The 243,793-nt window shown below is 33.3% G+C and overlaps 18 protein-coding genes and 5 pseudogenes across 25 annotated transcripts; 6 read left to right on the top strand and 17 right to left on the bottom strand.

Moving 5' to 3' along the window:
• Positions 1-607: 607 nt before the first annotated feature.
• On the bottom strand, positions 608-31,675 carry LOC128159019 (uncharacterized). 2 transcript variants are annotated; one of them, XM_052822051.1, is made up of 5 exons: positions 31,043-31,675; positions 24,989-25,132; positions 23,768-23,915; positions 21,087-21,341; positions 608-1,127 (listed from the first exon to the last, which is right to left on the bottom strand). In XM_052822051.1, the coding sequence occupies exons 1-5, from the start codon at positions 31,645-31,647 to the stop codon at positions 936-938; spliced, it is 1,344 nt and encodes a 447-aa protein (XP_052678011.1). In that variant the 5' UTR covers positions 31,648-31,675; the 3' UTR covers positions 608-935. The 2 variants fall into 2 exon arrangements, with proteins under 2 accessions (XP_052678011.1, XP_052678010.1); XM_052822050.1 differs by having other exon boundaries at positions 612-1,127; positions 23,768-23,918.
• A 1,679-nt stretch (positions 31,676-33,354) lies between these two features.
• LOC128159028 (coadhesin-like) lies at positions 33,355-35,811 on the bottom strand (annotated as a pseudogene).
• A 3,728-nt stretch (positions 35,812-39,539) lies between these two features.
• LOC128160988 (uncharacterized) lies at positions 39,540-41,240 on the bottom strand. Its single transcript, XM_052824262.1, has one exon. The coding sequence runs from the start codon at positions 41,238-41,240 to the stop codon at positions 39,540-39,542; it is 1,701 nt and encodes a 566-aa protein (XP_052680222.1).
• Positions 41,241-44,273: 3,033 nt separating this feature from the next.
• Positions 44,274-49,406, bottom strand: LOC128159030 (uncharacterized). Of its 3 annotated transcripts, none has more exons than XM_052822061.1 (7): positions 49,272-49,406; positions 49,081-49,135; positions 48,181-48,268; positions 47,549-47,778; positions 47,003-47,153; positions 46,623-46,754; positions 44,274-44,463 (listed from the first exon to the last, which is right to left on the bottom strand). In XM_052822061.1, exons 3-7 carry the CDS (start codon positions 48,263-48,265, stop codon positions 44,330-44,332), a joined length of 732 nt encoding a protein of 243 aa, XP_052678021.1. In that variant the 5' UTR covers positions 48,266-48,268; positions 49,081-49,135; positions 49,272-49,406; the 3' UTR covers positions 44,274-44,329. The 3 variants fall into 3 exon arrangements, with proteins under 3 accessions (XP_052678021.1, XP_052678022.1, XP_052678023.1); XM_052822062.1 differs by having other exon boundaries at positions 49,081-49,201; positions 49,272-49,379; XM_052822063.1 differs by lacking the exon at positions 49,081-49,135 and having other exon boundaries at positions 49,272-49,385.
• Positions 49,407-59,748: 10,342 nt separating this feature from the next.
• On the bottom strand, positions 59,749-66,027 carry LOC128159020 (trichohyalin-like). Its single transcript, XM_052822052.1, has 3 exons — positions 65,453-66,027; positions 64,215-64,285; positions 59,749-62,551 (listed from the first exon to the last, which is right to left on the bottom strand). Exons 1-3 carry the CDS (start codon positions 65,742-65,744, stop codon positions 61,685-61,687), a joined length of 1,230 nt encoding a protein of 409 aa, XP_052678012.1. The 5' UTR covers positions 65,745-66,027; the 3' UTR covers positions 59,749-61,684.
• Positions 66,028-66,739: 712 nt separating this feature from the next.
• Positions 66,740-88,907, bottom strand: LOC128159012 (uncharacterized). Of its 3 annotated transcripts, XM_052822042.1 has the most exons (9): positions 88,839-88,907; positions 88,564-88,705; positions 75,015-75,441; positions 74,416-74,561; positions 72,483-73,952; positions 72,019-72,184; positions 71,289-71,418; positions 69,710-69,922; positions 66,740-69,171 (listed from the first exon to the last, which is right to left on the bottom strand). In XM_052822042.1, the coding sequence occupies exons 3-9, from the start codon at positions 75,425-75,427 to the stop codon at positions 69,031-69,033; spliced, it is 2,679 nt and encodes an 892-aa protein (XP_052678002.1). In that variant the 5' UTR covers positions 75,428-75,441; positions 88,564-88,705; positions 88,839-88,907; the 3' UTR covers positions 66,740-69,030. The 3 variants fall into 3 exon arrangements, with proteins under 3 accessions (XP_052678002.1, XP_052678001.1, XP_052678003.1); XM_052822041.1 differs by lacking the exons at positions 88,564-88,705; positions 88,839-88,907 and adding an exon at positions 76,632-76,717; XM_052822043.1 differs by lacking the exons at positions 88,564-88,705; positions 88,839-88,907 and adding an exon at positions 76,632-76,717 and having other exon boundaries at positions 75,066-75,441.
• LOC128159014 (uncharacterized) lies at positions 79,956-83,222 on the top strand. Its single transcript, XM_052822044.1, has 2 exons — positions 79,956-80,042; positions 81,258-83,222. The coding sequence occupies exon 2, from the start codon at positions 81,258-81,260 to the stop codon at positions 82,986-82,988; it is 1,731 nt and encodes a 576-aa protein (XP_052678004.1). The 5' UTR covers positions 79,956-80,042; the 3' UTR covers positions 82,989-83,222.
• A 1,688-nt stretch (positions 88,908-90,595) lies between the features above and the next one.
• Positions 90,596-99,647, bottom strand: LOC128159025 (MAM and LDL-receptor class A domain-containing protein 1-like). Its single transcript, XM_052822057.1, has 6 exons — positions 99,246-99,647; positions 96,225-96,279; positions 96,006-96,091; positions 93,313-93,439; positions 91,044-91,222; positions 90,596-90,953 (listed from the first exon to the last, which is right to left on the bottom strand). Exons 1-6 carry the CDS (start codon positions 99,540-99,542, stop codon positions 90,867-90,869), a joined length of 831 nt encoding a protein of 276 aa, XP_052678017.1. The 5' UTR covers positions 99,543-99,647; the 3' UTR covers positions 90,596-90,866.
• A 3,557-nt stretch (positions 99,648-103,204) lies between these two features.
• Positions 103,205-108,894, bottom strand: LOC128159022 (MAM domain-containing glycosylphosphatidylinositol anchor protein 1-like). The gene is made up of 6 exons (XM_052822054.1): positions 108,441-108,894; positions 107,049-107,103; positions 105,876-105,961; positions 105,381-105,516; positions 105,049-105,227; positions 103,205-104,303 (listed from the first exon to the last, which is right to left on the bottom strand). Exons 1-6 carry the CDS (start codon positions 108,735-108,737, stop codon positions 104,208-104,210), a joined length of 849 nt encoding a protein of 282 aa, XP_052678014.1. The 5' UTR covers positions 108,738-108,894; the 3' UTR covers positions 103,205-104,207.
• Positions 108,895-110,993: 2,099 nt separating this feature from the next.
• Positions 110,994-115,512, bottom strand: LOC128159024 (MAM and LDL-receptor class A domain-containing protein 1-like). The gene is made up of 6 exons (XM_052822056.1): positions 115,117-115,512; positions 114,948-115,005; positions 114,600-114,688; positions 114,004-114,130; positions 112,834-113,012; positions 110,994-112,147 (listed from the first exon to the last, which is right to left on the bottom strand). Exons 1-6 carry the CDS (start codon positions 115,411-115,413, stop codon positions 112,061-112,063), a joined length of 837 nt encoding a protein of 278 aa, XP_052678016.1. The 5' UTR covers positions 115,414-115,512; the 3' UTR covers positions 110,994-112,060.
• Positions 115,513-122,562: 7,050 nt separating this feature from the next.
• Positions 122,563-124,266, bottom strand: LOC128160987 (uncharacterized; annotated as a pseudogene).
• Positions 124,267-128,695: 4,429 nt separating this feature from the next.
• Positions 128,696-130,357, top strand: LOC128159016 (uncharacterized). The gene has a single exon (XM_052822047.1). The coding sequence runs from the start codon at positions 128,696-128,698 to the stop codon at positions 130,355-130,357; it is 1,662 nt and encodes a 553-aa protein (XP_052678007.1).
• Positions 130,358-136,821: 6,464 nt separating this feature from the next.
• LOC128159026 (MAM and LDL-receptor class A domain-containing protein 1-like) lies at positions 136,822-140,748 on the bottom strand. Its single transcript, XM_052822058.1, has 6 exons — positions 140,439-140,748; positions 139,539-139,593; positions 138,242-138,330; positions 137,976-138,102; positions 137,197-137,375; positions 136,822-137,040 (listed from the first exon to the last, which is right to left on the bottom strand). Exons 1-6 carry the CDS (start codon positions 140,724-140,726, stop codon positions 136,960-136,962), a joined length of 819 nt encoding a protein of 272 aa, XP_052678018.1. The 5' UTR covers positions 140,727-140,748; the 3' UTR covers positions 136,822-136,959.
• A 2,874-nt stretch (positions 140,749-143,622) lies between these two features.
• LOC128159029 (MAM and LDL-receptor class A domain-containing protein 1-like) lies at positions 143,623-149,965 on the bottom strand. Its single transcript, XM_052822060.1, has 6 exons — positions 149,669-149,965; positions 147,584-147,638; positions 147,279-147,364; positions 146,872-146,998; positions 145,326-145,504; positions 143,623-143,832 (listed from the first exon to the last, which is right to left on the bottom strand). Exons 1-6 carry the CDS (start codon positions 149,963-149,965, stop codon positions 143,746-143,748), a joined length of 831 nt encoding a protein of 276 aa, XP_052678020.1. The 3' UTR covers positions 143,623-143,745.
• A 5,265-nt stretch (positions 149,966-155,230) lies between these two features.
• On the bottom strand, positions 155,231-157,572 carry LOC128159027 (MAM and LDL-receptor class A domain-containing protein 2-like; annotated as a pseudogene).
• Positions 157,573-161,975: 4,403 nt separating this feature from the next.
• LOC128159021 (MAM domain-containing glycosylphosphatidylinositol anchor protein 1-like) lies at positions 161,976-169,938 on the bottom strand (annotated as a pseudogene).
• Positions 169,939-176,298: 6,360 nt separating this feature from the next.
• LOC128159018 (uncharacterized) lies at positions 176,299-178,056 on the bottom strand. Its single transcript, XM_052822049.1, has one exon. It carries the CDS (start codon positions 177,925-177,927, stop codon positions 176,515-176,517), a length of 1,413 nt encoding a protein of 470 aa, XP_052678009.1. The 5' UTR covers positions 177,928-178,056; the 3' UTR covers positions 176,299-176,514.
• Positions 178,057-187,146: 9,090 nt separating this feature from the next.
• On the bottom strand, positions 187,147-189,361 carry LOC128158039 (uncharacterized). The gene is made up of 7 exons (XM_052820712.1): positions 188,993-189,361; positions 188,808-188,867; positions 188,500-188,586; positions 188,261-188,311; positions 188,078-188,140; positions 187,740-187,817; positions 187,147-187,244 (listed from the first exon to the last, which is right to left on the bottom strand). Exons 1-7 carry the CDS (start codon positions 189,359-189,361, stop codon positions 187,185-187,187), a joined length of 768 nt encoding a protein of 255 aa, XP_052676672.1. The 3' UTR covers positions 187,147-187,184.
• Positions 189,362-190,923: 1,562 nt separating this feature from the next.
• LOC128158653 (inhibitor of nuclear factor kappa-B kinase subunit epsilon-like) lies at positions 190,924-197,274 on the top strand. 2 transcript variants are annotated; one of them, XR_008240020.1, is made up of 9 exons: positions 190,924-191,078; positions 191,619-191,747; positions 192,264-192,393; positions 192,925-193,015; positions 193,117-193,207; positions 193,476-193,633; positions 193,966-194,076; positions 196,847-196,989; positions 197,137-197,274. XR_008240020.1 is itself a non-coding variant. In XM_052821585.1 (8 exons), exons 1-8 carry the CDS (start codon positions 190,983-190,985, stop codon positions 194,753-194,755), a joined length of 816 nt encoding a protein of 271 aa, XP_052677545.1. In that variant the 5' UTR covers positions 190,924-190,982; the 3' UTR covers positions 194,756-196,983. The 2 variants fall into 2 exon arrangements, 1 of the variants encoding a protein (XP_052677545.1); XM_052821585.1 differs by lacking the exon at positions 197,137-197,274 and having other exon boundaries at positions 194,746-196,983.
• On the top strand, positions 197,192-240,708 carry LOC128158648 (E3 ubiquitin-protein ligase TRIM71-like). Its single transcript, XM_052821580.1, has 3 exons — positions 197,192-197,281; positions 237,662-237,748; positions 238,816-240,708. The coding sequence occupies exon 3, from the start codon at positions 238,816-238,818 to the stop codon at positions 240,550-240,552; it is 1,737 nt and encodes a 578-aa protein (XP_052677540.1). The 5' UTR covers positions 197,192-197,281; positions 237,662-237,748; the 3' UTR covers positions 240,553-240,708.
• LOC128158654 (uncharacterized) lies at positions 213,155-218,183 on the top strand (annotated as a pseudogene).
• On the top strand, positions 223,963-230,218 carry LOC128158651 (uncharacterized). Of its 2 annotated transcripts, none has more exons than XM_052821583.1 (7): positions 223,963-224,193; positions 224,633-224,806; positions 225,074-225,132; positions 225,582-225,774; positions 227,106-227,281; positions 227,948-228,100; positions 229,557-230,218. In XM_052821583.1, the coding sequence occupies exons 1-7, from the start codon at positions 224,085-224,087 to the stop codon at positions 229,734-229,736; spliced, it is 1,044 nt and encodes a 347-aa protein (XP_052677543.1). In that variant the 5' UTR covers positions 223,963-224,084; the 3' UTR covers positions 229,737-230,218. The 2 variants fall into 2 exon arrangements, with proteins under 2 accessions (XP_052677543.1, XP_052677544.1); XM_052821584.1 differs by lacking the exon at positions 223,963-224,193 and adding an exon at positions 224,277-224,545.
• LOC128158650 (uncharacterized) lies at positions 231,223-232,773 on the bottom strand. Its single transcript, XM_052821582.1, has one exon. It carries the CDS (start codon positions 232,771-232,773, stop codon positions 231,553-231,555), a length of 1,221 nt encoding a protein of 406 aa, XP_052677542.1. The 3' UTR covers positions 231,223-231,552.
• Positions 240,709-243,793: the final 3,085 nt, after the last annotated feature.

The following is a 243,793-nucleotide window of genomic DNA, read 5'->3' as shown; positions in this document are numbered from 1 at the left end:
GGAAGCTGTATAAAAAGTATAAATAGCCACTAAACGATTACACACCATTGCTATTCTCAAACTCATGCATATTCATACTTACTTGGAATTTGACATATAAACTAACATTTTCGAGAGAAATTATGTTTATTGATCGCAATATGTATAGTTCTATTTATTGTAATTTCAAATAAGATATTTATTGCAATAATAATACTGAAAGATGAATCCCAAACGAATATTGCAATTTTTGCCGCTAGGTGGTGTCCGTCAAATCCACTATCGACGTCACATGTGAGCTGACCGGTAGCAATAGAGGAGGCTCATAGAGCCTCCGTCTAAAAATGATTATTGTCAAAGTGTCAACAGTAATATCCAAACAAAAATAGTATTGATTCATAAAAAACTTTTATTTTCAACATTGTGTAAAGGATAAAAAATCATCTATAGATATAGAAGATAACATTAAAATTTGTTTTGAATTTTTTTATTATGTGAATTAACAATAAAAAAAATATGTTGGCCATTTTTTAAAGTAATATCCATCACTTTTTTTAAAACTAAAATAGAAAAAGAAGGCTAACTTTATTTTGATAGAAATAATTTCTCATTGTATAAAGAAGAAATAAGCTTTCTGAACCCTAAAAATAATTATGTAAAAGTCATTAATTATATACAAAAATAAAAGAAATTGAATGTCAATGTAAGAGGCGTCACTTTTCTAACACCAACTTTAAAAACAAATAATCTATAAAATGAGGTTGTAACTATCTTTTCCTTGTTTTTTTCTTAAAATTTAGGTTTTGCTTAAATGTTAACTACCAAAATTAAGTACTTTTGTGACCAATTAAATTTCTAAAGAAAATTTCCTTACATCTGAGAAGGACCCATATACACTAATTTCTAAACACAGCACCTTCAAATTATATCCTAAAGATCTGATGTTACCTAATAATTTAAAGAATTTTCCTCTGTAACATGGCAAGTTTGATGAACGCCTCTATGATAGATTCTCTATCCTGGGTTTTCAAATAGTCATACGGTTTTGTAAATTTCAACACTGGCCGATCTCCACTTCTGTGCTTCACATTTCCTTCTACAATGTCATTGTATTGTTCCACACTCATCTCCAGCATAGTAAATGTTACCTATAAAGTGACCAGATATAAAAATAAGCATTACAAAGAACACTACAATACTATACAACTTTTGTGCATATTATAGATCTTTCTGGTGCTGTGGTTCTTGAGAAGAATATTTTTTAAGACACACCCTGTTTACACTGTTTCACAATTATTTCCCTTTTAAAGAGGGCTTTGCCCTTCATTTTAACAATATAAAATTCCTTAAAGGTCATATGAAACGATTTTTAACACTATGATTTTCTTCCATGAGTTTTACTAAGCTTCTTAAGTTTAAGATTTCATCGTAACCGTAAGTTACGATGAATATCTGTTTTACCAAACTTCTTAAAACAAGGTATTATTTTATTTCGGAATAATTATTTTCCTCGGAATTCACCTTTTTCCTGATGGAATATTTTAATTGGCCCTAATAGCCTTAGTTACATGAAAAAAAATATAAATCCATGAGATAGTGTGATTTTAGCAGTGGCAGGGGTAATGGAGAAAAATACATGATTTTCTATGCTCTGAATTTATATACCAGTATTTATCTTATTTATTTGTTTTAATTTATTCTATTTATTTGTTTTGTAATTGTTTGTTTGTTCTTTATTTGATAAATTTTCATTTGTATAAATCATATTTGTACGACAAATCTCCTAAAATCTTCCGGTAGAAAAGGGGGGGGGGGGGGTTAGTTTTTCACTGAAAAACTAACCCCCTTAGTTTTTCAGTGAAAAGCTAACCCCCCCCCCCCCCCCCCCATTCGCGTAAAATCCAGCTGCCTTTCAATTTAGACATTAATATTTGATCTGTAATACGTAAATCATCTCCACAAGCTGTAAATTCGCCACTATAACATCGTAGATGTTGACTGGAAGCAACACTGCACTCCTCAAATCTAAACTTACAATGAAACGAAGTGAAGTAGCCTTTGTATGCGACAATGCTTGGCTAAAACGCGATGGCTACGATCGAGACGTACATAATCCAAACTGCGGTCGCGGCAGTTAAGAAATTCACCGAATTCCGAGTTACAATAAAACATCATAGCTATAAGCTTGACGTTATTTACATGACAAGTTCCAATAAGCACTGCATCCATTGCCACAGAAGATTTACCGATCCGCGTCACTTCCGTGTTCGTGACGTCATATATTCTGTTTGCACCGAAAGTTGAAATTGATCGGCGGATCATGAATTAAGCCTGAAATATCTACGAACTTAAAATTGGATACATCTTATCAGTCCCTGGCGACATGAAAATAAATATAATTTCAGCGGGGTTTACATGCTAAGTGTTTAAGTAGAAATACTAACGTAACAAGTATATTTTCTCATATATTTACAGGTACATATACTCTAACAGTACGGTATATAAATAACGTATATATCTTGAACAGGTATTTATATGTGTTGTTCAAGTTGTATTCATTAATTTGATTTTTTAATTACCATATTATTTCAGTTTCTGCATGTGATTACAGTACAAGCAGTACGGTTTTTTTTACTATACTTTACATGTATAATAGGCATCTCTAACATTATTTATAGGAATGATGGACGTTTTGAATGCATGTTTCTTCTTTAGTCAAACTACACAAATAAGCAGTGGTGTGTAGACATGAATAAACGTCTCTCTGTATTTAACCTGTTGGGTTCATCATTTCTTTAAAAAAAAAATTCCATAATAATCAATATTATTTTAATATCTACTGACAATACTTGAAATACCACGTTTCTAATATAATGCATTCTTGACGCAGTACGTTGAATCACACAATGCATTAGCGTGATCGTAATATTCGTTCATTAAGGTCTTCCGTTTCCAACGGAAGACCTTTCAATTATTGTGCGGGTTAAGATTATTCTTATTTTTCTTTTTTTTTTTTTTCTTCCTAGACGCGAACTTTGAGGCTTCATTTCTTGCTCATTTCTGAACGGATTTTGCTCAAATTTTCAGGGCTAATGGACTTTACAAAACACTATCTTCATCAATTCATAAAAGTTAGAATTCCCTTTCTGTTAACGAGTTATTCCCCTTTTAAATTTTTTTAGGGCCTTTGGTTTCCAGACAAAGGCTCCGAGACTATGATAGCAGGGAATGGGAATCCAACGAATTTGAATAACAAAGACATTGAAGTTGTATACATCGGTTTTTGTTTTTGGATTACGTTCCTTATTTAGGAAAAGGTAGGGGGTCAAAAAACAGGATTCCAAAAAGTGCAAAAATTTAGACATATTTTCCTTTATATCTTTTTAACGAAAAATATTTTGTTAAGACATGTAGAATAAAAGTTGTGCAGAATATCAAGGGCTTTCATTTGACACCAATAAAAAAGGGCTGGCCCCTTAAATTAAGAGCCAATAGCCCCTAAAAGTTTTTGCTTAATAACTCAAAAACGGAATGGATTTTGATATGGATGTCGCTGGAAAAGTTGTTTGTTGGGATCTCATAAAGGTCGTAACAATATTTTTTTGTAAGTGATTTGTGTAGTATGAGTGTAAAAAGCTTTACATGTTGACATGTACCTGTTTTCATTTGACAAGTTAACGAAAGTCTTTGTGCGTACAACTGGCATAAAGTTGCCGCAGAAAGTATGCTGGTTTATACAGGAGGCATTAATTTATAAGAATTTTTTTTTCGTTGGAGTACATGCTTTTTTTTTTAGGAGTTTAAGTCATTGTTGTTAAGTTCTTATAGTGCACAATCATTAAAAACGGCAATTGGAAAACAAAACATTCTTTTTCTATTCTTTTTAACCACAAAATATGGAATTAAAAAACTCTATGCATTACATTTTATTTATTAACTCCATGCATTTAAAATCTACCTTGAATCAGAGCTGTGTGTGTGTATACCATTACGTAAGCTCTCCCTCGCCCGCGGCCGAGAAAATCGGTCACCATGCTCGCGGCTGGACTACCTAGCGGTCAGCGGTTATCTAATACACGAGAGTTGCGTCTCTCATATATGAGTTTATTTAGCCGCGAACTCAAGAATTGTTTTAGTTTTGATTACACAAAATCTTCTGTGGATTAAACGATTGGATGTCAAGTAAGAAATAGTTCATTTAATTAATAAAAGCAATGTCATTCTCTAAAGCAATAATAGACAAAGATCAATTGTGGGGTTTAAGTTTAAAATATATAACTTCTATTTGATAGAGTAAGGTCATTATATTGCAAACTTTTCAAATCTTCCTTGGTTGTGAGCTGTGCGTTTCTGTGCGTTGTACCTTTACGAAATATATTCTTTGCCCACGGCCGAGGAGATCAGCGACGGCTGCATTACCTAGCGGTAAGCGGTTATTTAATACACAAGATTCGCACACCGCGACTTACACTTACATGCATATGAACGTGTTTGAGTTAATATAGCCGTATATACAAGAACTGTTTTAATTTTATGTTATAAAAGTTTGTCCTACTTGTATATATTTAATTAAATATTTGAGTGTAAATGAATATTAATGAACGACATTACTCCAAATCGGAAAAATCGTTAGACATAAACTAATGGTTGGTTTGTTTATGTAAACTACTTTAAAAACTGTACAATTAATGTTTTAAATCAACACCCCCCCCCCCCCCTCAAATATTAAACATTTAAATGATGATAATCCCTCGCACATGGCTGAGGAGATCCGGCGCGAGTGGATAAGTGATCCGCGGTCGGTTCGTGTTCTTCTACATGTACCTTATGACGCGTTTATGTTTCATATTTTGCACGGACACAACTATATTTTATTATGTTTTCAACTATTATATTGGTTTAAGATGAAAAGATAAATTTATTTTACTTGTACAGTTGATTAAGCATTGATTTATACGATAGCGTATAAGGTAGTTTAAAAATCAAATCAAATTATAATCAAAGTTCCATGTTACATGTTTGCGGTAGGTGCTAGCACGATAAAGGAATGCCCTGAATTGAGACATTCGATGATTATTTTAAAAAATATTCACATGAGTTTAAACAACTTTAGATTAGATTCTATCGGTCACATATTAATCACTACTGTAGTTTCATTGTGGAAGCGAACTCATTGCTGCCCCCCCCCCCCCCTCCTCCCGCCCCGCTGACTGGTGCTCGCGCTGGATTTTTTTTTTAATTGGAGAAAAGATAGCAAGATCTGTCGAAAATGATTTTTGGTGGTTTCTTATGTGTAACATTTTGTTTCACTTTCCCAGCCCTTTGTTTATTCGGCCAGTCTGTGTTAATTCAATTGCCGCATGCGACCGAGAATCTTGTGTCGCTTCAGCGCACACAGCTCAGAACATTTATAGCCCCAGGTCATCAATTGTTATGTAATTGAGTAACAGTTGGAAGGGTGATTTTACTACATAAAATAATAAAATCATAATATAATCTATTTGAATTGAGTACCATGCGTATAGATTCCCATAATAATTAATTTTTTTATTACCTTTCTATGTTTACATTTAATTTTGTTCAAATAATTAATAAATTTTCTTTCATTTAAATTGTGTGCTTCATCAAATACGTATTCCAATTACCTTGAAGTCATTAATTTTCCATTGGCTTTTGACAAAAGAGAGACGCCTGACCATCCAATGAAAACAAATACACAGAGTTTGATTGACAGGTTTAGCCAGGTGCAGGTCTCACCCGATGTCCGAGGTTATGTGTGCTGCTTGTACACAGCCGAATGGTCTCAGTAAGAGTTATCGATGTAAATAAATAATAAAAATACATGCTTATCAAAACATGATCGTGCAAGTTAAAGTTGATTTAGGTTTGTTCCAATAGAAATCATGTTTCACTAACTGTATTTAATATTTTTTATGTATAGCGAATTTTAATATTGTTTCAGTACTGAAACATCGCATGAAAACGTTAAATATACATGTAATTATCTGTTACTAGTCGTCTTTTAATTAATATACCTTTCTTTTGTTTGTTAAAAATTCGCTCAATTTTGTTAAAGTAATGTAAAACACGGGCGCCATTTTGAAACAATTAACTTGTCAGAGTTCCGAATGAAATCTGATGAACGTTTCACACGGTTCTCGCACGCTTTGCTCGAAACGATTTACACGCTTTGCCCGAAACGCTAAACGGTTTACATGAAACTCTAAAAGGTTTACACGAAACGTTGCTCGCACTTAGGCCGCACGCTTTTTTGGTGTAGTAGTACGTTTTAAGGTCTGTAAATTTTGTCAGCACGCAATTCTAAACTTGCACATAGTCTTCAAAAATTAGAAATATTTTAATATAGAAGTTATCTTTGAGAAAGGTTTACGTGTTTTGTAGGCGGGTTCAGTTTAAAAAAGAAATACAATTCCTGACATGAATCATGAGTACATACTGTTTATAACAATGCTTGCTACCCTTGAAAATTTAACTCGCCATTAAACATCTCACTTTTTAAAGAATGTTTGAAACGATTACATAAACTCTGCTCGACAAATAGTTTTCCTAAAATATTTTCTTCCTTTCTTTGTTTCAAAACACGTTTTATATACAGGCTTTCAATCACAACACGTTTTTATAACAAAAGCAGAACTGAAAGTATAGTCATTATAATCGTTTGACACCATATAACATATATTTTCAACTCGCAACAACAACGGAAGACCTACTCGGGGCTTTGCCACGAGCTCTGCTCTAGTTTTAATTTTATATTTGTAACATGCAGATATTAAAATTATATTGGAAAAAAACCCACAATGATTTCTATGGAAGTCTGCGATGTACGTTGTTATGAGTTGTGATAGAATTATGGGCTCATTGTAAATCTTCATTTTAATATTCCTTTTTTTTTTTAATTTATATAGCTGGAGACATTTCCCATCACCTAAGTAAGATGCTGCGTCAGTGGTCTGGCAGAAACTAAAGAGTTCTCTTCAAAATACTAATTCAAAGTTTTGAAGTTTCAGGATCCGCCCATGAATATTTCTGCCAACTAAAGTGTCGATTTTAGAGTGCAAGTCTTCCAAAACTTCTTCAAACTGACGTATAGCCTACTGTTAAATCACGAAGCTAGAACTGGAGATGTTCAGAGGCATTTGCGAGCACCGGTTGCAGGCAGAGAGAGAGAGAGAGAGAGTGAGAGAGAGAGAGAGAGAGAATATTAAATGATTTTTATGCATGCATACATTTATTTTCAGAACTATGATAAAGCATGTTAAACGGCATATATATGTACATACATGTGAATGCATGAAACATACGTACATGACTGAAGAAGATTGAATATTAAAGATCACCGGTTGCAGAGAGAGAGAGAGAGAGAGAGAGAGAGAGAGAGTCAATGATTTTTATGCGTGTGTACATTTATTTTCAGAATTATAATAATGACTGTGATTCCCCCATGCACGAGGAAGATAATCTTTGCTAGCCAAGGGTTTTAGATACTTTACGTTCCTCATAAACTTTATATAAAGCTACAGTGAACATGAAAGAAGATCGACTGAATTAAAATTACAGAAAACATAAATATTATGGACAATGCTTGCACAGAGAATGAGAGAGAGAGAGAGAGAGAGAGAGAGAGAGGGGGAGGGAGGGAGAATGCCATTAAAAAAAACCAATTATTTTTTAAACAAGTAATACATGTAGCTTTCCAAAAAGCTTGCCTGACAAATGAAAATTGTTTCATAGGAAAGATGTACAAATTAGGCTATCTTTTAAAAAATATATATTTTTTAATTTTCGTGCTGTTCATAAATTCATAAATGGAACGTGTATAATCAAGAATCAATTTAAATACATTTATTTTTTTCATCTAGTGAATGTACTACAATATATGGAAATATTCGCCCCGTTTTATTTTCGCCCATTTCGCCCCCGTTGTCAGCGGGCGAATTTAAGACTAGGCGAATTCAAATGTCTCAAAATATCTCAGTCTCTTTAAGCATAACTTTGGGCGGGCGATTTCAAGACGGTTTGCAACTGAATAAGGGCGAAAATATACAGTACAATAATTTGACTATAAGCTTGTAATGTGGATCTGGGCATTTTTTCCACATATTTCAACCGCTATTTATTATAATCATGATTATATTGTTGTTGAATGTGTATGCCCCTTGATGACCCTTTAATTGGTGAATAAACAAACATAGATTTTTAGAATTTTATTATTTCAAATTATTTTAGGATTGTTCATGTATCAAAAAATTGTAGGCTTGACAGCAGAAGAGAAAACAGACAAAATTTAAATTTTATTTGCTAAATAAAGATGCAAAACCAAAGGCCATTTTTGTTATTTCCAACCATAGGATTTTTTTTTGTTTTCAAATAAAGCTACATGGGTACACGCGGTATTCTCACGATCCCAATTTGGACTCGTCCACTAATGTGATATTAATTTATTATGGCGCGAACTTCCATTAACATGTACCTTCACCCTCTGCCTTTCACCGAAAGGATTAGATCATCGATGCCTTGAATGAACTCATCAATGAGCCCATCAATGGATCTATGGGGGGGGGGTCAAAGAAAGAAGATGGGGCAATAAGAGGGCGCAAATGCCCATTTGGTTAAGTATTGAAACAGAATTTTGAATTTTTTGAGTCAATTGTATGAATTAAAATAGTGATGCACACTACTAGTTATTGTTTAATGTACATTTAGTATGACACGTACATGTAAATTAGTTTTTTTCATAATTAATGATATTAAACAATTGATCAAAAAATCGGGACAAGCCCCGCTTCAGCGAATCAGTTCCTCCAGAAAATATTCCAGCTTTAGGAATATATATTTATTTTAATCCGAACTGATTATTTTTTGTTGATAATGATACAGCAAACTACATTGAAGCGTTTAATAGTAGCGAACTCCACAAAGTTTCTACGTAATGTTTTGACTGACCTTTGTCCAATCAGATCGTAGCTGGGCGGAGTTGAGACCTTAACTTGAGAGAGAGAGAGAGAGAGAGAGAGAGAGAGAGAGAGAGAGAGAGAGAGAGAGAGAGAGAGTTAACTGGTTAATGGAGTAAATTATAGCCTAGATGAGGCAGATTAGCGAACTATCTGTCAACAATAGTTATAAAGTGACAAATCAAGGTCTAGTATATCTTTTTTAATTTATGAAACTTTGAAGACAACGATGTCTATATATAGATAATGTGAGGAGGTAATGTCAAACATCGAAGACTACGAATATTTAAGAAACTGTTTTTATTACAAGTGTTACCGTTAGTACTCTAATCAAAGTTTGCCGAATCTTCCTGGAATTAAACATAGGTTGTAAATTTACTTTGTATAAAACTTTCTTCATGGTTACTCAGTCTGAAACATTCTTTACCTGAGGACGAATTTGTCCGCCATTGTTTTACTTTTCCACTAAGCATCCACCTGCGTTGCCTTTCCTTTACACAACACCTAAATTCATCATGTTCATAAGCGATCATTCGTTCGCATTTCAAAATATTTAATGTCCATATTCTCGGACTCCATGCTAGGAAATTTAGTTGGTTAGCTACGTCATTCTTATCCATGTACATGTACGACGGCGCGCGGCCAAAGAAATTTTCACAATAGTTCTTTAAAACGCTTTAAAGTTATACCAATATAGGATATATATGTAATTTTTATAAACAGACCTTAATTAATTTGTTTGCAAGTTTATAACTAATGATTATTCCTTCATCGGCACCACTTATAATTTACTCAATTCACTCTCTCTCTCTCTCTCATTCAAATCACGAGCGGCTATGTCTTAACTCCGCCCAGCTACGTACTTACATTCTACCATAATATACAACATCCCTGTGAATGTTATTGTCATTTAAATTTTAGACCACCTGTTTTTAATTGACCCTTTCATTTTCGCAGTAAAAATCGTGCCTCTTGTTTATAGCCTTCAGTAGGGACTTGTTATCAAATATAAAATCTCGAGGTTTATTGATTTTAAACTTTATCTCCATTAATTGGTGGATAAAATGTATTCTAGAAATAAATGTGACAATAAAAAAAGCAATAGTTTTTTCTACTGTTGCAACATTTAACATGCTTAGTAGAGACCCCCCCCCCCCCCTAAGGGTTTTTTTTCCATCCGCGCCTGACCTAGTAAGGCATCAATAGTGAAACATAATATACTATTTTATGCAGAATGTTTCTTGAAAATGTCTTGATATACTTAGTTCTTATGCAAAACAGACACCCATTATTTTTTTTAAAAACATGGTATTGCACACAACAAGCATCAAACATGGCTATGATTTTTTTAAGTAACCTAAAGGCTAATGTTTATATTTTCAACCACTCTACACGTGGTTCAACACGACCGATAACTCTAATCTGAATATCATCGTTTAATTTGAATAACCGCTAGGTTGTGGAAAAAAAAACCCATATCTTGAAAGATTTTCATGTTTTAACATAAATCAAGGTAGGATATGATATGAAAAACGACCAGAACTTACGTATTTTGAGAATATTATCCGAACACATATACTTCCGCTCGAAAGTTCAAAGGAACTGAACAAATATCGGTGAAGTCCCGTGAACTTTCATTCGAGAACCTCTGGATTTATTATATACTTAACAACGATAGAGAAAACATTCCGAACACATTCGCAGGGGTGCACAATAGGCAACAATTTGTAGCGGTGACACCCCCCCCCCCCTTCCACCAGGATTACACTTATATATGGTGAACCTCCCGTTTACTTGAATACTAATTGTTGCTAATTATATGCCATATGATAAATATTAATCTTTCTTACGTAAAATATTAATATTCCTAGCTCACATTGTCTGCACCGTTTTGGAGAATGCAACTTTCAAACCTTAAATATGCCTGATGTCTAGACGTCAGGCCAATTGCGCCATGCAGGCAAAAAGCACGAGAGCTCACTTTCAGACCCCCCACACCCCCCCCCCCCTAAAAATAATGGGAGTCAATTCTTCGAACCCATGCAGCCAATCAATCCTCTATTTTATTTTACTTCTACAAAAGTATTTTATTTTCTTCCAGATATGCAGCTTAAATTGCCTCTCTAATGTCAAATATGAGAGGGGACTTGATGTAAAAGTTAGCTTTTTTCTAATCTTTTAAGAAAACCAGGATTGTATTATTTAGAGAGCTCTATCATTGACAACCATTCAAACATTAGTATATACATAACTTTACTAATACATAAATATATGTGTATTATTAGATACTGGTATATAGCTGAATAACCAATAATTGCATGTACAATTTAGATAACAGTCTCATCGGAAAGATTAATTCTGCACACCTTTAAAGGGCTGTATATAAATAAATCACATAAACATAAAGCCATCTTGGGATTTTTGACGACTGGAGCGGATCCTTAAAGTTCAGAAAGGACCGAGGATTCAATTTGGGTCTTCGTCGAACACACCATCATGCTCTTCTCTTTCCACCTGATAATGATGTCAGCATTGCATGTCAGTTTTGCATCACCAACCACTTTACATATCTATATATGTGTACACTGGTGATGTGTACGTATCTGTGCGATAAACCGTATGCATAGGAGTTTTTATATCGAAAGGATACTGCGGACTTCTTCCTCATCGGTAGATTGTTCATTGAATTTCTCAGTTTAATTATTATGTGTTAACGTTACGCCGCCCCAATAATTTTGCCATTTTTTTTAGAATAAATTTTATAGCAGCGATCTGTGTTTGACCCCCCCCCCCCCCACCTCCTTTATCGATCAAATTCACCGCCCCGATAAGAAATACATTTAGATGAACCTGCGTTATACGTACGCATTCAAACATTAATCTGTGCACGCTCAAGTTGATCAAGTTACATGATCAAAATTTAAAGAATATATATATAATTTTGTTGTGCGTGCATATAAAGACAGGTGCGCTTTCCTATCCATAGTCCCAGTATTCGTGTACACTATATAAGAATTTTCCTTACATTGACGGACAGCATGATCCTTCGTAATACTTGTACAGGCCTTCGAAGGTGCGATTATGTTGCATTTTTACCGGGTAGAAAATCTCAGGTGAGGTGGGTGGGGGGGGGGCTTAACGCTGCTAATCACTATACACAGGAAGGAAATTAATACACAGGAATTAATAAATTGTCAGAACTGATCTTAATTGGTATAACCTATTGTTCTTAATGTCTGTATGACGCGATTTTATACGGAAATGAATCAGTCCAATCTAACAGCTGTACGTTCTACATCGAAGTCTGTGTCGTCCAAATTTTCTCTAAACAGACGTGCGTAAAGCACAAGTGAATAGATGCAGTAAATTAATTCTGCTTAAAAAAATATAGCTCAGCACATTGTACTTAATTTCAAAAAATTATTGTAAAAGAAAACAATGCGATCCATAAGAATCTGGAATGAAAAGGCAGCCATGTTACGATGACGATGGAGTTGTTTACCAACTCGTGCACCAAGTTCCATAGCCTGTATTACCAGTAAATAAAGCTTTAGTAGCTCATACGTTTGTTTTGAAAAGAAAATTTAATATGTTTTGAAGCTGCTCATCTTTGGGAATTTATTAGGTCGCACAAATTAAAATATGGTGTAATTTATATTACTAAATGAAAAGTCCCGATCGGAATAATTAAATTGGGTGTAATGTTTAATATATATAAAACAATTGAGCGTTCACTCCAGATGCACCTGTTTTAAACCACAAAAGACAATGGCGATAAAAGTGTTGTAGTTGTAATAGGATAAAAAGCTTTATTTATTTTCCTTTTTTGATGTTTTTGTTTTGTTTTGTTTTGTTTTGTTTTTTTTTTTTTTTTGGTCAAGATTTCGGATGTTTGCCGGTTTGCCATTTGTCAACTTTTCATTTACTACCAGCAAAAAACACGTACACCCCGCAAGGTACATGTATACTATTAGACTTTGTATTTAAGTTACACATGCGTTTGAAATCAAGCCCGGTCTCTCCCCCCCCCCCCCCCCTTTCCTCCAGAAACAACATCAAAAATTCAAATGACCTCGCATTGTTACAAAACTGGGATAGTCAGACATATACATTTTTGTTTAATCTCATACAAAATCAGCTCCTGTCCCGGGAGGAAACGCCCTAAATTCAACTCGGCATCTATCGGTTAGTTTAGCAGTCATCTATGTAGCACAATGGATATATACATGTAACTTCTGACCCACAAGTCCCGTGTTTGGAATATAGCAGGGACCTTATTTAACCATCAATCTTATTAAAATAATTTTAAGACTTGTATAAAACCGCTTTTAATAAATTTTAAACAGTTGATATCCCCCCCCCCTAAAAAAATAAATGGGTAGACCTTTATCTGTCAATCAAACACATGATATAATTTCATTTTTATGTATCACTGGGAAAAATAAGGAATTTCTATCAAACCCCAAAAAATCCGAAGCCTAGTTCCCGACTGATGAAAGTGGAATTAATGTTTTTTTCCTCAGTGGTACAATGTGATACTGGTATACATATCTGAAGGTCTGTAACTTTCGGTCTTAAAATTCCGATCCTCCAACCGAATTGTTTTTAGACCGGAAGCTACAGACCTGCAGCTTATACCGATTTAACAAATAAAGGAGTTTAGACAAAATGCCTTTAATTACAGTGCATCGAAATTGCATTTCATATTGATAATCTCTATAAAATATAAAAATTTGGGTTTACATGCAAATCTTTTCCCACAGGTGAAGAGGATTCTTACCTTATTCAATAATCCCAACACGTCACTTTCCAGTGGCGTCGGAAGCAAATTGAAAGGGAGGGGGCTAGACCTATCATCAAAAATCTTGACAAGCAAAACGGAAAAAAAGGCAAATTCCCCAAATCATGACATGTGTGTGTGTGGAGGGAGGGGGGGGGGTAGGGGTACCGATACCTTCAATCTTCAATATCACTCTTAGATTTCCTTATTTTCATTTCAAATTCTAATAGCTACTCCCCCAAAAAATTGGAAAGGGGGGGGGGGAGCAACTTCGTGATACTTCATTTTTTTTAATATGTAAATTAAAGAAAAATGATGTTTGCTGCGAGAAAAGTTGGGGGGAGGGGGCTGGCTTGACCTCCCCCCCCCCCCCCCCCCCGACGTTTCCGACGCCTTAAATTTGCTTTCTACTGTGTTTGAGCTGCTTATCCTGGTATATTTGCCTGCTTTGGATCCCTGCTCCATGCAGTCATGTCACTAGATTTGAAGAGTATAAGTAAAAATATACGTTATTAAAATATGACAGGTTTTTTCCCTAAAAGGTCAGCTCAGTGTGGTAGAACATAAATAAAAAATACGTTATTTAAATCTTGTTGTAAGTGGTGCCCACCGATGGTCTAGGTAAGAATCTCAATGAAAGCTTATGTTTTGTTTTGTTGTTGTTTTTTAAATAGAAAAAATTCACAAGAAGATTTTGCATTGCAAGGACAACAGTACCCGGATAAAAAACTTCGATTATTGTGTAAGGTGTTTTAAGTGTCTTTGAATGGCAAAAATGTATTCTTTTTTTAATTATAGACAGGAAGGGGGGGGGGGGGTAATCACTCATTTGCTACAGTCAGACCGGTATGACACTTATCACACAATGTCATGGAAATGAAATCTGATTTTATGCATATTTGCAGTTTACGGGATTGAAATCTATTAAAAACATGTTAAGACTATAAACCTAAAAGTGCTTGATTTCTTTTTTATGAAAGATCCAGTAAAAATTCATCTTTTTTAAGAATCTACATAGCACATAATACACGTACTTATTTTAGGGTCCAAATTCAACTAGCGTTTTCCTTTTCAACGAATCTGTTTCCTGTGAATTTAATTTTTATTTAATATTCAATCTTCAGTTATGTACGTATGTTTCATGCATTCACATGTATGTACATATATATGCCGTTTAACATGCTTTATCATAGTTCTGAAAATAAATGTATGCATGCATAAAAATCATTTAATATTCTCTCTCTATCTCTCTCTCTCTCTCTCTCTCTCTCTCTCTCTCTCTCTCTCTCTCTCTCTCTCTCTCTCTCTCTGCCTGCAACCGGTGCTCGCAAATGCCTCTGAACATCTCCAGTTCTAGCTTCGTGACGTAACAGTAGGCTATACGTCAGTTTGAAGAAGTTTTGGAAGACTTGCACACTAAAATCGACACTTTAGTTGGCAGAAATATTCATGGGCGGATCCTGAAACTTCAAAACTTTGAATTAGTATTTTGAAGAGAACTCTTTAGTTTCTGCCAGACCACTGACGCAGCATCTTACTTAGGTGATGGGAAATGTCTCCAGCTATGGAAATAAAAAAAAGGAATATTAAAATGAAGATTTACAATGAGCCCATAATTCTATCACAACTCATAACAACGTACATCGCAGACTTCCATAGAAATCATTGTGGGTTTTTTTTCAATATAATTTTAATATCTGCATGTTACAAATATAAAATTAAAATGAATGAATATTACGATCACGCTAATGCATTATGTGATTCAACGTACTGCGTCAAGAATGCATTATATTAGAAACGTGGTATTTCAAGTATTGTCAGTAGATATTAAAATAATATTGATTATTATGGAATTTTTTTAAAAGAAATGATGAACCCAACAGGTTAAATACAGAGAGACGTTTATTCATGTCTACACACCACTGCTTATTTGTGTAGTTTGACTAAAGAAGAAACATGCATTCAAAACGTCCATCATTCCTATAAATAATGTTAGAGATGCCTATTATACATGTAAAGTATAGTAAAAAAAACCGTACTGCTTGTACTGTAATCACATGCAGAAACTGAAATAATATGGTAATTAAAAAATCAAATTAATGAATACAACTTGAACAACACATATAAATACCTGTTCAAGATATATACGTTATTTATATACCGTACTGTTAGAGTATATGTACCTGTAAATATATGAGAAAATATACTTGTTACGTTAGTATTTCTACTTAAACACTTAGCATGTAAACCCCGCTGAAATTATATTTATTTTCATGTCGCCAGGGACTGATAAGATGTATCCAATTTTAAGTTCGTAGATATTTCAGGCTTAATGATCCGCCGATGAATTTCAACCCTCGGTGCAAACAGAATATATGACGTCACGAACACGGAAGTGACGCGGATCGGTAAATCTTCTGTGGCAATGGATGCAGTGCTTGTTGGAACTTGTCATGTAAATAACGTCAAGCTTATAGCTATGATGTTTTATTGTAACTCGGAATTCGGTGAATTTCTTAACTGCCGCGACCGCAGTTTGGATTATGTACGTCTCGATCGTAGCCATTGCGTTTTAGCCAAGAATTGTTGCATACAAAGGTTACTCACTTCGTTTCATTGTAAGTTTAGATTTGAGGAGTGCAGTGTTGCTTCCAGTCAACATCTACGATGTTAAAGTGGCGAATTTACAGCTTGTGGAGATGATTTACGTATTACAGATCAAATATTAATGTCTAAATTGAAAGTCAGCTGGATTTTACGCGAATGGGGGGGGGGGGGGGGGGGGGGGGGTTAGCTTTTCACTGAAAAACTAAGGGGGTTAGTTTTTCAGTGAAAAACTAACCCCCCCCCCCCCCTTTTTCTACCGGAAGATGTTAGATTTGTCGTACAAATCTGATTTATACAAATGAAAATTTATCAAATAAAGAACAAACAAACAATTACAAAACAAATAAATAGAATAAATTAAAACAAATAAATAAGATAAATACTGGTAAATAAATTCAGAGCATAGAAAATCATGTATTTTTCTCCATTACCCCTGCCACTGCTAAAATCACACTATCTCATGGATTTATATTTTTTTTTCATGTAACTAAGGCTATTAGGGCCAATTACAATATTCCATCAGGAAAAAGGTGAATTCCGGGGAAAATAATTATTCCGAAATAAAATAATACCTTGTTTTAAGTTACGTCAAAAATATCGTCGTAACTTACGACAGCCTATGGGCTACTCTAAGTTAAGAATTTTTCGTATTTTTCTAAATAAATGAATAAAAATGGCCGCCTGCTTATTGTTTTTTGAAGTTTTGAGAGAAAATGAAGACAAGGCTTTGCGTCGTGAACACGTTTTCAGAGACAGGAGTCAAGTTCTTTTAAAATATGTTGACCGACAGCGAGCTAATTGGGCGATATAGGTTTCCAAGGCGAGTTATTCTGCAGCTGACAGACGATGTCAAAGACCACATACAACCACAACCTTTGAGGTCGCATGCCATTACAGCTCACATCCAGATAATTTTATGGATATGACCTTTAATAAAAATAACAGAGGAAATTCTAAATGAAGCTGGACTTATAAAGCATCCTATCAATCAAATTCTTACAAATATTAATATCATAAAACATCACACTCATGATATTGACAAAAAAAATACACTTACTATGTTGGTTATGTTCAAAGAATGATTCCGAATGATATCCTTACAAACATTTCTATTTGTCCACTATTTTGAAAGAAGGATGAAGAGTAAACAAAAGGGCCACAACTGTATTATTACTTCATCGAGTTGTTCCCCTTTAACAAGATTGTGTGTGATGAACCATACAAATTTAAAATAAAATTTAAAATAAATATTGCCTAAAAGATATATAAATAATTTTTTTGATTTATTGTGTAAAATTCATATCATTTCTTGTTGACAGTATAGTATAGTTAGAATACATTTCCATACCCATACTAAGCAATATAATATTTCAAGTATTAATCATAATATAGCAAAATGGTGATCAAGGAAATAAATGAATACATTATTAAAGAATTAAAGAAATAAATGAAGATAGGCTTTTTTGTCATGGACTTTTTTTAAACTAAATAAATAGACCTATAAAATTGTGTTAAGCCTAATGCGGTAGCCGATATAAATGTATATATATGACACTTTTATCCGCTACTTGTGTTAATGTCTGGTAAAAAAAATTCTGAACCTTTTCGCCCCCCCCCCCCCCCCCGCATCAAATAATGTTTTTTATCTTTGAAAAGTCTTTATTTCATTTAATTATTAGTACATGTATTGTAACCGGGTCTTGATGCAGATGACATAATAACACCAAGTCGATTTTATAGGGTTCGATTCCTTTTTCAATAAATTGAAGGAATATGGTAATTGCAGGAAATCACAATAGAACAACACATACATAAAACATATAAGCATACGACAAAGACAATACAAACACAAACATCGCACAGACATTGACATAAAACATATATTTACTTAAGTCACCTATTAATATTATCAGCAAAGAGCGATAATTTGATAATTTATATTTAAACTATAAATTCCAAATGATCAGAAATATTTACGGTAATAAATATCAATAAACCTATTTACAGCAATGACAGAAACATATAGTTACCAATTTATGGAACTGAGTGCAGGTCCTATTTACTGGATTTCATATCATGAATCGATTCAGTATACAATGAATATCGTAAATTTACTTTACTCCATTTAATTATATTCCTTTTTTCACTATAACTTCTATCAACTTTGTAACTCATGTGCTGTATTTATTATTAGTGTTAAAATGTTATTCTTCATGCAATCTCCTATGGGAGGAAATAAAGATAATTAGAATGAATGAATGAACAGTCTGGGCAATTTAATGAATAAAACATTTACATGTAGCTTTTCATGATAATTCATTACAAAGTTACACACATATACTTTATTAAAAACATTTACTCTCCACACTCATACGGGTTAAACATATTTATTAATCATTTCTTTATATCGTAAACCTATTCTTTCTCCATTGTTCAAAACAGTTTCGCAGACGATAAAATGTAAATAGCCGCGAAAACGAAAGTGCCCTCTGCGCTTGCGCAGCGTTCATAACTACGAATATTCACACCTCCGTTATTAGAGAGTTTCATTACGGAAACTTGCGAACGTTTCGTAAGTTAAGGTTACGAATAAAACTTACGAACACGTTAGTAAAACAGAACATTCTTATCTTAAGTTAAAACTTACGAAGTTGTTAAGTAGTAATATTTTTGCGTAAGATAAGAAGCTTAGTAAAACTCATGCCAGGAGTGGAAATTTAACGAAAGAAATGCTCCAACATTTACAGCTGATTAATGAATTATCCTTATCCTTTTGAAATAGAAACATCCTTTTTTTCTTCGGTACGTATAATGATTGAGCTACATTTAAAGGAAATTAAAGCATTTAAATTGATTTGATTTATTTTATCACATAAAAAAGTGTATAAGGCAGGCCAATGAAAATGTTTGAGGCATTGTGTACATAGTTTGTATTTAAGAGCTGCTATAAAATGCCGCAAAATTATTCTTAAATTTTATTTCGAAATAATATAAATTTCTGACTTATTGATGTATACATGTAGCAATATCTTTAGAAAATACTTTGTGTACACGTGTATTAACGTTATATTTAATTAGATCGCGGAAATATGGCATTTAAGGATTTAGAAATGTATCGGTAAAATAAATCGGTTGTTTGATAAAAATAGTTGTGAACGACAGTGAAGATAATCAACAGATTTTATTAAGAACAAGCATCAATAATGATAAAAAACCCCGAAAGAAAACATTGCGGAAGAAAGTGAGATAAAAGGGATCGGCTGTGAGTAAACACCGCACATACACGTTTTAAAATCAAAACACCGCACATTCAAGTACACGTTTCAAAAACAAAACATTTGAAGAAATTTCTCTTAGACTAAAAATAATTAAATGGTAACATATTTGTGAATTTGAAAGTGAAACAAACAATATAATCGTGAAGCGAATGAGGCACAATGAGTTTAGAAAAAAAATCTTAATCAATTGCATGAACGTGCAAATGGGAAAAAACGATCAGACTTATTTTTGAATTTGTCAATTTCATTAAAAAGATCAAAATAAAACATATAAATATGCTTATATTAAAATTATATTATACTTGCATGTGGATCTATGAAGAAAATCATTTATTCTCCCTGCAGTCTCGAAACTGAATATCATTATGTACACGCTATTACATGTAAATAAAAACGCACACGATTTCATTTCTTGAGAGAAAAAATACTGACGTGGTTGATTATTGTATAATTATACAAGTTTTTATGTAAAATAGTATTTTTTTCTTTTAAAATGCTGCAAAATTACATGGATATTTGTATTCACAACATAGCTTTATAAGGCGATTGGGTCTTACTGACGTCATAAGCAAGGGAGGTAAGCTGCGTAAGTCAATGTTCCTTTTCCCGATTAAGTAATTTTGATCGACTGTGGCGCTCACTTTTTGCATAAAATATCAAAAAAACAATGTCAGTCTTATTAAATAGGCACTTATGAACTCATTCCCGTATATAACTCAATATGGTCAGGATATCGTTTCATATGACCTTTAAGGATGCTTTGTATAAAGTTTGGTTAAATTTGGCTTAGTGGTTCTATAGAAGAAAAAAGAAAAGTTTATAAACAGACAGACAGATGGACTTTCGGTTCAGGTGAGCTTTTGATGGAAGGAAACCAAGTGGTCTATAAGTATCAGCACCAAATATCATTGAAGATATAAATTGAAATATTTTGTAAAGAAAAGTAACTGCAGTTTTGTGTTAATGATGAAAAAAGTACCAGCTCTACATTTGCAGGCAAACAAGTGTCTCATGCCGGTCAAACACTGATATTCAAATAACCAGTACCAAATCCTAGGTGATCATATAGAAATATAACACCAAGAAATTTATTGTTAAACAAGAGGCCCATAGGCCATATCACTCACCTGAGCAATAATAGTTTTAACTCTGATAAAATAAACTTTATGGTTTCAAATACCAAATTTATGGACAATTTAGAAGGGTAGATCTTATTCAAACATATCAAAAAAGATTTTAAATTTATTTCACCACACATTCTAATATTAAACATAAAGCATTTCTTTTGTATCAGCTTTTGAGAAAAGCCCAGTGGTTCTGGAGAGGAAGTAAAAAATGTAAAAAGTTTACAGATAAACAGAAAGATGGACTCCAAACAGAAAGTGATCAGAAAAACTCAGGTGAGCTAAAAATAAATTACTATGAATGATAGAAGTCTAAAGACCTAAAGGTAAAAGAAATTAATCAGACCTGTGTTTCTTGCACAACTAATCCGAATATTTTTCCATTCTTTATTGTGTCTGAAAAATGGAACAGAAGTTTTCCTCCATGCTGGCCGATGATTTTATCATCAAGATGCAGAACAGTTTTGTTGTGTGAAGCTTCTGTATTAGTTGTTGACGAAATTTGCTCTGCTGAATTTTCAAAATTGATTTTTATATCTGTACAGGTTCTGCTGTTTAGTGGTGAACAACTTTGGTTTAGTTTTGGACTGTCTCTTTTGACCTGAAAAAAAAAGTAATTAGAAATGGCACACTGCTAACATTATTCAGGTGGAAAGACGAAACCCAGATACAAAATCACTAATTAGCTAAATGTAGTTGTAAAAAAAAAAATCAAAATTATTGATAGTAATGTGGCATAATGTACATCTATATACATGTTGTCTGAATATGCATATATGAATTGGTGTAACAAAATTCACTTACAATAACATCAAAGAAAATTCTACTTTCTTTTTTTAAAAACTCCAATTTAACATCAAAAGACACTAAAATTTCATCATCTGTAGAGCTAACTGTATGTGTTAACCATACCTCTAGGCTAAACTACAATCATCATAAACACCGAATTATCAATTATGTTTATACGCACTGAAAAAAAGCATCGAAGAGAGGTGTACTCGTGATCATGTAAGAAAAGAAACCATACATATAAATAGAGGATATCAATATAATGTGATTTTATATTTTCTTTATCCAATGAGTTAAAATGGTGTATACATTTGGCAAGTCTTGGAAATATATACACAATTTCAACTCATTGGATAAAACAAACAAGAGGCCCACAGGCCTTGACAGTCACCTGAGTAACATAGCCTTTAGGATGATGTGTCAGAAAGTCTCATGTTTGCATTTAAGCTTCATTTTTTATTTCTAAAACCTAATCCGAGACTGTTACCCCTACCTTAAATGATGGTTTAAAAACATTTATTTATAAAAAGGATGGATGGGGTGGCGAGAAAGAGTCAGAGGAATCTAGGATTATCTATACCTAGCTCCAGGGGACAAAATTGTAAATTTTGGTGAAGAGACTTGCACACCTCTAATGGACAATCTTTTTTAATATTCAGCTTCAATTATAATGCACACAACATGCATACAGTTTATTTATACAAGCATACAACATTATTCAATACATTTTCACCTCGTGGCCATATTGGCCCCATCCAAGGGTCCTAAACCCATGACCCAGGGGTAATGAATTTCACAATTTAGGTAGAAGAAGAAGGCATTTTGTTTATCTTAACCATGCATTCAATTTATTCTCCCTCTGCTGTGGATGTAGAGAAGAAGATTTTCTAAGATTAGATACATTTTCACTGCATGGCTTTATTTGCCCGCCCTAGTGCCTGAACCCCCTCACCCAGGATCCATGATTTTCACAATTTTGGTGAAAAACTTGAACATCAGAATCATGCATTAAGTTTATCACCCACTATTGTGAAAGTGGAAAAGATTTAATACATTTTCATTATATGGCCATATCAACCCCACCCTAGGGCCTGAACCCATGAGTCAGGAGCCATGAATTTCACAAATTTGGTAGGCAGCTTCATGGACATTAAATATAACCATGCATTTTAGTTTTCCTCAAATACAGCAAAACTCGAATATAACGAACACGGATATAGCGAATTTACGGCTATAACGAATTATTATTCATGTCCCGGCAAATTTCTTATATAAACCTATAGAAAATTGATGTATATAACGAACACGGCTATAACGAACTTACGGCTATAACGAAGTAATTTTAAGACCCCCGCTGGCAAAATTTTAACGTATTTTATCATTTTTATAACGAATTTTTTCCATTTCAAATTTCATTGAAGAAACATGCAATTTTAAGATGCATATATAGAATACTCAAATTCAAATAGTATACGGAATTTTTTTAAAAATTGAAATGAAATGGTTATATTGACATTTTTTGTATATGACGGTAATACTAATTTTATAACTTACGATAGTTTAGAAAACTGTTAGCCGGAAAAACCCTTAATTATTTTATAACGAATTCGCTATAATATTTCTTACGAATTCGTTATAAACGTATAGCGAATTACGGCTATAACGAACTTTTTTATATGGTCCCTTGAAATTCGTTATAAACGAGTTTTGCTGTATATAGGAGTGGAGAGGAATATTTTCTAAGATTTAATATATTATCACTATATTGCCATACTGCCCCCCCCCCCCCCTTGGAATAGAACCCCTATAGCCTAAACCCCTGACCCAGGGGCCATGAATTTTACAATTTTTTTAGAGTGCTTCATAGATATTACAACCATGCATTTAGTTTTTCTTAAATATGTATGTCCCAGGGGCCATGAGTTTCACAATTTTAGTAGACAGCTCAATGCTTATTTCAATCATGCCAACAGTTTGACTGCTTGATGCCCAGGAGTAAAGAAAAAGATTTTTAAATTGCATTAATTTTTATGGTTTTAGCCCCACCCCTCAGGTCCCAAGGGGGCAGAGGCCATGAAGTTCACATTTTTTACTACTCTTCACCCATAGATGCTTTATGCCAATTTTTTTTTAGTCAGGGGACATGAAACGGGGATATTTTTTTTTGGGGGGGGGGGGGGGGGGGGGGGGTCCTCAGCAAAATGTTTCAGATTTCAAATAGATAAAAATCAATCATACCTCACAAACTGCAACAACTGACGGATGCTGAGTTCCTTGTTTGACTTCTTGAAATGGAGAAAACATTTTGGAAGGGAAAATTATATCAGCTGCACCACTTATCTCTAGGTTCATAATCCTTTTTGTATCTTTTTCCAGACATGGTACACTACTGAAATTTAAACAAAATAGTATATCAAAAAGGTGCAATGTATAATTTTTTGTTTAAATCATTTCAACAACTTTAAAGGGGCATGGTCATGATTTTGGTCAAGATTATTTTTTCGATTTTAATGTTTACAATGCTTCAGTAATGCATTTTGATAGGCAACCAAAATTTGAGTGTTATTTGATGAGATATAAGTGAGTTACAGAGCTTACAATTCTTTGCAATGTAAACAAAGCATTTGTTTACATTTCGAATGTTGAAGTTAAAATTCCAGTTTTAGACCTAAAATAAATGTGTTAATCATTAGGAACTGTTTATTTATGCTTAAAATGAGTAATAAGATAGACAAACCAGCTTCAAAAAGATTTTTTACTGGTATATTGAACTCTTGTAAACAAAATAAAAGAGCCTTGTTTACATGACGAAGAATTGTGAGCCCTATATCTTGCTTAAAACTCAACGACTGATACCCAAATTTCATTTGATCATTAGAAATGCATTTTTAAAGCATTGCAAATAATAAAAACAGAAAAATAAAATTTGACCAAAATCGTGACCATGCCCCTTTAAGGAACACCCTCTGTGGCAGTATGTAATAAATAAATTGTAATATTTTCTTGCATTTACACCTGTGCGAGATTAATTTGTCCTGTGTGAGACTGCAGTATGAGATTTTTTTTGTCTTACACTGTGTATTACAACCCCGCTGTGAAACTTTACATATGCATCACTTCAAAAATTTTGAAGTGATGCATATGTAAAGTGTATATTTCATATAAGGTCAATTTATCAGAAAATACAGGTTAAGTTTGAACTTGGTTCCAGTCCGATGATTTTTTAACCTACAAATAACCTATATATATGAAATATCAGATTTATATATGCATCCCTTGAAAAGTTTAATAGCAAATTTCTCATTTTTTTTCAAAGTTCATGAAGCAATGAATAAATTAACAACAGATCAAATCATTTAAGTTGTTTTGCCATTATTTCTACTAACTATACTGCCTTTTTTTTCCACACTGCCGAGATAACACATGAGTAATCAAAGAAAACACTGACCAAATACTTACCTGAGTCCACTTTGCAATCCAAACATACAAGCAAACGCCTCAAACAATGCTTGCATATGACTCTCATGCACGCTGCATCCATTTTCTCTTCTCTTAAGTATATGATAAAGCTGGTTACTAAAATTATGTGCTTGACAATGAAATCTGCAAAGAGAACCATAGGAAAGGATAATTTCACATAATAGTTCTACTGTATTTTTAGCCATAATCATATTAACATTGCAATCTTAAAGAGACTTGATTACCCCTACACGGCTCTTTCAAATAAGACAATGTTGAATTTTCCTAATTACATTTGTAAAGCTGAACACCGCTCGTAAATAGGCACTGTCCGCTGTATTTCTCTTTCATTACCGCTATCCCTACAACCCTTATATAAGCTGCAGACTTCTTACAGTATAAAGTATTTCACTGTAGAGGTCTCACCTTTGTGAACGTACATCTTGCCTCGCCATGTTACTCGGAAATTATCATATTTTACGCACATTAATTCAAATGAACAGGTCAATACATTATATACAAACAGGATATGCACAGAAAATAAGAAATAAAAGCATAAAATGCAAAGACCACCAAAGAAATACTACACGTCAGCCATGTGTTACAGGTGTGCAACTGGATGTAATGAAATCGAAGGGTTTATATATGTGTGCAACAGTGGCTATTTACGAACGGTGTTCAGTTTTCAAAACATGAATTATGAGGGACTGTTGGAGTGTCAATAAATCTGGTGTAGGCTTCAGTCAAAATAATATCAAGATGAGCCACATCTCTTGCAAAATTACTGAAAAGGTTCAATTCTGTAAAAAAATAATTCTGTAAATTGAGAATTGTATTTATGGGTGCTGTTGAAATTGAATTATTCCGAATGATAGCGAGGGGATTGTCTTATGTTGAAATTGGTATGCAACATGTAGGCTCATACTGAAAAATTAAAAAAAAAGATCAAGTAAAATGAAATTCATCGGTGACAAAATAATTACTTGGTTTGGCAGTTTAAACTGCAAGTAACATACAGCCTAACAGAAGATAGAAGAACATGATGGTAGATTGTCGACTATAAAAGACCGACTATTTTGTGACGTGCAAAGCTGAGACAGACATATATAGTAAAACACGCTTATAACGAAGTCCCAGGGCAGCCAATTTAACTTCGTTATAAGCGTAATTCGTTATATCCGTCAAGTTTACAACATGAACAATGATGAAATAGAGACTTGTGGAATGAAATTCACTTCGCTGTAAGCGTCAATTCATTATAAGCGTGTTCGCTATAACCGTGCTTTACTGTATAGTAAAACTTATTTTAAAACAATTGATATGTCATGAAAAATCTGCAATACAATCTTAAAGAGACTTGATTGCCCCTACACGGCTCTTTCAAATAAGGCAATGTTGAATTTTCCTAATTACATTTGGAAAGCTGAACACCGCTCATAAATAGGCACTGTCCGCTGTATTTCTTTTTCATTACCGCTATCCCTACAACCCCTATATAAGCTGCAGACTTCTTACAGTATAAAGTATTTCACTGTAGAGGTCTCACCTTTGTGAACACATATATATTGCCTCGCCATGTTACTCGGAATTATCATATTTTACGCACATTAAGTCAAATGAACAGGTCAATTCATTATATACAAACACAGAAACTAAGAAATAAAAGCATCAAATGCAAAGACCATGAAAGAAATACTACATGTCAGCCATGAGTTACAGGTGTGCAACTGGGTGTAACGAGATCAAAGGGTTTATATATATATGTGTGAGAGTGGCTATTTTCAAACGGTGTTCAGTTTTCAAAACATGAATTATGAGGGACTGTTGGAGTGTCAATAAATCTGGTGTAGGCTTCAGTCAAAATAATATCAAGATGAGCCACATCTCTTGCAAAATTACTAAAAAGGTTCAATTCTGTAAATTGAGAATTGTATTTATGTGTGCTGTTGAAATTGAATTATTCTAAATGATAGCGAGGGGATTGTCTTATGTTGAAATTGGTATGCAACATGTAGGCTCATACTGAAAAATTAAAAATAAAGATCAAGTAAAATGAAATTCATCGGTGACAAAATAATTACTTGGTTTGGCAGTTTAAACTGCAAGTAACATACAGCCTAACAGAAGATAGAAGAACATGATGGTAGATTGTCGACTATAAAAGACCGACTATTTTGTGACGTGCAAAGCTGAGACAGACATATATAGTAAAACACGCTTATAACGAAGTCCCAGGGCAGCCAATTTAACTTCGTTATAAGCGTAATTCGTTATATCCGTCAAGTTTACAACATGAACAGTGATGAAATAGAGACTTGTGGAATGTAATTAACTTCGCTGTAAGCGTCAATTCATTATAAGCGTGTTCGCTATAACCGTGTTTTACTGTATAGTAAAACTTATTAACAATTGTCGTAATGATATGTCATGAAAAATCTGCAATACAAGAAAGGCTAAGGGTACCAAAATTACATTTTTCCTTGGAAAAAAAAGGCATTAAAGTAGTCCGAGTATCGCACTACGTCATAATACAGATTTTACAATATTGGCTCGACTTTTACAAAGCGTTTTTGATACCCGGTATTGATTTTGCTCTACATCGCTGTTGTAAACAATGGCAAAAATAAGCAATTAGAACGGTAATATAGGTATTCTATGAGAGATAGAAATGATTAATGTTGAGAAACTCGATTCTGTTAAAGTAAAATGAAAAACGAAGTTTCTGATTAACCAGGATCTCAGGTATGCTTTTATCTTCTTTGTTTTGTCCCCCCCCCCCCCCCCCCCCCCGGCCGAATTTTTCTTTTTCTTTTACTAAAACCGGTTTAAATTTAGAGACAGAAGCTATTTTGAATTTAATCAATCGTCAATTAATTAATGTTTAAATGATATGCAGATATCTAACATTGTTGACAGATCAAGGCAGAAAACTGTAGTAAAATCTGATTTTTACGGATTCTTTCGTCAGGGTCTACTTGGTTTAGAGCTTATAGCGTGAAAAGTAATCCGTCAACATATAATTTATTTTACCAAATCTTTTTTCTAAGATGTCAATCTATAGAATAAACACCATGAATTTAAGTTTGAGTCCATAAAATAGTAAAAAAATTACCAAACACGATACTAGCATTGCATTTTTTGTATTCTATTTTGATACATCAGGTCCATAAAGCATACTTACTCACAAAAATTTGCGCAAAATTATTGATGAGATATGGCTTAAATAAATATTTATACTCTATTTTGTATGTTCAGTTCTAATTTTCCCAAAATTTGTAATTATTATTAGGAAAAACGGACGTCTGGCAAATTTCATAATTGTCAATAATTTTCGCAAGGGGTACACCCGTCTGAGAGGTGATAACAAACAAACTAGCATGTAAACATACATATTTTCTTTTGTATATGTATTGCTAGAATGTATATTTATCATTTAAAGCTAAGCTTTTAATGATTGACCCCATTTAGTGCCGAGTATAGGACTACCTTAAGCCAGTATCCATATAACTATAATGGCTGTAAAGTTTTGTACAAATTTAGTTAGCATATTAACCCATAAAAACATGTTTTCGAGACTTTTTTATTTTCAATAGAACATAACACACTTTTCCATCCAATCAGCAATCACTAAATATTCTATTAAGTGATATATTTAAACGTTGTTAATAAGAATTTCTCCAAGTTCACAGCGACATAGCATTTAGATTGACAGCTTTGAGAACAGAAAACAAGAGAGAGGTGATATTTGATTGGCACAGAACTTTTGAGCAGCCAATGAAAAAGTGGGTTATGTTCTAAGATTATTTTATGTAAAATTCACGCGATTAAGAAGGGTTCCCTCCACCCTCTTCTTAATTGCGTGAATTTTACTTAATATGATCTAACTATTACTTAATACAGGGGTGTGACTGATATCCATCATATTGAAAAATAACTGATTATTCAGAGTTCTTCAAATCTTTTTTCTGCTGTCAGTCATTTGGACTGACTACCATCTGAAGTTTGTCAGTCCGGACAAATTTCTATCAGTCCAAAATATTTTAATAGAAAGATGAAAAACTTTATTTGAATTTTATTATCAATTTATTTCGTTCTTAACTTACAAGCCTCCCAATTTCTCTCAATTTTTTCTGATATGATTCCTCTTAACTTTCACATTTTGACTTCTCACGTTCACATTCTTATTTATCACTTCATTAATTTTAACTTTCTTCCCTCTCTCTCATCAACTTTCCTTTTTTATCTTTCTTTCTCGTTCTCTTTCTCTACACATCATGCCACATGCAGGGACTTAGTTGTCGGATAGTGGAGTTCTTATTATTTGCTCCCGAAGACATAAATGATTAAAATTAGTATTTTTGTGTGTATTTCTGTGTATTACAATGAAAACATTAACTTAAAACCCTGTTTCAATGTGTAAAAAGTGTATTTATATACATAAAAAACGTAAAAAAGACGACACTCGTCATCTTGGATTTATAGGGGGCATCGGTTCATGCTATGTTTAAACAAGTTCTCCAATTTCTCAAAGTGATTTCTGACTATATCTATGTTGGAAAATGATCGAAAGCCTTATTCCCATTGCATGACTATACGTTTGTTAGTTGCATTATAAACACACCGTGTCAATATGTACTAAACACTCGCCAAACTTATCGAAAGCATTGAAAGTTTACATATAAGTGACGTAAATTATATTCATTAGTTCTGAAATGTTCCGAAAACGTATGATCAGTCTAGAGAGAGCCAAAAATCCTCTTGATTTAATTATCGTATGCATTCGGATCTCCTCAGTGATTACCCAGAATAGTTTGCATCAACTTCGTTGCTTTTGTACGAAATTTAGTCTTGTTTTCGAAAGTTCCCTTGTCAACTTTTACCGGTCATTTGGACTGACAGGCAACCTCAAGTAATCGGTCCTTGGTTATTTTAATCGGTCTTGCCATCAGGACCGAAAGATTTCAAGAACTCTGATTATTGTCATTTCTTCAGACTACATAATGTACACATCTTTTTATTTTTGTAAATATGACTTGTTTTCCCAAGTTAATTCTTCCAGCCCATTTACTTCATAGTACACTATCCTGCCATGGTCACATGTGTAGAGAAAAACCTTGACTCACAGTTGAAACCAAAAAAAATAAGTGTGCCCCTTAAACAAATGAGATTATTAAGTGTGCCCAGCCTTAACAATTCATTCAGTGACCTCTGAAAAAAGAATATGACTGTATTTCAGCATTTTTTTTATCAAATTGGTAAGGCTGTAAGTTAGTAGAAACAACGGAGACGAGGGAGTCCGGTCAAGTCGTACACAGACCAACTCGTATACAGGTCAACTCGTATACAAAAATTTCCGTATAAACAACCAAAAATCAGCTCGTATACAAAAATTCCCGGTGTGTTTAACCGAAAGTCAACTCGTATACAAAAATTTTATATGCCTATATAATTTATGTCAAATATTAAATATGATAATAAATATAACAAATGCTGCACAGCAGTTATGAGTCAAATATTCTTACAACAGATGATGTATTTAAGAAAATTTTATATAATGTTACAGCAAAAATTGTCTAGAACGGTGATTAGTATAGGCTAACGTTAATGACTCAAAAATACCTTGTATACGAGCTGACTTTTGGTTTTTGATGCGGAAATGTTTGTATACGAGTTGACCTGTATACGAGTTGGTCTGTGTTCGGCTTGACTGTAAATCGAAACAACAATAATCAGTTATTAAATATACAAATGCATTTTTTCAATATGATGGATTTCAGTCACACCCCTGACTGTAATAACAAAATATTTTTAACTACCTGATTCTGTAAACCTGGTAAACCACAGGGGCTCGTCACGAAGTTTTTCAACTTTTTATATCTAACCCCTCTTTACAATAAAATACACAAATATAGATGTAGTACAATAAAAGGTTGAAAAGCTTCGTGACGAGCCCTTGGGTAGACCCAATCTTTTCAGGAGCGGTGTGAATTGTAAACCCATCCCCTCAAAATATTCTTAATGTATATGAGGGGGTTAAACATGTTTGAGATTTACCTGTAAAACCATAGTATATGTTGTTCAGGTACCCATGTTGGGATCATTGATATTTTTTCATCATCGTTTGGAGCCATCTCCCACAAGCTTTCTGATGACAGCTCTGTAAAGGACGTGTACAAATGGTCAAGGGATCTTAAATGACCCATCATAGAACTCTTTTGCACGTATTTCTTTAACTCATTGATTTTTTCGGTCTCCTCGTAGTTCTTAGTTTCTCCGCATTGAATAAGATCAAGAGGTTTCGTATCAGGAACATGCACAATTGATATATTAAGTTTTTCGATGTGTTTTCTTTCCAATTCACTCAGTCTTGATGGAAGTTCAAGTGAAGCTATTTTGGTTAAGCAGTTTCCGGGAACTGACTGCGAATCCTCAGATTCTGTTGAAATTACATGTACCTCGGTTCCGGAGGCTTTTTGTGGAGTTCCATTTTTAGTTTGGTCGGAGCTCCAGGACGTACTCTCACTGACAGTACAAAGTCGTTTACATCCATGAGATGCAGAAGAGTCTGATAACCGTCGCTTTCTGTTGGATTCATCATATACTACTTCACTGTCAGCATCGAAGACGCTAATTGTTTTGTTTAAATCGGAATCTGCCATTTTGCATTTGGCGGCGTATTGGGTTGAAGTTAAGTCTTACTACAAACTAGTCGACCTATAACATGCAAAACGTTCGTCCGTTGTTTGCTTTTGTTTTGCTTGGAACTTCATTTTTTCAATAAAATTAGAAAGCAAAAATTACAGGGTAAATTATTATATCATTCAACCAAAATTAAATCACCGATTCAGCAATGGAATAGACGAATATACACTCACACCAATTGGCCGGGTTAAAACCCTCATTTTGCCAAAACTTTATCATTTATTTATTTCTCGATCTTCTTAATATACCAAAATATGAAGAAGAAAAAATAACTTCACTGTGTACCAAGTTTAGGGTAAGAAGGTGATGAAATTAAGTATATAAGAAGAAAACTCATACTATAAAAAAATGCTTATGATCAACTACTGTAGATTCCCAATTAAACTCGAGAAATTAATATATATCTGCGTAAAATAACCAGAAGCACATCTCGATGATTTTTTTAAATGTCGCTTTTTATCAGGCCTATATAATGTAAACTTAATGAACGTATCTTATGAAAAAATATCGGTGTTCACGAATATATGTTCTCGCGATTTTATGCCCAACGATTAAATCGCAGAATTAATCAATCGCGTAAAATAAGGAATCTACAGTAATTCTAATTATGTCAAAAATTGTATTTCTAGTCTCATTTCAAGGTTGTAAATTATTTATTATTAAATATCATGCGTTGAAATTACAGTCATCAGTGTTCATCTGGACGACTCTTTCTTTTCTGAAAATATAAATATAAGATTGCTTAAATATTTGGCGAAGCTGGAAATAACTTTATTCATAAAATTGATATGTTACATAGTCTCAATAAACTATTCACGTATACTTCGGGCTTTTCAATTAAATTTGTTTTACATAATATTTGCCTTTATTTAAATGTACAAATGTTTGGACAGATAATCTATTTTTTTTAAAGCCAGCGCAAAGATGGCATATTTGCTCCAACTTAACATGCAGTTTCGTAAAATTAAAAATTTCAAAATTATAAAATAAATCTTTTAAGTAATACCAAATAATGGACCATTGTCCACAGAATATTTAAACACTTTGGTTTTATTGTGTCTTACCTGGCAGGGGAGATATTTACCATTAAAAATAAACTATCCATAGGAGAAATTAATACTTCTGCGAAAAAGAATCTTACAGGGCTTTTAACAAAATTTTCCGCGCCGGAATTCCTATCTGATTTTAAAATTCTATGGTAGTTTTGTTCAAATCCTACTGGAAATTAAATTCCTATTGAAATTTTCATTTATTCCAAATTTTGTGCAGGAAAATATTATTTTTATGGGTAAAATTATTTTCCTGTTGGAATTTGTTTTAGGTAAATATCTCACCTGACAGATGCCATGCATTAATAATAAAGGTGCTTATAAACTCTTTAAGCAATGGTCTATCGTATGGCGTACAATGTATTTCTATTTTTCAATACACGAAGCATAGTCGGGTGCAAAAATGACACCATGGCACTGGCATAGTTATCCGGTACTGTGTTAAAAACTGCATGCCTTTGAATGATTTTTTTTTTCAATCTTACGTTCGACAAAGATAATATTAACACATAATTAACGTAAGAAATTATGATGAATTTGTGATCTAAACAACGGTCTTAACTTTTACAAAAGTTCAACTGTAAGTTTTAGGAATTGTAAATTTCTCGAGTTTACCTTAACATGGATTGGTATTGCAGGGAGAGGTTTCTGATTTAATGGAAGGTCCTGTACAGTTGCGGCCGCCATACTGTGGTTTTGGGTTGTTGCACGTTCTGTGTCTGTATCGGGATTGTGCTCCAGCTCCACAAGTCTTCGAACACTCGGAGAATTTTCCCCATGGACCATACACACTCCAGCTACCGTTTACTGATCATGCGCAATAAAATTTTAATTCATAAATGCTAAAATTTTCATATTTATATATATTTGCTCGTAAATGTTTAGCTTTTATCAATTTAATGCAAATTACCGTATTACTTTAAATATCACATCAACTATATAGCGCTTGCTCCCGTATCATTCACTACAGTGTTTTAAAATTTATATTAATCAAAAGCATAGTAGATTTTCTATAAATTATTGTATAAAAAGGGGCCGTTTTCATATGCTTCATTTAAAAACAAACAAACTGAATGGAAATGCACATGCTACACAGTACGGCCCACATATCTATGCTTTTGATGTGTTTGTCTTTTTAATGCACATCCAAAAGAGAGGACGAATCTTTGATCTCGCAGAAATGATACATTATATTTTCTTTTATTTTGGATCTTTTGCCAAATATATATATATATATATATATATATATATATATATATATATATATATATATATATATATATATACGAAGGGAACCTAGCGCGCTGGTCGCCCACTACACGGTCGTTTGAGATACAGGTGGAATGCAGTTAAACGACAATTTGAGAGGATCGGGACGATACACATTGCATAGATAAATACATATAATAAGCACAAACATTGCAATAACTCTCAAATTGACATATATATAATATGTATATATCTATGCAATGTGTATCGTCCCGATCCTCTCAAATTGTCGTTTAACTGCATTCCACCTGTATCTCAAACGACCGTGTAGTGAGCGACCAGCGCGCTAGGTTCCCTTCGTCATCGAAAGCAAGATTTTTGTCTTGCCTAGATGGCCCAGTGGTTAGCGCGGTGGCCGCTCACTGCTAGGAGAATGGGTTCCAGAGGTCGTTCCAGAGGTCGTGAGTTCACGCCCCGGTCGGGGCGGAGGTGGAGCTCCAACAAGGTGAATTTCTTTGTGCTTTATATATATATATATATATATATATATATATATATATATATATATATATATATATTAAATGAACCACCTTAAAAGCTTGATATTCACTTTTAACAAGTGACAAACAGACGGATCACTAGTTTAAATTCAAGAATGGATGGACTGATCGTTGGACGGACAGATAAAGAAATTTAGGGTTATTGATAACATGAATCTGTACGTACCTGGACAATGTTTTCGTAAACAAAATCCGGATTCTCTCTTGATGTGAGATCCGCGGCATGGCAAGCCGCCATATTTTGGCGAGGGATTATTACAGACACGCGCTCTCTGTCGGGTTCTCCGTCCGTTTCCACAGGTCTTGTCACAAGATGACCACACTGCCCAAGCCTGCCAAGAGCCCCATGCTCCATTTACTGGACGTCAATGATAAATTTGTGAGAGAAGACGAATGGTAGTAAAAGACGAGTAAACGGAATAATGGATCGGCAGACTAACAGTTATATCTGACAGAGGAACATGATAAGAACTGTTTATTGCTATACGTACCTGGACAGTGTTTTAATAAAGACGATCCAGAATTTTTCCTGAAATGAGATCCTGGGCACGGGACGCCGCCATTTTTCGGCGTGGGATTGTTACATTCCCGTACGCCGTAACGGACCCTGCGGCCTCTCCCACAGGCCCTATCACAGGTCGACCAAGCTCCCCAAGCCTGCCAGGAATTCCAACCACCATTCACTATGTCAATTACAAAATGTATTGTGAAACAGACGGGTAAATTAATGGACAGAATGGCAGAAAAATGGAATGGCAGCATCAAAAGCATGACGGGCGAGTAAAGAGAAAGACAGAGAGGCATTGCCAGGGACATGGTAAAAAACTAAAACAGGATATAATTTGCTACCTCTACAGCTTTTAAAACAAGTGGTGTGGTGCGCGCTATGTGTGTACCTACAAAAACAACCATTAAATGTTTGCACTTACACATTACAAAATAGCTTTTTTTTTTAATTTGTATATAGTACACAAATGAAAATTTTAAAGTTATTGCGATTACTTTGTTCTCTAGCATCGCTGCCAGTACCAGAAACCACACTTGTAAGGCTGGCTATACGATACTCTGGAATACTTGGTGCAGCTGTAGAACTGAAGTCCACTGTGAATATTGCAAGTGCTACAAAATAGATGAGTTTATTTCATTTAGTGTTCATAAGAAGTTGAAAGAGTATAAAAAAATGACACTGCTAGATTTATGTTTATATATTTTAAAAACAACCATTCGTTTACCTTACTAAATAGCTGCAAAGACTTGCAAGACACAGGGCAACCACCGCGATATTTAGACTTAAAACTGCCATCCTACTAAACCAATTCGCAAATTTACAGGGAGTTAATATATGCATCTACATAACAATACATTTTTGTTGACATGTTGATGACAGCTTGGATTTAAAATCGACATATATGGAAAACGTAGACGTATTAAAAAAGAATGCTGTAGAACATTAGTTTAACTATTGAAAATAAAAAAAAAACATAAATATATTTACATGATTGCTTTCAGGTATATGTAGCTAGAAGTTTAGAAGATCTTTCGCAGAGTAGCGCGAAGGTGGAAGTTTATCAGACGATTAAGATGATAGAACTCAAGGTGAAGTATCTTTAGTTTGTTAAATTGTCTTTTAATTCATTTTGTCTTTCTGTCAAGTACATATGGTAAAAAAAAATTAAATCAAATTATAAAACTGAACTCTTTAAAGCAATATAAGCTGTATTTTTGAAAATTTTATTTTGCTACAAAAAAACCAGCTAGTATGAAAAGTCTGCATATAACTTAAGCTTTAATGATAAATAAGATTGAAAACATCATTAATTTTTGTCAAAGGAAATATCTCTCTTCTAAGGAATATATAGCAAATCGATTTTTGTACAGGATGACAATAATTAAATTTTGCTCCAAATAAGGCTTCTTAACGGCCTTTTCCACAAAAATATGGCTAACAGAATTTTTAAAACCATTATAATGTAGTTTTGTCATTTTAGTAGAAAAGAACATTATTGTAAAAAAAATCCAACATGAAAAATGCAGCTCATATTGCTTTAAGAATTCATGAAAATGGATTATACCAAAGAAACGTTTTCAAATTTTATTACTTATTTTTAGTTTATTGTACTCATTCATACTATATCTACTATAATATTTTGTTAAACGTTTCTAGTCCATGAAAAACTTTTCATGTCGTATAACTATACTAGATATCAAAACATTGATAAATAAATAAGAGTGAAAACAATGATTTCTAGAAGATTTTGTGTACTTGGTTTCAGAAATAAATAATTTTAAAGGCACAATTTTGAGGAAATACTCCCTGACCGTGGCCTTATTGTAAGGCAGCATGCGCTGGACATCAAAATTTTTCATTTAGTCAATATAGAATTTTAGTCTTCCCGCTCCGAAAAAGTTTTGGTTATATTTACGAATGCAAGACCATCAACAACGAGTGAATCAAAGTAAGCTCTCTTTATTTAAGAATGTCATTTGATAAATTTTCCAAGAAAAACAATTTAGGGGGTGTTTTAATTGCACCTATATGGACCCCTCCTTCACTGAATTCGCTGCTGTTTTATATGAACTTTTATGGTTAAATTATGTAGGAGCTTGTTTAAAGAAATCCAAAAATTCAATCTAAACGCACTACTTAGAATCCAATAATGCAAAATTCTTCAGATGCACCCCGGGGATCATGGTTTGAACAAAGTTCAATCTACTCTACCCGAGGATGCTTCCACACAAGTTTTAGCTTTCCTGGCTGATTAGTTTTTGAGGAGAATATGTTTAAAGATTTACTCTATATATTCTTATTTAAAAATTCGACCCCCTGCTTGTGGCCCCACCCTACATGATCTTCACAACTATAAATTTACAGTACCTGAAGAAGCTTTAACATAAGTTTCAGATTTCCTGGGTGATAAGTGTCTGAGAAGATTTTAAAGATATACTCCATATATTACTGTGTAAAAATTGGAACCCTCAGAGTTTTCCCAACCTACCCAGAGGTCAAGATTTTCACAGCTTTGAATTAAAACTACCTTAGGATGCTTCCACATAAGTTTCAGATTTCCTAGCCAAATGGATCTTGAGAAAAGAACTTATTTCAACTTTGAATTCCCTTAGCCTAAGATTGCTTTGTGCCAGCGTTGGTTGAAATTGATCAAATGGTTCTGGAAAAGTTGTCGAAAATGTGAAAAGTTTACGGACGGACGACATACAAACTGTGATAAGAAAAGCTCACTTGAGCTTTCATCTCAGGTGAGCTAATAATGTTGACTGATATTTAACGCAAAACTATATTCAAATGCATAGATGAGAAAATTGGTGGAACCATTTGTATCAGTTTGGTTTTTCAAGTAAAATTGAAAACTAAATAAAATTAATATGGTTTTAAAAACGCTTAAGGTAACTCCGTACCTATAAAATCATGGGTTCAAAGTTATAAACTTAACTTTTTTTTTAACTTATTGGACTTGAATTTCATCAAAAAATAAATAAAATATATATGTATCCATACTATTTAAGATGTCAGGTAATAAAAACCAAAGGGTGAAATTATCATCTGAAAATCACACTTTTTTTTGTTTAAAAATTAAATATAAGTGGATGGATACTTGTTTGTCTATTTAAATTTTATTGCTTACTTTGCCAGAAAACAAAATTTAATAAAAAAAAAATTGTTTACATTAGAAAAATTATAGCATTTAGATATATCACTTAGAGAAAAGTAGAAAATAGTTATTTCCCTTTGTCATTATTGAATTACGTCGAATATAAGGATGAAAAACGCTTATTAAATATCTCCAAGTAAACAATGATTTGAGTTTTTGATGTGCACCTATGATAACATAGAAATTACAATTATACTTGCAAGAATTTTAATGAATTCATGGTTTATGTAAAATGTATGACGTCACAGGAGGGTGGATTTACTTTAAATGAGATGTGTATCATGATAGCAGGTGCTTAGTGTTACTTGCGGTTTTTAAAAAAAAATTACACAAAGTCTTCATATAGCAATACATATTCAGATAAATGGTTTGCCTTCGACACTTTGGTAATTTAGTGTTTTAGCTTTACTGATGGGAAGAAAATGCTTTATGTCGATATGGTAATTTAAACTTTATGTGAGGTGTTGCTTGGCTTTCCAACTATCTTTGGGACACTTGAAATCTGCACTTTCTACTATCAATTTGATTTTAAAATAAACACGCAACCAGTTTAAATATTTGAAAGACCCCCGAAAACTGTCAGGTTGAGCCGCAAAGATTTGTATTAGATTCAGTCTTTTTTCATTATACAGTTTGGCAATCCACAAAGGACAAGACAAATAGCTATTGCCTAGAGAATAAATCTAATGCTTTACTTGTAAAAATGTTTATTTAGCTTAATTTTTAGGAAATTGTTCATCAATTTTTTCACTGACAAAGATTAATTGATAAACATCTTCATCATTCCTATGATATGAAGGTAAAGCAAATACCGGTAACATGTGCTGACTTTTGCAAAGAATAGCATCAGCTTTGCGTGTGTTAAGTTTCAGTCAAATCGTGAGAATAATTTTTTGAAAAAAGTGATACTTGTCATGATGATATATTCATTTATTAAAGAGAAATAATTTGGTTGCGATTATATGTAGGTATCGACGTGTGTGATATAGAAGCACTAAACATCCCCCCTGTTATTTTCATAATAGGAGTAACCTGGTTTGTCAAAAACAAGCAATGTGGCTAAATGAGGTTTCGAAATGTTTGTTGACTCTATAGGGCTACGCACTCTAAGAACATCGGGTGGGCTTTCACATGTCTCGTGCAAAGTTTTAATTCAAAACAGGAGTTAAAATTATTTTTCAACTATTTTTCAAAAAGACGAATTATTCTAGCATTTATTTAGTTAATAATATATATCTCGTCGTGTATGTTGTTGAGATGTTGATATTGCACTGTACAAATGTAGCAATTTTTTTCAAACCTCGTTTATTGGTATTATATAACAGTTAGTACTATATAGTATATAATTCAATTGTCAGTCTCTTTATACTTGGTATATTAAAACAGTTTGTTTTTGATATTGAATTTTCTTCACTCTGCCAGTAAACCTTTCAGCCACAAAGATATTTCCTTCTGTGTCTACACATAAGTCAACTGGACAGTCTAAACCACAGTTGTCGATAAAGCAGAGAAATTGTCCGTCCTGATGTAAAATGTGGATACGGTTGTTGAAACTGTCTGCTATTAGGATCCGACTTTGACTGTCTGTAGTGATGCCGTATGGGTCAAATAATCCTTTGTCAGTAGAATGTTGTCCCGTATAAGTGAACAGGTGTTTTCCGGCTTTATTGACTACAACAACCGCACTCGCCCCCCAGTCAGCAACACAAATGTCCAAGTTTTTGTTCTCACTAATGTATTTATATGAAGGTCCATATGAATAGAGAGGCTGTCCCCTGTCATTTAACTTGATACTCTGTTTCTCAATGGAGCCACAATAACGTATGATTTTTGATTGTTTGTCATGATCATTGTCCATGAAAACCAAGAGGTCATCAGAAGAGGTACAACAGACAAATCGAGGTATCCATCCCTTTAGTTTTACTACCTCACGAATATTTGTATTTTGCACTATGTTCACAGTCCTATCGACATAATCAGTATAAACAAGATCTCCATTCCTTGTCACTTCTATGTTTGATGGCATGTTTTCTGATTTAGTCTTAATTGATTTAACCAGTTCATCTTGGAGGTTATAGAGTTTCATCATATTGCTGTCACCACAAGTCCATATTTCTGTATCATTCACAGCGGATACACTGCGTAATTTATCAGAAGTTCCATAATTGGTATGTATTTCTGCTATGATCCGTGGCTCAGCAAGGAGTGGCATATCTGGTTGAGAGGATTCAGCATCTTCAGAATACAATATATGTCCAACATCTTCTGCTCTAACTAATATAGGGTTCAGTTTGCCAAATTGATGATAAATATCCTCTCTATCAATGGTGAAAGGTATGAACTTAGGTAAGGTCACAATGGGTTGAGGAGGCAAATTTCTAAATTCAGAATTCCTGGATTTGTGTTCATAGACAAGGTTGATATCATTGGAGGCAAGTAAATTATGTAAATCAACAATACTTTCTGTTATTTTTGAAATACTGCGGTTGATTTCTTCTTCTTGTCTTTTAAGAAAAATAAGGTGTTTGGATTCCATTCTGTTAAGCTCGTCTTTCATTGTCTTGATAATAACATCGATTTCTCTGAGCCAATTATCCTTATGTTTACATAGTTCTATAATAATTTGAAGCGAGTTCCTCTTGAGATCAGCTCTTTGAGATGGAATATAAGATACAATTTCCTTGTAACTTGGATAAATTGACTTCTCCAGTTCTTGTAATTCTCTACTCAATACTTCTTTTTTTCTTTCAAACCACTGTAAAATATCTACTGTTGTATGGCCAAGATGCTCGCAAGATGAAACGCATTGCAGACATAGAAGAATATCACATTGTTCGCAGTATAGTTCACATTGCTTTGTGGAATGCGTTAGACATTTTGGGTAATTAGGCCTAGATCCTCGCTCAAAAAAAGACACTATTTTGTGCTTTTTGGATTTATCTGAGAGATGTTCTCCCACGCAGACTTTACACAGACTTAAATGACAAATGTCGCAGTACAAATTGGGAACAGACGTCTTACAGAGTTGGCACCTTACCAAATCCTGGAGGTCATTCAGGGCCATGGTTAGCAACCTTTATGTAAAACGATTCATAAGATTAGCAGTCACGTTAATCCCTTATCTGCCCATGTAAAATAAATATGAATTGATGTATGAATAACTAAGCAAATAGAAAATAAAATTTATATTGCTCTTAAGGCCAATGTTCAACACTAGTTAACACAAATATATGACATATGTGAACTGTGGAGAACATACCAGAGGAAATTCAAACTAATTTTGAATTATGTGACTAGATTACTTATTAAATGATATGATGTAGATAATAAATATTGTTACTACATATTGTTTATCACAAATGACTCACCTTTAAAATGTACCGTGTTAAAAAGTTGTACACTGTCCATTTCCTTGCTACCTAGTTTATATCACGTTATTTATTTAAATCAGCCTACCTTTTTAAAAAATATATATATATTATTAATAGATTTTGTTAACTTAAAGTACGTTAAACTCATAGATAAGGAGAGATAAGAGGAGAAATTTAAATCGATTTTTGAAAATACCAAAGTTGACGCGATTTTAAAATTCATTTTGTCCCGACATAAGAATATCGTAATTTTTTACCTATTTTGTCGATAATATTGCATTTTAAGCGCCAGCCAGTTACAATTGTGACTGTAAAATATAAATTGTCAGACCATGTGTTAAAAAAACTAAATTAACTTTATTTGCTTTACACTCTCGAATCAATAAACCAAATTAATTATTATTTATTATTTTTTTTTTTTTAGTTTTTGCTCTTTTTTTTTGCAAATGTATTATTTTATTATTTGACAGTTTTGACTCTTTAATTGGCAGTTTAATAACATATAATATGTTGGATAGTTTATTGTTCAACTTGATCTTACTACGCCTGGATAACAATAAATCTCGTGATCGATCAAAATATTAGCGTCTGCTATTCCTTTTACGATTCGTCTTGAAGCATAACCGACCTATTCTTTACACAACTCGTGGTATGGGTATAAAGAGAGAATCAAAGAGATGAGTAAATATATTCAGTAAAAGACTCTATTTGGTGATTTAATTTATTCGTGCTATGAAGGTAGCGATCATTGCAGTAGAAAACATTGCCCTCTGACTCGAGTTAAATTCATGCAGTTCTCCTTACTGCTCGCTATCTTTATACCCACATGAATCACCAATTGAATTTTTTTTTAAATCACTATTATTCACTTTATCTAAAAAAAAGTATTGTTTTTAAACAGCCATTTTCAAAATCAAATCGCAACCTAATTAGGTAAAATCAATTAATCTGAGTATGAAAATGCGCAATTTTGAACTTTGATTTTAAAACTGATTAAAAAAACATCATATAACAGTTTTTTATTCACCATTTAGATATGTTCAGCTTAAAATATCAATGCATGTCTCACTTATGATTACAAGTCAAGCCTGTAAAAACCAATCACACGTTATTATATATATATATAATAATGCACTCTGTTGAGTCAAATACATGTACATTTTTTGAAACAACGTATTGTATACATATGTAACAACGTTTTCGTTATTATACGCATTGCGACCTGTCTTGTATGATATGATATGTTTGATTCCTTTCTAGTAGCTTTTTGCCAGGGAAAAATAACCAAAACTAGACAACATTGAGATGGTGATTATCTCAAAATTGGACCAAAGAGAGGAAATATTTGCTCCAGACATGTTTTTGTAATAGAATTCTGCTATGACTTTCACATTTGACCTTGAAACTTGGTTCACGGTAACTGCACATTAGCCTAATAGGTCTAAGAAGAGAATGTATATGCTCGGAAAAAAATTAGCGTGATCAAATATGACCTTGACCTTTGACCTACAAACTTCAGTTAAGGTCACTGTACACCCTTTCTCCATAGACAATCCTGTGAATGAAGTTTAAGCCAGATTGGATTGAGGGGAGAAAAGATATGCTCCGGAGAGGGATTTTTCATATAGTTTTGCTATGACCTTTAGCTTTGACCTAGAAACATGGTTCAAGGTCATTGCACTACCTTTACCCAAAGGTATTTTATGGATGAAGTATAAGTCAGATTAAGCAAAGGGGAGAGAAGATATGCTCAGGACAAGATATCTCAGACGGACGGACGGACGGGCAGACTGATCACTAAAGGGCACCCGCAGTGCGGGGCCCTAATTAAAATATTATTCTTTCCACCAAATAAAAGCCAAAAAAGAACATTTAGATACTGTCCATATAAGAGGTTCTACCTTACCTTTGTTTTTAAGATTTTTGAAAAAGTGGTGTTGATCATACATGCACTCATGTTCTATATGCGTGTGTAGATCTACACATGCAAAGGTGTGTTTAGTATTGCTTATTTATGATTTTATTTGGACAGTCTTTCAATTAGCTCGTTCTCAATATTTTCAACTGCGTAATATTTTAAAGTGTTTTGCCAAGTGCCGCATAGCTCTCGTTGAATTTGTAGGTAGGTTTTCTTCAGAGCAATAGACCTATCAACACTTTACAAAAGTTATGTCCCTTGGCTGCCCTCTTTTAAGGAAAAACCCGTAGATTTCTCACAGCAGACTTGTAGTTTAAAGGTTTATAATTTTATCATTTGACATTAAAAATCTGTTTCCGCTCTGTGTTTTGATTGCCTTCAGATGAAGCAACACGCATATCGAAGGAATTAATTAATTTTTTTAAGATTTCATCACAGGACGCCCAAATACTTGGTTGCATAAAGAAGAAAAAGGTTGGGGTTTTTTTCCTTTTGACCTTTGGGTTGACCCTGCAAAGGTAAACAACTTTTGCAAAGTGTGGATTGGACTATTAACGGTTTTGTGCAGCATCACCATTTCGAGGACAAGTCATGGAGTGGTTTGTTTGACCTATTTTTCTACTCTTTTAAACAGCTTGTTAAAATATATGTCATTGAACACTTTTAAGACCATCTGTCATTCTTAAAAACATGTTATATTGAATAATCAAAGAAAACGATCACACCTTTTGTTTGTGACATTTTGTCATCTTCAAAATATTGGGTTTGAGGCAGTACACGTTTTTCGTGGAAAAAAACAACACTTAACCAGCTTTGAAGTTTTAATGAAAAAAAAATGAAAATCATAAAAAATCGATATAAGATCTAGATGTGTGACAATGAGTTATCCCTTTTTAAAAGATCTTCCGCGGAGTAAGGCGGAGGGGGGTGTTCATCATTTGGCGAATATGGAGGTGGGCTTGGACCGTCCGTTGGTGTAAAGTTCAAATTTTCGATACCTGGAAATATAGATAACTTTTTTATGCTACAATATCTATCATTAAATTGTTTGTGTGTTCTTGATTACGTTGTGTAACACACTGAACGTGACATTTAAACAAATGAGGAGGATCCTATGAAATGGGGTAAAAATTCGTGTTTTCGACAATACAGCAAAAATTGTGTAAATAATCTGAAATTAAAAAAAACCCATTGAAGTGCGCACTCTTGTGAATAAATACAGGGTGTATTAATGTAACCATATATAAATAGTGCCTGTTTGGGAGGGTTAGAGTTGAAATTGACACCCCGAGAAAACCATTGTCAATTGACGCGAAGCGGAGATGAACAATGGTTTCCGAGGGGTGTTAATTTCAACTTTTACCCTCCCAAACAGGCAATATTTTTTTATTATAATGAATGTCTTAATTTCAAACAAAAGTTTACTGCTTTTACCAAGGCATGACGTGAATTCTACGGCGAACCGTACGCGCATAATTTCCTCGGATGTAACAATTCGTTGTGTTACCCTTGCCAAGTGTTAAGCTAACGCGTAGGGTAATACAATGAAGCACAGTGAAGTGGTAACATTTTCGTTCGAATGGAATGTTCTAAACTTTGTATCGAACGTCAATTGTTACATAAGACACGCCCATTTCTTTTGAAACGAGGAAAACAGTATTCGTCACCATGCTTTTGGAACCGCCACTCTTCTAAACAGCACAAGCAGGAATTTCACACACGTACATGAATTATACACAAAAACACACATAAACACACTTTTTTCTTTCCACCTCTATGTTCAGAAACAGTGATATTGTTCAAAATAAAGAGTCAAGAATATTTTTAGTAACAAAGGACTATGTGCGGTATGGTCAAATATCTGCCCCCGATTTCAACCAATTTTTAAATAGTATCGTATAAAAATAAAATCTTCACAAATTGTATAGAGGATGCCTATAACTATAATAATGATTTTAGTCATCATTGCTCTCTCGCTGTGTATCTATGACGTCACCTAAATGGCCCAATTCCCGCAAATTTGCAAACAAATGAACATTTTCTCATTTTTGCTCTATATTTTGCATTCGGAAGTATAGAGCGCAGGTCTGCTCAAGTGCGATTTTAACATATGTTTTTCTTCAGATAGTTATACACATTATACTAAAATATGGTACTTGAGCAAGCCTGCGCTCGATGTTTCCTAGTCGATAAACCATCGGAAAACACATATATTTTGCTACAAAACATCAATTTATCAAAATAATGCAATATTCATGACGTCATTTCTACATTATGACGTCACTGTGGTGATAACCTTTTACACTTTTATTTCCAATATGATTCTAACTATCTTTCACCTTATTTTAAAGCTCTTTCTAAAACTTTGATTTTGGGGGGCAAAAATTGCATAAAACCGCACTTAGTCCTTTGTTTGTGCTAACATTGTGATGAATACTATTTTTCTCGTTTCAAAAGAAATGGGCGTGACTTATGTAGCAATTGACATTCGATACAAAGTTTAGAACATTCCATTCAAACGGAAATTTTAACCACTTCAATGCGCTTCATTGTAGAACGAATAATCAACTGCGTCTAAACGAATCAGATTTCAGTATTAAACATGGAAGTTAAATAAAGCACTTTATTATCCTTATATTATCGTAAATTGAATGTCTAAGTGTTGTGTATATCAGACGGAACAAATTGTCTTCAACATTTGGGATTTTTTATTTTGATGTCCGCTACATACAAACCTTTCTACATTTATTTATCTCCTTTTGCTGTTAAACTGTCCTACCAACTATACTTAGCCTATTATTTGGAAAGTTTGCGTTTGCAATAAATCATTATAATCATTATCATACATATTGAAAATACAAAAATGTGTACAAATGAATGACCATGAATCAAACAGGTATTTTCGTAATTTTATTCGCCAATACTTCCAGTAGATATGCCAACTTATCCATCGCTGTTACCCTTTTATGAGCTTTTCATGATACACAAAGTAATACCTTTTTATTTTGTAACACCAAAGAAAATTAGATTTAATTATAAATTGCATGAACGTTTTCAGATGTTAGACAGCAACTTTGCTCAATAGAAACCATTGATGTAATTTATGAATTGTTTTAACGTTGCGTGTGTTTGTTTGTTTAATTGTTCGTTTGTGTACCTGGCAGACTATATATTGAGCGTGACCTGCGTTGGTGCCCTGTCGCTGACCGCTGTCGTCTCCTGGCTAGAGTACAAACCGCCACTATAATGAGCCACAGAATAATACAGGCTGCTACCAGCCCCACGCCGTCTGAAAAAAGGAATAGAGTAGGACATGGGTACATGTAATGTCAAAGCAGCTTTTAAAACCCCCTTAGATTAACTTTAACGCTTGCTATTACATTATTAAACATTTAAATCGTTTTAATTAAACCGCACGCATTTTTCTAAATCATGCAATATAACTCTTGTGAAAGAGTACAAATTTCGAATCAGTTGAATCCAAGAATCAGTTGAAAAAGTTATGTTTCCTTTGCTGGCTGTTTGCAGGTTACTCACAGTACGTAGTGTCCTTGGCGTATACTTTTAATGTAAAGCTGGTTGTGTTCACTTTCCAGACCAGCTCATCGTGCATTTTCACATCAATATCCAAATTTACCCCTGGATCATAGCAAAGGGTTTCTGGCTCTTTATCAGTACATGCAACAGTCTTAAATCAAAGGTTGAAAAAAAACAATTCGTTAGTTTTCATAAGGCTGCAAACAAACAAAGTAAAAGCAAACACATGGCATTAAAAGAGAAAAGTCAGAGACGTCAGAATTTTGGGGTTTTTAAAGATTATGGATGGCATTATGACTATTTTCAAAACATCATTATAATGGTCTACACTGTCATCAAAGACTGGGTGTACATGCAAATTAACAACATGACAAAGTTATTTATTTCAATATTTTTAGAATTTAGATTGAGTGACTATGACAGTTCGAGCCATTTGCTTTTTCATTTACTGGTGAAGGTGCACAGGCGCCAATAACACGATTATGAAATAGCGGTGGAGCAAATCACATGAAAGGAACGCTGAAGGGGTTAAACAGATTTTAAGACCTTGACACTGTTATATCTGAGATACAGCTGGGAGGAACAGTCTTCCATATCCCATACAACAGGTTTGACACAGATCTTGTAGTCATCAAAAGAGAAGATGCTGTCCCCTACGGCGTAAAATCCCACCCCACAGCCTTTAATGGCGTAACCGTGCCAGACGATCTCATAAGTCTGAAACTGGTTGACTGTGTGGGTTTGGTAATACTCGCACTCATCCTTGTCCACATTTACTGCAAATCACAAAAAGGGGAAAAATAGGAAATACATGAAAATTTATTGTAAAGTTTTGACTAGAAAATTTTTGTTCACTAAATTAGGGTTCCTTAAAAATTAAATAAATTGTAAAAATAAAATAAGAACTTAGAGGCTATTTTTGATTTTTAACGCTTACAAAGTCCATACCTGCCCACTATCTTTAAAAAACGGACTGCAGCCCCCTGTCTGATCAATTGTTAATTACAATTCACGAAATACTTTTATATGCAATAATGTATTTAAACTTTTTGACACTCTCCTTTTTCATATTAGTTATGTTTCGTTTGCATTGCACATGCACAATTTGAAGTTTGTCAGTTCTTTATGTTATGGCTTCACATAATTGTGTATCCACACGTACATTTATCAGCACTTACTTGTATAGGTTTTAGCAAAAGCATTGCTTACACAAAATAAAACAACTAGGCTGGAATATTCGAGTTTTCTGTAAAAGGTGGCCATGTTCTGCAAGCAAAAAAGAATTAGAGATATAAAAGATAATTGCTATAAAAAATGAAAGTTATAAAGAAGTAAGAATCAACTCAAAAAGCAAACACATTTGAGGTCGAAGATGCACTTAATCGAGTTTTTCTTGAGAAACTTTGGAATATATCTACCTTAGTTTAAAGCCACGGGGCCTTTAAGGAGGAATGTATCTTGTTATTTAATTCATTACATCACATTTCTTTATTCTTTAATTACAGATGATCACATCAGAAATATTCTAAAAGTATTTTAGGAAGCGAAAAGTTTGATAACTCTCAGAGTCAATTTTAGAAAGCGTATGCATAGGCCGCGGAACCGGGTCAAAATTTCTGATAAGTTTATCCCCCCTCCATAGGCACACTTTTAATTTGCTTCCGATGTCATTGATATGTAAATACAGGTAAATGTTTTTCTAATTATAAAATAGGTTAAATGGTTAACCTACATGTGATAGTAGATATATTTGATTTCATGCCTACGTTTGTGAGTTCGACCCTTTAGATCGCAAGCATTAGATTTGACATTTCACTAATCTTTCCAATTTAATTTTTAAAATTAGCAAAAGACACAAGTAAAAAAAAAGACAATTATGTACACCTATCAGATACCATAGTAAAATTTTTATTCTTATTTCAATTGAAATATCGTAAAGAAGATTTTACATGTACGATGAATATACTTTTTGAAATTATGAGGACCCAAACAATACGAAATTCTGCATCTACACAATATCATTCTATTCTCAGTCTCGTTTGACCCTGATTTCGTACAAGTTTACACAAATAACATACCTTTATAACATCTGTATTTGCTGAATCAATCAGGTGTCGACAAATATATGTATGCCTGGTGATAATTAAGGAGTTGCATCACCAGCGTCAATATCAAAGGTAAATCACCGATAAAATAAATCTAAAAATAGCCCGCGTGTTTACAAAAATAAATAAATTCAAGTCACCTAGAACCATACATAGATACATACCTTGTTGAAAACAACTTATATTTTATGGTGTAAAATCTAATGAAGTAGTTTCCTCGTCACTAGATTACTCCTATACAAAACATGTTGTTATCCACCCAACTCTCGGCGTGTTATTATGATAATATACCACGGTGATATACATAACGGAGGGTAGATAAGATAACTTAATCTAATATATACATGTACGTATTTAAGGATTTGTTAGTCTTTTGTATGGTGGACCTGCTTTTACATAATGACTACTCTATCATCTGCCTGCTTTAACTTTTGAAGATATCTGTGTATTAAAGTAAAGTATAATCTATCACTAATACTCTTATGGAAAAAAAACATCGTTACACGAGACAAAACACTTATTTTGGACAGAAATGACAAGCAAGATATGCTTATATAGGGCTGTCCTAATTGAAGTTATTTTTGATTCACTAAACCAAACCGAGGAAGTCTGGCATGTCTTCTTTCAAAGCATATTCAAACAATTTCAATTTGTTACATGTACTTGCTATTACCACATTTTTTTTTATAATTAATTAATGTTTTTAATGTGATAACTGTTGCAACATTTGCTACAACTTTAAAATATATAAAAAAAACAATGCGTTAACATTTAAACCAAGTTATCGCAACTTGATTTCTTCCAAAGATATGGTCGATGTTAATGCATATAAAACAATGTGCATTTGACTGTAAACCTTACGACTTTTAAATACTATTAATGGATATTCAGTTTTAACATTGTTTAACTTAATAGCATATAGAATAAACCCTAACCTGATTCGATTTTTTACAGCTACTTTATAACTTTGAAACTCTATTCAAAAGTCATCGCAGGCAAAGACATCTTTCAAGTATCTGATATTGATGACAGCGTTACTTGGAACTTAACTAAAGTTGCAATAGACAGCAGACCTTGGGTCAGAACTGTTGCATACATGTACGATATCCTTATTATGAGCCATATATATCTATAATCAGATACTGAACGAATTTTAAAACTGATGCCGTAAACAAGGACTTTATGTGACAAATACATGACAATTTAAATGAAAGCATGCATTGTTATTGTGAAATAATCTAATAGTTACGAGCAAAGTACTTGTAAGCTATCATCAACGCTGCGTAAATGTTACAGACGAATAGAGATAGAGTGCTGTGCATGGACAAACGAGCTGTTTGTCAATATTCATGAACAGTTCGTTCTAATCGAAATCGTCAATTTTGATTTTTTTTTTTAAATTTTCACCCATCATTACATGTAGTAGTAGTATGTTCTTCTAACCCGACTTGTGCAGATTAAGTTAAGTTCCTTTTCCACTGGAAACGTCATCGCTATATATATATATATATATATATATATATATATATATATATATATATATATATATATATATATATATATCGAGTCGAAACGTGGCAGCTACATCTTTGTATTTTAGATTTCAAGCCCGAGAAAGAAAAATCCCGTCCGACGCAGCGGACGGTCTGTGAAGAAGTCTCTAGTGTCGGATCTGTTTCGATCCGGTGTTTATACATTTTTTAGTTTTTATAAATTATTTAGTTTTTAGTTTAGTGCTAGTTTTGTAGATGTTTTTCTTCTTTCATATGTAGTTTTTATTTTGTTGTCCTGAAGAATGGACGGGTCGTCCCGAAAATTTGACAATATTTTACTTAATTGTTCGTGTACATGTACTGCCATGTGAGGGAACCAGAAATTTAATGGCATCTCGATAATTATGAAATTATCCTGAATATCGTTATGATTCATGAATAGAGACATGGAGTTTGATGTCGGGTCCAAGCAGCGTTATATTCAATATATCATTCACTTCATCAAATTTAAGTTTGAGCGAGGGAATCAGATGAAAGATAATTCTAGGGATACTGACAAATGCATGTAGTAATTTTGTGATGAAATACGATGTTGTTTGTCTGGAATTATGATCAAACTCTTTAAAGGGGCATGGTCACGGTCTTGGCCAAATTCTATTTTTATGTTTTTATTATTTACAATGCTTTGGAAATGCATTTCTAATGATCAAATGAATTTTGAGAGTCATTTGTAGAGTTATAAGCAAGATACAGGGCTCACAATTATTTGTCATGTAAACAATGCTCGTGCCCTGTTTTTGTTTACATACGTTCAATATACCAGTAAAAATTCTTTTTCCAACTTTTTTTCTATCTTTTTATTTATTTTAAGCATAGATAAACAGTTCCTAACGTTTAACACATTCGTTTTGGGTTAAAACTGAAAATTTTACTTCAACGTTCAAAATGGAAACAAACGCTTTGTTTACATAGCGAAGAATTTCAAGCTCTGTAACTCGCTTATAACTCAACAAATAACACTCAAATTCCGGTTGCCTATTACAAATACCTTTCTTAGGCATCGTAAATATTAAAATCGGAGAAAACAAATTTGACCAAAATCGTGACCATTTAATCATTTTAAATTTCCTTTTATCAAATTTATTTAGATTTTTATTATGTTTTTTTTTTCATTTTTGAAATTCCAATACCTTTTTATTAATAAGGATGACTTTAAATGTGTAGCTAAAATGTTTTACTCGAAATAATGTAGTCATATCTAGAAACAGATTTATTTGATCCTTCCATTCCATTTATTGGATTATTATACGCGTTATGCATCCCTCGTTTTAGGTTTTCTTAACTCTGATTTGATATTGCGAAAACTAAGAAATCATTTCTCACAACAATAGATTTTCAAGGTTGTGAGGAAAGCGCTATCTGTATTGATTCTACTGTAATGACCACAAGCTACACATATTTCGATTCTTCTCATGAATAATTTGAAGCGTACGTTCAAACGTATTAAAAATTTGCGATTACTAATTAAACTCACTTGTGTAGGCTTTTGCTAAAACGGAGTTCACACAAAGCAAAGCAACCAGATTGAACTAGTTTAATGCACTTTTCATCATACTCGCGTTCTAAAAATTTAAACAAAATGTGTCTAAGAAGAGCGTGATTTGTAGATTTTTTAATTTGAAAATAAATTATATGATTGTTTTATCGTAGGAGCTAAATACATGATACCTATTTTTTACCAACTTGAAGCTGCATAATTAGTGTCAATATTTAAGGTGAATAACTGATTAACAACACCATAAACAGTCTAGACGGACTCCCAAAACGGAGTCAACGGAAGTAAATTTCTGTAAGCATTTTGGACTCCGTTTTGGGAGTCTACGCATGCGCACTGGTACAAAATATGGCGATTTTTCGGTGAAAACATGGGGTCAACAAGAAATCGTCTTGCAAAGTGCTGCATGTGTTGGCAGACTTCTAACATGTTTTAAAAGACCCAGGATGTAATTTACTATCGATCGTATTTGCACGAAAAAGGGGTTTATTTGCACTTAAGAAAGTTATTTCTCTTCGAAGTTGGACGTTTGGACGATGCTTAAAAAGTTATATTTTTGTGTTTTTCATGGAATTTAATCGTTAATAAAAGGTAAATTGCATTAAATTTTACTTCTTTGATATTGTGTTACAATTTAAAATCACCAAACCTACAAATTGATAAGTGCGTAAACGAAAAAAGCTTCGATTACTAACAAAAACATGGGTGCTCTAGCGATGATTAAAAACGTCTTTTTGGTATTTAAAAAATAGGATTGGTTGTTTAAAAGCCCAGAAAATGAAACGAATTATCACTCTAGATTCAATAACTCTTTAAATTGAACTGATAATTATCATCAAAACAGTTATAATTGTTCGCGGCATTCGCGATGTTAGGAAACCATGTTAAATACATAATTATTCAAGATAATTGGATAATTTAGCATGAAAAAGATTAAAATGAGACTATACTTTTAACAAACAATGATAAATAAACATACCCAAGCGTTAAATATATTTAAAAACAGCTATAGTTGTGCGTGATCAAAGTTTTGGGTGAATTTTTCATTTTAAAATTAATCTTACGTAATACAACTTAACGGTTATGAACATATTACATTAATATGACACATAAACGTTCAGATATGTTTTTAAAAGTTTAGAATTAATTTTTGTCGTGTTTTTGGCCAAATTTAGAGATTTATTTAGAACTAATTATTAAGGGGCATAACTCGCACGTTGTTTACATTAGAAACGCCATTTTACCGCAATGCATGATGGAGCCAAAGACTCCGTTTTGGGAGTTAACTCCGTTTTGGGAGTCCCGTCTAGACTGATAAAAGCCCGGGGCGTCAGATGTCCGGTGTAACAAAGAATATTGACCCGGGGGTCATTTGTCAACGTTGAATATTGACCCGGGGATCAATTTTCAACGTTGATAATTGAGACCAAAAACTTTGAAATTTAAACCCGGGTCATTTTTCAACAGCTTGAATTTTTTTTTTCAAACTTCTTATGACATCGACACGTTGAAAATTGACCCTGTTGAAAATTGACTCCAACTTCAGAGTGCATGTTGAACTGTCTTTGAACTGAACTGGAACTTGCTCTTCACGGTCTAAATATACATGTAATTATGTACTTGAAAGTTTCAGGTTCAAAACTTTAACTCTTTCATACTGTCCACTACACTTGCCGACTTTGGGGATTTGACATGTTTAAGATTGATTTTAATAACGACTACAACCATTTAATATTACACTTAAAACTTGGTATAATTTTATATCCATTCATTATACTATATGAATATGGCTTAGAAGAAGAGCTTAATTTGCTTCTGAATTAGACGGGTGGGTTGAGGTAGCAACTCAATTTGTTTATACATGGCATATGCATGGATTTCTGTGCTTGCTCACATAGTCTTTTTGGGTTGTTTTTTTTGTTTTGAAAAATGAACTTGTTCTTGAGAAAATTACACCGAGATAATTAAATTCTTTAACTATTTCAATAGGTAAACCATTATAAGAAAAGACATATTTGGGTTGACGACCTTTAGAAAATAAAACAATTTTTATTTTACAAATATTAACAGAAAGTTTCCATGTATCACAGTATCTATAGAATTCATTAAGGGCAAACTGTAAATCATTTGCAGACTCAGCTAAAATAACAGTATCGTCTGCATATAAAACAGGATAAACATTTTTAAATATAAAGAAGTTCCTTTTCAATTCCCTCAGTAATTGTAGACAGTCCTGAGTGAGTTACGTTTTTATCTAACAAATAATCTTCTAGATCATTAATATACAAGGAAAACAAGAATGGAGATAGTCGTACACCGACATTACAAGTAAAAAGATCAGATTTAAAAAACCATTAATACATATTTTTGATGTATTATTTTTGATTTTATACCTTTGTACATATTTTTATGTATGTAAAACATTTAGCCTACCAATTATTCCACTTTTAAGAAGTTTGTACCAGAGCCCATCCCTCCATACTGTATCAAAAGCTTGTTTGAAATCTACAAATGCAACACCCACTCTTCCTTTTAATTGATGTAAAATCATCATAATCTCTTATAAATATGTCCAAAAATTACTGGCCGTTCACGTTAAATTACTTTTTAGCATCTCACGCATTGTCTTACCGTCTGGTAGATATAACAATGTTACCTCAGATTTATAGAAAATGAAAATAATTTTATATTGAAATGTCCCTAATACCATAGGCGTCGGAACCAACCGGGGGGGGGGGGGGGCTAAGCCCCCCCCCACACTTTTTTTTTGCTAAGTTAGACCTAACCATTAGGCACATAGCAGAATAGAGGGTTCAGCCTCCCCCCCCCCCCCCCGCTTTTTTCGCCGGAAACATAATTGTTCCGTAATGTACGTTTGAAAGATTGAGTAGTTAGAGTGAAAGGCATACTAGCCCCCCCCCCCCCCCTCCCCCCCCTACGGATTAGGATTTCATGATTTTGGGAATTAGGCTTTTTTCTCTCAATATTTCTGAGGATCAGTCTAGCCCCCCTCCCCCCCCCCCCCCCCCCCCCCACACACACACACACACACTTTCAATTTGCTTCCGACGCCAGTGATTACTGTAACTTAAGAGAAGAATTCCTTTAAAAGTTTTATTATATTATATAAACCCTCTGTTTTTATATAAATTAATTCTATATATTGTCAACACAAAATGTAAAAGGATTTGTGCAATTAAGGTAAATATATTAAGAATACTTTTGTGATCAGAAAACTTCATGTATAAACTTGCCTTTTTCAACCGAGTGACCTAGCTGTTTATATGTATTTTAACATGTGTATAATATTAATTGTATATATAATATATCTATATAGCTGTTGACCAATAAACAATACATTGTTATTTATTGTTATACAGTATTTATATCTGTAATACAGAATATATCATTAAAGTAATTTAGTGATATATTTTGCCATATGTCACTGACATCTTTCATGTAAATTCATTCTGGTCACCGGCTGCAGGTTTTCATATATAATTTCACAAATGGGTATTTATGTCTCTATAATTCTTTTTTTTTTTACAGTATTCGACTGAGATTGAAGTTTAAAGATGTGTTAATTTATTATTAATATTAAGTGTAATTAAACCTTTTTTTTATTTAATAAATTTTAATCTATTAAATAATTATATGCATATATAATTGTAAATCGATTATATAATTTCTACACGGATTATTGCCAAATATTTATTAAATACTTCTATTTATTTTAGGACATGTCTTCTTCTTTAAGATTCCTTCATTCATTTATTTAATCATCTGATCATGAAATAAATCAACGAATATCGAATTTTAACTGATAGAACTAGTGGCTGGCATATCATGAAAAATGCCACCTTGGCACTGGTATAATTATCCGGCACAGTGTTCTAGCTTCAATTTGATTTAACGCGCGATTCACACTCTATCGACAAGAGTGACTTTACGCATTATAAGGAAAGGCTAATTAACAAAAAAAAATGTTAGATGACATACTTATTATGATGTCTCTAACTGCTCTTAACCAACTTAACCGACAGCTATAATTTCCAATGTCTTGTTATTTGACTATGTTTTAATTTCATTACTAAATATTTCGTCAACAAATTGACTGTTTATGCATAAATGTCAAAACAAACTATGTACATAATAAGAATAGGAATCAGAAAACGTTGTTTGGTATATATGTCAAAGAAAACATTCTAATGTTTAAAGAATGACACTAATAGTTGAATTAAATATCTGTAAAAACTTTTTTTTAGCTCTCCTTTATATTAAGTTACGAGTAAGAAACTGTTTGGGAGGGTAACAGTTGAAATTGACACCCCGAGGAAATCATTGTCAACCGACGCGAAGCGGAGGTTGACAATGGTTTTCGAGGGGTGTCAATTTCAACTGTTATCCTCCCAAACAGGCACTATTTATTTTATTATACTGAATGTCTTAATTTTAGAGATTTTTTACTGCTTTTATATAGAAATGGCTCGAATTCCACGGCAAACCGTACGCGCATGTAACAATTCGTTATGTTACCCGTTGCTAAGTGTGTTGCCAACGCTGAGGGTAATAGAACGGATTATCAACTGCGCATGCGTCTTAACCAATCAGATTTCAGTATTTAACAAGAAAGTATAATAATATATAAATAGTGCCTGTTTGGGAGGGTAACAGTTGACTGGTAACATTAAAAATTGTTACATGCGCGAAAATTATGCGCGTACGGTTCGCCGTATAATTCACGTTATTCCTATGTAAAAGCAGTTAAGTTTTCTTTAAAATTAAGACATTCAGTATAACAAGATAAATAGTGCCTGTTTGGGAGGATAACAGTTGAAATTGACACCCCTCGAAAACCATTGTCAACCTCCGCTTCGCGTCGGTCGACAAAGGTTTTCTCGGGGTGTCAATTTCAACTGTTACCCTCCCAAACAGGAACTATTTATATAATGTTACCCGTTGCTAAGTGCGTTGCTAACGCTGAGGGTAATAGAACGGATTATGAACTGCGTCTAAACCAATCAGATTTCAGTATTTAACATGAAAGTATAACACAAAGAATTGTTACATGCACGCAAATTATGCGCATTCAGTTCGCAGTAGAATTCACGTCATTTCTATATAAAAGCAGTAACATTTTCTCTAAAATTAAGACATTTATGATAAGAAAGTAAATAGTGCCTGTTTGGGATGGTAACATTTAAAATCGACACCTCCGCTTCGCATCAGTTGACAACGATTTTCTCGGGGTGTCAATTTCAACTGTTATCCTCCCAAACTATTTATATATTGTTGCATCGGAGATGTAATGTCCAATTTTCTTTATCAATTATTATGTTCCTTCGAGGAAGTGTGCAATCTTCTAAGATTGTAGGTAGGTGGGTAGATGATATGTTGTCATCAAACCCTGTATACAGGATGACTGTTGTTATAGCATCTCCAGCTCAAAAGGTCGATTGGTCAGTAGATTATGTCAATAAGAGTATTTTCCAATCGATGTCTGTCGAGCATTGGTTGACTGACACCGATTGTGAGGTCAAAAGTCACAAGGAGTAAGACGAAGGGCGAATAAGATGGTGCAATGACTATTGATTTCATTTCTAATTTTTATTTCAATTTATTAAAACTGCAGGATTTAAAAAAAGAGTCAGCCTATATTTCTTTTTTTTTTTTTACAAACGCAAACTTTGGATTGTGGTTGAGCCCGAGTTAAATCTTAAGCGAAACTACTGACTTTTCATCTTCACTAGCAAAGGGTTTCTAATCTGCAGACCACCATACAGTGAACGTGTATTATTTATCCGACTCTTGTCCCCTCCCTCTTTATGAATCGATGTTTGGGTTTATAGACTCCAAAATGAAGCTTAAAACGCAAATATGACACTACATGAAAGTTCCATCTAAGGGCTATAGTATTCCAGGGACCGTCAAGACTTGTGGGTCTCTTATTTTTTTTTCCTGAAACGTTTGGTTGAATGTGTTGTTATAACAAAAAAATATAATGCAAAGTAGTCATAGCGTCAAGCATTTGTTGAATTTCATTGCTTTACGTTTTTTTAATAGCACGAAATTTCTAAAATGTGGCACTATTTGAAGACGTTGATATGCATAATACTTTAAACCTTGAAAATTAGCCGGTTTCAAAATAAGCCACCTATTTCTTGCATTGAAAATTACTAAAAAAAAAAAAAAAAGCCCCTTTTGAAATAAGCCAGTCATGACAGTGCCAATTAGGAAAGATACATGTAGTGTTTTTTCTACATGCAAGCTATTTTACACAGTATTATTTTGATTGTTTTATTGTAAAAATTCCATGACATTTATGATTATGTTCAAAATAAAATTTCTAAATCGGAGTAAGTCTAGTAGTCGCCAGTGCTAAAAAAAAATCACTGTTTAATTTAAAGATCGACGCGCAGAATTAAATACACAAACATTTTCATTTAACTCTTACAGATGTTTACCTGGATATCCTAGAACAAACGAGCACATATTCATGTAGTTCACAATCGATCAATTACAATCTATTGGTTTCATAATAAGCCGTGATTTTGCTGCGTCACTTACCGGTATTTTGTTTCAATAGTAAGCAATTATTTGAGAATAAGACGGTTTTGAAAATAAGCCCAAAATTTCTTACCAAAACTTAAAATAAGCCCTGGCATATTTTCAAGGTTTTATGGTATGTGAGCAGCTGAACTCAGGCACGTAGCATCATGGGTGACCAGGGGGGCCTCCCCCGACACATCTTTTCTCGCAGCAACTAATTTTTTTTAAATTTACAAAAAATTGAATTATCATGGTGTTGCCCCCCCCCCCCCCCCAATTTTTTTGGGAGTATGTAACAAATTGGTATGAAATAAGGAAATTAGGAGTGAAGTTATAGATATACTATCCCCCCCCCCCCCCCCCACCACACACACACACTCACACACACTTTCAAAAACGATGCTACGTGCCTGGAACTGTTTTAATAAAACGCTAATAAAAGGATATTTTTGTAAAATATACAAAGTTGAAAAGTATTTTTAGGAACGGAGTATTGTTTCGAAGTTAAAGGGGGCAGCAATACCCCCCCCCCCCCCCCAGAATCTTCAAATGCAAAAAAAAAAATAAAAATTAAAAAATAAAAATTCATATCTAGTGATAAAGGAGATCAGGCCCTGCATCTGAAGCAACCACTGCGATTCATTCAAGACATATTATAGTTAAATGAAATATGGAAGTTTTAAAAAGTACAGTACTATTATCTATAAAATATATATGACCTGTTCCAAAAACTATGGCTCAGATTCAGCATTTAAGCCTGTCAGGTGCATCAGTATTATAAGACGCATCATCCATGCAAGTTTGGTGAAGTTAGAACCAGTTATAACTAAGATATAATCATCAAAGAGAACAGGCTCCAAAAACTTTAAGCAGCTCTGAAAACCTTAACCTTCTCCAACAAATATACACCTTTAAATGCCTTAATTTGAGTTTACAATATTAGAAAAAATCCAATTTTCGCGTTTTCATGATAAAAGTCTTAAATGTTTCAGTCATATTTTACTGTCTTTTTATTAATGAAGATGGACACAGACTAGTAAAAATCCAGTCTGACGCATAAAATTATCAACAAAATCGGACATGCTAGTATTTAACTATTTTTTTTCTTCTCGAAAATCCGTTATTTTGTACATGTACATATACATATATCTAGCCGATTTTGCAAGCATACTGGTGCAAAGCTATATATATTCTTACATACTAAAAATGTTTAATATATACATGTAGTGTTGATTTAGAACCTTTTGCATATCAATTTAAGAGTAGGTGCGTGCTACATATATATTTTCGCCATGGTGTATTTTAAAAATAATGAATAAAGTACCAATTTCAATGCTGCGAGTGGTTAACATATGAAAAATTATTAGAAGATTTTAGGTAAGCAAGATACATAAATTTTCTGATTAAGGTTGAATAACACATCATTATAAAATGGCTGACCTCTGATCGAAAGACATTATATAAATAGTGCCTGTTTGTGAGGGTAACTGTAGAAATTAACACCCCGAGAAAACCATTGTCAACCTCCGCTTCGCGTCGGTTGACAATGGTTTTCTCGGGTTGTCAATTTCAACAGTTACCCTCCCAAACAGACACTATTTATTTTATTATACTGAATGTCTTATTTTTAAAGAAAATTTTACTCCTTTTTTATAGAAATGATGTGAATTCTACAGCGAACTGTACGCGCATAATTAACGCGCATGTAACAGTTTTGTTGTGTTACCCGTTGCCAAGTGTGTTGCTAACGCTGAGGGTAATATAACGGATTATCAACTGCGTCTAAACCAATCAGATTTCAGTATTTAACATGAAAGTATAATATTCATTTTATTGAATGGATTTTATCGACAACAACATGTGAATTATTCCATAGCCGGGTGGATAAAGTCTCGGGCTTGTATTCCGTTTATCCCATGTTCGATCCCGGCAGGGGCTTTTGTTGTTACTTACTGAATTGATTTTTTTTAGATATTCAATTTTTATCCCCAAACTGCAAATGTTTCATTTATTTGACATATGTACAGTTTATTTATCATTATATCTTTCATAATTAAATCATTTACTGTTAATTTGAGTCACTTTTTTCAGATGTGTTATTCCACCTTAAGGAGGAACAATTACAACAAATTATCTCCTTTTGTTCCGCCACCTCAAAATAAATGTAATCAATGTAATTCGGGTGATGTTTCCATGATATGGGATGAATCGGAATAAATCAGAATATATATTATTGTATAAATACCTAATGTGATTACAAGGTAACTATACTGATAAAAAATAGTTTCCATTTCTGGTTTTTCAACAGTTACATTTATCACAAGTGTTGTATTGTTACAACTACGTGCACTTTTCTCTCTTATAGAGGAATACTATTAGTACATGCACTCCATTGATATCAATAAATGCCTATTTTGATAAGTTAGTTGGTGAAAAAATATCTTTGTAAGGGGAAAAGCCTGAATCGCTCATGTGAAGACCTGTTTTACATTAATATATCTTTGTTATCTACCCATTTTATATTCAAATGCAACCTCTGATAAAGGTAAACTTTAAGTGATATATCGGTATAAAAGGTACATGCATTTTACTTATGTATACAGGGTTATTTTCGCCCTTTTTCACTTTTTCACCCAGTCTTGAATTTACAAAGTTGTGAATAAAAAAAGATAATTTGAGACATAGGAAATCGTCCAGTCTTATATTCGCCTGCTTACAACAAGGGCGAAAGGGGCGACAATAAAACGGGGCGAATGCTTTCCTATGTATTCTCTTCCATGTTGCATGTACATGTACATCTGACGTAGAGTGTTGAGGCTTGACGGGTGCATGCAAATGAATTTAGCATTCAGTTTGTATTTGCAAAGTAGTTTTCTTTACTTTATAAACTAGTTAAAAATATCGTTACCGTCTCGAAGTTCATATATACAAATGTACATTTAATAAATGTCATTGAAAAGTTTATCTTTAAATTATAGTATCATTTCTTTTCCCCTTGTTTGTTCGGAGTTTTTGGCACGATGCCACTCCCCCCGATGTACAGATTACGTGAGGCGAGACGAGGCCTCTCTTTGGAGTTCAGATTGTTCACGACCTCAAAGATCTCGTTCAACTTCTCGGACTGTTTCTCCAGCGCGCTCTTATACGTGACGTCATCCAACTCCGACTTCTCCCTCTGGAACTTGACTACGTCACTTATCCGACTGTACGCCATTTCCACCTCCTTCTTTAGCGCCAGTCTCTCTTTGTCTTTCTCCTCTAACTCCTGCATCAGGGTTTTATTTTCTATGGCAAGATGCTCCAGATCTATTTGACTCTGACAATCTTTCTCCTTCAGACGACTGTTCTCGCACTCCAACGTGGCCACCTTCTCTTGCAGTTTCTGAATCTGAGTTTTCAGATCGTCGTTAGCAATTTTCAGTTGCGCCCTCTCCGCGTTGGCCTGCGACAGTCTCTGCCATCTCTCATTCTCTCGTTCGCGCATTTCCTTCTGCATTTCTTTCAGTTTGTCGTATTTCTCCGACAGTCTATTATACTCCTCGTTGGAACGCCTCAGCTTCTCCACACTCGCCTGTAAGTTTGTGATGGCCGACTCGTTCATCCTCAGAAGACTCGATTTCTCCTCGTTCCATTCTTTCTTGAACGACGCCAGTTTATCGTCCATCCGTTTTTCCATTTCCTGTTTGTCCTCCGCTCTCATTTTCTGAAGAGAGCTGGAAATGTTAGAGCTCAGTTTCCCGCTGAATTCCGTCAGGAGTCGAGACATTGTTATCTCCATCGCGGGGGGCCCGCCATAGCTGACCCCCACCGGACCGGAAGCTCCGGAGTGGTCGTAAGATCTGTTGCTCTGGAAAACATCAACATTTTTTTAATAAGGAATAAGGAATCATTCTTTGAGTATTATGAGGTGATACTTTTGGTCGGGGCGTGATCAAATCGAATAAAGCCCGAAGGGCTTTATGATAGATTTGATCACGCCCCGACCGAAATTATCACCTCATAATATTCAAAGAATGATTCCTTATTACTTATATTTATATAATTTTAAGCCATCGTACAATTAAATCTTTAACTATAAATAAGCAAACCCCGCCGGCGCCTCAATTTGGCGTCATTTGTATTATGGTTTATTTAATCTTCGCTAGCCAAGTGTCCGATTCGTTTTTCTCATCTCCAAGATGAGAAAAACGAATCGGACACTTGGCTAGCGAAGATGTGTTATATAGTACAAAATCGATACGTAGTGTTTACACAGACAAAGACACTGGATGATGTAAATATATATAGCAATAACATCATTGTTTTAACTGGAATTGCTGTTAAAAGGAAAATGATATAAAAAATACTTGAATTGATTAATAAATAACAGATAAATTAAGATTGTGTTTTCATCATCATCATCATCATCATCATCATCCGTATTAATGAAATATTTTGTAAATCACATTTAAAGAGAGCTTACCATTATTATGACATACTATGTTTAAAATCCATTAGTATGCATTTTTAAAACAAAAATGTGAAATAGGAAAATTCTCTTCATTTACTTTCGTTTTATAAACACAACACACGCATTTTGCCAAATGCCCTCATCTTAAAATATATAGCAAAATGAGATTTCACACACTGCAATTAAAACATAAAGAAATATCTATCTTTATTCAACTTTCACTCGAAAAGCCCATTAATTGTTGGTGAACGTGATGTATGACATAAATTATGACGCAAAACTTGTGTGTGTGCATTAAAACGTGTGTGTACATGCATTAACCATGAAAAATGTGTACGCATGTGGCAACGCAGTTTGAAAACAAAATTCAAACTGCGTTAAATTTGGGACCAAGTTAACCCACTTTGAAAAGTTTTTTTTTTTTCAAAGTGCGTTATGAAGGTACATCATTTTTTAGTATCGAGACACTTAATGCACTTTTAAAGAAATGTATAAATCACAAATTATGGAACTGAATTATCAGCTACTCTCTTCATCAGAAACCCTTAGCTAGCAAAGATGTACCGGTATATCAATTAAATAAGGAATAAGGAATCATTCTTTGAGTATTATGAGGTGATAATTTTGGTCGGGCGTGATCAAATCCAATAAAGCCCGAAGGGCTTAATGATAGATTTGATCACGCCCCGACCGAAATTATCACCTCATAATATTCAAAGAATGATTCCTTATTACTTATATTTATATAATTTTAAGCCATCGTACAATTAAATCTTTAACTATAAATAAGCAAACCCCGCCGGCGCCTCAATTTGGCGTCATTTGTATTATGGGTTATATAGTACAAAATCGATACGTAGTGTTATCACAAACTAAGACACTGGATGATGTAAATATAACTCAATAAGCACATATATACTGTACATGTAGCATGTGCAGCTAGTAGTTTCAACATATCAAATCATTAATGAAAAACACCATTCTTATACATAGAAGAAAGTTGCTGTACAAGTATAATATATAATGCATCAACATATATATATGTATACTTCATACTAACCATAGCAGACGTTCCCCGGGATCTGGCGCGCTCCCTGCTGTAAGAGGAGGAATGGCGGACAGGAGAGGTCCCTACAGGATGAAACAAAAAAACTGTACATCAAAACAATCAGAATAATCAAATTACTAGTAACTGAAAACAATGAAATGTTATGAATTCTTTGAATACAGATAATCTTCGTGTCATGTCATTTGTATAGATTTATCCTGCCACCCGAAATAAATAAGATATAAAAAAATGCGTTTTCCAAAATCTACTGCACTTACATATACTGAGTACGTGTGCTGTATAACTTTGCCAATATTTGTATGCTATCAAACGAAACTTTGAAGAAATGACAGTTCTTTCAAATGAATTTCACAGGAGTGTGTACTAAAGTATTATTTAACGGGGAAAATGATTAATTATCCACTGGTGCATAAATTTCCATGTCATTTGTGACACAATGAAGATTGTATTATTCCATTTCTACGAGGACAAATGCTACTACACAATTTCTTTGCACTAATAAGGACCCTCTCAGTTTTCTTCTCTGATAGAGTTACAGTATGCACATCATGCGCGGATCCAGAAATGTTTTCCGGGGGAGGGGGGTGGGGGGTCCGAGGCATATTTTTGTTATTTTTATAATAATAATGTAATTTGAACTATTTTGAAGAGATTTGCATTTTATAGGGGTGTGGGGGGGGGAGGGGCGCGGGGGGTCCGGACCCCCTTATCCCCCCCCCTCCTCTTCTAGATCCGCGCAAGCATACATATTTATCATCGATTCAGAGTTATGAAATATGACAGAATACAAAAGCATAGCCGACTTCTTAGAGCCTGGTATCGGTATACATCGAAGTCTAAACTTGAATAACACATTTACAGGTACAATGTATATATTTACACGTGCATGTCCAATTTTTGTTTGAATTTGGTATTGTTTTAAATTACTCTCATTATATCTTCTAGTTTATAAACCATACATGTACATTGTACATTTTGTAACATTCGTGCGCGGGTCCAGAATTTTTTCCGGGGGTTGGGGGTTGGGGTTGGGTGGGAGAGATATATTTTTCCAGGGCACATTTTCCCTTATAGTTTACTACCTAAACTTAAAAATTTGAATTTTCAAGGGGTGGGGTGGGGGTCCCGATCCTCCGACCCCCATCCCACCTGTAGATCCGCGCATGCATATGGTGTACATTTTGTAACACTCTATATATCTATATAACTGCATGCTGTACATGACTTACCACTAATGACAGTGTTCTGTAACCGCTCCGCCATATAGTGATGCCTCTCCTCAGTCAGAGCTTCCAGGAACACGAAGTATGTATTGGGTTCAGGCGACGCCAACAGAAGCTGGATGAATTCATTGAACTTTTTCTGCGGGGTCGCTGGGCTAACGTGCTCGATCTTTTCCCGATGTTCCAGAGAAAAGACATCCTTTTCTATGAGTCTGTCAATGATAGGGTCCAAGTCCACGAGACGTTCCTTCAGATTCGTGATGTTTTGAGTGATTCGCTTTCGTTGTTCTCGGTTCATGGTTTCCAAATGGCCGAATGACAATTAAAGTATAAGAATCCGAAAAGAAAAGTAAGGAGAAAAAGACATTAGGGAATCCCCTACATGTCAAGTATAGGTCCCCTTCTTTTCCTCCTTCATGCTCCAAAAATGCGTCTTAAATTGTGATACCTGACAGTTCCATATCACTCATGTCAGTAGAAAGCGCTCAGAAAAAGGCTCATTCGTTGCTTTTCGGATGTTCGAAAGTGGTCTGTAAATAAGCAATTCAAACAAAACAGAAGCTAAAATCAATATCTGTACAGGTGATTTACAAGTTGGCACACAGTTCGTGGGTCCATACAAGGGGCCCCTTGTCGGGGACGGGTTGATAAATTGCATTGAACTTTTGTTTGTATATAAAGTGTTTAAATGTGTCACTATTGATGTGTGCATTACGCGAACAATGGTGTAAGAATACACAACTAAATCCGGAGTAAATGGACTTCTCCATATCGATTCACCGGACGTTTGGTGAAAATATTTAATGGCAATTTAATTCGCTTTTCAACAAGAGCTTAGATGGAAACGAAATCTATTTATCTAATGAGCTCATATATTCTTACATTACGTCATAATTTCAAGATAAAAAAAACACCATCAAAACTTTATTTGATAAAAAGTTTAAGTAAGTAAATAAAGTTAAAATTTAAATTTGATACAGTATAATAAAATAGCCTCTATTAACTCCGCATTTTCTAAATTAATGTTATACGTGTATGTTATTTTAAAAATAAAGTAATCATTTGAGCAAACTGATCCATTATTGGCGCCAATAATTCTACAGTAAATTAATCATAAGTTTGCTAAAAACTTTGAAATGAATATACTTGTCATTCCTGGTGTATGTGGGGCGGGGGGGGGGGGGGGGGGGGGGTTATTGATTTTAAGAGCCCCGACCTCTATTTAAGTGTTCATTGTCACTGCACTTACAAATCTTTAAAATCCAACAGAACACCACATGAGTCATGTTTCAATCTAGGGTCTTTTTCTTTTTAATGACAAGTTCATTGTTAATGTTCTGTCACAATGTACATCATCTTTTAAAGGTTAGATATTCCTCTGTCAAGAAAGATAATCTTCAAATGTTTAAATTTTTTAAAACCAATTTCTGTCGAATTTTGCACCGCAGGGTTTCCTAAGCACGCGGGATCCAGAAGGGCCCGGATCCCCCCCTCCTGGATTTTTAAAAAAAAAGAATTTAAATAGTAAAATTAACGAAAAACTGCCTCGGATCGGACCCCCGATCCCCCCCCCCCTCTCTCTCTCCCTCTACGGCAAAATCGGACCCATTCCTGGAAAAAATATTCTGGATCCGTGCATGCTACAGTAAGCAATTGAACAATAATGATTTACAATTTTACATATCATTTTAATAAATCAAAAACATAATTTGATTTGAGTGTTTAGAAGGTTCATTAGCTCTAAAACGTTTTGACTATAGTCCTTAAAACATTTCCTTGTACATGTATTGATATTTTTAAGAGCGTATTCTCTCTCTGCTCTCTACTCAGAGGTACCCCCTTTTACTCTCTATAGAATAATGAGTCAGTTTGTCAGATAATGTATTTGGCCCTTTATAATATGAATATGGAATGTAAATGACCTTCAAGTAACTTTTTGTGAATGTCCTTGACATGAAGATTTCCCAGCTCTATTTTTTCTCACAATTTACAACAAAGTTTTTTTTGACTTGACATACACAAAAAATCCTTATCATTTCTCATTTTATCAAGACCCATCCTAGTTGTTTGAGATATATATGGCCATATTTCTTCACCTTTGATAAATATATGCCCTACATATATAAAGTCCTAACCCAAACAACTTAAGAAGTGCTTTTGAGGTCAACAGTACAGTTAGTCATGGTATAAATAAATTTCAATATAAAAGAATGTACAGTGTATTAGAAATCAGAATGAACTTGTAAACTTTGTGACGATTTATCTGCTGCATAGAGATTACTGTATACAGGGTTATGTTCGCCCTGTGATATTTTCGCCCTTCTACACTTGCAAACAGTTTAACACTGTCTCAATTTCGCCCAAATGTGACGTGTTAAAATGAATATTATATGCGTCAATGGAATTCGCCCAGTCTTAAATTCGCCCATAGTCAACACGGGCGAAATCGGCAAAAATATAACGGGCGCTGCATATTTCCCTGTATACAGTATCTCCTAATTAACTAATTAATTTTTCTTCTTAACAATTCATGCTGTAGACTAACATGACTATATTGTAAGGCCACACAAATATAATTTCTTGATCATCGGACATCTAGTGAAAAAAGATATGAGCGGGCGAGCCATTAAATAATAATAAAATTATTATCTATTGTAGTCAAAAGTTTTCAGCAGTTCATAAATTTTGTGCAGACAGTTATATTTTTTTCTTCTTGTTTCTGGTTTTTATTAAAACTTTTTAAAATGCAAAAAATAGAGCGGAAATAGAAAAGAAAACAGCACAGAATTTATTGGTTGCGGGAAATTAATAATAATATTATTTATTTAATTTTATTTTTAAATGAGCGTGCAGGGTCCTACGAACAAGAAATTATATTGGTGTGGCCTAAGTATTAATTTTAAAATGAATTTCAATTGTAAAGATCTAGTTAATGAGAAAAGATCTAGTAAAAGAGAAAATCTATAAAGAAGGTTTAGCAACAAATTCTTTTCATAGGTGAATGTTGTAAACAATTTTGGTTTAATAATGAGAATAAGGGCAAAGTAATTCATTAATGACAGTAGAAGTTGTTTTTAAAAAATGTCATTTGAAATAAACAAAATCCAGATTGCCTAAAGTTCTCATAAAAAATGTTTATGCATAATGTATACTATTGAGCCCTTCTAGCAAAATGTATTATACTGATATTAACTTAAACTTAAATAATGAACTTTACAGTGAAAATATCATTTAAAAAAAATTTGTTGTAACACTTTTAAGTGAGCTACAAATCTGACAAGTCATAAACGTACTCAATCTTACGACAAAATCTCAAAGGAAAACATTACATAAAAAGTCTGAAAGAACGACAAATTAATATAAAACTGATAAAGCCTTGCTGTTTGTTGTCCATCATAGTGTAAAGCACTACATAAAATGGTCCATCTACTGAGAGTCAGTTAGCACTGTGATATAGCTGACGAATCGCAATTCCATGCAATACATTGTTCACAAAAATCCATCCATCTTTGCAATAAGTTGATGTTTAACTTTGGTGGCTCTGTTACGGCGCAATGCCAAACCTTCCTTGTCTGTCACATTCGTCATATTCCGTACATGTCCCTCATGTTGGTGCGGCAGGCCTGGAGCACTTCCTGTACGGAGCACTGACGGAAAAAGGCCACCCTCTCTGCCACGGTTATAGCCATGCCGGGGTGGGACAGGGCCATCTCCTCCTTGGGGATCTATGGACATACAATAGTATACATTATATCATAGTAAAGGAAGTACAATAGATATAGGATCTCTAATGATTGGTGATTGTTTATAAGCTTCATCCAACAAATTGCAAGTTTTACACCCAGGAGCCTTGGCTCTGGGATAAAAAACACCATGCATTTAAGGGCAGGAAAAATTTGATCTATTGGGTCTTGAAAGTACCTGTCTGAAAATGATTAAGTTGTAAAATTGTTCAAAGATTTTCTCAAGGGATAATAGTTGTCAGATTTTCCCATTCACAAATTCTTATATGTACAATGTAATTTGTTTTTACTCTGACTTATCAATTTCTCCAGGTTAACACACTGACGTTTTCCTTATATTAAGTCATATCAATTTCAGTGTAAAATTTTAAAAATTAACTTTCACATTACTATTTTATATGTTCTATATTTACAGGGTAAAATTTCCATGATTTGATACCCCGTTTATTTTGAATGGATAAAATTAATTTTACTATGTATGCTAGATGTGACTTTTTTAGGCAAGAACTAAAACACTAACCTTCTTTGGCAAGAAGTATGGAGCGTCGGTCTCCAGCAGGAGTTTGTTGAGGGGGAGGTAGCGGGCCACATTGTGGGTCTGCACACACTGTCTGTAGGTGACCATTGGGGTCAGTCCAATATACAGCCGGGGGAAGGCCTCCATCCACCGCTGGGCCCCAGAGTAGTCACCCGTAAAACAGTGACAATGGATCTTGTAGTTTCTAGGCACCATCTACCAAGGAATGGGGAATACTAGGGATATATTAATTCAATTACCAGGTACATGTAATATTTGATATGGCCAACACAGAACATTTATCTTTGTAGACAAGAATTCGGATCGATTCTTCAGACTCCTTGTCTGAAAATTCCGCAATTCCAAAACTGTAGTTTCCTTATTTTACAGTGCTGATCACAGTAATTATTTCTGCGTTTTAACTGTTTTTTTAAAAATCTTGAAAATATTCAATTAAGGAGAATGCCAAAGTTACATCATAATTTAATTCAGATCCGTCCGAAAAATAAGACTGAGATTTTGAAATCCACAAGATGTGCTTTTAAAGAGTTTATGCGGATAACTATAAATATTTATAAATCTTGATTGTCAGACCATTGAATTTGGGAGTCTTACATTTTTTTTTAACACTGATAAGCAAACATTAGAGCCTTCCTAAAAGATCATTTTTGTCTTTTAATTAGGTTTTGCTTTATTTCATGCATGTTATATATATGTTATGTCATCTTAATTAAATAATAAATGTCTTACTCCTTGTAGTATCAGTGGACATTGTTATTTTCACTTTCTAAAAATACAGCTTCGTACACTGCTCAGGGTGTGTAATTAGTGTAGACAATGAATATGTGTGTTTATATTCCTGAAGTATCTGTAGCGGCTAGCTGCCTGTGTATATCTATTCATCCTTTGTATCATTTGTATAGACAGTATGATAATGTGTATAACCTCTAGTAGCATTTGTTGTGTTTGTATACACAAGGTCTTAATGGAAAAATGACAATAACAAACCATCAACCATCTCAAAAATCCATAAAACGAAATACAAATTCAAAGCAGAACAACACTGACCTCCAAAAAGATAGAGTTACATTGTAGGATCAGGTGCCTAGGAGGAGTGAGCGGTCACACCCGACGTGTACTCTTTGTCGTAATTGGGGGGGGGGGGGAGGAAAATTAGGTGATGAATTATGGTTTAACAATTTGTATAAAAAACGTGCCTTATCTCTTGTCGTACTTATGCGCAGTGTGTTAATGCGCCGAAGTAATAGTTAGATCATATTAAGTAAAATTCATGCCATTAAAAAGGGGGCTGAGGGAGCGGAGCGACCGAGTTCCTTCTTAAATGCATAATTTTTTCTTTATATGATCTAACTAACTTAGAACATAACCCAGTTTTTCAAAGTCTGATCAAAAGTTCTGTGCCAATAAAATAACACCTCTCTTTTGCTTTCTCTATAAGCTGCCAATCTAAATGTGACAAAGCTGTGGATCGACTTAGAGAAATTCTTCACTATTAAATTTATCTCTTAATAGAATATTTAGCGATTGCAGATTGGATGAAAAAGGTGGATTATGTTCTAACCTCTTGCAGTATCTGTAGACAATCATCCTCAGCATCTCTACAATGGATGACCAGTGGTTTCTTCATCTCTAAGGCCAACTGAATCTGTCTTCTAAACACAATCTTCTGGACGTCCATGTGTTGTTTAAATCTGTAACACAATTCAAACAAAGTGGTATGACTACATTATTGTGTATAGTTATTTTTTTATTAGCCTTTCACTTTATCTATAGATTATATTAAGTTAATCCAGTTCTACGTTTTTTTAAAGAAAATAAAGAATCTGTTTTTTTGTTAATTTAAAAACTTGGTGAAATAAGACCTTCACATTATCCATTCTTGATGAATTTCCATTGATTTCATGCGGTGTCTGTTCACTTTCTACCAATTCAGATACTACATGTATATGTATCATATACATGTACCTCACCATGAAATTCCATGTAATTTACACTTTCAAATGTTCAGTTTATTCACAGTTACATATTATGTACTCTTTATTTTTCCTTTCTATAAGATATAGGGGATTCTAAAACACTGCAAACCATTTTGGGGGGGGGGGGGGGGTCCCAAGTTTCATTATCTTAAATCAATGAATTACAGAATGTCAGAAACTCATTTTTAAAAAGAAACTGTCAAAAGGAATACGGTAGTTACTGTGATAGATGATGATATGAAATTGTAATAAATATGTATCAGCCGAGGTAGATGACATAAATAGTTGTCTTAGCCACGGATCATGTGTACTAACGTTCCTGAGTAATCCAGTCCTATTTCCCCGAGGGCCACCACTTTCTCGTGCTGTAGACACTCCCTCAGTCCGTTGTAGCACTTTAGGGAGAAGTCAGTGGCGCTCTTAGGGTGACAGCCAAAGGCCAGCCACACATCCTTCTCATACGACACGTCCTTCCAAAGCCCTAGTAGATGCGACATAAAAATAATACAATGTAGAGCAAATGTTGAAGGTTCTTGAAATTAGCTCAAATTCTTGGAGAGTGGTATGAAAAATGTGATGTAATCTAGCACAGTATTGTAAATTGAATAGATTAAAGTCAAATATTTCTCAAAAATAGATGCGAGATATCTAAATGATTTTCAATGGTTTTACCCTCAATTTCTGCTATTACATGAGTGACTTAAATATGTAGTATATCTAAATCTTTATAGCATTTCATATTCAGCTGAGATTTTGCAGATTAGTTAAGGTTTTCTTACCCTCTGATTTAAAAGTGAAGGGATTACAAAACACCGCCACACAGCCTGCAAAGTTATCAGGGAAAGTATCCGAGTTGGCCGCCTTAAACCGGCTCCAGGATCCAATGAACCGGCCACGATTGAACAGGAAATCCAAATGGCAATGGGAATCTAAGTACGGGACACCATAGCTGCCGCTCGTCTTCTTGAAATTCTCCTTCCAGTCGTACGTCAGAGAGTTGGAATGGGGCGAGAAGCTGGAACTTAGTCTGGAATTCTGATAGAAGCGCAAACGATTTGGCATTAAACTGACTCCCGTTACACTGGTGGTGTCACCAGAGAGACTGAAGGAGTCTTGTGATTTCTGCAGATCTGGATCAACATTTCTAATTGGAAGGTTTTCCGGGGCACTGATGGTCCGGAAGTGTTTCTTTAGAGTTGACTTCACTTCTTCGTTGGCGTCATTTTCACGTTGGCCCATCAGTGGAGAATACGTGGAGTTTCCACAACTAGCCCAGAAAGGATGCCTAGAGGGTGTTGCTTTATCTGCAGTTTTACTGTCCACTTTCCTTGGAACACTGCCAAGTTGATTAGTATTGGAACTATATAGATCATTTCCAGTTAATTCTTGTGCATTTTCATTCCTATCTATGAAAGATTTCACAGCTTCTGATGACTTTGACTGCAACATTCCCTTAGACTTTACTAAAGTTATAAAGGATCTAAGGGACCTGTCAGATTTTTTCTTTATCCTTGGAGATTCATAGGCTGGAGAATTACTGTAAGTACCTCTAGGACTTGAACTCACTACAGAGACTGAGGATTTAGGCTGGGAATTATGGTAAGGAGAAAAGCCCAAACACTGACTCTGTTTTACTTCAATCTTGCATTCCTCTTTAACATCTAATCCTGATTTTTTGCCATAGTGCTTGCTCTCAAAAGTTTCTGACATTCTTTGAACATTTATAGCTGTCTCTAGATTCCTCCTTGCTGTAACACATCTCGTGTCAATCGGTCCAATGAAACAAGTCGACACACTTACAACAGAGTCTTTCCTTTCCGCCATTTCAACCCCAGCTGCTTCACATTCTGATTTTGCTGCCACTTCCTTTTCCTGTATGCACTTCCTTTTAACCTTTACTTCCTCCTTCTCTCTCTCATTATCCTCTACCTTCCTCTTTTCCCCAGCATAACAGGGCGACACAACATCAGACAATGCAGTCTCCTGTTCTTCATCTGACGAGTTACTGCTATCATCCACACCATAGTCTACCAAGTTTTTCTTCAACACGACGACTCGTTGCTGACTTGCGACCAAGAACTGTCTGATCGTGGCGAGAGCATCTTTCGGAGAATGGTCGACCGCAGCGTTACAGTTGTTATTGGAGTCTGTCTTTACAGGAGGAAGACTGTTTCTGTTGATGTCTCCATTATTACATGTCTTGGACACGGTCACAGCGGACAGACTTGGAGTCAAACCTGTGGGTGCCTCTGTTTAAAAAGATAATTAAAAACATATTTAAAAGATTCAAAATTTCTGTGGCCAGGGGTGTATATTTGCAAATATTTAGAGAGACTAGTGAATACCAAAATCAAGATCAATAAATCTTTCTTCAAAAATATTAATGTACAAAGAGCAAAATATCAAAACTCTACAAAGTGCAGCTACAATCAAGGAGTACAGCAAGAAAGTAGTTCAGTCTATATACATTATGCTGTGAAGAACATCGATTTGAAATGAAGATAATACAAAACTATTAATCTTGAATCAATGTCTTATATTGCCTTGCATCAGACAATCAAATTATTCTGGATAATTATCTTTTAATTTTTTAAACAACTGTACCCTGCAGATAAATCAACAGAAAAAAATCTACAGCCAAGTATTTTAAAATTCTAAATAGTTCACTTTTAACAATACTTCATATGCATGTATAGAAAATAAAGCATGTACTGTTGAGCCGATTCCTGGGGGTCAGGGAGTCTTGTTGGGGTGGGGAGCTCATTATAATTCTCCGGGGGGAGGAGACCACCACATCGTCTGTTTCCGAGACTGATGAGACCACTGAGTGGGGGTTTACCCTTCCAAACTTGTTACTCCTAATAAAAGACAGAAAGGATTAATTTAAACTGTTAACAATAATTTATATCAAGAGTGTAAACTTATTTTATTGACAGTAATAAGACAGCCCTTGCCAAAGATTGAAAATTAATTGAAAACCAACAGCATGGTCAGTCTCGCTTCTCTTACTAATATTGTTTTGTTTGTTTACACACCAGTATTAACCAAGATTTTTAAAATCAATTTTCCTTGGTCCTCCGAAGGTTATATAAAATTAAACATTCAAATGTTAAGCGCTATTTTTGGCTTAGTGTCGACCCACAAGAAGAAAGACTGATGCAATAGACCTGTAACTCTAATCATACGCCAATAACCAATGAAGGTGAGATAAGGATACATTTTGATTAACAATAATAATAACTCTGTAACGTAAGTGAGTGAGTTGAAATTGTTTATCCTAGAATATGTCAATAAAATACCAAACTACATACATGGAGTATGCCTTGGCGTAGTAGCTCTGCCACCCCGTGTATAACACTGACCCAGACAGACTCGACAAAACATCCATTGAGTGAGCCTCTCCCTCCACATTTGAGTTCTCATCTCCATGCAGCACCTGTCGATTGTCTCCACCCTCTTCATTTTGATTGACAGCTGACCGAACCGAGTAGGACTCCTGTGGAGACCAGAACTGGACCTGTTGTTCCGTTTGCTTTGCCAATGGAGTTGCTGTGACTTCGAGCTGAACTCTGCGAGTATGGTCATTTTTGGTCCATGCGGAGGCCGGAGAAATCTGGAACCGCACTGGATTTTTCTGGTTTCCTTGGACCTGCTGGTGTTTACGTACCCCCTGTGAGGCCCTACTTATTGATAATCCAGTTACTGAAAACTCCTGATTTGACATGGTCGTTTAGTTACCTACATAAAAAAGGAGAAATTTTGACAGTGGAAAATTTGATACTTTATATACTTTAATCAAAATCACTAAACTGCACAATAAATAATTCATTTCACTAGGCCTATACATGTAAGATGTGTTGTAACTGTTGATCATTAGATCTACAGTCTTTGAATGAGGTTTTTTCTGTATCCCTTGGTTTTCGAAGAGACTTTAACAGTTACTTTAACAGACTTGAAAAGTAACTCATAATGCTTTTCCTAACAATGACACATGCAAAAGCAGCATTACACAAACAATTTTTAATGTTTTCATCTTATCCTCTCCATGCCCAGGAGGACATATGAGGCCATGGAAGAAACAAGTATTTATTATAAAGGTCGAATGACCGGCATGTAATATCATTTATAGCTGTAATGTAATGCGAAAGCATAACAGTACATGCAAACAACATGATAAATAAGATATGGTATAGCGCATCAATTTGTTGATTTCAGTCAAATACATGTAGCAGGGCATGAATAAACTTTACTTTTAATAGGCAAATTGTACTTACAATTGATATTCTTACGCATGTAAAGAGAAAGGTGATTTGAATCATATTGTATGTAACTGTATTAAATTATGTTACTCTCAAGGTAAAAGCATTTTAAATGAAAACATTATTTATAATTCATCATGAAATGATTAAATACAATATTCAGATACATTATAATACATAATGAAAACATTATGATTCATCCTGAGATGATTATACACCTAAGTATATCATACAGAACTACCATGATTTTCATAAATTTAAAAAGATTTTCTTGATAAAATTTGCAATGATATTGTAATGAAATTGTATGGGAAGTCAAATGTCTCATCAATGAAAAATGAGTTACCGCCCCTGTTTTTTCAACGATATTCTAAAATTTATGTTTTGCTTGTAAAATGAACTAGCTTTCTTAGTTTCTACCAACTTAAGATTAAGACTATCTAAGTGCCGTTTTACCTTATAGGCCCTCATAGATGCGCGTACATTTTAAGGTCTAAGGTTAAGAATTTGTTAAGTTTTGTGCGAAAGCGTATAGAGCCAACCGTTCAGATGGTTCAACAAAATTACTCGAATAAAAATTAGCCTAATGTACGTTAAAATTTAAAAGAAGCTAAACCGTAAGAGATGAAAGGTATTTGCAAGATGTTGTTCAATGTTGACTTTTTATACCAAAAATGAAGTTATGAAAGCAACTTGTTGCCCCTTCTTTCCTCGCTGCATCCTAAATTTCTGATCTCCTTCTACTGAAGAGCAACATTCAATTTAAATGGCGCGAAAATTGCTTCAAAGAAAATCCACGGGCCTGGAAGTTATTGTAAATATATTGCATGTGCATGTATAAAAAAAGTACTTTTTTATACATGCACATGCAATATATTTACAATAACTTCCAGGGCCCGTGAGAAAATCCAGCGGACTGCACTGCATCAGGCACGTAGCATCGTTTTTTAAAGTGGTATGGGGGGACAGACTCATCCCAAAAATCTTTACAAGAAAAAAAAAGAGGGAAAAAGATTACTTTCCAAAATCCCCAAACCCTGAAAATCCCAATCCGTATGGTGGTGGTGGTGGGGGGGGGGGGGGGGGTCCATCATGTATACCTTTTCATAGGCGTCGGAAGCAAATTGAAAGTGGGGGGCTAGACTAATCCTCAGAAATATTGAGAAAAAAGTAATTCCAAAAATCATGGAAATCCTAATCCGTGGGGGGGGGGGGGGGGGGGGGGGGGGGGGGGGGGGGGGGGGAGTATACCTATACTTCCAAAAAAATTAAAATATTTATCCTAAATTTTTTTTCCAAAATCAGGGAATTCCTAATCCGTGGGGGGGGGGGGTGGGGCTAGTATGCTTCTGAATCTAACTTCTCAATCTTTCAAGGTAAATTTAGGAACAATAATATTTCCTACGACAAAAAGTGGGGGGGCTGAACCCTCTATCATGCTATGTTTGTAATGGTTAGGTATAACTTTGGCAAAAAATGTGGGGGGGCTAAGCCCCCCCTAGCCCCCCCGGTTCCGACGCCTATGCCTTTAAAGCAATATGAGCTGCATTTTCATGTCGAATTGTTTTCTTTACAAAAATGTTATTTTCTATTTAAATGACAAAATTATATCATGGTTTTTAAATTTCTGTTAGCCATATTTTTTGTGGCCCGGAAAGCCGCTTAGAAGCCTTAATTGTAGCAAAATTGAATTATTGTCAGGATTGTCGTCCTGTACAAAAATTGATTCGTTAGATATTCATTAGAAGAGAAATCTTTCTTCTGACAAAACTTGTTGGTTTTTTTTCAAATCTTGTTTATCATAACAGTTTAAGTTACATGCAGATTTATGATACTAACAGGTTTTTGCAGCAAAATAATATTCTAAAAAATACAGCTCATATTGCTTTAACTTATTCTTTACAGACTCACAAAAAAAATAGTGGGAGATGGCAACTCCATGATAATCATATTTTTTTACAATCATGTAAATTTCAGGAAATTAGTTGCTGCGAGAAAAAGTGTGTGTGTGTGTGTGGGGGGGGGGGGGGGGTGGGGTGGGGGGTGGGGGGTGTGCTGCCCCCACACCCCTCTTGTTGCTACTTGCCTGGCAACAAAAACTCTCAATTTGAATGTTGACCCATTTTTAAAAGGTTTACAATAATTCCTGTTGGATTCATCTTCAATCTGACTAAATTCAGGTTTTTTTTTTACCCCGTCTGACAAATTTGATGTCGCTACACAAACATAGCGACATCGAGTTTGTCGGAACGGATCAAAGATCTGATTTTAATCAGATTACATCTTCACAAGGTTTTCTGTAGAGCGGAGCGGATCAGAAACTCTTGCCTTTGAAAGTTGTTTATGATTTATTAAGACTTGAACGAAATTGAAGAAAACTTTTTATTAAAGATATAGCTAGAGTTTGAAAGAAATGAACTTAAATACTTTACATTATACCTTAATTTTCGTGGCAAGTTACTTCTGCTTCGAGTGAGGCAACGCCCCTCCACGTCGGAAAAGCCGTATGGTGGACGTGTTTATGAAATTTCATAAAACTCTATATGCTTGGCAAATAGAAAAGTATTATATAAAGTGAACTTCGTTTATGGAATTATATAATGGAGATATTTATTTGCTTAACTGTATTTTACGTCAATCTCAAAGTGTGGTCAGCAACCAGCGCGCTAGTTTGCATTTGTCTCAAAAAATTTTGTCCTGCATGTCTAGATGACCGATTGGTTAGCGCTCACTGCTACGAAAATTAGTTCCGCAGGTCTGGAGTTCAAAATATCTACAGAGCAATAGTCCATATCTAATGATAAATTATAATTTTACAAAAGTGCACTCTGTTTAAATAAAACAATACTGAAATATATCTTTTCTCACCGGCCACTTTCTTATAGACATTTACAATTTAAATTTTATAATTATAAATATATAAACAATGTATTTTCAGACGTCTTCGCACATGTTGGTACGTATAGCTAGTATATATATGGTACAGTATTACATAATATCAATTTACAAAGACACAAGTATACATGTACATGTACCTTAATTTTGTTACATGTTTATTTACAGATGGTTACTGACATGCATATACAGAACAATAATTTGATTTATTCTGATAGTATTTTTTTTCTGTATTTTTTAAATTATAATATATTACTTACACTTGGTTACAACCTTATTTATCCTCCTTTTTATACAGATTACTGATGATTAATGCGCGGATCTAGTCTAGGGGGTGTCGGGGGGGATTTATTTTAATTTACATAATTAACTTAAAGCAAATATGCCTCGGACTTTCAATTCGGACCCCCCCCCCCGGAAACATTTTCTGGATCCGCGCATGTGATTCACAAAAAAGGAGAATGAAAAGTAAGAATCAGATTCGTTTTAATTAAAATTGAAAAAGTATCTCGTACCCCAGTATGATTAACACCACCCCCTTATCACTACTCTCGTCTGTACAAGTAAAGAGAAGGGGGGTTGTTTTGATCTGATGCTCATACATGTACCCCATAGGCGTCGGAACCGGGGGGGCTAGGGGGGGCTTAGCCCCCCCACATTTTTTGCAAGTTATACCTAACCATTACAAAACATAGCATGATAGAGGGTTCAGCCCCCCCACTTTTTGTCGTTGGAAATATTATTGTTCCTAAATTTACCTTGAAAGATTGAGAAGTTAGATTCAGAAGCATACTAGCCCCCCCCCCCCCCCCCCCCCCCCCCCCCCCCCCCCCCCCCCACGGATTAGGAATTCCCTGATTTTGGAAAAAAAATTTAGGATAAATATTTAAATTTTTTTGGAAGTATAGGTATACTCCCCCCCCCCCCCCCCCCCCCCCCCCCCCCCCCCCCCCCCCACGGATTAGGATTTCCATGATTTTTGGAATTACTTTTTTCTCAATATTTCTGAGGATTAGTCTAGCCCCCCCACTTTCAATTTGCTTCCGACGCCTATGTACCCATATCACTTAATAGGCCGGGAGGTTTAAATCTAATTTTAGATCAACCATGCAGTAAATTACAAGTCTCGTATTTTCTCACTCTGGTCTCAGGGCGTCACTAGGTTACCTTGCTACAGAACTAAAGGTAAATTAGAATAATAATTTGTTTGATGCAATACAAAAGTCATAACATATATTTCCCATGACGGTACAGAAGTTTACACATTTCCTACCGTATTATTAGATTTAAATGCAGTTCAACATTAATATTTTAGTATATACATGTGCGTAATATTTTCATTGTACTAAACCGAAAGTAGTGGCCATTTTAATAGTTACATCGTGCCATGGTCAGATATCCAATTTTATTATATTCATCCATTTGTTTTACACCTGTTAATAAAAAAACAACAAATAATTGATTTAAAAAGGAAAGCTATTTACCAAAACTGATTAAAATAAGATCTTTGATCCGCTCCGACAAATTCGATGTCGCTACGTCGCTATGTCGCGAGGAGAGGATCAAAGATCTTATTTTTATCAGATTGCTATTTACCTTTTATTATACTTTCATGTTAAATACTGAAATCTGATTGGTTTAGACGCAGTTGATAATCCGTTCTATTACCCTCAGCGTTAGCAACACACTTGGCAACGGGTAACACAACGAATTGTTACGTGCGCGTAAAGTATGCGCGTACGGTTCACCGTACAATTCACGTCATTTCTATATAAAAGCAGTTAAAATTTCTCTAAAATTAAGACATTCAGTGTAATAATATAAATAGTGCCTGTTTGTTAGGATCGGTTGACAATGGTTTTCTCGGGGTGTCAATTTCAACTGTTACCCTCACAGGCACTTGTGGCACTTTTCTGGGAAAAAAAATTACCCTATAGTATAATAATAACAGTGTTATTATTATACTATAGGGTAAATTTTTTCTCAGAAATAAGTGCCTATGGTTACCCTCCCAAAAAGGCACTAGTAATATAATGGTATTCCGGCATTATATTTTCTGCTCATTATAATATAAATATTTTAAAAGACATGTACACAAAAAAAATGGATTTGGGCATGTACATAACTAAGATAGAAAAGTTGGAAATACGGAATGGACAAATAAATTGTCTCTACCTCAAAGTGTGACATTATAGTGCATACCGTTATGTCATAATTCCTACATGTATCTGCTGAAGATTATTATTAATCAATACATGCTAATCGATTTGAATACCTGTATGTGTGTGTAGGGGGGTGGATGGGTCTTAAATTCGGAGTTTTTAATGATTTTTGATAACAAATACAATACATGAAATACATGTAGCCTCCACTAACTTAAAGGCACTTTTACCATTTCAGATGGCATTTTCTGAATCCCAAATACCACCCGAGGCCCAGCATTATTTGGTGTGTGGCACTGAAGACTGTGATAAGAACTGCCAGTTTTACTGCAATGACTGTCACCAACCAATGTGTGAACAATGCAGAGATGAACATCAGAAGAATAAGAAAACCAAGAATCATGAAGTGGTCCATTATAAACAACGCAAACGTCGAATTCCTGCAGAGAAATGCAAGATTCACCCCACAAAAGACAGAGATCTTCTCTGTGAGGAATGCCAGATTCCCATTTGTTCTAAATGCACAGCCATAAAAGAACATCGCGGCCATGTTTTTACTGATCTAGAAATTGTCTTTGCTGAAAAGGTATTGCAAAATCAAGAGGAAATTGACAAAATTCGAAATTATTTTGAGCCAGTTTCTCAAGACGTGAAAATAGAAATTGCTGGAGATGTCACAGAAATAAAGAAGATCATGGAAGGTATAAGAACATCCATGAAAGCTGAAGCTGAGTCTGTGAAAAGAATGGTAGACACAGTCACATCAGATAATATAAAACAAGTCAACAAAATAGAACAGTCATTGTTAGAAACATTAAACGGTCAAAACCAAGAAATAGATGACTTCATCAACTATCTTAATGATTTAATCCAAACATATTATGGTTACCTATCTCCCTCAAAAATTGAAAATTTAACATCATCTCTCAAATCAAAAAGCCTTAAAATTCGACCTGTGCCAGAGACATCCAAACCAGTCCCACCCGTATTTACTGCTGGTCAACACAGCAAGGAAGATGTCGCCAAACTACTGGGTAAAATAACTGTTCCCAACACAAAAGCAGAAAACAGAAAAATAAAGCCCATGGATACTGCCTCTACACAGTTGAAACCTACAGGGAAACAGAGGAAACAAGACAGAGAGAAATCTGACGTGAAACAAACACTGTCTCTGTCTTCGTCTGTCACCAAGGTCAGGGAGTACACAGTACCAGGTGTTTGCAGTGTATATCATATATCACTAGGTAAATCAGGCAGACTCTGGGTCAGTGATTATATAGGTAACCTTGTCCAAACAGATCTAAAGGGGTATCAGCTACAGAAGATACAAACCAGTGGTAGAGATGAAGGCTACCACACAGTCACGCAGGACGGGGATCTGATCTATACAGACAAACACATCAAAGTCATCTATAGGATTACACCGGATGATACAATCACTGAATTCATTAAAACAGGAGACTGGGAATCACTCAGTATACACTCCTTCCACACCAACGGGGACATACTGGTGGGGATGATAAAGGATGGAGAGCCCTCTAAAGTCACCAGGTACAACAAGACAGGGACAGAAATGCAGAACATACAGAGAGACAACAAAGGACAGACACTGTATGGTACACCACACTACATCACAGAAAACATCAATGGTGATGTCTGTGTATCAGATCATTACAGTGGTGTAGTGGTGGTGGATAAATCAGGACAACACAGGTTCTCCTACACAGGTCAAGGGTCATGGTTTAGACCCTATGGAATATGTACTGATGTACTCGGTCACATCCTGGTGTGTGATACTTACAGTGACACAGTTCATCTCCTGGATCAGGACGGTCAGTTCCTGTCTGTACTACTCACAGAACAACAAGGGCTAAAGTATCCCTATAGTGTGTGTGTGGATGATGAGAACAATCTCTGGGTGGGACAGTATGAGACCAACACAGTGACAGTGTACAAGTATCTACAGTGATCATTATACATGTATTTCCATACAATAATTAGTTACTGTGTGTGTATGTTGTGAGACAATGTAACAACAACACTGTGATAGTGTACAGTTACTGGTATCTACAGTGTACATTGAAGTACATGTGCATCATTTATGTAACCATGTTTATTCGTATATGTATATGTTTTTATTTACTGTAATGAATTAATATTTTCATTGCCGATGAATTAACAAATAAATATACATGTATTGACATTTTTTATATAGCTATTGAAAATTATATATATATACCTGATCAAATCTTGACAATGAAAAGCTATAAAAAAAGACTTGCTTTACATATGATTTTTAAAATATGTTATATCGAACAATGATTTTTAAAATTATTGAGAATATTTTTCAAATAATTTTTTAAACAGTGGCATTAAAAAGCAAATATTAATCCATTAATTATCATTCATACGCACTGATTGCTAAAACAATATTCTTCCTTTTTATCTGTCCTAATCTAATCAGTGGTGTAGTCTGAGAGGGGATGTACCCGGCGTGCCCCCCCCCCCCCCCCCTCTAAAATTGTCAAAATAAAGTTAAATTATACTCCTTCGATCTAACAAAATGTACAACTTGCGAGTCTTAGATATGAACTTTTTGGAAACTCATGGGATTTCTCTGCATTAAACTGATTTCAACAGTGAGTATAAAATAAAAATAGTCCCGTGTGTTACGTACATAGAAAGCCCATTTTAACTACCCTCTTCTTGGGTTTAAATGTGACCAGTCATTCGACTTCAAGTAATTTGTTATATTAGGTAGGGTTTAAAGCGACCCTTCCATGTTTATTATAATATATACAAGGTGGCATGGTTATCTTTGTTTCAACTTCACAAACATCGTCCAATTGAACTTGATTTTTTTAAACTGATTAATTTACAGCCATTCATAAGAAAAAAAGTAAACAGAAATGTTCCTTATATTTCTGCATGGCGGATGTCTTTGCTACGATTTTGCAGGTCTTATATTTACAAACATTTAGAAATTAAAAATCGTCCCCTGGGCCCCTATCAGGGTTGCTCAGACTCTTTACCAGAACTGGATCCCCTCCCCTCCCAAATTCAAATCCTGGATCCGCCCCCTGCTAATAATTTTCTTAAGATTGCTGAGAAAAACAGATTGCGAGAGGAAATATCAATATCCCAACAGTGTGATTTTAAATACGTCATTCTGTTTTTACCCTAGAATTCTTAATCTTCAAAATGCAGGGGCTTCCATGGGCTTTGCCATGGACTAGCGAAGGGCCCCCTTAAGGCTCTTGGGCCTCCTGTTTATAACTAGTGCCCTCGTTAACTTCAAATCCGGGATCCATCCCTGGTTTAATACTCAAGATTTAAAAAAAAATAACCGGATAATTAGCCTTAAATGAAAGCACTGTGGTGATTCTCACCCCCCCCCCCCCTCCCACGGATTAGGAGTTTAAGGAATGGCGAGAATGGAATTCCTTTTTAAATCTATTTATTTATTTTATTTTGTTTTATTTTTTTTTAATTTTTTTTTTTTTTTTGCTATTCAAGATTTTGGACAAGTTAGTACTTCCGCCTTCCTATCGTTGGTAATTAATTCACGTGCGATTTACATCAGTTCTTTTCGATCATCACTGAGGGAGCTTGTGTACTAAAAGGTTACATGGTTTACGCCGATAAGACAACCCCCCCCCCCCCAACTTTCGATTTGCTTCCAACGTCAATCAGAAATGTTATTGTATTATATGTATGTAGGAACATGTACGTGAAAAAAAAAACCCATGGGTTCTCGAGCCTGTTTTCAAATATCTCATTGAGTTAAAATCAGTATATATTGACTTGTCAACACAAGTCTAATTAATTTGTACCACATGTGCAAACCATCAATTTATTTATTTACACATTCATTTTTAGCTCACCTGAGCCAAAGGCTCAAGTGAGCTTTTCTGATCACAATTTGTCCGTTGTCTGTCATCGTTGTCGTCGTTGTAAACTTTTCACTTTTTCAACTTCTTCTCAAGAACCACTGGTCAGATTTCAACCAAATTTGGCACAAAGCACCACTAGGTGAAGGGGATTCAAGTTTGTTCAAATGAAGTGCCACGCCCTCTTTAAAGGGGAGATAATTGAGAATTATTGAAAATTTGTTGGTATTTTTCAAAAATCTTCTTCTCAAAAACTATCAGTCCTGAAAAGCTTAAACTTGTGTGGAGGCATCATCAGGTAATGTGGATTCAAGTTTGGTCAAATCATGCTCCCCGGGGGTAGGGAGGGGTTACAAGAGGGGGATCAAGTTTTACATAGGAATATATAGAGAAAATCTTTAAAAATCTTCTTCTAAAAAACTATCAGGCCAAAAAACCTCAAATTAAAATGGGAGCATCCTCAGGTAGTGTATATTTAAGTTTGTTCAAATCATAGTCCCCGGGGGTAGGGTGGGGCCACAATTGGGGGATTAAGTTTTACATAGGAATAAATAGAGATTTTTTTAAAAAAATCTACTTCTCGTAAACTATTAGGCCAGAAAAGCTCAAATTTGAGTGGAATCATCCTCAGATAATGTAGATTCAAATTCGCTCAAATCATGGTCCCCGGGGGTAGGGTGGGGCCACAATTTGGGGATCAAGTTTTACATAGGAATATATAGAGAAAATCTTTCAAAGTCTTCTTCTCAAAAACTGTTAGGCCAGGAAAGCTCAAATTTGAGTGGCAGCATCCTCAGATAATGTAGATTCAAGTTCGCCCAAATCATGGTCCCCGGGGGTAGGGTGGGGCCACAATTGGGGGATCAAGTTTTACATAGAAATATATATAGAAAATCTTTAAAAGTCTTCTTCTCAAAAAATGTTAGGCCAGGAAAGCTCAAATTTGAGTGGAAGCATCCTCAGATTATGTATATATAAGTTTGTTCAAATCATGGTCCCCGGGGGTAGGGTGAGGCCACAATTGGGGGATCAAGTTTTACATAGGAATATATAGAAAAAAATCTTAAGAATCTTCTTCTCAAAAACTTTTTAGCCAGAAAAGCTCAAATTAAAATGAAAGCACACTCAGGAGGTGTCGATTTAAATTTGTTCAAATCATGGTCCCCAGGGGTAAGGTGGGGCCACTATTGGGGGATCAAGTTATACGTAGGAATATATATAGAGAGAGAAAATCTTTAAAAATCTTCTTCTCAAAACCTATTAGGCCAGGAAAGCTCAACTTTGAGTGGAAGCATCCTAAGATAGTGTAGATTCAAGTTTCTTCAAATCATGGTTCCTGGGGTTAGGATGGGGCCACAATAGGGGATCATGTTTTACATAAAAAATATATAGAGAAATTCATTAAAAATCTTCTTCTCAAAAACTATTTGGCCAGGAAAGCTCAAATTTGAGTGGAAGCCCGGGGGTAGGGTGGGGCCACAATTGTTGGATAAATTTTTATATAGGAATATATAGAGAAAATCATTTTAAAATTTTCTTTTAAAAACTATTTGGCCATGAAAGCGCAAATTGGCGTGTAACCACCCTCAGATAATGTAGATTCAGGTTTGTTCAAATCATTGTCCCTTGGGGTAGGGTGGGGCCACAATGGGGGATAAATTTTTATATAGAGAGAAAATCATTAAAATTCTTCTTCTCAAAACTATTAGGCCAGGAAAGCCCAAATTTGAGTGGAAGCATCCCCAGATCATATAGATTCAAGTTTGTTTAAATAGTAGTCCAAGGGTAGGGTGAGGCCACAATGGGGGATGAATTTTTACTTAGGAATATATAGAGAAAATCTTTAAAAATCTTCTTTATAAAGACTATTTGGCCAGAAAAGCTGAAACTTGTGTAGAAGCATACTCAGGTAGTTTTAATCTAAGTTTGCAAAATCACAGTTCCTAGTGGTTTGCATAGGAATATATTGAGAAAATCTTTAAAAATATTCTGGGAAAGTTTTCGGTCCAAAACTCAGTACTTAGTGTATAAGCTCAGGTTATACAGATTTAAGTTTGATGAAACCATGATTCCCTAGAGAAAAGTGGGGGCACGATATGGGGGGGGGGGGGGGTATATAGGAATAGAGAAAAATCTTCTTACAAGTACAACAACAAAAGGGGCTTGGTATTTACCAAAAGAAAGAGGTGGATAAAAATTGGCAGATTTTCAATTTTTTTTAGCAAGATCTACTGTAGTCAGTTGTCAAGATATTTTGAAACCGTAATATAATTTGGCCAGAATTAAGGCAATTGTTGCTCAGGTGAGCGATGTGGCTCCTGGACCTCTTGTTTAATGTACCTACATGTACTATGATGAATAATTTACAAGTCGATGATGACGACTATGAAACCAATTTGAAATATGACGCTAGTTATCTCCTCCCTACACGATATATTTTAATACTTGATACACGTGCCAACATGTTCGAACGAGTTCATGGTTAAATTCGAATCTTGATATCAATGTCACACTAGAGCTGGCTTACCAAAACCAGAAACTGTAACCACGATCTTATGATTATTTGTTAAGTTCCCCATTTCATTGAACTGAAAAGTTACGGGATGAAAACTTTTCACAATACTGAGACAGTAGCCAAATGAAGAATACAATATATTTGCAGTCATTTAATATGATACGGACTACGTATACGATATCCGCTGTCAAAACCTTTACACAGTATTCAGTCGTTTTCTAGTCTATGCTGACCCCCTTCATTATTTTATATATATATATATATATATATATATATATATATATATATATATATATATATATATATATATATATATATATATTCGTCATTTACTTCTGTAAATCAATAAATTTTGTTTACTGTATGCTTCACATTCAAAACCTTATGTGCAGTTGTCTTGGCTTCAAATACATATAACATAAGAACATAAATTAATATATAGAGGAAGATACATCAGTTACAAAAACCATCTTCTAATTTGCCAAATTTCTAATCTCAAATCGGTATTATTAAGATGATGGTATTATTTAGGTAAATATCAATTGCCGTCTGTAAAGCTTTTGATGGATCACCATATCGTGATCAAAATCTTCTTTGCGTGGGTTTAATGACATGTTAAATCACCCAATTTTCTCCTTAAAATCCACAGCAAATCAATTTCGTCCTTAAATGCGCGTTATATCGGAAAATAAGAATAAAAGTTAAAAAATGTATCAGTTAACATCTTTGCCGATCGGTCAAGGGACACTGGGAAGAGTGGACGGGTCTTTACTGCTCTCTGTTATTCTGACTTTGTGTTCTTCCTTTATACAATTTTGTGCTTCAAAAGTTAACCTGTGTATTTTAGTAGGATTTAATGCCCCTTGGAACGTTTTTCATTTGTTGAATCTAGAATAGAAAAATTGGGTTTTATTAATATTCGTTATAATTTCGGATATGAGAGTATTGATAACTGCAGAAAAAGTACGGGCTACGCGGATTATGTATTTTTTGGCAATGTCACCGCCTTCATATACCACATGACTACAAATGTCACTGAAACCACATTATTCTCTTTCAAAAACTTTTTTTCTGTTATAAACGACACAAGTTTTGGGAAAAAAGAATATAACCCCGGTTAATAAATGAAATATCCTTACGATCTGGAATCGTTGGCATGTCGTGGCCACGTTCTGTTCCGTGTATAAGGAGTTCCAACCTCGAATAAGGCGACAATACGTCCCGGAGACGTCTATGGCGTTACAGTGAGTGTTATAAATACAGTTGGTGATGCACCCAACGCTTAGATAAAAGAAATTCGTAGATATATTGCAATAATTTGAATGGCGTTTGGAGAACGTCTTTCGTATACTTTGAAATCTCGCATTGTTTCGTTCTGTAAATTACAGAGAACACAAGTAACAGAAGGACTTACCGTGTCATGATAAAAAAACAACTACAAAATAGGCGTTGGTTAAATTTTTGTAGATACTGACAATTAAAGACATGTATGAAACATTTAAAAATGTCGACTATGAAATCAATCTCAAAATATGACACTAGCTACACGATACATATGAATATTTGATAAACGTGCTTCCAAATTCGTACTTCGTCGTAGCTGCATTCCAATCTTGGTATCAATGTCACACCAAGAGTTCCCATACCAAATTAACTACATATATCTTTAATCACGGCATCATGATTTTTTAGCTATATGACCTGAAATATAATTTCAGAATTGCGGTTTTGCACAATATAAAATACTACATCATGATGTCAAGTTTCATTTTCCAATAAATGGTCTCTATAACATGTTTTTCACTACACATTGTTTTGAAACAGTTTTTATATCGATGATTTGAAGTTGTTATAATATAAAACGATGAAATAAGTATTACATTTACCAAAAAGCTTTAATTTTAAAATGGCCACCTTATAAATAGTTCAGTTGATATTTGCTCGCATATAATTTGAAAGCTTCATATCTGTATATTTAAATAAATTGTATACGATTTTTACCTTTATCTAAACCGTACTATCGTCGGTATGCTATCATAAATACATGTGTAAGTTCTAGTATAAAATTTGATGCATTGTATTTATTCCTGGATATCATTTAGCCTAATATTAAAAAAAAATCATAAGGCCGTGGTTACCCTTATATTTACTACATTAGTATTTAAATATACGTGTAAAATAAATAATAGAACCGAAAATTAGCTTCTTGACCTACTAAAGATACAGTTTTTTTTTAATGATTATAGAAAAGATAACAATCATATGAAGTATACTTTACCATTAACACAAAAATAATCTGTTATTAGGCGTTTTCATATATGCGTTGCGCCGTCACGGCAAATGTACATGATTTTATATTTATTTGATCGGATTAATTTAAGGTGACTTACTACACTTGAAATAGTTCCTCAAATCAACTCGATTACTCAATTATGAAAGAAGAAATCATGGATTAGATTTATATGTCAAATAGGTGAAAAAATTACAATTTTGAAAAGAAATAATCTTTTCAAAAATTTAGTTCAGACAATGTGAAGAAAGTTCCAGGAAGATTCAAACTCATGATCTGATGTTCACAAATCCGATGGTTTAACCACTGAGCTATGACGATAATCAATCAAGAAGATTGATACAAACAATTAATTAAAGCATTTGACCCACCATCTTGTGACGTAGTGTCTTAGTGTAAGTCTATGATTTGTGGGGTACCTTAAGATTAAGTTGCAAATCTTTTAAAACAAAATTGTAAGACATACAGATGAAAAGTAGTCAAAATGATCAAATAATGCGAATCTCTTTTTTAAAGATTTGACAGAATGTTATATATCTTATAGGTATGGTTTTAAAGCGAGATTTTTTTCTTCTAAAAATTAAAATGTTCAAGGCTTTTCTTTAAGATAGCTTCGTTAACTATATATATATATATATATATATATATATATATATATATATATATATATATATATATATATATATATATATATATATATATATATATATATATATATATTTCTCATGTGTTCTGTTTGTCAAAGGTTCAAATGTTCAATTAATCCTAATATTTTGATTATAAATAAATATTTGAAAACTTTTAGTGGAAAAATCTCAAATAAATTAATAAATAAATGAATAAATAAACAAAAAACCAATAACACTAGTTTAGCAGTTTTGTTAGGATTATACGTTTATTTTATTTCATTTGTGTCCTCTCATGGCGTCTACCAAACACATCAATATGAGAAATACTTTTCCAATGTTTTATTTTGATAAGCTTTGTTGTGAATTCATTTTCTATGAAATAAATAAATAATTGACTGTAACATCAATCAAAGAGTTCAAGCACGTCAGTCTCGAAATACAATTAAATGTGTAATACATTTTGTTAACCTTAATTGACAATGTACTAGAATCTTGTGAGTATTTGTTTTAATTTCAATATTTTCTACGGACACGCAAATGGCCAGAGTTCAACGTAATCAATCGCAATGTCCCCGGTGTAGCTAGATCCTTTGGTAGCTTCTATGATAATCTAAAATGAGACCGGAAAAACAATATCAAGTTAAATAAAACCAGGTGTATGCAATAGTAAACGTAATTTTTTTTTAATTTGATTTCTTACTTTTGTTTGGGAGTCTAAAGGAAGGTTGACCCCGGACAGATGGTGCCAGAAGTCGCCTTGGTTACCAGACAAAGTCCAGCGGTCTATGGCGGCGTTGTTTACTTTCTGAGTTCTGATGGTGAGAGTGTTTATGGTGCCCCCATACATGTGGTAGTACATCGTCAGACAGTAAGTTTTAGCTAATAAAAACGGAGATGTGAATTACTGAAGATACTGCATATTCTATGTGTGATCTGTGACTTTAAATGGGATACGCTAAATGATAAATTATCAAACGAGGTCAATAAAGTTTCTACTTTATACGCCGTTAATGGATTGATAATTTTGTTGTTTAAACCCCTAAAGAGAATTGGTTTCAAGCAGGATGTTATATGGATTAATATCAATTTATTGCTGCCTTTTTTATCTATAAAATGTGAAATTAATTTATTTCGTCTTATGATTACATTTCGTTACTTTTGTTGCAACAAATGACTTTTCTTCTTTGTATTTATAATTATACACATGTAATGAAATTTGAAATTGATGAGAACTCTCTCTAAATCCAGGGGCATTGATTTGATCAGTCTATTATTGTAACAATCACTTGTATACTAGCACCAGGCTAGCTTCGTGGCCCTTTGATTTTGTAAGACGGGTTACCCATAAGTCTTTGCAACTGCGCAGTCAGGTAGAACCACTGACACCTGGTCATTCCCGGGTTGGCTGCCGTGTAACGAGACACGATTTTCATTTTAAGGGCAGCTCTTGTTTGCTGTACTGAGCGATATTGCAGTATGTATTGTGCATGAACTATGTTATAAGTGGGCACGGATAGCAGACCGTGGTAAGTATATGTTATCAGTTTTATTCAGTATTTTGGTGTATTCGACTAATAATTCTTGTTTATTGAACTAAATATAACTTTGGCCAGCGTTCACGTGTTAAACTTACCTGTGTGAACAGTCGAGCGTATCTTTTGCGTGGAAGTTTAAATACCAGTTTTATACTATCGATAAAGCCTTGTATTAGAATTGTATAAATTGAACGTTATTCTATGCGTATTTTTTTGTATTGGATAAAACTTGCTGATTTATTTAAATGTCTTGGGCGGAAGTGATTCTCCGGAACTTATTGACCGGAAGTGTGTGCCATATTTGTTTTGTTATTATTTACATGTTGCTATGAAACATAACTTTGTTTACATATTAGTGACAGACACTTATCATATGATTATTTCATTCAAGTATCATCATATCTTGCCACACTCAGGTTGCCTAATGTACTTATTACTGTAATAAATTGTAGCATTTTGACTTGGTCATACCACGTAGAACGTCCAGTGGAGAGAACCACTCTGATGTTGAACACCACCACGACGCCTATGGTCCAGGACTACAGCCCTGTAAGGAGTCCACGGTGGATTTAAGGGAGAAATAAAGTCTACCTCATCACATCAGCGAGGAATTCAGATAGTGAGATGATCTGTGATCAGAGTCGAGATAAGTGATCGAGACAGGATCATCAGTGATTGAAAGTTTAGTGATTGAGATCTGTTATTCAGTTTCAGTTGTGAATAAGTAATTATCGAATGGTGGCAACCATATTTTGAACTTAAAGAAAACTATTATATACCGGTTCGTCTGTCTGTCAAAAGTTTTTTTTTCATATTCATAGATAGTATTTTTTTATAAGGTTGTTAAAGTAGGGTTATTAATTACTGCAAATTGAGTGAGTATGGGGTGTGAGCGAGTATGGGTGTGAAAGTTATTGTAAATATATTTCATTTGTTCTTTTGTTAATAAATTTATAAACCTGAAGGTGTCTTAACTGTTATTTGGAGAACGCCTGGCTCATCCACGTTACAATTATAAATAAACAAACTATGTATCATGTGCATTAAATTTTTAAAGGAAATCTTCTAACTTATAAAAAGATATAAAAACATTTTACATTACTCCTATTTTTTTTTCAAATCTAAAGAAATGCATCCCAGAGGAGCGAACATTACCTTTTATTTGTAAAAACTTGATCTGAAAGATCGATAGCCAAGGTTGCTCTGAGCAACATTTTTTTGAAATTACACTCGCACAAGGCCTTCAGCAAACCGACACACAGACAGAAAAATTGTTATTATGTAGCTAAAATCAGTTTCAGTCTACGCTTTACACTAATAGTAAATAAAAAATGCCCAACATGAGTTTAAAGAACAACTGAATGTGAATAGATAATAGAAATATTGTGGAAAATAATATGATTATTTTAAATACACAGCGATATTTCGATGTACCTTGAAATGCCCCTGAACTCTCCAGTATTGCTTTGTCTCCATTGGCTCCTGAGGATGTTTCAATGTACTTGTAATACAGTCCACGGTACGCTGAGGTAGGGCCTGTGCCAGAGGATCCTGTCGGACCCTAAACAAAAACCAAAAGTGGTGTGTTGATGTTTAGGTTTATTGTAAACGTCGACCTTTTTAAAAGGGTAAAAGCTGAAATTCAAAAGTTTAAAATATTTTTGGTTATGGGCTTTGTTTTATTAAAATCCAGATTTTTTGTTAAAAGATTATATATCAAAATGTTCATATGTTTTGAGGTAAAATCTTCAAAAGTTACTATAATTTTCACGGTTTTTTTTTTTCGGAAACACAATTGTGCAGGCAAATGATTAACTATTGGATTATTTTTTTAATGTTGCAATTAAAAGAACCTAATCTACTGGACTAAATATTTTATTAAAACATTGACACACTTTATAATTTTCTGTCATGATCAAATTATTTGATCTTCGTGTAGAACATATGTCTTTAAAAGCTGGAAATGTATGACATGACTAGAAGTTTAATAACATACTGCTAATAAAACAACAGCTTAAAATAAGGTTGTGTAACATGTTAAAGAATCGTGAAGGAAAAATACCCATGCTACATTGTATCATATACTGGGTATATATTGATCCTTTTAAAAATAAATAAGTGTTATCGTTCTTGTAACGAAAAGGTGACATCGTAGCTAGGCAAGATTTTACATGTAAATTTGTGTACTTATTTCCAAACAAATTAACCCTTTGTGAATCATTTCAATCTTGGCAAAGAAAGTGGGCGCTTAAGATGTACATTTGACAGGAATCTGCACACAAGGAGAGTGAAAACTTCATCAATTAATATTGAATATTTTTCGAATTATAACCGTTATTTGGTTTCTGCTGGATGTGGAATGAGTGGAAAAATATTTGAAATGCAAAAGATTTTATCATAATATGGGTCTAAATATAGCAACACGATGCAATTCGTGCAAAATCCTACTTATTTACAACTGTTCTTAAATGATTTTGTTGTCTCTGGGTCTTCTCTCCACAAATTTGAAACGTGTAAAGATAACGTATTTTAACATTAAAAATGTCGCTTTTTAAAAAAAAGATGGAGAGATGACCCAGAGATGACTAATCATGTACTTTTTCAAATTATTTTTTGAAGGATAAAAACAAAGTCCATTGATATGACAATGTTGTTTCAAACAGTACTTTATAGAGCATATTGACAAGTCTTGCATGGCTCAATGGTTTTGTCCTGGATTATTGAATACAAACATTCAGTGTTTTGGGTTCAAATCCAACTGGTGGTCTTTTTTTTTTATTTCAACTTTTTTTGTTTTAAATGTTTGTTATTATAACATAATGTTGAATTATAATATGCCGATATATTTTAATTAATATTTAAATCCCAGTTGATTCGTGTCGAGGATTCCTGCAAACTTAAAATCTTGTGCGCTCACTTTCTTAGTAACTGGGTACATTGGATAATACATAACGGCATTTGTTCCACTTTATGCTGTGTCTGAATAACCAGTGTATATTCATTAGTGTATATTTAGCATTTTAACTATAAAAGGTGAATCATATAAAAATTTTGTTAAAAAAACGAAAAATATAGTTATGCTTTAAACAGGTCGAGACCACTATATTTTGTGACGTCGGCATAAATTTGCATACTAAATTAGCCATCTGTTTACTTTTATCGACAAACCAATCAGGTGAATGAGTTGCAAGGCATTGTGGGCTACTACAAGTTTCAGTGTATACAAAGCGTATTGAAAATATACACCATTTTGAATTGTCCTTTGGAAACTCATTATGAATGATTTTTCAGAATTTATGAAATTAATATGGACAGTTATGTCTGAACTTCAATTTCTATGCTCACATTTAAAAACTATTGCATATGAGGACTTATATCAACCTATTTAAATACCCCATTGTCACTGTTCAAAAGAGAGGTACGTCCTATAGAATTAGAAGCAGCGAGTACCGTTTTTTCACATGATATCCCATATTTAAAGCAACATGATTAGAATGCGCGTTGATATTTTCTTCAGGGACATTCATCAGATTGCTTCACGGACAAAAACTACATGCTGCACAGCTTGCGCTTCTGCGTTTGTATATTTGTGCATTTCTACTACCGTGGCTATTCACGTATGTTACAAATGTACAGTTACCTGTATTTATTTCTAGTGCACAATGATAAAGTCACCAATATACAACTGTGCAGTTTTTTCTTATCAAAACCTGTTTGTACTTGTATGTGTATGTTTGTCAGTCGTTTGATACTGATCATTTTTGAAGCAACAATTGATCAACTAAAACAACAGTATTTTTCAATGTGAGCATGGAACAAAGTTAATGATACGTAATCTTTCCTTTTTTACCTTCTAAAGTAAAAATCAAGATGTACAAACATTCCGGCAAGCAATTAAATATTGTGAATAAAACAGACAAAAACCACGTGCGTTTGTTGAATCGTAGACACGTTGTAGACCGTCATGCATTGCAACTCATTCACTGGATTGGAGAATCTGTTTGACGAAAATACTGTCACGTGTTAAATAATGCTATCCATATAAGGTAGTGTACCCGACCTGTTAAAGACTACACCAGTCGATTACATGCACAGACTTGCAGCCCCTTGTCTGAAAAATTACTTACAGATTTCCTCGCCCAAATAATGTTGGAAGAAGGACTCGCGGAGAGAAAACAAGTTGATTCTGGATCGCTCTCGAAGTCGCATATATCTAAAACAAAACAAAGAAAATAATAAACAAAATAAAGAGGACTAGATTAGTATCAATCGAGCTTGAGGAAAACTTTGCAGTAAATATATGTTTGTTACTGAACAATGACCTCTGATTAATGTTTACGACTTACAGTGCTGAATACAAGACTCATTCCGTCTGTCAAAAAAATATCCATCCTGGCACTTCTGCAAAATAAAACCATATAATATCAATTAAAAACAAGAGGCCCAATGGGCCACATCGCTGACCTGAGCAACATATGCTTTAAATGGGCGTTGAAGGATATTGTGTCATATGGCCCATTGATTGATTAACCAAAAATGAATATCCGAATTTTAAACTTATTTTTGCATATACTTAATCTTTGACATATTTTTTTTTATGGATTACCATCTTAACCGAAAATAAGATCATATGCAAATAACTAAATGTTCAGTTGGTGTTCAGGTTAACTTCCAGTTCCATTTGTTTTAGCCCCCACCCAGTCACTTTATAAAAGGATTAAAATACATGAGAGCATAAAGATACATTTTCTCCCTCCACTACTTACTAGTTATTGTATTTTATTTTTTAAAAATCCTGTATGTGAAAAAAGTGTACCTCAATGCACCAGACTGAATGCGCTCGATTTCTCAAATTTAAAACATTGAAAAATTTAATTGGCCTTCTCTATTATAAACGATTGTCGTTTACCAGGCATGAATTCATTTTGTTTGACGTTTCATATCCTTACTCACTAGACTGATGAATAAACTTAACTGATTTTTTTTGTCATATATGTTACAAAGCTATGATTCAAATCAATGTATTGACAGGCATGTCGCTCTATTGTACCAAGGCTCACCCATTATTTTCATCTTTATGAAAAAAAAACAACAAATGTCTACAAAGATGATTTTTCGTAGCAATAATTTTTAAAGAACAACGATAATGCTTTTATCCTCATAAGAATATTGTGTCAGGACTATGGTTACTGTTAAAAAGACGTCGTTTTTTTTTACTTGTGTTCGAAAAACTATCAAAAATATGTGAAGATTTTATGCAATATATCGTTTAAGAAGGGCACAAGGAAGTAATTACAGCATATCATCCTTTTTGCAAGACATCTCTATTGATCAACCAAAATTTCAGCGTCAATCGCAGAATTATAAGCAAGATACATAGCTTTGATTGAGTCATGTTTTTGTTCACATTAGTTGATCACATTCACCTTAAGATTTTTAAACTTGGTATTTCTTATTCAGCACAGCTGCATTTGAAATATAAATGAACTAAAGCATGACCTCATCTTTGTGTACAAACATACAGTATCACAGAGGCATTGTGCGCAAATCTCTATATCTTGCTTATAACTCGAAGCTTGACTCTCAGGTTAGTAAATAGAAATTTGTAATCAATTAAAACTAGAGAAAAATGCACCAAGACAAAGAAAAAAAACTATTGATTTTTCATCATATATATACTTATATTTTTCTAGCAGCGAGAATACTCTCCGTTTAGATTGAAATTGCTGAGAATCTTTATAAAACATGTTGCATTAATTAACCATTACTTAGAGATTGTACCGAATTACATGTACCAACATAATGAAATGTATTTTATAATATTATGTTGTTAGTGCAAAAGATTTTGCGCATTTTGTACATGTAAACAATCTGCTGTCTGATTTACCGGTCTACACGTAAAAAATAAAGACGATAGTTCCTCTTAAGTTACAATAATTAGAAACTAAACATGCTAAACGTAAATCAAAACATGCTAAAACCACCGTCACAAATGAAAATGTCTAGGCATTTAAATATTTAACCTCAATTAACTTCACATAAACGGCACAAATATATTTTGGATGTTTTAAATATTCCCTTCGCAGGTAAACTGTTGCACAACAAGCAAATTCATCTCAGTTCAAGATGGCTGCGTCTAACACAAACTGATTCTTTAAACTGGTTATCGAATATATGAAATATGGAGCCCAAAGTTAACTGATTGACCCCCTTTCTCTTTGTCTTCTTATTATTTTCGTAAATTACTCAAATTTGAAACAGAATTAGCCCTTAATTTTTGCAATTTATAGTTTCCTTCCAATAAGGATGATTTATGTTAATTTAAATTACGGCGAATTTCACTCTAGTTCTTGAGAAAAAGATTTTTAAAAAAATGCACCCTCTTTTTCTACAATTTCGATGTTTTCTCAGCTTTGAATAAAGATTGCTCTGTAATTTCTGCAAATTATATTTGCATTTCCAGAAGAATGCTTTGTGCAAAATTTGGTTGAAATTGTCCAAGCGGTTTTAGAGAAGAAATTCAATCTGTAAAAAGTTTACAGATGGACAGACGGACAGACGGACGGACAGAGAGACAACGGACAAAATGTTATCAGAATAGCTCTCTTGAGCTTTCAGCTCAAGGGAGCGAACCCCATTAATGATAATATAAATTTTTTGCTGAAAAAAAAATTAAACATCAATTTTATGTATAATTAATAATATATTGTGTCTGAGCATTTTTTCATTATCATTAAAGGGAATCAGTGTTCATTGAGACAATATTTAAATATTCGTCGAGACTTACATGTATATGAAAAGGTGTATGTATACTTTTATTGCAAAAATGTTTATAAAAAATAACTAGATGTTACCTCACCCCAAAGCAATTTGAAAAAAACTTCTATAATACCGCAATAAGCAAACAATACACATTATCAAATAATAGTTTTAAAATCTCTGTCTCTTTACTACCTCTTTAAGATCATTACTTCGATTAAAAAAAAGCCATTTTCGAATTTTTTTTTATTACAAATTACTTTTAGAAATTTACAGCACAAATTAAGATTCAGTTTGATTTGTTTTGACACTAAACATATTCGTTTTAAAATATCCGCGTTTGGTCCGCTTGAATAGGGAAACCTTAAGCAAGAATAGAATTAATTCATTGTGTAAAATATGCACATTATGGGAGAAACTGCGCATTTAAATCTAAAATTAAGAAAAGAAAATCAAAAGGAATTCTACTGTTAATGGTTATTTTTAAATATTTATTGAACAAATTTCTGTATTAGATGTAAAGTTCTGTGACTGCTATTTTACAGAGAGAGAGAGAGAGAGAGAGAGAGAGAGAGAGAGAGAGAGAGAGAGAGAGAGAGAAATATTACCATTTGGAATCGTTCACACACTCCTTCAGAAATGCTTTCTGTTTTAAGAGGTGTCCAACCTCTTATTAATTTGCACTTCAGATTCTCAGAACAGATATCAATGGCGTTACACCTAATGTCATTGGTACATCTTGAAGCACAGATGCCAAACAGTTCATCTTTAGAAGATCCTGGGTAGGTGCCTATCACTTGAGCATTGTCTGAGAAAGACACCTCTCTTGAGAAATCAAACTGAATGCAGCCATGGATCAACTCAGAAAACCCGACCATCAGTTGCAATCCTCTTAGCAAATGCATTTTGCTCCAACGTATGAGTTATTGAGAAATTGTTGGCTGTATATAAAATGAAGTGTTGATTAACCTACGGTTAAATCACATATGATTTAGCAATTAATCTATATGAAGATTTAATTTAACACTAATACAGTATAGTTTATGTGCGTCTTTAGGGAGATATCATTTTGTATAGAACATGTTTAATCTTTAAAATGCCCCCACAGGATCTGCAGAAAAGTAGGCAGAATGAATTATTTATTGCACTATCGTGACACAATTTTCGATACGGATCAACCTTTTAAATAAATTATATCATACACGATTTATTTATCAAACACACTGATGGTAACTCTAAGACTATGCTTGGCCAAGATTGGGATTGTATAACAACACAACAAGGCTTCACAAACCAGCAATATTTAATTTTATTATATATTGTTAAAAACAATATTTTTAAATCAAAAACATTTTATATATAAACCACGTGTATAAAATTATTTTCAAGACGACACTCAGGAAATCACATTTATGTCTGAAAAATTCGTTTTAAGTATTTATTATTCAAAAATAGTTTTGTTTGTTAAATATCAGTTATGTTGAACAAATATGGTTTTGGAATTTGTACGAGGGCCAACCAAAAAATACGAACACTTTTTCAATATATATTTAGTTAGTATAGGATGAAAAATGGGATATTTGACTATTTGAACCATTCTAAACCAAAGAAATCCGATTATAATTATGTTTTACATGTATTATAGAACACATATTACTACTAAGTCACACAATTTATCGAAAGTTTCCAACAATTTAAATGAAAAAGGTAAATTATTCCTTTATTTTAAAGAATTATTTAGAATTTAATCATGCACAAATGAGGTCAAGATTAAAATGTATGTTATGTCAACAACAAATCAATATATATAATGTACTGTATAAAGTAACATTTCTATAAATGAAGCTAAAAGTCTATAATATTGATAACTCAAAGTACTGTCATGACATTTTGTGTACCAAATAATGACGAAGTGTATTGTTTTGTTGAACAGCTATCAGTTACTAGAGACATAAAGCCCTCTTCAAAATTGAATAAAAAATGAAATAAGTGTCGATGCGTAGATGTATACTTATATGTTAGTTATAGGAAAAATATATACAAGTAATTAACAGCCACATTGTCCTCGTATTGTTTGATTGACCATCGTATTTTTTAAAAACTTTTATAATATGATAAAGGGAAATGTTAGTCCGACTCCTTGATGAATTTCTAAAAGGCTTACCAGGCTTTGATTATAATCAGATTATTAATCTATCATTTTTAAAATTATTGATTATTTGAAATTTAAAAAAAAAGCGGCTATTATTGTGTGGTTCAGACGCGCAAAGGTGAGTGGTGGTAACTGATGATGCCTAACGTCTTTTTTATCTTCAAAATATATATAAATATCATATTTACTATACAATTACTCTTATCTATACTACTGTATTAATATAATAGGCTCGAATTTTTAGGCTTTAATACCGAGAAATCGGAAGAGTACTGTTTTTGTTATAAATATTTTAAACATCATTGGTACTTGAAGATTACCAAATTGAATATGTTTTTATTTCTTCTCAATCAAGCTTCGCTAAATAATAATCAACAAAATTTCTTTTAAGAAAATCCGGAAATCATCTGGGTTATTTGGATTTTACAATCTTGCGTATGTCCAGTACATTTACGCTGAATAACGGGAGGCTCTTTAGTTAGTTTCCACAATATCATATTTGTACGAATAAACTCAGAAACGATAATACATATACGTGTACATTTTCATTGAATTAATAGCATTATTGCAGGCTTAAAGCTTGGTTATGTAAATGTCAAGAATACGGTGTGTCGATGTATTTATTTCGTTAATGTCCGATACTATGTGCAATGTCAACCCATGCACGCACGGGTCAAAGTCTAGTGTTTTATTAATTCTAGAGATCGTTGTTGTCACCTTTTGTAATCTAAAACGTTTTTTTAATATCCAATTCTGGTATGTAAGTCTTTACTTGATATTCTTTTGTGCACAATGTTATAGGTTTTGATTAAATATTACCTTAAGATAATAAATATTCATCGACAGATACTACCAGGTAGTAACCTACATATATAGGTCACACACATGACCCTGTTTTGTTTTTGAAATTCATATAAAGTATAATCGGATGAAATTATTCCACTCTGTCTTAAAGGAAACAGATGCGTAAATATATCTTTTCTAACATTGAATATAGATGTAATTTTTTTTCACGCTTACCGTGTTATAAAAGATCCAAATGTTAAATTGATCAGTTAACATACACATTCACTACGGAACAGATGTTAACACCAAACACCAAAAGGTCCACAAATGCTACAATACTCAATCTGATGACGTTCCAATTTAGGAAGATATCAAGCTTATTATTATAAATGAGACAAAAATCACAAATCCATTATTTAATCGGCTATTTACGTATGATTTTAATCAATGATATCAGATATTGAAGCATTATTCCGATACTGTGTATGAAAAATGACCGAGATTCAACATTTTGACAAATAACTAACTACAAACTAAAACTCGAGTGTTCTGTTTATTAATGAAACGTTTTCTTTCTGCATAATTGTTCAGAGAACAATCAAACAAAAGGATACAAAATCAATATTTCCGACAATATTTGATTTAAAGCGTTTGTTTTTCACCTATTTTTGAGGAATAATATAGAATATCAATAATTTAGATAAGTCTATCCTTAATGTTTATACAAAAAAAAAATAATTTAAGTACATCAAAAAAAAAATCAAAGAGCGTTGAGACAATGCATCTGTCTTCAGTTGATAATTGGTAAAATTAATGAAGAGACCCTCAAAATCTACCCTTGGTTATAATGAATATGTACACTGTACATTGTTAACGCAGTAATAATTTGGATGATAGAATTTTAATGTTAAAAATTATCATAAACTTCGAATTCTAGCAGAGATTATTACGGCAAAGAACTACTGTGGAATCATTAAATTTCGTGCGGGCCAATTTTCGTGGATTGCTTAAATTTTAACGGTTCATGGGGACGTAATTTCGTGTATTCACTGACACCTACAAAGGAATTATGACTTTTTTATCCTAATTTATTAATTCATGGAGGATGTTAATTCGCGGTTGAGAGGTACCCACGAATTCCACGAAAATTGAGCCACCACGTAATCTAATGATTCCACAGTATATATGACATTAAGTCAAATTTGGCCTCCATAATTCGTTATTTTTTAAATTATTCATGTACAATAATTTTTTGTGTTATTTTATAAAAGAGTTGACATGAAGTATGTTTTTTTTACCTTTTTTTAATCTATATGCACTCACTGGCAGTATATGACGTCAGAAATGACGCTTTTTTTTTTTACAATTCAATCAAAATCAATCAAAAATTGACATTTTTCTTATCTTTTTTCGAATGGGAAATATAGAGCGACTCTTTGAACAAAAACGAACTTTTTGTCACATAAGTATTGGAGAGATACATCTTTGGTGAAAATATTTTGTTTGTTCAAGCTGTCGCTCAATGTTTCCTTACAGAAAAACTGCTTCAAACCAAGCCGTTTTATGCAAAAAATGAGAAAATGGCGAGAAAAGGTAAACTTTATTATGTCATATTTTTTAATTGTGGGCACTAAAATCAAAATGAAAATTATAAAAAGAAATGTACATTTGTACAAATTAAACAAAGAATTACAGTAAAATGACAATGTTCATTTTTGGGGGCCATTTTAGGCTCAAACCATACATTGTCCTTTAAATATACAAACATTATGTATTATAACTTGGATACATATGCAATATCTCATCCCAATTTATGTATATACTCCAGCAATGTATAAAAATCATAAACATTACTAAAATACATTTTCGGAAATAGAATTAACAAGACATCTGCCAAACTAGCACTGTTTAAAAATCCCGAAGACTGTATATGGCTTTTAACTTTGTAAAGGCATGACATTTCAACTAGGCTATCAGAATATAAAGAAAATGAGTAAAGCATTGTGAATAGATAATATTTTCGTAACTATTTCCATTTGATAAAGATACATTGATACCAAAAAATACATTTTCTCAATATGTGAAAAAAGTTGTCAAAGTCTACATGTAGTTCTAATATGTGACCTAACAATATAAAAACCGACAGAAATGTTCACTTGCAAAAGAAGTAGAAAACAAAAGATGTGTTTTATCAAATATATTTAAGGCATAAACAAATTAACTATATCCTCATACACGTTAACTAATGTCCAGATATGACCTGCAAATAGTTGCTTAAATCAATTTCAAACGGTGACATTATTTATTTCCAAAACATTTAACAAAAAAAATTTAAATGGCTTTTCATACTATCTTGTTTTTCCTCATATATATAATAAAACCGCTCAGCACATTTTGCATATTTATTCTGTATAGGATACTAGTGCTTAAAATTTAAACCATAATGTATACAAAACAAAACTGAAATTAAAGAAAAACCCAAACACATTTCATCTGGTTAAGGTGAGCTAAAACAATTATGGCTATTGTTGTCTATTACGAAAATTTAAAACATTATCCCCGGGAAAACACGTCTCAGAGGATTTTTAGAGGTATTCCAAACACAACAACAATTGCAAGAAAGTCCAGCAAGTCAAGCACTGCCAGGGCACGCATACGGCCAAAGCTCTACAAAATCTATGGCAATATCTCCTCTGTAGTTAGTCGCTTGTTCTCCTGTTATTAAAACCTGTAAAGTATAGTGTTTATACTTTTATATATTCAGTAAAATCTAGTATTAAGTTAGAATATTGATTTCCCCAGCCCTTTAATGGTGTTGCAATTATAGCGATTTCATCAAATGCAGTTGACGATATATTTTCAATAACAGTTTTTCGGCCATTTTATATGTTGTTAACCAACTATAAATTGATAAATATCACACACGAAGTTTTCTTTATTATAATAACATACCTACTTACTGCCTAATTTATTTTCACCGGCCTCGCAACGAAGTGAATTAAACTTGGTATCGTTCAAATAGTCAGTAGATGGGTATTTTATTATACCGAAGGAAACTTTATGTGTAAACATTGCAGACCTTCTTAATGGTAAACAAATTAAAGTTATCGAACTTTTGAATTTAAGGTATCCAGTTGGATTACACCAGAGGTGTTCCCAGTTTAAAAACGAAGGGAATCGAATGCCGCCGGTGAATAGTTTCGATGACTTTTCACCTTGGGCAGACACATGTACCACGGAAACTACTTTACGGTAAGATAGAATAGCATGTTTATTCGTTGTAAATTTACATGGAAATTAGTAACAGGGGTAAAATAATTTACATTAATAGCAACATTTACATGAGTATACATTCGTGGCTGACATCAAATTTTACAATTTCAATGGAATCAATCCTACACTAATTCAATATATCGAGTAATGTACGCAGTAAGTGATTGTATGTTAAATACAAGTTAATGTCGATAGAAAACCTTTGTCTGTGGATCTAATCGAAGATTAAGTCCCAACAATCTGTTCCACGCGTTTCCTTGGTTACCCGTCATGGTCCAGTGGTTCACAGGGGCATCAGTTCCATTTTGGGTGGAAATAATCAAACTTTTGATATTGCTGCCATACATATGATAGTAAAGCGAAAGACAGTATATTTTATCTGTTGGGAAGAAAAAGAAACAAGAACCAGGATTTAAATGTTCATCTAGGTTCCTAATGTTTCCATTAGTAACCATATATTCTTATATGAAAATTTATGTTTAGTAACTAATTGTTTTCCGTAAATATTTGTAAATTGTCTGAATAAATTTACCATCAAAGTGTTCAATGCTTTCGAGAGTGCCCCTGTACACGTAACTAGAAGAATATGCTGACTGGATATACTTGTAATAACTTCCAAACTTTGCCGATGATGGACCAGTATTATAATAATAATTCGCAGTTAATCCCTGTGAAACATTAATATCAACAATTAGGCATTCAACTGCATTCACTTATAATTATTTGTTGTGAACTAAATGACAAAAAGTGTAAATATATATACATATGTAAGTAGAGCATTTCTCAAAGCAAAGACTGACCGTCGGCAATTTTACTCTATTCAAAGCCCCTCTCCCCACTCCGCGCCCTGTAATTTTTACCCTTACAATAAATTTTGCCCAGACACAGTTGTGTTTGAGATGATAACTATAATAAATAATATTAAAAATTAAATGATTATACTTTTTAATTATAGTAGTTGATAACTTGTTGAAAATAAAAAGTATAACATAATGCTTCATTCAAAATATGAAATACAATATATAACCGATTTTCGAGTCCAGTCCAAGTTGTCTGTTTTTGATTCCAATAGAAAGCATGTTGTTTCTGGCACCAATTCAAAATCACAAAAATCTATAATCAAAGGGAAACAGATGAAATTTAAAAATAACAAACCTACTCTCACTGTAGCAAATCATATCAATGGTTTGTATTGTTGTACAGTTTCGACACATTAGAAGTTGAGGATTTAAAAATCAATACTGATATGAATTATTTACTTAAACAATAAAATGCTTTCTTTTATGATTCATTCGGGATATGAAAGTAGCGACATTGCTGGAAAAATACATAGCTAAATGATCGCTACCTGCATAACCCGCATGAATCATCAAAGAAAGCTTTTTATTGTATATATTAACATCTTTCTTTAACTAATTAATAAACTGATTATGAAAAGTTAGTAAAATTCACTAAATTACTGTTAATATACAAAAGTACGTTAGCTAAGAGAAACAGCCAAATCGTCTCCTGTGAGATTTTGAGTCTGGCATCGTCATGATTATTTCGTGCAGTCCGGCATTTTACTAAGGTCGCTGTAGGTTCAGATCAATCAATAAACAGGGCGTGTTAATTTCAGTCCTGTCACTTTCAGCCGCTGTAGATTTCGACCAATCGATAAATAGGGCGTGTAGGTTTCAGTCTGGCTGTTTCTATAGAGCTATGAATTAACTTTAAGTTTCCGTAAGAAATAGAGGAAATTGTGCTTGGTAGATGTAAATATAGTACCATAATTGTTCTTCATTTTAAAACGTTTGCCATAATGCATATTATTTTTGTATGAAATCTGTTTTGTAATTCAATCATTCACTATCCTTCGACATGTATCATTTCAGATTAAGTTTATTCTTAAGCAGTCCATCTTATTATTCAGTTCAAAATTATGAGTTTCATAATAAAAGTCATTGAATACAGAACACATAGCTTTTAGAAGACTTGCTTGTCAACAAAATAAAATCAAATCCACCTTAAATTTTAAAATATGATTTGTTCTGCTGTCAACTATTACGGAGTAAAGAAAATATCCATAAATTTTGCATTTTAAATTTGGGTATGTGTTATATATTTTTATACTGAACTCTTCTTTTAAAAGAGATCGATAAAGTCTAAAAATCACTACGACCGTCGAGCCCTCTAAATCCGATACAATGAATTAACTTACAGTGACGAACACATCTCTCTGTTTGTCTGTCGTAATAATAACCAGCATCACAGTCCTAAAAACAACAAAAATGTGTTACGTTGCATCATCCTATTTACGTATTCAAGTAGAACTACTGTATAAATTTGATTTAGAAATTATGGTGGCATAGAACTACCACCACTTGTCAGATATTATGTAAACTTCTCATATGATAATGCCGACTTGTCAGATATATATGTTGACTTGTCAGAAAATAACCATATTGACTAGAGACTCAATATTTTGTTGTCAAAGCGCGTTAGTGCCACTGACTGCCATTTACTTGTCATCATAATAACATATAAGTCGACATAAATATCTGACAAGTTTACATAATCATCTGACAAGTCAACATAATTATCTGTCAAGTCGACATAAAGATCTGACAAGTTAACATAATTATCTGACAGAAAAAATAAAATGGCCACTAGTTTAAAGAAAATTATCATTCATATTGTAAGTCGACTTGTCAGATAATGATGTTTTCAGGTCAGATGTTATGACGTCTTGTCAAATAATTATGTCGACTTGTCAGATCCTTATGTCGACTTGTCAGAAAATATTATTTCAAATGGATGTCACAAATTGGGCGTGGAAAGGTTAAAGTGTTGAATTCTTAAACACGTGAATGAATGACAAGTGGACTTAAACACTGACAAGTGAACATAATTATCTGACAAGTCGACATAATTATATGACAAGTTGTGGCAGATCTATGCCACTATAAGAAATACTCTGCATGTGGTAAATATTCAAAATGGGTCATAGTGTTTATGTGCTACAAATTTATAAGAATGCAACGTAAACAGCGGTGCATGGATATATCTTTCATATTGTAATAACCTATCACAACATATGCATATATTCCATCGAAAAAAAGAATTTAAAAAAAATGATTTATAAAAAAAAAAAACAAACAAGAAAATATAAAAAAACAAATTGCTTCAAGGAATGTTTACATTTCTGTTAAATAAATGCATTTAAAGTTTTTGCACCGCTTATTTTACATAGCACATCAAAAAATGAAATGGAATGTATGTTTATCAATATCGTTTGTTTTTAAATCTTTATTTATAATGGAAGAATAAACACAAGAAAACAAGTATGTCGACATCGATACTTGTTTTTATTTCCCTTATTTCATTTTTAATGTCGCAATCGTCATTCTTTTCGCGCTTTTAAAATCAAACAATTAACGATGTGTTTTTATTAATTTGACTATTTAATCCCATTCTCACAAGCACAATATATATTTTCTATTAGTTTGTACCAATTTGACTTTATCAAAAATAATTGAAATCACGAATAATTTTTACCACAGAAATAAAATATTTGATGTTTGAATAAATTGCCCTAAATTTCAGGTCTTACGATTTGATGGCGTTCACACATATCCCCAGATACACTGTCTGTATACACTGGAAGCCAACCTCTGATGGTTCGGCACTCGCCATTACAAATGTCGAAAGCATTGCATCGTAAGTCCTTCATACACCTTGGGACACAGATGCCGAACAGTTCCGTCCTGGAAGCGGCCGAGAAGTTAGATAACACCTGTATGGACTCAGTCGGCGACACTTCCTGTGCAAACTCAAACTGGACACAACTACTAGAGCAAAGGGTTGTTCTGACAAAGAGGGTTAGAAAAACCAAAACTGTGCAGAACATTTCAACTACGTTGTCCTAATTCTCTATATGGCGAGTTGAAATAAGTTGTTTATAGTAAACAATGATTGTGATTACTTTTATGTTGGTCCAAGCCTTTTATTTGGTTTGTCGTCCGACTTAAACTATATATCTTCCCAAATTGTGAACAAAGCTGCCAATAACCTGTTAAAATGAGCAAAGTTCTAAGCTCGTTTGTCATGGCCTTTAACCTGATATTATTGGTCTACTTAATTCCGCTGTTTTTGTCTATTAATGATCTCCTGTGGTTCACCATATTGGGAACATATTACCTGCATATTTTGGGGACATTATCGTATTCTTCGCCCCTGGGTTTAGTGTCATGCAAGCTATGTATTATGATACGTTTATTTGATTAGAAAAGCTGATATCGAACTTCTTTTTTTTTGTCTGCGTTGAAAATGGGGATCAATATACAGGTGCAATTTAAATGTGGAATATGGACAATTTAATGATAAAACATTGACAATGAGACAACACGAAATACATGACCGTGTATAAAAAACGTGGTTTTAATCATAACAGTTTACAAATAACATGTACATTTAGTTTTGAAGTTCACAGCGTTGCCAAACTGTCCTTTAAAAAATGTTTTATTTCATCTACGAAGTTTTTTTTTCATTTTCTTTTTTAAATAAAAAATGGGTATTTAAAAAAAATTCCATATCATGTATAACCTTGAATTAGATCCTTTATATTCTACATGAATCTTACTTTACCTTTCGATACTATTGATACAGTGAGACTAACTTGAATAACATCCTATAAATATTGTTGATTTTGATTATCGGAATATAAGTAGTTAAAAATAATCTAATTCTTTAATTTTCAAAGTAAAATAAATCCATATAAGCCACTTGATTATCTGTTACGTTTGAGACAACAGTGATTCTGTGTATGGTCTCTATCAATTTTCATCGTATAAAGGCTGTCTAGGTCATTGCTAAACATGATGTAACTCAAAAGTGTAACATTCCGAGTTTTATATCAGACACATAATATAAAGATTGTCCTGATCTCTGGTAAACATTAAAATTGTCAGGTGATCACGGTGGTTTTAAATATAAACAACATTAACTATATTAGCTACGAGCAACGAATACAATCACTGAATCCTTCTTCATCATTCCAATTTGCAAATAAGCAATTTATTTCAATCAATGTATTTCTGGGATGAGTACATTTTAAAAGCAACATTGCAAATAGGATTTAGATATTAAGAAAATGCCAAACATTGAAACAAAATAGACGGAAAGAAACACCTTTGAAAACAGTGTGCTGTTTATAATCTTTATTAATTTTTTTTAAGAATTGAGAATGTCAAATGAATCCAAGAATGTTAGTTCTCGTTCTTATACTTTAAAACAACATGAGCTGCATTTTTCATGTCATTTTTTTGTTACTAAAATGTTCTCTTCTACTAGAATGACAAAACTATCATGGTTTTTAAATTTATGTTAGCCTTATTTTTGTGGAAAAGGCCGTTAAGAAATCTAATTTGGAGCAAAATTGAATTATTGTCGTCCTGTACAAAAATTGATTTGCTATATATTACTTTAAAGAGAAATATTTCCTTTGACAAACATTAATGATGTTTTCAAATCTTATTTATCATAAAAGTTTAAGTTATATGCAGATTTATCATACTAACAGGTTTTAGCAACAAAATAAAATTCTTAAAAAATACAGCTCATATTGCTTTAAACTTATAGAAGCAATATTTTATTCTTCCAAACAATTTAAAATTTACTGCCACTACTTTAATGTAAGCACCGGCCAATTGTGCCATTATGACTTGGAGAAAGATTAAGTTTAAAACTTTAAAGTATGGCGTCATTCATTGCATTTCGTGAAGTGATCTTCATGCAGCAAACGCTTTGTCTAACCAGGAAGTTATCAAACGTATTTTAAAGTCATTAATGAACGATGAAACATTATATGTCATGGTATTTAATATGTAATATGTATATTAAGTTCTAATATCTAATAAGCTAAAAATGCATTTGAAAGCATTTTTAAAAAATACATAATGGCTTATAATACAAAGACAGAAATCAAATAAGTGCACCATTGACGTCGCTGAAATACCAGAGTATTGGACTCATATATCTTTCACTTTTACAAATATTTCACGCGTGGTATTAAAATGTAGAGCTGCTCTGTACTTTAACTCGATCGACATTTGGGTGGCGATCCTCTTTATGGTAAAATTAATTGAATTAAGTCCAATGAGCATTTCAACATTTATTAAAGATCTAACAGACCAAATGATACAGATTATTGACATCGGGACGGATGACCGATGCCGATTGATGTACAGGAAAATTACAACAGTATATACAACAAACATGTAACATGTGTAAAACGATAAATGAAGATAGTGCCGAGACCAAAATAAAGCTATATAAAAATGTGGTTAACCAGTATTCATGATAAAGTAACTTGTACGCGTACAGTTCTGCAGATTTCTAGGCTAGTGTATCGTCATTTCCCCTCCATATGTCGACGAGAGAAGAGACCTGAATGTTGACAAGCAATTTTAATTAATATCAGCTATTGTGTTTGGTATAGATAAGAAAAACTATATACAGCGAATTCCTAACAAGTTCGGTGTTTTTAAATTCAAAATCAGAGAAGTTGAATTAAAGTTTAGGTTCCTTTTAACATTTTTGTTTAAGACCGGGTCATTTTTTCCTACCAGATTCATTTCTTCTCTTCTTGTATAATGCAAAGAAAAATAATCCTGGGTCTTTTTTTGCAATTTTTCTACGGATTGGATGTCATAATTTTACGTCGAAATATGACCCCGTTCATTATTCTATTGGAATTTTTATTCTTCGTTGCATAGGCTTTCTAGTTTGTCAATGTCGTTCATTTTTTTTATTCTGTAATTCCCGTTGTCTTTTCTTTTGAACAATAAAGAATTGCTAAGTTTCAAATTTGATAAAGAGTCTGACACGTTTTTGATGATAAAAATATATTAACAGTAACATACATGCATTAAATGAATAGATAGCGAAATAAATAAATTTAAAAAAACCACCATATAAATGTATAATGCCCTTAATCGCAAGTTTACTTTTATTATGATAATTATACAAGATTCGCTAGGTTTGTGTCCTCTAAAAGCTTCTTTCACCTTCAAAACAATATAAACGATGCATGTACAACGTTAGTTAACTATATATGATGTAAATTGTGATTGGCTGATACCATGTGCCACAATTTCATGAAGATCTATCTCTACGTAGAAGTACATTTTATTATGTATGCTAGCAAGTATTTGTATTGACTTTTGCATTTTGCTACGGACATGCAAATGGCCGGAGCTCAACGTAATCGATCGCAGTATCTCCAGTGTGGCTGGAACCTTTGGTAGCCTCAATGATGATCTAATCCAAAAAGGAAAACAAAGCATTTCATCACAAGTTAAAAGACACCAGCGGAACTGTACCGGATAATAACTAGTGCGAAGTTGCACAGGTAACAGTTTTGCATCTGCTAAAGAAACATATTCATGAATCAAATAATGGACCATTGTCTTAGCGTATAAAGCCACATTTGTATTAAGCGTTTCATTTGACATATAAAATATTCATAGTCAGTGATGAGAAAATAATTATTTCAATTTAAAAAAAATGTCTGTTAAAGTTAAAAGTATTTTCAATCAAATTGTAAAATCCTGTAGTAGTTTTGTTCCAAACATATTGAAATTATAAGAAAGTTATTCCATTCCAGTTAGAAATTTTTCATATTCTATAGTTCAATATTTTTTTTTACCAATGCTAAAAATCAAATTACCGTGAAAATCTGTTTTGAAAAGATAAATATCCCACATTTCAGGTGAGATGCGTAAAATCAAGTAGTCATAAACTCTATAAGCAGTAGTTTATCAATTAAACGTTTGATCTTTTTTTATCGCAACAATCACAATAGTCGAAAACTAAATGCAAGTTTGGTGTCTTGTTTTATTCACCGATGTAGTGTTTAGTAGAGAAGTATCGTTGGTTGTTATTTTACGACATTGTAAAGGTTTTGTTGTTGTAAAAAAAACAAACTCTTGCCTATCGCTACTTACTTTTGTTTGTGAGTCCAAAGGAAGGTTGACTCCAGAGAGATAGTGCCAGACGTTACCTTGGTTACCAGACATTTTCCAGCGGTTTATGGCGGCGCTGTTTCCTTTCTGAGTTCTGATGGTGAGAGTGTTTATGGTGGCCCCATACATGTGGTAGTACATCGTCAGGCAGTAGGTTTTTGCTTGTTTAAATGGATGTTAAAAACAAATGCACATTTATTGTGATTTTGAATAGGATGCAAATATCACCAGAGTGTTCATCAGAGACAGTGCAGCTACCTAGAGGTAAAATGCCACACCAAAATGCTCTTTAATGGATCATTAAAAAAATCATATTTGATACATTATTACCTTGTCAAAGGAAAGACAGGAGCTCATTTTGTTTTGTAATGATTATATAAAAAAGAAAAATCTGCTTTGATTGTAATGCATTGCAGCATTCAAAATATGGTGTACAAAAATGCATGGTAAAAATATCTAACAAATCATGTTTAGTGTTGTCAATTAGACAATTATCTAATATATTTCTTGTTGGAAAAAACTATTAAAAAATTAAACACGTATTTCGTTTGAATTTTAGAAACCTATAAATAAAATTTGTATAAGAAAGTTAACGTGTCTTAAGGAGAAAAACGTAAAAAAAAAAGTTGTTTTAATGAAATCAAGACAAATTAAATGACAGCCAGAATACTATTTTCTTTGAATTTGCATAAACATTTTTTAACCCTTTACTATAATGTACTTGATTATGAAAAAATATGATTTGGTGCTTTGAAAGACTTAAAAGTCACTAAACACTACTTTGAAATATTTTCTTTGAAAATTAATCTTACTGGAAAGAAGATTGGACTCATTTTATTAACAACATGAATACTACGCACTATATGAAAATAAAGAGGACTCGATGGTGGTCACCTAATATGTACTATATTAATCTCCTTCAGAAGAAAAGTTCTTAAGTTCTGATAAAAAAATATTGGAAAGAATCCAATTTCCAAAGGTGAAATACATTGATTTTTCCTTTACTTAAGATACCTTATAGCTAAGCCATATCGTAAATGTTAATTTCGATCTAATTAATTATTTGTTGTCCATCCAACCTCCTTTAAGAATTAAAATAATCTTAAATGTTTATAATAAATATCAATGCAAAGCAATGGCGGTGCAATGTACCTTGAAATGTCTTTGAGCTCTCCAGTACTGCTCTTTGTCCAAGTTGAATTGCGGATGTTTCAATGTATTTATAATGCAATCCATGGTAAGCTGAGGAAGGACCCGTGTTAGTGGATGAAGTCGAGCCCTTTGTTTAATAAAATGTATTTTCATTAGTCGGTTAATAGATCCTTTGTATCAATCCCAGGCATCCGCTTAAATGTTAATGAATATTTCAAAACGAGTCGGTACGTCATCAAATCTTCAACCACTAATGACATTAAAACCCTTGAATTTTCTTTACTTTTTTTTTGGGGGGGGGGGGCGTTATTTCGTCCCGGTATGTGATAAAATCTACATGTTACCTTATGTGCTTAATAATGTTGAAGACGACCATTCTTATTAGATCAAATGCAAGTGTAATAGAAATAAGTGACATTTAATATTAAAAAAATAAAATCCGCCCAGACAAAAGTATCATAATCATCAGCAATGACAAGTTGTTGGTCTAATGGAAGTTTAACTAATTAAGTAAAATTATAAACATAATTCCTTCTCCCCACTCATCCCAACCCATCAATTCTTGCAAAAGGTATATTATAGAGTAAATTACTTACCTTATGGGTGGTCCAGTTAAATTCGTCAGACAGACTTTCAGAAAGAAAACATGTCAACTCTGGGTCACTCTCAAAGTTGCAAATATAATCTAAAAGGAAATCAATTAGGAACGAAGAAATTCATTTTTCTTAATTAAATAGTATCCGCGAAATATGGGAGGATAAAACTGACATGGTGTAATCAGGACAACTGAAAGGTAATTAGATTCAAGTTAAAAAAGAAACTGTCATTAAGTCACCGACAGACCCTTCAGTCAACATTTGGCTGAAACTGATTGTATCTTGTGATCGTATTAGATATCAATTCGATTGTAAAAATTTACAGTTGTCACTGAAAAAAAGACTTACAGTAATTGATGCAAGTAAGATTTTTTCTGTCAAAAAAGTATCCATCTGGGCATGCTTGCTGAATAAAAACAAAATAATGCATTCAAAATAATCATGTGTTTCTGATAAAAAGCGAAGGTTAATATTAAGAAAAAAAAAAGAACTAACAAAAGATAAGTTAGATTCGTACCATTTGGAATTGTCTACACACTCCTTCGGAGACGTTGCCCGGCGCAGGGGGTGTCCAACCATTAATTAATTTGCACTGAAATTTTTCATAACAGATGTCAATAGCGTTACATCGAATGTCATTGTCACATCTTGGACCACACACGCCGAAAAGTCCTTGTTCGGAAGATCCTGGATATGTGCCAATCACTTGAGAATTGTCAAAGAAAGACACCTCACGTGAAAATTTAAACTGAATGCAGCCACTGATTAACTCAATAACACCGACCATAATCGGCAAACTTCCTACGAAGTACATGATGTCCGTACTTAAGCAATAGGAGAGAGGAAATTTATGACATGCTGATTGCACTTCGGTTATATCCTTCTTGCAATTAATCAATTCTCTTGTCGAAATGGTCTAACAAAGATGTTTAGTTTTCTCATCAATAATTTATTGGCAAGGTGCTACAATAAGAATGAATACATAGTTTTCATGGATGATTTTAAACTTAAAATGACATATGAACAGCATACAGCATATATCATATTGCAATTCTGTATTACGCATTTAGACGCCAATTTTTTGTTCGCAGTATTGTTTTTTATAACTATCACATCTCCCTGTATTGCTTGTATGCCATATTTTATCTATTCAATAATGTATTTATCAATTTGTTAAATACTCTTTTTATCTTATTGTTGATTTGATCCACAATATCAAATATTCATTAAAATAAAAGATTATATCAAGTAATATGTTGTATTGGTATGAACATTAGTTACACAATTTTATCGACCTTTCTGCTTACATCCACTATAAATCTATGCAAGTGGATGTCTCGGAAAATTAATGAGCCCACATTATGAAAAATGACTCAAATGTATGATCTCTGAATAAGTTCATTGCAAAATTCCACAAGCGCGTTTAATATGAGCCTTATCGAATACATCACATTTAAACAACCCACCATCGCGCCGTCACACAGCCGTCACCGCGATAAAACAACCTCACACAGAATGCCGTCGCCTTTGCTTTACAGCGCTACGAGTTACTAAACGGTGAGTTAGCGACATCGTTCACTGTTTGCAATTAGGTTGACGCAACAGTGTGCAATGCAAAGTTGTAATAACGCAATGACATTTTTGTTTTAAGTTTTTATATTGCATCATTTTAGAAGATAAAGAGAAAATACAATGGAAACCATTTAATATCTATATTATATTGTTTTTTGTTGCTGTTGTTGTTGTTGTTGTTGTTGTTGTTGTATTCTTGTAGATCTTTTAAAGTGTTTTGGAATTAGTAGCTCTAGAAGCATAGTTTTAAAAATTGTTTTTAAATTTTTAGTTGCATACCCATCACAACTTTAGAACATTAACATAACTAAGAAAATCAGATTCTCGTATATTCGTTCATGTCAACTATTTCCTTTTTCACATGATATGCAAACCTAGCCAACCGTTGTCAAAAATGCCATCGCTTTGTTGTTTTTTTTAATATAAATATTCATAAAACATTAAAATACAAAAACATCTTTTGATAAATGTGATTTGAAAAGCAAACGAAGACAAGTCAAAATAGCTCATTACACTTGATAGTAGTTAAGGCATATTCCATAAAGAATGCATGGAACTATAACTATATATATTAAAATTATATGTTACCTCAATTTCAAACACAATAAATCAAATGAAATTGGATTTCATCCCCAAGCAGGCCGATAATTTGTTATAACAGAATTTTAATTTATATTTGATAAATTGTATTGCTTTTTTGCTCAAATGATCGCAAAATATTAGTTTCGTATTTTCAGTATATTTCAAAATATGTTCAATAGTTTTGGGTTTTTTCCCCAGAATGTTTACAACAAAAATGTTCTAGTCAAATTATTGTCTGCGAAACATACATTTTTCCCTGTTAATGGAACCCTCCGTCATGGTTTTTCACGAGGCAAGGATGATAGAAATGCTTTAATTACATTTGTTATCATAACCATTAGTGTAAATTTTGAATCTTTTATACGTGCAAATATAATTAAGCATTGCAGCGCAACCTAACAGGATGACGCTTTGAAAATTAATGTACTAGAACAACCACGAGGGAAAGTCGTATCTTGTGAAGGCTTCTATCATTGTCGATAGTTGCATTAATTTCTTATTTTTTACGTTTCAGTAGTAGAGTTATATAAATGATTTTTTGTCATTATATTTTACAATAGTTAGCTACAAGTATAAAACAAATTCTGTTACAAGTGCTTCCAAATACATAAATTTCTATAAATATAAAAATTAAACATTCATTGTTCTCATTTTTCTGAATTTCGATAAAAGCGATAACCCCAAACCTTTCCTAGTGTTTTCATTTCAGACTAACAGTTCTAATCTTGTTTTTGTCCTAAAATAAGCTGGAAATGTCATACCTCTGTTACAAGAGCCTTACTAATGGGACCAGATAGAAACGGTTACCAAACTATCAGTGTTTTGCATACACAATATGAAATGATGATTTTTTTCTGAAACATCGGTACTCAGTATCATAAAACTTTTTTAATAAAAATTAATTTTTAGAGGTATATTCTAAAACAGTATACTATAATCTAAAATACTAAGAAAAGTGGGCAACAAGATTTGAAAACAATATGAAATATTTTTTTGAATTTTAAAAGTTAAAAAAAAAAATGTTACCATTGTTTACAGCAAAAATAAATAAAAGATTAAAAATTTAAAAAACTGTATAGTACAACTGGCAGATCAAGAACACAAACCTCGTTTTGAAATGAGGTTAGTGTATTTACCATAATAGTAAGATGAAAATCTTACACATGAGAGTTAATGAAGCATAATTATGCAATCTAATTGACATGTAATTACGCGAAATAACAATTATCAACTATTCGCGAAAAGGTAATATAAGTTTACGCTTTAATTCCCTGGCGAAGCTTTCCTTTGTCGTTGTTTACGATATAAAACTCTGATTAGAACAATACTTCCCTTGTATATTTTTCATATAACATTGGACACCCTTCAAAATTTTAATCAAAGCTCAACTCGAGAGCTCTGCTAGAATGCTATGTTTTCGATTGTTTTAAAGCAAACTTTATAAAGTTAGGAAGGTTCTTTTTAAGAACTGGACGAATAACTATTTAACTCTACAGTTCAATAAAATTAAATGACGTATATTTAGAGCACAAGCAGGGTTTCACCTAAAAAAAAATCGCAGCAATGTGTTAAAAATTCGCCGGCATTGGTTCACACTTAATTAAATTTTCTGAGGTCCTTTGGTCTTCATAGGATCGATTACATGACAAACAAGTTCATATTTTGTTACCCTTTCTAACATCATTTGTATTGTTTGTCTGTCAACATGACGGATTATTTTGGAGACGGTGAAAAAAGATATAAGGTCCAAATCAGATATAATTTCTTGAAAAAAAAAAAGAAATACACATAACATATCTAAAATTCATAAAGTTTTTTGATAGAGGTTTATTGGAGGACAAAATTGAAGTCACGTTTTGTAACGCATTTTCATTAAAAATGCAAGGAGCAATTTCATTATATTTAAGATTGTCAATTTCCATTTTAAACACAATGCATTAGATGGATTTGTTAATGAACAATATACTATTTTTTCAAATGTTTTGAGCGATTTAATCCCACTACAAGGCTTGACTAATTGCAAAATGTAAGTATGGTATCTGGGGAGAATTCTAAGAGAAAATGTTTTATTTCTACGAAAATAGTGTCATTGATCTTTGCTAATTGGTAAAAACTATTTCAGGTTTTTAATGTCAAATAAAATGTTCGCCATGCAAGGCTTGAACGCTTTTTGCACATTTTTAACTAGTACTATTCATCATTGCTACGCTTTCAGTGCAAGATTTTAAATTGCTTATATCAAATTGCAACAAATTAGAGCATCGTTGCTCTGCCCAAAGAAATAAATTTTGTCAAAATCTATGCACAAACAAATTAAATGTCTTACAATGAAAATTCTATAGCAACTGTTATCTTTTTAAATGTCAAATTCCATTTACAATATAATTATATCCTAATAGTATTGTAAAGAATTTCAACATTTCTCAAAATTTCTTCAAACATTTTTGAAAAAAAAAAAATTAATTTTGTATTCTTTTTCAATTGACAATTTATTATTGTAACGTAAAGCGACATGTTTAATTACATGGTATTCTGTTACATATATAAAAACATAAAACATGCTTTTTTGTTTCATATTGCGTAAAACTAAACACTCCTCTCTCACTTTTTCATAAATTGAGTAGATAAAGATTTTAAAAAATGACATGACGGCCAACGTATATCACTTTAAATATTTGTGGATAAAATTTTTATACGACCTCTTTTCTCTTGGGGCTAAAACACCTGTTACAAAGTGTGATATACACTAGTCTAGAAGGAAGATTACATAGACGCTATTAGTGCCAAATCTCAAATTGCTTATATTGTTTTCCTTATAACATATTGTATACCTTTTTTAGAAACATGTAATGCTTTTTTATCTGATGCTTGGAAAAGAGAGAGATTAATTAATCTCAATTCACGATAAAAGCTTGCTTGTCTGTCGTTTACAGACATCAGCGTCCATATTATGCAGGCAGCTCAGCCTGACCAGGTAATAGACAGTAAACATATACTCAGGGATATACGTCAATGGTAAAAAAAACAAAAAAAAAACAACTAAAGACACCGATTGTCCGGCGCTTGTTCTGATCTGGCACTGAAGTGTAGTACATCATCTCAATTAGCCAGTATTAAACCAAAGAAAAAATGCAGACTATCAATGTTATATAAAATTACACACAATTTAGACCAAAGCATGTATCTCGTTCCACAGACAACAACTATCACACGTAATACTAGTTCTCTTCACTATCAGATCTTTAGTACACTTACAGATTGCTACAAACACAGTTTTTTCCACATAGTGACACTGTGGAACTGCCTTACACACTCATATGTGTCAGGAGGCTCTCTGGGCCAGTTTAAAACTGTAGTCCAAAATTAAGCTCCATAATTCAATTTTTTTTATTGAGTGGTATGCAAATATATATGCACATAAAGTGTTTCATGCACAATGTAAATTGCTATTTTTTTCTAGTACCCAGTTGATTTTTTCTTTGGTTCGCTCACGCAGCGCCAGTATATAGTCATCAGGATAAATGGAATGCTGTACTATGTTGATGTAGAACATTACCGATGAGCAGATTAGTTAAACTAAATGACGAGAAGGAGATGGTGGCCATTTGCGATGTTTTCCCAAATATATCATTCTCCACAAAAATTAGTAGGTGAGGAAAACTTAGTAGTTGAGGGTTTTTATTATGGAATTAATATGTACATGTAGTATTTTGAATATTGTATGTGTTTATTGAAATTTATTACATATTAAGTAGTTGATGAAAGAAATTGTCATTTAGACGAATGTGTTGTTAAATGTTTATGTGTATATTGAAAAACATGACATACATCAATCAAGGAGCGAGAATCATTTCGGGGTAATGCATGGAATGCACCCATCAATTCTACATAATATTAAGTAAAAACATGAAAAATTGGCTAAAATTGCCGTCACTACAAATATGATATTAAATATTCACAGAATTACATCAAGCTCAAATCTTGATTCAACCTGTAAGTCGTGATCACACTCTGTGAGAACAGATGATCGGGATGAACCCACCCTATGTACCAACTGCAGTTACGTACATGTTGTTCGTTTTCATCTCATCACACACCACTTGTGATTCAGAAGTTAGACACCTATTTGTTATTCACTTTTCGAATAGCGTAGTAAAAATTGTATGGTACCTTGTGATCAGTTCATTATTTTCAAAACCTACGTTACATATAACTGCGTATTCTAGGAAACATCGTCTTCTGGTTATGTCAACATAAGGTTCTTTTACCATACAAGTTGATCTTTGAAAGGAATTGAATCTACACGACCACCAACATCTTTACATCGTGACATGCCTGCATGTCCAATACTAGTGATTTTTATATAATGATTAAAACAGGAACACTATTCAAAAAGCTAGTTGATTGAAGCACAGTGTCCAATAATTTTAGTATCTTTATTTTTGGTCATAATGTGATACTGGAACAGATCTGTTGATTTAAAAAAAAAAATTACACGAATATTTTCACGTAAAATTCGCCTACATGGTCGAACTTACATAGTTAATATATCATGCAATTATAAAAAGAGTACTACTCAATGGGTTGACCCTTGTTTTTAATAATTTTCTGCGCCCTAAGGTTACGCTGAATGATGGATCTGCCACCTCTCAAAACAACACACAACAAATGAATGCAATCACAAACACAACAATAATTGCGACAGAAAAGATCCAAAACCTAAGAAACAGTAACACTTTGGGGAAAAAAAAGTTTATGTCCAAACGGTAATAACGAAGCTCTAGAGATGGGTATTTTTTCTTCGTAGAAGGAAAATCCCTTCGCTGAAAGCGTCCACTTATTATACGCGTGTACGCTATAACCGTGTTTTATTGCAAACGATAACATTTTGGGTTTAAAAAAATTGTAGTTTGTGTCCAAAACTATATTAACCATCCTAACTAAAACCGCGACTATGATGATTGACATACATTTCTACGTCGATAAGGTAGCAGAGTGATAAAGTTCGAAAAGACTAGAGTTATAGTTGTAAAACGTTGGGGTTGTTACGATGCTTCGTAAAAGTTATCTTGTATGTAAAGAAATGCCAAATTTCGTAGTTTCAAGACGAATATAGGCGTTTGTTTTGATTTCAACGAAAGAAGTTCTGATGAACTAGTCATTAAGATGACAATTTATCTCCTCCTTTTCTTTTGTTTAGATTTTGGGGTTATGTTGGTTTTGGTTGTTTTTTTATTGACCAGAGATTGCGCGGGATACACCCGTTGTTTGCATTCAGAAATCAATGAGTATACAACATAGGCAAACATACGGAATGCCCTCTTGGCAGCTTCTTTCTTGGAGTTTTCTCCCTTTGTTCACAAAATTGAGGGGAGCCCCCCCCCCCCTCCCTTTATTGTTTTCTACGAAGCGTTTGTGTGCAAGGTATTTTCTGTTTTTCTTGTAGCATCCGCCCATTCGATAAACGGGGCGAGTAGATTTCAGTATGGCTGTTAGTTAACCACAAGTTCCTTTCCATAGTTATTGTCAAGATGCAACCAGAAATCAAGTATCTAAAAGCTTAACAAACTGAAAAAAATACTTGACATGTATATTTATTTATCATTTGTTTATAATGCATTAATCCAAATTATAAACATTGACATAGTTACATGACCGCTAACATGTACTTCAGTGAACACTATAGGATTACATGAATGATGTATAAGTACTTCAATGTATACTGCAGATAGTAGTAATTGTAAAGCAGCACAGTTGTTGTTACATTGTCTCACAAGATACACATTATTATACTATGGATATATAATGTTCACTGTCGATACTTGTACACTGTGACTGTGTTTGTATAATTTCCTACCCAGAAATTGTTCTCATCATCCACACACAGTGCAAGGATAACCTACCCCTTTTTGTGGTCTGAGTAGTAGAGACAAGAACCGACCGTCCTTATCAAGGAGGTGTAGTGTTTTACTGATGTCATCACATACCAGGATGTGACCGAAAACATCGGTACATATTCCATAGGGAGAAAACGTCGACCCCTGACCTTTGTTGGAAAACCTGTGTTGTCCTGATTTATCCTCCACCACTACAGTATGTTTGCCATAGTCTGATACACATACATCACCATTGATGTTTTCTGTGATATAGTGTAGTTTACTATACAGTGTCTGCCCTTTGATGTCTCTCTCTGTGTTCTGTATTTCTGTCCCTGTTTTGTTGAACCTGGTTACTTTACCCTCTATATTTTTCATCATCCCGACCAGTAGGTCCCCGTTGATGTGGGAGGAGTGTATACTGAGTGGTTTCCATTCTCCCGTTTTAATAAATTCACTGCTTGTATTATCCAGTGTTATCTTATTGATGACTTTATTGTGTGTGACTGTATAGATCAGATCATCGTCCAGTGTGACTGTGTGGTAGCTTTCAGATTTGGTTTGTATCCTCTGTAGCTGATTCCCCTGTAGATCTGTTTGGAGAATGTAAGCTTTACCATCACTGACCTAGAAACTGCCTGAATTACCTAGTGATATATGATATACATTGCGAACACCAGGTACTGTGTACTCCCTGACCTTGGTGACAGAGAAACACATAGACAGTGTTTGTTTCACGTCAGATGTCTCTCTGTCTTGTTTCCCTGTTGGTTTCAATTGTGTAGAGGGATTCTTCATGGGTTTTATTTTTCTTTTCTCCGGTTTAAGAACAGATATTGTACCTACAAGTTTGATGACATCTTCCTTGCTGTGTTGACCAGCAGTAAATACGGATGGGACTGGTTTGGATGTCTCTAGGATGGGGCGAATGATCAAGTTTTCTGATTTGGGAGCAAATGTTAAATTTTCAATATTCGAGGGAGATAGGTAGCCATTAAACGTTTTGAGTAAATAACTGAGATAGTTAATGTAGTCATCTAAATTTTGGTTTTGACCGCTTAACGTTTCTAATAATGACTGCTCTATTTTGTTGACTTGTTCTATATTATCTGATGTGACTGTGTCTACCAGGTTTTTAATAGCTTCAGCTTCAGCCTTCATGGCTGTTCTTATGTCTTCCATATTCTTCTTTATTTCTGTGACATCGTCGGCAATTTCTGTCTTCAAATTTTGAGAAGTAGGCTCAAAATACCTTCTAATTTTGGCAATCTCTGCGTGACAAAGTGAATATTTTTCAGCAAAGACCATATCTAGATCGATGAACAGATGGCCGCGGTGTTCTTTTGTGACTGTGCATTTAGAACAAATGGGAATCTGGCATTCCTCACAGTGAAGATCTATGTCTTTTGTTGGGTGGATCTTCATTTCTCTATTGGAATTTTACGCTTGCGTTGTTTATAAGGGACCACTTCATGGTTCTTGGTTTTCTTATTCTTCTGATGCTCATCTCTGCATTGTTCACATTTTGGCTGGTGACAGTCATTGCAGTAAAACTTGCTGTTTTTCTTACAGTCTTCAGCACCACACACCAAATAATGTTGGGCGTCGGGTGATAATTGGGATTTGAATAATTCCATCTGAAATTAGAAAACATAAATATCGGTATATCAAATTTGAAAGGTGAATAGCTTCCCTTTACAAATCAACTGTAACTTAGAACCATTTAAACAGGACCTTATACTTTAGGAAGGATGTAACAATCTTTTTCTTGCGACAAAACAAGTAAAAAATGACGCTGGTTTCGAGTGACATGTACACAGATTGCGTGAATATACAGTACCGATCAGACCCAACCTAACACCAGAGTAAACCCAAACTAAACCCTGGCTTACTTTTAGAAAATTTGGGTCCACTCGGGGTTTACTTTGGGTTTACTTGGAGATTGCTTTTATTGTTAACTGTACGCACTGAAGTGTGAGGCAGACCCGTTAGTTATCATCTTACTGCCTGTAGTTCCTGCCCCTTGTATATTCCGAATACACAGTTAGCGTCTGCTTTCAGGGGTATAATTCTAACTTGGTTTACTCTCTGTGTCCACTCTGGGTTTACTTTGGGTTTACTCTGGGTCCATTATAGTAAACCCGAAGTAAACCCAGAGTAAACGTAGAAAGTAAACCCAGGGTTTAGTTGGGATTTACTTTCTGTAAGGTTTGGTCTGATCGGTACTGTAGCTCAAAAGCAAAACAAATCTAGCTACTTTCAATGAGCCATGGCTGTGTGGCCAGCAATGAAATAGACAAGCCTATATCACTTTGCTGTTTGACACAACTACCAAAAGTCCAAGTTTTTGTTAAAATGCTTCTATAAACACAACGAAACAGAGTTTCGAATTTTTGTAAACAAACGATTGTCCGATTAAGTTTCGTTTACTCTAGGAATTGTACATTTTTAAAATGGCGCATTTCTTTACAAGTCCAACAGTAATGGAATAACTTCATTATGTCTCTAAAAATGGTCACCACGTTCAGTTCAATGATAAGGACAAGCATTAGATTTGATTATTAGCCATATTGACTTATCCATCTTGATTACGTTACATGTCAAATGAAATATACTGGTATTAGTCATTTAGTATTTTTTTCCTAACTTTATCATACAAAATTATACTAATAAATTTACCATGTGTTCTGTATCAAATAATCATTAAGACGCCCTGTGCTCAGAATGAGAGACTACGAGACTTGTGTAATTTACATGTACTTCCTGGTTATAGAGCTAAAATTATATTTCCAGTGGTAGATTTCAACGCACACTTACAAATATATATAAATACCTGTATATAATGTGAAGTATGATATTCAGAACTGATAATAATTTCAATTTCTGAATACTAGTATGTAGCGCAGCACCGAGCGGTCTTACAACAGTTTTCTTGATTTCAGTTACATGAATGAATTTAATAGTTCAACATTAGTGTTTTAGTATATATTTATGTAATATTTTCATTGTACTAAACCGAAAGTAGTGGCCATTATAATAATGATATAGTGCCATGGTCAGATATCCAATTTTATTAAATTCTTCCATTTGATTTGCACTTGTGATTGATGTAAACAAAAAAAAAAAAAAACGATTTGTAAAGGGAACCTATTTACCATATGATATACCGGCATTAAATTTTTGGTTCTACATGAAATAAAAATTAAAACATGTACACAAAAACAAAATCCGGATTTGGGCATGTACATAACTATAGTTCTAATTATTATAAATATGTTTATATATAAGCAATGCACTTTCAGACGTCTTCGCACTTATGTATGTACGTGCAGCTATTATACATGTATATGGTATTACATGTTAATAATTTGCAAAGATATCAGTATACATTTTACATGCACGAGCACTTTTAGTTATATTTACAGATGGTATTTGACTTGCATAAACAGAACAATATTTTGATAGATTCTCATAGCACTGTATCTTTTTTTCCGCACTTTTAAAATTATAATATATTTCTTATTTGCTTTACTTATTATATCGATTACTGATGATTCACAAAAAGGGAGAACAAAAAGTCAGAATCAAGTTCGTTTTATGAATTCAAATTAAAATTAAAGGACCTCGTACCCCAGTCTGATTAAAACCAGCCCCGCCCCCTTATCATAGTTCCCGTCTGTACGAGGTAAGATAACGTGGTTGTTTTTATCAGTCTGCTCGTACATGTACCTATATCACAAAGATAACCCCCTATAAAGATAAAGTAGGCCAGAAGGTTTAGCTCAACCAGGAGTCTCGTATTTTCTCACTCTGATCTCAGGGCGTCACCAGGCTACCTTTCTACAGACCTAACGGAATATTAGAATAATTTTATTTGATACAATTGTAAAATCATAGCATCTATTTCCCATGACGGTATAGAAGTTGACATATTTCCTAGGGTAATATTTGATTTACATGTAGTTCAACATTAGTATTTTATTATATATATGTACTGTGGAATCATTAGAATTCGTGGTGGCTTAATTTTCGTGGAATTTGTAGGTACGTCTTATCCACGAATTAATATCGTCCACGAATTAATACATTAGGGTAAACAAGTCATATTTCCTTCGAAGTTTAAAAGAATACAAGAAATTGCGCCCCAACGAACCTGTCAAATTTAAGCAATCCACGAAAATTGGCCCCCACGAAATTTAATTTAATCACAGTTTGTAATATTTTCATTGTACTAAACCGAAAGTAGTGGCCATTTTAATAATTATATAGTGCCATGGTCAGATTCCAATTTTATTGAATTCTTCCATTTGATTTGCACTTGTTAATAAAACAACTATAATTGACAGTTATTGATGTAAAAAAAAAATAGATTTGTAAAGGGAAGCTATTTACATAAGTAATGTATTTTCAGTCGTCTTTGCACTTATGTGTGTACGTGCAGCTATTATACATGTCGATGGTATTACATGTTATTAATTTGCAAAGATACCAGTATACATGTACATGCACCTTTAGTTATATTTACAAATGGTATTTGACTTGCATAAACAGAACAATATTTTGATATATTATCAGAGCAATTTATCTATTTTTTCTGCATTTTTAAAATTATAATAAATTATATCACTTACACTTGGTTTATAAACTTATTTGTTTTACTTATTATATGGATTACTGATGATTCACAAAAAGGGAGAACAAAAAGTCAGAATTAGATTCGTTTTCTTTTAATTCAATTTAAAAAAGTACCTCATACCCCACTCTGATTAAAACCAATCCCGCCCCCGAATCCTAACACTCGTCTGTACGAGTTAAGATAACGTGGTTGTTTTTATCAGTCTGCTCGAACATGTACCCATATTACAGAGATAACCCTCTATAAAGATTAAGTAGGCCAGAAGGTTTAGCTGAACCAAGAAGTAGATTACACAGGTCTAGTATTTTCTCACTCTGATTTCAGGGCGTCACCAGGTTACCTTTCTACAGACCGGTAAATTAGAATAATTTTGTTTGATACAATTGTAAAATCATAGCATCTATTTCCCATGACGGTACACAAGTTGACATATTTCCTAGCGTAATATTGGATTTACATATGGTTAATGTACATCAATATTTAATATATATATAGGCATGTAATATTTTCTTTATACTAAACCGAAAGTAGAGACCATTTTCATAGTTATAAAGTGCCAAGGTCAGATATCCATTTTTTTTTTAATTCTTCCATTTGTTTTGCACTTGTTAATAATTCAACTATAATTGACAGTTTTTGATGTAAATAAATAATCTATTTGTAAAGGGACGCAATTATTTTCCTTATAATATACCGGCATTATAGCTTCTGCTCATTATTATATAAATATTAAGACATGTACACTAAAAATTCCGGATTCGGGCACGTACATAACTAAAGTAGAAAAGTTGATAATACGGAATGGACAAATAAGTTGCCTCTACCTCAAAGTGTGACATTACAGTGTATACCGGAATGTCATAATTCCTATATGTATCTGCTGAAGATTATTAAGGAATAAGGACTCGTTCTTTGAGTATCATGAGGTGATAATTTCGGTCGGGGCGTATTCAAATCCAATAAAGCCAATAAAGCCCGAAGGGGTTTATGATAGATTTGACCACGCTCCGACCAAAATTATCAATTCATAATATTCAAAGAATGATTTCTTATTACTTATATTTATATTATTTCCAATTTGTACACTTTAAAACAACTTTGTTTCAAAACCACCATTTTTTTATGTAGCACATGCTTTGTAATACCGTTTTTCGGTTATGCTATCAGACACGCCCATTTAGTGCCACTCATGTTTTATGAAGTTATTGGGTTTTAGGGTTCATCATTGATTCTTAATGTTTTCACAGACAAAGACAGTTGAAAATGTAAATATTACTCAATACAAACATATCGATTTGAGTACCTGTATGTGTGTAGGGGGAGGGGTGGATGGGTCTTAAATTCAGAGTTTTTAATGAGTTTTGATAACAAATACAATTAATGAAATACATGTAGCCTCTCATAACTTATAGACACTTTTACCATTTCAGATGGCATTATCTGAATCCCAAGCACCACCCGACGCCCAGCATTATTTAGTGTGTGGCACTGAAGACTGTGAGAAGAACTGCCAGTTTTACTGCAATGACTGTCACCATCCAATGTGTGAACAATGCAGAGATGAACATCAGAAGAATAAGAAAACCAAGAATCATGAATTGGTCCATTATAAACAACGCAAACGCCGAATTCCTGTAGAGAAATGCAAGATCCACCCCACAAAAGACATAGAACTTCTCTGCGAGGAATGCCAGATTCCCATTTGTTCTAAATGCACAGCCACAAAAGAACACCGCGGCCACGTATTTACTGATCTAGAAATTGTCTTTGCTGAAAAGGTATCGCAATATCAAGAGGAAATTGACAAAATTCGAAATTATTTTGAGCCAGTTTCTCAAGACGTGAAAATAGAAATTGCTGGAGATGTCACAGAAATAAAGAAGATCATGGAAGGTATAAGAACAGCAATGAAGGCTGAAACTGAGTCTGTGAAAAGAATGGTAGACACAGTCACATCAGATAATATAAAACAAGTCGACAAAATAGAACAGTCATTATTACAAACATTAAACCGCCAAAACCAAGAAATAGATTACTACATCAACTATCTTAATGATTTAATCCAAACATATTATGGTTACCTATCTCCCTCAAAAATAGAAAATTTAACATTATCTCTCAAATCAAATAGCCTTAAAATTCGACCCGTGCCAGAGACATCCAAACTAGTCCCACCCGTATTTACTACTGGTCAACATAGCAAGGAAGATGTCGCCAAACTACTGGGTAGAATAACTGTTCCCAACACAAAAGCAGAAAACAGAAAAATTAAACCCATGGAGACTGCACCCTCTACAAAGAAACCTACAGGGAAACAGAGAAAACAAGACAGAGAGAAGTCTGACGTGAAACAAACACTGTGTCTGTCTTCCTCTGTCACCAAGGTCAGGGAGTACACAGTACCAGGTGTTGGCAATGTATATCATATATCACTGGGTAAATCAGGCAGACTCTGGGTCAGTGATGGTATTGGTAACCTTGTCCAAACAGATCTACAGGGGAATCAGCTACAGAAGATACAAACTAGTGGTGGATCTCAAGGCTACCACACAGTCACACAGGACGGGGATCTAATCTATACAGAAAAAAACAACAAAGTCATCAATAGGGTAACACCGGATAATACAATCACTGAATTCATTAACACAGAAAACTGGTTACCAATCAGTATACACTCCTCCCACATCAACGGGGAAATACTGATGGGGATGAATATAGATGAAGAGGCTGAAGTCGCCAGGTACAACAAGACAGGGACAGAAATACAGAACATACAGAGAGACAACAAAGGACAGGGACTGTATAGTACACCACACTACATCACAGAAAACATCAATGGTGATGTCTGTGTATCAGACTATGGCAAACATACTGTAGTGGTGGAGGATAAATCAGGACAACACAGGTTTTCCTACAAAGGTCAGGGGTCGACGTTTTCTCCCTATGGAATATGTACCGATGTTTTCGGTCACATCCTGGTATGTGATGACATCAGTAAAACACTACACCTCCTTGATAAGGACGGTCGGTTCTTGTCTCTACTACTCAGACCACAAAAAGGGGTAGGTTATCCTTGCACTGTGTGTGGATGATGAGAACAATTTCTGGTGATAATTAGCCATATATAAAAGTACCTTGGTTACCCTCAGGGTTTACGCCGATAAAACACACCCCCCCCCTCCCAACTTTCGATTTGCTTCCAATGTCAATCAGAAATGTTATTGTATTATATGTATGTAGGTACATGTACATGTAAAAAAAAACATAGGTTCTCGAGTCTGTTTTCAAATATATCATTTAGTTAATATCAGTATATATTGACTTGGCAACACAAGTCTAATTAATTTGTAGCACACGTGCAAAACATCAATTTATTTACTTACACATTCATTTTTTTAATGTATAGCCGCATGAAACGCCTCAGTATCAACTGAGGACTGCAACGGGATGACGGGTCTCTGTATGTACTGGCGAGGTCCTTGTTGATCACAAAAACTATTACAGTTTAATGTACAAATGTACGTAACGATCATTTTAACTCAGTTCTCAAATGATGCCCGTGGTCACATGAATTATAATGTATCAGAGTGTAAGTTCTACAGTAGTACCGCTGCGGAGAGATACCAATAGATTGTGAGTTCATTCTATATCTGACACCCCTGCGAATGTGTTCGGAATGTTTGCTTTATCGTTGCTAAGTATGTAATAAGTCCAGAGGTGCTCGAATGAAAGTTCACGAGACTTCACCGAGATTTGTTCAGTTCCTGTGAAATTTCGAGCGGAAGTATAAGTGTTCGGATAATATTCTCAAAATACGTAGGTACTGGTCGATTTTCATATCATATCCTACTTTGATTTATGTTAAAACATCAACATCTTTTAAGATGCATGTCTTATTTCACCATCCAGCGGTTTTTTAAATTAAACGATGAAATTCAGAACAGAGTTATCGTTCGTGTTCAACCACGTGTATAGTGGTCGATAAAATACACACTGGGTTGCTTAATAAAATCATAGCCATGTTTGATGCTTGTGATGTGCTATACCATGTTTTTTTTTTTTAAAAAAATGGATGAATGTTTTGCATAAAAAACTTAGTATATCGAGCCATTTTCAAGGAACATTCTGCATAAAATAGTACAGTCTGTATCACTATTGATGTTATTACTAGGTCAGGCGCGGATCGAAAAATAATTCTTAGGGGGGACCTCTACAATGCATGTTAATTGTCGCAACAGCAGAAAAAAAAACATTTTTTGTATTGTCACATTTATTTCTAGAACACATTTTATCCACCAATTAATGAAGATAAAGTTTTAAATGAATATACCTCTACATTTTATATTTGACTACAAGTACCTAGTTTTTTCTAAAATAGACTATAAACACGAGGCACAATTTTTACTGCGAAACTGAAAGGGTCAAATAAAACCACGTGATCTAAAATTTAAATGACAATAACATTCGCAGGGGTGTCTGAGCGCACTTTCAAATTCTCCAACATGAACGAAATCAAGGACGATGTTCACTTTGTTCTCAAAATATACTCTGTTTCAGTGGCGTCGGACGCAAATTGAAAGTGAGGGGGCTATAGACTAATCCTCAGAATCTTGACAAAACCTAATTCCCAAAATCATGAAAATCCTAATCCGTGGGGGTAGTGGGTGGAGGGGGAGATGGTGGGGGTGGGGAGTGGGGGGCTAGTATACCTTTGACTCCAACTTTTCAATTTTTCTATCTTTTCAAGGTAAATTTAAAATTAACTACATTTGCTGCGAGAAAAACTGTGTGTGTGTGTGTGTGTGTGTGTGCGTGGGGGGACACTCTATGATCCTATGTGCCTTATGGTTAGGTTTAACTTTGCCAAAAAAGTGGGGGGGCGCTAAACCCCTGCTCCCCCCCCCCCTGTCCTCCGACGCCTATGAATTTAAGAGGGGTTAGCGGATATCTTGTACATTTGATGATACGTATGTAAATATTTCTTGAACTGACTTGTTTCTGCCCGAAACTGGCCAAAACTGTTGCTAAAAGATACTAGTATAAATTAAAGCAATACAGATATCATTTTGTTTGAAACGTATGCATACAAGAACAGGACAATGTCTTTTTAATCAGTCAGAACAGCTGTCGAACTGCGCAGCTACAAACTCATTTTGAAGAATTAAAAAATATGAAGAAGGTTCATTGGTGTCCTCTCTACGGCTAACACGTTTGATGTCTACGGGGATTTTGTATTGCAGCAGACCCGGATGAATACATTGAAATATTGTGCGAGATATTCCGAGTGACCTCCTAATGGAGAAAATATGTAAATATTCCCCATTATAAATCGATCTCCGTAATAAATCTGTTTTCGTTCCTGTGAATATTTCGGAGTGAAAAATGATAATTTGTTTCCTTTCCAGCGATTTCAATTGAACATCCCGCACAGGTATTTGTATTTGTAAAATAAAAAACAGCCAAATGTGCTGCATAAATATCTTGGGGCAGACTTATAGAAGACTTATCAAACACTATCTATATAAAAGGCAGATTCATGGTACAAATAAAGAAAAATATGAATAACCTCGAGTTATCGAACATGGCTGAAGGGCGGAGATAGTTACATATATAAGGGATAAGGAATCATTTTTTGAGTACTATGAGGTGATAATTTCGGTCGGGGCATGATCAAATCCAAAGAATGATTCCTAATTACTTATTATATTTAAATATATAGTTTTAAGCCATCGTACGATTAAATATTTGATTATAAATAAGCAAACCCCGCTGGCGCCTCAATTTGGCGTCATATGTATTATGGGTTATATAGTACAAAATCGATACGTAGTGTTATTACAGGCAAAGACACTGGGAAATGTAAATATATAGTATTAATACACATGTACCCGTATATTGAAAAATATTATTTAGAACTGTTGGTAACTAAAAGATTGAATGAGCCAGGTATTCATATTCAGGTAAATGTATATACATGTATATTCATTGTATAATGTTTTCTTCATCTTTTATCAAAGTGCTCTTAAAATCCAAATCCAAAATTGATATATCTTACAAACATGGCATAATTTAAAAAAGAAGAAAAAGTTTATTATGGTAAGACAAAACAAAAAGTGTTTCCTTTTTTTGTAAAAAAAATTAACAATTTAGGCCAACTATGTATAAACTTAGCATAATTTAAAAAAAAAATATCGTAATCATTTGTTAATAATTTGTTAATCAATGTAGTTTACAAAACTCACACTTAATAGCAGTTTCTTTTCATATGAAGCTTCAGAGTAATTACTTAATTTGTTCTAGACAGTCACGTGTCAGGGCAATCTAACTTCTAAAATCCCTGTCATCGTCATATTTTTCATTTCACCTCACATGTGCATCTCACCCTTTTGGAAACCACGTGAATTCTCAATCGTATGAAAAATTCCGAGGACGAGCTTATTAGGTCACCAAAAGATTATTTCTAAATCGATTTATATCAAACCTTTAATCGTTTTTATAATTAAAAAACGTATAACATGTATTACGTGTTACTGCAAATTGAAAAAAAAAACTAACATAGAAAGAAACCGGTAAACACTCAGAATATGTAGCCTTACAAGAGTTGATAAACAATAAGACCTGGCGATGTTTTCTATATTACTACTTCTCCTTCGGCATAACAAACAATTTCTGGAGATATGCGTATATCCTTACCTCCCTTACTATCATGCAAGTAATGTACATGTATTATAAAGACTTTTAAATTCTAATTAGAATAGGCGAATAAGATAGTTAAACCTATTTTGGTTTAATCGTAAAATACCACCAAAAAAAAATTAATAAATAAAAAAATGAAGAAAAAAAATCAGTAATTTCCCATTTCATATATTACTTCCTTACATTACAGTCCCTGCAACCTTATTTTTTACAATCCTATCCTATCGTATCGTGCGTGTATACTGTTCTATCGTGCGTTAATCCTATCGTATCGTGCGTGTATACTGTTCTATCGTGCGTTAATCCTATCGTATCGTGCGTGTATACTGTTCTATCGTGCGTTAATCCTATCGTATCGTGCGTGTATACTGTTCTATCGTGCGTTAATCCTATCGCATCGTGCGTGTTATACTGTTCTATCGTGCGTTAATCCTATCGTATCGTGCGTGTATACTGTTCTATCGTGCGTTAATCCTATCGTATCGTGCGTGTATATTGTTCTATCGTGCGTTAATCCTATCGTATCGTGCCTTAATTGTATCAGGTTTATCGTTCATTTTTATACCTGCGTAAACATTAACTTTTATGCAGTATATAATTTGTTTTTTTATGCATCATATTTTTACGATAACAAATGTATTTATGATATAATTTATATATAATTCAAACTGAGTTGAGTTTTAATTGAACCTGTTATTTTCCGTGTGATATTTGTTTCGGGCTGAAATGTTCTCGGCAATCAGCCAGGGTATGTGGTAATGAAAAGATTGTTAAAAAATCGTACGTGGAATATGTATCTGCGTAAATATTTATTTAATTTCTATGTAATATAATTCATTTTTAATGCATCATTATCTTATACAGAAAGAATGTATTAAACTTTCATGATAGATTTTATATTTTCTTTAAACAAGAGTTGGATTTTTATAATTGAACCCGCTATTTTTCGTGTGATTTGATCTCAGGCTGAAATATTCGCAGTGATCGGCTAGGGTGTTCGGTAATTACAAACAATGTTAACAATACAGAAAATTCATTGGTTATTTAAGCTCATAATTTTAGTTTAAAAAATTAACTGGTCATTTTTATACATTCTATAAATGATGCAAAAATGGTTAACAACTCGGCAATTGTTACTGAAAAGAAATTCCACGTAAATCTTTATTTGTACGCGTCCTTTCTCAAATTCTGCCATTATCAGTTTATTTGGGAAGATTGTTAAAGCGATGATACGTTTATCATGAACATCGTTTATTCTTTCCTATCGTTTAACAATCCTATCCTATCGCCTGTGAATACTGTTCTATCGTGCGTTAATCCTACCCTATTGCGCAGGTATACTGTTCTATCGTGCGTTAATCCTATCCTATCGTGCGTGTATACTGTTCTATCGTGCGTTAATCCTATCCTATCGTGTGTGTATACTGTTCTATCGTGCGTTAATCCTATTGTTTCGTGCGTAAATCCTACCCTTCGTTTATCTTGTAAAAAATAACGTTGCGGGTATTTAAATCCATCAAGACTTAGTACGTATGATTCCCTTTAGTATTACGAACATTAATTGTATATTCATAGCTCTGTACAAACTGACAGGAGTAAAATCTGCACGTTCCGTTTATTATCAAATCGAATTTGGTGATGTTTTTCCTATCGCGTCGCTTTCAATTCAATTAGCTACGTCATGCATAAACAATACCCGCACCTTAACCACAAACTTTCTTATTGGTGGATGCAACTTACCGCTGGTTCGCTGACTGTCGGAGTTGGGCCATTTGTCGTATATTTGTGAAAATACATACATTCGGTGCATTTATAGCTGTACATAGCTCTAGGAAAAAATAAACTTGGGTTTGAATTACATATGTACAGGGCAATATATTATGTACAGTGCATACTTACGAAAAACTTGCAATTCACGGCGCATGAATGACGTTAGTTTTGAACAGATGAAATTAAATTTCCATTCGTTAGCTCTGCAAGATTTTGAGAAGATTTTGGTATTTAATTTCAGCAGATTTACAATAACTAGTTAGGGTAATTTCCCCTTATTGTAACGTCAACGTTCAAGTCGGTCAAGTGTCGTGTGTTTTAGCCTGTTTCCCTGGCTTACCCATAATGTTCCGCAACAGTAGCATTATGGGTAGGCCAAGGAAACAGGCTAAAAAGGGTATTTTTGGAACTGCATTGTGGGTCGAAATTTACTGATGCCAAAAACATTTTTCGGATCAATGTGTAAGAAATCAATTGTGACGTCACTCGAAAGGACAATAACTCCGTTAGTCTATGTAATGGAATTACGTTGTGCCAGCAGTACTAGTATATATTTACAATGCATGTACATAGTCTTTAATTATTTTTATCTGCAAGAAAAACTTGTTCTCGTGAGAGTGTGAAATGAAAAACTATATTTACTGTAACAGGGAACTGCTGGTCCGATAAAAACAGGGTATTACAATACTGGTCTGAGCAACTGACGGAAAAATCCGTTGAATCAATGTGCAACTACATGTACTCCGAATTTTCTATTCCTACACGCCTTGCCGGTAGAGTTCGCTTCGCTCGCTAATATATTAGTCAAAATACTGAACAAACGACTAAAAGATAATTGATACATTTACCATTATGTTTAATTTGGTTACCTTTGCTAACCAGAACCTACATGTACATGCATCAACTCCAACAGACAATGTACTTATAATATACAATCAAAAAATGGTAAAGAGGTACATTTATAGATTGTAATATTAAAGGCGTACTCATAACCTTTACACTTAAATGGGAGATGGAGAGAAAGTATGATCGAATTGCCTGAAATCGTGGTCATTTGTCTCCCCCCCCCCCCGGCTGCTCTATTCCCCTCCCTTTATAAAAATGGGAATTTAATTCTGTTAAAATAACCAACACATCAACAACAACAGTCACACCAAATAACAACTTTGAAAATCTTGGGGACCATTATCATGTACCAATTTAACGATATTCAGTCAATGCGCCTCTGTTAACAGGGATATGGCCACAGCTCAAACAGATCTACCGCAATGTCGGCCGCATTTCCATCTCTCTTAGCCGTGATCAAAATCTGAAATCCAAAAATACGTAGCAACTTAAAAAACTTATTAGTTCCATATCGGAGGAAATTCAGAAACACGAAAAGCTTCTCTCTCTCTCTCTCTCTCTCTCTCTCTCTCTCTCTCTCTCTCTCTCTCTCTCTCTCTCTCTCTCTCTCTGTGTGTACCTTAGTTTGAGAATCAAGTTTGAGATTAATTCCAGGAACTTGTATCCAGACGTCGCCCTGGTCTGTGTTCTCGGTCCACTTAGTTACCGCTGACTGGGTTCCGTTCTGTGTGAAAACTGTCAGATCCCCCATTTGACTCCCGGACATGTGATAATAGAATGTCAGGCAATATGATCGTGCTGCAAGATATTTTCAAATGTATATCTATAGAATATTTTCTCTATTTCTTCAGAAAACCAATCGTGCTTCACAGCTCTATTGAACTAAAATATACAAGATCCATTTGTACGACACTAGTTTATCAATCGATCGAAACCTTCAGCAAACTTCTTAATACTACATTGATTTATTGTCGATAAAATATGTTTAAATTTGGGTTTGAAGGAATGAATTACATGTACATGTATAATAGTACAAACTGAATTAGTAAATCAAAATACTATTATCTAGTATAAACCTTGGATTATAAAACAAATGAAAATAAAGGGTGTTGTTCGTTGCAATGCAATATAAGAATTTTTATGTACAAAGTTTGTTTGAAACTAAGACATGTACTTATGAATAAAACATGACGCATATATATGATTCTATTTCATAATAATTATTGTGATCGAACAAGTCAATAGAACGTGGAACACAGAAAGTAATTATGTACATTACAATCCTTGAAAACCTAGAGGAGGATCAATATTAAAAGAAAATTGTTCACGTGATAAAGTCATACAAGAAACTCATATTTGACCCCCCCCCCTTCTTTTCCCTGCATGCAGAGAACAAACCTGTGAAGACTTTGGAACTAATCAGTGTTACCACTTCGTTACGCTTCATTGCAGCAGAGTCCATGTATTTGTAGAAACTACCAAATCTGGCTCCATTTGGTCCGGTAGTGCCAGTGTTTGTCGGGCCCTGTAAAAGTCATATTTATGAATTAAAATGTATTTCCTCCTAACAAAACAATTTGTTGACTAAAAATTCTCAGTTGAAAGGTTACAATACCATGTACAAAAAGAGTTGCAACTCTAAAACATGTTTTTATAATGTTTACCGTGTTTCGTATCCAGTCACCATCATCATCTGCTAGATCCTCCGTCAGAAAACACGACACCTCGGGGTCAGCCTCAAAGTCACAGTAATCTTCATTACAGAAATTGTGAAACATTAGATTTGAGTGTGTTGTAAAAATGATAAGTAATAAGATTTAGACGAGGGTAAATATTGTCGACTTTTGAATACGACATATGCTGCATGTCTGGTAAATTTAGCAATTATGGTCTTGGTTTTTTTTTGCATTTTTACGATAACTATCACGTACGTTCCAAATAGAAATCACAAACCACGAGAGATTATTTTAATCACATGTTCTAATCATGTTCTAATCATGTTTAATGTGTTAATTACTATTTTATCGGAAAATAATTCAAGGTATACATTTACTCTGAAAAAAAAATATTTTGTGTGTTATAGACCTATCATGGTAGTGCTATTTTTCACTTTCAAAAAAGTAGGTCAATGATCTACTTTTGGATTTAATGGCCATTTTTTTTTTTGAAAACTTCAGTAAAATCCCTAAAAATTTTACACTATGATTTAGATTTTCTTAATTGTGAAAATAATACAAATTGCTACATTTTTTTAAATAAAAAAATTCAGTTAAACTTTATGAATGATAGTGACACAAAATTTATACAAAGCATCAAGTTTTCATTCACAATTTTTATAAATATTCCTGTCCGAATATCCTCTATCAGTTTTTTAATCTCTACCCATTTTTGATTTTAAAAAAATACTGAATGATGATAATACTAAATAGTTTATAGTATTTAACTAATCATAATCACCTTACTCTGCTGGCATTAAATTCATATGATGTCAGTGATCAAAATTTTGAGATATGGTGCGTTCTATCGTTTTAAGCATTTTTAAATATTTTTATAGTGCGTGCCACACGATTATCTAAATGAAAAAGTGCGATAAAACCAACAGAAAGTATTCAAAATTATTTTGACTAACATATAAAATCTTAACTTATTTTAAAGGTCTAATGACCACAACTGATAGCAAAAAATCAAATTATAAAATATGAAGTCAATGGCTACCAAAGCTATACTTGTACATGATTGTACATAAAATGGGTTGGAACAGTTGTTTTATAAACCACTATTTAATCATTGGATGTATTAGCCAATCATGCAGTTTGTTGGTTACAAACATGCAAAACTTCTAACATGATTGTAACAGAAATACACAGTCATGTATCATCATCACATCATCATCACAGTGTTACATCAAAAATCCATCGTATACTGAGCTAAACATGTGATAAAAGTAAATATGCTACATACCGTGAGCAACGCATCTCTCCAATGCACGGTCGTAAAACTGCCCCGCTGCACATTCCTAAAGCAAAATAAACATTTATTTTCCAGGTTCGAGCAAATTTTATTAAATTGCTAAGGTATTTTGATCATTTTCCTGTTTCCAATATTGTTATATAATTTCTAATCTGGACATGTGTATCATGAAGACTTAATAAATAGAAAAGCTAATGTATTGATAATTGAATAAGTTTGAAAAACCCGGGTTTGTCATTCTTCCCACTTATTTTTTAATTGATTGAACAAATGAATATAATAAAATTTGTAATTGTTTGAAAAATCGTATCCTAAATACGCTTTGAAATGTAAGTCTCTATATATAAGTTATCTTAAGCTAAATACAATGCATTGTTGTTGTTTTTTTTTTTTAAATGAGAATCACGTTAAAAAATCTTCAGTTATCCTTAATTACAAGAACTATTTTTTCTTGTTTATTTAGGCCTTTGTTCTGCAAAAAATAAAGTCCTTTTTAGATTGTAACTTTTGATTCCTTTTTTTATACAAGTTATAACAATAACAACTATTGTAAAAAAAAAAGGGGGGGGGTACGCTCATTTAGTTTCCTTACAACTTGATATTATGGACCTTAAATCGAATATACTTTTGAAATGTTGATAAGTCAGAAATCAGACCAGATATTACGGTTGCAATAAAAAAGAGCAAAAGAAAAAAACCCAATAATACATGTTATTTTCTCAAAAAACCTAGTAGTAGTACAAATACAAAAGCCATCTATTCTCCATGAACGACTGACCTCTTCTCTTCTCTAAATAGAATATTAAAATATGCCATACAACTCTACATCTATTAGTAAAAACGACATAAGCCCCCCCCCCCAATCCCGGTTAATAAATAAAATATCCTTACGATCTGAAATCGTTGGCAGGTCGTTGCCACGTTCTGTTCCGTGTACAAGGAGTCCCAGCCTCGAATTAGGCGACAATACGTCCCACATACATCTATGGCGTTACAGTCAATGTTAGACATACATTCACTGACGCAGGAACCACGAAGGTAGTTCACGGACTCTGTAGATACATTGGAGATGATTTGAATGGCATTCGGAGCAGAAACGTCTTTCGTATACCTGAAATTCTCACATTGTTCTGTTCCGTAAAATATGGAGAACAATACCAGTATAACTTCCCGCGCCATGGTTAACAAACTAACTTATCGTTATAAGAGATTTTTTGGATCGAGAATTAATAGGCACGTGTATGATGAATAATTTACAAGTTGATGATGACGACTATGTAATCTATCTCGAAATATGACACAAGTTATCTTCTTGCTTCACGATAGATCTGGATACTTGATACACGTGTCTCCATGTTCGGATGACGTCATGGTTAATTCCAATCTTGGTATCAATGTCACACAAAAGCTCGCTTTCCAAAGCCAGGATTTTTAATCATGACTTTATGATTTATTGATTTATTCTCAATTTTATTGCCCTGACAAATGTATGGGATGAAAGCCTTTCACAACATTGTGTCAGCACCAAGCAGAAAAATATGTATGCACTTACTGTTGGTTGGGGTTCTACCAGAAATTACAATTCTATATGCAAAGAGGAAAATACATCGGAAGCTAAAACCATCTTAATTTTTTCTATATTTTTTTTAAACGCATATCGGTATACTTGAGATTACTCATCATTACGAGAGTGGGATAGTGAAATTCCTTTCAGGGGACAAGATTCATGTTCTAGGATTTGGCAGGATTTGGCTTTGCCGAGTCCTAGACCGGGAATCTTGGCTCTGAGGTGGATTAATCCCACAAGAATATATAATGAATTAACTTTTATCGCTTTATTTTTTATTAAAAAAAAAAACGATTTCTGACTACTTTCTGTAATGACGTTTAAAAGATTAATCTAGGTTTATCCCTTCGCGTTCTTCAAATAGAGCAAGTCAAAATGAGAGCAGAGTTTACGACAGTTTTTTTGTTTTCAATATGAATATGGTAAATTATTATTCATTAAGCAAAACAATTACTTTCATGTTAGGAATAATCTCAATTCATCATTTTGCATTTCCCTACAGCAGAGAGGGTTTGTTTACGTTAAAGAGCGGCGTAGTAATCCACGGTGTAAGACAGAAAAAATATTACACTGCTGTCTCACACTTGAAAAACCGATCTCACACCGGTAACGATGCGAGAAAAAAGTATATTTACTGTAAGAAATGATCTTTAAAGCTCTTGATTGATCACCATATCGTCTTCAAACTATTCTTTGTATGGGGTTATTGACAAGTTAAATATCCCAATTTACTCGTAGAATATTTAATGAATATCTTGAAAAATACATTTTACCGATACAATGTAAGGGAATGCTGATCAATAAATACCTAAACAAAAACAAAAAACCCAGCCTTTTTATAAATGTCTTTAAAAATATTTCTAGTTTTGCTTATACATTGTACCACCTTAAAATCAAAATTTTGATTACTTAAAAAGATCGAGAAAATTCTAGCTACGTGACCCACATACGAGCAAAGATGGTCTTGAATTTACAATGATGATAAATAATACGTAACGGAGTAAAACTTTGGTCTTCATCTTTATTTTAAAAAATAGCTTTAAGAAAAAAAACATCGAAAAGTTATCATTCTTTACCAGGACTCAAAAATTTAAGCGATAACTTTATTTTACAAATAGGACATTCAGTATAAAATTGCACTTACTTAATTGTATACATGAAAATCAATTATGACTTTATTTTACAAATAGGAATATAAAATTGCACTTATTTTATTGTATACACGAAAATCAATTATCTGTCTGAATCATTTGTAAATGATATTATATTTCATAAACACGAAAAGTAAATAAAAGTATGAAATTGAAGCTTCTATCAAAAAATGTTTGATGTTTATGTCTAATACGTTTGATTTGAAAACAAAAGGTTATTAACAATATTTTATGATAGCATTTTTAATGATCAAATGAAATTAGAGAGTCAGAATTATGAGCAAAATAAATACAGGGCTCACATTTTTTTCTCTGTCATTTAACAGGGCTCTTGCCCTGTTTTGTATACATAGGTTTAATATACCGGTAGAAATATGTTTAAGCAGATTTGTGAATCTTTTAATTCATTTTAAATGAAAATAAACAGTTAACACATTCAATTTAGGTCTGAAACTGGAATTTTCACTTCATCATTCGAAATGTAAACAAAAGCTTTGTTTACATAGCAAAGAACTGTAAGCTCTGTAATTTTCTTATAACTCAACGAATGCCAATACAATTTTTCTTTACCATTAAAAATGAATTTTTGAAACATTGTAAGCATTGTTACCAAAATTGTGTCCATACCCTTTTAAAATGAATTGGTACTGGCAAAATTAATTATTTTTTGTTGTTACATCATTCAATACAATATAATGTCTGATTATCATAAATACAACGCACAAATTGTAATATGAATTTCATTTTTTTTTTCGTTAATGCTTCTTCAAACTTTATATTTTACATTGGTACATGTACCTCTCAGTTATATGCAAGACTTAGTATATTTTGGAGCAATTCTTTATTCAATTTAAAAAAAAAAAAGAATTTCTGTTTCGTTCAAATATCAAGCCATGAAAGTTTCTAATTTCATTTTTATGTGCAAGTTTGAATTTTGAGCTTCTGTATCAGAAATTTAAATTATTAATGTCCTCAAAGTAACAGTTATCGCACTTTAAAATTTCCGTTTGTCAGTTTTGTCTGTTGTTTTTATCTTTTAAATGGTACATTTGAAGTTTTATTTTTTCAAAATTATTTTAAAAGAACTTTACGTTTTAAGTGGGTTTTTTTTGTCGTGAATAGGTATGAAGGCTAGGAACCGCAATCCATGTTTTTATTTGAACGTTAACGGAGATGAATTAACAAGTAATAAACATTGAAATGAGCCCGATGTATCATTTTGATGATAAAATATATTTAGAGAGCAACATAAAAAAAGAAATAACCACTAAATTATATATATCGAAATATAAAATAGCCATAAAGTACTATCAAACTTTTTTTGATAGTACAACCTTTTCCAGGATGTTTCCCTCTTTGGCATCAAACTCCTTCTAAACAATATAAAAACTTGTCTTGTTTACGTCTTCTGCGGTTGGTGAACTATCATCAAGTTGTTAACTTTGATTGACAGTGCACTAGACGTTCATGAAGTCATTTTCTACGGGCATGCAAATGGCCAAAGTTCAACGTAATCGATCGCAGTATCGCCAGTGAAATCGGATCCTTTAGTGGCCTCGATGATAATCTAAATCAGGGAGAAAAACACATTTCATTGTAAGTTCAATGACACTATCTAGTAATACTGTGCCGGATAATAATTTGTAAAAATGTGACATTTTTCTTATCCACTTAAGATACAGTTTCATAAAAAAAATGATATGTATAAACAATAACTAAATGATAGACCATTGTCTACAGAGTATATTGCCACTTTTCTATTTCGTGTGTCTCGCATGACAGGTAAGGTAATTACCTTTGAAAATTAATATATAACGGGAAAATTATTCTTCTTCTTTTTTTGAAAACAAAAAGGATTTCTAAAAAGAATATATTTCCTAAGAAATAAAAAAGCATTCTTCCAGGAATTTAATTCAGACATCCAGTTTTAGAGCAAGGAATCCACTTTTGTATAAAATTTTAAAAACCCTGTCGGTTCACATGCTATCGGAAGTTAAATTTCTATTCTTTTCCAATAGAAACATTCTGAAAAAAAAGAATGTTTTTCCTATCAGAAAAGTTATTTTTCTGTGAAATTTATTATTAAAAGAAAACAATCGCATCTGACAGGTGAGTCACATATAAAACAAAAAGTGGTTATAAACGTTGTAAGCAGTGGTTTATTATATAGCATAGTTGTTTTTTTCGAAACACTTAAATACCTTAAAGCTTCGTCGAATGCAAAAATGTACCTCGGCATTTGCTTAAGGGGATATCCGCTCGTATGTACATATATGTACAGTACCGATCAGACCCAACCTAACACCAGAGTAAACCCCAACTAAACCCCGGGTTTACTTTCTGGGTTTACTTAGGGTCTACTTTTTGGAAATGTGGGTCCACTCGGGGTTTACTTTGGGTTTACTCGGGGTTTACTTTGGGTTTACTCGAGAATTGTTTTTGGAGTCACCTATACTAACTGAAGTGTGAAGCAGACCTGTATTTTATCTTATCATCCTACCACCTGTAATTTCTGCCCCTTGTATATTCCGAATACACAAGAAGCGTCTGCTTACAGGGTATTCTTCTAATCGGGGTTTACTCTCTGTGTCCACTCTGGGTTTACTTGGGGTTTACTCTGGGTTTACTCTTGGTCCACTCTAATAAACCCAGAGTAAACCCAGAAAATAAACCCAGGGTTTAGTTGGGGTTTACTTTCTGTTAGGTTGGGTCTGATCGGTACTGTAGGCAAAATAATGTTTATTGTTTTAACTAACTGTTTATGCCAAAGATTGTATGACCAAAATTGTTGTCAAAAGATAACAAAAATATCAAATATATGATATTTATTTTAATATTAATGTTAAATATAAGTTCTGATCAGTTTTTGGTATGAGAAAGTCAGTTTAAGAAATGATAAAAAAATGTGTCCACATATAAATAAAATGGCCGACCTCATATTCCCCTTATTATATTAAGGATAGTATTACATGTAAGGAGAGTAACATCTGTGATAGTTATTTTATTCGCGGTTGTAAAAGTTTGGTTCTTGTAAACACGTTTTGCCTTTAATTATTTTACTTTTGTTTGGGAGTCCAATGGAAGGCTGACCCCAGACAGATGGTGCCAGACGTTGCCTTGGTTACCAGACAATTTCCAGCGGTCTATGGCGGCGTTGTTTCCGTTCTTAGTTCTGATGGTGAGAGTGTTTATGGTGGCCCCATACATGTGGTAGTACATCGTCAGGCAGTAGGTTTTAGCTTATTGAATGGATGTATAAAGTCACTGCACATTTATTGCGATTTTGAATAGGATACAAAAAATCAGCAGACAAGATTCAGAAAGTTTCTCTTTTAAACAACGTTAATTTATTTATATATTTAATTGATTAGTTTTTCTTTTTGTTCTTTGAAGAAATATATTAAACATAACACTATCTGTATATAGAAGTATTTACATTTATTACTAATACATTTTAATTTTGTTATATTAATGTAATGAAAAAGTAATTTTCGCATCATTCCCCTTGAAAGATAAAATTTCAAGACCTTCAACCCGAGGCAATAATGCTGCTTGAAAGTTGAATGCTGCACATTTTGATTTGTGGAGCGTTAAAGTAGATTCCCAATACATGTAACTGATTTCTTTGTTCAATAAACAATATATTCTCTTAATTATATAAAACAAATATTCTTAATCGGAATGAGAAATTAAAATTCTGTTCTGGTTACAAGTTACACACAAGAGAGTTCAAACTTTGTTGTGAATAAATGCACGATATTCAGGCACGTAGCGTCGTTTATTAAAGTGGGCAGAGGGGGGGGGGGGCAACCTTAACCGAAAAAATTGATAATCATAAAAAAGAAACAAATTCTCAAAACCATGAAGAATCTTAATTCTCAGGGTTGGGAGGGGGGGGGGAGGGGATGAATAGTAAATTCCTTGTAGCTTGAAATTCACTGTTGAATTCCTAATTTTTACTTCAATTTATAACATACTTCCACAAAAGTATTGGGGGATGGGACTTTATGATAGTTCATTTTTTTATGTTAATTTAAAGCAAATGTATGCTGCAAAAAATTGGGGCTAGGTCCCCTGGATCCCTGTCCACCCGCCCCCTAATGCTGCGTGCGTGATATTAATATATCACCATTAAAGCTTGTTTAGTATTGATAATAAGACGTTTTACTATCATTTAATCGGTAATAGACCCACAAAAAATAATACAGCGTTTGTTCATATTTTTTTTACTTGTGGATAAAATCATTAAAGCAAATGTGTCTTACAGTAAATAAATTTAAGGCTATCATTTGCAAAAAATGCCCCAAAAATGGCAATCAAAACAACTGTAGTTCTTCTGTTATTTACATAATATTTCAACCAGGCTCTCTAACTTAAATCAGCACTTATGATTTGGAATACTATATTGTACCATTGTATAGAAAAAAAGGTTAGAAAGTGCTTTAAAAGAATTAAATTAAAACCTGCAGTATTTTTAATTTCACCTTCATTGACAAAAGTCGGACTCCTTTATATATTTACAAACTGAATACTACACTGACTGATATGTTTTACGTGTAAAAATGATTTATTGATATCATTGGAAAGGAATAGCAGTGCAGTGTACCTTGAAATGACGTTGAACTCTCCAGTATTGCTCTTTGTCCCAGCACAATTGTGGATGTTTCAATGTATTTGTAACGCAATCCATGGTACGCTGAGGTAGGACCCGTGCCTACAGATGGTGTCGAACCCTATGTTAAATAAACCCCTTTATTTTATTAAAGGCTTTGACAATTGACTATTTGTATCAATCACAGACATCTGATTGTTATTGTTCTATCATGATGTTGTAATAATGAACACATCCAACAAAAACCTTAATTGTTGCATTCAGATATTGTATCCCCATAAAGAAAACAATCGTTGTTATTTGTTTCCAAATAACCTACCCACCTCCAACCTACTCCTTTATAAGCAGGATTGTAAGATAACAAGGCTTCGATATAATTTAAAATTTTGTTTACTACCCACCGTAAGAATGGTCCAATCAAATTCGTCCGATAGACTCTCGGGGAGAAAACAAGCCGATTCTGGATTACTCTCAAAGTCGCAATAATCTGAAATAAAGATAAGTCAAGATAGGAAATATAAAACAAAGATTAAAGTAAAATTAAGCCTCTAGTCAATTGCAAACAATTACTGATATTTATATCGTTGAGCGCTGTTGTATAATTAACGGTTGTTATACTTCTCTCTTCAAAGTATGAATATTCAGTAAGTATAACTTAGTTTGTAAAGAAATGAATAAAGGAACTTGGTTAATATATAAGACGTACAGTGCTGAAGACAAGATTCGTTCTGTCTGTCATAGAAATATCCATCTTCACACATCTAAAAAAAAATATACATTGTATAATATTAATTTGACAATCCAAGTGTCGCCCTGGAATAAAAATCATAAAAAAAACATTTTTAAGTAACTATATACGAGGATTGTGATAAAAAGTTTGCGGACAAGTTCAATTGTGAGCGGAATATGTTACCAGTGAAAGTAATCATTTTTAAACTTAAACTGTTTAAACTATATTTTGTACGCATTTTTTCTTTTTATAATAAGTAATTGAGCCGTTTAAGGTAGCACAAAACTGACAAGATTATTTTATCTTATCATTCAATTTTTCCGAAATTTTTTGAATAAAATCTATAAATATTTCAAATCAAAAAAAAAATCTGCCCTGGCAATTTTTGACAATACCGCCCCATACCTACCCATTGAACCTCCGTTGATTGGAGAGAAAATAAAATAGTGACCGTTGTGATTTGCTATGACAATAAGTTACTTTTCAAGATATTACAAATGCCTGTACTGCCTTTTATACAGGAGATCTTTTAAATGCTTAAAGTTTTTGAAATAAATTATTGCTTGCAAATCTTCTGATGCAATACATTGTACAACTTGGGTTCGTAAATTCTCCTTAAGACGATAATTTGCATCACTTATTAGTCTCTAAAATGAAATTGTATTATTCAAATTTAAATAACATGTAACAGTATGATTGCCATGACCATGTAATTAAAATATACCATCATATTTAGAATTTAACAATTGGTTTTAAATCAATTGAGGTTTAAGTTTATTTGACAACCTTAAAAATAGATAAAAATCCGAGAAAACGTCACCATATTTTACCTTTTGTTATGACCTTGAAATTTATTTAGTATTAAGTACAAACACTAAGGATAGTTGTGACCAGATTTCAGGTCTTTACTATAAAAGAAACACAAGTTAGATTTTTTGCAATAATAGAAGACTAAATTGCAAAACATTTACGCGAATTCAAATGTAGGTTTCGAAATTATCAAAATCCTCTGTACCTCAAGTGTTTATGCTGTGAATGTTTGATATGTATGATTTACATTTTTTTCTTCAAATAATGGATTAAAATTAACTTTTATATAATATTAAGTCTTTATTTTGCCTATTTGAGAAAAAATACGAACTCATAGATATGCACAACATTCATCTGACATTACAATAACTTATAAACCTCAATTTGCAAAAGTTTCAATTTAATTCAATGATTTCTGACTGTTTGATCGCCGAATATGGACGACCAACGCTTGAAAATTTAGAAAATAAATAATCAATAAACGTCATTAAATTTTCCATACGAGCCGGAAAATAGACGATGGAGACCAAAGGGTTCTTAGATGCTGCTTGATATTGTCTACAAAAGTCTAGGAAAATGGTTTACAAATGACATCAAAGGTTCAAAGATAGAAAGACTGATCTTTTTTATAACGAACAAAATCCCATTTAGCCCGGATCTTGCACTTTTGGATTTCGCTTAATTTCCTTGAAGATATATTTCTGGACCTATATGATCTACGATATACTACAAAATACTTTATTAGAAAAATTATTATTATCTATTTTTTAAAAATTGACAAAATTCGTATTAAGATACATTTTATAAATGGGTTAAAAAACATGAAAAGTGAACTGTAAGGTGTTTACTTTCGAAAAGAGAGACAGGTTTGCCTTCCGTATGTTTGACGTCACCTGAAATGGTGCACCGTAAATTTAAATCATGCCAAAAAATATCGATGTATAATTTGAAAAAAAAATATTAAAATCATCTGATTTTTCTGCAGATTTACTTTTTAATTGATAATCATTAAATAAAACAAACTAGTTCATCATTTTTATTACACAGTGATGTTTCCGTAAATTACTGTTTCTGTGAACTTTTCTAACGACACCCGATCTTTTCGGCTTGTATTGTATCATTAATACTGAAGCTTAATTGCAAATACTAATTAACAGAGCAGTCCTTATAAAAGTGCCTCAGTGATTGTTTATTCCTTCTTTACTGAGAGAGAGAGAGAGAAAGAGAGAGAGAGAGAATATGAGAATATACCATTTGAAATCGTTGACACACTCCTTCAGATACGTTTCCTGGCGTAAGTGGTGTCCAGCCTCTGATTAATTTGCACTTCAAATTTTCAGAACAAATGTCAATAGCGTTACATCGAATGTCTTTGGTACATCTTGAAGCACACACGCCAAATAATTCTTCTCTGGAGGATCCTGGATATGTGCCAATCACTTGAGCATTGTCAAAGAAAGACACCTCACGTGAGAAGTCAAACTGAATACAGCCATAGATTAACTCAACGAAACCGACCATCATCGGCAAAACTCTTAGAAATTTCATTCTGCTTCAGTATATGAGATGTTGAGATGTTGTGGGCTGCATATAACAAATAGTGTTGATTGACCTACAGTGTACGGTTAAACCACACAGATGATTAAGCGATTCTCCGGTTGAGGATACGCTATTAAAAAGGTTCATTTTACATTAATACTGTATAGGTTAGGTGCGTCTTTAGGGAGATATTATTTTGTATACAACATGCTTGATCTTTAAAATGCCCCCACAGGATATACAAAAAAGCAGACAGAATGAATTATATATTACAATATTTTGCATCACTTTTGGATACGGATCAACTTAAAAAAATTATATTACGCCAGATTTATTCGTCAAACACATTGATGATATATGTGACTGTGGCTTGGTCCAGATTTACGCACGTTGCATGATGATACCAATAATCGTAAGGCTTTACAATACGGCATATAAGGCAACACTTAATATGAAAAGGAACAAACTTTCTTTCTTAATTGCTTATAATGAAATCACTTAAAATAGCACAAGTATTTGTCTTTTTAAAATTATTTTTTAATGATACACTGTACAGCATGTTATCACATTTATATCTTAGACTCTTTTCTTCAGTATTCGTATTGATTGAAGATATAAAAAAAAATAGTTTTCGTTTTGTATGTTATATTAAACAAATTAAAGTTTTGAAATTTATATTGAACAAAACTTTTACATGACGAACGCAGATGTAAAATCGATCTTAGTCCTTGATGAATTCCTCGAGGCATTTTAAAAAGTAAAATCAGATCAATTAAATTTTTGTTTTAATATTGATTATTTGATGTTTGTTTTTTAAAAAGTGTTTAAGTGTACGGTTCTTAAGGGTAAATTCGTGTGGTGGTTGCAGGATAAAACTTAAGGTTACTGGGTATGTGCATATCACTTGAGCACTGTCAAAGAAAGACACCTCACGTGAGAGGTCAAACTGAATACAGCCATGGATTAACTCAACGAAATCGACCATCGTCGGCAACGCTCTTTGAAATTTCATTCTGCCTCAGTGTATGAATTGTTGAGAAAGTGTGGGCTGTATATAACATGAAGTGTTGATTGACCTACATTGAACGGTTAAACCACACAGATGATTAAGCAGTTATTCGGTCGAGGACACGCTATAAAAATGTTCATTTTACATTAATACTGTATAGGTTAGTTGCGTCTTTAGGGAGATATCATTTTGTACCGAATATGTTTAATCTTAAAAATGTCCCCACAGGATCTGCAGAAAAGCAGACAAAATGAATTATATATTACAATATCTTGCAACACTTTTGGAAATGGATCAACTTTTAAAAAGAATACCTATCAGATTTATTTGACAATGTTAAACACACTGATGGCATATAAGTAAATGTGCCTTGGCTCAGATGGTGTTTGATTAAACGAGTGAACAAGGCTTTACAATCTGGTATATAAGGCACCATTAATATTGTTAGAAACAAGCTTTGTATCATGATTGTTTAACAAATCACTTGTATAAATACTAGTATTTTTTCTCTATATCTTAACTCCTGGCGGCTCAATTTTCGTAGTATTCATGGGTAGCCCTACCTAACGAATTTACATTCTCGACGAAAACAAATTTTGAAAAGCTTGTTTTCTAACTAAAACTGAAAACCGACGCATGCACGAAATTCAATCCCCACAAATAAACAAAAAAACCACAATCATCGAAAATTTACCCCAACGAATTTTAATGATTCCATAGCATTTATTTTCTATATGATACCGCAGGTAATCATATCCATGTCTGAGAGACTTTTTATTAATAAGTATTAGTATTGATAGTTAGCAAAAAAATACATTTTCCTTTTTATTAGGTTCCGTTATATTTAACAAAATAAGGTTTTGAACTTATTATCAACCGGAACTTTTATAATATAAAGAAGGAAGATGCTAAAACATAGAAGCATTTTTATAATTATTATCAGAACAATTTTCTTTTTTATTATTGATAATTTAATATTTTTTTATTAACTGGTCAGGTGTGCGGTAGTGAAGGGTAAAGTTAGATGGCGGTTACTGATGAGAACTAGCGTCATATTATATTTAAAAATATTTATTAGCACCATCATTGATATAAAAGTAATGATTCATTCATAATAGAGATTGTATTTTTCCTTTTGTGATCCAAAACGTATGAATCTTTTTTTAAAATGCAAGTTTTTTACTTGATATTTCTATGAACACAATGTTATAAAGTAGGATAGATATTATGAAAAAATAATAAATATTCATGCACAAACGTACGTTCTACATGTATAAAAAACATGTGTCCCTCTTTCTCTGTTTAAAAAAATGAGGTATACTTGTTGAAATTATTCTGCACTTTTTTAATGATAACACGCGCAAAGATATTTTTTTAAAGTTAAAATAAATGCCATTTTTTACAATTACTTATTCGTGAAAACATTAGATATTGAAATTAATATAGAAAATATACACATTTACTTAGGAGGAATAAATATGCACTCAAAAATATAAGAGACAAACATTCAAATGCTACAATACCGAGGTTGATGACGTTCTCATTTGCGAGACATTCGTCGTAATTAAACACATACCACCAATCCATTAATCAGATGTCTAGTTGCGTATGATTTTAATCAATGATACCAAATATTGAAACATCATTCCAACACTATAACAAATGATCGAGATTCAAATTTTTGACAAACTAACTAAATGCAGAATAAAAATTGATTGTTCTGTTCATCAATGAAACGTTGTTTTCCTGCACAAATACCCGGAGAACTAAGATACAAAATCGATATTTGTGATCATATTCGATTTAAAGCGCTTGCTTTTCAAATATTTTCTGTTTTATATTAAATATCAATAATTGAGAAAATATCTGAACGGGACACCTACATTAAGTTTAGACAAAAAAAAAACGTTTATTGTGTGGAATAAAATGTAAACTCTTTTTCAATCCCTAGAGTAAGAACATGTTTCATCGATCAGCTGTGGCTCGGATTACATGTCAATGTAGGTAGTACGTACACAGTTGTTTAGTTTCGATAGCTTTACACACAGTGAAACTGTGAAGCGGGATAAACCAGGAATGTGAGAAATAAGCTTCCATATCTTCTTTGAAAATCTTACGACGCAAATGTCATGGTTGTTGTTTTGGAGTAAACAACATTTTCAACGTTAATAAATTCAGATGAATGAAGACAAAACGTGCCTTACCTAATATTTGTGTTTTTAGAAGACCGAGCAGAAGTTTCAAACGGGTGGATAGTTTAAACGGAGAAAATAAATCCCTTTTAACTTTTATGCACAAATTAGACTTGATAAAATTAAAGAGATACAATTGTTCTATATAGAATCTAATGTGTATTTCAACTGGCAATACATGTAAATCTAAATATATACTGTGTGAATAAATTGCAATGGTAACTCTGAATGAGGCATTAGCCGAAAACTTGTTTTTTCCAATATTTACTGTTTTAAAAATGCTTTAGCTTAGTAATGCAATTCAAATATTTATTCAAAAGAAAGAGGTCGCCCAAGGTAGCAGGAAACATCGACACAAAACACTTTAGATTTCATTACATTATATCTCGGTCGGAATTAGACAACAGACAAATATTTTTCACACTTTGTGTGATGTGTTTATGCATTTTTTTTTAAGCAGTAATAGTTTGTGAGATACATTGCACATGTAGAATAATTACAAAAGAAAATATTAAAAGCATATGTCAGAAAGTAATGACGGGAAATTTAATAATCGTTTAACATACTAGATACATTTACATGTATTTATGTAGTATTTGACCACAATGTATTCATATACCTGTATGCAGATAATCTAACATATTTATCAAATTTCTCTCCAGAGTTTTAGTCTAGCAGGAAATCACGGAAAGATATGTGGTTAAGTAAAACCTGTTTTATTTTTATATTAGGTATGTTGTTATAAAAATGAAAACAAATAATATTTATGTATGTACTTCTTTAACTTTAAAACTCGTTGAGAGACTCGTCAGATTTTACAAAGTTTGAACACGGATATAAATAAAAAAGAGGTTATTTTTACATCAAATACAGCGTATTAAATCACCAAAAAAGATTTTGTTTGTCTAAATGTACACAAAAAATCGATTAATATTTAACTCTTTTACGGATATTAATGAGAACTATATTATTTTTACATAAAATAAAGAGTATTGAATCAGCAAAAAACATATTTTGTCTAAATGTACTCAAATCATCGTATAAGGTTTAAGGTTTAACTCTTCTCTAGCAGAGAGTTTCCCCGAATTCATTGCAATGCAAAAACAAAAGTTGAAAAAGACACATTTCTTTTAAATTTATCTTTTCCATTATATGTTAAAGGGGCATGGTCACGAATTGGATAAAAAAAAATCCGATTTTAATATTATAATGTTTACAATGCTTCAGAAAGGCATTTTTAATAGGCAACCGAAATTTGAGTCTCATTTGTTGAGTTATTAGCGAGTTACAGAGCTTGAAATTCTTCGCTATGTAAACAAAGCGTTTGTTTATATTTTGATCGTTGAAGTAAAAATTTCAGTTTAAACAGAAAACGAATGTGTTAAACGTTAGAAACTTTACATTGTATATCTATGATTAAAATAAATAAAAGACAGACAAATAAGCTGGAAAAAGATTTTTTACTGGTATATGCATATGGAACCTATGTAAACAAAAACAGGGCATGAGCCGTGTTTACATGACAAAGAATTTTGAGCCCTAAATCTTGCTTATAACTCTACGAATGACTCTCAGATTAAATCTGATCGTTAGAAATACATTCCCAAAGCATTGTAAATAATAAAAACATGATAGTAGAATTTAACCAAACTCGTGACCATGACCCTTTAATCAATACCTACATAATTTTGACACAAGATTATGTCACTTTTATATGATTGCATGTATTTCTCTCAAACGTTGACATTATTTATCGCAAAGCATTAAAATTATCTTTCATGATTTATCATACTTGTCAAAATAATATAAGTATGAAAATACTATGGATATTTCGCAGATTTACTTTAAGCATATAAGAATATAAGTACTGAAAATTACTACCATTATGTATACAAAACCTAACAAAAAACAAGCTCTCTAGCTAATGCCTTTTCTGGATAATGTGGGTTAAAAATGAATTACGCATTATGATACAGTAGAACATCTCTATCATTATAGGAGTAAAGGCAAATCTCTGAGGATTTTCAAGACAAATAGAGATAACAAAAAACGCATCAAAAACTGGTAAAGATGTCAAGCACTGTTTGGGCACTCAAACGGCCAAAGCTCTACGAAATCTATGCCAATATCTCCAGCGTAGTAAGACCCTTGTTCTCCTGTGATTAAAACCTGTAAAGAAAAGTATTATGTACTATCTTTTCTCAAATTGTCTCTTAAGTCACGGATTTTGGTGTTTCCGGGCCCCTTTATTGGTGTTGAATTCAAATCGGAAGCAGCAAACCATATATTTCCAACTTTAGTTTACCATCCTTTCATATGTTGTTCACATATAAGTACATTTATAGATTAAAACATCTACATCTTTTTAAGTCATAGATTTCATTAATAACAAATTGGTTTTTAATCTTTCTTGCTTTGCTTTGTGTTTTTTCCTGTAATTTTTTTTTTATGTATTTTGTTTCTGTTTGATTGTTTTTTTCTGTCTTGATTTGTTTGGTCGTTTGTTTTTGTTTTTATAATTTTTTTTTTTTTGGGGGGGGGGTGATATTTACATGCCAACAATTGTATTTATGGAGTAATGTTTGAAGTTGGTGTCTGTAGATGTATATAAAGAAGAGAAGGAAATAGATGTCAATAGATAACCTTTGTATTATGATCTAATTGAAGGTTTAGACCCGGCAGTCTGTACCACAAGTTTCCTTGGTCACCCGTCATGGTCCAGTGGTTCACAGGGGTATCAGTTCCATTTTGCGTGGAAATAATCAAACTGTACATATAGCTACCATACATATGATAGTAAAGCGAAAGGCAGTATGTTTTATCTGTTTAAAAAAGAGAAAAAAAAACCAGGAATTAAATTTTGATTTCATAAGTATCAAATACGTATTATTATTATTGTTTTCTATATGAGAATTGAAGTTTCATTGATACATTGTAAGTAGTTTTCCGTATCTTTGATAAATTATGTCAGTCAGTTTACCCTCAAAGTGTTCGATGCTTTCGAGAATGCCTGTGTATCCCGCGTAATATGCTGACTGGAGATACTTGTAATAACTCCCAAACTTTGCTGACGACGGGCCAGTATAAGAATACGGAGTTGTTCCCTGAGAATCATTAATATAATTCATCAAGCAATCAATTTGTAAAGTCTGTAAGCACTATATAAAATTCTATAATGTTAATAATTTTTTTAAAAATGCCATTTCTCAAAACAAAGACTAGCTATGAGCAATTTTGCTATTAACAGAGCAACTGAAAAAGTAAACGGATCTGATCATGATATCTTGTGGTTTTGTTAACTTTCTGAATAAACAAAATATTTTAATAATAATTGAAAAAAATAAAGTCAACATTGTACAACCGTGCGCCGTGTCCAATCAGCATTGTCTGTATGTGATTCCGAGAGAAAGCACGATGTTTCAGTCACCAATTCAAAATCACAGTAATCTACAATAACAATTAGGCTAATGAAACATAAAATAATCACCACTTTTTTTATGTATCATTGTTAAAATATCTATTTGTGTACAGTTTGTACTGACAATGATTTTGATAAATAATAGCACTGTCGTTCGTTCTTTTCAAAATTTGGTGTGTCACTTTGCTGAACACTTAGTATTTTGCAATAATGGTACATTGCAATTTAAATGTTCGCAATCTTTAGTTTTCGGCATATACTATTTAACAAAAAGTTCAAACATATTCATTGATTAGTTCAAATATATGTGTGAGGTTCAAAATGCATTTCATAAAAAGGACACAATGTCATTACTTTGAACTGCTAGAAAGACACCACTTACAATGACGAACGCATTTCTCTTTTTGTCTGTCATAATAATAACCAGCATCACAGTCCTGAAAGAGGAAAATTTAAGTTCAAATTGTATCAATTTATACAAAGGGGACCGCTATTATAATATGGTGTTTATCATATCATTATGAATATGATAAAAAAAAACCAAATTAATAATAATATGATTAATCAATTTGACACTTTTCAGAGTGAACCTGATGCCTGAATAGGAAAAGAGTGCCCCAAATCTAGGTCTTACAATTTGATGGCGTTCACACAGATTCCCAGATCCACTGTCCCTATATATCGGAAGCCATCCTCTGATGATTCAGCACTCGCGATCGCCATTGCAAATGTCAAAAGCATTGCACCGAATGTCCTTCATACACCTAGGGGCACATACGCCGAACAGCTCAGTTCTGGAAACGGCCGAGTAGTTAGATATTACCTGTATGGACTCAATCGGCGACACTTCCTGTGCGAGTTCAAACTGGACACAACTTCCAGAGCAACGTGTTGCACTGACCCAGAGGGTCAGAAAAACCAAAACTGTACAGAACATTTAAACCCCGTTCTCCTGAATTGTCTTTCTGGTGAGTTGGACTTGGTTGTACTTTTTTAACTAGTGACTTTACATTTATGCTACTCCAAGTTTTTGTCTGATTTTCCGTCCGAATTAAACTTGAATTTATTGTTAATTGTCTCTTTAAGTTTGTACAACTAGATGAATATATAGTTCCTATTTAGTGCAAACGCTCAGACACAATGATAACTGGGCGGGATATTTAGACTGTAGATTGATATTGAAAATGTTTTATACTAATCCAAGGAATATTTTCTCTACATTTGCAAGCATCAATCGGAAACTAGATAGCAGTGAATTATTTACCTGAAACGATAGGTCTACTTTATTTCGTGTGTCGTGTATATCAGGGGTCTTCTGGGTGTCCAACATATACGACAGAATTCTATCTGATCATCTAATCCAGTACCAGTGGGGCTTCGAGTCATGCTATCTTCGTATTACAATACCTATTTTGATCAGCTGATTTTTATTTCGTTTGTGATAAAATTGGGTGATCGTTTGCAGGTAGCTATTAAATATTAGAAAAAAAACTATCATTTTATGAAATATACATTAAAATTGAGACGACAGGGAATGCATATTTCTGTATTTGGTTTCATAAAATCGGATTTTTCCCGAAAGAACAGCTTTTTTCTATACGAAACTATATTTTGTTGCAATATTAAGTATATCGAACTTATAATTGATAATATTCACGCATTGAAAAGGTCACACTATTTCATCGCTAAAACTTCTTCATTTCGGTGTGTAGGCTTCCAGAGCCATGGAGGCAAGAGCTCATACTCGTTGGGGATGAAATTTCGTTGTTTGCTCATCAAAACCACCTGTCATATATTAGGTAACTTCTTTCTAAAAGAAGCTCATCTGTGCTCATAGACTGTCAAATTCGGATATTCCCCGTAAAAAGTTGTTTTTTAATCATACATGCACATGTACAGAATATCTTTTTTGAAAAAAAAACTTAAGCCCACTACAAATTAAATGAATAAAACATAAGTAAATACATCACCAAGTTTCGGTTTTATTGTTGGCAATTCTTAAAAACGACAAAAAAGTCTAAGCATCTCTGTTAACCTATTTAGATCGCAAAGTGTTTAAGAAGTAGATTCGCCCATACAATTTCTCAGATAACCCCATAGAAATAAATATAAGGGGCTTAAATCTGGGGAATGAGGAGCTCAACTATTATTTGCTTTGAAAGAGATGAAGCGGTTTACGAACGTATCCTCTAACTAGTCAACGTGCTTAGAGCAGCCCAAGCAATAATTTTCTTTCCATGCACTGGCTTCTCCGGGTAAAAGCTAGGCGTTTCTGTTCCCCAAATGCGGTAATTTCTCTTACATACAAAAGCACTCGAATAAAAGTGGGCTTCTTAAGAAAACAAACTTTTGTCGACAATGTATAGATGGTCTTGTATCCAGCTCTTGAGCTATCGTCTGCTTGTGATGTCTGATTGTTTTAAATGCTGCATGCATGATTGACACAGCATGAAGTGTCATTTTCAAATCAAAACGAAGCGTTCTGTATACACTTGTTTTGCTTTCTCATTAGTATGCGGTAAGCCGTTAGTTACTCTCTGAACTGATCTTCGTTGAGTATCTTCAATCACTTTTTTACCTTTTGGTGTCTGTGCAGTTGTTGGTCTCACTGTGTTTATCTTTCTTCTATCATCTGTAGATCCTGTTTTCTTAAATCTTTTTATTAGAAACTATATCTGTTGGGTTTTTTTTACATTTTTTTTCTTAATTAATTATTTTTTTGAATTATTTAACGATAGTGATTGGTGAACGATTCTCATAATACAGCTTTCAAAGATTCAAAGCTCAATACTCTGTTGGACAGAGCTATATCAGCGTTTTATTAAGACGTTTTATTTGACATTGCGTGACACAATTCCCGTATTTTTATAATAAATGGAATGTATTTATTTCTTCTCTAGAGAATTATCATTTTTTAGATACATGTGTGTTAAAAAATTAACGATTTCCCAGATTATTTAAATGCAGAAAGAAACACACAGTGCTTTTTTATTTTTATTAATACTAATACTTCTTTACTTTAACTTTAACTAACATTATTAATTAATTTGCTGTTAATTTTTTATTACGCCAATATATGTAATTACTTTGTAACCTTATGTCAAAGCCCGATAATGCCTTTCACTTAATATCTGCAAGACTTACACATGTAAATACACTTATTGGGTAAATTGGAGGTGATTTCCACCGACAAGTTGTAAGTAATGTGCATTAGTTGATTTTGCAAAAAAAGGTTGGTGGGTTTTTTAAAGCTGGTCTGTTTCCTATTCAAGCATGTTTTTAGAAATGAGTCGTTCGTTTTGCATTAACGCGTCTTTTTTACCCTCTCCGCCGCCAATATAGTACCATTTCCGCCGCCCATATAGTACTATTTCCGCCGCCCATATTGTACCATTTCCGCTGCCAATACAATACCACATCGTTAAAAAGTACCGTACTGTATAAAGTACTGTTATAGTATCGTTCTGGTTCATCCTTAAAGGGACATAGTCACAATTTTGGTTAAGAATTACCTTTTCGATTTTAATAATTACAATGCTTCAATAAGGCATTTTTAATAGGCAACCGAAATTTTCTTGTCATTCGTTGAGTTACAGAGCTTGCAATTCTTTGCTATGTAAACAAAGCTTTTGTTTCATTTTGAACGCTGAAGTAAAAATGTCAGTTTTAGTTCTAAAATGAGTGTGATACATGCCAGAAAGTGTTTATTTATGTTAAAAATGAATAGAGAGCCAGACAAATCAGCTTCCGAAGGATTTTTTTCTGGTATACTGAACCTTTGTAAACAAAAACAGGACTCAAGCCTTGTTTACACGAGAAGGAATTGTGAGCCCTGTATCTCGCTTATTTCTTAACGACTGACCCTCATTTCATTTGATTATAAGAAATGCATTCCTATAGCATTGTTAATAATAAAAACAGAAAAATAGAATTTGAACATAATCGTAACCATGCCCCTTTCACGGTATTCAATCCATGTACATTTCAAGGTGGTTGTAGTTTCAAGTTTAACCTACGATTTAACATAAAAAATTGCTAAGTCTGGAGAAATATGTTGGCTTTCACAAAAAGGTGTTATTAAGATCAAAATGGCAAACAGCCTCATTTCATATTTTTCCCTTGAACTTTTTATGGTGGGCAAAAGCGTTAAGAAATCAATTGTAATTCAGTCTAGCGAAGTTTCAAATCATATGCAAATAATTCTGAGCCTGAAGAAATGTGCCAACGTTCACCGAGCTGGTGTTACTGAGGTCAAAATAACAACTGTTTATTCACACCTTATTCATAAAGGACAAAAATTGTCCTTAGACTTCACTGTGTTTTAAATTTGAACCGAATTCATTTTTTTGTCTCAATCTGAGACCGGGAGCTACGCTACAGGCCTGCAGCTACTTTAGTCTTAAAAACCCAAAATTCATAGAATGTATTCCATAAATTCTGTACAAATACACGTGAGAAATTTTAAATTTTGTTCGTATTAACTGGAAAATGGAGCGATTCCTTTACTTGAGACATACATGTATAATAATAATGAAATATTCTTTTTTGCAAGACTCCTATAAAAATAGGATTATGACAGATCAGTGTTCCAATAAATGAAAATTAGGAAAGGGAAGACGAGTACTGAATTTTATCGTGCAGATCATACTGCACTATTCCATTCAACTCAGCAATTGAAACCCAATATCATTATATCGTCTATTAACCCAAATGAACCCAGAAGAACACAAAAAACCCAAATAATTTGTACGACCTTTTTTGTAATTGATAATTGGTTTTGTCGTTTTAAAAAATCTTAAACCGATTTTTTTCCAAACCTATTTAGCACATAAATGATATGGGATCCTGGTAGAAGACTTGTATTGCTTATGCGATACTCTCAGAATGCTTGTTCATATGAGGAGTGTAAAGTGTAGCAGAGCAGATAGACAGATGGTCATTTGTATTATGTTTATTTTGAGTTTCAAAATGATAGAAAAAAAGCTACAAATCGAAATTACTGAATTCAAGTTACAACATATACAACTGGTGACGATAACGTAACATCGTTGCGTTATTTTATCTACAAATAACGTTTTTGTTATAAGGTACTTTAAATATGCAAATTAGATCCAACGGTTATGATATGAAGGTACATGTAATATTTATTTGACTGCAAAAAATACAAAGAAGTTAAGAAAACTTGAAATCAAATAATGACTAACATGTAAATGAATTGATTATTAAATTGCAATGAAACATATGATCCAACTGAACGTTTACTACTTGATAAAAAAAAATTAACGAAATACTTACCAAGTCAAAAAAACCAATGAAATATCAGATAAATCTTTACTTAGCCAACTCACTTCAAACGCGCAAAAGAACAAAATTAATGCTTATTCGAAATTTAAAATGTTTATTATACAAATCAATTAATAAAAATTGGTAAAATAAATCAAAAGCGCATATGAGATAAGTCTGGTCACTCTGTTACTCTTTCTAGGGACATGCAAACGGCATCAACTCAATGGAATCGATTGCAATGTCCCCCTCGTAGTTAGCCCCTTTTGTTGCTTCAATGATGATCTAAAAAATGATGAAAAGCAAAGATCTTAAACAGCGATTCACCCAATATAATATTTCCCAAAAAGTAAACAAGTTTTAAACAATGTCTTTACTTTTGATTGGGAGTCCAAGGGAAGGTTGACCCCAGACAAATGATGCCAGGCATCACCTTGGTTACCAGACAATTTCCAGCGGTCTATGGCGGTGTTGTTCCCTCTCTGAGTTCTGATAGTGAGAGTGTTAATGTAACTTCCGTACATGTGGTAGTACATCGTAAAGCAGTAGGTTATATCTGGAATACAACCATGTAGGAATTATTATATTTTTAACAAATACAAGAAGACGTTTAGAGACGAATTCCATGCATGGAATTGAAAACATGTATAGTTAAGGTATCTCACCCGTCGCGTTTTTAGTTCATTGCGCACATGATAATTATATTTAAAATAAGTTTGATTTTTGTTATTTAATCAATACAATAATTATCTAATCATTATTACACAACGTTCAGAAAGAAAATTTATTTTAAAAAATCAATAAAAACGGGATTTGTTAATAAGTATTTCAGGGAATAAAAGACAAAATCAAGTGATTTTAAAAAATGTCAATATTCTTTTTTATTTGATTAACATTTTTTTAACATTTACATGTACTAGGTTTGAAACACAGTTTGTAAGTACTGTTTAATATTTACAAAATTAAATCTAAAAAGTTTAATATTGACTTTCAGTATGAAATAATTCAAACATTTTGAAAAAATCTGAATTTATTAAAGCCGTTTTGTTAAAGTACTTTTGAAACCATTTATATAAAAATCGACATCGTTGACTTCCATGTAATATCATATCAAATCTAGACAAACTAGTTTAATTGTATGAATTTCTTAATTTCCATAAAGCGTTTATTCCTAGTCATATTGTAGTTAACGATATAACGATTTTGCTTCATCAAAAATACTGACAACAATGTCATTCGGAATGTCGAAATGAAATAAGACTTTTTTGTGCAAACGAGGTAAAATCAATTGCGCCATAACTGAGAGCTATAAACACTGAACATTATCTTTATTATTTTTTTTGTTGGTACATGTATTTCTGAAGGATGTTTTGTCTACAGATTTCAATGATATTCTTCTCGAGAAAATATTGATACAATTGAGGTGTTGGATACCTTAATTTCATATCATGTTTTTACATATTTTCAGATTTTATTCCATATGACAAATCTAAGAATTTCAGAACAATTCAATTATGGGAACATTTTGGTTGATATCTTGTGTACTCCTTTTTGTTAAGTCATTTTTTGTTCGAGTTAGTATGGTTTTTTTTTCAAATTTGTGCATTTTATAGATAAATATCTTTGCTTCCAGTTTGAATACAATAATCAATATTTGTATCACTTTGAATATTTAAAAACAATATTTGATAAAATTTGTCTTTTGGTGGGATATACAGGCGAAACATTTTATATGGGCGAAAATTGCAGTTTAATGAGTCTAAGAACTAATCTCCATTCTTCACTTACTATTAAAAAAAAGTCATTTTTGATAAAAAAAAAATTGTTTTATTTAATTAAATACAAGAACGTTATATAATGACGATGCACCTGAAAATTTGATGAAACTTTCCAGAATTGCCCTTTGACCAGATATGAAAGTAGGATAACCTTCTCCTCTTGATGTTTCAATGTATTTGTAGTATGATCCATTAACAGCAGAGGTAGGACCTGTCTTGAGGGATGGTGTAGAATTCTAAAATAGAAATGTTGAATATGAAATTCTTCTCAAAGGTTTCGAAACTCACAAAAATTTTCATATATTCTGATATTTGACAATACATTTAAATGCTTTAAAAGAAGCCTTTTTTGGACATCATATCTTAGGACCTAAGATGCATCAAATAATGCATAAGAAAGGATGCACCCTAGATCCTATGATGTCCAAAAAAGAAGATTTCTTTTTATGCACCCTTATTATACATGTACTTGACCTTCATAAAACTGTAAAAAGGAAATCAATATAAATATTTTTTTATAGAGAGAGAGGATCACTATGACTTATTATGATGATTTTTTAGAAGAGTTTTAAAACATTTTTCCTACGTACGTCTATATTTCACTCATATTGGAGCCTCAGTGTTAATGCAGGGAACACATTTTTTAAGAATAAATTTACACGGTTGTAGTATGCTTGCATTAAAATGTCACAAATTGTAGCATTGTAGATCTGCAATGATCGTTATCTTCATAAATCGTTTGAATCATTTTATTGTTCGACATATTAACATCTTTCTTTTTACTTGATTTAACTTTTGAGCCAGAGCTGTTTATAAATGACGGTGACGTCATATCATAACGTCATATTGACTGTTTGCTTTTCAACCGATGGCATATGGAGAACTATGCAACTAAAGAGGCATGATCATGATTTTTGTCCTTTTTCCTAATTTAATGTTTACATGTTTTTGAAAGGCATTCTTAATAAGCAACCAAAATTGGAGTGTCATTCGTTCAGTTATAAGCGAGTTACATACCTTACAGTTCTTAGCTTTGTTTACATTTTGAATGTTGGAGTGGAAATTCCAGTTATAGGCTTAAAATAAATGTAATAAACGTTAGGAACCGTTTATTTTTGCTTAAAATGAATAAGAAAATAGACAAATTAGCTTTAAAACGGTTTTTTGGTATATTGAAACTATGTAAACAAAAAAGGGCACTAACTTTGTTTACATTACAATTATTGTGAGCACTGTATCTTACTCTTAATAAATTTAATTTGATCATTAGAAATTGACCAAAATCGTAACCATGCCCCTTTAATGTTTACAGTGCTTCAATTAGGAATTTCTAATAGTCAACCAAAATATGAGTGTCACTGGTAGATTTATAAGCGAAATACTGAGCTCACAATTATCTGTTATATAAACAAAGTTTCTGTTTACATTATAAATCTTGGTAAGAAAATTCCAGATTTAGACCTAAAATGAATCTAACAAACGCTAAAAAGTTCATTGAGCAGAAACAGACTGTTCATTTATGTTCAAAACAAATTAGCAGATAGAAAAATCAGCTGAAGAAGAGCTTTTACCGGTACATTAAACTAATATAAACAAAAACAAGACACGACTCTTATTTAATTAACAAACAATTAAACGCTCTGCATCTTGTTAATAACTCTAAATCTAGCACTCAAATTTTAAGTGATCATAAAAAATGCATTACTTAAGCAATGAAAACAATTAAAATAGAACATGCCCCTTTAATACAGACCATGTCATACTTTTGTCAAAAATATATGTTCCAAAAAGTTTTGTATATTTTATGGGAATATTACCACATGGAAGTAATTAAAATTACGGTAAGGCTCACGATATCTTTGAGATTGATTTTTTCCCTATATTTTTAGTTTTTATATATTATATTTATGCAGAGCATAAAGAACTCTGTTTCTGATTTTCCGCGATTAAAATTAAAATTATAGTAAAGTTCATGATATTTTTTAAGCTTGACTTTTACTGAATTGTTGTTTTTTTCTATACATTCTATCTTAGCACACATAAATAATTCTGTCTCTGATTTTCCGCAAATATAACCACACGGAAGTAATTAAAATTATACTAAAGCTCAAGATAATTTAGATTTTTACCACTAATTTTCATTTGTATACATTCTTTGATTTCTATCTTTGCACGGCATAATAACTTTCTTTCTAATGTTCTGCAGTTTCTGTGATGAAATTAGATAAAGTAGTGAGTATTTTAAACAGGTTCGTTCTTCTGGGTTTTTTCTGTAACCATTTTGGGTTACCTCTAGTATGAAAAATCTGCATAATATACATGTATAAGTTCTACTCGTATCTTTGTATTTCATTATGTCAAATAAGCTATGTTGAACAGAAAAGGTAAAATAAAATTACATAATTAAAGAGTTTAGTAAGGGACTATATTTTTAGGCGGAACATTTTTCACAACTCGCTAGATTAAGAGTACTGTTAATTTTAGCTTCTTAATTTTCAGTACAGATCAAACTTTTAAAAAGTTTGTGCATTACGATAATTTCATGTTTTCCGAAAAAGCACATTTAAACAATATTTTAATATTTCTATCTACACATCTGGCATGTTTAGCTTATTTATCATGAAAGTCAAGAAAAGATTAACCCCAATTTTTGCCAAAAATAACTTAATTCATGCCAAATCTCAAATGTTTGAAATGTGACCCCCTACTTTTTTTCTTTTACATGACACATTAGATTTATGTGTATTTGTTTGCAATGCTTTGGAACGATGGCATTACTTATGATTGTTATAAATTGTGTTATAATTTATAGCAATAATTTCAGGAAAATTCTTATTTCTATTTCGGGCCCCATATTCAATAAGATATGAAATGTGACAGAGGTTACAAAAGAGATTAAGGAACAATTTAAGTCCCCATCTTTATACCTAAATTATTTTAGATAACTGACAATACTTGTATTTTAGGTGCCAACCTTCTTAGATTTCACCTTTAAACAAACAAAAAGTACCATTTTCAAGTTAATGTTATCTGACATCTTCGACATCTTCCAAAGATGATATGTATATTTGTAAAAAATGATGATGAAGTTTTAGCCCGTTTATGTTAAAAGCAGTTCTATTTTCAACTCTTTTTAAAGAATTTCAAGAGTATGAAACTACCTTAGGGTTGCATAATCTTAAACATTTTTAAATTCTCATTTGTATTGCCCATATGTAGTCTTAAAAGAGCGGGCACACAAAGCGATTTTCATCCGATTTGATTTTCCATTGACTTGCTTGGTAAGATAATTTGAGTCGAATATTGAGGTGGTCACACAATACGAAACACAATCGATTTGTAATTAATTAAATCTATTTATTATTAATATTTTACGGGGGAAAGTTACCGTGATTTCAGATTTTACATCGACTTTGAGACTTTGCTTTGGACTTTCGACTTTAGTGGTCACACGGTGGGATTTAAGTCGACAGCAAATCGGATGAGAAAGTGAAAATTGGATGGAAAACCGGATGCAAAATTGCTATAAAAAACTATAGGGAGGTCCATATTTAAAAAAAACCCTGCTTGCACGAAAAGTTAGGGATTTATGATTTACCGGAAGAAAATGAATAAAAATAATGGCATAAAAGATTAATGTTTGTACGTATTAATTTTTTTTTATTTGTTTTTTTTTGGGGGGGGGATGAAATTGGAAAATACTCTTTATATAAATAATAATGCAGTAAACATTCCTTTGCAAGTTTTTTGATTTGTAATTAGATTTTTTCTAGATAAATAATGTAGGTATTCGCATTAAAATTTAGACAAGCAAATGAATCATATTTAACAAAATAAATCTTTATAGTAATCAATATATTAAGTCAGACGACTTTTGTTGTTTAGGTGATATATATCATTGTGATCATAAATTCACCACAGGCGAAAAAAAATCAAGTGGCCCTTGCAGTACTTAATTCACAATAATTTTTAATAAAGAGGTTGACCAGCTGACTTGGACTAACTAAATCTCCTCCGGTTTATTATTACAAACTATTGCAGCATACATGCTTCATTTTATATTTTTAGTTAGACTTTATAGTTCTGTACATTGTAAACGTCATGTTCCAGCAATGCTTATTAATTTATGTTAATATTTCAAAACCATATTTATATTAGCTTATATAAGTATCATGCAATCAGAACATAAGGCGATGATTATGCAAGATGTCATTACCTACTAAATCATTAAGTTTTATGTGTAGAAGAATGTATACTGTGAACATAGATTCGTTTATGTTATGTATGATTTTTTTTAAATTAAGTTATCTTGTATTTGGCCTTCACATTCACATTTTATGTACATACATATCATAAAAAATATTTACAAAAATAGATCAATAATCCCAGAATGTGAAAAAGGTATTTTTATAAAAATAGAGAGATTTACGATTTTTAATTGTTTTTATCTAAATTTGTTTAATGATTGCCAAATAAAAGAAAAATGAAAAAATGTAAACATACAGTACCCGCAACGTTATTTTTTACAAGATAAACGATAGGATAGGATTTACGCACGATAGGATAGCATTAACGCACGATAGAACAGTATACACGCACGAAAGGAAAGGATTAACGCACGATAGAAGAGTATACACGCACGATATGATAGGATTGATACACGATAGGAAAGGATAAACGATGTTCATGATAAACGTATGATCGCTTTAAACGATATTTACGAACAAACTGATAATGGCGGAATTTGAGAGAGAACACGTACAAATAAAGATTTACGTGAGGAAGAAATTCCTTCATTGTTATTGGTATTTCAATACAGGCCAAAAAGTGATCAAATCTATATTTTGCCCTTTAGATGAAATGCAAGTTCAATCAAAACATGGACCATTAAATGTAGATAAATCCCACCCATCAAAACGATCATAGTCATCAGCAAATACAGACCTGTGTGTTATAATAAAACGACCATATATACTTAACAAATTGTCGGGCTTGTGGGAAGCATTTTAAGATGCTGATTTAATGGTAATGAAACTATTTCTATAAAGTTATAAACATAATATCCCCTCCCGACATATCACCTCTTGAATAAGATATCATATAAATAGTGCCTGTTTGGGAGGGTAACAACAGTTGAAATTGACACCCCGAGAAAACCATTGTCAACCGACGCGAAGCGGAGGTTGACAATGGTTTTCTCGGGGTGTCAATTTCAACTGTTATCCTCCCAAACAGGCACTCTTTATTTTGTTATACTGAATGTCTTAATTTTTAAGAAAATTGTACTGCTTTTATATAGGAATAACGTGATTTCTACAGCGAACTGTACGCGCATAATTTTCGCGCATGTAACATTTTTAATGTTACCCGTTGCTAAGTGCGTTGCTAACGCTGAGGGTAATAGAAAATATTATTAACTGCGTCTTAACCAATCAAATTTCAGTATTTAACATGAAAGTATAACAAATTATATTGTTAACTACCAACCGCATGAATGGTCCAGTTAAATTCGTCAGAAAGACTTTCGGAAAGAAAACATGTCAACTCTGGGTCACTCTCAAAGTTGCAATAATCTGAAAAGGAAAATTAGTTAAATTAGGAAAGCGAATAACATTGATATAAATTAAACATAATCGGCGAAACATTGCACATGATGAAACTGACAGGGTGTCATCATGACAACTTAAAGGTAAAATTGTCATCGAGTCGCCTTCAGACCTTTTAGTCAACTTTCGGTGGAATAAATTACAATTATTAGCATGTGTTCGTATGAAATATAAATTCGATTGTAAAGAAATACAGTTATCACTAATATAAGACTTACATTGAGCGATGCAAATATTATCTTTTCTGTCAAAAAAATATCCATCTGCACAACCTTGCTATAAAAGAAAGAGAGCGCACAAATTAACCATATGTTTCTTTTAAAAGGTGGCGGGTGGTATTAAGAGACAGAAAGAGAGAGAGAAAAAAAAGAAATAGTAAAAAGAGGTTAAATTCCTACCATTTGGAATCGTTTACACACTACTTCAGAGATGTTTCCTGGCGTCAGTGGTGTCCAATTACTGATTAATTTACACTTCAAATTTTCAAAGCAGATGTCAATAGCGTTACATTGAATGTCATTGTTTCATCTTGGAGCACACACACCAAAAAGCCTTTGCTTGGATAATCCTGGATAAGTTCCAATCACTTGAGAATTGTCTAAGAAAGACACCTCACGTGAGAATTTAAACTGAATGCAGCCATTGATTAACTCAATGAAACTGACCATCAGCGGTAAACTTCTTCTGAAGCACATGCCGCTCCACAGTTTGTGTACAGTATGAGAGAATGCTGATAGCACTGCGGTTAAATATTATCGGAATTAATTCTCTTGTCGAAATGGTCAAACAAAGAAGTTTAGTTTTCTTATTAATAATTTATAGGCAAGGTGCTTCTGTAGAAATAAATAGTTTTCATAGAATACTTTTAACTCACACAAGTCATAGACATACGAAAAGTAGATAGTATTTATTGCAATAATAATTAATATATTGCGATGTCGTATTACACATTCAGAACCAAGTCAATTGTTTATTTGCATTACTGTTTGAAAAAATTAGCTGTCACTTTCATTTCATTAATTCTTACGTGAACATGTACTGAAGTTTCATTAATAAAATTAATGTAATTTTTTAAATAATAATTTCTGTGAAATTCATTCATTTGTTGATTTTATCCACGATATCAAATAATCATTAAACATTGAAATACAGTATATTATTATCTCTAATATTATTTTGTTTATATTATCATTAGTTACGAAGATTTATATGTTTAAAATATCCATCACTGTGAATCCATGAAAATGAATTTCTTCGAATATAAATGAAGGAACAAAAAATGCCTCAAATGTATAGTCTCTGAATAAGGTCATTACAAAAGTCCGCTTGCGCTTCGAAAACGAGTACTCTCAAATAACTCGCCGTCGCACAACCGCCACCACATTACCACATTCAGACAATTTCGAACAGAACGCCGCCGTATGTTTTTTTTAAAGAGTTTTATAATTGTTAGCTTTCAAATAAAAGTTTAAAATATTTTTTTTAAAATTTCGATTTGTATACCCATCGCAACTTTAGCACATTTATATAACTAAAATAATTGACTTCTCGTTTATACTTGTGCGTTCATATCGACTATTTTCCTATTTATCCGATATGCAAACACATTCATCTGTTGTTAAAAATGTTCCTGTTTTTAATTTCTTGAAAAAAATATTTATAAATCCAGGGACATATAAACTCACGGGATTTGCAACTAATTATGCTTTTTCAGAGAATTCTGGGCGAAATCTAGCACCTTACGAGATTTTGAAATCGTAATCGGTTCCATTTTGAATTTGAAATTGATGTCACGGTGATAACTGCACTCGCTATTTGTTTAATAGTTACATCATTCTAAACAAACAACTCGGTTTTATTCATGAACTATTTGTCTTTTTTAAACGTATTTTGCAGCAATGTTTTAATAGTTCACCGGGATATGACATTGGTTGGTACGTGATAAAATATGTTTATTGATAAATCATCACAATTCAAATCATGTTTATTTTCTAAGTAGACGTGATGATGAACTAACGATTCGGTCTAACTAACGGGCGCTTTCAAGTCTCATTTTCTGTGATCTGAAAACACAATGTAATTCAAAACTTTTAATTTAAAAGAGTTTTTGCAGCTTTACGTTTAACCAACAAACAAACATATTGTCAGATGAAAAATAAAAACATTTTTAGTTCGTGTTTTTTTTTTTTAAATACATATAGTTGTGTTGTAATGTTACGGTGTAGAGAAAGTAGTCATAAGGTGTACAATTTATCTCTGAGTTATCTTTTCTGAAGCATTCAATAAATACTCAGTATGCTTTTTAATCACCTATATAATCGCGTCTACCGCGGATCTTTTCGTTTTCCCGATTACGACAAAGAGCACACGGCGGGTGTGACCGGTCAGCAGAGGATGCCCACTCCTCCAGAACACCTGATCCTACATCTAATTTTTAAAGGTCCGTGTTTGCTCTGCTCCAGGGGCCCGTTTCACAAAGATTTCCGAAGATGTTTCCTAAGATAGAACTTAAGATATGCCTATATAAGTTATAACTTGGGAAGTTCATAAGATACATTGTAAGCCACTTTTTTTTAAATAATTTCGTTAATTACTAACTTAAATCGATCATGTAAATTCTTTTCCATATTGCACGGATGTAAACTTTTCAAGTAAACGTAAAAACTCTTTCCCTTATTCACATAGAAACCAATTAGAAAAAAAATTTAAAACGTGTTTATAGAGTGTAAATAGTGTAGTGCTTATGTGCATGTACTGAAATTATGTACTATAATATTTAACCTTCTCATGCATACACGAGTAGATAAAAATAACGTAATATACCCGTATATTCCTTGAAAACAGTATTTTTTTTTAATTTGAGAGATCGCAGGATACGGTATATTCCAAAATGGAATTCAATACTCACATGCAGTGACAAGTAAGATTTAGAATGGACAGATGCGGAACTTTTAAACTAAGTGTAATGTAATGCGTGTTTTCTTGTAATGGTTGATATAAGAATGTTTTTTCTTTACAAAAGGAAACATTGCAAATAAATGCATCTTGGCTGATAGAGGAAGCGAGGATAGAAGGCAACAATTTCTTAATGAAACAGCAATTCCAAGGATGATTTAACATCGACATATATACCTAAACCACTTGCCGGTCACTCCTACCCCTCCCAACAAAAACTGAAATAAAGAACCCCTCATTCTACCGCAAAGGAAACACCTCAAATTTCTTTCGTAAGAGAAAAGCTTATTTGGTGGAGAAATAGGACAAATCACCCAGTCATTCTGTAATTGAGTTTTACTTAGTATTTATTCCTGTTTTGATCAAACTGCTTAAGATATTAGTGATTCTCGGGAATGACTAATTTCATTATCATCAGTGCACTAGCTTTAAAAATACCCGCTACCCATCTGCGCGTGCGACCAGATAATATTTAAAAAAATGTTAAAATTAAAAGTCTATACGAGAGATGTGAATTGAAGAGAGAATTAAAGTGGACAAGTCCTAATGATTTGTGTATTCTTGTATTTTTTTTCAACTTTAATGTGCATGTAATTCATTTCAATACAAAATAAACAGTCGCCATATTGAGTTTGTTCCTAAGACATCGAATTACCTATCTTAAAGTTAATACATAACTTAGGAACTTTGACAAGATAAGACAAGAATAGTGAAATGGATAAGTAATGAACTTAGGAAAAAAGATCTTTCCTAAGATATAACTTAGTCTTAAGTATGATTTGTGAAACGGGCCCCTGTTTTGTATCTTTCCTTATGATTTTGAATTTGAACACTGTTCATTATCACCACATGTCATTTATTACACAAAAAGTCCACATTTCGGGAATAAAATTGCAAATTTCGATTTTTAGAAATAAATCTTGTATTCATGGTATGAAAAATTTTACTCCTTTTTTCAAACTGTGATAATGTTAAATTGTTCATTTTATGATCAAATTCTTTATAAAAAAAATTTCGCTTATTCAGTATCATTGATTTCCTTCCATAATGAAAAAAAAAAGTATTTCCCCTTGAAAACATATTGTGCTGTCCATCCGCTTGGCAGATGCACACGCATAGAAACTCCTCTTAATTATTTCTACTCCTATTGTTTTTAATTTTTGTGTAAATTAATGTTAATCCATATGTAAATTAAGCTGTTCTAATTTATTTATATTCCCATTGTTTTGACTTTATTGCTTAAACCAATGTTTCATCGATATTCATTCAAGGGATTGTGCATTCCTTTCACTGAGGAGAATACCTTGTATTATACCTTTAAACACCCTCCATTTTCATTCTCCTGTTTCATCCCACTGGAACCCATGAAAAAAAATATAACAATTGATTTTAAAATTGTATAATATATTCTGTACTTTCACAGTCGTAGGAGATAAACTGAAGGCATGGTTATACATGTAATAAAAAGTTTTCCGTGTCTGTATTTTTTCCTATTGACTTTCTGTAATCAATTTGAAAAACGCAGTTGATGTTTCCACGTACTTTCGGCGATGTTATCCAGCATTTAAAAAAGCAAAAGCAAAACATCACATCAGAGAGAGAGAGAGAGAGAGAGAGAGAGAGAGAGAGAGAGAGAGAGAGAGAGAGAGAGAGAGAGAGAGAGAGAGAGAGAGAGAGCTATTTAAAGTGAATATATATATACAATATAAGTATGTTCAATCTACATCACAATTTTAAACATGTATTATAGAAAGAACATAGTTTTTAATTTTAAACTAGATTTAAAATAATTTATTGTATTCTTTATTGAGAAAGTAAAATTGTTTTCATCGCAAGGTTATACAATGTTAACAATTTGTTAGCAAATGTAATCATTAATGTTTAGAGCCAAAAGTTGATTTCTTTGCTGGAAATATGCATGGTCTGTCAGGTTTATGAGTTTAGAAATCCTAGAAAGGATGAAATCGGGCTTTGTATGCAGTCGTTCTCTGATTGATCATCTTAGCTTAATTCTGCCTTTTATTCTGCAACATGTTGTAGAATAGCATGTTTCAACAAATAGAAATATCAAATCAAAATTGTTTGACAATTTTTCGAAATAATCCATACTTCATACACATAGTTACGATCTTGCCAGATACAGTCATGTTTTGTTATGGATTTAAAAACATTGAAAACAAGAATTAGTTTTAATCAAAGAAAATCATAAAAATAGTAATAAACCGTTTTTTTATATTATTATTTTTTTTTTGGGGGGGGGGGGGGTATTTATGTGTTACAATACAAAATGGCAAGTGATGCGGCGCGTAAAGATTAATTATCTAAAGAACTAAGGCATAATAGGTACTTACGATAATTTTCCAAAACAGGTATAGGAGCCGAACAATATTGCACTAACAGACCAGCAGACTACGTAATCTTTTTTTTTGTATTCTTATCCAAAAAATTAAAAGCAATTTTACAAATACAAAAACATTTCACATATGCTTGCGGACAGGACCCCCCCCCCCCCCCCCGCGTTCCATCCCCGAACCAAAGTATCTAGTCCCCCGGGATTTTACTCAATTTTTTCATTAAATTATCCTTTTTTTTAAAATCATATACAGTATACATGTACGTGTATGATTTAAAAATATAGATGAATAAACTCATCTACTATTCCACATCGGTAGTACATGTATGTATGTAGTGTAAACGAACTTTGTCAAAATAGAGCACGGCGAACATTTTGTAGGGAACATTAAGCCTTTGGCTTATTCACTGTATACCAAAATCTGACTACTTTGTAGGCAAAGTTCATGCACAACACAACACTTATATATAGATATGAAATTATAGCTATTGTCGTGTTTTATTTACATTTATTATTTACACCATCTTTAAGAAAAATGCAGAGATTTAATGTATATTTTTTTTGAAATATTTAATCCTTTATACAATTCCATATCTCAAACCTTATTCATTGTTTGAAATACATTAAATCAAAATAAGATAGTAAATTCGAATATATTTACTGTTTTTAAAATATGTAAAGTTATTTATATACATGTAGCAACAATTATAAGTAGTCTATATTTGCAGTTCAGGTTGAGGTCAAAGAATATACTTCTACATTTTAATGTGCTCTTGCGACAGCTCTATACTGAGAAATAGGCCTACATGTATAAGTAATGTCGTATATCTTTAGAACAAAAAGGATAAGATGTATAAGTATAAGAATCAAACTGAAACTGTCAAACTTTAATTTCACAGTTTAAGGGAGTGTTTTGCTTGGCGCGTCAAGAATAACGGGAGCTCACTACAGTACTGTGACATCATTTTAAGAAAGCCGAGTATACTAGTTGAGTAATGTTGAAAAGCATATTTGAGCAAGTTAAAAATAACAACAAAGTCAGCCACTACATGTACATACATGTAAGTAAAGTGTGGATATATGACTCTAGATCTGAACATGCAGTCATAAATTGCTTCATAGGCGATTTTTTTCATTGATTTTAGGTAATTGTGACGTAATATTTTGATTTCGATGTTCGTAACAATCACTTTTTTAGTTGTGCAACATATCAGGTCCATCGTCCGTGATTTAATGAAAAGATTGTTCTTTCGGCAGCTTCGTTTCAAGAGTTTTCTCCCTTTGTTCGATAAAATGTTGTTCTTTTACCTTTTTTTTTTAAATTTCTGCATACCGTTTGCGAGTTAGTGGGAAAAAGTTTAAGATTTTTTGTTTTTTTTTTTCTTTTTAATAAAAAAAATTAAGATGAAAATACCAGGCAGAAATATTTTCATTCAGTTTAAAATCTACATTGTCTGTGAATCAAAGAAATCTTTTTTGTCAATGCATTTACATATACATGTAGAAAGGTGTAAAATATGTACATCTTATTCAAATTCATCAATTGATGAAATTTAACTATTGTTCTGTAGTATTTAAGGTACATTCTACGGTTTTGATATCATTGTATTTCGAAAAACATTCGCATTACTTTAATCATTGCTAGATAAAATCTTATATATGTACTGCAAGTCCTCTTGATAACTATTTTCAAGATTCAATCAAAAATTGAAATTAAGTATCTAATGGTTAAAATAAGAAATATAATACATATTGTACATACATTTTTATTCATCAATTGTTTAGCAATTAATATAATACATTATAATTAAATTTATAAACATACACAGGGTGATAGGAATGCTAGCATGTACTAACGTACACTGTACATGTAAATACCAGTCATTGTACACTATCTCCGTGTTGTTGTCACATTGTCTCACAACATACACACTGTACCTAATTGATGTATGGATATATAATGATCACTGTAGATACTTGTACACTGTCACTGTGTTACTCAACCATTGTCCCACCCAGAGATTGTTCTCATCATCCACACACACACTAATGGGATAATCTATCCCTTGTTGTGATGCGAGTAGTAGAGACAAGAACTGACCGTCCTGATCCAGAAGATGAACTGTTTTACTGATTTTATCACACACCAGGATGTGACCGAGTACATCAGTACATATACCATAAGGATTAAACCTTGACCTCTGACCTGTGTAGGAGAACCTGTGTTGTCCTGATTTATCCACCACCACTACAGCATGTTTGTGATAGTCTGATACACAGACATCACCATTGATGTTTTCCGTGATGTAGTGTGGATAATTGTACAGTGACTGTCCTTTGTTGTCTCTCTGTATGTTCTGTATTTCTGTCCCTGTCTTGTTGTACCTGGTGACTTTAGCCTCTTCATCTGTATACATCCCCACCAGTATGTCCCCGTTGATGTAGGAGGAGTGTAAACTGAGTGATCTCCAGTCTCCTGTTTTAATGAATTCAGTGATTGTATTATCCGGTGTTATCCTATTGATGACTTTGTTGTCTTGGTCTGTATAGATCAGATCCCCGTCCTGTGTGACTGTGTGGAAGCCTTCATCTTGACCACTGGTTTGTATCTTCTGTAGCTGATTCCCCTGTAGATCTGTTTGGACAAGGTTACCTATATAATCACTGGCCCAGAGTCTGCCTGATTTACCCAGTGATATATGACATACATCATCAACACCTGGTACTGTGTACTCTCTGACCTTGGTGACAGAGGAAGACAGAGACAGTGTTTGTTTTACGTCAGATTTCTCTCTGTCTTGTTTCCCTGTAAGTTTCAATTCTGTAGAGGCAGTCTCCATGGGTTTTATTTTTCTGTTCTCTGGTTTAGTGTTAGGAATTTTTAATCTACCCAGTAGTTTGGCGACATCTTCCTTGCTGTGTTGACCAGCAGTAAATACAGGTAGGACTGGTTTGAATGTTTCTGGTATGGGTTGTATCATCAAGTTTTCTGATTTGAGAGCAAATGTTAAAGTTTCAATATCTGAGGGAGATAGGTAGCTATATAATGTTTTGATCAAATCATTGAGATAGTTAATGTAGTCATGCATTTTGTTATTTTGACCGCTTAACGTTTCTGATAATGACTGTTCTATTTTGTTGACTTGTTCCATTTTTTCTGATGTGACTGTGTCTACCAGCTTTTTCACAGACTCAGCTTCAGCCTTCATAGATGTTCTTATATCTTTCATGATCTTTTTAATTTCTGTGATATCTCCAGCAATTTCCTTTTTCAAATCATCAGAAGTAGGCTCAAAATAGCTTCGAATTTTGGTAATTTTTACATGACAAAGCGAACATTTTTCAGCAAAGACAATTTCTAGGGTCGGTAAACACATGGCCGCGGTGTTCTTCTGTGGCTGTGCATTTAGAACAAATGGGAATCTGGCATTGCTCACAGAGAAGATCTATGTCTTTTGATGGGTGGATCTTGCATTTCTCTACAGGAAGTTGACGTTTGCGTTGTTTATAAGGGGACCACTTCATGGTTCTTGGTTTTCTTATTCTTCTGATGTTCATCTCTGCATTGTTCACACACAATGGTTGGTGACAGTCATTGCAGTAAAAACTGGCAGTTCTTCTCACAGTCTTCAGTGCCACACACCAAATAATGCTGGGCGTCGGGTGGTTCTAGGGGATTTAGATATTTCCCATCTGAAATAAGAAAATTTGAATAGAGGTATATCAAATTTAGTAAGGTTATAATTAGCTTTCATTTACAAATCATCTTTTACTACTAAATACAATGAAACAGTGTAGATGCTCAACATAGGTATAAGGTATAGGCATCGTAACCGGCGGGGGGGGGGGGGGGGGGGGGGGGGGGGGGGGGGTGGGGGGGGGGGGTTAACCAACCCCCCCCCCCCCCCTTTATTTGCAATTTATACATAACCATATTCAAAGATCAGTCTAGCCCCCCCCCCCCCCCCCCCCCACACACACATACATTCAATTTGCTTTCGACGCTATACGAATATTTGTAAACAAACATTTTGGCCGATTAGGCTTTGTTTACACCAGTAACGGTACAGTTATAGAATGACACATTTCTTTACAGATGCCAAAGGATCGGAATAAATTAATTGGAAAACTTCACAGTGTCTCGAAATATAGTCACTACTTTCGGTTCAATAATAAGGACAAGCATTTAACTGTTTAATATATATTATTATCCATTGTTGACTTATCCATCTTGATTATGAATATGAATTATATGTCAAATGCTGTACCGTCATGAGATATAAAAGATATTTAAAATTTTAGACAAAACTATTCTTATTACATATGTAACTTACCACTTGAGTCCTGAATCAAGGTAACGCCCCTGAGATCAGAGCGAGAGAAAACTGAGACTTGTGTAATTTACTCCTGGTATATAGAGCCAAAATTAGATTTAAATCTCCTGGTGTTCTACTAGAATGTTCAAAGCACGTATACAAAGACGTATACTGTGTAACTGATAATAAGAACAATCTGTTAACATTTATATTGCCTATGAACTTAGAATCAGTCTATGATTTACGACGATTATAATGTTACAGTATGGGGTTTTTAGTAAAACCATTGCTCAAGTACTCAAGGTAAAATGAAAGTAGAAAAGCAGAAAAAGGCCAGTGCGAAAAGATCATTTATAACGCCTGCGAAGTGTTAAAACACTGTCAGAAAGCATTTATGTGAATCAAATTGATGAATGAGCTTTTCCTCGCCCAGGTCGGGGTTTTAACTCCATCCTTGCAGAATCAATCACCTCGCAGTGAAGCGGCCCATAACGGCGACCACGCGGCAATCTAGACACAGGCACGTAGTATTAGCCCCACCCCCCCCCCCCCCCCCACACACTTTTTTTGCGCAGCAGGCACGTAGTATTGGGGGCCCCTCCCCCACTTTTTGAGCCGCAAAGATTTTTTCTTAAATTTACATACAAAAAATTGAATTAACATGGAGTTGTCCCTCCCCCCACTTTGATGGGACCATATAAAAATTGAAGTGATCAATGAAATTGAAGTTAAAGGTATACTTCTCACTAGTGACATCCTGCTTATCAAATTATAACTTTTATACGTAGCTCATACCATGCTGTGTGCTGTGTGAATAAAGAAAAATCCTTGTATTTTTTTTTTTTTGCGTTTTGTCTATATTTCTTTTAATGAGATTTGCATGGGGCACTGGTTGATAGAAATGTGGATAAAAGTATATTATAATCGAAATATTTTCACCGGTTTAGAATTTTCAATTGTTACAGTATTTGACCAAAAAATACGTTTTAAAGGTTTTTGGAAAGGTAAAAACTATAAAAGCCCCAGCGATATTCGAACACATGACTAAAATATTTATGAAACTATACTTGATTTTATTGGGGGTTTTTTCGATATGAAGTACGTCACAATATGGAGGTGTCCCATACAACGTTTACTTGCTCCAATGAGCCGGTAGATGTTCATATTGAAAGAGCTGAAAAGAATTAGACCAATGTCATATATAGTGTTCAAATTGGTACTTTTTGACGATTGGCTTGAAATGTGCTCCGTTAATATTTCAAAATAAACAACTATACTTAGCCTACGATGCTTCATACGATAAATATTATCAATTTTCGCGACAGACAGTCGTTATATACTGAGGTATCATTTATTTAAAATCGATAGGTCCAAAAGTTTGTGGAGTGCAGTTTTTTTTAAAGGTACGTTGGAATATTATTGCGTATATATTCGTTTTGGCGTCAAATGAAGAAAGAGCGTGTTTCATAATTCGTCAGGTATTTTTTTATTTTGTATGTAATATTTGTAAATCCAAGAACATTTAGTTCCCGGGCTGCGAATTTTAACAATTTCACAGTATCCGCAGACATCGCAAATATGTGTCGAAAGCAATAGAAATACCGGTAATTGTTGGTTTAGAGTAAAAATTCAGTGGCGGATCCAGGATTTGAAGGGGCGCCAGTTTTAGGCAGGGGGTCTTGGCAAAGCCCTGGTGAGGGCCCAGAGTGTAAAGCCCCCTGAAGCTCCTGGATTCTAGAGATGTTGTAGGGTACAAATAAAGTCTTCAAATGTCGACTTTTGTAATATTTCTTCTCGTGATTATACTTTTAAAGAGTAAAAATCAACAAGCATCAAGCATTCCATGGAAAGTGGAAAAATTATTTTTTGAAAAGCTGCTTGTATATTATTGATTTTAATCTACTTCACACAAAATCCCAAATAAACAATGATTTTTGTCATACTATGGGACTGGTATCCAAGGAAATTTATTTCCTTAGTTACGGGTGCACAAATCTTTTAAAATGAAACAATGATTTTAGCTAAACATCTACGTAAATTATTCCTTTACATGATATTATATAGTATTTTGCTTTTTGTATTCATGATAAGATTGAGTTTTCCCATTTTTTGGAAAAAATAAAATTTAAAAATATTTCATTGTAATCGTTGCCATGACAACAGGAAGAGAACATGCATTTAGACGCTTATCAATTTTCAAAAATTGCACATCTTTATCACTTTATATGCAAAATCTACAACCACTGCTGGAAAAATGAATTATATATTTCTGTTAGTGATCATCTGTACTATATACATGCAAAATAAAATCCATAGGCAACTTTTAGGGGGAAAAGTTGTACAAGGTTTAAAAGTATATCAAAATTGCATTTTAAGCTTTTACAAAGGGTAAAGATAACATAAAAACCAAGTATTATTAAATTGAATAGATCATATTGTACCTTATTTCTAAAATATTCCCTGGTTAAAGATGCACAATAAGTCAAATTTTTTATTTTATAAAGTTTTTTTTTTAAAATGACATTTTAAAGATCAATCATTTTCATCTAAAATTAGAAAACATGGACACACGGACATAAGGGCAAATATAAGGTAAAATACTTATTTCATTTATAAATGAGGTATTTTACTCCTCAATGTGGTTGAATCATAAATTTAGTGAAAATCTGCATGCATACAAAACAATAATTTAAAATATTATGTACCAAGAAAAACAAGGGAAGGAGGTCAGGTTTTACCCTCTGAGTTCATTTGATTTGACCTTTTTGTACTTAAAGTGCAATTCTCAACATAATGAAATATGACTTAGATATTCTTGACAAAAAATGTGAACAATAACATCATATACCAATATTGTTTTTCATTATATAAGTACTATAATGATGGTCAGAATGAATATATAAAATAAATAAATATATATTAATATATATATTTTGTTTAAGTTGTATCTTTCCTGACCTTTTTGTACTTAAAATTAGCCAACTTTTAATAATAAGTGTGATTTGAAATAAAAGCTTTCTAAATGTTTAGGATTTCAATGCAGTTTTCTGGATATTTTTTTTCCATTTCATAAATAAGATATCATATATCCATGTTTAGAAAGAGGGCTTTAAATGTAAAATTCTTACAAAAATGGCTTAAAATATTCGAGGTTTTGTCTTTGTATTTGAAGCAGTTTACACTAAAAGTCTATCACATATAAAGCTCTCTGAAGGGCGCGTAATTATTTAAAATGACCCAGTTTTGAAGAAAGATATGCTCTTCATCTCTATATGTAATACTAAATCTCCAGTCTACTCTAACGTGTCTAAGAGATTTCAAGTTGTTCTGATAAACTCAAACACCAATAAGATTATTGTGGGGGGGGGGGGGGGGATGTGGGTGGGTGGAAGTCCATCATAATTCATTTTTCAATATGTATATTTAAGAAAAAACATTGCTGCATGAAAAAGTATGTGCAGAGATGTTATTCAAAAAGTGAAGGTCAGAAAAAGAAATCAAGGAGGTAACTTATTCCTCAGAAGGCGAAATATCCAATTTAGATGTTCATCTGATTATCATATTATTTTATAGATGAACACAGTCACCAATAGTTTCTTTCACTGATATCAGCCCGAATCGTATTTGTATGTAACTATAACAAATAAATGACAATAATTATTTCAGTTAAATTGGTCATATCCGCCCCCTCCCAGCACCCATGCATGCAGGAATATCACATAAGAAAAATTGTCTCAACAATATATGTATGTGCTTACTTTGAGAATTGATCTACTAAGCCACTTTTAAAAAGTGTTCTGTCCATCTCCCTACTCGATCAGTAATTAAACTTTTTGTCATTAAGATGGGGAAATATTTTTTCTTCAAAATCTAATAATCAATTATTTTACATAAAATTCAACTTTCAACTTTTGATTGAATTGGTCTACAAAAAATTTAGATGATTTAATTTGTAATTAAAATCAAAGTAATTCAGAGAAATATTTTGACAGTCAGCTGATATAGATAGTACAGTAGCCTTAATATCAATATGTGAATTGCTGGTTTATATTCATATGCATGAATTTATTTCCTATTTAGTCTTGGTTTTGTCAATGTGATCAGGGCAGTTCAAATAGCTTGACATAAACCTGTATTACTGCTTTTACTGCAGAACTTGCTGAATGCTCTATCTAACATGGATTTTATTCTTTATTTAACAATGTAAAGTAAACACAAATAAAAAAAATCTTAAAAATATCAACTTTAATTTTTACCATCATCAATTGTAATAATTTTCACTGAAAATAATTCAACAACTCAAATGATCAAGTGGTAATAAATCATTATGCATCAGCATTGACATATGAACACATCTTATTTTCAAAAATAGACAGAGTATAAGTCAGGCACACGTTTGCTTTGAAATAGTTCAGAATATACTTGTTTGTACCATTGTATTTAACCCAAATATCCCTATATATAATTATATATAATTTTGAATTCTATTTGATAAGATTTTCAGTTTTAGCTGAAAGCCAGCTCTTCTTTTCTGTGGAGCAAAGTGGCTAACATAGGTGTTTATCTTTAAGGATGAAAGAAATTCTGCTAAAGAAAATCATCCCTTGTCATCTATAGTATTTGTTGGTCTGTTTTTTTTTTCAATTGCACTTTCACCCTCTTCTTTTGCAAAATTTAAATATTTCAGGCATTGTCTCTGATCTGTCTGGTATGAATATTTTAATTTTTGTGTAGACATGGTAGATTTTAGTGTCCATCCTCATTTAAGTTGATTCATTTGGCTTGCATGTGACACATTTTCTGTTTACAACCCACTAAGTTATCTGTAATAAAACAAAGAACCTGTTACAACTAATACACCTTCCATCCCCTATTTAATTAAACTGTCTTGAAAACTCATACATTAATTAGAACCATTATTACAAGGCCTTGGACTTTCCGTAGGACGTAGCTATCACTTCTTGCGTCAAAACATGTTAAAAATGATGCTGGATTCAAGTGAAATATGCACCGATTGCGTAGTCTTAGCTCAGAAGCCAGACAAATCGTTTTGATTTCAATGAGCTTTCACTGAGTGGGCAGCAATGAAATAGACAGGCATACGTGACATTGCTGTTTGACACAACTACCCAAAGTCCAAGCTCCTGTTATAATGGTTCTAAAGTATTTTACTGTTATAATTCATTTAATATATGTGTAAAATCTTGACTTTTTCTAGCAATATGGTACAAATAGTTGATTTTATGTGAATACAACATTAATTATCAACATATAGAATAATAAGAAGACTGATCAATTATTCACACAAGATATATTCAAACATGTACTTGTCTATATATATGTAGCTACCATATAGTCTGTACATGTATGTTAATACATTTTTCATTAAAAGTTTGTTATTGTCCTTGATGCACAAACACTATGTACACTAAGCAATCACGTATAAATTTTCTTTGTCATGTTTAAACTTTTATTTATAATGTTGTGTGCATTGACATGTTAATCCGAATTTTCACGAAGATCTACAGCATTCACTATTTCTCCCGTTAAAGAAATGTTTGCTAGTAGAAAATAAGAAACCAGTAAAAGTTGTCACTTACCATGATAATGAACTAAATAAACACTTCTATAATCCAGAAACTAAAATCCATAGGCGTCTCACTTCAGCTCCGTAGAAATATTGGATGTAAACAATGTAAACAAAATACCGTTTTTACCTCCTTTCGTAAGAGAGTCATATCAAAGGGAGGTAATTAGAGTAAAACTTGCACGTTTCCAGGTGTATAAAATCAGTATTTATTTATAAACGGGTGACTTGCCTAAAGATTTTTTAATTGATTCTTCTAGAACAAATGTCATAATATAAATATGTAGTGTTAGTTAACCTTGACATGGTTGTAGAATTTTATAAAAGTGCACTGAATTGACTGGTGTTTGCATGCAAAATTAACAAGTTAAAACGGGTATAAATATCAAAGGATGAAGTAAATGTAAAATTCTTAATGATGTTTAAATTACAGCAAAGTGTTTTGTAGTATAAAAAATTATTGATAGAGTTTTAAGATGATTTAACATAATATTGTATTTGTATATATAAAAATTTTCATGTTAAAATGAAGTACAAATCAGTCAGTCTAAAAGCACGTGGTTTCCATAGTAACAGCACGAATAAAAAAAAAATTACCCAAATATTTTTATTACAATCTTCATTCTGATTATCTTTTTATGCGTTTTTATCATTTTTGTTTTTATGTCACTTTCCATATTTTTCACAAAATGCTCGATGCTTGCTGATTTTGACTCTTAAAAGTAATAGAATTGTTTAAAATCTTTTAATGTTTGTTGATTTACGACCTGCAGTAATTCTATCAAAACCCTCTGCCTTGCAGAAATACCTGTATGAGAAACATTAATTAGGGTCTTCCGTTTCCAACGGAAGACCCTCTTGTTTTTCTTCGGTTTCTTTTTATTATTATTTTATTTTTTATTTTTTTTCTGACTCCTTCTCGGCTTTATATCTCAAAAAGTTTTCATCCGATTTCAATGAAATTACCAGAGCTTTTGTAAAGTTACCGTGCCTCAAAGATGGTAAAGTTTCAGCATTTACGTCACTTCCGTTCAAATTTGGCGGCCATTTTTAAATTTAAAAAAAGTGATTTTGTCCGGAAGAAATCTCCGTTAACTTTGAAGATATCGCTTTGAAATTTTTACTGATGATAGATGTATCAATTCTATAATGTACTGGGGGGTTTAAAAATTTCTTCATCAATTTTGCTCAAAACCGGAAGCAGTTCCAATTTTTGGAAATTTTCATTTTTTTGAACAAAATAAGACAATACTACAGTCTTATAGAACTTGCCATGGTGATTTCAAATCTGAAATCCGTTTGAAAATCGAACGACGCATTACAGAGATATCGGGGTTTAAAAATTGATTTTTCCGGAAATTTTGATTCCGCGTCCTTGGTTTAAAAAATAGTGTAATGTTCAAAGTAAAATTAACTCGTACCAAAAATAATTGTTAAGTCGTACTTGAACACATTCGGATTTTTTTTAATTAAGTCGTTCTTGAAATCGGAAAGGTTTTGTTAATTCGTACTCAAAATCATTCGGATTTTGTTAAGTCGTACCAGGAATAATCCGATTTTTTCATCTTTTTATTTTAGTTACTCTTGTTATTGGTTTTAGAGCTCTGCTTCTTACAGGAACTTCCAGCTTTACGTCCGACATTAACGGAAGACCCACTCGTTGCTTTGCAACGAGCTTTGCTCTAGTTTCTTTTATTTTAATGGAGGCACAGGGGGGCAAAGCCACCGGAAGCTCATGGATTCTACAGATTTGTTTAGGGTTAAAATGAAGTCTTACAATTAAGACTTTTGTCGTATTGTGATTAAACTTAGAAGTAATAAAACTATTTTCATTTTTTAAATTTTTTTTTGTAGATTTGAGACCTGCAGTAATCCCATCAAAACACTCTGCCTTGCAGAAATATGAAAATTTTCTTACTAATGGTTGTAGATTAATCAGTAAATTAAGTTCAATGGGACAATGTAAATGAAATTTTAAAAAAGATAACCATATACCAGCTTGTAATCGTTTTTGCAAAGGGGGGGGGCAGACTCATCAAAAAAAAAATATTGATAAGCAAAAAGAAAAAAAAACGTTACTTTCCAAAATCCTAATCCTTGGGAAAGGGGGGGGGGTATACTTTTAACTTCAATTTCACAGTTTATTCCCTCATTTTTCATTTCAATTTCTTACATTGGTCCCATAAAAGTGTTGTGTGGGGGAAGGCAACTCCATGTTAATTCAATTTTTTGTATGTAATTTAAAAAAAATCTTTGTTGCCCCCTGATGCTACGTGCCTGTAGTATAACCAATTACAAATACTTAAGTTTAGCGACTGGTCACATTTGAAAGAGCGTAACAAAATTAGGCTTTTTAGTTTGTACGCTACACCATTAAACACACAGATGTTGTTCTACACAGTTGAAATTAGTCTAATGTAGAGAAATCCCTTAAGTTTCTAAAGATTTTATATTTAAAACTCGCAATTGTATATTTTATTTTTGCCAGAACGAGTATGATTTAACTTTATTTTGACAATTTTAGTGGGCGCGCGCGCCCGCCCCCTTGAATCCGCCAATGAAAATTGCTCTGTCGGACCATGTTAATTAATTTGTAGATGAACACGTACAAATGACAACTGGAAAGTATTATGAACTTTGTCTTTTATGCTATGAAATGTTTTCTTGGAAAGAGAAATAAAACAATGAATGTTGTTAATTTTTTTTATTTAAATAAAAATATTTAAAAAGTTTAATGTCTCCTCCTGCAGCACCCAAAACAGCAAGCTAGAAGTCGCCTGAAGATGTTTGGCTGAAATAAAAAACGAAAACACAATGGGGATATTTTTTCACGAGGTGTAGCTATTAAGAATTTTTAATCTTCAGCAAATCTTTAAAAAAAAATATGAGAAGCTGAAATGTAACAAGCATGCATTTTATTATTAACTTATCGGTTCTTTATGAAGCGACTCATTATAATGCACGTGTAAGGTTATATAATTAAAAGTTTGATGCTATTCTTTCTCGTTTCAGCTTCATTGATATATGCGGCCATCTAATATATACTTGTATATCGATGACCTTTGCCGGGCAAATTATTTCACAATTACGTGTATAGTTACAAATAGCTGCTGGTCTTTAGCTCCCGGTCTGAAAAAAAAAAATTCGGATGGACGACCTAAAATTGGTCCTATCCGAACCTATTTTTCCATAGCATTAGCTATATGGAGTTTTACATGTAGTACGTTTGATTTACATTTCAACATTAGACTACTTATTCCTGTGTTGAGCTTAATTTCCCTCTCACCTTCTTAGAGGACCTTAGTGGAGTAACCACGGCCGCTGAGTAGGCAGACTGTATCGCCATCTTGGACATCCTTCTGGCCTTAAAACAGATATAAATGTCCATATGAACAATTATCCATCAACAAAATGGTTAATAAACTTGAAATGAATAACTACTGTACACATCGGTATTAATTTATCGATTCATTATTTAGGTCATGTTGTACATTTTGAATTAACCGGTTGGCAGGAAATGCAAAATTGGTATATTGTTAATTTTGTATCTGCAAATCCGAAGTTTACAACAAGACAACTATCTCGGAAATGTATCGGTTGATATATGCATATACGTATGATCACCTCTAATGTTATTCGCTCCTCAGCCAGAACTGTTTTGATGGTCAGCTCTGACAATGCACGTGCCTAAAGAGAGAAAATGTATATATATAGAAATATATAGATATATGAATTAAAACAACTCGATTAATCTGTAATTTTGATTGTATATTTCAACAAAAGGTGGACACGTCTTGATTGTAGTACCTCTTCTCTAAGAATTATCTCCCCCGACTCTGCACAAAGTCTGGACAGGGCCTGTAAACCACGTGACTATGAATTATTTAGTGTTTAAATTTGTTGTGATAATTATTAAGTGTTCAAATTTGTTGTGAAATTTATAACAAGTATAGATTGCTGAGAATATTAACCAAATCTAAATATGGAATTATATAATGACATGATGAAAATATGATTAATCTGATTACAATTAATCATGATCATACCGCCTGGTCCAGTTCTTTGTTGTTTGCTTCCTCGTCGTCATCACTGTCATGGTCCAACATCATCGATATCATCGAACATTTGTTCATCTACATAAAAACAAGGAGCACTTTTCCAAAATAGTTTAAGTCTCTCTCTCTCTCTCTCTCTCTCTCTCTCTCTCTCTCTCTCTCTCTCTCTCTCTGTGCATAAAGGTCCAACTAATGGCCTATTAATTCAAATAAACAGACTGTATTTTTGCAAAATAGTGTGTTCAATGTAAGAACCGCCGTACACAATTATTTTTGGATCTGATAACAATAAATCATACCAATGATTCTCTCCGTATGGTCGATGTAAACGAAGGACCCGGTATCTCCAAATCACCGGTCTGTTGAAATTTATAAAATTAGAATTTAAGTAAATAGAGTAAAAAAGAAAACAATGATATAAAAAATGCAATAATTCCACGTATCAATAATTGGCAGTTCAACAAAACGATATCTTTATAATTACCTTGGGTTTGGCATCGTTCTCTAAATGTTCACAGGCTTCTTCTGTTTGCATTAATCCGAGTGCCTCAATTTTTGGGGGCATGTCCTGTGTCCCTAGGGACTCGGTTTTGAGCTCTTGGAACAGGTGAGGTGCCCCTGTGTGCATGTGCTGGGCCTCTGTGGACACGAGCCGTCCCTCTTCTGTGGGTGCGTGGTGTGCCTCTGTGGGCACGTGCTGAGCCTCCATGGACATGGAATGTGCCTCTGTTGACACATGTTGTGCCTCTTTGGGCTCGACCTGGGTCCCTGTGGGCAGGGTCTCCCGATGCAAGGATTCGCTGAGGGCCTCTGTGGACCCTTGTGGGTCATCAACGGTTTTGTTCATCTCCATTGTTACTGTCAACAAAATTTCATGAAAAGATTTTTTGACAAAATAAATTGCATTTGAAATTGACATGGATAGAAATGACACGGAATTTGACAATAATCACGGCATTGTTTCGTTGCAGTTGTTCATATTATATAAACATTTATTTATTACATTGTGTGTAATACCTGTACATCTATATTTTGTATCACATATTTAATTAGAACTAAAAACTATCGTAAGTATGAAAGTATTCATGCGAACATACTTGTAACAATTAATTAATAATACTGTATTCCTTATAATATAAATATTAAAGAGATATATGACATATGATTAAGATTTTGTTTTTAGAAGTTATGGATCTTTGGAAGATATTCGATATAATACAAACTGCATATATACATACCTGCTCAGAAAATATTCCGAAGCTTTCACAACTTTGCTGATGAAATTGTTGATCTCTATTCTATTAAATATTTAAAGGAAAAAAAAACAGTTAAATAAAACTGAAAGGATAATATTTCACCATGAAATACACTTACAATTATTAATCACGTATATTAAATTGGTTAAGAATTGAATTATCGGACTGATTTAACTCTTCATTTCTTCAAAGATTAATTAACAATTTTTGTTTGTGAAAGATAAAGGAAATATACCTACCGCAAATGGAACAAGAATCACCAATAAGCTAGATGCCTATTATGACGTCATTGCTTAGTGATGCGTCACGTGTCTCATAATTACAAGGACGGTAACTCTTACATGTACATGTACCTATTATCGATTATTCCCCTTCCTAAATATTGATTTTTCCCCGCCCCCTTTTTTAACTTATGTAGAAGGAGTTATATAATTGGATTCGAATAAAATCAAACGATTTTTTAACCTGCAAAACTTCCAGGTACCTTTTAGAGAGGTTTTCACCAGACATTGTTCGTAGGACTTCAACGCACTGTACATATAACAACAATATTGTATTTATACAGATCACATAATTTTTTCAAGATGGGTCATTATTTGTTTTGTTTTGTTTTTGTTTTTGTTTTTGTTTTTTTTTTTTGGGGGGGGGGGGTTAACTATCCGAATTTTTTTTTCGATATTTAAATATACGTTAACTTTGAATTTTCCCAACGGGGTGGTGAAAATATTTTTTCTAATTTTAATTTTTTAAAAAATCAACTATTTAGAATGTATATTATATTGGTAAAAGTGTAGCTTTTTTTTTAGTTATCGCCAACCAAGGGTAAAGATCCACGGTGTTTCTCTATTCAGTTGATATCTAGCTAGCGAAGACGCTATAGCAGAAAACCTTGACTTTACATAATTATGAATACAATACAGTAATGTGTACAATGCGTATATATCACTATATGCCATGTTTTAATAAAAAGAGGGTTTCCAAGACCTACATTCAGTAATTTACAATGTGAATTAACTACGCCTGATTTTTCTAGTGAGTAAAGGGGTACCCCCTCCCCCAATCCCCTCTCTAGATCCGCGCATGCAAATTCGGGGGATTTTTCAGTTATATTAAAATTTATAGACATTACCGATGTGAGAGTTATTTCCCTTGAAGATCTTTGAGGGAAAAAATGGAGGAAAAGTTACGCTCTCCAAAGTGAGCGATATTTTGTTAAAAATGAGCACATATCGTGCCACTGAGAATTATGTGTATAAAACAGACGAATGTATCGGGCGTGGTGCCACTGGCGATGTATACAAAGGTGTACACAAGGTAAACGCAGACATTAAATATTTCTACTTTCAGTTTCACTTGAAACTTAAGTTAGACATATTACATACTAGCCTTGTTCAGTTATCTTTAAATGGATAAATACATGTATCTTCATTGTTTAATTGTTATTCATTGTACAACTATTTCAACGAATACTTTTTTTATTAGAATTGTATGTTCTACAATACAATAAATTTATAGAGTTGAATTGTAAGCAATCACTCACTGTATACATGGTATAGTGTATCTACACGCCTAGTAGCTTATTTTGTGAAATTTCTGGCATGAGAAACTATCAAAGAGTTAATTTTGTATATATAAATCAAAACAAAATTAAGCCTTTGATAGTTTCTCATGCCAGAAATTTTACAAAATAAGCTATTAGGCATGCATGTACCTTTTGTATTATGCTCTTAAAATCGTACATGTGGGTAATTGAATATGCATAGCCGAATCTTGTTTGGATGATTATTAGCCTTTTTATTTATTTATTTATTTTTTTTTTGGATTAATTTAACCAGTATGTTTTGTTACTTCCAGGTTACGGGGGAGCATTGTGCCCTCAAGCTCTGTGACTCGCGCTTCACCCAGCAGCTCCAGAGGGAGGTGGAGGCCATGCGCCAACTCCAGCACCCCAACATCACCAAGTTCTACCAACTGGAGTATGATGTGTGTATACAATACTGTACTTAAAGTTATTCTTAGAATATATCATGGGCATATATTGGATCAAGTAAACTGTTATGAAAGACTTAATGTGAATTTCTATTGCACACTTTTATTGCAATTAATGTGTTTAAAGCATTGCATTATATTTCATGCTCAAACAAGTTAAAATGTCAAAAATCAAGTTAACTTTATTAACGTGGCTTCTCACATGATGTGATTATAGAATTTAATAGAATAAAAATGTGACATGATAAATCCTATATAATTCTCATTTCATTGATGCAGATATATGTCAACTCAATAGATGAAAGTAAATGTTTGTATCAAAATATTGTAAAAATTGCTTCTAAAAGTCAAATCTATTCACTATCATTTGTTCTTTAGAAAAGCAACTGTCAAAATCACATCACACGCTATGTAACTATGATCTTCTACACAGTAATATCATTTACATGTAGTTGTTTGAAAAGAAAGACCCATCGTTATCAAATTCGTTGTTTTTTTTTTCAAAAATAGAAGGAGAGTGCCAAACCAATCCTAGTGATGGAACTGTGTGAGAAAGGGAACCTGCTGGAGGTCCTAAGGGAGCCCAGCAATGCCTTTGGTCTCCCAGAGGAAGAGTACCTCAGATTCTTTAGTCATTTAGGTGTGTGTGCATGGTACCAACTTATCTGTTTTTACATTATAGAGTGCACTTACAAAATGGCAATACAAGCAGTTTTACTGTAAGCATTTTTTAAAGACAATTTTATTAATAAGTAGTACTAATTATTTTGTCATTTAAAAAGTCTAAAATCAACAGAATTACAGTAGTGAAAAAGCACCCCTGTGAGGTCTATGATCAAAAATGTTTTTTCTTGAAAAATTAAACAAGGGAGAGAGGTGTGAAAAAAATAAATAAAAAAGGTTGCGTGAAGTTAGAAAATATTTCATCATTGTGTAGGATTAATCTGTGTTTGATTTTAGCTTTCTATATACATCTAATTGTATCAAAGATATGGCACTGAAAAGTGCATATATTTTATTTCAAAATGATATGAAAATTTGTATTATGTCTAATGTATATGTTCATTAGGCCAAAAAAGTTAATGATTAGGTTTTCATTCACTGCTGCATGGTTCCAAATCTGATAACACTATAATTTTTAAAAAATCAGTAACTGTTGAAATTTTTGCAGTGTCTGGCATGAAGCACCTTCGTCAAAATGGATTCTCCCATCGTGATATAAAACCCGGAAACATCTTAGTGTGCATAGCAGACGACGGCAGGTATGATACAAAATATTCCAAAAATATGGCTCTCTGATGTATTTGATGGTGATGCTAGAATAAGATATTGAGATTTTCATGTTATTTTTTTTTACAAACAGTTATGTCTACAAACTGTCTGATTTCGGGACAGCTAAACCTCTCAAGGATGGAGATTTCTTCCAGTCTTTAGTCGGAACAGAAGAATACCTGGTAAATAAATTTTATATTGATGATAGAGTTCTCTAAAAAAAAATTTTAAAAATTTTAAAAATTAAACTGCAATTTTCTCTTGAAATTCATTTTCTTGTACTCTTTATAACTACTTTATAAACAAAAACAAGCAATGATCATAATTGGAACAATCACTTAAAAATTTCTATAATAAACAAGTACTTGTACATCAATGCATGCCTTCTGGTCATTTTCTTTATTAGTATTATAGATGCAGTATTGAAAGATAAATAATTAAAAATTTCAGCATCCGGACATCTTCAAGACGGCCTTCATTGAACGCCACAGACCGCGGGAGTTTGACATCTCTGTGGACTTGTGGAGTCTGGGAGCCACACTCTATCACACTGCCACTGGGAAGGTTCCATTTCAGCCATTCCATGGGCGCGGGGACAAACATACCATGTAAGGTGTAATACCCTCACCCCCTCCCATACAGTGATAGGCATAAAGAATACCCCCACTCCCCCACCCACACCATATAGAGTGACCATCACTAGGAAATACTTTTACCCCCACCCACACCTTTAGTAACTACCAATAGAAAATATGCCCCACCCCTTACCATACACGCCACATCTTAGAGTGACACCACCTTATAGCTATCACTCTCATCCCACATTATCCACCACGAAAAATATCATTAGACAAGGCATTAGACTTTGCTAAGAAAGCCATGATTGTTTAGATTAATATCTGTAGTCAATGATTTAAATTGTTTTTCTGTAAATTTCCAGGTTTCAAATGATATCTCATAAAGATCCGGGAGTGATATCTGGTGAACAGACATCTGCCACTGGAGATATCATTTGGTTTAAAGAGTTGCCCAAAACCTGCAGGCTATCAAAGTAAGCCAATTTTGAAATTATTATATAGAATTTGTGTGAGAGCAAGAATTAATATATACATGTATGTGTATTTTTCCCTTGTGAGAGTTAACATGGTGATGAGGTAAAATCAATTACTGTTCTTGTACTTTCTGACAATCTGCATATTAAGAGGTCATTACATGTTTGACTGCCTTGTCAACTGATTTAAAGTTAAAACTCAACATCGTCTCCCAATACACTGGTTATAGAGTTGAACATTCTCAATAAAGACTCAAATACTGTATACATTGTTATTTTCGCACCATGTAATTTTCACCTTTCTACACTTGCAAACAATTTCACCCTGTCTTGAATTTGCCCAAACACAGTTGCATGTTTTGTGTTGAAGAGATATAATTGAAGACATTGGAATTTGTTTAGTCTTAATTAAATGAATTCCCCCAATAAGAACGATGGTAAAGTGGAAAAAATAAAACGGAGGCAATTATTTCCCTGTGTACAGTAAATATAATTTAAGACAATAAACAAGTGCATTTGATCAGCCTCAATTAGTGTTTAATTTCATCCACACACAGTGTTTAATTTTATCCACACACATATACCTCAGAGATACATTCACCGAGGTCTTGGTTTGTCTGCTGGAATGCCAGGCCAATTGGATGTGGACATTTGATGGTTTTTTTGTAGCCGCCGATGATCTCCTTCAGAAGCACAGACTATACCTCTTCTCTGTCATGGATTCAGAGCTCTATCATATTTATATGCACCCAGCACACAGGTAGAAGCCAGCTATAGGGAAAGTTTTATAGCATGTAAATTCTAAGGTTTTTGGTTCTACCCATTGTCTTTGCTCTCAGAAAGCTTGTTCACTCTCTCTATTAAAAAAAAAGATCTAGAACTTATGATATACACAAAGCAATAAATCACCTTTAGTTAATGTTTTAAAAAGTGGTTAAATAAAAGAAGATTATTATACCCCCCGGACAAGAAGTTTGGGGAGGGGGTATAGAGGAATTACCTTGTCTGTCTGTCCGTCCTTCTGTCCTTCTGTCTGTGCAATCGTGTCCGGTCCATATCTTTCTTATGGAGAAAAATTGAAAGGTTTACTTCACACAAAGATTGCTAATGACCAAAGGGTGTGTCATGATCTTGACCCAGGGTCAATTAAGCAAGGTCAAGGACACTGGCAGAAAAAAACGCAAAATTCGTGTCCAGTCCATATCTTTCTTATGGAGAAACAGTGGAAGTTCTTACTTCACACAAAGATTGCTTATGACCAAAGGGTGTGTCATGAACTTGACCCAAGGTCATTTGGGCAAGGTCAAGGTCATTGGCAGAAAGAGTGCAAAATTTGTGTCAAGTCCATATTTTTCTTATGGAGAAACATTGGAAGTTCTTTCTTCACACAAAGATTGCTTATGACCGAAGGGAGTGTCATGACGTTGACCCAAGGTCCTTTGGGCAAGGTCAAGGTCACTGGCAGAAAAAGTGCAAAATTCATGTCTGGTCCATATCTTTCTTACAGAGAAACATTGGAAGTTCTTACTTCATACAAAGATTGCCTATGACCTAAGGGTGTGTCATGACCTTGATTTTTGGTCATTTTGGCAAGGTCGAGGTCACTGACAGAAAACGTTCAAACTTCGTGTCCAGTCCATATCTTTTTATGGACAAGCATTGAATGTTCTTTCTTCACATAAAGATTGCTTATAACCTGAAGGTTCGTCATGACCTTGAACCAAGGTCATTTGGGTAAGGTCAAGGTCACTTGCAGAAAAAAATGCAAAATTCATGCTGGTCCATATCTTTCTTATGCCATGGGTAAGTATTGAATTCTTTATTCACATAAAGATTGGTTATAACCTTAGGGTTTGTCATGACCTTGACTCAAGGTCAATTGAGGAAGTTCAAGATCATTATTTCAAAAATGCTTAATTCTTGTCTGTGTTAGGTCTTGTATTTATGGAAATATTAGAAGCTAAATTTTGACATAAAGCTTGCTTGTCTCAGGCAACATAAAATTATTTTTAGATTCTCATCCTCGTTTCTCTGAAAATGGCCTGCCAAGATGATTTTTTTTTTGAAAAAAAAATGTGTGGAAAAAAAAAATTAATGTGGATTTTGTGTGATGCGAGTTATGTTTGTTCACGTAAGGATGCAAATGTCCTAATGCATTAACAGTCAACTTAAAATAAAATGGAATTAAAAGATAGAAATTGGTTTGTTTACTCATATAAGCATTAACAATTTTAAAAAATAGAGTAGTTGTTTATAGAAAATGGACGGTGAAATAGATTCATCCAATATTTTCTATAATAGAAAAAATACATGCATTATGATTTTTTTTTCTAAGCGGGGGGTATAAATTGTGAGCTTGCTCACAGTATCTTGATTTTTTTTTATTTAAAGTTTAGGAGTTTAGACAAAACTAAAGCTGAACATATTGATTTCAAGATCAGAATCTATGGTGTAAAATAAAAATTATCAAGCATTACGATGCACTACAGTTACTGTAAATGCTCTTGTAGTAATGTATCATTGTCAACCATTTTTAGTTTTCTGTAAAGTATAAACAACAGTACACCAATTCTTATATATGTAATTCTAATAGGTATTTATTGAATCATGTATATAACTTAATGTAGAAATAAAACCCAAATGTGTCTAGCTTAGTCATAAATCATTTTAACAGAATGATAGATATTGTATGTTTCCTAAGTTACTGAAGTGCGATTAGGAACAGACCTTCACCAACATTAAATCACCATGCTTCATGTTTCACTACCAGGACCTCAAGGAGTCTGTTTCTCTGGAGGAGCCTGTGAGTTGCAGTAACCTCAGCGGAGGAGCCAATTGTGGTGTAACCTCCCAGAGAGGGGATCTCGCTCACTACAAGGATACCAATGGCCTCTATAGTCAACCTAATTAATGGTAATGTGTTCAAATTTGAAGACAATGTTATATTATACAATAAACTGTCTTTTAGCTTCAGTTCACTTTAAACCTATCTTTTGTCGTATTCTAAATCTGATTAAAACCCCAGGTATGAAGAAATTTGATTGGTTTTTTTTTTTGCAGAATTAAATCATAAATTTGAGATGGAGGACAGTTTATCGCGTGATGAGGACTAACGTGCGGCTCTCTCCACTGCACTGATTCTTAAAGCCATCAGTCAGGCGGCGTCAGCGTGTGGGTTGTTGAGTAAATCACAAAGAGACTGCTGGTACTGGTTTTTGTCTTGCAACATGTTCAGTTTGTCAACAAGTTTGTTGTTAACGTATTAAATATGTCAGCAAAGATCTTTTTTTTTATTTTAGTAAAGTTATGAATATTTAATTGTTAAGTGCTATTTTTGGCCAAATGACCAACAGGAAAAAAGTGCACTGCATCAGGGACGTTAGTATATACGACCCTGACTACATTACACACTAAAAAAATATGGGCGTCGGAACCTGGGTGAGGGGAAGGAGGCTTGGGAGTTGTTTTTTACCGTGATAGAGTAAGACATAATGAATTGGGGGGGGGGGCAGGGATGAAGTTATAGGTACGATATGCTCGGCCCCCTCCCCCAGGATTAGGATTTTCATGATTTTGAGAAGTTTCCTTTTTTTTTCAAAAACGATGTAACGTAAGTGTGCCTGTTAAATTATCGATCACTGCATGTAAATAAAATGAACAATATGTGAGTCGATCTTAATTTATCTATTTTATTTATTTATTTTTTGAAACTCGTGGCATATCTCTACATTATAGACTGGTTTTGAGTAATATGAAGAAAACTCGTGGTCACATTTTAGTCACATTCCCCCGGGGTTTTTTCGTCGATATATTTTTTTTGTAAACAAATAATTTCAGCAACAAGTGCAATGGTTCATCGCAATGACAACGCAATTTAAAGATATACAAAGATGTTTAGCGCTCTTAATATACGATTTGGCCTCAACTATAGCCTTTTGAAAACATCAGACATTTTCAATATTATACAATATATAGTTTAAATATATTCAAAGAAACGCAAATTTCACACTCACCATGCTCTAAGAGTCTTAATTATCTTACACGACATCATTAATAAATTTAAATATTAATAAAATATTGAATTCAAGATTTGTTAGGGATATATAGGAAAGTTGTTAGTATACGATAACAAATTGGATATTTGACTGTTTGAACCACTCTAAAACAAAGACATCTGATTAAAATTATGTTCTACAGGTATTGAAGTACACGTTTACATTGGATTAATTTGGTTTAACGTGGTCTTCGTACTGAAAATTATACGAATATTTCAATTAATGTCTTTTTCTAATACAATCATGTATATAGCCAATTAGCCATAAATATTGAAAATTCATCAGCTGAAAATGTTACAGGCGTGGCCTAGTGGTAACGCGAAGGTCTTTTTGATTTTGTGGTCGCTGGATCGAATCCACTAAGTAGTAATTTTTCACTTAAATTGAAACATGAACAGAATAGAGAGGTTATAAAGGTTACATGTATTTATTCTTCTGGTTTTTAGGTCACCTGAGTCACTCAGGTGACCTATTGCAATTGGTCTTCGTCCGTCGTCGTGCGTTGTGCGTCGTGCGTCTGTGCGTCGTGCGTTAACAATTTTACATTTTTGACTTCTTCTTGAAAACTACCAGGCCAATCGTTACCGTGTTTGGTGTAAAGCATCTCTATGGTAAGAAGAATCTAAATTGTGAAATTCATGGCTCTACCACCCCTGAGGTGCCACGGGCGGGGCCAAATATGCAAAAAAAGCCAAATTTTCAAAAATCTTCTTCTCTACTCCCACGCATGTGAGGAAAAAACTAAATGCATGGTTATGTTGTCCATGAAGCCCTCTACCAAAATTGTGAAATTTATGGCCCCTGGGTCCGGGGTTCTGGCTCTAGGGTGGGGCCAATGTGGCCATATAGTAAAAATGTATTTAATCTTAGAAAAGCTTCTTCTCTACTACCATATACATTTGTCAAAAACTAAATGCATGATTATGATGTCCATGAAGCCCTCAACCTAAATTGTGAAATTCATGACCCCTGGGTCAGGGGTTCAGGCTCTAGGGTTGGGCCAATATGGCCATATAGTAAAAATGTATTAAATCTTAGAAAATCTTCTTCTCTACCCCCATATATATTTGTTAAAAACTAAATGCATGATTATGATGTCCATGAAGCCCTCTACCAAAATTGTAAAATTCATGACTCCTGGGTCAGGGGTTCAGGCTCTAGGGTGAGGCCAATATGGCCAAATAGTAAAAATGTATTAAATCTTAGAAAATCTTCTTCTCTACTCCCATATATATTTGTTAAAAATTAAATGCATTGTTATGATGTCCATGAGGTCCTCTACCAAAATTGTGAAATTCATGACCCCTGGGTCAGGGGTTCAGGCTCTACGGTTGGGCCAATATGGCCATATAGTAAAAAAAATTTAAATCTTAAAAAAATCTTCTTCTCTACTCCCACACATGTGAGCAAAAAACTGAATACATGGTTATGATGTCCATGAGGTCCTCTACCAAAATTGTGAAATTCATGACCCCTTTGTTAGGTGTTCAGGCTCTAGGGTTGGGCCAATATGGCCATATAGTAAAAATGTTTTAAATCTTAAAAAATCTTCTCTACTCCCACACATGTGGGCAAAAAAATGAATACATGGTTATGATATCCACAATCTCCTTGACCTAAATTGTGAAATTCATGGCCCCTGAGTCAGGGGTTAAAAACATGAAGGGGGGGGGGGGGGGGGGGGGCGCAATATGGCAATATAGTGTTAATGCATATAAAGTTTAAACATTTTCTTCTCTATTCTCACACATCTGTATAAAAAAACTGACTAATAATTATGTTTACCAGGAAGTCCTCTACTGAAATTTTAATTTTCATGTCCCCTCAAGGATGGGTTTTGACTCTAGGGCAGGGCCAAAATGGATGTATAGATGTTAATGCATATAACGTTAAAAAATTATTTTCTTTACTCCCACACACCTGAAAGGAAAACTGAATTCATGATTTTGTAGACCAGATCTTTTAGTTTTTCACCAAAATAATAGGTTTCACAGTTCTTTTTGAAACGTGGTCGTCATTACATATTTATAATTTTTCTACTCCAGTATGAAACCTAATTAATTAGATGCATATATGAGACTCCATGACAAGTTTGTGTATGGGATATATGCTACTCAGGTGACCGTTAAGGCCAATTGGCCTCTTGTTTTTTAATAAAATATCTTGTTTATTTCAGTCTGAGTATGAGCATAGTACCCTCTTCATTAACACTATACATGTACATGTACTATATTTACACTTAGATCCATTGCATTCTACTTGAACTTATCACGGTTCAGAATATCAACTTCTGCTATACACAGAGTTTCCAGAATTTATGACATATCAGCTCTTGCATACACCATATACATATACGGATCAAAGATCTGATTTTAATCAGAGTGCATCTTCACAAGGCTTTCTGTAGAGCGGAGCTGATCGGATCAGAAACTTTTGCCTTCGGAAGATATTTATGATTTATTTAGACTTGAAAGAAAGAAGGTGTTGCACAAATGCGGAGAGTTCACCTAAACCGAGAAGGACATTTAAATCATCGTAACGCTTGAAGAGTTATCTCTTAATATAGACTTATTACGTGGACGCCTATATTTACATAGCGGGTATGTTCTCTCTTAGGCCAAACACATAACATTTTACGTTTATGTAAAACACGATTTAATTTTTATCGAGCATATCGAATGACTGCATGGCGACTGTTGTATTCGACTTATTATCGCTGAATTGTAGTCATTGTTTCAGTATTGTATAAAAAAGGAGCATGCCAAAGGAAATTATAATGAAACGTATAATGTACATGTATGCACATCGAACATATTTTTTATTAGCAAATTGACTGTCAAATACATGTAACTACGTGTTATATATATATATATATATATATATATATATATATATATATATATATATATATATATATATATATAAAAAGAAAAAAAGCAACACTAACTGCAAAACATAAGCGCTTTCATTGTTAAAAATCTTCAGACGTTTTACAGTCGTTAAAACTATGACGTAATTACGTTACCTAGTGATAACGTCAACAATAATACTATGACGTCATAATGCTTATTGAAGGAAACAATCATAGAATAAAGTTATATATATAGGATCTCTCATGATTTGCGATGGTATATGATTTTTATCCAAAGAGTTGTGTGTTTTCAAGGCTCGGGGATAGAAAACACATAACGAGTTGGATAAAAATCATATACCATCGCAAATCATGAGAGATTCTTTTTATCACATGTTTTACCAAGTATTTTGTTAATCCCAACTTTTTCTGTAAAAATTGTGATTGTGAGCCGCACAACACATTATTTACAACACGTCAACAACGTTACGCATGGAAAAAAAGTTCCTTGAAGTTTAACAAACAGACATTCATTTTCGAACATTTTTTTATGAATTCATTAAGAAATGAACTCAATGTCTACCCAAGTTATACTCGTATAACCTGGGTTGGGGCAATTTACGCTTTATAATCCGCGAAGCGGATTATAAAAAAGCGTAAATTGCTCCAACCCAGGTTATACGAGTATAACTTGGGTAGATATTGAGTTCATTCCTTATAATTTAATTTTCTAGAATTTGCTGTACAAATTGAGTCCGTTTTACTTTTTAAAATGATATAAATCTGTTCAAAATTCAAACGTAACGTCAAGTGAATTAGTACGTTGGTGCATTGTGACGTGTCTTGTGACGTGCAAACCAGGTTATACAAATTTAACTAAATTTTTCTATCCAATCAAATGCCGCGTTACAACCAGAATTAAATTATTGACAAATAACTGAAACAACATTAAAGGTTTCAAATTTATATCTCAACACCCCTCAACTGAATTAATTATTTACTTTTTAGCTCACCTGAGCTGAAAGCTCAAGTGAGCTATTCTGATCACATTTTGTCCGTCGTCCGTCTGTCCGTCTGTCCGTCTGTCTGTCTGTCCGTCTGTAAACTTTTTACATTTTGAACTTCTTCTCTAAAACTGCTTATCCAATTTCAACCAAATTTGGCACAAAGCATCCGTATGGGAGGGCGAATATAAATTGCAAAAATTAAAGTCCGATCTGTATTCAAAGCGGAGAAAACCTTGAAACTGTAGAAAAAGGGGGGTGCATTTTTAAAAATCTTCTTCTCAAGAACTACCGAGGCAAATTCAACGTAGTTTAGCATAAATTATCCTTATGGGAAGGAAAATATAAATTGCAAAAATTAAGGGGTAATTTTGTTTCAAATCGAAGTTATTACGAAAATAATAATAAAGGAAAGGCGTATTTCAATCGGGCTCGGCATCCGGTAAAATGGGTAGGCAAGACTTGGCCTGGGCAAAACAAAAGATTGGCAGTTATTAATCTGCCAATCTCATTAAAATTTCAGGATATTTGATGGACTAGTATATTTGTATTTGCTGTAGATATTGCTGCAAAATAATGCGTATTTGGAATTGACGATTGCCGATCTGCCCCGGCATTTATTTTGCCACGGCCCGGGTTTGCATACCCATTTTACCAAGACTCGTATTCCATACTTCTAAAACGAGGTTCTTTGTTTAAAGCAGCCATGACATTATACGAAAAAGGGTCGATCTGACTATGATGAATTTGCTTGTTGTGCAACAGTTCGCGTATGAAGGGAAGTTTTGAAACATGCAAAATATATTGGTGCCGATTTTGTGAAGTAAATTGAGCTAAATATTTCAATGCGTTGACAGTTTTCACACATGACGTTGGTGTTAGCTTGTTCTGATTTTCGTTTCGTTTTCATTATTTATGCTTTGTAACCTGGAAACTATCGTCTGTATTTCGTGATTTTTACGTATCAAATCAATCAGAGACTTCGGTAAATCAAACAGTTACGTTAACTGTTTACCTGCGCAAATTAAGCAAAATCTGATGTAGGGGTACTGAAATACAATTCATTCTATCGGTAATTCGGCATTATCTTTTGCGTAATGGTAGATTAATGCAATAGGTTTTGTTGAGATGCTCGGCATTTTCTCTAGTTTATTCAGTTTAAATAGAGTTTGATATCGCTTACGGAATTATGTAGGTATATCCATGTATATATATATGATTCATTTCGAAAAAATAAATTGTGTTCTTTATTTGTTATACATGTAATGCATGTTGTTTACAATTTCTATTTACTAACCATATTTGAGTGTTAAGCTTCGAATTATAAGCAAGATACAGAGATTTGCTCACAATTCTATGTTTGTACACAGATCTTAAAAGCTAAAGATTAAAAAAGTATAAAAAATTGTCAATATTTATTACGAAAATTTTCAAAATCTGTTCTTCCAGAAACCCACTTATTGAATTGTAAACTTAACCTTTTTAGCTCACCTGAGGATGGGGCCACAATGGGGGGTCGAAGTTTAACATGAATATATAGAGTAACTCTTTAGAAATCTTCTTCTCAGAAACTAATCGGCCAGGAAAGCTGACACTTGTGTGGATGCATCCTCAGGTAGTGTGAATTTTAAAGTTGTGAAAATCATGACCCCCGGGGGTAGGGTGGGGCCACAATGAGGGATCGAAGTTTAACAAAGGAATATATACAGTAAATCTTTAAAAATCTTCTTCTCAGAAACTAATTCGCCGGCAAAGCTGGAACTTGTGTGGAAGCATCATCAGGTAGTGTAGATTCAAAGTTGTGAAAATCATGACCCCTGGTGGTAGGTCGGGGCCACAATGGGGGATCGAAGTTTAACATATGATTATATACAGTAAATCTTTAAAAATCTTCTTCTCAGAAACTAATTAGCCAGGAAAGCTAAAACTTGTGTGAAGCATACTCAGGTAGTGTAGATTCAAATTTGTGAAAATCATGACCCCTGGGGGTAGGTTGGGGCCACAATGGGAGGTCGATGTTTTACATAGGAATAAACAGAGTTATTCTTTAAAAATCTTCTTCTCAGAAACTAATCAGCCAGGAAAGCTGAAACTTGTGTGAAAGCATCCTCAGGTAGTGTAGATTCAAAGTTGTGAAAATAATGATCCCCAGGGGTAGGGTGGGGCCACAATGGGGGGGGGGGGGGGTTCAAAGTTTAACAAAGGAATATATAGGGTAAATCTTTAAAAATCTTCTCAGAAACTAAACAGCCAGATGATTCTTTATAATTGTTAAGACTTTGGCCCCAGGACAATTCTTTGGCCTCACGAGAAGGTTCAGAATTTGATGTACGTTTATATTCCATATATAAACTATTGTTAGAGATCTTTTTTATATCTGCAATACTCAACATATGATATGACTATGAAATCATCCTGTAAGAAAAGGGACTAATGATTATAAACATAAGAATATCCAGGTGAAAATGGATTTTATTTATACAGGATTTACATGAATTGTTGTACATTGTCCAGATAGTTTGTATTATGACTCCATTGAGCTGATTTTATCATACCTCTTGTTCCTCAGGTGAGCGATGTGGCCCATGGGCCTCTTGTTCATTCTACGTCAATCAACCGTCTAAACCTACGTAATGATTAACTATGACGTCACGTGGCGTAAGAACACACAGTGGAATATCAAAAATTTATCTCATGAGTGATATCCACTGTATATTGGGATAAACATGTGATAAAGCGTTATATACAGTAAAACAAAATCAGAGACGATGAAACAGTCTATATCAAACTATTTAACGAAGGTTTTAGTGACTTTATAAGATGTTTTTCTTTTTCCATATATTTCTATATAGGAGAAACTGGAACAACCCTACGCACCCGTATTCGTATACACAAACAACACGTCAATCAACCCGAGTACAGAAAAATTAAACTTAGTGAACATCTTGATATTTGTGGCCACGGACAATTTTCAGTTTTTCCGTTTTATAAACTTTATACTGACAATGCAATTGAACGAAGGGAAAAAGAAAAACATTTTATAAAGTCACTAAAACCTTCGTTAAATAGTTTGATATAGACTGTTTCATCGTCTCTGATTTTGTTTTACTGTATATAACGCTATATAACTTTATTGTTTTGCCTCGGACTAGAATGTCGCGACGTCATTGGATGAAACGCGTCACGTGGCTGCCTTACAAATTTCTTTAAAAGGCAAGCGTCAAAATTTATAGCGCAACATGGCGGACGTAACGTTATTTGAACTGATTTTCAACACAAACGTTTGTTTACATATCAAACTTTAGGTCCTCGACAAAACAAAACACTTATTAGGTTTGTTACTGACTGTTTAAAGAAATGTGTGGGGTCGGTAAAGTCCATAGAAGGCTCGGCTCCGCCTCGCCTTCTATGGACTTTACCGACCCCACACATTTCTTTAAACAGTCAGTAACAAACCTAATAAGTAATAGAGGGCGAAGCCCTCTCACGGGCCCGAAGGGCCCGTGAGAGCGAAGCTCTCCCTATAGACAACACGTGTACATATGTCTAAAAATAGAAATTACACTCTATACCTATAAAGTTGAAAAACTTTTCCAAGATGGAGGAAAAAAGAATAACTTCACGCGCAGTGACATCACCGGCATCCATGTTGAATTTGAATCTCGTACTAACTTCACGTTTGGTGATAATTTACCAGCTTTGTTTAATGAGTGATAAATACATTTAAACTTACCTAGTGTGTTCTTGAAAAATTAATTCCTAATTAAGAAAACAAATTATCATTTCCTACAACTTACAACAGTTGCATTAGATCCGATCAAATGAATTTCAGGACATCTGATTGGACAAAAAACGTGTCTCAACAGTGAAGCAGTTTTAATTCATTGTTATTAAATATAACATCATGTATTTGAATTAAATTTGCTTTCTGATTACTATTTGAAAACACCAAAGACGATTTTTCTCCAACTTTCAATTTGAAATTTCGTTTTTAGGTTTCATCTCAAATCGTAGCCTAACATACTCATACCCAGGTCATTTCGTACCCAGAATTCAAATTAATTATCAAAATATAAAAAGAATTAAGTTACGACCAATAAATAATTCAGTATAAAACAAAAGATAATCAAAACTTAATTTTGTAGACATCCTAATCTTTGACAGACACATTGTTAAATATTTCCCCATTCTAATTCACCCCCCCCCCAAATGTGTAAACCATACGTATATGATTTAAAATACAATAAATATTCAAAGTACTCCCAAACCGCCATAAAAATAAAAGCAAATAGGGAGATTATTTGGAGTAATATGCATTATAAATACTTAAAAATTATTTATAATAGGAATTACTGATCTGCATTCACAATCACAAATATGCATTGAACACAGATGTATGACATTTTTCAGACAAACTCAGATTAAATTATACACCCCAGTATGTACAATATACATGAAGGACATCATTTGCACCTTATGATTTGAATTAGCTAGGGTACTATCTCAATTTTCTAGTTTTAATGCACAAATCAATCATTAAATGTTTAATAATTCAGTGTTTGGATGACAAATTTAAGCGAAATATTCTCAAGATAAATTGATTTTCTTATTTTAAAAAAAAATATACGTCATTACTCTTTAATTCATGTTTATGCATACATTTGAAATAAGGGAGTAAAAAGTAAAAAATTCTTCATGCTGAGAAATTATCCAGAGATCTGCAATGTAGATACTTCATGTAGCTGCAGCCAGGTATTATCCAATATATGTATAAATTACTTCAGACTAGACAATAAGACATCAAAATAATACACATGTATATTGATAGAATCTAAATAACAACAACAAAAAAAATGCAGCTAAAATCTGTCCCAAGATTTTTTGCTTCATTATTAGTTATTCATAAATACCTTCGCTAGCCAAGGGTGTGTGATCTGCAGGAGCGGCGCGGATCAGAAACCCTTGGCTTACAAAGATGAAATATTTCAGGGTTTAAACAATATTTATTTACATACCAGAATGAAAATTTGTTTACCGGTTTTTATATTTGAATCCCCCCTCCCTCCCACTCTCTCTCTCTCTCTCTCTCTCTCGAGCTGACTTGTTCGCCTAAAAAAAGCGGCTGTTAAAATAAAAATCTATGGATATATTTGTAAAGCAAATAATATAAAATAAGATCTGGATGATAGCATTTGAAAATTGTGTGAGGTGTTCCAAGAAACTTCCAAAATGAAAAAGATAATTATAAAATCTCCATAAGAAGTCAGTTTTTCGTTCCTGTGAAAAAAAGCGACGAATTTTAATTAATGAAGGATTTCAATTGTATTTCTTTTAGCTGTGTATGTTTCCATAAAAATTGTCAACATGTGATGGAAACAGTAGCTTGGGACAGACTATAGCATAGCAGGGGTTGTATAAGAAATGAACAGCTGATGACAGGCCAGAGATAATGAAAGGGCATATCTAGCCCCATTGATATTGGCTTCGCTCTCCAAACGGTTACACCGTAAAACATATTATTCTATGATTGTTTCCTTCAATAAGCATTATGACGTCATAGTATTATTGTTGACGTTATCACTAGGTAACGTAATTACGTCATAGTTTTAACGACTGTAAAACGTCTGAAGATTTTTAACAATGAAAGCGCTTATGTTTTGCAGTTAGTGTTGCTTTTTTTCTTTTATTATATTTTTACCGGACACTGAGAAAATACTTTTGTGATTTGGATATATATATATATATATATATATATATATATATATATATATATATATATATATATATATATATATATATATATATATTTATCTCATACGTGTGGTGTATATTACCCGTGTGATAAACCTTTGCTATATCACACGGGTGATGCTATATCAAATACTTCCGGTCGGAACTACTTTTGACACAGCCCCTCGCTTCAACGCTTCAGTGACCTATTTTCGAAAATTTGCTAGTACTTTCAACATAACTATATCTACTACAAAAATTAATATAAAATTGATTTTGTCAAAGTTACAAATATGAAGGAAAACACATAACTGCGTAGCACAGGCGTCGGAACCGGGGGGCTATTGTGAGGGGGGGGGGGGGGGGAGGTTAGCCCCCCCCCTACCTTTTTGCAAAGATATTCAAAACCGTAACCACAATACCCTTTTTTCTTGTTTGTCAAGATTTTTGATAAATTTAGCCCACTTCCAACTTTCAATTTGCTTTGTGAAGTTTATAAAACTAACACAGTTACAAATTACGTTAACTGTCAAGGATCGAGTTCATCCTGACGATGCGATGAAAACAGAGCGCTCTGGTTGTGTTTATATACAAGAACTTACCGAAATGATGTTTCATAAGACTTTTATTCCACCACCAGTAAGCATCCTTATTCTTGAATCATAAGGCTAGCCTAGTGTTTGTTTTATAAAACATCATGCATCAACAACTGTTCCTCGTTCGAGTCAATTCAAACTAACGAGCATTCGCAACTTTGTGTATGTAAACAAAACTGATTATTCAAGTCTTCTAATCGGAATTTCCATTTAATCAAGTGAATAAGCTCTAAGAAAAATTATCTAGAGCTAAAAAATTATTTTAAGGTTTATTTCAGTGAAACTTTACATTAAAACAGTTAGATTTATCTCAGGAATGACGTACTAAATTGTATTGCGCAAGGTCACAATAGCCGCATAACACAACGTTGCATCATCGTTTTTAATCTTTGAAAAAAAAATCCAATTTGGGTCACACAAGGGACTGTCTCAAAAGCTTCATAATATAAATCAAATTGTATGAGATAAAAAGAACATCTATAATTGTGTGATTTTATATTTGCTTTATCCAACTCGTTGAAATGGTTATATTCGCTCGGCAAGCCTCGCGAATATATACACCATTTCAACTCGTTGGATAAAGCAAATATAAAATCACACAATATAGATATCCTCTATATATATATATATATATATATATATATATATATATATATATATATATATGTGTGCTGTTACAGTATATATACATGCACACAATAACCTGAAACATTTTATTTCATCTGCATGGTTCTTTCGGTCAGTTGTTCGCTTACCTTTTTAGTGTTTATCTCTCTCATACACCATTAATAAGAAAAAACCATGCATAACATCTTCGCAAGCCAAGGATTTCCAATCCGCTCTTTAAAGTACGAAATCCGTGGAAAGCAAAGATACATATATAATATATAAATTATTTAAGTATTGAATCCTTATTTTTTGAAAGATATAGTCCCATAACTGCAACGGTGTGTGCATACAAATTGAATAACGCGCGTTAGCGCGTTATGAAAATTTGTTTGCACACACCGTTGCAGTTATGAGACTATATCTTTCAAAAAATAAGGATTTAATGCTTATATTTACATTTTTTACATTCTTGCCTTGTACGCAAATGCGAATTATACCTCAAAATTACTGTACTATCCTATGGGTAAGTTTAAATTAATGGAAGAGCCACTGTAACAGCCACAAGCGTGATCTTTGATTTTCGCTTGTGACGTTGTATTTATCAGCGTTCAACGTTTGTGACGTCACAATTAAAACTCGTCAATTAACCTTTTAGTACCCTTTCTGTGTTATGGTGCTATATCTGCAGTAGCTTTACATGCAAAATATACGTGGAATGTAAATATTTATTTTTCATTGTACTTTCAGTGTATAATCATATTCGTATGTTGAACGTCCTTCCGCAGCGTCCATCAACAAAGGCGATATTCTGTACTTTTTTGGTTTATAGTTGTTACGCCTCGCATATGCTAAAACCCAAATCACTGAGGCTTCGTGTGAGCATGTGCCAACAGTTCTTGAACCTATAGGACAATATTTACATTCTACTGTGTTTTTCCATTAAATTCTGTGATCTTCAAATGCCTCTAAATGCAACAAGTAGTCAAAGGTCAAATTGACGAGTTTTATTATGACATCACAAACGTTGAACACTGTAAACTGCAACGTCACAAGCGAAAATCAAAGTTCACGCTTGTGGCTGTTACTGTGGCTCTTCCATTAATATTAACTTACCCCTAGGATAAGATAGGAATTTTAAGGTATGAATCACATTTGCAGACAAGGCAAGAAGTTAAAAAATGTAAATATAAGCATTAAATCATGATTTTTTGAAGTATACACTCTCATAACTGCAGCGGTGTGTGCATACAAATTTTCATAACGCGCTAACGCGCGTTACTCAATTTGTATGCACACACCGCTGCAGTTATGAGAGTGTATACTTCAAAAAATCATGATTCAATGCTATATTGGCAATATACCATCCAGTGACGGTCTTTCCATCATGTTCAACCCAGATGTCGTACTGTTTGGCTGAAGTATGCCGAGATTGTATTCGGGCATGAATAAGATCCGACATAGAATGTCGAAAATATATTTGTGATGTGGTACCATGCATGTACTCATCAATATAGGATGCTGCTTGGTGGACCTGATACCGGTATATACCGAACATTAGTGCTCGTTTGTCATCCTCCGTCATCTTAGGGAAGTCATATAAACAGTTATTCAAGTCATGAAGTGGGAACCATGATTTGGACCTATGAAGTAGTGCATCATCACTTAGAACTCGTTTCTGTACAAGGTTTTTTTGACTTGCCATCTTTAACATTTTCTGGGCAATTTCACAGTGTGCATTAGAATTTTTATGAAAAGAGGGACGATAGCAATTGCACAAAGCAGCAACAATTTTCAAATAATCTTTAACATTATGAGTATCGGAGTTAGGGACAACTTTATCAAAATACTTCCATGATTTTATTCTACCATTAATGCACTCTATGGCCCAACGTATTTTTGTGACTAGTCGTGAGTGATTAGCATCGTTGGTGGAAAATTCTTAAGAAGATGTTTGAAGGAATGCGGGGGATTCAGTGTGAAATCCTCCGTCTTCTAAAAGTTCAAGAACATATCGAAATCCTCGATCCAGGATGAATCTGTCACCCTCTTTTAAACAATCAATAATTCCATCAGCGTTTGTGTTTATCATGTTTCTCATAATTGCTGCATCATTGTTTTTTCTATCAGCAAAGAACGGCCCGACAACTGATAAGATGTACCCTGTCGTGGTAACCACAACCATTGGTTTGATAAGCGGACGGTGTTTATGCATGCTTTAACATTTTCTCTGGACTTTATTTTTTGTGCTTTTTTGGATATAAATGTAAGTTCCATCAAACAATAGAATGGCAGAATCGGACAAAAAGTTGCTGAAAATGGAAATGGCGGCATCTGATGTGTGTTTGTTTATTACATCGTTTTTACTTATCGCATTAAATCCGACGAAACTTTGAACAAAGTGCGAAGAAAACGCTTTCTTTCCTCTTTGGATCATCCTCGAGACTTGGTATCGTTTTAATGAACCACACAAAGTATCTATCAATATGAAATATTGCAATATACATGTATGCAATTTGGAAATATGGTAAAAAAAAAACTTTTGTTACACTACTGCAACTCTGTTCTCAGTTTGAGTTATAATAATGTACACAAGATACATTTTAAGGTATCCGATCCATAATAGCACCAAATTAAATGAATCTGGATCCTTTTCTTGAGGAGTTATCCCATTTGCTTTTAAACTAAAAAAAATTCAAAAAAATTGTATTTGGTATAAAGTTTATTTTCAATAGGTGTTGTATTTCTAATGATTTAATACATCTTTCCACCAAAGCATTTGTTGATATTCTTTATGCTTACTTTTTCATTCTAAAAATTGTGCTTGTCCCTATAGACCTTAATGTAATCTTCATTAATTAATTACTGCTACGTTAACAATGATTTTGAAAATTTCTCTCGGTAAATCTTTTTCTAATCTAAAATGCTTTGAATTAGTGTCAGAGTATTTAATCCATGGATATTCAAGGTTAAAAAAAGTACGTCCTAATAGGGGTCGGGTATACACTGCACGAAAAGTCGCGTTTAATATAATTTTATAGATTCGTTTACCAAATTATATTTCTTGTTTTTAATATAATTTGTGTATAACGTTATATTATATGCAAAATATAATGTCATTTACTTGATTGGATTTTATAATAAAGTATAATTAGATTTAATGCGATATACAACAAGAATAATGTAGTTTAATAGAAAAAAATATACGTTTCGTTTAAGAAAATTGACATTCATACGTAAATACATTTATACATAAAGTTTAATAATGTTTCTGGTATTCAGGAAATATATATGATAATTGATGTGTCAATAATATGTTATTTTATACAAAATAAAATGTTGTTTACGTACTCATTATTGCAAATACACAAAATCGTCTATATGTATCAAACTATCTGATCATTATGTTCTGATTTAATCATGGGAGGGGTTCGAGACGGTAAACACAAAACATCCTAATGATTATTTTTTCAGACACGTATAAGTAGATTAGATACAATATACAAAAAAGAATAACAAAGTTTAATAGAAAAATATATAACTATGATAATTTTAGTGTGATCTTTATATGTATATTTGCTTATACTTGAAGTTTAACTAAGTTTGATTTGCATTAAATATACGTGATATTTAATGTGCCATTAATACATATTTCATTTAGAATAAAATATTGTTTATACACTGATACAAACAGACAAAATATTATAAAGCATCCAATATTATTATATGCTGCAGCTCTGAACTTACATGTACGTGGAAGGGGTTTGGGACGAAAAAAAACCCACTAAATTAATCGCTTCAAGGAAATATTTGATTTGTAGAAAAAAAAACCTCACAAAGCAAATAAAAAATATTTGACTATAACAATTGATTCAGGATGAGAGAGAGAGAGAGAGAGAGAGAGAGAGAGAGAGAGAGAGAGAGAGAGAGAGAGAGAGAGAGAGAGAGAGAGAGAGAGAGAGTTTAACCTCTACGCGCATGCGAATCAAATTAAGCCAATCAAAAATCGAGAGAATTCTGAACCCGCCAAGCTGCGATGGAGATAACATGTCGGATTCGAGTGAAGTAGCGAAGTATATCTATCAGAATTTAGTGCTCTTGGACTGATGAATCATCAGATTCGTACATCGACGAAATCTTTAGGAAAACATCCATTGTCAAGACTATTGTCAAGTGCCGAAAGGGAAGAAAAAGTCACCACCAAGTCAAGCAGGTAGAGCGCTCGTGAGAAACAAGATGGCGAAACAGTCCCACAACGTCAGTCCTTTGCCTCAACTTCTGTTCTTACATGTAGCAGCACCTTGGAGATAGGTTCGCCGGCCAGTAGTACCAGTTGTTTAATAGGTATGGTGGTGATTACAGTATCGATAAACAAGCGTCCCATTAACACATGCTCTTGTAATTTCATAGTTACTTCCCCTTGTGAACATGATTATTTCCCTTGTAAGAAGTACAGTCAACTCGTAACCAAACTGATTTGTAATCAAATAGTCGGATAGTCCGAGTTATAAATAACTTCAAATTACATGATTATGCCCACAGTCATAACTGTTTAATATTGATATTCATTTAAATAAATATTGTCGGGTATGTCATATTATCAAATTAGCATATTATCTACCGGTATAAGTATTTGTACTCACAGATGCTTGGGGACAGGACGCCCAACCCCCATATTCACCCCCTCCCCCCCCCCCCCCCCACATTCACAAGTTATTTTTTCACCATTTGACACCTTATGAAATTAAAGAGACCATCATTTCCAGCCGGTCAGTACTTTTTCAGTTAATATGAGCCCGTCCTATGATATCACGGTAGTTATATTATTTTGTTAAAAAATCTATCAATACGAAAATATTTCCAGAAACTAATGTTTTGTGAGTTTATATACCTCAGTAATGTTTAACGTGTCTGTTTTCAATGTCTATAAATATTCCGACGTCAAATGTCAATTTCAGCGCGTGCTACTATAAGTAAACAGAAATACCGCGATACCATAGAACCAGCGATATGATAGAAACAAGTATAAATAATTTAAGGATTTCCTAGCGAGGTGTCAAATTTTACAGGATGGTGTCTGCTGACATTGCAAATTCTTTGCTTTTTATACCAGGGGTATATATTTTATTTCTGCATAGCTTTTGCGTTAATTGTGTTTTTTAAATGTAACATAAATCAACATATAGTTAAAAATAAATGATAAAAAAATAACCCGAGAATGGAGGGGGGGGGGAGCAATGATTAAACACACAAGTTTCAAATTTAATCAATGTTGATTATAATTTGTCCCAAGTTATTGCTTCCATCACTTTTTGATGATTTTTTATAAAAATACACCTAGGCTACACTCAAATAGAAGTACAGTTGAAATCGATGAAATGGAAAATATATCCAAGATATCTCCATTCAATGACACATCATTTTTCACTCATAAAAGTTCACAGGAAGGTAAATAAATTTCTTACAGAAATTTATAATAGGAAATGTCTGCATCTTTTCGCCATCTGGAAATCACTTGGAATATATACCTTGCACAATTTTTCGTTATCCAGGCTATTTCATGGCTGGTGCAATGAAAAATCCCCATAGACTATTTTGAGTTGTGTATTGAGATCTGAAGGGGCAAAAGCCAAAGGGGTGTTTCAAATCAGATAATCTGAAGATATTTCATATCCAGTCTTCGAAATTAAGCGGTAGCCCGATGACCGAGGCTAGTTAAATCAGGATCGGGCTACCAAATATTATATTCGCGCATGCCCGATGGGCTAGTACGTTGTTTCCGGCGGTAATTGAAATTATGATACCATTTTTGAGTCGGCTCGCTTCGCGAGCGAGTCCTTGTTATCATAGCTGTTTCTGCGAATATTTTGCACTACATTATTCATGCGCTAATGAAAATAGTGCATGCATTAACCTCTTTTGTTTGCGTGATTGTCAATTTGAAATGGTTAAACAATTTTTTACACATATATTTCTAAAGTTTTTCTTGATATTTACAAAATAAAACAAATCAAAGTAGTTTTTGTTCAATCGCCGCCCATGAATTCGACAACTTACACGGGGAAAACCTTGTTCCATGTTAAGCATAAAATCTATTTTTAGAAAAACCCAGCTCGCAAAGCGAGAAGACCCTTTCTATCATCGGATCTCTTGGAGTGGATTTTGAGTACAAACGTGAATTGATAATGGGCGATATAATGCAAATAGCTCTTATTTCTTCGTCATTGAAACATACTGGTCCTTTGTCTCTATCCTACGATATCATGCATTGCCAGTCTGGCAGGCATTGCCAGTCTATCATTGACAACGTGTTGAATCAAAGTACTGAGATGAGTTGATAATCAGGAATCAGATATTTATTGACCCATTTCTGCTTTTAACATGCAGAATTTGAAATAATCATGAATTCAGTATAGAAATTTCTTATCATCACTGGCTACAACATATCAAAGATAAAAAAAATCATGAATTGTGAAAGGTAATTTTTTGAATAAAAAGGATAACTAAATATTATTATCATATAATTTAATATGATAAGTCATTTTTTGTCAAGTTGTTTTTATTGTTCTTGATTAGGGCTAATAAAATTTTGTTTGGGCTACCAGATTTTGTAACCTCACTTGCCCTATGGGCTTGTAGTAAAAAAAGTTAAGCGCAAAGACTGCATATCTATTTTGAGGATGAACATAATTTGAGCACATAGATATTTATGATTATCAAAATAGCAAGAAAAAGTGTACGAAGAAAAAACTCGGGACAGAGTGTAGCTATTAACCAAGAATTGCTACCCATTATAGTCACAATCTGTGACCTATTGATTAAGAGTCGGCTTGGTTATACGAGTCGGTTTGGGTACGACTTGACTTGATTCGCCTTAGAGGCCTAGAATAACTCTTCAATGCCTGTATTTTGATTTATTTTCACTATTTTGATGGATGAATAGGACCAGCATCGTGGCCACTTTTCAAGTTGAGAAAGATTGAGCTTCAGCAGGAAAAAATCTTGGAGGGGCAGAAGGAAATTAATGCTAAATACTCTCTGAAAGTAATCCATCGCAAAAGAAAGGAAATAAGAAAGTTAAAATATGTGTACCCAGCCAAGTACATGTAAGTATATTTGATGTCAATAAAATATTGGTCTGATTTGCTATATTTAACAAATAACCGCAAAAAAATATAGGAATGGGACAATACACCAGTGCATCACGGTATATACTTTGACGATATTTGGATCGATACATTTACCATTAATACAACGATACCGTAGCGAACTTTTTTTTTATTTTCATAAAATATCCAAGCTTCATATACCAGCTATTTTAAGTCCGCGCGCCTAATATGAAAGTACAAAGATGGCAGAAAACCTCATAAAGTTGTCAAATCAAAGCTAAATCTGGAGTGTGGAAAACTTTCGGATTACTTGTTTATGAAAAGTAGTGAATACAAGACGAAAGTAATTTGTAAATTGTTCAACGTTCATTTTAAATATAATGAAATCACTTTGGACATGTGGTAATACATAGACAGATTCAATAAATTTTAAGCCCTTATTCATGTTTTCATTTAGTTGCAATGTATCGTGATATGTATCATATCGCATCTCATGTATCGTGATTTGTACCAAATCTGCTAAGTAAAGTATCGTCCCAGCCCTGAAAAAATTCATGACTGAATTGAAGCTGAAGATTTTTTTTTCAGTGATTAATCTATTGTAGCTTTTTGTTTAAATGTTTTTTGAATTAGGTTTTGCTGGAATCTTGTTTGGGTGGGGGGGGGGGGGGCTAAGAATTAGAGGATTATGTGGTACATTCTCTGACAAAAAACAGTAGGCTTCATCTGAACACAACATTTTACAAAGCTTTGGCTAAAATAAATAAAAGAATTGGGTGATAAAGCCTTTCATTTTTGTTGTACACCTGATTTCCAGACCTAAAACTCATGATGTTCTGTATACCATACTGATTTTTTTTTTTGCATGTTTGAATGTAATATTGCTGAGACATAACATACATATATTTGATAAGCATAAATGTTGTGACTGGCTTGTATATTAATATATATTCAATCATTTGTACACATCTAAAATTTTTGTTAATTGTATTATACAGGCTTATACTGTAATGTACATGTGGAGCGTATTGAGAGGAGTTATCTCAATATCAGCAACTATATAATTGTATGGCCTTGTTATGGTATTTTGTGAATGCATACTTTCAGATTGCTGTGCATGATGGATACTCCCATGGAATTTCCCTAGGATTGTAGTGAAAAATGAAATCTGATGATGGAAACCAAATATTGAAGTAAAACTTTTTAAAGAATTAATAACTTAGACCACACCAATAAAAATTTTTGTTTGCAGGGTTCGACACTAACCTTAGTCCGTTAGTCACAGACTAATAGATTTTCATACGGATTAACAAAATTTCTGTCTAGTCAGTCCGGTCAAACTAATAAAAAGTTTTGCTTAAAAAATGTGTAAATTAATGATGTGTGATTGTCGACATTTTAATGGAAAACCCTGACTGTATTTTTATTATCTAGCATATGATACTTTGCAGTGATTATAGAGTTACCGAGCAAAACAACAGAGGTATGCAGGATATTATGGGTGACTTGATTATTTCTTTGCCGTAAGGGGATGTCCGAGAAAATTAATAGGTTACAAGCGCACGTGTTCACAACAACAGCTTCGAAAGGGACGCTTATGTGTTTTTAAAAAATATAGGTGAAACGAATCTCCTGTGAGTTGTTTAATTTAAATGAATTGTTTTACGTTAAATAATTTGTGATAAATTGCTTATTATTTTAAACAGATTTTTAAAGAACTTAAACAATGAAAAGAACAAGGTAGCTCATAGCCTGGATCTAATTTGCATAGATCTATTTATAACATCTGTAATGGCGGCATACACCTAGTACACAGAGATAGTGAATACGCAGCTCATTGCTATGTACTGCATAGCACAATACAACTAAACATGTGCAACACCTGTAAGAAAAACATTATAGTGTATATTATGCACCCCTTTCTTACAAATGCTATTTAAAAACTCCATACTATATATAAGGCAAATACGGTAATGCTTTTTAATTTATTTCTGACGGGCACATAAAATTGCCTGCGGACTAGTTAAAATGAACAGGCACTAGTCCCGCTGGACTAATGCATCAAACAGTTAGTGTCGAACCCTGTGTTTGTCAGATCCCGCGCTCTTGTATTTAAATAAAACTTTGCAAATAATATTCTAATTTTTGTTGCAATGTTATATTTTAGATGCAATAAACAGATATTTCCTGTCTATGCAAGATAAAGGAAGAAGAGAGTCGATTCTTTCAAGAAAGGAATGGATCTGTATCAAAGGAAACAAGGGTATGCCCAATTATATGCACTGCATGTTTTGAGAGTTTAGACCATACATATGTTCAAATGTCCCTGTTTACAACTGCCAAAATCATGAACTTGTATTGAAGTTCTAATTTATGCTGTATTATATACAGTGACTGTTCTATTGATTTAACTTACCTTTTAAGATTAATAAGGAGTTTTGATGTATAAATCGCATTTGCAGATAAGGCAAGAATTAACAGAAATGTAAATACTTGTTATTATGCCCCCTTCAGACAAGGGAGGGAATACTACATTGCTGTTGTTGATCGGCCGGTCCACCAACAATTTCCTTTAACGCAGAGGTTGCTTCTATTGATATGAAATTTGACACACAGATTCATCATAATAATATTTTGGTCAAGTTTGATTTAGAGTCTAATTGAGCAATTTTTGACAGAGTTATGCCCCTTGCATATGGGAAAATCCCAATTATTTGCTTTTTCGTTCATTTCTTTATAGAGGTCTCCAAGGAAGAAAGGGACAATTGTGTTTCACAAATATCTCTTGTTTTTTGAAATATATAGTCTCATAACTGCAATAGTGTGTGTAGACAAATTTTCATGATGCACAAACACCTGTTACTCCTCTTTCAAAAAACAATGATTTAATGCTTAAATAAATTGTCTGAGGAATTTAAAAGAAAAGCCTGAACATTTTACAATGTTGGCTTTTTAAAGACAGTATGTGTGTATAAACATGTGTATTTATGTGTGTATATATGTTGTAGAAAATGGAAGTTATATTATAGACAGGCTGTCAGGCTGTATTTAAACAAAAGACCTCCTGGGATGAGGAGAAAAAGAAACAAGTAGAACCTGTATTTCTTGTCGAGTACTTGATGATGTCATCAGAATATGAAAATGATTGGGAAGATGACACAATATATGAAATCACATCTCTAAAGTGGCGCTCTGACGAATGTTTAATTGGACACCAAAAGTTCTGCTCTGAAATCCAAATGTTCAAAAAGGCAAAGTATAAGACGTATAATGACCAACAATGAATCATCTAGAGACAAACCAGAAAATATATCAAATGAACAGAAATGGGCCATTTGAGATTTTTAAAAGATCTCTGCAACTGTCATGTATAATAAGCTCACCTGAGCTGAAAGTTATTATATGGTTTTACTGATATGCAAGCATTTTGATATATACATTGTTGATTGTATAAAATTGTTAACTCCATCCCATGGACAATTTTTGTTCCTCGCAAGAGGTTCATTCATATTTTGATGTAGGTTTATTATCCATGTATAAAGAGTTGTTTAACACTTCTTGAGAACTGCAAAGCTCAATATGTGATATGACTGTAAAATCATTGCAAAATAGCTTGATGTATTGTTGTAGTATGATGAACCTAAAAATATGCTGGGTATTTTTTTAAATACAGGATCTGATATTACTTGTTAAACTCATACTGTTATGTAAAAGAATATTCATTGTGTATTTTTTTATTGTTGAATTTTTTTTATGCTGATCAATTATAGATTAAATTTGGCCATTATGATTTTCAATTTTTGTCATATTGGCATGTAACCAAGTCATACTTTTTTTATCTCAATTTATTTACAAATATGTTTAAGTTTATTTCCAGTAATTAGTGCATACATCTCTATAGCATAATAGAACTGAAGACAATAGGAAGTTATTTATTTTTAAAGGGAGCTCTGTTGGCAGTTAGTTGCAGATCTTGATACCCAAGTAAGAGAAAGGTGGCGTCTCTGACCGATCCTTTTGCTCTTTCTTGTGGGCGAGTGAGGCTTCCCTGTCAAAGGCTTGTATAAGTTTAAAATCATAGATCAAATTATAAACTAAACACATATATGAGTGATATAAAGTGGTTATTTTGATGAATATTTTATCATAATTTGTTTCTTTTGTTTTAAGTAAAGAGTTAAAGACTAGATTTTTGATAATTTATTGAGTAAAGAGTAGTTTTTATGGACATCTAGGCAGGACTTTTTGTATGTATATCTTTCAGAGCTTGTTCCTGAAACTTGGGCGTAGACTAGACAATTTACGGAAAGAATACAAATTTTATCTCAAGTTATTTTATTCTACATATTTGTACAAGTTTCACTTATATAATTTATTAGCTTAATCAGCTCTATAGTGAACAAAATTTGTTGTTAAAAATATACAGGAGACAATGCAAGAGTATTTTGAAAGGGCTTTGCTGGCAGTAAGTTGCAGATCTTGATACCCAAGTAAGAGGAAGGTGGTGTCTCTGACCGATCCTTTTGCTCTTGCTTGTGGGCGAGTGAGGCTTCCCTGTCAGTTTCTTACAGATGCAAGGAATAAACAAACAAGACTTGATAAGACATTTCTGAGTAAAATAATGGGGAACTGTTTTCTTTTTATGATAAGTAAGATTGAGTTGAATTTTTATAGTGTCATAACTATTTTAAATTTTGTACATGCATATGCTTGATCTTATTCCAGACCTTATTAGGATAGACTAGAAGAATTTTATTGAATTTCCATGATTAAAATTTACCATTTCGCCAAATTTTGATAATCAATTATTGTTTGCATATGAAGTGTGTGTAAATTAAAATTACTTTATATACGTTCCAAAATGTTAACTGAATAGTCTGGTCATTAGAATATGTATTTTTCTTTTCTGTATAATAAATTTTTAATATAATGTAAAACCTAGGGAATTTTTTTTAAAATCACATGAAGTGTTTAAAATTAGAGATGCACATGTACATCCTATTATTGAACAATTTGTTTATTCAATTTAGTATAATTTGGTATTTGTATGCATCATATATATAAATATATAGGGTTTTTTCAATGCTATTACATATAATATGATTGTTAATATATATCTTCTCTGAAGTGGTTTTCATGGAAACTCTTATCTATTTGCAGTTATGAACTATAGAGTATGTATGTAGTATGTATGTTTCTATGAAAACATGCTATTTTCAAAATACATGTACTAGGAAAGAGAATTTGTGTGTGCGTGTGTATGTATTTTAGTGACCAGTAAATAAGTAAAAAAAAATTGATTACTTCAGTATTGTCAACTTTCAACAATTGCTTTTCTTTATCCACATGCATTATATAGAAAAAATGACTTTGTGTTGTAATTTATGTTGTATATGAAAATACGCAAGTTAAGCTAGAATTTGTTATTTGCAGACCATGCAGCAATTTTTATTGGTCTGTTTCAGTTGTGGTTTTTTTCCTACTAGTCTATATAGATTCCATTATTTCCATTTAATGTGTATTAGCCTGCATTTGCTTAAGTCAAATGTGCATTTCACAATTCCAAATTTGGACATTTTACCTAAGTATTTTTTAAGAACTATATCAGAAATTGTAATGGCATCTATTCCATATGTATTTGATCATGACGTACGTATTGTAATTTTCTAAATTGTGACTTTTATGCTTAAAACTTTGAAATGTTTTGCTCTGTAAGAATACATGTATTTATTTTTTTACATCATTGAGACTTTAACATGCAATAAAATCGAATCTTAAGTGGACTTGTGTGTGATTTTAATTTTCAAAAATGATAGCAAAAACAATTTCAAAGAAAACAACTGGATGTTTGAAGTTATATAAAGATGTATGCGGTGGTATAATAATTTAATTAAACGAAAATAATAATGATGTAAAATATATACAATTCCAGTTTATATTGGCAGGTTTAATCAAAATATTATCGTCGCATAAACAATAGGTATAATGTAAGTTGATAAAAGCGTTTATTTGAATGTTTTAGGAAGTTTAAGATATCCGTATATAATTTAATTTTTGACAGTTTTATAATGTAAAATGTAAATTAAACGAGAACAAATAATGAATTAAAATTCAACATTAAATTTTATTAACCAAACAAATTTAATATATCCATTAAACTTAATTTTTTGAGCATGTTTAATGAAAATTATACGTTTTATATACAAGAGGTATAATGTTAGTTTACGGAACACTTAAATCTGTGCGTATGAGTAAGTTTACAATTTTTCCGACATTATTAAATTTGTTCTTTTACGGAATCCAGTAAACTCATATTAAATGCTAATTATTTTTAAACGTTTTCGGGCACACAATATGTAATACTACATACTTAAATTCTAAATAATCGTAACGTTTAAATTGCATTTAAGGTGAAATTAAACGCGACTTTTCGTGCAGTGGTACCTGAAATAAAAAACATCGCATAGGATCCCGCATTAAGCAAAATAAGCTAAATTTCGGAACCTAAATCATACGGAGAGATTGATGGATAGATAGATGGGCGGATAAATGGATAGATGGGCGAATGGATGGATAAATGATTGGGCGGATGGATTGATGGATAGATAGATAGATGGACGAATTAATAAATGTATGGATACTACTTTAAGCGGATGGATTGATGAGAATGTATAGATGAATGGGTGGAAGAACTGACACCGATTTAGGTGGGGGGGGGATACTAATACGACAGGCTTTGTATTTTTGGGAGTTGATTTTCAAACCGAAAGTGAAACAGTGTTTGGACCTCAGCACAAATCATTGCTGCTGACAAGACTTAGTTCTTGAAAATTATTGATGAATTCGATGTATGTATGCTTAAGCATTGTTTTTCAAGGAAACCTATTTATAAATACCTTGAAAATAGTCAGATTTTAAATGGTACGAACAATTTAAATATTTTTTTGTAGTCGTATGTATTCCTACGCCAGAGTTCAATTGTTTTTATAGTCTCGTTCAACTCGACGCTCGGCTGTCTCCGTAAATCCTTGTCGGAGATTTACGGTGTCAGCCGAGCGTTTGATTAAACGAGACTAGAGTTCAATATTCCTTGGATCCATACAATTTTCGAGAAATATTTCTATCACTGATACATAGTTTGATTGAATTTATTTTATCTTTAAATATTATTTAACATGATTCAAATGGGGGTTTCTCGACATTCTTGTCGAAAGAGTCAAAATATTCATATTATAAAAATGTGCGTAATTCAAATTAGAAACTTATGGTGGCATAGTTCTGCCACCACTTGTCAGATAATTATGTCGACTTGTCAGATGATTATGTTGACTTGTCAGATATTTATGTTAACTTGTCAGATCTTTATGTTGACTTGTCAGAAAATAATCATAGTGACTAAAAACTCAATATTTTTTTAACCAAGCCACTAACTGCCATTCACTTGTCATCATAATATCTGACAAGTCGACATAATCATCTGACAAGTCGACATAAAGATCTGACAAGTGAACATAATCATCTGACAAGTCGACATAATCATCTGACAAGTCGACATAAAGATCTGAAAAGTTAACATAATTATCTGACAAGTCAACATAAAGATCTGAAAAGTTAACATAATTATCTGACAAGTCAACATAAAGATCTGACAAGTTAACATAATTATCTGACAAGTCGTCTTATCGAATAAAGATAGTTATTATTATTTTATTTCGGCCATTTTGTTTGCTGAAACGTGTGTATGAAGGTAGGCATTAAATTGACACAAAGAAAATGCAGATTTGCATATTATGAGCATGATTTTTTTGTTTTCTTTTGTAGTCATATTGTTTTTCTTGATTAAAGTATTATATTATGTGGCTTTGAAATGAAAATCTTAACTATAATTATAAGCCAGAAACTGTCTGATTCGAAAGGAAGAAAACACAGGCATTTGAAAGCAAATTTCGATCGGGCTAGGAATACACGTAAACTTTTGCCTGAAATACAGACGACTTAGCGGCGGCTTGAAAATAGAAATTAGAAAATAATTTATTATCAATCTTTCAGTCTTTATCATGGCAAGCGATCCACCGTGTCCCCAAAAGCCTTATAAGGTTTGGAATTTTGACAAAACTGAGGGCAGAATAATAGCTGCATCAAAGCTGGAGGAACTGCAACTGAAAGGTAACGTTAGGCTTATGATCGTAGTCATTTAGGTTCAAAATACGCGACTTTTTTATTGTCATATTTTAAAAATATTAAAATAGTTCAATTGTTTTAGGCCTATAGAATCAATGTTATGCAACGTATTTTTTCTGTCGATTAGTGGAGTGTTATGTTTTATTAAGATATATCAATATAATGCACCCGTATTATTACTAGTATACTGGCGTGCCAGTATAGGCCTATAGCATGCGTCAGTTCTTTTATGTCCATTACTAAAATTGAAGGGGTCTCGTTCTTAAAGATGCAAGATCTTGTGAATTACCTCATTAAAAATGGGATGTGTGTTGTACTATGTTATTGTATGTGCCAGGTAACTAGGTTGTTCATCCATAAGACTACATTATTTTCTTGATATAGATTTTAGTTTTGCATTAATTTTCTTACACTCTGTTTGCAGCAAAGACAAAATTTGACATTAGCACCAACATTAAGTTGGTACTAGAAGATGGATGCATAATTGATGATGAAGAAGCGTTCCAAATGCTTCAGGGTAGCATTAGTGAGGTGTTTTGTCTCAAAGAAGGTGAAAGTCTGTCCTTTGCAGGACCATCCTCTCAGTCTTCCCCATCAGGTAAGGTATATTGTGTTAAGGTGGTCTGAATTAATTTCTGAGTTTTTCATAATTTTTAATTGGCTCTTATATTTAGGTCTCTTGTTCAGTAGCTGATGCATTTGTTTGTTTAAAAGTAAGGGCAGTTTAGCTCAGCAAACTCTTTTAACCCATTGAGGCAGTGTTAACAATTTTTTTAAAGACTGATGCACATTTTGAAACATACCTTCTTGTTGCATGAAAATCTACTTTGCTGTGATTGATTTTCTTAAATTTACATTGCTACAGCTGGTAATACAAGCCATCTCTTGCACCTAGTGCAACGCATAAGAAATAAACAAACTTCAGTAAGTATGCTTGATTAAGTTTAACATAATGCTTCCAAACAACATTGCAAAAAACAATTTTTATTTATTTAGAATTTTTGAATTATTACCCTCATACATAACATTGTATTAATATGAAATGTATCTCATTATAAAGGGCTATGAGGGCACATTCTGATTAAATGTTAATAAATTACTATCTGTAAAGTAATTTGTGATCAAGTGATACATGTAGAAGCCTAGTTGTTCGGTGTAATTTCAAATATATGTTTTAAGCTTGTTATAATTAAATTAGCATTATTCAATCGATTATTACATGCAAAAGCATTTATTTACTTATTGTCAAATAATTGGAAATGAAGTCCTGGATATTAATAGGATGAGTGATGGATTTATGAGGAAAAGAAAATTCGCTGTAAATATATCATGTAGGTATTTATCGCTCAATCTGTGACTCTTTATTATTACAGTTACACAGTCAGCCAAAGCGCCGTAAAAGTACCATTAATTTAAATTTTGGGTGGATGGTGTTTGATGAAACAAGTTCAAAATTTTGTCAGATTCGCAGTCCACGGGGAGGAGGAACAAGAATCATGGAGATGAGACTAAACTCAACTTATGATGATCTTCTGGAAATAGGAAAAAGCACCTTTTTCCCAAACGGTATTAGATTGACGTTTTGTTAATTGTTTTTTCTCCATAAAAACTTTCAGCAATGAACTGGTTTCTATTAATTCTCACATTTAGACTCAAAATCAACTAATCTCTTCTAAGGATGCAATTCAAGTTTTTTCTGTTGGAGGGTCACTTTCCTATGATTTAAGCTCATCTGAGCTGGAAGCTCAAGTGAGCTTTTTTGATCATTTTTTGGGTGTCATCCATATGTGCATCAGTCTGACCAGCCGTCTGTAAACTTTGCACATTTTCAACTTCTCCAATACCACTGGGCCAATTTCAACCAAACTTGGCACAAAGCATTATTATTATTTGTTAAAAAGAAGTTTAAGAACTCAATTTGTTAAAATGAAGGACCACAACTTGTTTTTAGGAGAGATTATTACGAATGAATAAAAATTTGTTGGTTTTTAAAAAAAAATTCTCTCAAAACCATTAGACCAGAAAAGCTGAAACTTGTGTGGAAGCATTCTCAGGTAGTGTAGATGCAAGTTTGTTCAAGTAATTATCCTTAGATGTAGGATAGAGCCACAAGGGGGTGGGGGGGGGGGGTTGTTGGATTTTTAATTAAGAATATATAGAGAAAAAAATAATTGTAACTTGTGGAAGGATCATCTGGTTGTGTAGATTTAAATTTGTTCAAATCATGATCCTCAGGTAGTTAGTGTCGATTCGATTTTTTAAATATGGTCTTCAGGGGGTAGTGTGGGGCTATAATTGGGGTCCAATTTTACATTAGAATTCTTAAAGATAATTCTCAAAAACTCAAATGTTATAATACTTGATATTAATTACATGCAAGTATCTTGGCATTTTGGTGATTCTCAGATGTTTAGACTGTGACCTTTGGACAATCATTGGGCCCAAAAGAGGCTCAAAGATGATGTAGGTTCACACACACATATATAAATATATATATATATATATTAAAATCATTTTATACTGGATATTTCTACTTCATTGTCCATAAATGTATACATGTATTTTGTGGATGATTCCATAAAGCTGATTTTATTATGCTATAGTTGTTCAGGTATGGGCCTCTTGATTTTTAGTTTGTTATAACTTATATTATTAAAACTTCATTTAATAACTTACCAGTATATGAAAAAAAAACTTCATTTACCCAAGGTAAATAATCTTTTTTTTATTGTTTTGTCAGTACTGCAACCATGTGCAAATCAGTGCATTTTTATTACATGCATATGGATTAATATTTTGAGATACAATGTAACACAAGCATAGTAACGATAACATACATGTAAATACCATAGCCATAACATAATATACATGTATGTTGAATCTTCTAATGTTTATAGGCGTATCGCATCTTGGTATAGTAGAAGAGTATAACCACGAAGTTGGTGACTTTTGTGGGAAAGCTATAACAGCACAAGCAGAAAATTTCACATTGGAGAACTATGTCCTTAACCTTAAAATGACCACCAAACCAAGACTCTATCTTCTGTCAAAGAAGAAAGTGCAAGAGCAGGAGGTAAAACCAATCAAAAAGCAATTTTTTTTTCTAGAGCTTACCCCTCCCCCACAAGTTATTGATTAATCCAAAGATATGAAATCTACAAAAATCACTGTTATTGGATCATTGATAATTAAATTTAGCTCTCTTGAGTCAAAGGTTCATATGCTCTTTTTTATTTAAATTTCTGTTTTGTTTGTTGTTACATTATTTACTTTTTCTGGAAATTGTTACATGTACATTAATTTCAACCCAAATTGGGTATTGTAGATTTAATAATTAAACATGAGGAAATAATGTCCACATAAATGCTTAAGAAGCAAATTTCTAACAGTTTTGAACTTTATGATATAAGAAGAAGAAAAAACATGATGTGGGCAATTTTATATTCTTGCAATTTGATACAAAAAAGTGGAATTATGGAATTAAGTACTAAAATAAGATTACTGTTACATGAAATGATGCAAAAAACAACATCAAAGCCAAATAAACTAGTTCTGCATTAGCACTTTATTCTGCATCCTTGCATATAAAAATTTGGTAGTGCACATATTTATTTTCCCTGACCCAGAATTATCACAATAAACATAAAATACCATGATTTAAATCCATGGTTATTATTTCTATGGTTTATATATTTTTTGGAAAACCAGGTGTGACTCATTGTTTAATGCCATGTTTTAGGAAGAGAGTAATGAGTCTTGGGAACTACCAGACATACCAGAGATTATATCTAATCATCCAACACTTGAAGAACCAGATATCCCTGCGATTCCTGATCACCTACTCACTGAACAAGCATCTGGTGATATGGCACAAGCAATAGCCTCACCTGTTGTAAGAAAGCTGGGTTTTTCTTCGAAATATTTTTAGCTCACCTCAAGTGAGCTTTTCTGATCAAAATTTGTCTTTCGCCGTTGGTCTTGGCATTAGTGGCGTTGTTGTTGTTGTAAACTTTTCACATTTTCATCTTCTTCTCCAGAACACATTGACAGATTTCAACCAAACTTGGCACAAAGCATCACTGGGGAAAGGGGTTTCAAGTTTGTTTAAATGAAGGGCCACACCCTCTTTAAAGGGGAGATAATTGAAAATTATTTAACAACAACAAACAGTTTAACAAACTATTAGGCCATAAAAGCTGTAACTTGTATGGAGGCATCCTCAGGTAGTGTAGATTTAAGTTTGTTCAAATCATGGTCCCCTGGGGTTGGACGGGGCAACAATGGGGATAAATTTTTACATAGGAATTTATAGAGAAAATCTTTAAAAATCTTCTTCTTAAAAACTATTTGGCCAGAAAAGCATAAACTTGTGTGAAAGCATCCTCAGATAGTGTAGATTCAAATTTGTTCAAATTATGGTCCCACGGGGGTAGGACAGGGCCACAGTGGAGGGGGGGATGAATTTTTACATAAGAATGTATAGATAAAATCTTTAAGAATCTTTTTCTTAAAATTTATTTGGCCAGGAAAGCGTAAACTTGTGTTGAAGCATCCTCAGATAGTGAAGATTAAAATTTGTTTAAATCATAGTCCCTGGGGGTAGGGTGGGGCCACCATGGGGGATGAACTTTTACATTGGAATGTATAGAGAAAATCTTTAATTATCTTCTTCTCACAAACTATTACGCGAGGAAAGCTCAATTTGGAGTGGAGGTACCCTCAGATAGTGTAGATTCAAGTTTGTTCAAATTATGGTCCCTGGGGGTTAGGCGGGGCCACAAAGGGGGATGCATTTTTACATAGGAATATAAAGAGAAAATCTTTGAAAATATTTTGGAAAAGTTTTCAGTTCAAAAAGCAGTAACTTGTGTGAAAGCATGGGTTGTGCAGATTTAAATTTGATCAAAACATGATTCCTCAGAAAGAAATTGGGCCATAAAGTGGGGGAGGGGGTTATATATTAATAGATAAAAATCTTCTTACAGCTACAACAAAAGAGGCTTGATATTTACCATAAAACTATGTGGATAGAAATCGGCAGATTTTTTAAATATTTTGAGAAAGATCTACTGTACTTAGTTGTCAAGATATTTTGATTTTGATATTGCAATGCTATTTTGATCAGAGTTACGGCAATTGTTGCTCAGGTGAGCGATGTGAGCCCCTGGGCCTCTTTTTAGCCAGAAACTAGAGACTAAGTTAGCATTTCTGGTTACTTTTTGTCTGGTGTCTGACTGTTTGTAAACTTTTTACATTTTTTACTTGTAATTCTTCTCCAAAATTGATTTAATATGGAAGTACATGTATAATAATCAACAAAGATACTACATTCACTTTTTACTTTTTAGACTATTAGAATGCCTCAGATGCCCACATGCACAGTTTGTACAGAGAGATTCTCCGATACATTTTTCATCCCGTGTGGACATATCGCTTGCACCGTTTGTGCAGCAGAATTGGAAGAGAGAGGACAGCAATGTCACATCTGCAGAGGAATTTTCACCTCAACCTCTAAACTGTATTTTTGAGATGTATACAAAACCAGTATTTCTGTACTAGACACTTAGTATGTTCATATGCTAAGTAATTTGCAACTTTTCTTTTGAAAACTAGAGTATATATCGGTAGAAAAAACTACTGAGCTGTTGGCCATGGTTTATGGACGATTTCTTTTTTTTAAATTGATCAATATTATTCTTAATTTTGCCTATTACATGTATTAACACATATTCTTTTTAATTTAAGGTTTTGTGCAGTAGTAGGCAACTATTGTATTTATAGAGTGAGGACAAACTTTTTTCCACTTTTAATTCATTGTCAGAAAAAAAACCTCTGGCATGTTTTTTAAAAATTGTGAATTCATAACCCTGACCAATATTAGGGGATATCATATGTAGGTTACATGATGAAAATAAACATTCCTAGGGTTGTTGTTTATTTTTTCCATACATATTGAAGAAAATTGTACTGATGGTCAGGAAGAGACATGTTTCAATAAAAATTGTATAATAAAACTAATTGTCATTTTTTTCTTCTGTAAATTGATCCAATATAAAACTAAAAGAGGCAAGTACATATATTTTTTGAGCTTAGCTTTTTAAATTAAGCTTGTTCAACAAATATATTTACTTCTACAAATGTCCTGTTTACTCCATCTGACATCTGTTAATCTGTACTGCTACATGTATATTCATTTGACCAAAATGCATCATTATGTACATATTTATATATCTAAATATATAAAATGTTTTAGCAAAGAACACTTTAGGATCCATGCTTTCTAATTTTTATGACAAAACGTCACAATATGGCGATTTTAACTCATTATGAAACAGTTTATAAAAATCGCTAAAATTTGGTGTTTCTCTCTGTGGCGCCATTGGCGTGGCTTCGATATTCCGACCCGTAGGTCCAGAGTTCGAATACTGCAGGGAGTTTTATATTTTTAAATAGGGTACAATTTTTAAAAAAATTAATTTTATCCCAAAATTGATTTTTTTTTCAATTTTAAGTGGAACACATGCTAGAAATCTATATCTTTAAGACATTTAGAAAAATGGGCTTGTAAGCAGGGCTGCGTTTTACAAAAGAACTCACGACTTGCGATCAAATTAATGAATGACGATTTATCATGAACTAATCAATGTTTTATTTTAATGGCTGTGAAATATGATTATGGCAGTCAAAAAAGTTGTAAATACTAGTAAATGAGTTTATATAATGTTTTCCCTTTAAGATCAATCCATAAGAGGTAAAATATTTACGACTTTGTCGTAAGTTCTTTTGTAAAATGCAGTCCAGAACTTTACCCAAATTAAAGGTGTAAGGACCCTTAATTAATTAATTCTTGACAACCGACTAGGTTTTGCTTAAGTACTCTTGTACTTACGGAATTAAGTCTTAAGAATGCACTGACGTCCTACTTAAGCAGTCTTAGACTAAAGTACCTTTTATGTTACGACCTCCGATATCATGAAACTATTAAATGAGTTCGATTAGATTTTATCATTTATTACTAGCCTATATTTCAAATCTACATGGTTTTAAAAAGATATTAAAACAAAAGCTAACGACTTCTAAGTACTAAACTCTGAAGACAATATCCTGACAAGTGATCATTAAAATTTTCTGAGTTTACAGTTTAAACAGTTTCACAGTTTCGGAACCTGCATGAACCAGGCTGTTGAGAAATCCTTTTGATGTTCAGCCATCTTGGGGGAAACGTACGGGAGGATCATCATTGGTCAAATAAAACTGAAAATTTAAAGACAACTAAAATAATGTCAAAGCTGTTTGCTTATCAAAAATCAAGGTTTAATATTCAGTGTGTCGCTCACTCACGACCTAATTTACTTGCGCAATGAGGTTTGTAAGCCGAGCAAACAACTCGGTGGCTTCATCTTTTGTTGTGGGTGTATAAACCAAATTATTTTGGCGAATCAAATGTCCAGCCAACTCCACGGATACGCCCCTTACTGGTGGATTTTGACCATATTGTCGCTCAAGAGCCACGAGGTTCCCATTTAAAGGCATCTTATAGTCCCGAGCCAAGTACGTTTCAGGTTGAAAATACAAAACATCTGGCTTCCCAGCTGGCAGATCAACATTCTTGCTTTTTCTTATCCGATGCTCGTTCCAGTGCCGTGCTACTCCATCAAGTTCTGTATCAATCAAATGTAAGAAACAGAACCGGCTGCATTCAAGGTGAATCATATCGGAGGTATCCATTATTCCATAATCAGCCAAATCTTTAAAGTGATCAATCCATGTATTCCCTACCATTTCACGCAAGCTTCTCCAAAATCTCTCTATCCTGGTGTTTCTGTTGGAAGATCCGTAAATGAAACTTGAGATTCCTTGAAATGGATCATTATGATTCCAGCGTAAACCATATTGTATGTCGCGTGCGATAGAGTTTTCCGTTCCCCTATCAGCATAGATTATCATAGGTACACCATTTATTTCCTTTACGTAATCTAAATAGAATCTTGCAACATATTGTGGGTTTTTATTTGATTTGCAAGCACGCAACCATAGAACACGTCGTGAATAGCCATCGACTGCTCCATGTATCGAAATACCGAATGGTTTAAGTTTGTCCCAACCGTCCATGTGGATGGCAAAATTTGGGCCTTTGTTAGAATAAGCTCGTCGATGCAAACATCTGCGACTTCTTGCAAGCACCCCCTCTGCATCCAATACAGACAGTGCCAAACGAACAGTTTCCGAGGACGCGATGATATCGTGATCGGTGAGCAACCTTCGCCGCATCAGCCTATACCCCATATTTCTAGAAGACCCAGCCAGTTCATGTAGTAGAGCACGCACAATCTCTTCTAATGAAGATTGGTTTTCTCTTCTCTTAAGCTGTTTTTCTCTCAAAATCCGGTGTACCTGCCTTTCACCAATAGCTATTCCATGTCTGGTGACTAGAAACCCAATTATTTCTCTCACAGCAGTGTATCCTGCATGGTAGTAAATGGCGATAATATCATCTCTTTCAAAATTTGCTCCAAATGTGTTAAGATTTTGCAGAAGAGCTGGTGTGTAAGTGTGACGGCTCATCGTAACAAGTCACCAACCTGAAATACATTTTGAAAAGTGTTTAGAAAGACAACACGTAAGATGTCAAGATTGAAACAAGTACGTTGAAGAATGAAAACAAAACAGTTCATAGCCGAATCCTGGGTAGTTATATCAATAGTCAATCAGAATTCATTACATGATCATGTAGTTATCCATTAGTAATTTGTCATACATGTATTTTTTACTTTATAAAAAGTTTTCCTTCATTTCATAGGAATCAGTCAAATACCGGTATATACTTCATTACAAATCTTTTGAAAGTACTTAACATAAAAAAACATCTATATGACGCCACAGCTTTCGTAATTTTTCTCATTTTGTAAAAAAAAGGATTAAGGGAGATTGAAAATTAATATCAATATATGGAGGCATATAGCATTGAGAGGGGGTTGCTTGTCAAGACTTTGGATAAGTCTTCCCCCTGATTCTGTTCGACCAAGGGAGTACATAATAAGCTATTACACTTTTCATGTATGCATTATTTGCGTCTCACCTCTTTGATATACTTCTCTACCTTTTATAAGATAATGTACAAGTTAATGAGAACAAGATATCCGTGAGCCAATGTTCACTAGTGATACCTCCGCTCTGATGTGAATATGCAAAATAAGCAAAGTCGACATTTAACAGAAAGTTGGCACCCGATTGGTAAAAAAAATACATCCCACAATATGGCATGCCAAAACAAATTGTGTGTTAAAATTTCAAGCATATGCGATTAATAGTTGCTGAGAAACCTTTGACGAAAATTTGTTTGAAAATTTAGGCTGAAAAATAGATCGTCATTTAACAGGAAGTTGACGTCCAATTGGTAAAAAAATTTATCCCACGATATGGGCATGCCTCAATAAAACACTGTGTGCAAATATCAAGCTTCTGCGATAAATCTTTGACGAAAATTTGTTTGAAAATTTTGACTAAGTAATAAACAAAGTCATTATTTAGCAGGAAGTTGACGTCCGATTGGTACAAAAATATATCCCACAATATGGCATGCCTCAACAAATAGTGTGTTAAAATTTCAAGCATCTGCAATAAATAGTTGCTGAGAAATCTTTAACGAATTTCTTTTTTGAAAATTTAGGCTGAAAAATAAACAAAGTCGTCATTTAACAGGAAGATGACGTCCAATTGGTACGAAAATATATCCCACGATATGGCATGCCTAAACAAAGAGTATGTTAAGATTTCAAGCATCTGCTATAAATTGTTGCTGAGATAAATGCGACAGAATTTTTTGTTACGGACGGACAGACAGAAAGACGGACGGACACACAAGGGTACAACAGTAAACTATACCCCCTTCTCCTTCGGAGCCGGGGTATAATAAAGAGTGAAACTATAAATATGGTCTTTAGAGAAGTCGACAGACATACCCAGCACGTAGGATGTGCCTGCTTACTATTTTGAGAGAGAATACCCTCGATTACACATATCAAGAGAATACTTATAATTTGCATTCATTAAGATTGGTATAAAAAGATTTTAAAGATACATTGACATACAGGTTTTCACAAGTTATAACCAAAACAACACTGAATATATTCCCGCATCTGCATTGTAAAAACATGTAAAAAAAAAAAAACACACACAAAAAACCCTACATAACAAATCTGAAATAAATAATATGGCTTACCTATGATTTTCTCTGCTACGCTTCGCAAATGAATTGATCAGAAAAAACAAAATGGCCGCTAGTTTGGAGAAAATTATCAATGATATTATTAAGTCGCTTTGTCAGATAATGATGTTGACTTGTCAGAAAATTATGTCAACTTGTCAGATAATTATGACGACTTGCTAGAAAGTGATGTCGACTTAAAAGATGATTATGTCGACTTTTTATATAATAATGTCGACTTGTCAGATAATTATGTCGACTTGTCAGATAATTATGTCGACTTTTCAGAAAATATTATGTCAACTGGATGGCACAAATTGGGCGTACACACGTTATCATGTTGAATTTTTAAACACGTGAATAAGTGACAAGTCGACATAAAGATCTGACAAGTCGACATAAAGATCTGACAAGTCGACATAATTATCTGACAAGTCGACATAAAGATCTGACAAGTCGACATAATTATCTGACAAGTGGTGGCAGATCTATGCCACCATAGAAACTACATGTACTTGTCATGCAAAATAACATATCATTGATTTTAGAATAATTAAACATCGACAAAATCAACTTCCGTCAGTTCTTCAGTACTTTGATTATATAAACACAGTTCTAAATACTTCTTCGATATTTGATACTGAGTACCTTAAAATATATGTTACACTTACAAATAAATCGGTCTTTGGGATGTTCATTTGTCAATGATTACATATTTTTTTAACATGTTTAAATCAGTATATTTGGAGTAGTGTTAAATGTTTTTATTTACAAGCGTAACATGTACAATAATGTACATCAAAGAAAGACCAGTTCGGAGTTTTAAAATAAGCATGCCTATCATTTGCTTAGGTCTTCCAATGCTTCGTTTTGTTGGTTTAATATCTGCTCTGAGCACAAGGTCTGCAAATTGAAATTTATTAAGTCCCGTTAAATTGAAGAGATCTTCGTCGGTAAAAGATGATTCCTCATCAAAATTGAGACGCCTGTTGTCTGTATCAGACATAACATGGTGTACATCCTTGAAAATGCCCACGAGGTCAGCAGCCAGTATCCGTTTACTTGGTATTGTTTGAGCATTAATCTTTACATCAGGTTTCAGGTTTTTTTAATTTTGCAAATGTGATTTGCAACAATGCACACCTAGCGGTATCAGAACCCCCCACTGCAAGAAAATGTCCACCCTGGCGTCTGCTGGTACTATACAATGACCAGTGTGTTTATGTCTACATATAAAACAATTTGATTTTGACTTTCCAGCGCGTGGAAATGGGAGAGCAATAACATTTTTACATTTGACCATTTTTGGTTCAAAGGTTGATATTTCTTTTGACTCTAATGATTTTATGTCTCTGTAGTATTTGGATAAACACTTGGAACACATGTGTCCATCACGATTTACATTTGCTGATTGCTTCAGTGCCCACTCGTACTGGTTAACAGTTATTTTTTTTGTTTGGCCTTTTGCTTCATAAATGACTTGCATAGGTCGCATTGTGTCTTTGTAAACGGCATGATTTTTCAAAGAAGATACGCTTACTTTCTTGATATTTATAGATGCATGGCACTTGTACGTTGTGTTGACGTCCTCTTTAGTATGTGATGTGATATCTATATATATGGACAGTTCGTTCATGTACGTATACGTCGGGTACATTACACAAGAAGTACATGTGCATGTACTAGATCAGATGCGGGAACGAACAAATTAATTTAACCGTACTCTAAAATTTTTATTTAAAAATCCACATTATTCATTTTAGATTTTTAAAATGTTGATACCTTTGTCAAAACGTATTAAAAAATCATTCATAATATTAATACCAAACGCATCAGGATTCGAACCTAAGCAAAAAAGTTCTCACGTTTAAAGACCGTCTGCTTAACCACTAAACCACAGTCGACATAGATATCTCAATTGTAAATTAGCACACTTCTTTTGCATTGTAAGAGTATATATATTTTTTTCCTAAAATTCTATTTTTTTTAAAATATGCTTGTTTGAAACAACATTCGAAAATGGTAGTTTTTAAGAAAATACCTGGTTCTTAATGCTAATATTAAAATAGTTTTGTTTAAAGGAGGCAGTTTTTCAGAACAATGAGGATTACCCTCTTAAAATGCATGAAATCTGTTTCATTTCTCTGTGTGACCATTTTCAAATTTATTTCATGGTCTCATAAAAGTTACTACAAACTTTCCAAATAAAATTCTACACTGCTTCATGTACAACGTTGCGTGCAATAAAAGATTCACATCGAATTCTGTATTCTGTAAGTTTGATTTTTCAATTTTATCTGCAACTCCTTTAGGGGGAAATAGCATAGGAACTGTAACACTTTCTTTAAGAAAACGTTTTATGAATCTTAAATACCTTACCTTTTCGTGGCAAGTTACTTCTGCTTCGGAACAGCCGTATAATGGGGTGTTAAACTTTATGAAATTCTAAAGAATCTGTATATCCACTTGGCAAAGTGGAGATGTCATTAATTTTGCTTAACTGTATTTTATGTCCATCATAAAGACCGTGTAGTGAGCTTGCAGCGCGCTACGTAGATCCGTAGATCTGAAAGCAAGATTTTTTTGTCTTGCATGTCTGTCTAGCTAGATGGATAGGACTCCAACAACCCCCCCCCCCGGAAAATTGAAACTTATTACATTTACGTAGTAAAAATTATCGCAAATATGCCTCCTACCCCCCCCCCCCCCCCCTTTCCCATGGCAAATAAAACTATCCTTCGGACCCTCCACCCCTACCCCATCCCTGGAAAAAAATTCTGGATTCGCGCATGGTTTAGGAAGTGAGTGCTTCACTGCTAGAAGAATTGATTTTGCAGGTCTGGAGTTCAAAATGCATATCAATACATGTAGTTCATATTTGATAATTCACAATAATTTTATATAACTGCATTCTGTGTTAAATTGTAAATGATCTTTTATCATCGACAACTTTATATTTGCTTCCCACGCCACGGTTACAAACTTATTTACTTTTAAATAATTATTATACGGATAAACAATGATTCACAAAAAGGGAGAACCATAAGTCAGAATCAAATTCGTTCTATTGAATTAAAAAAGTACCTCGTACCCCAGTATGATTACCCCCCCCCCCCCCCCAGCCCCTTATACTTACACTCGTCTGTATGGGTAAAGAGAAGGGGGATGTTTTGATAAGACTGCTCGTACACGTACTCATATATATATATCACATAGATAGGCCGGGAGGTTTAAATCTAATTTTAGCTCAACCAGGAAGTAAATCACACAAGTCTTGTATTTTCTCACTCTGATCTCAGGGCGTCACCAGGTTACCCTGCTACAGAACTAAAGGTAGGTTAGAATAATAATTTGTTTGATACAATAGAAAAGTCATAACATCTATTTCCAATGACAATACAGAAGTTAGCATGTTTCCTAGCGTAATATTGGATTTACATGTAGTTCAACATTAATATTTTTATATATGTATGCAATATTTTCAATTTTCATTGTACTAAACCGAAAGTAGTGGTCATTTTCATAGTTATATAGTGTCATGGTCAGATATCCAATGTTATTCTCGATTTGTTTTGCACTTGTTAATAAAACAACTATAATTGACAGTTTTTGATGTTAACAAATAATGGATTTGTAAAGGGAAGCTATTTACCTTATAAAATATATACCGGCATTTTATTTTCTGCTCATTATTAATATATAAATATTAAGACATGTACACTAAAAATTCCGGATTCGGGCATGTACATAACTAAGATCTAGATAAGTTGATAATACGGAATGGACAACTAAATTGCCTCGACCTCAAAGTTCGACATTGCAGTGTATACCGGAATGTCATAATTCCTATATATGTATCTGCTGAAGATTATTAAGGAATAAGGAATTGTTCTTTGGGTATCATGAGGTGATAATTTTGGTCGAGGCGTATTCAAATCCAATAAAGCCCGAAGGGGTTTATGATAGATTTGACCACACTCCGACCAAAATTATCACTTCATAATATTCAAAGAATGATTTCTTATTACTTATATTTATATTATTTTCAATTTGTACACTTTAAAACAACTTTATTTTAAAACCACTATTGTTTATGTAGCACATGCTATGTAATACTATGCGGCGCAGCCAATACCGTTTTTCGGTTATGCTGTAAGACACACCCATTTAGTGCCACTCATGTTTTATAAAGTTATTGGGTTTTAGTGTTCATCATTGATTCGTAATGTTATCACAGACAAAGACAGTTGAAAATGTAAATATTACTTAATACAAACATATCCATTTGAGTACCTGTATGTGTGGAGGGGGAGGGGGTCGATTGGTCTTAAATTCAAAGTTATTAATGATTGTTGATAACAAATACAACTAATAACTTATAGGCACTTTTACCATTTCAGATGGCATTATCTGAATCCCAAGCACCACCCGACGCCCAGCATTATTTGGTGTGTGGCACTGAAGACTGTGAGAAGAACTGCCAGTTTTATTGCAATGACTGTCACCAACCAATGTGTGAACAATGCAGAGATAAACACCAGAAGAATAAGAAAACCAAGAACCATGAAGTGGTCCATTATAAACAACGCAAACGTCGAATTCCTGTAGAGAAATGCAAAATCCACCCCACAAAAGACATAGAACTTCTCTGTGAGGAATGCCAGATTCCTATTTGTTCTAAATGCACAGCCACAAAAGAACATCGCGACCACGTTTTTACTGACCTAAACATTGTCTTTGCTGAAAAGGTATCGCAATATCAAGAGGAAATTGACAAAATTCGAAATTATTTTGAGCCAGTTTCTCAAGACGTGAAAATGGAAATTGCTGGAGATGTCACAGAAATAAAGAAGATCATGGAAGGTATAAGAACAGCAATGGGGGCTGAAGCTGAGTCTGTGAAAAGAATGGTTGATGCAGTCACATCAGATAATATAGAACAAGTCAACAAAATAGAACAGTTATCATTAGAAACATTAAACGGCCAAAACCAAGAAATAGATGACTACATCAACTATCTCAATGATTTAATCCAAACGTTTTATGGTTACCTATCTCCCTCATACATAGAACAAATAACATTTGCTCTCAAATCAAAAAGCCTTAATATTCGACCTGTGCCAGAGACATCCAAACCAGTCCCACCCGTATTTACTGCTGGTCAACATAGCAAGGAATATGTCGCCAAATTACTTGGTATAATAACTGTTCCCAACCCAAAAGCAGAAAACAGAAAAATAAAACCCATGGAGACTGCCTCTACACAGTTGAAATCTACAGGGAAACAGAGGAAACAAGACAGAGAGAAATCTGACGTGAAACAAACACTGTCTCTGTCTTCCTCTGCCACCAAGGTCAGGGAGTACACAGTACCAGGTGTTGATCGTTTATTTCATATATCACTAGGTAAATCAGGCAGACTCTGGGTCAGTGATTGGAATGGTAACCTTGTCCAAACAGATATACAGGGGAATCAGCTACAGAAGATACAAACCAGTAGTGAAGATGAAGGCTACCACACAGTCACACAGGACGGGAATCTGATCTATACAGACAAACGCAACAGAATCATCAATAGGAGAACACCGGATAATACAATCACTGAATTCATTAAAACAGAAGACTGGACACCACTCAGTATACACTCCTCCCATACCAACGGGGACATACTGGTGGGGATGCAAAAGGCTGGAGAGCCCTCTAAAGTCACCAGGTACAACAAGACAGGGACAGAAATACAGAACATACAGAGAGACAACAAAGGACAGGGACTGTATAGTACACCACACTACATCACAGAAAACATCACTGGTGATGTCTGTGTATCAGACTATAGCAAACATGCTGTAGTGGTGGTGAATAAATCAGGACAACACAGGTTCTCCTACACAGGTCAGGGGTCAAGGTTTGATCCCTATGGAATTTGTACTGATGTACTCGGTCACATCCTGGTGTGTGATGCTATCAGTGACACAGTTCATCTCCTGAATCGGGACGGTCAGTTCTTGTCTCTACTACTCACATCACAAAAAGAGGTAGAGGATCCCCGTAGTGTGTGTGTGGATGATGAGAACAATCTTTGGGTGGGACAACGGTGGTTCACCAACGCAGTGACAGTGTACAAGTATCTACAGTGAACTTATACATGTATGTCCATACAATAACTAGGTTCTGTGTGTGTGTTGTGAGACAATGTAACAACAACACTGTGATAGTGTACAGTTACTGGTATCTACAGTGTACATTGAAGTACATGTACATCATTTATGTAACCATGTTTATTCGTATATGTATTTTTTTTTAATTACTGTAATGAATTAATATTTTTATTGCTATTGAATTAACAAATAAAAATACATGTATTAACTTTTTTTTATAGCTATTGAAAATTGCCCGACCAAATCTTGACAATGAAATGCTATCAAAAAGACTTGCTTTACATATGATTTTTAAAATATGTTATATCGCACAGGGATTTAATTATTTAGAATATTTTTCAAATAATATTTTAAACAGTGACATTTAAAAAGCAAATATTAATCCATTAATTATTATTCATACGCACTGATCGCTAAAACAATAATATATTTTTCCTTTTTTCCATATTTCCTTTTTATCTGTCCTAATCTAATCAGTGGCGGAGTCAGAGGGGGGTGTACCCGGCGCATCCTCCTCCCCCCCCCCTACAAATTGTCAAAATAAAGTTAAATTATACTCCTTCGATCAAACAAGATGTACAACTTGCAAGTCTTAGATATGAACTTTTTGAAAATTCATGGGATTTCTCTGCATTAAACTGATTTCAACGGTGAGCATAAAATAAAAATAGTCCCGTGTGTAACGTACACAGAAAGCCCATTTTAACTACCCTTTTCTTGGGTTTAAATGTGACCAGTCATTCGACTTTGAGTAATTTGTTATATTAGGTAGGGTTTAAAACGACCCTTCCATGTTTATTATAATATATACAAGCTGGCATGGTTATCTTTGTTTCAACTTCATAAACATCTTCCCATTGAACTTGATTTTTTTAAACTGATTAATCTACCGCCATTCATAAGAAAAAATGTAAACAGGAATGTTCCTTATATTTCTGCATGGCGGATGTCTTTGCTGGGATTTTGCAGGTCTTATATTTACAAACGTTTAAAAATTAAAAAAAATGTCACCTGGGTCCCCATCAGGGTTGCTCAAACTCTTTGCCTAAAACTGGAGCCCCCCCCCCCCAACTGGATCCTGGATCCGCCCCCTGCTAGTAATTTATTTAAGATTGTTGAGAAAAACAAATTGCGAGAGGAAATATCACTATCACAACAGTGTAACTTTAAATACGTCATTCTGTTTTTACCCTTAGCTAGTATAATTAATCTTCAAAATGCAGGAGCTTCCATGGGCTTTGCCATGGACAAGCGAGGGGCCCTCTTAAAGCTCTTGAGCCTCCTGTTTATAACCAGTCCCCTCTTTAACTTCAAATCCGGGATCCATCACTGGTTTAAAACTCAAGATCTAAAAAAAATAACCGGATAATTAGCCAAATATAAAAGTACCTTGGTTACCCTCAGGGTTTACGCCGATAACACACCCCCACCCCCAACTTTCGATTTGCTTCCAATGTCAATCAGAAATGTTATTGTATTGTATAAGGAATAAGGAATCATTCTTTGAATATTATGAGGTGATAATTCTTTGAATATTATGAGGTGATAATTCTTTGAATATTATGAGGTGATAATTTCGGTCGGGGCGTGATCAAATCCAATAAAGCCCGAAGGGCTTTATGATAGATTTGATCACGCCCCGACCGAAATTATCACCCCATAATATTCAAAGAATGATTCCTTATTACTTATATTTATATAATTTTAGGCCATCGTACGATTAAATATTTAAATATAAATAAGCAAACCCCGCTGGCGCCTCGATTTGGCGTCATTTGTATTATGAGTTATATAGTACAAAATCGATACGTAGTGTTATCACAGACAAAGACACTGGATACTGTAAATATATGTATGTAGGTACATGTACATGTAAAAATAAAAAAAACAAAACAAAAAAAAAACATGGGTTCTCGAGTCTGTTTTCAAATATCTCATTGAGTTAAAATCCGTGTATAATGATTTGGCAACTTAGTCTACTAAATTTCTACCACACGCGTGCAAAACATCAATTTATTTATTTACACATTCATTTTTTTAATGTATAGCCGTGTGAAACGCCTCCGTATCAACTGAGGACTGCAACGAGATGACGGGTCTCTGCGTATTCTGGCAAGGTCCTTGTTGATCACAAAAACTATGGGAGTTTAATGTACAAATGTACAATCATTTTAACTCAATTCTCAAATGATACCCGAGGTTACATGAATTATAATGTAGTGGAGTGTATGTTCTACAGCACCACCGCTGCGAAGAGATAGCAATATATTGATGATTCATTCTATATCTGAGCACACTTGCAAAGTCTCTAACATAACGAAATCGGGGGCGATTTCCTCTTTGTTCTCAAAATATACTATATTTCAGTGGCGTCGAACGCAAATTGAAAATGAACGGGCTAGAGTAATCCTCAGAAAACTTGACAAAACCAAATTTCCCGATTCATGCAAATCCTAATCCGTGGATGGGGAGTATACCTATGACCTCAACTTTTCGATATTTCAATCTTTTCAAGGTAAATTTAAAAACAAATATGTTTGCTGCGAGAGGAAGTGGGGGGGGGGCTGTTTTGACGAGTATGTATTTAAGGGGGATTAGCGAAAATCTTGTACATTTGAAGATACAAATGTGAACATCTCTTGAACTGACTTGTTTCAACCTGAAACTGGTCAAAACTGTTGCCAAAAGATATAAAAGCAATAAATATGCTGTCCTACATGTCATTTTGTTTGAAAAGTAAGCATTCAAAAACAGGACAATGTCAGTCAGAACAGCTGTCGAACTGCACAGCTAAAGACTTATTTTGAAGAATTAAAAATCTGATAAAGATATGAAGAAGGTTCATTGGTGTCCTCTCTACGGCTAACACATTTCATTTCTACGGGGATTTTGTATTGCAGCAGACCCGGATGATAACATCGAAAAATTGTGCGAGATATTCCGAGTGACCTCACAATGGAGAAAAGATGTAAACATTCCCCATTAAAAATCTTCGTAATAAATCAATTTTCGTTCCTGTGAATATTTCGAAGTGCAAAAAAATGATAATTTTTTTCTTTCAATCGATTTCAATTGAACATCCTGCACAGGTATTTGTATTTCTATTAAAAATCAGCCAAATGTGCTGCATTTATCTTGGGGCAGACTTAAAGAAGACTTATCAAACACTATTTATATAAAAAGCAGATTCATGGTACAAATAAAGACAAATATGAATAAC

This window comes from Crassostrea angulata, chromosome 8, assembly GCF_025612915.1.
Source record: "Crassostrea angulata isolate pt1a10 chromosome 8, ASM2561291v2, whole genome shotgun sequence".
Classification (NCBI taxonomy): Eukaryota; Metazoa; Mollusca; class Bivalvia; order Ostreida; family Ostreidae; genus Magallana; species Magallana angulata.
The sequence above is the reverse complement of the archived record's forward strand: the minus strand, read 5'-3'. Positions and strand labels throughout refer to the sequence as shown.

What these genes read in the sequence shown, in the direction of transcription:
- LOC128159014 (XM_052822044.1), top strand. Translation starts at nt 81,258, where the DNA reads ATGGCATTTTCTGAATCCCAAATACCACCCGAGGCCCAGCATTATTTG.
- LOC128158648 (XM_052821580.1), top strand. Translation starts at nt 238,816, where the DNA reads ATGGCATTATCTGAATCCCAAGCACCACCCGACGCCCAGCATTATTTG.
- LOC128159030 (XM_052822061.1), bottom strand. Translation starts at nt 48,265, where the DNA reads ATGGCCACCTTTTACAGAAAACTCGAATATTCCAGCCTAGTTGTTTTA. An exon ending in TTTTGCTAAAACCTATACAA is followed by an intron (nt 47,779 to 48,180) that starts GTAAGTGCTGAT and finishes TGTGATTTGCAG; the next exon opens with TAAATGTGGACAAGGATGAG. An exon ending in TCAGATATAACAGTGTCAAG is followed by an intron (nt 47,154 to 47,548) that starts GTCTTAAAATCT and finishes CTTTGATTTAAG; the next exon opens with ACTGTTGCATGTACTGATAA.
- LOC128159019 (XM_052822050.1), bottom strand. Translation starts at nt 31,647, where the DNA reads ATGGCAGATTCCGATTTAAACAAAACAATTAGCGTCTTCGATGCTGAC. An exon ending in CATATACTATGGTTTTACAG is followed by an intron (nt 25,133 to 31,042) that starts GTAAATCTCAAA and finishes TTCTCTTTGCAG; the next exon opens with ATTTCATTGTCAAGCACATA. An exon ending in CAGTTGTTGCAGTTTGTGAG is followed by an intron (nt 21,342 to 23,767) that starts GTATGATTGATT and finishes TTTTTTTTTCAG; the next exon opens with GTCAAAAGAGACAGTCCAAA.
- LOC128159024 (XM_052822056.1), bottom strand. Translation starts at nt 115,413, where the DNA reads ATGTACTTCGTAGGAAGTTTGCCGATTATGGTCGGTGTTATTGAGTTA. An exon ending in TCTTACTTGCATCAATTACT is followed by an intron (nt 114,689 to 114,947) that starts GTAAGTCTTTTT and finishes ATTTCCTTTTAG; the next exon opens with ATTATATTTGCAACTTTGAG. An exon ending in CTTTGGACTCACAAACAAAA is followed by an intron (nt 112,148 to 112,833) that starts GTAAGTAGCGAT and finishes TTTTTGGATTAG; the next exon opens with ATCATCATTGAGGCTACCAA.
- LOC128159026 (XM_052822058.1), bottom strand. Translation starts at nt 140,726, where the DNA reads ATGGCGCGGGAAGTTATACTGGTATTGTTCTCCATATTTTACGGAACA. An exon ending in TAGTTCCAAAGTCTTCACAG is followed by an intron (nt 137,376 to 137,975) that starts GTTTGTTCTCTG and finishes AATATCTTGCAG; the next exon opens with CACGATCATATTGCCTGACA. An exon ending in AACTTGATTCTCAAACTAAG is followed by an intron (nt 137,041 to 137,196) that starts GTACACACAGAG and finishes TTTGGATTTCAG; the next exon opens with ATTTTGATCACGGCTAAGAG.
- LOC128159029 (XM_052822060.1), bottom strand. Translation starts at nt 149,965, where the DNA reads ATGAAATTTCTAAGAGTTTTGCCGATGATGGTCGGTTTCGTTGAGTTA. An exon ending in GAGTTCAACGTCATTTCAAG is followed by an intron (nt 145,505 to 146,871) that starts GTACACTGCACT and finishes CCATTCAATAAG; the next exon opens with CTAAAACCTACTGCCTGACG. An exon ending in CATTGGACTCCCAAACAAAA is followed by an intron (nt 143,833 to 145,325) that starts GTAAAATAATTA and finishes TCCCTGATTTAG; the next exon opens with ATTATCATCGAGGCCACTAA.
- LOC128158653 (XM_052821585.1), top strand. Translation starts at nt 190,983, where the DNA reads ATGAGCACATATCGTGCCACTGAGAATTATGTGTATAAAACAGACGAA. An exon ending in TATACAAAGGTGTACACAAG is followed by an intron (nt 191,079 to 191,618) that starts GTAAACGCAGAC and finishes TGTTACTTCCAG; the next exon opens with GTTACGGGGGAGCATTGTGC. An exon ending in TCGGAACAGAAGAATACCTG is followed by an intron (nt 193,208 to 193,475) that starts GTAAATAAATTT and finishes TAAAAATTTCAG; the next exon opens with CATCCGGACATCTTCAAGAC.
- LOC128158651 (XM_052821583.1), top strand. Translation starts at nt 224,085, where the DNA reads ATGGCAAGCGATCCACCGTGTCCCCAAAAGCCTTATAAGGTTTGGAAT. An exon ending in GGAGGAACTGCAACTGAAAG is followed by an intron (nt 224,194 to 224,632) that starts GTAACGTTAGGC and finishes CTCTGTTTGCAG; the next exon opens with CAAAGACAAAATTTGACATT. An exon ending in AAGCAATAGCCTCACCTGTT is followed by an intron (nt 228,101 to 229,556) that starts GTAAGAAAGCTG and finishes TTTACTTTTTAG; the next exon opens with ACTATTAGAATGCCTCAGAT.
- LOC128159018 (XM_052822049.1), bottom strand. Translation starts at nt 177,927, where the DNA reads ATGTGTTTACCGACCCTAGAAATTGTCTTTGCTGAAAAATGTTCGCTT.
- LOC128159020 (XM_052822052.1), bottom strand. Translation starts at nt 65,744, where the DNA reads ATGAACCGAGAACAACGAAAGCGAATCACTCAAAACATCACGAATCTG. An exon ending in ACAGAACACTGTCATTAGTG is followed by an intron (nt 64,286 to 65,452) that starts GTAAGTCATGTA and finishes TTCATCCTGTAG; the next exon opens with GGACCTCTCCTGTCCGCCAT. An exon ending in CCCGGGGAACGTCTGCTATG is followed by an intron (nt 62,552 to 64,214) that starts GTTAGTATGAAG and finishes GATGTTTTCCAG; the next exon opens with AGCAACAGATCTTACGACCA.
- LOC128159022 (XM_052822054.1), bottom strand. Translation starts at nt 108,737, where the DNA reads ATGTTCTGCACAGTTTTGGTTTTTCTAACCCTCTTTGTCAGAACAACC. An exon ending in AGAGAGATGTGTTCGTCACT is followed by an intron (nt 105,962 to 107,048) that starts GTAAGTTAATTC and finishes CTTTGATTATAG; the next exon opens with ATTTTTGTGATTTTGAATTG. An exon ending in AAGCATTGAACACTTTGATG is followed by an intron (nt 105,228 to 105,380) that starts GTAAATTTATTC and finishes TCTTCCCAACAG; the next exon opens with ATAAAATATACTGTCTTTCG.
- LOC128159016 (XM_052822047.1), top strand. Translation starts at nt 128,696, where the DNA reads ATGGCATTATCTGAATCCCAAGCACCACCCGACGCCCAGCATTATTTA.
- LOC128158039 (XM_052820712.1), bottom strand. Translation starts at nt 189,361, where the DNA reads ATGGAGATGAACAAAACCGTTGATGACCCACAAGGGTCCACAGAGGCC. An exon ending in ACAAAGAACTGGACCAGGCG is followed by an intron (nt 188,312 to 188,499) that starts GTATGATCATGA and finishes CGTGGTTTACAG; the next exon opens with GCCCTGTCCAGACTTTGTGC. An exon ending in AGATAATTCTTAGAGAAGAG is followed by an intron (nt 188,141 to 188,260) that starts GTACTACAATCA and finishes TTCTCTCTTTAG; the next exon opens with GCACGTGCATTGTCAGAGCT.
- LOC128159012 (XM_052822042.1), bottom strand. Translation starts at nt 75,427, where the DNA reads ATGTCAAATCAGGAGTTTTCAGTAACTGGATTATCAATAAGTAGGGCC. An exon ending in TACGCCAAGGCATACTCCAT is followed by an intron (nt 74,562 to 75,014) that starts GTATGTAGTTTG and finishes GTCTTTTATTAG; the next exon opens with GAGTAACAAGTTTGGAAGGG. An exon ending in CTTCACTTTTAAATCAGAGG is followed by an intron (nt 72,185 to 72,482) that starts GTAAGAAAACCT and finishes CGCATCTACTAG; the next exon opens with GGCTTTGGAAGGACGTGTCG.
- LOC128159025 (XM_052822057.1), bottom strand. Translation starts at nt 99,542, where the DNA reads ATGCATTTGCTAAGAGGATTGCAACTGATGGTCGGGTTTTCTGAGTTG. An exon ending in TGAGTCTTGTATTCAGCACT is followed by an intron (nt 96,092 to 96,224) that starts GTAAGTCGTAAA and finishes GTTTTGTTTTAG; the next exon opens with ATATATGCGACTTCGAGAGC. An exon ending in GAGTTCAGGGGCATTTCAAG is followed by an intron (nt 91,223 to 93,312) that starts GTACATCGAAAT and finishes CGTTTTTATTAG; the next exon opens with CTAAAACTTACTGTCTGACG.
- LOC128160988 (XM_052824262.1), bottom strand. Translation starts at nt 41,240, where the DNA reads ATGGCCCTGAATGACCTCCAGGATTTGGTAAGGTGCCAACTCTGTAAG.
- LOC128158650 (XM_052821582.1), bottom strand. Translation starts at nt 232,773, where the DNA reads ATGAGCCGTCACACTTACACACCAGCTCTTCTGCAAAATCTTAACACA.